The 278,006-nt window shown below is 50.2% G+C and overlaps 13 protein-coding genes, 1 long non-coding RNA gene and 2 other non-coding genes across 42 annotated transcripts; 12 read left to right on the top strand and 4 right to left on the bottom strand.

Moving 5' to 3' along the window:
• Nucleotides 1–10,120: 10,120 nt before the first annotated feature.
• Nucleotides 10,121–43,180, top strand: FBXO27 (F-box protein 27). Of its 11 annotated transcripts, XM_054540376.2 has the most exons (7): nt 10,165–10,215; nt 10,465–10,854; nt 11,592–11,703; nt 11,788–11,883; nt 15,338–15,473; nt 27,812–27,972; nt 34,811–38,512. In XM_054540376.2, the coding sequence occupies exons 2-7, from the start codon at nt 10,491–10,493 to the stop codon at nt 34,896–34,898; spliced, it is 957 nt and encodes a 318-aa protein (XP_054396351.2). In that variant the 5' UTR covers nt 10,165–10,215; nt 10,465–10,490; the 3' UTR covers nt 34,899–38,512. The 11 variants fall into 11 exon arrangements, with proteins under 11 accessions (XP_063575546.1, XP_054396351.2, XP_002829233.3 ...); XM_063719476.1 differs by lacking the exons at nt 27,812–27,972; nt 34,811–38,512 and adding an exon at nt 16,793–18,328 and having other exon boundaries at nt 10,121–10,215; XM_054540377.2 differs by lacking the exon at nt 10,165–10,215 and having other exon boundaries at nt 10,406–10,854; nt 11,595–11,703.
• Nucleotides 43,181–69,863: 26,683 nt separating this feature from the next.
• On the top strand, nt 69,864–104,293 carry FBXO17 (F-box protein 17). 3 transcript variants are annotated; one of them, XR_008516579.2, is made up of 7 exons: nt 70,029–70,229; nt 95,359–95,724; nt 97,019–97,130; nt 99,136–99,231; nt 100,433–100,568; nt 102,776–103,016; nt 104,159–104,293. XR_008516579.2 is itself a non-coding variant. In XM_009232573.4 (6 exons), exons 2-6 carry the CDS (start codon nt 95,376–95,378, stop codon nt 102,917–102,919), a joined length of 837 nt encoding a protein of 278 aa, XP_009230848.2. In that variant the 5' UTR covers nt 69,864–70,213; nt 95,359–95,375; the 3' UTR covers nt 102,920–104,126. The 3 variants fall into 3 exon arrangements, 2 of the variants coding, with proteins under 2 accessions (XP_009230848.2, XP_063576151.1); XM_009232573.4 differs by lacking the exon at nt 104,159–104,293 and having other exon boundaries at nt 69,864–70,213; nt 102,776–104,126; XM_063720081.1 differs by lacking the exon at nt 104,159–104,293 and having other exon boundaries at nt 102,776–104,126.
• LOC134760714 (uncharacterized) lies at nt 88,479–95,724 on the bottom strand. The gene is made up of 2 exons (XR_010138621.1): nt 95,335–95,724; nt 88,479–88,753 (listed from the first exon to the last, which is right to left on the bottom strand). It is a non-coding gene; the product is annotated as an uncharacterized LOC134760714 (long non-coding RNA).
• On the top strand, nt 104,159–127,961 carry SARS2 (seryl-tRNA synthetase 2, mitochondrial). 4 transcript variants are annotated; one of them, XM_054538323.2, is made up of 17 exons: nt 112,890–113,156; nt 117,318–117,413; nt 121,055–121,084; nt 121,243–121,319; nt 121,724–121,793; nt 121,874–121,928; nt 123,048–123,111; nt 123,330–123,435; nt 124,405–124,452; nt 124,688–124,796; nt 125,079–125,124; nt 125,210–125,297; nt 125,385–125,494; nt 126,913–127,006; nt 127,098–127,190; nt 127,322–127,387; nt 127,479–127,961. In XM_054538323.2, exons 1-17 carry the CDS (start codon nt 112,890–112,892, stop codon nt 127,620–127,622), a joined length of 1,563 nt encoding a protein of 520 aa, XP_054394298.1. In that variant the 3' UTR covers nt 127,623–127,961.
• MRPS12 (mitochondrial ribosomal protein S12) lies at nt 110,509–112,668 on the bottom strand. 2 transcript variants are annotated; one of them, XM_054538370.2, is made up of 3 exons: nt 112,454–112,655; nt 112,282–112,349; nt 110,509–111,306 (listed from the first exon to the last, which is right to left on the bottom strand). In XM_054538370.2, exons 2-3 carry the CDS (start codon nt 112,328–112,330, stop codon nt 110,939–110,941), a joined length of 417 nt encoding a protein of 138 aa, XP_054394345.1. In that variant the 5' UTR covers nt 112,331–112,349; nt 112,454–112,655; the 3' UTR covers nt 110,509–110,938.
• On the top strand, nt 127,514–134,285 carry CCER2 (coiled-coil glutamate rich protein 2). 3 transcript variants are annotated; one of them, XM_054540374.2, is made up of 7 exons: nt 127,514–127,613; nt 128,355–128,405; nt 131,080–131,169; nt 131,400–131,440; nt 131,599–131,686; nt 132,169–132,707; nt 133,940–134,285. In XM_054540374.2, exons 2-7 carry the CDS (start codon nt 128,357–128,359, stop codon nt 134,027–134,029), a joined length of 897 nt encoding a protein of 298 aa, XP_054396349.2. In that variant the 5' UTR covers nt 127,514–127,613; nt 128,355–128,356; the 3' UTR covers nt 134,030–134,285. The 3 variants fall into 3 exon arrangements, with proteins under 3 accessions (XP_054396349.2, XP_024093711.3, XP_054396350.2); XM_024237943.3 differs by lacking the exon at nt 128,355–128,405 and having other exon boundaries at nt 127,538–127,613; XM_054540375.2 differs by lacking the exons at nt 127,514–127,613; nt 128,355–128,405 and adding an exon at nt 128,532–130,672.
• An 85-nt stretch (nt 134,286–134,370) lies between these two features.
• Nucleotides 134,371–145,551, bottom strand: NFKBIB (NFKB inhibitor beta). 2 transcript variants are annotated; one of them, XM_054540371.2, is made up of 6 exons: nt 145,333–145,551; nt 138,917–139,022; nt 138,505–138,835; nt 135,972–136,060; nt 135,622–135,882; nt 134,371–134,534 (listed from the first exon to the last, which is right to left on the bottom strand). In XM_054540371.2, the coding sequence occupies exons 1-6, from the start codon at nt 145,425–145,427 to the stop codon at nt 134,433–134,435; spliced, it is 984 nt and encodes a 327-aa protein (XP_054396346.2). In that variant the 5' UTR covers nt 145,428–145,551; the 3' UTR covers nt 134,371–134,432. The 2 variants fall into 2 exon arrangements, with proteins under 2 accessions (XP_054396346.2, XP_009230845.4); XM_009232570.4 differs by lacking the exon at nt 145,333–145,551 and adding an exon at nt 144,861–145,039.
• Nucleotides 145,397–173,232, top strand: SIRT2 (sirtuin 2). Of its 5 annotated transcripts, none has more exons than XM_054538367.2 (16): nt 145,397–145,565; nt 146,646–146,692; nt 151,206–151,254; nt 151,552–151,665; nt 154,933–154,974; nt 155,116–155,222; nt 155,332–155,388; nt 155,921–155,989; nt 168,006–168,135; nt 170,288–170,347; nt 170,623–170,678; nt 170,931–170,959; nt 171,044–171,095; nt 172,084–172,154; nt 172,287–172,353; nt 172,477–173,232. In XM_054538367.2, exons 1-16 carry the CDS (start codon nt 145,550–145,552, stop codon nt 172,630–172,632), a joined length of 1,122 nt encoding a protein of 373 aa, XP_054394342.2. In that variant the 5' UTR covers nt 145,397–145,549; the 3' UTR covers nt 172,633–173,232.
• On the top strand, nt 163,195–163,302 carry LOC112130263 (U6 spliceosomal RNA). The gene has a single exon (XR_002912534.2). It is a non-coding gene; the product is annotated as a U6 spliceosomal RNA (small nuclear RNA).
• Nucleotides 173,233–174,812: 1,580 nt separating the features above from the next.
• RINL (Ras and Rab interactor like) lies at nt 174,813–184,009 on the top strand. 2 transcript variants are annotated; one of them, XM_054540370.2, is made up of 10 exons: nt 174,816–175,460; nt 177,830–177,932; nt 179,943–180,015; nt 180,102–180,166; nt 180,586–180,735; nt 180,820–181,242; nt 181,542–181,859; nt 182,121–182,252; nt 182,415–182,578; nt 182,659–184,009. In XM_054540370.2, the coding sequence occupies exons 1-10, from the start codon at nt 175,248–175,250 to the stop codon at nt 182,719–182,721; spliced, it is 1,704 nt and encodes a 567-aa protein (XP_054396345.1). In that variant the 5' UTR covers nt 174,816–175,247; the 3' UTR covers nt 182,722–184,009. The 2 variants fall into 2 exon arrangements, with proteins under 2 accessions (XP_054396344.1, XP_054396345.1); XM_054540369.2 differs by having other exon boundaries at nt 174,813–175,460; nt 182,415–184,009.
• A 15,983-nt stretch (nt 184,010–199,992) lies between these two features.
• Nucleotides 199,993–216,116, top strand: HNRNPL (heterogeneous nuclear ribonucleoprotein L). Of its 3 annotated transcripts, XM_054540367.2 has the most exons (13): nt 202,498–202,779; nt 205,047–205,165; nt 206,414–206,651; nt 206,769–206,856; nt 208,419–208,513; nt 208,602–208,674; nt 211,962–212,033; nt 212,145–212,425; nt 213,494–213,615; nt 213,910–214,111; nt 214,852–214,909; nt 215,024–215,119; nt 215,724–216,116. In XM_054540367.2, the coding sequence occupies exons 1-13, from the start codon at nt 202,513–202,515 to the stop codon at nt 215,780–215,782; spliced, it is 1,770 nt and encodes a 589-aa protein (XP_054396342.1). In that variant the 5' UTR covers nt 202,498–202,512; the 3' UTR covers nt 215,783–216,116. The 3 variants fall into 3 exon arrangements, with proteins under 3 accessions (XP_054396343.1, XP_054396342.1, XP_054396341.1); XM_054540368.2 differs by lacking the exon at nt 202,498–202,779 and adding an exon at nt 199,993–200,128 and having other exon boundaries at nt 211,962–212,425; XM_054540366.2 differs by having other exon boundaries at nt 211,962–212,425.
• A 3,576-nt stretch (nt 216,117–219,692) lies between these two features.
• On the top strand, nt 219,693–230,657 carry LOC100449591 (delta(3,5)-Delta(2,4)-dienoyl-CoA isomerase, mitochondrial). The gene is made up of 10 exons (XM_024236881.3): nt 219,693–221,048; nt 221,252–221,459; nt 221,602–221,690; nt 228,508–228,632; nt 228,719–228,767; nt 228,954–229,018; nt 229,558–229,628; nt 229,726–229,797; nt 230,073–230,223; nt 230,363–230,657. The coding sequence occupies exons 1-10, from the start codon at nt 220,997–220,999 to the stop codon at nt 230,465–230,467; spliced, it is 987 nt and encodes a 328-aa protein (XP_024092649.3). The 5' UTR covers nt 219,693–220,996; the 3' UTR covers nt 230,468–230,657.
• A 3,922-nt stretch (nt 230,658–234,579) lies between these two features.
• Nucleotides 234,580–244,254, top strand: ECH1 (enoyl-CoA hydratase 1). Its single transcript, NM_001131175.1, is given in 10 exon segments — nt 234,580–234,644; nt 234,848–235,055; nt 235,198–235,286; nt 242,104–242,228; nt 242,315–242,363; nt 242,550–242,614; nt 243,154–243,224; nt 243,322–243,393; nt 243,670–243,820; nt 243,960–244,254. Coding segments are annotated over 10 exon segments (987 nt in total). The 5' UTR covers nt 234,580–234,592; the 3' UTR covers nt 244,065–244,254.
• A 1,736-nt stretch (nt 244,255–245,990) lies between these two features.
• On the top strand, nt 245,991–257,346 carry LGALS4 (galectin 4). The gene is made up of 10 exons (XM_024238240.3): nt 245,991–246,894; nt 247,217–247,305; nt 250,767–250,971; nt 252,461–252,595; nt 255,155–255,181; nt 255,271–255,309; nt 255,500–255,529; nt 256,631–256,719; nt 256,878–257,043; nt 257,125–257,346. Exons 1-10 carry the CDS (start codon nt 246,850–246,852, stop codon nt 257,269–257,271), a joined length of 972 nt encoding a protein of 323 aa, XP_024094008.1. The 5' UTR covers nt 245,991–246,849; the 3' UTR covers nt 257,272–257,346.
• A 2,907-nt stretch (nt 257,347–260,253) lies between these two features.
• Nucleotides 260,254–260,361, top strand: LOC112130268 (U6 spliceosomal RNA). Its single transcript, XR_002912538.1, has one exon. It is a non-coding gene; the product is annotated as a U6 spliceosomal RNA (small nuclear RNA).
• A 10,014-nt stretch (nt 260,362–270,375) lies between these two features.
• LOC100449241 (galectin-7) lies at nt 270,376–274,054 on the bottom strand. The gene is made up of 4 exons (XM_063719788.1): nt 273,976–274,054; nt 273,383–273,503; nt 272,198–272,399; nt 270,376–271,511 (listed from the first exon to the last, which is right to left on the bottom strand). The coding sequence occupies exons 1-4, from the start codon at nt 274,052–274,054 to the stop codon at nt 271,398–271,400; spliced, it is 516 nt and encodes a 171-aa protein (XP_063575858.1). The 3' UTR covers nt 270,376–271,397.
• Between the last annotated feature and the right edge of the window lie 3,952 nt (nt 274,055–278,006).

The following is a 278,006-nucleotide window of genomic DNA, read 5'->3' as shown; positions in this document are numbered from 1 at the left end:
CGCGTTGGCCAGGCTGGTCTCGAACTCCCAACATAAGGTGATCTGCCCACCTCGGCCACCCAAAACGCTGGAATTACAGGCGTGAGCCACCTCGCCCATCCAGCTGTTGCTTTTAGTTGGAGAGTTGTAGCAATATATTGGAGGAAGTCGGGAGAATTCAGGAACTCATCCAGTCTATAGGTAGATAACAAGAACTTAAAAACAATGCACAGGGCTGCAATCTATTAATAGGTATATTATAGTTTTTCTTTAGAAACGTAACTTTTTCTCTCCACATTTATCATATAGGAATCTCAGATTTAAAAACCTCTTGAGGCTCTGAAGCCAAACCAAGGCAGACTTTAGATTTTACCAACAGGTTCTTAAGGTTCTTGGGCCTGCCAGAAAGGGGCCATTTTTACTCATTCATTGTAAGACTGGGAACTCTTGAAGCCAGGCATTTATGTATATTTTAAAATATAATACTTCAGGCCAGGCATGGTGGCTCACACCTGTAACCACAGCACTCTGGGAGGCCAAGGTGGGTGGATCATCTGAGGTCAGGAGCTCGAGACCAGCCTGGCCAACATGGTGAAACCCTGTCTCTACTAAAAATACAAAAAAAAAAAAAAATTAGCTGGGCATGGTGGTGCACACAGGTGATCCCAGCACTCAGGAGGCTAAGGCAGGACAATCACTTGAACCTGGGAGGCAGAGGTTGCAGTGAGCTGAGATCGTGCCACTGCACTCCAGCCTGGGCAACAGAGTGAAACTCGGTCTCAATAAATAAATTAATTAATTAATTAATTAAAATAAAATATGACACTTCAGTCAAAGCCTTGGTGATATAGCCAGTATTTTCTATTGTATCTTGCTTATAAAGAAAGGGCAGACTTTTTCTGAACTTATGTAAATAAAAATAAGAATACTCACGAATAGTTTCCAGATTTTGGAGGAATCAAGTGAGGAGAAAAAGCAAATGCTTTCACCTTTTGTTGTTGTTGTTGTTGTTGTTGTTTGAGGAGTCTGGCTCTATCACCTGTTACTCAGGCTGTAGTGCAATGGCAAAGTCTTGGCTCACTGCAACCTGCATCTCCTGGGTTCAAGCGATTCTCCTGCCTCAGCCTCCCAAGTAGCTGGGATTACAGGTGTGTGCCACCATGCCCGGCTAATTTTTGTATTTTTAATAGGGACAGGGTTTCACCGTGTTGGCCAGGTTGGTCTCGAACTCCTGACCTCAAGTGATCTGCCCGCCTCGGCCTCCCAAAGTGCTGGGATTACAGTCATGAGCCACCACACCTGGCCAAGATCTGATGGTTTTATAAGGGGCTTTTCCCCTTTTGCTCAGCTCTTCTCTCTCCTGCTGCCCTGTGAAGAAAGGCATGTTGATTCCCCTTCTGCCATGATTGTAAGTTTCTTGAGGCCTCCCCAGCCATGCTGAAGAACTGTGAGTCAATTAAACCTCTTTCCTTTATAAATTATCCAGTCTTGGGTATTTATTCATAGCAACTTGAGAACGGACTAATACAGTAACCTTAAATTTTAGTGAAAACCTGGGAAGCAGGAAATATTGCATTGCCTGTCACATATGAGTATTTTATAAATGAAAATCATTTAATAACTTTACAAACATGTTTTCCCATAATTTTAGTGTATTAATAGACTCCAAAATATTTAGTTTTTATAATTATAAGAAGCCAGCTGGAGCTGGGCGTGGTGGCTCATGCCTGTAATCCCAGCACTTTGGGAGGCTGAGGTGGGTGGGTCACTTGAGGTCAGGAGTTTGAGACCACTCTGGCCAACATGGTGAAACCCCATCTCTACTACAAATACAAAAATTAGCCCAGCACAGTGGTGGGTGCCTATAATCCCAGCTACTTGGGAGGCTGAGGCAGGAAAATCTCCTGAACCCAGGAGATAGAGGTTGTAGTGAGCTGAGATCATGCCACTGAACTCCAGCCTGGGAGATAGAGCGAGTCTCCATCACAAGAAAAAGAAGCTAGCTGGGCACAGTGACTCATGCCTATATCCTAGCAATTTAGGAGGCCAAGGCAGACAGAACACTTGAGCCCAGGAGTTCAAGACCAGCCTGGGCAACATAGCAAAACTTTGTCTCTACAAAAAATAAAAAACTTAGCTAGGCATGGTGGTGCACACCTATAGTTCCAGGTACTTGGGAGGCTCAGCTGGAGGATCACCTGAGCCCAGGGAGATTGAGGCTGCAGTGTCAACCTAATTAACAAACAGAGAGAGGTTCTATAAAAGAAGAGATGTTTGCACCAGGCACGTTGGCTCACACCTGTAATCCCAGCACTTTGGGAGGCTGAGGTGGGCGGATCACCTGAGGCCAGGAGTTCAAGACTAGCCTGATCAACATGGTGAAATCCCATCTCTACTAAAAATACAAAAAAATTAGTTGGGCGTGGTGGTGGGCGCCTATAATCCCAGCCACTCAGGAGGCCAAGGCAGGAGAATCACTTGAACTGGGGAGGCAAAGGTTGCAGTGAGCCGAGATTGTGCCACTGCACTCCAGCCTGGGCAACAGAGCCAGATTCCATCTCAAAAAAAAAAAGAGAGAGAAAAGATGTTTGTTTGGGAATACAGCACCGCAATGAGAATCTGCATGCCATAGTGAACTATGTGCGGATTCAGGAAGGTAAAGGAAGACAAAGGCTCTTACAAGGAAAAATGAGGAGGAGTACATAATTGTTTTGAAATAATTATCCTTGACTACAAAGATCAAGATCAAGGGTGATGCCAGTTCGAGGTCAGACAGGCAGCTCTTCCACGGAGGGCTTTGTAGAACCATTTTTTGTGTAAAGTTGTAAAGCCCTTTGGGCAAGTTTATGGTTTCTGTAGAGTCTTTTGTAATCATTTTTGTTATCAGGCGTATAAACATGAGAACTCTGTCTTTATGGCGTTCCCTGGCGCTATTTGTCAAGGTTTTCTTTTTCTTTTTCTTTTTTTTTTTTGAGATGGAGTCTTGCTCTGTCAACCAGGCTGGAGTGCAGTGTGACGCCATCTCGGCTTACTGTAACCTCCATCTCCTGGGTTCAAGCGATTCTCCTGTCTCAGCCTCCTGAGTAGCTGGGACTACAGGTGTGCACCATCATGCCTGGCTAATTTTTATATTTTTAGTAGAGATGGAGTTTCGCCATGTTGGCCAGGCTGGTCTCAAACTCCTGACCTCAAATGATCCGCCTCCCCTTCAGCCTCCCAAAGTGCTGGGAATAAGGCATGAGCCACTACGCCTGGCCTACCCAGGAAAGAATTCAAGGGCAATCCAGAGGTAGAAGAAACAGCTTTATTGAAGTGGCAGTGTCACAGCTCGGTGGCCACTACTGCAGAGCAGGGCTATTCATAGGCAGGCAGTAGCAGCCCAGGGCAGTTCCGCAGTCATATTTATACCCACTTTTAATTTTGCATGCAGATTAAGGGGCGGTTCATGCAGAAATTTCCAGGGAAGGAGGAGTAATCATTGGGTCATTGCTATGGAAAGGAGCAGTAACTCACGGTGTTGCCATGGCGATGGTAAATTGACATGGCACACTGGTGGGCCTGTCTCATAGAAAGCTGCTTCGGGCTGAGCGCGGTGGCTCACACCTGTAATCCCAGCACTTTGGGAGGCCCAGGTGAGTGGATCACCTGAGGTCTGGAGCTCGAGACCAGCCTGGCCAACATGGTGAAACCCCGTCTCTACTAAAAATACAAAATTAGCCAGGTGTGGTGGGGTGTGCCTGTAATCCCAGCTACTCGGGAGGCTGAGGCAGGAGAATCACTTGAACCTGGGAGGCAGAGGTTGGAGTGAGCTGAGCTTGTACCACTGCACTCCAGCCTGGCCGACAGAGCAAGACTCCGTCTCAAAAATAATAATAATAATAATAATAATAATAATAATAATAATAAAGAAAGCTGGCTGGGTGCCGTGGCTCACACCTGTAATCCCAGCTCTTTGGGAGGCCGAGGCAGGCAAATTGCGAGGTCAGGAGATGGAGACCATCCTGGCTAACACGGTGAAACCCAGTCTCTACTAAAAACACAAAAAATTAGCCGGGCGTGGTGGCACATGACTGTAGTCCCAGCTACTCGGGAGGCTGAGGAGGGAGAATCGCTTGAACCTAGGAGACTGAGGTTGCAGTGAGCCGAGATCGCGCCACTGCACTCCAGCCCGGCAACAGAGCGAGACTCCATCTCAAATAAATAAATAGATAAATAAATAAATAAAACTGCTTCCCACCCTCCCACCCTCCTGCTGTCCTCCACCGCCCTGTTCTACCAAGTCCTTAGTCTGATCTGGTGTCCAAACCCCGCCTCTGGAGTCGAGTCCCGCCTCCTACCTCACTCTAATCCTGTTAACAATGGCCTCCAGGGAGAGCTGTAGTCCAGAAAGCAGCATTGGTGGAAACTCTAACACCCTTGGAATTATTTGTGCAGCCCACTTCTCTGTTCCCGGAGGTCCATGACACTTCTACTTCTGCAAACTGGACCAGCAGGACTTTCCCCAGCTTCCCACCCACACCCTTAGCAGAGAGAGAAGACTGCAGCCCCCACTCACCTCTTGCTTTGCATCAGTGTTGCTCAACCTCATCAGAGCCAATGCCCCCGATGTATAGCAAATAATTTCTTTATTACCTTGAAATGAAACACTTAGATAATAAAACCTAGCTCCAAAATGCCCTAACTATAAGGTAAAGGGGAAATAAAAGGAGAGAAATGTAAGTTAGCAGAGCCTGGTGGCATGTGCCTGTAATCCCAGCTACTGGGGAGGCTGAGGCAGGAGAATCACTTGAACCCAGGAGGCAGAGGTGGCAGTGAGCCGAGATCGTGCCACTGCACTCCAGCCTGGGCAACAGAAAGAGACTCTATCTCAAAAAAAAAAAAAAAAAAATGTGTATCAACATGCAAGGGATGCTTGGCTTGATTCCTGTAAGATTCAACTACTCAATGCTTCATCCTGGGAGCATCAGCTTCGGCATCTTCTGGGAATTTGTTACAAATGTGGACCTGATGATTTGGAATCCCCAGGGGGTTTGGTATATCTCTAGAACATTTCTCCCTCTGTGTGGAGTCTCTGAAGCAACAGCTCCATAAAACCCACAGCTGGCCCTCCTAAATTAAGAGATTTCCTGGTTTGCTGAACTGAAGAACAACTCTGCTTTCTCCATTACAAGGAAGGTAATTTTGAAAGTGCCAATCCTTTTTCTTGTTCTGTTTCTGCTTTCCTCAGCCCTTTTCTGTCTATAAAGTATAGAGACAAGGCCAGTGTGATGGCTTATACCTGTAATCCCAGCACTTTGGGAGACCAAGGCAGGAGGATCACTTGAGGCCAAGAGTTTGAGATGAGACCGGACATTGTAGCAAGACCCCATCTCTGCAAAAAAAATTTTTAAATTACCCAGACATGGTGGGACTATAGCTGTGCCTATAATCCCATCTATTCGAGAGGCTGAGATGGGAGGATCACTTGAGGCTGGGAGGTCAAGGCTGCAGTGACCTGACTCATGCCTGCAATCCCAGCACTTTGAAAGGCTGAGGTGGGAGGATGGCTTGAGCCTGGGAGGTCAGGTCTGCAGTGAGCCAGGACCACACCACTGCACTCCAAACTGGGTGACAGAGTGAGATCTCATCTCAAAAGAACTTTATAAAATGTTTAACAAGTGAAGGGACAAGTGCAACTTTCCATCCACCGTCTCTGAAGGCTTGATAATTTGAGTCTCTGAAATAAACTTGACAGTAGACAAATTAACCAGAGAAAAGGCACATAAATCCATTATGTGCACACACAGAGAAACCCCACAAAGTATGAGATTCAAAGAAGGGCCAGATGGTTGAAGCTTAAATAGCATTTTGAGATACAGAAATAGATAGGGGCTAGGAGGCTTCTGGACCATGGTGGTGACAAGCTAAAGTAGGGTGAGGGGCGGAACTGCACTGAGAACAAAGGTCATCTTATTTGCAGATAAAGTCTCTCAGGTAGCAGCCCTCAAAGAGATCGGTGAATCCTGTCTGGGTGTGGTGTCTTTGGGGTGGACACCAAAAGTCTTGCCCTTGGGAGGAGAACCAGGGACTGGAAAAGGACACTGACTTTTCAGTATCTGCCCTTTTGACCTACTTGGAATTTTTTTTTTTTCTTTTTTTTTTTGAGATGGAGTCTTGCTCTGTCACCCAGGCTAGAGTGCAGTGGCTCAATCTCAACTTACTCCAACCTCCGCCTCCCAGGTTTGAGCGATTCTCCTGCCTCAGCCTCCTGAGTAGCTGGGACTATAGGTGCGTGCCACCACACCCAGCTAATTTTTTATTTTAAGTAGAGATGGGGTTTCACCACGTTGGACAGGCTGGTCTCAAACTCCTGACCTCAAGTGATCTTCCTGCCTCAGCCTCCAAAATTGCTGGGATTACAGGCGTGAGCCACAGTGCCTGGCCAACCTACTCAAACTTTTTAAATCTTTTAACTGTTAAAAAAAAATCAGGCCAGGTGCAGTGGTTCATGCCTGTAATCCCAGCACTTTGGGAGGCTGAGGCGGGAAGATCACCTGAAGTCAGGAGTTCGAGATCAAGCCATTGCACTCCAGCCTGGGTGACAAAGTGAAAAAAGTTTTTAAAAAAGTCAAATACCTGAGTCATCATATCTCATTATCAACAAGATTCCCACTGCTTACACATTACATTAAAACTAATATATTAGTTTTAGTGGGCACAGTGGCTCATGCCTATAATCCCAGCACTTTGGGAGGTGGAGGCGAGAGGACCACTTGAGCTCAGGAGTTCGAGACCAGCCTGGGCAACAGCAAGACCTTGTCTCTCCTTTAGGCCCAACTACCCTGGAGGCTAAGGCAGGAGGATGGCTTGACTCCAGGAGTTTGAGGCTAAAGTGAGCTATGAGAGAGTGAGACCTGGTCTCAAAAAATATATATAAACATTTTTTTTTAGACAAATTTTCACTCTTGTCGCCCAGGCTGGTGGAATGGCACGATCTCGGCTCACTGCAACCTGTGCCTCATGGGTTCAAGTGATTCTTCTGCCTCAGCCTCCTGAGTAGCTGGGACTACAGGCAAGCGCCACCATGCCCACCTAATTTTTTTTTTTTTTTTTTTTTTTTGTATTTTTAGTAGAGATGAGGTTTCACCATATTGGCCAGGCTGGTCTTGAACTCCTGGCCTCGTGATCTGCCACCTCAGCCTTCCACAGTGCTGGGATTACAGGCATGAGCCACTGCGCCCAGGTTTTTGTATTTTTAGTAGAGACAGAGTTTTACCATTTTGGTGAGGCTGGTCTCAAAACACTTGACCTCAGTTTATCCACCTGCCTCAGCCTCCCAAAGTGTTGGGATTACAGGCGTGAGCCACCGTGCCCAGTTGAAACAAAATTTTAAAAATGAAAATATACATATTGAGAAGAAATTAGACCAGCATAATAGTTCATCCATCTCTCCTAATTCGGGGTCTCCCTCTCCTATCCACCCAACCCAGCCTCGCTATGCCCCATTTCCCTTCTCTGCTCTAATTTTTCATAGCAAATAATCACTTTTTAACACACACACACTTCTTATGTTTACTGTTCATCATGGCAGATGCACATTACAGGCTAGTTTAAAGTGTATACACTAATACAACTGTTTCATTCTTTTTTTTTCTTGTTTTCTTTTCTTTTTTTTTTTTTTTTTTTTTTGAGACAGGGTCTCAATGTGTAGCCCAGGCTGAAGTGCAGTGGCATGATCACAGCTCACTGCAGCCTCAACCTCCCGGGCTCAAGCCATCCTCCCACCTCAGCCTCCCAAGTAGCTGAGACTACAGGGGCACACCACTATTTGCAGCTACTTTTTAAATTTTTTGTAGAGACGGGGTCTCACTGTGTTGCCAGCGCTGGTCTCAAACTCCTGGGCTCAAGAGATCCTCCTGCCTTGGCCTCCCAAAGTGCTGGGATTACAGGTGTGAGCCCCCATGCCAGGACCCATTTAATTCTTTTCTGCATTTGTGGAGAGGATTCTAAGAGGGTCAAAAGGAGGTTTTATTTATTTTATTTATTTAAGACAGCATCTCAGTCTGTCGCCTAGGCTGGAGTGCAGTGGTGAGGTCTCAGCTCACTGCAACCTCTGCCTCCCTTATTGAAGTGATTCTTGTGCCTCAGCTTCCCGAGTAGCTGGGATCACAGGCATGCGCCACCATGCCCAGCTAATTTTTGTATTTTCAGTAGAGACGGAGTTTTGCCATTTTGGCCAGGCTGGTCTCAAACTCCTGACCTCAAGTGATCTGCCTGCCTCAGCCTCCCAAAGTTCTGGGATTACAGGCGTGAGCCATCATGCCTGGCCTGGAGGTTTTATATTTAATTATTTCCCTGATACTATGTAATTTGCTCATTATGCCAACTGTTTATCATGTCTCTCCCTCTAGAAGGTAAGTTCTTTGTGGGGAAGAATCCATGTCTGGTTTTGTTTGTTGATGTCTTAAACTATGTATACGGCTCAAATTATGTCGAAGCCAAATAAAATATAGAGATATAGAGACAAATCTCTCAATTTAAAATGTTTTATCGTGGTGGCTCATGCCTGCGATCCCAGCACTTTGGGAGGCTGAGGCGGGCAGATCACCTGAGGTCGGTAGTTTGAGAACATCCTGGCCAACATGGTGAAACTCCGTCTCTACTAAAAATACAAAAATTAGCTGGGCGTGGTGGCACGCGCCTGTAATCCCAGCTACTCGGGAGGCTGAGGCAGGAGAATCGCTTGAACCCATGAGGCAGAGATTGCAGTGAGATGAGATTGCATCACTGCCCTCCAGCCTGGGCGACAGAGCGAGATTCTGTCTCAAAAAAATAATAAAATGTTTTATTTGGGAAGCAAGAATTGACATTCGAGGCATCCACACAGACCAGGTAGTCTTCAGTACTTTCAAAGAACAAAGAGGTTACAGGTTTTTATAAGAGACAGAAATGTTAGGTATTGTTTTGCAAGAAAGTTCATTGACACTAGCAACATTTTGTGGAGCTGGCAAGTTCTGATTGGTAAGTGACAGCAGAGGGAAAAACTAGTCTTAGAGTCACAGCAGGTTTTTTCAGTACCAGTTAGACTGCTTCCAGGTTACAACAGGCAGTTTTAACAGCCAGGCTTGCAGAGAATCACATTCTTGGAGCAATGTTATCTGCCCTAAGTGTTTTTTCCCCCTGGCCTCTCAACTTTGTTTTAGTTGGATACGACAAGAAGGATCCAATTCACATGATCAACTTTCACAATTGTTTTTTTCTGTTTGTTTTTTGAACAGAGTCTCACTCACTCTTTTGCACAGGCTGGAGTGCAGCGGTGCAATCTCTGCTCACTGCAACCTCCCCCTCCCGGATTCAAGCGATTCTCCTGCCTGAGCCTCCAAATTAGCTGGGATTACAGGCGCGTGCTACCACGCCCAGCTGATTTTTGTATTTTTAGTAGAGACGGGGTTTCACCATGTTGGCCAGGCTGGTGTCGAACTTCTGACCTCAAGCGATCCGCCTGCCTTGGCCTCCCAAAGTGCTGGGATTACAGGCATGAGTCACCACACCCAGCCACAATTGTATTTTTATTGGACAGAGCTGATCTAGAGGTTAAAACGAGGAATTCCGGAGCTAGGCTGGCTGGATTCAAATCCCTACTAGCTGGTGATCATAGACAAGTCACTTGGCCTCTGCTGGTCTCAGTTTTTTCACCTGTGAAGTAAAGGGCATAACAGCACCTACTTCATGGGGTTGCTACCCTGGCTGGCAGTAAAACCGTCCATAAAAGTTGGCTGGTGTTACTATTGGTTGCATTAATTTTTAGCAGCCGGAGCCTGTTTTCTCCTGTGAAATGAAGATAACCATAACCAAACTTAAAGGTGATGGAAATTTTTTAACACGTTAACGGATATGAGGCCTCCCACTTAGAAGCCTGACCAAAATAACAATGGTTGCTCAGAGCCAGACGTCTCATTGCTACTAATGAATTAGGGACATTTCAAGGGGCCGGCTGGAGGCCGGCTGGAGAGGACGGCTGTGAGCGGCAGACCCTAGCTCCTGGCTGCACCTGGCCCTTTCGCGGGAAGCAGGTTGGGTTTGGAGAAGGGGAGGGAGCAAGCCGGAGGGGCTGGCGAGTAAGAAGGAGGATGCAGGGGTGGGTGAAGCTAGCTAGTAAGAGGGGAGGGGCCGGCGAGTAAAAAGGACGCAGAGGGGCGTGGGGAGCTTGCGGCACACCTAGGGCATCCCGGCGAGGAGCGCCGCCAGGCCCCGGGGGTAGGACTTGGGGTGGGGTGTCGGTGGGGCCGCCGAGGGGGGCTGATTGCATGCAATTCGGGGCATACACACAGACCGCGGGGTCTTCGGGATATTGGGGCTATCAAGGACGGGCTGGGGGATGGGGACTTGGGGACAGGGCCCAGGGATGGTGAAGATAGGGGTGCGGCTGGCAGAATCACGGCAGGCAGAGGCTGCGCGCCGCGGAGGCTGCTGGTCCCTGACGCCTTGACCCTTCCTCTCCCGCAGCCACAGCTGGGCCTGGCGGGGGGACCATGGGCGCCTCGGTCTCCAGGGGCCGGGCCGCCCGGGTCCCCGCGCCGGAGCCGGAACCCGAAGAGGCGCTGGACCTGAGCCAACTACCCCCGGAGCTACTTCTGGTGGTGCTGAGCCACGTCCCCCCGCGCACGCTGCTCGGGCGCTGCCGCCAAGTGTGCCGGGGCTGGCGAGCCCTGGTGGACGGCCAGGCCCTGTGGCTGCTGATCCTGGCCCGCGACCACGGCGCCACCGGCCGCGCGCTGCTGCACCTCGCCCGCAGCTGCCAGTCTCCCGCCCGTAACGCCAGGCCTTGCCCCCTGGGCCGCTTCTGCGCGCGCAGACCCATCGGGCGCAACCTTATTCGCAACCCCTGCGGCCAAGGTGGGATCTCGGAAGAGGAAGTCCAGGATGCTGGGCCACAGTGGGAGCGGTGGAGGGGCCGGAGGGGCGGGGCCGCACTGGGACCGGTACAAGGGGCCGCAGGGGCAGGGCCGCAGTGGGACCGGTGGGAGGAGTGGGAGGGGCGGGGCAGCATTGCGAGCCGGTGGGAGGAGTCGGGGGGGCGGGGCAGCATTGGAAGCCGGTGGGAGGAGTCGGAGGGGCGGGGCAGCATTGGAAGCCGATGGGAGGTGTCGGAGGGGCGGGGCAGCATTGGAAGCCGGTGGGAGGAGTGGGAGGGGCGGGGCAGCATTGGAAGCCGGTGGGAGGAGTCGGAGGGGCGGGGCAGCATTGGAAGCCGATGGGCGGTGTCGGAGGGGCGGGGCAGCATTGGAAGCCGGTGGGAGGTGTCGGAGGGACGAGGCAGCATTGCACGCAGGGTGCAGGGCTGGCTGGGCAGGGCTTCACCGGTTGCCTGTGGGAGGGGTGGGAGTGGGGCAGTTCTGGGAGCCAGAGAGAGGGGCTGGAGGGGCAGGGCTTTGCTGCAAATCAGTGAGAAGGGCCAGAGGAGCGGGGCTTCGCCCTGAGCTGGTGGGAGGGGAAGGGGGCGGGGCCTCGGTGGGAAGGGTCAGGAGAGTGAGCTGCACAGTGAGCACGTGGGAGGGGCTAGGGGCGGAGTCTTACTAGGAACCAACAGGCGGGCGACTGGAACTTGGGCACAAGCCTTTTTTATTTCACAGAAGGCCTCCGAAAATGGATGGTGCAGCACGGTGGGGACGGCTGGGTGGTGGAGGAAAACAGGACAACCGTGCCTGGGGCCCCTTCTCAGACGTGCTTCGTGACTTCATTCAGGTGAATGCCCCTGCTATCCAAAGGTCCGGCCCCTCGTTGAGAAAGGCCTGCCTGTTCTCATTACCCTGTCTCCTGCATTCCCAGCTGGTGTTGCAAGAAGCAGGTCTTGGACCTAGAGGAGGAGGGTCTGTGGCCTGAACTGCTGGATAGTGGCAGGATTGAGATTTGTGTCTCTGACTGGTGAGTGTGATGATTAAAATAGCCCTTTGCTAAGCACTGACTGCATGTGACATGACCTTTTTATGGGTGACTTAATTTAGGCCTCCTAACCCCTCCTTACAGATAAAAAATCTGAAGTTCAGGCCGGCCATGGTGGCTCACACCTATAATCCCAGCACTTTGCGGGGTCGAGGCAGGCAGATCACTTGAGGTCAGGAGTTCGAGACCAGCCCAGCCACCATGGCAAAACCTCGTCTCTACTAAAAATACAAAAAAAGAATTAGCCGGGCCTGGTAGTGCGCACCTGTAGTCCCACATACTTGGGAGACTGAGGCAGGAGACTCGCTTGAACCCAGGAGGCGGAGGTTGTACCACTGCACTCCAGCCTGGACGACAGAGTGAGACTCAGTCCTGGAAAGAAAAAAAAAAAAGAAACAAGTTCAGGGAGGTGAAGTGACAAACACACTCATAGTTCTAGTACTTAGCAGAGTACACACTTTCTGCTCATGCCCAAAAGGATGTGGATTGGAAAATAGAAGATGAGATCCAGTACAGAGACCTTTGGCCCAGCTCAGTCTTGTCTGTGAATGAATGAGATGCTCCTTGCCTTAGGAGGAGAAAACAGCATGGTTGGCCAAGAGCTTAGATTCTGGAGCCAGACCTCCCAGATTCAAACCCTAGCTCTGCGGCTTTGTAGCCTTGGGCAAGTCACAGCATACCTCTGTTTCCCCTGTTTACAAGATAGGGCTCTTGCAAAGACAATTATTATATGGCAAGCACATAGCAAGTACTTTATGTGCGTACCTTTTTTGAACCTTGATCCTGTGGGAAGGTGTATTTCAAGCCCTCAGATCATTCAGAGCTTCGCAGGAAATTGAGAGATTGGGAAAGGGGAGATGGCAGGCTGGGCACGGTGGCTCATGCCTGTAATCCCAGCACTCTGGGAGGCCGAGGTGGGCAGATCTCTTGAGATCAGGAGTTCGAGACCAGCCTGGCCAACATGGCAAAACCCATCTCTACTAAAAATACAAAAAATTAGCTGGGCGTGGTGGTACGTGTCTGTAGTCCCAGCTACTCGGGAGGCTGAGGCAGGAGAATCGCTTGAACCCGGGAAGTGGAGGTTGCAGTGAGCTGAGATGGCACCACTGCACTCCAGCCTGGGCAACAGAGCGAGACTCCATCAAAAAAAAAAGAAAGGGGAGATGACTTGCCCTGATCTGGTCACACAGCCTGGGCTTGGCAGAACCTGGCATAAGGCCCAGAGTCAGACTCTAGAGCTTGTCCTCTGTAGTGATGGTCTTGAAACTGGGGTGCATGAAGACTTTCCAGGGGGTATATGACCCAGATGGTTTAATGGGAGTCAAATTCCAGGTCCACTACAGCCATGAGCCCCCTATTACACAATTAATCTGCTATAGGTTACATCTGTGTGGGAAGTATCATATGATTCTCCTTCCCCAATCTCTCTCAGTGTCCCCCTTCTCTAGTTTTATAGGAAAAAAGTCTCTCACTAAGGTGTGGTCCCCAGATGTAAGGACTACTGGGGAGCCAGGCAAAGTGGCCATTGGAAATTTGGGGCCTTAGCAAATTCACTTTTTTTTTTTTTTTTGAGACAGAGTCTCACTCAGTGGCCCAGGCTAGAGTGCAATGGTGCAATCTCAGCTCACTGCAACCTCTGCCTCCCAGGTTCAAGTGATTCTCCTGCCTCAGCTTCCCGAGTAGCTGGGATTACAGGTGTGCACCACCACACCTGGCTAATTTTTGTATTTTTAGTAGAGACGGGGTTTCACCATGTTGGCCAGGCCGGCCTCGAACTCCTGACCTCAGGTGATCTGCCCGCCTCTGCCTCCCAAAGTCCTGGGATTACAGGTGTGAGCCACCACGCCCAGCCATATTTTCTGTAGAGACAGAGTTTTGCCATATCACCCAGGCTGGTCTTGAACTCCTGGATTCAAGCAATCCTTCCACCTCTGCCTCCCAAAGTGCTGGGATTACAGGTGTGAGCCACGATGGCTGGCCAGATTTTATTTTTTATTATTACTTATCAAACTATGTAACATATTTGTGTTGTTTTGATCAGTGGGATACTATTTGATTGTGATAATCAGTGGCTCCCAAATTTTGCTGCACATCATAAAGGTAGCTTTTAAAACATAAAATGCCCAGGCACCATTCATACCAATTAAATCTGAGCATCTGAGGGTGAGAGCCAGGCACCAATATTTGTTTGTTTTTTGTTTTTGAGACAGGGTCTCCCTCTATCGCCCAGGCTGGAGTGCAATGGCGTGATCTCAGCTCACTGCAACCTCTGCCTCCTGGGTTCCAGTGATTCTCCTGCCTCGTAGCTGGGATTACAGGCACCTGCCACCACGCCTGGCTAATTTTTGTATTTTTAGTAGAGACAAGGTTTCACCATGTTGGCCAGGCTGGTCTCGAACTCCTAACCTCAAGTGATCCACCCACCTTGGCCTCCCAAAGTGTTGGGATTACAGGCATGAGCCACCTCGCCCGGACAGTCATCAATATTTGTGAGAAGTTTAGAGCTCGCTACAAAGTTCGGGGATGGAATCCCTAAGACCATCCTCACTTCTGACACAATATGTCACAACAACACAAATATGTTATGTAGTTTGATGAGTAATAATTAAAAACAAAATCTGGCTGGGCATGGTGGCTCACGCCTATAATCCCAACACTTTGGGAGGCGGAGGCAGGAGGATCGCCTGAGTCCAGGAGTTCAAGACCAGCCTGGGTCACATGGCAAAACCCCATCTCTACATCTTTACCAACTACAAGTTTGGAGGACTTCCAAAACCACCTTCACAATTCAATAATTCATTGGACGAACTCACAGAAAGCTACTACACACTTCTGGTTCACTACAGGGAAAAGATACAGATTAAAATCAGCCAAGAAAAGGAGGGCATAGAGCAGCATCCACGGAAAAGATCAAACACAGAGCTTCTGTTGTCCTCCCATGGCATCAGGACATGTTACCATGCTGGTGCTGATGTGTGACAAGATGCATGGAATTTTGTTGACCAAGGGAGTTCACTTGAGCCTCGGTGTCCAGAGTGTTTCTTGGGTTCATCATTAGGCCTGATGGATTGATCGATTGCCCACGTGGTTAATCTCAGCCTCCAGGTCAACTGATGTTCCCCGACTCCCAGCCCCCACCGAAAGTCACATTGTGGGTCTTTCCGGAGACTCCCCACTGAGACTATGTATATGAGTGTGGCTGGCCCCTGCCCTAAATCATATTGGTAGATTATCCAGTGCCACCTGGGTGCCCATCAAAGACACTCCTGTCTGACACAACATTCCAAGGGTCCAGAGATCACCTCCCAGGAGTCTCTTTAGAGGAACTGGATTTGCACACATGGGAAGGGCATTCGGACAAGGCAGGACAAGGTAGGCAGACACCCAAAGAGATGGGGTGGCAGGTCCAGCCTTCATGGCCTCCCTCCTCCCACAGGTGGGGAGCCCGACACGACAGCGGCTGTATGTACAGACTCCTTGTCCAACTTCTAGACACCAACCAGACTGTTCTAGATAAATTCTCTGCTGTGCCTGATCCCATCCCGCAGTGGAACAACAATGCCTGCCTTCACGTGAGTCTCCTATGGGGGTTTGGGGAAAGGATGTTGGGGGCCTATTGCTGCGAAATAAATCACCCCAAAACTTAGTGGCTTAAAATCAGTGACAGTCTGGCTGGGTGCAGTGGCTCACACCTGTAATCCCAGCACTTTGGGAGGCCAAGGCAGGCGGATCACAAGGTCAGGAGTTCAAGAGCAGCCTGGCCAACATGGTGAAACCCCATCTCTATTAAAAATACAAAAATTAGCTGGGCGTGGTGGCACATGCCTGTAATCCCAGCTACTCGGGAAGCTGAGGCAGGCAATCGTTTGAATCCGGGAGGCAGAAGTTGCAGTGAGCCAAGATCGTGCCATTGCACTCCAGCCTGGGTGACAGGGCGAGACTCTGTCTAAAAAAAAAAAAATCAATGACAGTCATTTGACTACCTCTCGTGATTTCTATAAGTCAGTAATTTCAGGAGGGCTCACCTGGGCGGTTCTGGCTCCTGTCTTTCAGCGTTCAGACAGTGACATTCTGATGATGCCTGGAGCTGCAGGCCAGGGTGGTGGGTGGTGTGTGTGTAGCAGTTGGTGGCTGGCCAAACAACTCTTTCTTCATTTACTCTCAGAACTTCTCCATGGGATCTCTCTGCTTGGGCTCCTTTGGGCTTCCTCACAGCGTGGCGGCTCCTAGGCAGTCAGAATGCTTATGTGCTTGCTCAGGGAGGAGGGTTCTAGAGAAACAGTAGAAGCTGCCTTGCTTTTTCTGACCTAGCCTTAAAAAGTCACTTGGCCAAAGTCACTGAGCATCATTTTCACCACATTCTTGGTGACAAGCAAACCCACCTTGATTCATGGGGAAGGGAGTTAGATTCTACTTCTTTTTTTTTTTGAGGCAGAGTCTTGCTCCATCATCCAGGCTGGAGTGTAGTGGCATGATCTCTGCTCACTGCAACCTCCGCCTGCCAGGTTCAAGTGATTCTCCTGCCTCAGCCTCCCGAGTTGCTGGGACTACAGGCATGTGCCACCACGCCCAGCTAATTTTTTTTGTATTTTTAGTAGAGACAGGGTTTCGCCATGTTGGCCAGACTGGTCTCGAACTCCTGGCCTCAAGCGATCCACCTGCCTTGGCCTCCCAAAGTGCTGGGATTACAGGCACGAGCCATACTGCACCCGACCAGATTCCACTTTTTAATGAGGGAGTGGAAGATTCTATAAGATTCTAGAAGAACATGTGGCCCAATGGGAGATTTTATAGCCATCCTTGGAAAATAACCATCTGCCAGAAGGCCCCAACCTCAGCTTTGGAGGGGAGGCTGTGGCACAATGGAGCTGAGCCCCTCCTCTGCCTACAGGTCACCCACGTGTTCTCCAACATCAAGATGGGTGTCCGCTTTGTGTCTTTCGAACACCGGGGCCAGGACACACAGTTCTGGGCTGGCCACTATGGAGCCCGTGTGACCAACTCCAGTGTGATCGTGCGAGTCCGTCTGTCCTAGTCCAGGACTACCCTTCTTGCAAGAGAGCCTGACTGTGCCTTCCAGGGCCTGGGACCATTGGCTGAGACCCCTCATTAACCAACCAAGCACTTGTACCTCCCTGGCATACTGGGAATTCCTGGGTCCAATCAAACGCCCTGACGGGCCCCATCTTCAGGTTCTAGAAACTACCAGAAGAAGCTTCTTCCATCTTATCTACTTACTGCAGCTGCTGCTTTGGGGGGGCCCTACTCTACTGAGGGGAACCCCACAAGTGAGCATCGGGGAACACCCATCCTGGAGGAGAATTCTCGCCCTCCCCTCTCTTCTCCTCCCAACCAAAACCCTCCGATCCAGCCCCAGGCCCTTCTGTACCATCCCCTCCCCTCCGCACCATTGACCTCTTGTCTCCTATTGTTTCTGCCACAGGGACTTCCTTGGTCCCTTCAGGGAAGCCCTCAACTCGTCTCTGAACTTAGAATCTCACCCTTAGGGCTCAGACAGTCCCAGCCCTAAGGGTGTGAACCTCACCTCCTGGAGCTTCTGAGCTACAGGGCTGGGACCAGGTCATGCAGCTGAAAGTCTACGTTAAAAAAAAAAAGTTTGGGTCGGGCACAGTGGCTCATGCCTATAATCCCAGCACTTTGGGAGGCCGAGGCAGGCGGATCACCTGAGGTCAGGAGTTCAAGACCCGCCTGACCAACATGGTGAAACCCCGTCTCTACTAAAAATCCAAAAAATTAGCCAGGCATGGTGGTGTGCACCTGTAATTCCAGCTACTCGGGAGGCTGAGGCAGGAGAATTGCTTGAGCCCGGGAGGCAGAGGCTGCAGTGAACCAAGATCATGCCACTGCACTCCAGCCTGGGCAACACAGCGAAACTCCGTCTCAAAAAAAAAAGTTTGGGTCAGGCAGGGTGGCTCACACCTGTAATCCCTGCACTTTGGGAGGCCAAGGTGGGAGGATCAGTTGAGCCCCAGAGTTCACGACCAGCCTGGGCAATGTAGTAAGACCCCCATTGCTACAAAAAATACAAAAGTTAGCTAGGTGCGGTAGTACACACCTGTAGTCCAAGCTACTTGGGAGGCTGAGGTGGGAGGATCATTTGTGCCCAGGTTGAGGCTATAGTGAGCCATGATCATACCACTGCACTCCAGCCTGGGTGACAGAGCGAGACCCTGTCTCAAAAAAAAAAAAAAAAGAATTTGGAGATGGTTCTGCCCACTCTGATTTCTCTGAAAAACGAGGTAATTCCCTGAGCCCAACCCTGATCCTCAAGGACCTGTAATTGTGTGGTATTTAAAATTAAAATAACATTATTTTTCATTTTGACTTTTTTTTCAAACAGTAAGAATAATATATCAGCAGCATGTATCTGCCAATCATATGTAATAAATTTCTTATTTTGCCAAAACTGCTTCAGATCTTTTTAATAGAAATGCAGTGTTACTGCCTTGGTTGAGAATCATAAGTAGTCCCAGTTGAGGAGGGAAAACTGTACACCAGCTGAGGCCGGGCGTGGTGGCTCACGCCTATAATCCCAGCACTTTGGGAGGCCGAGGTGGGCGGATCACTTGACGTCAGGAGTTCAAGACCAGCCTGGCCAACATGGTGAAACCCTGTCTCTACTAAAAATACAAAAAATTAGCCGGGCATGGTGGCGTGCGCCTGTAATCCCAGTTACTCGGGAGGCTGAAGCAGGAGAATCCTTTGAATCCAGGAGGTGGAGGTTGCAGTGAGCCAGGATTGCATCACTGCACTCCATCCTGGGCGAAAGAGCGAGACTCCGTCTCAAAAAAAAAAAAAAAAAAAAAAAGACAATAGGTCCAGCCTCTGGAGAGCTGACTCCCTGGATCCCCTGGCTGATTTTGGTGAGTGCTGGCTACAATGAGGAAAAAAAAGCATGGCCCAAGTGACACCTTTGGCTTTTTTCCCTCTCTTCTGCAGGCTGCAAGAGAAAGGGCCAAGACTTTCCCAAAATGAGTTTTTGGTGGGTCAAAGACAGTAAACAGTTTATAGGTGCTCTCTCCTCCAACTGGGAGTAAAAGAGGTTAAATCTATTGCTGGCCAGCTCAAAGCTTTCGATAAGCCAGATGGGAAAAAAAGAATAAGAAAAACATACACAGTTGGCCCTCCATGTGGCTGGCTTCTGCATCTGTGGATTCAACCAACTGTAGATTGGAAATATTCGGGAGGCTGGGCCTGGTGCCTCACGCCTGTAATCCCAGTACTCTGGGGGACCGTGGCAGGTGGATCACTTGAGGTCAGTTCGAGACCAGGCTAGCCAACATGGTCAAACCCCGTCTCTATTAAAAATACAAAAATTGCTGGGCGTGGTGGCTCACACCTGTAATCTCAGCACTTTGGGAGGCTGAGGCAGATGGATCACCGGAGGTCATGAGTTCGAGACCAGCCTGGCCAATATGGCAAAACCCCATCTCTACTAAAAATACAAAAAAAAATTAGTCAGGCGTGGTGGTGGCCACCTGTAATCCCAGCTACTTGGGAGGCTGAGGCAGGAGAATTGCTTGAACCTGGGAGGCAGAGGTTGCTGTAAGCCAAGATCACACCATTGCTATCCAGCCAGGGCAACAAGAGCAAAACTCTGTCTCAAAAAATAAATAAATAAAATAAAAATGCAAATTAGCCAGGCATGGCAGCAGGTGCCTGTAATCCCAGCTATCTGGGAGTCTGAGGCAGGAGAATCGCTTGAACCCAGGAGGCAGAGGTTGCAGTGATCCAAGATCTCTCCACTGAACTCCAGCCTGGGCGACAGAGACTTTGTCTCAAAAACAGACAAACAAACAAAAAAATTAGCCAGGCATGGCGGCACACGTCTGTAGTCCCAGCTAGTCAGGAGCCTGAGGTGGGAGGATCACTTGAACCTGGGAGGCGGAGGTTGCAGTGAGCCAAGATCACACCACTGCACTCCAGCCTGGATGACAGAGCAAAACTCTGTCTCCAACAAAAGACAATATTCGGGAAAGACTGGATGTGGTGGCTCACGCCTATAATCCCAACACTGCAGGAAGCCTAGGCAGGAGAATTGCTTGAGCCCAGGAGTTCAAGACCAACCTAGGCAACATAGAGAGACCCATCTCTACAAAAAAATTTAAAAATTTGCTGGGTGTGGTGGGGGGCGTGTGCCTGTAGTCTCAGCTACTTGACGGGCTGAGGTGAGAGGATCACTGGAGCCCCGGATATTGAGACCACAGGACTCCAGCCTAGGAGACAGAGCGAGACCTTCTCTCCAAAAAAAAAGAGTAGAAAATATTTGGGGAAAAAAAACTTCCACAAAGTTCCAAAAAGTAAAAACTTGAATTTGCCCCACGCCAAGTACCATGTTGACTCCATGAGAATGAAGTGATGTGCAAACATTATACAGTTGACCCATGAACAACGTGATGGTTGGGGTGCTGACCCTCCTTGCTGTTAAAAATCTGAGGATAGCTGGATGTGATGGCTCACACCTGTAATCCCAGCACTTTGGGAGGCTGAGGCAGGTGGATCACAAAGTCAGGAGTTCAAGACCAGCCTGGCCAACATGGTGAAACCCCATCTCTACTAAAAATACAAAAATTAGCTGGGCGTGGTGGCAGGTACCTGTAATCCCAGCTACTTGGGAGGCTGAGGTAGGAGAATCGCTTGAACCCAGGAGGCAGAGGTTGCAGTGAGCCGAGATCGTGCCACTGCACTCCAGCCTGGGCAACACGGCAAGACTCCATCTCAAAAAAAAAAAAAAATTCCGAGTATAACTTTTGATTCCCCCAAAACTTAACTACTAATAGCCTACTCTTGACCAGAAGCCTCACTGATAACATAAATGGTCAATTAACACATATTTTGTATGTTCTTATATAATATACTGTATTCTTACAATAAAGTAAGCTAAATAAAAGAAAATGTTGTCAAGCAAATTATAAGGAAGAGAAAGTACATTTACTATTCAGTAAGTGGAGGTGGTCATCATAAAAGTCTTCATCTTCGTTATCTTCACAATGAGTAGGCTGAAGAGGAGGAGGAAGAGGAGGGCTGGTCGTGCTGTCTTAGAGGTGGCAAAAGTGGATGAGGTGATGGAGGTGGAGGGGGAGGCAGGACAGGCAGGTACTTTACAGAAATACATCATAGTTTCTGTCTGACTTTTTGCTTTTTCATTTCTCTAAAAATGTTTCTATATGGCACCAAAACTTCTTCCACGGTTTGCTTTAGTGTCAGTTCCTGTATCACAGAGGGGTCCATGTTGTGAAAGAAGTCAAAAACATCTTCAGTTAACATCTTCTGGCCAGGCATGGTGGCTCACGTCTGTAATCCCAGCACTTTGGGAGGAGGGGGGGGTGGATCACCTGAGGTCAGGAGTTCGAGACCAGCCTGGCCAACATGGCAAAACCCCGTCTCTACTAAAACTACAAAAATTAGCTGGGCGTGGTGGTGGGCACCTGTAATCCCTGCTACTCAGGAGGCTAAGGCAGGAGAATCGCTTGAACCCGGGAGGCGGAGGTTGCAGTGAGCCGAGATTTTGCTACCGCACTCCAGCCTGGATGACAGAGCGAGACTCCATCTCAGGAAAAAAAAAAAATCTTCTGTTAATTCCTCCAGTGTGGTATCTATTAGCTCTTGAATTTCCCCAAGATCCATAGCTTGAAACCTTCACCTCCTACCTTTTTTTTTTCTTTTTTTTTTTTTTTTTTTTGCCATATCCACAATCTCTTTAATGATTTCCTTGATTGGCTCTGTTATAAATCCTGTGAGGTCATGTACAACATATAGACACAGTTTTCTCCTGCAGGAATTTATTATTTTGGCTCAATGGCATTTGTAGCCTTTCTCTAACAAGGATGGCCTCTTCAGTGGTGTCATCCTTCCAGACTTTTCTAATGTTCTCTACATCAGGCTTTTCTTCCATAGTGTTGACAGTCCTTTCCACAGTGTGTAATGAGCCTTAAAGGTCCTTATGACCCCCTGATCTAGAGGCAGAATTAGAGACGCTGTGTTTGGGGGCAATGAGACCACTTCGGCACTTTCATTGTTGCATTCATGGGGTTCTTGGTGGCCAGGGACATTGTCTAATATCAAACTAACTAACTGGCAAGGTACTTCCTAACTTCAAGGACAAAGCGTCGGTGGAACCAATCCAGAAGAGGGATTCTCGTTGTCTAGGCCTTCTTATTGTACAACTGAAAGACTGGCAGCCTTGTCTTTCAAGGCTTGGAGGTTAGCAGTTTTCTATGTAAGGGCAGCCTCATCATAAATCTGACACCATTTGCACGCAACAGTAGAGTCAGCCTATCCCTACCTGCCTTAAGTGCTCGCTTCTCTTCCTTACTAATAAATGTCCTTTGAGGCATTTTTTCCAGAATAGGGCACTTTAGTCTGCATTACAAACCTCTTCATGACCAGGCGAGGTGTGGCTCCTGCCTGTAATCCCAGCACTTTGGGAGGCCAAGTGGGGAGAATCGCTTGAGGTCAGGAGTTCGAGACCAGCCTGGCCAACATGGTGAAATCCCATCTCTACTAAAAATACAAAAAATTAGCTGGGTATGGTGGTGGGTACCTGTAATCCCAGCTACTCAGGAGGCTGAGGCAGTAGAATCTCTTGAACCCAGGAGGCGGAGGTTGCAGTGAGCTGAGATGGAGCCACTGCACACCAGCCTGGGCAACAGAGCAAGGCTGTGTCTCAAAAACAAACAAACAAACAAACAAAACAAACAAAAAACCCTCTTTAGACAGATAACTTTTCTCCTGATTTTCTCATTGGCACCTGGGAACCCATCTGCTGCCTTTTGGTCGGTAGAAGCCACCTCTCCTGTTACCTTGATATTTTTTTCAGCCAAACTCTTTAAAATTATCAAACCATCCTTTGCTGGCATTAAACTCTCCAGATTTATGTCCTTCACCTTCCTTTAGCTTTAAGTTGTCATATAATGGCTACACTTTTCTAGAATTATATTAGAGTCTATAGGTATGTCTTTCTTTCTTTTTTTTTTTTTTTTTTTTTTTGAGACAGGGTCTCACTCTGTTGCCCAGGCTGGAGTGCAATGGCACGATCTCGGCTCACTGCAAGCTCCGCCTCCTGGGTTCACGCCATTCTCCTGCCTCAGCCTCCCGAATAGCTGGGACTACAGGTGCCTGCCACCACTCCCAGCTAATTTTTTTGTATTTTTAGTAGAGACGGGGTTTCACCATGTTAGCCAGGATGGTCTCGATCTCCTGACCTCGTGACCTGCCCACTTTGGCCTCCCAAAGTGCTGGGATTACAGGCGTGAACCACGTGCCTGGCAGGTATGCCTTTCTTACAGCAATTCTGCACCCACAGAAAAACTGCATTTTCTCTCTTTTTTTTTTTTTTTTTTTTTTTTTGTGATAGAGTCTTGCTCTGTCGCCCAGGCTAGAGTGCAGTGGCATGATCTGGGCTCACTGCAACCTCCGCCTCCCGGGTTCAAGTGATTCTTGTGTCTCAGCCTCCCAAGTAGCTGGGATTACAGGCACCCACCACCATGCCCAGTTAATTTTTGTATTTTTGGTAGAGACAGGGTTTCGCCACATTGGCCAGGCTGGTCTCAAACTCCTGGCCTCAAGTGATCCACCCACCTCCGCCTCCCAAAGTGCTGGGATTCCAGGCGCGAGCCATCACACCTGGCTTTGCATTTTCTGTATAAGATAAAAAGGTATTTCACAAAAAGTGCAAGGATTTCCTGCCTGCTGGCATAACTGTGATCACTTCGGGAATTTCACTTTTTTTTTTTTTTTTTTTACAATGCTCCTCCATGCTGAATTCATCTTGAAATGTCAGGCAACTGCAGCTGCAGACCTCAATCTATGGTACATATCAAGCAAATCAACTCTCTCTTGTAATGTCATGACTTGTCTACTTCTTGGGAGCACTTTCAGTTTCACCAGTGGCTCTTTGTATGGGTCCCGTGGGGTTATTCAGGGTTTACGATATTACACTCAACAAGATGAAAAATGAACGAGAACCGGAAGATATCACTGTTTACTGTGCTATGCAATTTACTGGATAAACGAACTCCCTGGAGATGATTAGTATCACATGGTGTTTAAGCTGATACAACACTTCAGCTTACTGCAATAACAACAGGAGGTGGCTATGAAATTATTACAATAGTACAATATTACTTCAGTTAATTTCGTGCAATTATGATTTCACTCTGCATCTTTGCATTGATTTACATTTGTCTCAACTGCAAATGGTACCATGTAAAGTCTGTGTTTATGTGTGTAAGTTTTGGCCAACATGGTGAAACCCCATCTCTACTAAAAATACAAAAAAATTAGCTGGGCATAGTGGCGGGCGCCTATAAGCCCAGTTACTTGGGAGGCTGAGGCAGGAGGATCGCTTGAACCCAGGAGGTGGAGGTTGCAGTGAGTGAGATCGCACCATTGCACTCCAGCCTGAGCATCAAGAGTGAAACTCCATCACAAAAAAATAATAATTAATAAATAAAGTATATGGGAGGATGCGTGGAGGTTATATGCAAATATCACTGCATTTTATATAAGGACTTGAGTATCTGTAGATTTTGGGATCCGTGGGAGTTTCTGGAACCAATCCCATGGATACCAAAGGCTGACTGTAGATTCTACCCATTTCTTCAGCCTACAGGTTGCAGCAACCCTGCCTTCTATTCCAACTATTAAGTGTTGAATTTATTGATAGACATTTGAGTAGGTTTGCAATGAGAAAAAAAAAGGGAGAAATTTGAAAAGCTCCTTTGTATTTTGTGACTGTTTCATCTAGATATATGTTTTTTTGTTTTTTTGGTTTTTTTTTTTGAGACAGTCTCGCTGTTGCCCAAGCTGGAGTGCAGTGGCTCAATCTTGGGTCACTGTAACCTCCACCTCCCAGGTTCCAGTGATTCTCAGCCTCCCGAGTAAGTGGCATTACAGGCACGCGCCACCATGCCCAGCTAATTTTTTGTATTTTTGGTCGAGACAGGGTTTCACTATGTTGGCTGTGCTGGTCTCAAACTCCTGACCTCAGATGATCCACCCTCCTCGGCCTCCCAAAGTGCTGGGATTACAGGCGTGAGCTACCACACCTGGGCTAAACGTATGATTTTTTTAAATCAATGTAAAATGTTTATGCTTGCACTATACACTGTGAGGATCATCTGGATTAGAGAAAGCTGCAAAAATCATTGCGTGTGTATAAAACAAATCCCTTGCTTTTTGCCAACAATGGGAGGATTGGAATTTAAATTCTCTGAGTATTGGAAACAGAACAAGTACAGTCTCTGTAAATGATGATTTCTGCCATGATTTTGGCTTACTGGAGCCTTTGGAGAAAGTAAGAAGCAGTAAAAAGAGCGACGCAATCTCTGGATGGAAATAAACTTTTGGAGTTTCACTTTAAAACAAAAAATTATTTTTTGAGACAGGATCTCACACTCTCACCCAGGCTGGAGTGCAGTGGCACGATCATGGCTCACTGCAGCCTCGACCTCCTGGGCTCAAATGATCCTCCTGCTTCAGCCTCCTGAGTAGCTAGGACTACAGGCACATGCCACCACACCCAGCTACTTTTAGAGTTTTAAAAAACACTTTCTAGTTTGCTAATAAGCCCTTGTTAAAATCAAATGCTGAACCCTTAAAGGCAGCTGATGAGGCAGTCTGGTGTGCATATTTTTTTGTATGTCTGAAAAAGTTTCGTTTATTTAATATATATATATATTTTTTGAGACGGTCTCATTCTGTTGCCCAGGCTGGAGTACAACAGTGCAATCTCATCTCACTGCATCCTTGACCTCCTAGACTCAAGCAATCCTCCCGCTTCAGCCTCTTGAGTAGTTGGAATTACAGGTGTGTGTGCCACCACACCCAGCTAATTTTTGTTTTTTTGTTTTTTGGTTGTTTTTTTTCAAATTAGAGACAAGGTCTCACTATGTTGCCCAGGCTGGTCTCGAACTCCTGAGTTCAAGTTATGAACTCATTTCATTTCAGCCTCCCAAAGTGCTAGGATTACAGGCGTGAGCCACCGTGCCCAGCCTAGACTTTATTTTTAGAGCAGTTTTAGGTTCACAGCAAAATTGAGAAGAAAGTACAGAGTTCTCCTATATACCCTGTTTCCCCCAGCCCCTCACGCACACACACACACCCCCTTCCCGCTGTCAACATCCCCCACCAGAGTGGTACATGTTATAGTCAATGAACCTATGTTGACACATTCTTATCACCCAAAGTCCATAGTTTGCATTAGGGTCACACTTGGTGTTGTACATTCTCTAGGTTGGGACAAACGTGTAATGACATGTATCTACCATTGTGGTATCACACAGACTAGTTTCACTGCCCTAAAAGTCCTCTGTGCTCTGCCAATTCAATCCTCCCTCCCTCAACCCCAGATGACCACTGGTCTTTTTGTTTGTTTTGTTTTTGTTTTGAGACGGAGTCTCACACTGTCCACCCAGGCTGGAGTGCAGTGGCATGATCTTGGCTCACTGCAACCTCCGCCTCCCGGGTTCAAGAGATGCTCCCACCTCAGCCTCCCGAGTAGCTGGGATTACAGGTGCCTGCTACCACGTCTGGCTAATTTTTTTGTATTTTTAGTTGAGACGGAGTTTTACCATGTGGCCAGGCTGTTCTTGAACTCCTGACCTCAAACGATCTAACCGCCTCAGCCTCCCAAAGTGCTGGGATTATAGGCGTGAGCCACCTCGCCTGGCCGACCACTGATTTTTATATTGACTCCATAGTTTTGCCTTTTCCAGAATGTCATATTGATGGAATCATGCAGTATGTATCCTTATCTAATTGGTCTCTTACTTAGTGATATGTAGTTAAGGTTCCCCCAGGTCTTTTCATGGCTGATAGATCACTTTTAGAGACAGGGTCTCGCTCTGTTGCCCAGGCTGAAGTGCAGTAGCCTGATCAGACCATGGCTCACTGCAGCCTAAAACTCCTAGGCTCAAGCGAGCCTCCTACCTCAGCCTCCCAAGTAGCTGGGACTACAGGCGCATGCCACCACACCTGGCTAATACTTTTTTTTTAAAATGAGGTCTTGCTTTGTTGCTCAGGTTGGTCTCAAACTCCTGGGCTCAAGCGATCCGCCCGCCTTGGCCTCCCAAAGTGCTGGGATTACAGGCATGAGCCACCACACTCAGCCTGTTTTTATTTTTGAGACAGAGTCTTGCTCTGTCACCCCGGCTGGAGTGTAGTGGTGTGATCATGGCTCACTGCAACCTCTGCCTCCCAGGCTCAAGCCATCCTCCTGCCTCAGCTTCCTGAGTAGCTGAGACCGCAAGGGCACATCACCACATTCAACTAATGTTTTTTATTTTTTTGTAGAGATGGGGTTTTGCCACGTTGCCCAGGCTGGTCTCAAACCCCTGGACTCAAGCAGTCCACCCACTTTGGCCTCCCAATGTGCTGGGATTACAAGTGTGAGCCACTGCCCGCAACCTTTTTTTTTTTTTTTGAGACAGGGTCTTGCTCTGTTGCCCAAGCTGGAGTGCAATGGCGTGATCTCGGCTCACTGCAAACTCCATCTTCCAGGTTCAAGTGATTCTCTTGCCTCAGCCTCCCAAGTAGTTGGGATTACAGGCACACACCACCCTTATTAGGAGTTTTAAGAGTTCTTTGTACATTTTGAATAATAGTCCTTTATCAGATATGTCTTCTGCAAATCCCTTCTCCCAGTCTGTGGTTGTCTTCTCTTTTTCTTGAAGGTATGCATTTTTGTTTGTTTGTTTGTTTTTTGTTTTTTAGACAGGGTCTCACTCTGTTACCCAAGCTGGAGTACAATGATGCAGTCATGGTTCACTGCAGCCTCAACCTCCCGGGCTCAAGCAATCCTCCCACCTCGGCCTCCTAAGTAACTGGGACTACAGGTGCCCACCTCCACGCCCAGTTAATTTTAATTTTTTTTCTTTTTTTTTTGTAGAGACACAGTTTCACTATGTTGCCTGGGCTGGTCTTGAACTCCTGTGCTCAAGCAATCCTCCCGCCTCAGCCTCCCATAGTGCTGGGATTACAGGCACAAGCCACTGCGTCCAGCCCGTGCATGTTTTTGAGTGCATCAATTCCAGCTCTAAGATTGACAAGGTAAAAGGGCTTAGGAAAGCCTTGTTTGTCACTTGAACTTGAAACAGAACCTTCTAGCCTGCAGCGTCTTGGCTTTGCTGCTGCCAAAGAACAGCCACTGACTTGTGGCTTCCTGAATTCACAGATCCTAATGGCCTGAACCTGAGTGTAAGCCAAAACCTGATACTGCTGTCTGCTCTTTGCTGTTTCAGTCTCAGCATGTGCTGTGCTACATTAAAAACGGGCGCACACTCCAGGAACAGGACTTTGACTATGAGACCATTGCAGACTTAGGGCACCCTCTGTGGGACCTAAACTGAAAACATCATGGATGCTGGCTGAACCATCTGGATCATATAAAAATGCCCACAGGAAAGGGCTTCTTTTTTTTTTTGAGACGGAGTCTCACTCTCTCGCCCAGGCTGGAGTGCAGTGGCACGATCTCAGCTCACTGCAAGCTCCACCTCCCGGGTTCACGCCATTCTCCTACCTTACCCTCCTGTGTTGCTGGGACTACAGGCGCCTGCCACCACGCCCGGCTAATTTTTTGTATTTTTAGTAGAGACGGGGTTTTACCATATGAGCCAGGATGGTCTTGATCTCCTGACCCCATGATCCGCCTGCCTTGGCCTCCTAAAGTGCTGGGATTACAGACGTGAGCCACCACTCCGGGCCAAGGAAAGGGCTTCTTCTTTGAGGAAACCATCTACAATCAACTGGCTTTTTGGCTCTATATTTCTTTCTTTTTCTTTTCTTTTCCTTTTTTTTATGTTTTTTTTTAGACAGAGCCTCCTTCTGTCGCCCAGGCTAGAGTGCAATGGTGTGATCTCAGCTCACTGCAACCTTCACCTCCTGGGTTCAAGCAATTCTCCTGTCTCAGCCTCCCGAGTAGCTGGGATTACAGGCATATGCCACCACGCCTGGCTAATTTTTGTATTTTTAGTAGAGACAGGGCTTCACCATGTTGGCCAGGCTGGTCTCGAACTCCTGACCTCAGGTGATCCTCCCGCCTCGGCCTCCCAAAGTGCTGGGATTGCAGGCATGAGCCACCGCCCCTGGCCATCGAATGTATTTCTAACCTGTGATTCCTGCCAAAAGCTGTAAGTTCGAGGGCACGTCTCAGGGACTGTGACCCTTCTGGCTGCTTCTGACAGGTTGGACACTTGGGAGATGCTTCATTTCTGTTGCCTTGTGCTCAACTTTCTGGATTAGTTGCAGGTTGCAACTGTGGCCTGTAGCCTGTCTCTACTTCCTCACTTCTCTCCTGCTACACCACACACCTTAGGAAGGCAGTTTGATTACTGATGCAGCGGTCCCCAGAAAGGGATTGAGCTTTTGCAGGAAGTGCATTGGATGATGATCGGGAAAGATGTTGTAGAAAACCATTTTGAAAATTTAGGATTTCTGTGTTTTTTTGTTTGTTTGTTTGTTTGTTTTGAGACAGGGTCTCACTCTGTTGCCCAGGCTGGAGTGCAGTAGCGCCATCTTGACTCACTGCAACCTCTACCTCCCAGGTTCAAGCAATTGTCCTGCCTCAGCCTCCCAAGTACCTAGAACTACAGGCCCGTGCCTCCACATCTGGCTAATTTTTGTATTCTTTTAATAGAGTTGGGGTTTCACTATGTTGGCCAGGCTGGTCTCAAACTCCCAACATCAGGTGATCCGGCCTCCTTGGCCTCCCAAAGTGCTGGGATTACAGGCATGAGCCATCGTGCCCCGCTTCTGTTCTTGATATATAAGCTGGTAACAAAAAAAAAAAAGAAGAAGAAGAAGAAGAAGAAAATTTAGAATTTCATCCTGACCAATTCCTGGATGTGATGTGTCTTTCTAGTCAACTTGTATAAAAATGTTTCTTCTGTAAAATGCTTCCATCCCTTTTGTATCCAGCTCTTCTGGATGAAACATTTAGATGAGAATTTGAAAATGTGGCTGGGCACGGTGGCTCACGCCTGTAATCCCAACATTTTGGGAGGCCGAGGTGGGTGGATCTCCTGAGGTCGGGAGTTTGAGACCAGCCTGGTCAACATGGAGAAACCCCATCTCTATTAAAAATACAAAATGAGTCAGGCGTGGTGGCCCATGCCTGTAATCCCAGCTACTCGAGAGGCTGAGGCAGGAGAATTGCTTGAACCCGGGAGGCTGAGGTTGCGGTGAGCAAAGATCGCGCCATTGCACTCCAGCCTGGGCAACAAGAGCGAAACTGTCTCAAAAAAAAAAAAAAAGTTAATAAATTCAGATTCAGGACATTTCTGGGATACAAATCAATATTGAAAATCAGGGCTCGGCCAGGCACAGTGGCTCACGCCTGTAATCCCAGTACTTTGGGAGGCCAAGACGGGCAGATCATGAGGTCAGGAGATCGAGACCATCCTGGCTAACACGGTGAAACCGCGTCTCTACTAAAAAAAAAAAAATACAAAAAATTAGCCGGGCATGGTGGTGGCCACCTGTAGTCCCAGCTACTCGGGAAGCTGAGGCAGGAGAATGGCGTGAACCCAGGAGGTGGAGCTTGTAGTGAGCCAAGATCGCATCACTGTACTCCAGCCTGGGATGACAGAGCGCGACTCCGTCTCAAAAAAAAAAAAAAAAAGAAAAAAAGAAAGAAAATCAGAGCTCAGCATAGTGGCTAATTCACAACACTTTGGGAGGCGAGGTGGGAGGATTGCTTGAGGCCAAGAGTTCAAGACCAGCCAGGGCAACAAAGGGAGACCCCCTCCCCATCTCTGCGAAAAATAAGAAAAGAAAATTAGTTGTATTTCAATACACTAGCAATGCCAATCTGAAAATGAAATTAAGAAAACAATTCTACTTTTACACTGAAAACTACAACATTGCTGAAAGAAATTAAATAAGAGCTAAATAAATAGATACCCCATGTTCATCAACTGGAAGACTTTATATTTTTAAGATGACAGTACTCCCTCAATTGATCTACAGATTCAGTTGCAATGCCTATCAAAACAAATTTTTTGAGAGAGAGAGAGTTTCGCTCTGTTGCCCAGGGTGGAGTCCAGTGGCACAGTCTCAGCTCACTGCAACCTCCGCCTCCCAGGTTCAAGCAACTCTCGTGCCCCCACCTTCCAGGTAGCTGGGATTACAGGTGGGTGACACCATGCCCAGCTAATTTTTTGTATTTTTAGTAGAGACGGTGTTTCATCATGTTGCCCAGGGTGGTCTCAAACTCCTGACCTCGGGTGGTCCGCCCGCGTCAGCCTCCCAAAGTGCTGGAATTACTGGCGTGAGCCACTTTGCCCCGCCACCTATCAAAATTTTAAGAGCCATTTTTTTTGCAGAAATGGACAAGCTGATCGCAAAATTCACATGGAATCGCAAGAGGTTCCAAATAGCCAAAACAATCTTGAAAAAGAACAAAGTTGGAGGATTCACACTTTCCAGTTTCAAAACTTACTACAAAGCTACAGTAATCAGAACACTGTGGTCCTGGCATAAGTGATGTTGGACAAGTGCGCCCCAAAGTGAGACTTAGCCCATGAGGTTCTTGGCTTTGCCCAGGAAAGAATTCAAGGCCAAGACAATGGTAGAAGAAAACAGCTTTATTGAAGGGGCAGTGTTATAGCTCCAGCCCTGTTACAACTCTGATTACTCCTGCACAGCAGGGCTGTAGGCAGAGACTAGCAGCTCAGGGCAGTTTGGCAGTCATTTATATCTACTTTTAACACATGCAGATTAAGGGGTGATTTGTGCAAAAATTTCTAGGGAATGGGTAATAACTTTTGGGTCATCGAGTCAATGCCGTGGAAGAGAGGGGGGATAACTCCCTGGTGTTGCGATGGCAACGGTAAACTGACACGGCGCACTGATGGGCGTGTCTTATGGAAAGCTCATTCCACCCCAGCCCTGTTTCAGCTAGTCCTCAATTTGGTCCAGTGTCCGAGCCCTGCCTCTGGAGTTAAGTCCCACCTCCTACCTCATAAGGAGAGACGTAAATCAATGGAATAGAATCGAGAGTCCAGAAATAAACTCATACATCGATGATCAATTGATTTTCAACAACGGTGCCAAGACCATTCAGTGGGGGAAAGAATCATATTTTCAACAAATGTTGCTGGATAACCACATCCAAAGGAGTGCAACTGGGCCCCTATCTCACACCATATACAGAAATTAAATCAAAGTGCCTCAAACACTAAGAGCTAAAACTATAACATTCTTAGAAGAATACAGGGATACATCTTTATGACCTTGATTTGGTAATTGATTTTTAGATAACACTAAAAGCACAAGCAACAATAGAAAAAAAAAAAGTAACTTTGACCTCATCAAAATTTTAAATTTTTAGGCTGGGTGCAGTGGCTCACACCTCTAATCCCAGCACTTTGGGAGGCTGAGGCAGGAGGATCACTTGAGCCCAGGAGTTCATGACAAGCCTGGCCAACATGGTGAAACCCCGCCTCCACTAAAAATATAACAATTAGCCAGGAGTGGTGGTGGCTGCCTATAATCCCAGCTACTCGGGAGGCTGAGGCCTGAGAATCACTTGAACCCAGGGGGCGCAGGTTGCAGTGAGCCGAGATCACGCCGCTGCACACCAGCCTGGGGGACAGAGTGAGACTCTGTCTCAAAAACAAACAAACAACAACGGCAACAACCAAAAAACCCACAATTTTTGTGCATCAAAGGACACAACAAAATAAAGAAAAGACAACCCATAGACTGGGAAAGAATGTTTTGCAAATTATATATCTGATAAGGGTCTAGTATCCAAAATATATAAAGAACTCTTACAACTCAACAATAAAAGATAAGCAACTCAGTTTTCAAATGAGCAAAGGACTTGAATAGGTATTTTTCCAAAGAAGATATACCAGTGTTCGGTAAGTACATGAAAAGATGTTCAACAGCATTAATCCTTAGGGAAATGCAGGTCAAAGCCACAGTGAAATACCACTTCCTACCCAGTAGGATGAATATGAGCAAAAAGAAAAAAAGAAGAAAACAGCAAGTGTTGGTGATGATATGGAGAAATTACAACCCTCACACATTGCTGATGGGAATGTAAAATGGCACAGCTGCTTTAGAAAGCTGTTTGTCATTTCTTCAAAAAGCTAAACGTAGAATTCTACTGTATGACACAGCAATTCCACTCCTACATATATACCCAAGAGGATTTAAGACAAGTGTTCAAATAAAATCTTATACACAAATGTTCATAACTGCATTATTCATGAGAGACAAAGAGTGGAAACAACCAAATGTCCTTCAGCTGATGAATGGATAAACCAAAAGTGGTCCACCCATACAATGGGAAATTATTCCATCATAAAAAGGAATAGGCTGGGCGTGGAGGCTCACGCCTGTAGTCCCAACATTTTAGGAGGCCAAGGAGGGCAGATCACTTGAGGTCAGGAGTTTGAGACCAGCCTGGCTAATATGGTGAAACCCCATCTCTACTAAAAATACAAAAAATTAGCTGGGCATGGTGGCGGGCGCCTGTAATCCCAGCTACTCAGGAGGCTGAGGCAGAAGAATTGCTTGAACTTGGGAGGCGGAGGTTGTGGTGAGCCAGGATCACCCCACTGCACTCCAGCCTGGGTGATGGAGCGAGACTCTGTCTCAAAACAAACATACAAAAAAGGAATGAAATACTGATATATCTGCAATATGGATGAATCTTGAAAACATGCTAAATGAAAGAAGGCCACATATTGTATGAATCCATTTATATGAATTGCCCAGAATAGGAAAATCTGTCGAGACAGGAAATAGATTAGCGGTTGCCAGGGAGGATGAGGGAGGATGGAGAGTGACTGCTCACAGGTACACGGTTTGTTTAGGGTGATTCGGGAACTAGATGGTGGTGATGGTTGTACAACATTGTGAATGTACCAAAAACCACTGAGTTATATACATTTTTAAATGGCTAAAATAGTGATTTATATATTGTATGAATTTTACCTCCGTAAAAATGGAAAAAAAATCTAAAGTTATAATGACCGAATGAGACATACTGATTTTGTAACAAAAAGGCAAAAACAGAGCCGGTTACATTAGCACATGCTTGTAATCCCAGCTACTCAAAAGGCTGAGGCAGAAGGACTGCTTGAGCCCAGGAGTTCAAGTCCAGCCTGGGCAACATAGTGAGACCCCATTTATATTTAAATAAATAAAACCTCCTTTTTGTTTTTGAGACAGAGTCTCACTCTGTTGCCCAGGCTGGAGTGCAGTGGCACCATCTCGGCTCACTGCAACCTCTGGTTCCCAGGTTCAAGTGATTATCGTCCCTCAGCCTCCCAAGTAACTGGGACTATAGGCATGCACCACCATGCCTGGCTAATTTCTCGTATTTTTAGTAGAGATGGGGTTTCACCATGTTGGCCAGGCTGGTGTCGAACTCCTAAGCTCAGGCAACCGCTCACCTAAGCCTCCCAAATTGCTAGGATTACAGATGTGAGCCACCGTGCCCAGCCAATAAAACATTTTTAAATAGCCAAAACACAGGCAGGGTGCGGTGGCTCACACCTGTAATCCCAGCACTTTGGGAGGCTGAGGCAGGCAGATTTCTTGAGCCCAGGAGTTCGAGCCCAGCCTGGGCAGCCTGGGCAACATAGGGAAACCCCATCTCTACAAAAAATGCAAAAATTAGCCAGGCGTGGTGGCATGTGCCCGTAGTCCCAGCTACTTGGGAGGCTGAGGTGGGAGGATTGCTTGAGCCTGGGAGGCGGAGGTTGCGGTGAGCTGAGATCGTGCCATTGCACTCCAGCCTGGGTGACAGAGAGAGAACTTGTCTCTAAAAATTAACTAGTTAATTAATTAATGTTTGAAAAATAGCCCAAACACAAACTTGGCATCTGGGGAGGTGCAGAGTTGGGGGTGGGCAGTAATGACCTCTGTCTTTCAGAACTACTCCTGGAAACTTTCCCCTCCTCCCAAAGAAAAATAAGAAGAAACACCCGGTCTTGCCTTTCCAAGCTGCTGGACTGATTTGAATTCAAATTGACCGTGACCCTCCATTTGATACCTATCCTTCCACCTGCTCACCTGCCACCTGGGGTGGCCCAGCTCCTGGATCTTCCACCAGAACGCCCAGCTGGGGTTGCTGTCCACACTCCTCAGGCAGAGACACTGTTGTCATGGACATGCAAAACCCATCTGGAATTGACTGCCTTGGGCATTCCCTCTGACAGCAAGGACTGAGCAGATCTGTTTGGACTGGTCTGGCAACTTTAGGGCTGGAGGGCCCAGGCTGGAAGACCACAATGGGGCCCCTGAACCTCTAATGAATGCACCTCCTGCCTGGGGTTCCCTAAAAACTGTAAACTCTCCGTCTCCAGGGGGCACCACATGTGCCCTCTGGGATTGCACTTTTCTGGGTTTTGTTTTTTTTTTTTTTCGGAGACACCCAGGCTAGAGTCCAGTGGTACGATCTCAGCTCACTGCAGCTTCGAATTCCTGGCCTCAAGTGATCCTCCCGCCTCAGTCTCCCAAGGAGCTGTGACTATAGGCGCACACCACCAAGCCTTTTTTGCATTTTTTGTAGAGATGGAGTTTCTCTATGTTGCCCAGGCTGGTCTTGAACTCCTGGGCTCAAGTGATCTTCCCGCCTTACCCTCCCAAAGTACTGGGATTATAGGCATGAGCCACCGCACCTGGCCTGGGATTATATTTCATGTGTGTGTTGTCCCCTGATTATTAGGACTGTCTCAGCCCTGAACACTGTTCAGATCAGCTTCAACTTACTGGTCAGCTGTATTTGCTGTGCCTGAGTCAATGTGTTGAACCACAAAAACAATTCATACAGAAACAAGGAGGAAGCCACTTGGCTTTCGAAGCTAGATCTCTGTGGTTAGTGGGATGTGCTTTTTTTTTCTTTTTTCTTTTTCTTTTTTTTTTTGAGAAGGAGTTTCGCTCTTGTTGCCCAGGCTGGTGTTCAGTGGTGTGATCTCGGCTCACCGCAACCTCCGCTTCCCGGGTTCAAGCGATTCTCCTACCTCAGCCTCCCGAATAGCTGGGATTACAGGCATGCACCACCACGCCAGGCTAATTTTTTGTATTTTTAGTAGAGACAGGGTTTCTCCATGTTGGTCGGGCTGGTCTCGAACTCCCAACCTCAGGTGATCCACCCACCTTGGCCTCCCAAAGTGCTGGGGTTACAGGAGTAAGGCACCGTGCCTGGCCAATTTTTTTATTTTCAGTAGAGACGGGTTTTTCACCATGTTTGCCCGGCTGGTCTCGAACTCCTGACCTCAAGTGATCCACCCACCTCGGCTGCCCAAGTGCTAGGATTACAGGCATGAGCCACCACGCCTGGCCAGGCCAGTTTTACTTTGTACAATGTCTCTCCTTTTGCTTTTGTCTGATGTTTCTTTATAATTAGATTCAGATTATACATCTTTGGCAAGAATATCACAGAAGAGACTTCTCTGTGTGTCCCCACTGCATTTATCATGTGCTGCACGATTTCAATTCGTCCCAGTATTGATGACATTTCACCTTGATCACTTGATTTAAAGTGGCATCGGCCAACCTTCACTGTCAAGTTACTTTACTCTTTGTAATTAGTGTTTCATAAGTTCTTTAAAACAGTGTAAATATCCCATTCTTCATCAACCTTTGGATTCATTCATTTATCTACATATATCAGTATTGACTTGTGGTTTCCTATTTTATTCAGTGGGCTGCAATGTTACTCTCTGTATACATTGGCTTGGGCTCCTGTAACAAAATTCACAGACTTGGGGGCTTCAACAACAGAAATTTACTTCTCACAGTTCCAGAAGCTGGAAATCCAAGATCAAGGTGTTGGCATGGCCAGGCATGGTGGCTCACGCCTGTAATCCCAACATTTTGGGAGGCCGAAGTGGGCGATCACTTGAGGTCAGGAGTTTGAGACTAGCCTGGCCAACATGGTGAAACCCCGACTCTACTAAAAATACAAAAAAAAGAGATGGGCATGGTGGCTCATGCTGTAATCCCAGCTACTTGGGAGGCTGAGGCATGAGAATCACTTGAACCTGGGAGACAGAAGTTGCAGTGAGCCAAGATCACGCCACTGTATTCCAGCCTCAGCCTGGAGGACACGAGACTCTGTCAAAAAAAAAAAAAAAAAAAAGGTGTTGGCAGGTTGATGTCTTTTTTGGTTTTTGTTTCTTTTGAGTGTCATGCTCTATCACCCACGCTGGAGTGCACTGGTGTGACAATAGCTCACTGCAGCCTCAACCTCTCAGCTCCCTGGGCTCAAGCCATCCTCCTGCCTCAGCCTTCCAGAGTAGCCGGGACTACAAGGTGTGCACCACCACGCCCGGCTAATTTTTAAAATTTTTTTGTAGAGATGGGATCTCTCTTTGTTGCCCGGGCTGGTGTAGAATTCCTGGGTTCAAGTGATCCTGCTACTTCAGCCATGAGCCACGGTGCCCAGCCTGGCAGGCTTGGTTTCTCTCAATGCCTCTCCTCGGCTTGCAGATGGCCGCCTTCTGGCTGTGTCCCCTGTCTCATGGCTTTTCCTTCATGGGCACACATCCTTGTTCTCTCCTTCTTCTTATAAAGACATAGCATAATTGGCCGGGTGCTGTGGCTCACACCTGTAATCCCAGCATTTTGGGAGGCCAAGGTGGGCAGATCACCTGAGGTCAGGAGTTCAAGACCATCCTGGCCAACGTGGCAAAACCCTGTCTCTACTTAAAAATACAAAAATTATCCAGGCATGGTGGCGCATGCCTGTAGTCCCAGCTACTCGGGGAGTGAGGTGGGAGGATCATCTGAGCCCAAGAGGCGGAGGTTGCGGTGAGCCGAGATCAAACCACTGCACTCCAGCCTGGGTGATGGAGCGAGATTCCATCTCAAAAAACAAAACAAAACAAAAAACCCAAAGCATAATGGAGTAGGGCTCCACCCTCATGACCTCATGTGATCTTAATTACCTCTCTAAAGACGCTGTCTCTAAATACAGTCACTCTAGAGATTAGGATTCAACATATGAATCTGGGGACAGAGACACAATTCCGTTCACCACACTCTTCTTATTTATTTTGGTTCTAAAATTAGCCGGGAGTGGTGGCTCACGCCTCTAATCCCAGCACTTTGGGAGGCTGAGGAGGGCAGACCACCTGAGGTCAGGAGTTCTAGACCAGCCTGGCAAACATGGTGAAACCCTGTCTCTACAAAAATACAAAAATTAGCTGGGCGTGATGGCGGATGCCTGTAATCCCAGCTACTCGGGAGGCTGAGGTGGGAGAATTGCTTGAACCCAGGAGGCGGAGGTTGCAGTGAGCCAAGATCATGCTATAGTGCTCCAGCCTGGGTGACAGAGGGAGATTCCATCTCAAAAAAATAAATAAATAAATAAAATTGCCCCAGATTCGGCCATTGAGAGATCCTTCAGGCTGATTCCTATGTCATTTTAATATGTCCTCATCATTCCTCAAGCACTTCCTTACTTTTCCGGCACAACAATATGTGCCGGGTTCCTGTCATACTTCCATAGTGGAGGGATGTAGAAGCCAATATCTGGGTGCTTGGTGTGTTCATTACTACTGGGGTGTCACCACTCCCAGGACCTCTCAGTGGACAGAACTAGGGACTGTGTGTGTGTGTGTGTGTGTGTGTGTGTAATGTTGATAGATGAATACATGGATAGATGGAGATAAACACACATTCTATTTATATTTATATTTATTTATTTATTTTTAATTTTTCTTTTAACAGCCCTACTGCAGAAGATATTTATTTATCTAACTCTTTACATATATATATATATTTTTTTACAGACATGCGCCACCACACCCAGCTAATTTTTTGTATTTTTAGTAGAGACTGGATTTCAACATGTTGGTCAGGCTGGTCTCGAACTCCTGACCTCAGGTGATCCACCCTCCTCAGTCTCCCAAAGTGCTGGGATTAGAGGCTTCAGCCACAGCACCCAGTCAATACTTTTCATTTCACAAGTGTTACTCCTTGAAAAAGCTTTTGCACTTTTTTTTTTTTTTGGAAGCAAGGTCTTGCTCTGTCGCCCAGGCCCAGGAGTGCAGTGGCACAATCATAGCTTGCTGCAGCCTCAACCCCCCAGGCTCAAGCAATCCTCCTGCCTCAGCCTCCTGAGTAAGTACGACTACATGTGCACCACTATGCCCAGGTAATTTTTTATTTGTTGTAGAGACAGGGTCTCACTATGTTGCCCAGGCTGGTCTCAAACTCCTAGCCTCAAGTGATCCTCCCAAAGTGCTGGGATTATAAGTGTGAGGCAGCATCTCTGCCCTGCACTTCAAAATCCATCTCAGGATTGCTTCCTAGTGAAGCAGAACCGCACAGCTTCTACCAGGAGTGGTCTAAGAAGGCAGATGGTAACATGAGGCTTGGGAACAAATCTCTTGGCGCCTGGCTGACAATGAGGACACCGTCCCAGGGGGTAGGGGAAGCACAGTCCCTGGCACAGGTGACAGTCCAGTTGTTGAAACTGTCACCAGTGGAGGCTTGGGAGAATGTGCTGGCAGAGGAGATGCATGGGCAAATGAGTCAATTCAGCCTTTTGAGATGTACGGCAGGAACACTAAATACAAGGAAAACGGAACTGGATGATTATTACCACGTTGCCTGGACATCGTCAGGCATCAAATGAAAGACTGGGGGTGAGGCTGGGCACAGTGGCCCACGCCTGTAATCACAACACTTTGGGAGGCCGAGGCAGGTGGATCACTTGAGGTCAGGAGTTTGAGACCAGCCTGGCCAACATGGCGAAACCCCATCTCTACTAAAAATACAAAAATTGGCCAGGCACAGTGGCTCACGCCTGTAATCCCAGCACTTTGGGATGCTGAGGCAGGGTGATCACCTGAGGTCAGGAGTTCAAATCCAGCCTGGCCAACATGGAGAAACCCTGTCTCTACTAAATATACAAAAATTAGCCGGGTGTGGTGGCATGCACCTGTAATCCCAGCTACTCAGGAGGCCGATACAGAAGAATCGCTTGAACCTGGGAGGCGGACATTGTAGTGAGCTGAGATCGCACCACTGCACTCCAGCCTGGGTGACAGAGCAAGATTCCATCTCAAAAAAAATAAAAATTAATGGTTGAATGAGTTATCGTGGGAGTGGGTGAGTTCTCACCACAGTGGGTTTGGTATAAAAAGCCAGTTTGGCCTTCAGTGCACCCCTCTTAGCCATGATGCCTTTCGCCATATTATGACGCAGTACAAGACCCTCACCAGAGGCTGACCAGAAAAAAACCCTCGACCTTGGACTCCCCAGCCTCCAGAACTGTAAGAAATAAACCTCTTTTCTTTATAAATTACCCAGTCTCAGGTATTCAGTCATAGCAACATAAAATGGACTAAGACAGTTCTTTAAAGGTAATTTTTCTAATTAAGTTGGATACCTGTTACAGGATTTTGGTAGGTTCCTTTTATCAGATTGAAGGCTATTATCATGGCTCACTGTAGCTGCAAACTCCTGGACTCAAGCAATCCTCCTGCCTCAGCCCCCGATTAACTGGGACTACAGGAGTGTGCCCCCACACTTGGCTAATTTTTTAATTTTTGTAGAAACAAGGTCTTTCTTTGTTTCCCAGCCTGGTCTCAAACTCCTGGCTTCAACTGATCCTCCCACCTCAGCCTCAAAAAGGGCTGGAATTACAGGTGTAAGCCACCACGCATAGCCTAGAGTGTCAAATTCTATCAAATGCTTTTTATCTTTTCATCTGTTAATATGATGTATTACATGAATATATTTTCTTTCTAAATTTTTTCTTTTTTTTGAGACGGAGTATCTATCTGTCACCCAGGCTGGAGTACAGGGGCAAGATCTTGGCTCATTGCAACCTCCGCCTCCTGGGTTCAAGTGGTACTCCTGTATCAGCCTCTCAAGTAGCTGGGACTACAGGCGCCCGCCACCACACCCGGCTAACTTTTGTATTTTAGTAGAGAGGGGGTTTCACCATGTTGGCCAGGCTGGTTTTGAACTCCTGACCTTAAGTGATCCACCTGCCTCAGCTTCCTAAAGTGCTGGGATTACAGACGTGAGCCACTGCACCCGGCCTCTTTCTAAATTTTTGTTGTCAAATACATCGTAGGTACAAAGGCATGCTGGATGCTGTAATATGCCACCCACACCCCCTCTTTAGGACTGAGGCATTCTTTGTGCCAACAGCCTGGGGTGTTGGTAGCTGGGCTTACAGCTGCACCTCTCTCTGGGACTTTAGCTGAAGAAAGCCATCTGGCTCAAGGTTATCCCCAATCCCCAGGGGCAGCCCACATTCTATATCTGGTTCATAAGGAAGTACAAAGGCCTGGCCCCATGCCTCAACCAGGGATCCCTCAGACAGGCCACCCCAGCTCCACATTCTCTGCCAGCCTGGCTGAGGCTCTGGTGGCAAGCACATCACGCTTCCACATCTCCCTCTACCCACCTTGCCCTCCTCTCTCCCTTAGAAGCTTCCCCCCACAGAGCACTCCTCCAAAACCATCTGCCTGCAAATCTCCACCTCAGAATCTGTTTCCCAGGAAACCCTACATAAGTAAAAAAGCGTGTGTGCTTGTGTATTTATTTTTAAACAATAATAAAATACTTATCTGTCCACCAACTAAGTTCTGAAATGGAATATTACCAGTGCTTTAGAAGCCTGCTTTCCTTTCTTTTCCATCATACTCAGAGATCATCAATAATCTGATCTTTTTTTGAGACAGGGTCTTGCTCTGTCACCCAGGCTGGAGTGCAGTGGTGTGATCTCAGCTCACTGCAGCCTCCATCTCCTGGGCTCAAGGGATCCTCCCACCTCAGCCTCGCAACTAGCTGGGACTACAAGTGTGAGCCAGCACACCTGGCTAATTTTTGTTGTTGTTTTTGCTGTTGTTGTAGAGACGGGGTCTTACTGTGTTGCCGAGGCTGGTCTCAAACTGCTGGGCTCAAGTGCTCCTCCTGCCTTGGCCTCTCAAAGTGCTGGGATTACAGGCGTGAGCCACCATGCCCGGCCTCTGATTTTTATTTTTATTTTTATTTATTTTTAAAAATATATATATAATATATAATATATAAATATATAATATGTATAATATATGTTTTAAAATATATATTTTAAAAAATATATAATATATAATCTAATATATTATATATAATATATAAATATATAATAATATATAAAATATATAACATTATATATAATATATAAAACATATTATATATAATAATATATAAAATATATAATATATAATAATATATAAAAAATATATATTTTTTATACATATATATTTTTTTTTTTAGGTGGAGTCTCACCCCGTCACCCAGGCTGGAGCGCAGTGGTGCAACCTCCGCTCAAAGTTGGCTCACAGCAATCTCCACCTCCTGGGTTCAAATGATTCTCCTGCCTCAGCCTCTCGAGTAGCTGAGATTACAGGCATGTGCTACCATGCCCGGCTAATTTTTTGCATTTTTAGTAGAGATGGAGTCTCATCATGTTGGCCAGGCTGGTCTCAAACTCCTGACCTCAAGTGATCTGGCCACCTCAGCCTCCCTAAGTGCTGGAATTATAGGCCTGAGCCACCACGCCTGGCCTGATTTGTTTTTTTAGAGTGGGAGGCCTCACTCTGTTTTCCAGGCTGGAGTGCAGTGATGCAATCACGGCTCACTACAGCCTCAAACTCCTGGGCTCAAGTGATCCTCTCACCTCAACATCCCAAGTAGCTGGGACTACAAGCGTGGACCACCATGCCTAACTAACTTTTTATTTTTTGTTTGCAGAAACGGGGTCTCACTATGTTGCCCAGGCTGGTCTCAAACTTCTGGTCTCCCATCTCAGCCTCCCAAGTCACTAAGATTACAGGTGAAAGCCACTATGCTTGGCAATATCCTAATTTTTTGTAATAATCTCTTGCTGGCTTTTTTTTAGTGTTTGGTCATCTATCGTGTGTGTGTGTGTGTGTGTGTGTGTGTGTGTAGTTTTTTGTTGTTGTTGTTGTTGTTTCTTTTTGAGATGGAATCTCACTCTGTTGCCCAAGCTGGAGTGCAGTGGCGTGATCTTGGCTCACTGTAACCTCTGTCTCCCGGATTCAAGCGATTCTCCTGCCTCAGCCTTCCGAGTAGCTGGAACTACAGGTGTCCACCACCACGTCCTGCTAATTTTTGTATTTTTAGTAGAGATGGGGTTTCACCACACCTGGTCTCAAACCCCTGACCTCAAGTGATCCACCCACCTCGGCCACCTGAAGTGCTGGGGTGACAAGCATGAGCCACTGTGCCTGGCCAGTGTTTGATATAAATGATATAAATGAAAGCATACCACCTGGATTCTTCTGTGACCTGCATCTTTCATTCAACATTAATATGAGATTCATCCATTTTGATGAAGATAACTACTGTTCATTAATTTTGCCCATTATGGGAGTGGACTACAATCTATGCGTCATTGTGTCCTTAATGTGCTAGTGCCCCCAGTTTGGGGACTATTTCTCACCCATGCTGCTGTGAACATTATCTACCTTCCTCCAGGGGCCATGGGCAGCAATGTCTGTAGGGCAGAGTTTCTCATTCTTGGTACTGGTGATATTTGGGGCTGGATAATTCTGGCTGGAAGGAGCCACCCTGGGAATTGGAAAATGTGTAGCAGCATTTCTGGGCTCAACTTACTAGATGCCAATAGCACCCCTGCCCCTCAGTTGTGACAGCCAAAAAATGTGTCCAGATACTGCCAAATATCCCCAGGGGGAAAAATCATTCCCAATTGAAAACCACTGCTTTAGGCAAACCACTTATTTTTTATTGTTTTCTTTTGAGTCGGAGTCTTGCTCTGTCGCCCAGGCTGAAGTGCAGTGGCACAATCTCGGCTCACTGCAACCTCTGTCTCCTGGGTTCAAGTGATTCTCCTACCTCAGCCTCCCGAGTAGCTGGGATTACAGGCGCCAGCCACCACGCCTGGCTAATTTTTGTATTTTTAGCAGAGATAGGGTTTCACAATTTTGGTCAGGCTGGTCTCGATCTCCTGACCTCTAGTGATCCACCCTCCTCGGCCTCCCAAAGTGTTGGGATTACAGGCATGAGCCACTGCGCTGGCTACAAACTGCTTAATTTCTAAGACCTTTCTCCTCTACATAATAGTGCCAATAACAGTATCTACTTATTATTCTATATATATTATATACTCTACCTACCTATATAATATAACAGTATATACCTGCACAAGCTGCATATTAATATGTGCAGTGTGCTTAGAACAAGGTCTGGCCCAGGGGATGACTGTTAGATTATTGTGGTTTTTATTGGCTGGGCATGGTGGTTCACACCTGTAGTCCCAGCACTTTGGGAGGCTGAGGCGGGAGGATCACTAGAGTCCAGGAGTTTGAGACCATCCTGGACAACATAGTGAGACCCCTGTCTCTACAAAAAATTAAAAAACTAGTCGGGCCCAGTGGCATGCACCTGTAGTCCTAGCTACTCAGGTGGCTGAGATGGGAGGACCTTTTTTTTGGAGACAGAGTCTCGCTCTGTCACCCAGGCTGGAGTACAGTGGTGCAGTCTCAGCTCCCTGCAACCTCTGTCTCCTGGGTTCAAGCAATTCTCCTGCCCCAGCCTCTCGAGTAAGCTGGGATTACAGGCATGCACCACCATACCTGGCTAATTTTTGTGTTTTTAGTAGAGACGAGATTTCACCATGTTGCCCAGACTGATCGCAAACTCCTGAGCTCAGGCAATCTGCCTGCCTTGGCCTCCCAAAGTTCTAGAATCACAAGTGTGAGCCACTGCGCCTGGCCAGGGGAGGATCTCTTGAGCCCAGGAGTTCAAGGCTGCAGTGAATCATGATTGCACCACTGCACTCCAGCCTGGGTGACAGAGCAAGATCCTATCTCAAAAAAAAAAAAAAAAAAAGAGCTGTTATCTTGGAAACTGAGAGTGATCCTCACCAAAAACTGAATCTTCTGGCACCTTGATTTTGCACTTCCCAGCCTCCAGAACAGTGAGAAAATAAATTTCTGTTTTTTGTAAATTACCCAGTCATAGGTATTTTGTCATAGCAGCACAAACAGACGGAGACAGTGATGTTCTGCCTTTGTGAACATTCCTAGGGGGTCACAGAGCAACCAGAGGGCTCTTGATTGCCTTCATGGAGGTCTGGAGTGGGACCTCTTTATCAGCCAAACAGGTCATTTAAATGTTAAGTTTGTTTTATTTTGTTTTGAGATGGAGTCTTGCTCTGTTGCCCAGGCTAGAGTGCAGTGGCACGATCTCGGCTCACTACAACCTCCACCTCCCGGATTCAAGCAATTCTCCCACCTCAGCCTTCCAAGTAGTAAGGATTATAGGTGCGTGCCACCACGCCCAGCTAATTTTTGTATTTTTTTTAGTAAAGATGGAGTTTCCCCACTTTGGCCAGGCTGGTCTCGAACTCCCGACCTCAAGTGATCTGCCCGCCTCAGCCTCCCAAAGTGCTGGGATTGCAGTAAATGTTAAAATCTTCTACACTGCTTGTTGAGTGTTCACTGCCAAGTGCCCTCCTTCTTTTGCTCCTTCTTTGGAACCTCCTTGTCTCTCCATAATCAAAGGGGCACACAAGGGAGTATCTGAGACCCTAATCGGGTGCCCCAGACTATGTCAGCAATGATGGCCACTGCCATACCGTGCCATTATTAAACACTGTAGATGTCACCTTGTTCCTACTGTGGCAGATTCTGTTACTTGCAGAGGCCATCCCCCACTTCCTGGCTAACAGAACGCAGCTATTTTTTCTTTTTTTTTTTTTTTTTTTTTTGGTGCAGCCATATGCCCAGCCATGGATGATGAATTAGAATACACCAGACGTGGCCGGGCACAGTGGCTCACGCCTGTAATCCCAGCACTTTGGGAGGCTGAGGCAGGTGGATCGCCTGAGGTCAGGAGTTCGAGACCAGCCTGGCCAACATGGCAAAATCCTGTCTGTACTAAAAATACAAAAAATTAGCTGGGCATAGTAGTGGGTATCTGTAATCCCAGCTACTTGAGAGGCTGAGGCAAGAGAATTGCTTGAATCCAGGAGGCGGAGTTTGCAGTGAGCTGAGATCGTGCTATTGCACTCCAACCTAGGCAATAGAGTGAGACTCCATCTCAAAAAAAAAAAAAGAATACACTAGATGTGGCCAGCCTGTTCCCCTTTGCTGGATGTTTGCTTTCACAGCCTCCTTTGCAGCTAAAGGTAGCCCTTTGACCCAGTTCTGGTCAGGAAGGCATCAGGGGAAGTGTGCTGGGTGCCCTTCCCTTCCCATGTCTTCCTGCCTTTGTGTGTGCAGTTATGGTCCCAGCCGCTGAGGCTGCCAACCTCTAAGACAAACACCAACATGCTGAGGATGTTGGAAAGGAAGAGAAGCAGGCTGGCTCCTTGAAGACATAACTGAGCTGCTAGACCAACCCCAAGATCCCAACATAGCTTATCTCAAGAGTGCTTGTTAAATAAACAATAAGTACCCTTTTATTAGCAGGCCCCACTATTAACTGGACTTCCTGCTGCTTGTAACCGAAGTCCTTTTCCCTGATCCAGCCTCCTCATAGGATTGTGGGAGGTTCAATTAAATGATACATGAGCGGCCAGGTGCAGTGGTTCATGCCTGTAATCCTAGCACTTTGGGAGGCCAAGGCGGGCAGATTGACTGAGCTCAGGAGTTCGAGACCAGCCTGGGCAACATGGCAAAACCCTGCCTCTACTAAAAATACAAAAAATTAGCCAGGTGTGGTGACGGGCGCCTGTAGTCCCAGCTACTCAAGAGGCTGAGGCACAAGAATTGCTTGAACCTGAGAGGTGGAGGTTGCAGGGAGCTGAGATTGTGCCACTGCAATCCAGCCTGGGTGACAGAGTGAGACTTTGTCTCAAAAAAAAAGATACATGAGCAAGCTTAGCACTGTGCCTGCTATCATGTCATGGTAGAAACTAAGCAGCACCCCCACAGCCTTTCTTCCCTTCTTCCCTTTAGTTGTAGTGTTCCCTGAAATTTAGCTGTGTCAGCTGAAGAATGATGAGGTTCATACACTTGGAAAGGCGAGCTTTATTTCTCATAAGGGGTTGCAGCCTGCAGGTGGTGTATTCTGACAAGCTCAGAAGCGTAGCCTCTGGCCAGAAGCCAAAAACAGGCACTTCAAAGATGGGAAGATGAAGACAGGGGTTTATGCTGAATGGGGTGGCCAAATATACATATTCAACAGGTTACAGGAGGAGCTATGAATATTCACAAAGGGGAAACATGTGCATGCATAGTAGGCCAACATATGCACTTGCATCCCATGTTCATCTGGGGTGAATATTTAAATGTATTACAATTTAACATTTAAACATATTACAATTAGGCCCTATACATCAAAAGGTGAAGCAGAGGGCTGGGTGCAGTGGCTTACACCTGTAATCTCAGCACTTTGGGAGGCTAAGTCAGGCAGATCACTTGAGGTCAGGAGTTCAACACCAGCCTGGCCAATATGATGAAACCCTGTCTCTACTAAAAATACAAAAATTAGCCAGGCATGGTGGCAGGTGCCTGTAATCCCAGCTACTGGGGAGGCTGAAGAAGGAGAATCACTTGAACCTGAAAGGCAGAGATTGCAGTGAGCTGAGATCGCACCACTGCACTGCACCCCAGCCTGGGAGACAGAGTAAGACTCTCTCAAAAAAAAAAAAAAAAGGCAAAGCCGAGGACATGAGGGCCCTCAGTGTGCAAACTCTGTAGACTGGCCAGAACCACTCTGTGACTGATAGTATCTTATCACGAAGGAATGCTGGTCAGTTGTGTCAAAATCACAAAACAGGTAGCATCAGGCAATTGGTTGATATCAACAGTGGAATAAGCCTTTCAAAAAGGCTCGTTTGGCTGGGCATGGTGGCTCATGCCTATAATCCCAGCACTTTGGGAGGCAGAGGCGAACGGATCATTTGAGGTCAAGAGATCGAGACCATCCTGACCAACATGGTGAAACCCCGTCTCTACTAAAAATACAAAAATTAGCTGGGCATGGTGGCACCCACCTGTAGTCCCAGCTACTCAGGAGGCTGAGGCAGGAGAATCGCTTGAACCCAGGAGGCGGAGGTTTCAGTGAGCTGATATCATGCCACTGCACTCCAGCCTGGCAACAGAGCGAGACTCCGTCTCAAAAACAAACAAACAAATAAAAAACAAAACACAAAAGGCTGGTTTCTGTTCAACCCTCAGGGAAGAAGGACTAATGGAGGTTAGTGAGGGAGGGGGTGATATTATTTGGCTGTGTCCCCACCCAAATCTCATCTAGAATTGTAGCTCCTATAATTCCCATGTGTTATAGGAATGATTTGGGGGGGATAATTGAATCATGGAGGCAGATTCACCCATACTATTCTCATGGTAGTAAATAAGTCTCACAAGATCTGATTTTTTTTTTTCTTGAGATGGAGTCTTGCTTTGTCGCCCAGGCTGGAGTGCAATGGTGTGATCTCAGCTCACTGCAACCTCTGCCTCCCAGATTCAAGTGATTCTCCTGCCTCAGCCTCCCAAGTAGCTGGGACTACAGGCGTGCACCACCACACCCAGCTAATTTTTGTATTTTTAGTAGAGACAGGGTTTCTCCATGTTGGCCAGGCTGGTCTCAAACTCCCAACCTCAAGTGATCTGCCTCAGTCTCCCAAAATGGGCCTGCCTCAGTCTCCCAAATGCTGGGAATACAGGCATGAACTATCGTGCCCAGCCAAGATCTGATGATTTTATAAGGGGGGACCCCTTTCACTTGGTTCTCATTTCTCTCTTGCCTGCTGCCATGTCTCTACTAAAAATACAAAAATTAGCCAGGTATGATGGCGTGTGCCTGTAGTCCCAGCTACTCAGGAGGCTGAGTCAAGAGAATCACTTGAACTCGGGAGGCAGAGTTTGCAGTGAGCTGAGATCACGCCATTGCACTCCAGTCTGGGTGACAGGAGCAAAAATCCGTCTAAAAAAAAAGGATGGGGATTGTGGAGTGGTGAGGAGAAATGGCAGGGAGCTGTGAGAAGAAGGGGCTGACACTGTCCATCACCTATCCATTAGCCATCCCTACTTCCTGTCTAATACAGCCTTGAGTTTGTTGGCATATCCTTCCATTCCCAAGTCTGGAAGGAAATCCTGATGGTTTAGATATCAGGGTGATCCTGGTTCCTCTTGCCAGTGTGCATGTGACTCAGCTCTGATCCGTGACTCAAAAGGAGAAGCCCTTACGGTGGCTTCTGGGAAATGCTCTCAATGCAGAGACTGGGATCTGTGTTCATCAAGCCCAGTCTTGTTTTCCTTCTGGGCACACAGAGCCTGACTACACTTCCAAGCCTCCTCTGCAGTTCAGTAGAGAATGCGGGCAGGAGTGATATGAAGTTTCTGGGCCTGACCCACAAATATCTCCTCCATAACTCCCCATGCCCTCATCCCTCTCACCTGCTGGACTGATCCAGTGGAATATTATGAGGCCCGGGAGGATGGTGGGGCCACCAGATGGAAATAGCCTGGATCCCTAAATGACCGCATGGAGTAGAGCATCTGCCCAGGCAGCCTGGGCAATAACAGGAATGAGAAGTAAACTTTTACTGTGTGTCCCCATCTTGCCCACAATAAAGGCTCTTGCCCAGAGCTCCCTGTGTTCCCTCTGCCTCCTGACCTACCCTGGTGAGTCCCTGTGTGGCCCCCATGGTATGGCATGCCCCCTCCTCTTGCCATTTGTAAGTACAACAATTTTTCTAATAACCGTCATCTCAGGATCTCTTGGTTTTACTACACCCAAATAATAATAAAGCCTGTGTTAAAATATTGTCCCAGGACCACAGGCCCTTGTATACTGTTCAATGCACACATCTGGATGCCTTTCCCAAAAGTGGGTACCATGTGGAAGAGGAGTGATGCAGCGAGGCCTGCAGCCTCAGATCGGAGGCTCAGATTCCTCTCCTCCTCCCTCACCCCTCCTTTCTCATCTCTAGCCCAGACCCACCTAACTGAACAGCCAAGATATGGTGGTGATCATTTGGAGCCTTGTCCAGAATCCAGACACAGCTGCAGTCCTGCACATCGCCCGACCTGGCACTGTGAAGATCTGGCTGTGTCTCAAAAAAAAAAACCCACCAGATCTGGCCGGGAGCAGTGGCTCATGCCTATAATCCCAGCACTTTGGGAGGCCAAGGTGGGCAGATCACTTGAGGTCAGGAGTGCGAAACCAGCCTGGCCAACATGGTGAAACCCCGTCTCTACTAAAAATACAAAAAAAAAAAAAAAAAAAAAAAAAAAAAAGCAAGGTGTGGTGGTGCACGCCTGTAGTCCCAGCTACTTGGGAGGCTGAGGTAGGAGAATCGCTTGAACCCATGAGGTAGAGGTTGCAGTGAGCCGAGATGACACCATTGCACTCCAGCCTGGGCGACAAAGCAAGACTCTGTCAGAAAGGAAAGAGAGAGAGAGAGAGAGAGAGAAAAGGAGAAACCACCAGATCACCCACAAATGGACAGGAAGCAGAGAAGGGCTTTGGCCAGGCGGAGGTTGGTCTCTGCTCTGCCACTCTCTGCCTGGAAAACCCTGAAAAGGTATTTTTCCCCTCTAAGCCTGTTTCCCCATCTGTAAACTCGGTCCAAAGAGAGGTGATGATATTCAAGAGGCTTAAAAACAGCACAGTGTGGCCGGGCATGGTGGCTCATGCCTGTAATCCCAGTACTTTGGGAGGCTGAGACAGGCAGATCAGCTGAGGTCAGGAGTTCAAGACCTGCCCAGCCGACATGATGAAACCCTGTCTCTACTAAAAACATGAAAAGTAGCCGGGTGTGGTGGCGGGCACCTGTAATCCTAGCTACTCAGGGGACCATGGCAAGGAGAATCACTTGAACCTGGGAGACGGAGGTTGCAGTGAACCAAGATCGTGCCATTGCACTCCAGCCTGGGCAACAGAGCAAGATTCTGTTTCAAATAAATAAATTAATTCATTAAATAAAATAAACAACACAGCCCAACCAAGCAGAATGGGGTGGGGTGGGGGTCTTGAGCCATGAAAAATCTGGGCCGAGCTGTCCCCCATTGGTGGATGATGACAAGGACTAAGTGAAATTCCTGGGTCTGGGGTGAGCCACTGTGATGATTCTCACCCAGGTCACTGTCCAGAGGCTGCATTCTTGGCCCATTCTCTTGGAGGTCTGCCAGCTCCTCATGGCACCAGCTGGGAAGAGGAAGGAGGGAAGGAGATGAGGAGGAGAGGAAGTGGAAGAAGGGCAGGTTTCATTCGCAGGCTCTGAAGCCCAGGGCTGGTGAGGCAGGGGTTGGGCACTCACTCAGTAAGTCACAAAGCAGGTCTGGGAGCCTGCGAGGGTCTCTTCTCTCCAACATGTCATTGCCACAGTGCTGCAGATCCCAGGCATCCTCTGCAGGAGCAGGGAGTAAGGGAGGCACCAGCCCCGGGCCACACACCCTTACTGGCCGGGCTGTGCCTGTCCCCTGCTACTTGGACTCAGTAGCCTTGTCCTTGTCCTTGGGAAAAGTCTTTGAGCCCTTCCATGATTACATCATCATCCCTGGAGGAACACTGCAAAGTCTCAGCTCCCCTCCCTCCAGTCATCCCTGCCAGACCCCAGCTGCCCCGTGGTCACCCAGCCACATTCCCAGACTTCTCCAGGGCAGTAAAGAACTCAAGCTAAGTCTTGAAAAGGTAGAACCTAGAATGATAATTTTCAAATTTTAGATCATGACCAATGGATAAAAGTCACAATCAGCACAATTTTTAAAAAATGAAATTCAATAGAAAACATCAGAGTGCACTGCACACAGCAAGGGGTAAACATTGCTGCAGAAATTCTACTTTTAGGTGTATTGATTGTTGTGTAAAATCCATTTCTTTTTTTTTTTTTTTTTTTTTTTTTTGAGATGGAATCTTGCTCTCTCACCCAGGCTGGAGTGCAATGGCACAATCTCGGCTCACTGCAATCTCTGCCTCCCAGGTTCAAGCAATTCTCCTGCCTCATCCTCCCGAGTAGCTAGGATTACAGGCGCCCGCCACCACACCTGGCTAATTTTTGTATTTTTGTAGAGACAGGGGTCTCACCATGTTGGCCAGGCTGGTCTTGAACTCCTAACCTCAGGTGATCCACCCACCTCGGCCTCCCAAAGTGCTGGGATTACAGGTGTGAGCCACCGCACCCGGCCAGAATGCATTTCTTACTCAGGCTATGGTTACAAAATTTGGAGAAACATTGGCCTTGAAGTTCATAGCACACACCCAGAAAGATTTTGCAACCTTCTGAACCTATTCAGATTCTGCACGCCATCTTCAGGGAGCGGCACTCTCATTTCACCAGCTGCCAGACCCAAGAGCCTGGCCTTGTCCTGGACTCCTGTCTCTCCCTATTTCTCACACCAAATCCAGTCCAGCAGCAAATCCTTTTATCTTTCCTTCAAAGGACATTCAAAACACGCCTGACTTCTGCCATCACCCCTCAGACAGGACCACCCCACAGCTGGGTTATCACTCCTTCACCTTCAAGAGAGCAGAACCCTGAGAGAGCGCACTGCACATAACAGGTGTTAGGCTGGGCGTGGTGGCTCACACCTGTAATCCCAGCACTTTGGGAGGCTGAGGCAGGAGGATCACTTGAGCCCGGGAGTTCAAGACCAGCCTGGGCAACATAGTGAAACTCTGTCTCTATTAAAAAAATAAAAATAAAAAAATTAGCTGAGTGTGGTGGTGCGCACCTGTAATCCCAGTTACTTAGGAGGCTGAGGCAGTAGGAATGCTTGAGTCTAGGCATTGGAGGCTGCAGTGAGCTATGATGGCACCACTGCCCTCCAGTCTGGTCAACAGAGTGAGACCCTGTCTGAAAGAAAGAAAGAAAAGAAAGAAAGAAAGAAAGAAAAGAAAGGAAGGAAGGAAGGAAGGAAGGAAGGAAGGAAGGAAGGAAGGAAGGGCGGGCTGCATGCAGTAGGCGCTCATCTGTGGACTGACTGGTGGCAGGGCTGGGCTTGGAGATTGCTTGGCCAGCCTCCTCCCTCTGTCCCCCTCCAGCCTGCCCAGAGCCTGTTATTTGACCTCCCCCAACATGGGCTCCTTGCCTCCCCTCCTCCAAGACTCCAGACTCTGAGGTTTGTAAGCTGAGCCCGGCAGCCACACACGGTGCCGCCCCTGGGCTGGTAGATGACAGATGAGTTGCATCCCCCTTGCACTCTGTTGACACTATGAGAGCTGATCCCTCCCAGGAACAATCTACAGCCTCCCCAAGGGGCCCTCTGAGACCTGCCTGTTCATCTCTGGGTCACAACCCCAACATCAGCCTGGCCAGGAGGAAAGCTGGCCAAAGGGGTGACAGGCAATATCATCGGCACGCCAGGCATCATGTAACTACTCTCAGTGGCTGTGGCCAGGCCAGACAGTGAGATGGAATGCAGAAAGAATGCAGAATAGAGCTGGGCGACAGAGAGACCGGCTGATGCCAGTCCAGCCGCGAGCCACCTGAGTAGCTACAGACTTCCCTCTAATGTCACTGGTTAGGAAAGTGAGCTGATGGTACACCATGAACCCAGACTGAAGGCCAGAGGACCAAACCTTTGTAGCCCATGAAGCCCACTTGTTATGGTAACAATTTTAGAAGGGCTCAGCAGCGTTTTTGAAAAGATTGTTTTTTTTGTTTTGTTTTGTTTTGAGACAGGGTCTCGCTCTGTTGCCCAGGTTAGAATGCTATGGTGCGAACACAGCTCACTGCAGCCTTGACCTCCTGGGCTCAAGCGATCCTCCCACCTCAGCCTCCCACGTAGCCGGGACCATGGGTGTGTGCCACCATGCCCGTCTAATTTTTTAAATTTTTTGTAGAGATGGGGGTCTCCCTAGGTTGGTCAGGCTGGTCTCAAACTCCTGGGCTCCAGTGATCCGCCTGCCTCAGCCTCTCAAAGTGCTGGGCTTACAGGTGTGAGCCACCATGCCAGGCTAAGGGTTTTTTTTCCATAACTAGAAAGTCAGAACTCCCTTTCCAATAATAAATTATCTGGCCAAGAATTAATCTCACCTAGCTAACAAAATTGTTAGCTTTTCTCTTTCTTTTTTTTTTTTTTTTTTAAGAATAGAGACAGGAGGCCAGGTACGGTGGCTCACACCTGTAATCCCAGCATTTTGGGAGGCCAAGGTGGGTGGACCACTTGAGGTCAGGAGTTCTAGACCAGCCTGGGCAACATGGCAAAACCCTGTCTCTACAAAAAATAGAAAAATTGGCTGGATGTGGTGGCACGCGCCTGTAGTACCAGCTGTTCAGAAGGCGAAAGCGGGAAGATCACTTGAGCCCAGGAGGTTGAGGCTGCACTGAACTGTGATCGCACCACTGCACTTCAGCCTGGGCTGCAGAGTGAGACCCTGTCCCCACCACAAAAAACAATAATAAATAAGAGGCCGGGCGCGGTGGCTCACGCCTGTGATTCCAGCACTTTGGGAGGCCAAGGCAGATGGATCATTTGAGGTCAGGAGTTCAAGACCAGCCTGGCCCACATGGTGAAACCCCATCTCTACTAAAAATACACAAAAAAATTAGCCGGGCGTCATGGCAGGTGCCTATAATCCCAGCTACTCCAGAGGCTGAGGCAGGAGAATCACTTGAACCCGGGAGGCAGAGGTTGCAGTGAGTTGAGATCACGCCACTGCACTCCACACTCCAGCCTGGGCGACACAGCAAGACTCCGTCTCAAAAAAATAAATAAATAAATAAAATAATAATAATAATAATAAATAAGAACAGAGACAGGGTCTTGGTTTGTTGCCCAAGCTGATTTCAAACTTCTGGCTTCAAGTGAGTCTCCCACTTTGGCCTCCCAAAGTACTAGGATTACAGGCGTGAGCCACTGTGCCTGGCCAGTAAAATTGTTTTCTTATGTGTCTTTTCATGTTCAGCCAGGAAGGCTTAAAATTGAATACAGAGATGAAGGAAATCAAAGCCCCAGAATTAAAACTTTTATGTTATATTTAAGAATCATCAGGCCAGGCACGTTGGCTCACGCCTGTAATCCTAGCACTTTGGGAGACTGAAGCGAGTGGATTGCCTGAAGTCAGGAGTTCAAGACCAGCCTGGCCAACATGGAGAAACCCCATCTCTACTACAAATATAAAAACTAGCCAGGAGTGGCGGTGTGCACCTGTAATTCCAACTACTTGGGGGGCTGAGGCAGAAGAATCGTTTGAACCCAGGCGATGGAGGTTGTAGTGAGCCAAGATCGCACTACTGCACTCCAGCCTGGGTGACACAGCAAGACTCCATCTCAAAAAAAAAAAAGAATCATCTGGGCTATTTGGTGCTTTAAGTATTTACAATGTTTAAAAGAGTTTGGGCCAGGCACAGTGGCTCATGCCTGTAATCTCAGCACTTTGGGAGGCCAAGATTGGCTAATCATGAGGTCAGGAATTCGAGACCAACCTGACCAACATGGTGAAACCCTGTCTCTACAAAAAACACAAAAAATTGGCCGGGCGCGGTGGCTCATGCCTGTAATCCCAGCACTTTGGGAGGCCGAGGCGGGTGGATCACGAGGTCAGGAGATCGAGACCGTCCTGGCTAACACGGTGAAACCCCGTCTCTACTAAAAATACAAAAATTAGCCGGGCATGGTGGTGGGTGCCTGTAGTCCCAGCTACTCGGGAGGCTGAGGCAAGAGAATGGTGTGAACCCGGAAGGCGGAGCTTGCAGTGAGCTGAGATCATGCCACTGTACTCCAGCCTGGGCAACAGAGCGAGACTCCGTCTCAAAAAAAAAACAAAAACAAAAAACACACACACACACACAAATTAGCCGGGTGTGGTAATCCCAGCTATTCGGGAGGCCAAGGCAGGAGAATCGCTTGAACCCAGGAGGCAGAGGTTGCAGTGAGCCAAGACCGCACCACTGCACTCCAGCCTGGGCAACAGAGTGAGACTCTGTCTCAAAAAAAAAAAAAAAAAAAGGAAGGAAAGGAAGGGAAGGAAAGAAGGAAAGGAAGGAAGAAAAGGAAGGAAGGAAGGAAGAGAGGGAAAAGAAAAGAAAGATCATAATCATAATTGCAGCATTACACTCCAGCCTGGACAACAGAGCAAGACCCTATCTCAAAAAGAAAGAAATAAGAAAGTAGGAGAAAGAGAGAGAGAAAGAAGGAAAGAGAGAAAGAAGGAAAGAAAGAAAAGAAGGGAGGGAGGAAGGAAGGGAGGAAGGGGGGGAGGAAGGAAGGAAAGAAGGAAGGAAGGAAGGACGGAAGGAAATTTACATTCTCTCCTAGGAATGTGTGTTTCTAGTGGTAGGGCAACCCACCACTAATACACATGAAACTGGTCATGTAAACACGCTCTTCTCTTTCTTTCCCCTAGGGAAATATTGTCTATGAAGCAAGATTCTCACATTTCTTTTCAAATCCTCTTCCCACGGGCTAGCCCCTCTGGGAATGCACAGGTCCCTGGTGCCCCAGCTGGCCAGCTAGACCAAAGCCACTGGCTGCCTTTCTTTTTGAGCCTGGATCTTCAAAGGAGATCCACTTACAAACTGTCTTAGTCCCTTTGGACTGCTGTAGTGAAACACCATAAGCTGGGTATTTCTATAAACAACAGAAATGTATTTCTCACAGTTCTGGATGCTAGGAAGTCCAAGACCAAAACACCAGTAGATTTGGTGTCTGGTGAGGGCACATTCTCTGGTTCATAGATGGTGGGTTTTTTTGGTTTGTTTTTGTTTTTGTTTTTTTGACACAGGGTCTTGCTCTGTCCCCCAGGCTGGGGTGCAGTGGCACGATCTCAGCTCACTGCAGCCTTAACTTCCCGGGCACAAGCGATCCTCCCACTTCAGCCTCCTGAGTAGCTGGGACTACTGGCACCCACCATCACACCTGGCTAGTTTTTATATTTTTTGGACAGATGGGGTTTCACACTGTTACCCAGGCTGGTCTTGAACTTCTGGGCTCAAACGATGCTCCCTCTTCAGCTTCCCAAAGTGCTGGGATTACAGGCATGAGCCTCGGCACCCAGCCCATGGTGCCTTTGGACTCTGTCCTCACGTGGCAGAAGGCGAGAACTCTGGTCTCTTCAATCCCTTACAAGGGCACTAATCCCATTAACGAGGGGCCTACCCTCAAGACCTAATTACCTCCTGAAGATCCCACCTTTTAATACCATCACACTGTGGATTAGCTTTCAACACAGAAATTTGGGTAGACACAAACATTCAGGCCACAGCACAAATATTTGACATCTGGCAAACACTGACTTATAAAAAATCTATGCCCAGGCTCACACCTGGAATCCCAGCACTTTGGGAGGCCAAGACAGAAGGATCAGTTGAGGCCAGGAGTTTAAGACCAGCCTGGGCAACCTAGTGAGACCTTGTCTCTACAAAAAATAAGCAAAACATTATCCAGGCACGGTGGTACATGCCTGTAGTCTCAGCTGCTCCGGAGGCTGAGAGGAGAGAATCACTTGAGCCAAAGAGGTTGAGGCTGCAGTGAGCTATGATTATGCCACTGCACTCTAGTCTGGGCCACAGAGCAAGACTCTGTCTCAAAAAAAGAAAAAAAATTGCTATGCCCAGTGTTCCCCTGGAAACTATTATTTGCAAAGTCATGACCTGAGCCCATGGTTTTCAGAGATCCCCTGACACCAACAAGCAACTCCCCAGTCTCTACTCTCTGGATTCAGCAGGGTCGATGCCAGGGAGAATCAAATCCCAGAATCATGGCAGGCGGAGAGCACGGAGGGCCAACACCTTTCAGTGAGGTGCAATTAACAAAACTTAATATATACAAAGTCTTAGGAAACCTCTGCCCAGAGAAGGGGGCATCTGAGTGTAACTGTGGTTCTTGTGCTTGTGAATGGGGTATCCTGGGGTGGTGATTAAGGGCTCCGGGGTCAGACCAGACTTCACTGTGGTTTTCTTTTGTTTTTTTCATGTGTTTTTTTGTTTTGAGATGGAGTCTCACTCTGTCATCCAGGCTGGAGTGCAGCGGCACGATCTCGGCTCACTGCAACCTCTGCCTGCCCAGTTCAAGCGATTCTCCTGCCTCAGCCTCCCGAGTAGCTGAGATTACAGGCATGTGCCACCATGCCAGGCTAATTTTTGCATTTTTAGTAGAGATGGGTAATTTTTGTATTTTTAGTGATCCATCCACCTCAGCCTCCCAAAGTGCTGGGATTCAATGTGTGAGCCACAGTGTCCGGCCATCGTTTTTGTTTAAAACATTTTTTAACACCACAACTTCTTTCACATATTAATTTACTCATTCATTCAACAAATATATATATATATATATATAATTTCTTTTTTTGAGACAGAGTCTTGCTCTGTCACCCAGGCCAGAGTGCAATGGTGCGATCTTGGTTCACCGCAACCTCCACCTCCCAGGTTCAAGTCATTCCCCTGCCTCAGCCTCCCAAGTAGCTGGGACTACAGACATGTACCACCATGCCTGGATAATTTTTTGTATTTTTATATTTATTTTATTTATTTTTTTTTTCTGAGATGGAGTCTTGCTCTGTCGCCCATGCTGGAGTGCAGTGGCACTCTCTCTGCTCACTGCAACCGTTACCTCAATTCTCTTGTCTCAGTCCCCCAAGTAGCTGGGATTATAGGCACCCGCTACCACGCCCGGCTAATTTTTTGTATTTTTAATAGAAATGGAGTTTCATCATGTTGGCCAGGCTGGTCTCAAACTCCTGACCTCAGGTGATCCGCCCACCTAGGCCTCCCAAAGTCTTGAGATTACAGGCGTGAGCCACTGCATCCGGCCTAGGCTTCTCTGTTTCTTAGCACTATTGTCTCTACCTGTTTCTTCAGGGTAGCAAAGGTCCCTATTCCAGAGAGTTGCTGGAAGAATTAGATGTGATACTGTACCTAGATCTCTTAGCCCAGAACCTGGCACTTAAGATTTTATTTTATTTTTATTTTTTTCTTTTTTCTTTATTTATTTTGGCACTTAAGATTTTAGAACTAATAATTATAAAATGTGATTAGATAACAACTACTAGAATGATGACCACTATTATTATAAAAGAACTATGGTCCGAGCCAGACATGTTGGTTCACGCCTGTAATCACAGCACCTCGGGAGGCCGAGGTGGGAGGATCACTTGAGGTCAGGAGTTCAATACCAGCCTGGGCAACATAGCAAGACCACAGGCGTGGTTGCTGATGCCTGTATTCCCAGCACTTTGGGAGGCTGAGGATTACTTGAGGTCAGGAGACCAGCCTGGCCAACACCAGTGAAACCCCATCTCTACTAAAAATACAAAAAATTTAGCTGGATGTGGTGGTACACGGCTGTAGTCCCAGCTACTAGGGAGGCTGAGGCAGGAAAATTGCTTGAATCTGGGAGATGGTGGTTGCAGTGAGCCAAGATCATGCCATTGCACTCCAGCCTGAGCAACAGATCAAGACTCCGTCTCAAAAAAAAAAAGGCCAGGCATGGTAGCTCATGCCTGTAATCCCAGCACACTTTGGGAGGCCAAGGCAGGTGGATCACATGAGGTCAGGAGTTCGAGACCAGCCTGGCCAACATAGTAAAACCCCATCTCTACTAAAAATACAAAAATTAGCCAGGCGTGGCAGAGCACACCTATAATCCCAGCTACTTGGGAGGCTGAGGCAGGAGAATTGCTGGAACCCAGGAGGTGGAGATTGCAATGAGCCAAGATCGCACCACTGCACTCCACCCTGGGTAACAGAGTGAGACTGTGTCTCAAAAAAAAAGTAAATAAATAACTATGGTGTATGGTAGACTGAATAATCCCCCCCTCTGCCAAAATTATCCAGGTCCTAACCTCTGGAATTTGTGAATGTTTCCTTATATGGCAAAAATAACATTGCAGATATAATGACGTTAAGGTGAGTGGGGGGAGGTCTTTGTTTTTTTAGAGACGAGGTCTCCCTACGTGGCCCAGGCTGGTCTCAAATTCCTAAGCTAAAGTGATCCTCCCACCCCAGCCTCCCAAACTGCTGAAATTACAGGTGCGAGCCACCACACCTGGCCGAAGTTACAGGTTTTGAGACAAGAAGATTATCCTGGAGTATCTAGGTCGGAGGCAACCCAGACCCCCACATGGCCTCCTGTGACACCCTTGCAGACAGTAGTCTCTCCAGGTGGCATGTGGCTTGAGAATTTTTTTGGAGCTTACTCTATGAGTCTGTACCTTGTCTAGGTGTGGTGGCTCACGCCTGTAATCCCAGCACTTTGGGAAGCTGAGGCAAAAGGACTGCTTGAGCCCAGGAGACCAGCCCTGGGAACATGGTTATACCCTATCTTTACCAAAAAAAAAAAAAAAAAAAAAAAAGCTAGGTGTGGTGGTGCACACCTGTAGTCCCAGCTACTTGGGAGGTTGAGGTGGGAGGATCACTTGAACCCAGGAGGTCGAGGCTGTCATGAGCCATGATCATGCCACTGCACCCTAACCTGGGCAACAAAGCAAGACCTTGTCTCAAAACAAAACAAAAAAAGTGTGTGTGTGTGTGTGTGTGTGTGTGTCTGCCTTCAGTTCTGTGTGTGTGTGTACCTGTCTCTATCCCTACTAGGGGTTGTGTCTCTATGTCTCTATCTATATTTACATGGATATTTTTTGTGCCCTACATTTTCCAAGAGGATTCCTTGCAAGTTTCCTTTTTTGTTCAGAAAATATTCCTGGCCGGGCATGTTGGTTCACACCTGTAATCCCAGCACTTTGGGAGGCCAAGGCAGGTGGATCACGAGGTCAGGAGTTTGAAACCAGCCTGGCCAATATGGTGAAACTCCATCTCTACTAATAATAGAAAAATTAGCCAGGCGTGGTGGTGGGCGCCTGTAATCCCAGCTACTCGGGAGGCTGAGGCAGGAGAATTGCTTGAACTCGGGAGGCGGAAGTTGCAGTGAGCCTAGATGGCGCCACTGCACACAGCCTGGGAGACAGAGAAAGACTCCACCTGAAAAAAAAAAAAAGATTTTCCTCTATCTGGTATGCTTTTAATTTTTAACTTTCTGCCCTCCAACTATGCACATCTTCCCAGTGCAGATGTATCTCTAATTGATTAACTGGGTCCCTTGACAGCCATCACTAAGGCAAAGCTGGATAGCTTTGTTTTGGGCATTTCTTTTGTCTTCTAAAGGCTCATAATGTAGGAGTCTGCAGGGCCAGGCTCCCGGCTGAGTGCTTCGAGAGGATCATCCCAGGAGTTGCCACCGACGCAGGATTTTTCTCAGCCACATTGCTGGCCAGAGACCTCTGGCCGGCAATGCCACTGCCCAGGCCTTTTGCTGTTCCAGGTTTGTTGCAGGAGGCACCCCGCCCACTCGGCCCGCCGGGGCACAGCTGGATTGCACTCTGGCATGGATCCCACAGCCACCGTGACTTTGCGCTCATCCCCTGGTGGGAGGGGGTGTGTGAGCCAGCAAGTGTGGGGTCCCATTGGCCCCTGCAAGCACTGACACAGGGGCAGGCTCCATGTAGGGCTTGTGGCTGGACCAGGTGTGTTGCAAGTGGCTCCCACTGTGTACTCTGGCGTTCAGACAAGGAGAACACGGCAGCACTCAAACAGGGAAGCCCATGACCCTGAAGTCCCAGAGGTGGTGTTATAGCATGCTGACAGCTCTGTTAGTCCCTCCACAGCCTGACAAATGGAGGCATGTTAGCAGTTCTGTCATGTTGCCCCACTCTGGCCTGTAGCTCCAGGGCTGGCCTGGTCTTGCCACTGCTTTCTGTTGCATGGGGTGGCCACAAGGCACCAATCGAGGGGAGCTACGGTGCTACTGCCTTCTTTGTACCTACATTCGGCAGAGTCCCAAGTTCTTGTCCCACGTCCAAGAAGAATGAGATCACACTGAGACTCCAAGGGTGAGAAGGGTGGAGAAGAGTTTTATTATTAAGTGACGTAGAAGCTCTCAGCAGAGAGGGGACGTGAGGGTAGTCCCCCACCTGAAGTCAGGTGGTCTCTCCCTCAGTGTGGCTGGGTCTGGGGCTTTTATGGACTTAGAATGGGGAAGTGCATGCTGTTTGGTTTGTGAGTATGCAAAAGAGGCTAAAACAAAGGCACCATTCAAAGATGGGCATGACAGTGTAAAAAATCAATTACGGGCTGGGCGCGGTGGCTCATGCCTGTAATCTCAGCACTTTGGGAGGCCAAGGCAGGCAGATCACCTGAGGTCAGGAGTTTGAGACCAGCCTGGCCAACATGGTAAAACCCTGTCTCTATTAAAAATTCAAAAATTAGCCACGGGTGGTGGCAGGCACCTGTAATCCCAGCTACTTGGGAGGCTGAGGCAGGAGAATCACTTGAACCCAGGAGGCAGAGGTTGCAGTGAGCCAAGATCATGCCACTGCACTCCAGCCTGGGCAACAGAGCGAGACTCCATCTCAAAAAAAGAAAGAAAAGAAAAAAACTATTAGGGAAGGGTAGGTACACGTAAAATAGATGAAGGGTAGGGAGGAATCAGAGGAAAGTGCACCAAACGGGAAGACAAGTTCTCGTTCTGGTCCGTGGATTTATCTGAGACTTGCAGCTTGGCCTTCAGGCTTAAAACTGTCTTTGGCTTGAAGATGAGGTTTCACTGGGGAATCACCCCTATCTGCCAAGGGATTTGACTGTCTCCTGCCACTATCACCACCACAGATAACCACAAGCCAGGATATTAACATGATGGATGATGGGCCCAGGCAATGCACTGCACAAGGTAAGGGACTGTGAGAACACGTGCCCTATAGCGTGGGCCATCTCTCCAGAGGCTGGAAAGTTAGATTTGTATGTGACATCCGCCCATTTTTCACTGTTTGCAATCATTGTGCCTTTTTTTTTTTTTTTTTTTTTGAGTCGGAGTCTCACTTTGTCGCCTAGGCTGGGATATAGTGGAGCAATCTCAGCTGACTGCAGCCTCTACCTCCCGGGTTCAAGCGATCTTCACACCTCAACATCCCAAGTAGCTGGGATTACAGCCATGTGCCACCACCCCAGGCTAATTTTTGTATTTATATTTGTATTTTTTAATATTTTTTTATTTTTGAGACAAACTCTTGTTCTGTCACCCAGGCTGGAGTGCAGTGGCACGATCTCAGCTCACTGCAACCTCCGCCTCCTGGGTTCAAGTGATTCTCCTGCCTCAGCCTCCCAAGTAGCTGGGACCACAGGTGCCCGCCACCACCCCTGGCTAATTTTTGAATTTTTAATAGAGACAGGGTTTTACCATGTTGGCCAGGCTGGTCTCAAACTCCTGACCTTCTGATCTGCCCGCCTTGGCCTCCTAAAGTGCTGGGATTACAGGAGTAAGCCACTCCGCTGGCCCACTGCACCATTTTTAAAACACACCTGACCAGTAAGTGCAGAAAAATGGGCAAAGGTGATTAACAGACAAATTATGTAGAAAGAAATGCAAATAGCTCTTAAACACATGAAAAGATGACCAATGTCCTTATCTTAGGAGAAATGCGAAGGAAGATACCAGGGCAATACCTTTTTTTGTTTTCTTTTCACTTCTTAGATAGGCAAAGATGTAAACTTTGTTTGTTTGTTTGTTTTGAGATGGAGTCTTGCTGTGTTGCCCAGGCTAGAGTGCAGTGGCACAATCTCGGCTCAGTGCAACCTCCGCCTCCCAGGTTCAAGTGATCCTCCTGCCTCAGCCCTCCTAGTAGCTGGGATTGCAGACACGCGTCACCACACCCAGCTAATTTTTGTATTTTTAGTAGAGACGGGGTTTCGCCATGTTGGCCAGGCTGGTCTCAAACTCCTGACCTCAGGTGATCCGCCTGCCTTGGCCTCCCAAAGTGTTGGGATTACAGGCGTGAGCCACCGCACCCAGCCTGTTTATTTGTCTTGAGATAGAGTCTTGCTCTGTCACTCAGGCTGGAGTACAGTGGCACAATTACAGCTCACTGCAGCCTTAACCTCCCAGGCTCAGGTGGTCCTCCTGCCTCAGCCTTCCAAGTAGCTAGAACCACAGTCACCCACCATCATAACCAGGTAATTTTTAAATTTTTTGTAGAGATGGGGGTCTCACTATGTTGCACAGGCTGGTCTTGAACTCCTGGTCTCAAGTGATCCTGCTGCCTCCCAAAGCACTAGGATTACAGGCATGAGCCACCATGCCCGGCCAATGTAAACATTTGATAGCACATCAGATTGGCAAATGTCAGGGCCTCCTAGTTCAGTTCTTCATGGTTGATGGGAATGACAGTTGGGGTTTTATTGTGATGGAAGGCTTTAGATTTAACAGGGTAGAAACAGGCCTTGCTCAGCAGAAAGAGCTGCAAAGTAGGCACATCAGCCTGCACCATGTGAGGAGACACCAGGAACAAATGTGACTCCGAGGGAAAGCACGACCAAGACCATAAATAAAACCTCCCTTCCTGTTCAGATCCAAGCACGTGGACAGGCTCTGAGTGACAACCACATTCAGTGGGCTTCCCTGCTAGAGGTTCCCCAGGCCTCTCCACCCGTCCTGAATCATCAGCCTTCCTGAAACTGGCTCCGACCTACAGCCGAAACCTCAGCAGGTCCAAGGCGGTAACCAGGGCTCCTTACGTTGGGTGAGTCAAATCACACTCCCTGCAGGAAAGAAGCCTAAAAACTAGAGTACCAATAATAAAGAAACAAGGCCAGATGCGGTGGCTTATGCCTGTAATCCCAGCATTTTGGGAGGCCAAGGCAGGCGGATTGTTGAGCTCATAAGTTCAAGACCAGCCTGGGCAGCACAGTGAACTCTCATCTCTACAAAAAATACAAAGATTAGCCGGGCATGGTGGCGTGCCCCTGTAGTCCCAGCTACTTGAGGGGCTGAGGTGGGAGGATCACTTGAGCCCAGGAGATCAAGGCTGCAGTGAGCTGTGATCATGCCACTGCACTCCAGCCTGGGTAACAGAGCCAGACGCTGTCTCAAAAATAAACACATAAATGAAAAATAAACAATTCCACTTTTTGTAATAATAACAATAATAAAGAAACAAGCTCAAATCCATGGGTATCAGCACACTGGTGACATGTATCAGCACAAGTATGCATTAGCTTTGTAATCATTATAATAACACACAATTGCTTTGTCTATTTGTTAAGGTATTTACAACAATCGCAAACATCTGACATTAGATTTGTGAAGGCTTTAAGCGATGGCCTTTGGAAGGAATGTTGAAATGATTAGGGAAATCTGGTTTCGAGGAAGATTTAGAGGAACAACTGTTTAATGATTTTATCAAAGAACAAAGATTAGTTAGTATTCTTGTCCCTACATACGCAAGCCCCTGGATGTCAGAGAATTAAGCAGCATGAAGAAATAGCTACTTATGGCCAGGTGCGGTGGCTCACGCTTGTAATCCCAGTACTTTGGGAGGCCAAGACAGGCAGATTACCTGAGGTCAGGAGTTCGAGACCAGCCTGGCCAACATGGCCAAACTCCCTCTCTACTAAAAATACAAAAATTAGCCAGGCGTGGTGGCACGTTCCTGTAATCCCAGCTACTCGGGAGGCTGAGGCACAAGAATTGCTTGAGCCCGGGAGGTGGAGCTTGCAGTGAGCCAAGATCTAGCCACTGCACTCCAGCCTGGGCAACAGAGCGAGACTCTGTCTCAAAATAATAATAATTAATAATAAATAATAATAATAATAAAATGAATTAATTAAAATAAAATAAGGAAGCTCCCTATATAGTGATATGGAAAGAGCCTCAAAATTTATTAAATGGCCAGGCGTGATGGCACATACCTATAATCCCAGCACTTTGGGAGGTTGAAGCAGAAGGATCTCTTGGGCCCAGAAGTTCGAGACCAGCCTGGGCAACACGGCAAAACCCCATCTCTACAAAAAATACTGGGACCGAGTGCTGTGGTCCCAGTTACTCAGGTGGCTGAGGCAGGAAAATTGCTTGAACTGGGGAGGTCAAGGCTGCAGTGAGCCGAGATCACACCACTGCACTCCAGCCTGGGTGGCAGAGCGAGACCCTGTCTCAAAAAAAAAAAAAAGGCAAAAGGCAGAGAAGATGGGCCCAGATGAGAGTCTTCCTGTCTGTCTGTCTGAGCCTTCTGTGCCCGCTTCTCACCCTCCTCCCCAGAGAACAGGCCACCCAACATTTATGTGTAGGAAAAACAAGAACAGAAGGGTGGTTCCCTAAAGAGATCCAACTCTGACAGCCTGAGGTGGTAACTATGGTAGATGCTGGCATCTGAAATGGAAAAAAACAAAAAAGCAGCCAGTCCTACCCTGGCACTTGGGGCAGAGGGGAGAGGCAGCTGGAGGTGGGGCTCTTGGACCCTTCTCCGCCCACAAGTGAGACCAACCTGTCAGCAAGCACCCCCCGCCCCCTGCCTGAGACACAAAGCTCCATTCATGCTCTAACGCAGGCCCGAGCAGGCAGGAAAACTGTCTGATATTTAGAATAGGAAGCGCACCCCCATCACTTACAAATACCAGCCTTGTCCCTTGTTGGGAAAGTCAAGAGACAAGCAAGGCTGACCAAATAGGAAGAGAAAAATCAGCACCAACCAATGGAACCCAAAGTCAACAGCTAATTCAGGACCCAATCAAGGTGCAACTACTGTACTTGGTTGTGAAGATCTCTTTGGTCTCTTTTGTGATTATTCATACACTGACTTTTTGAAGAGTCCTGGCCAGTTATCTTGGGGATGTCCCCCATTCTCAATGCATGATGATTTCCCTTTTATTGTTTGTTTGTTTTTGTTTTTGAGACAGGGTCTTGCTCTGTTGCCCAGGCTGGAGTGCAGTGGCGCAATCATAGCTCAGCATAACCTCGACCTCCTGGGCTCAAGCAATTCTCCCATGTCAGCCTCACAAGTATTAATAGCTGGGACTATAGGTGTGTACCACCACACCTGGCTAGTTTTTTGTTTGTTTGTTTGTTTGTTAGAAATAGGGACTCGCTATGTGACCCAGGCTGGTCTCGAGCTCCTGGGCTCAAGTGATCCTCTCACTTGAGCCTCCCAAAGTGCTGGGATGACAAGCATGAGTCAGCAGGCCCTGCCTGTTACCTCATTATTAAATTTAGGTTCAAAATTTAGGTCAGGCCAGGCGAGGTGGCTCACATCTGTAATCCCAGCACTTTGGGAGGCTGAGGCAGGTGGACCACCCGAGGTCAGGAGTTTGAGACCAGCCAAACCAACATGGCTAAACCCCATCTCTACTAAAAATACAAAAAACTTAGCCAGGCATGGTGGTGTGCACCTGTAATCTCAGCTACTTAAGAGGCTGAGGCAGGAGAATCCCTTGAACCTGGGAAGCAGAGGTTGCAGTGAGCCAAGATCATGCCACTGCACTCCAGCCTAGGCTATAAAGCAAGACTTCATCTCAAAAAAAAAAATTAGGCCTAACACTTTTTAAAAATAAGAATTGCATATAGAACCTGGGCAGCTTGGTGAAACCCCATCTCTACAAAAAAAATACAAAAACTAGCCGGATGGGGTGGTATACACCTGTAGTTCCAGCTACTAGGGAGGCTGAGGTAGGAGGATCACTTGAGCCTGGGAGGTCAAGGCTGCAGTGAGCTGTGATTACACTACTGCACTCTAGCCTGGGTGTCAGAGAGATACTCTGTCTCAAAAAAGAAAAAAAATTTATGTAGGAAATTTTGTGTCACATCAAGAGACACTGGCATCACAATGTCCCATTATTGGGATACTGTTCCATCACGTGGTTAAGAAGGTGCTTTCCAGAGTTCCCCCACCTCACTGCATAGGTACATTTTTTCCCCTTTGTAATGAATAAGGCATCTGTTGGGTGATAATTTTGGACTACTCCCCAACAACCTCTTACCAATGCTTTAGCATCCTTTGATGATCCAAATTATTTAACTTGGGACCCCCTGTGTTTCTTTTAATTTATCTGTAATAAACATATATTATCTGTAGAAGTAAATTGTTTAGTGCCTGTAAAAGTATGTAGACTGCATCTGGCTCACAGCAGTCACTTAATAACGGTATTAATTTTAAAAATCATCCCAGCGCCAGGGCTAAAATCTCTTATCTGAAAACCTATAGTTTCTTCATAAATTAGGCCCCCAACTCTTCAAATAGTGAGACCTGCCTGCACTCACATTAGGCTATTTATACCCTCTCTTCCACTAAATGTGTATTTCTCTCCACACAAGCTTTTTTTTTTTTTTTTTTTTTTTTGAGACAGAGTCTCACTCTGTCGCCCAGGCTGGAGGGCAGTGACATGAGATCTCAGCTCACCACAACCTCTGGCTCCCGGGTTCAAGCGACTCTTCTGCCTTAGCCTCCCAAGTAGCTGGGACCACAGGCGCGCACCACATACCCGGCTAATTTTTATATCTTTAGTAGAGACAGTGTTTCACCATGCTGGCCAGGCTGGTGTCGAACTCCTGACCTCGAGTGATTCACCCGCCTCGGCCTCCCAAAGTGCTAGGATTACAGGCGTGAGCCACCGCGCCCGGCCTCCACACAGACTTTGAAGCAGAAATATCATGCACTTTGGAGTACTGCCCCTACCCCCGGGGGATATTGCAGAACACTGTATGGATATCTGAACTGTATTTTAAAATCCAGGCCTGGCTCACGCCTGTAATCCCAGCTGCTTGGGAGGCCGAGGCAGGACGATCCCTTGAGCCCAGGAATTCAAAGTTGCAGTGAGCTATGTTCGAGCCACTGCCCTCCAGCCTGGGTGACAGAGCGAGACCCTGTCTCAAAAAAACTAGATAAATAAAAAATAAATAAAATAAGACCGGGCATGGTGGCTCACGCCTGTAATCCCAGCAATTTGGGAGGCCGAGGCGGGTGGATCACCTGAGGTCAGGAGTTCGAGACCTGCCTGGCCAACATGGCGAAACCCCATCTCTTCTAAAAAATACAAAAATTAGCTGGACGTGGTGCTGGGCACCTGTAATCCCAGCTACTCGGGAGGCTGAGGCAGGAGAATTGCTTGAACCCGAGAGGCGAAGATTGCAGCGAGCCAAGATCACGCCACTCTACTCCAGCCTGGGCAACAGAGCGAGACTCCGTCTCAAAAAAATAAAATAAAATAAATAACCCCCCCAAAATCCGGAATGCAAAACAAACCTAGGCCTACGCCTTTCACATAAGGAACTGCGTGTGGATCTGTGCTAAAAACTCTACCAATAATACAGTAATTTTACAACCCACAGCAGAAAATGCTTTCAAAGGCGGTTGTTACAAATAATGTAATAGTAGTCAAATTAGCGTTGGCTCTGAGTCCAGCACTGGGCTCCGCGCTGCACACGCAGTCTCACGCCGTCCTCACGATGGCGCTGTGGGGCCTGGCTGAGGTTTCTAGAGGAAGGGGCCTTGGGGAATCCAGGCTCTCTGGCTGTGTGACCCCTCCAAGCTAGCGACTTGGACTACGTGCAACAGACCAGGTATCTCTGGACTTCAGTTTCTCAAGAGAGGCGTCCATGAGGAGGTCATGCATACAAAGCATTTAGCACAGTGGCAGATACGAGCCAGTGGGCCTGGAGAATGATTTACCAGTGTGGGAGAGGCCTGGCTTCCAGAAAACTAGCTCTGGGGTGTCTGAGATCAGTCACCTTGAGGTCCCTGGTGCAATCTAGGGCCATCAGAAGGGACTGCAAAGACCCAAGGGCAGACGTAAAGGAAGAAAATGGGTCGTGGCCCCAGCCTGACCGATACTGAACCTCCGGATTAATTCAGTTGTCTATAGCTGGGGGGATGGGGAGGACACGGGAGTCCTAAGGTGGGAGGGTACAGGTTTGTCATTGCCACAGAGAGTGCGTGTGGTGAAGGGATTTAATTTAAGATCAGGCCCGGGCTTCTGAGAATCTGGCCCTGGGAAGCAACGTAAATACAAGAAAATCCCTGTGGCCAGGGACTTTGATCCAAGTGTTTCGAATCAGGCCCTGGGTCGGGATCACAGATAAGCGGTTTACCAACCGTGGACCTGTGTAGGATCCCACAGATGTGAGGGGTGGAGACGGCCGCAAGCAGGAGGCCAGAACCAGAAGGAAACGGAATTTGGGTGGGGGTGGGGAGCTAGGACCAGTCCCCCCGCGGGGGCGTCTTGGAGATGTGGAACTCGCACACCCAGAGGAGGTGTCTCTCCCAGGGGCGGGCCCCGGATCCTAGGGGCGCGGGGCTGGCCCCGCTCCCCGCCGGCCTCGCGGCAGCTGGGCCTCTCCCTCGCCGCACGCAACCCTCGCAGCTTCCCCGCCCGCCCTCGCTCCCGCTGGGCCCCGCAGCCGGAGGAGGGGCGGCCTCCCGCCCCCGCCCCCGCCCCCGCCCCCGCCCGCTGGATTTCAGAGTCACCGCCCCCGGCGCCAGGCTGCAACCGCCACGCCCCGGGAGAGGACCGACTGCCCAAACCGCCGGTCCCGGGGCTCCCTGGGCCACGCCGATCACGAGGAGCCCCCCGACTGCCTCCCAGAGCAAAGTGGGAAAGGGAAGCTTAGCCCGCCGCTGCCGCCTCCGAGCAGCCCGCCAGGTGAGCGCCGGGACAGGTAGGGGACCCAGGTCGGGACCCAAGCGTCAGTCCCGTTCTCGACCACAGCTGCGGCGCCCCAGGAAGGATTCCCGCGCCAGGCCTGCCCGGAGGGGCGGGTCCCTGGGAGTCCCATAACCCGCAGCGTCCCTTCCTCGGGCCCTCCCTCGGCCTGAGGCTCCTTTAAACCCAAAGTTATACAAATGCACGTTAGAAAGCCCTAAATCTGGAAGGGCTTTGCTTTGAACGTGGGTGTTCGAACGCCCAGGCCTCTCCACCCCTGCGCTCGTCCGCGGAGTCCACCATCCAAAACCCCTGCCAAACGCTGCAAACCAACACGTGGGCGCCAACAGCCCGGGGAAGGCCAGGCCGCTTTTTACCGTTGCTGGATTTTCTGTCTTCTGGCCGTCAGTCCCTTCGCAGAATCTGTGAATCAGAAGCCTTGGAGGGCGGTTTCTTGATTTAGCAACTTGGGCACATTATGTGTTTCGCTACGGCCCCAACTCTCAATTTAAATTTTGTTCTGCCAAGTTACTTTTGCAATGTTCAGTGATATGTTCTAAAGCTCTGTGTACTGCCTCTTCAACTTTAGACAGCGTCTATTTACTCCATATTTTGAAAGAAAAACATTATGGGAGTCTAGTTGTAAAATAAATAATACTTCTTTAAAAATGTTCCAGTAATACACGACACTCAGACACGTAGGACAGGACAGAGCTTTGCATGGAAAACAACACGCCTTTAAACAACAACCTCTCCCTCACCACCGCCCCCAACCCCTGTCGGCCAAATACATTTTTTTGTAACTACATTACTTTTCAAAAATGGCAAGAAGTAACTCGTGATCGCTGGTGCCTCGTTTTTAACTTTTTCCACTTTTTATTCCTCTGGTATCTATTTCCAAATCTTTACAGCAGATTTTTGGATTCTTATTTCTTATTTCATCAACTTTTAGACAACGCGTCCATGGATCCCTTGCTAAAAATAGGAGACAACTTTGATCATCTCCGTGGTTTTCCTCCTCCCTATATAATCACCTCCCTGTATAGTCAGGACATTACTTTCGGCTTCTCTATTGGCTACTTTTCTAACATAAAATAATTTTTTTAACTTGTATTTATTGTTCCATTAAATATACCTAGTATCTGTTGACTCTCTTTTTGTAAGACTTGGCTAAGGAGCTTCTTTTTAAAAAATATATTTTTGGGCCGGGTGTGTGCGGTGGCTCAGGCTTGTAATCCCAGCACTCTGGGAGGCCAAGGGGGGGCGGATCACCTGAGGTCAGGAGTTCAAGACCAGCCTGGCCAACATGAAACCCCGTCTCTACTAAAAGTACAAAAATTGGCCGGGCGTGGTGGTAGGCGCCTGTAATCCCAGCTACTCAGGAGGCTGAGGAAGGAGAATCGCTTGAACCCTGGAGGTGGAGGTTGCAGTGAGCCAAGATTGCGCCATTGCACTCCAGCCTGGGTGACAAGAGCGAGACTCTGTCTCAAAAAAAAAAAAAGTATATATGTACATATATATATGTGTGTGAATATGTATGTGTGTATATATATACACATATATATTTGAGACCCCGTCTCAATCAAATCAAATCGAATAAAAACTGTGTTGCCCAGGCTGGAGTACAGTGTCGTAATCATGGCTAACTGCAGCCTCAACCTCCTGGGCTCAATAGATCCTCCCACCTCAGCCTCCTGAGTAACTAGGGCTACAGGCGCACGCCCCCCCCAAACCCCACTAACTTTTGTATTATTTGTGGATACGGGGTTTTGCCGTGTTACCCAGGCTGGTCTCGAACTCCTGGGCTCAAGCCATCTGCTCGTCTTGGCCATCAAAAGTCCTGGGATTACAGGTGTGAGCCACCGGCGCCCAGACAAAAAGATATATTTTTAAAGTAACATTTTTGTATTTATGTAAATATTAATTTCTTCAATTCTAATCAAATTCTACATATGGCCTAGAAATCAAATAGAAAAGTTTGCTTTAATTTTTTTGTATAATAAAAGTAATGTAATCTCTTTTAGAAAAATGGAAAACGAAGTGTTTTAGATTAAAAGAGATGAGTGAGACCTGCCACCCCCACTGGTGTTTGAGCCCCCACGGGGATCTTGTTAGAGGAAACAGCTACAGAAGACCTGCCAGAGACTGTAGGGTAAATTGTTCAAGGAGTGAGTATTGATGGCAGAATGAATTTTTGAGGTGGAATCTCTCTCTGTCGCCCAGGCTGGAGTGCAGTGGCACAATCTCGGCTCACTGCAACCTCCACCTCCTGGGTTCAAGCGATTCTCCTGCCTCAGCCTCCCTAGTAGCTGGGATTACAGGCATGTGCCACCACGCCCGGCTAATTTTTTTGTATTTTTAGTAGAGACGGGGTTTCACCGTGTTGGTCAGCCTGGTCTCGAACTTCTGACCTTGTGATCCACCCACGTTGGCCTCCCAAAGTGCTGGAATTACAAGCGTGAGCCACCACGCCTGGCCAGGTTGCCCTTAATCTTAGGAGATTCATTAGGAAGTACTGAAGAGTAGTTCATCAAGGCCGCCAGGCGCGGTGGCTTACGCCTGTAATGCCAGCACTTTGGGAGGCCGAGGAGTTCAAGACCAGCCTGGCCAACATGTTGAAACCCTGCCTCGACAAAAATAAAAATTTAGCAGGGCATGATGGCGGGTACCTGTAATCCCAGCTATTCGGGAGCCTGAGGCGGGAGAATCGCTTGAACCCAGGAGGTGGTGGTTGCAGTGAGCCGAGATCGCGCCATTGCACACCAGCCTGGGTGACAAGAGCAAAACTCTGTCCAAAAATAAAAGAGAGAGAGAGAGCGCAAATATGGCAAAATGGGGAGCATATAGCAATGTTCATTTGATTACTCTTTCAACTTGTCTATAGAATGAAATTTCATAGTAAAAATGGGGAGAAAATAAAGTAAGATTATTTTGAAACAAAGAAAGAGACAGAAGACATGTACACAGTAGCACAAACTATGGAGTCTAATATACCAGGATTCAAATCCCAGCAGGTTTTTTTTTACTTTGAGATGGGGTCTCACTCTGTTGCCCAGGCTGCAGTGCAGTGGCACAGTCACAGCTCACTGCAGCCTTGACCTCCTGGGTTCAAGCAATTCTCCTGCCTCAGCTTCCTGAGTAGCTGGGATTACAGGTGTGCGCCACCACACCCAGCTAATTTTTATATTTTTAGTAGAGATGGGGTTTCATCATGTTGGCCAGGCTGGTCTCGAACTCCTGACCTCAGGTGATCCACCTGCCTTGGCCTCCCAAAGTGCTGGGGATAACAGGTGTGAGTGAGCCACTGCACCCGGCCTAGTTTTTTTGTTTGTTTGTTTGTTTCTATCATTCTTTTCCCTTGGTCCCAGCTTATAAAACCCACCATTCTCTTACTACCCAGTGGGGATCTCAGTCTGTTTCGTAGAATGGAGGCTGCCCCATTCAGGAATCTTGAATAAAAGCCCATTAGATCTATAACTAAATTTGTTGTAATTTTGTCTTTTGACATGGCTCTGTTGCTTCTTTGTTGGGTGACCTTGGGCACGTTGCTGTCATCCTCCCCATGTGTCAGTTTCCCCATGTGCCTACTTCATGGGGTGGTTTGAGGCTTCCGTGAGATTTTGTAAAGCAATTCCCAGATGCCTAGAGCAAAGTAAGTGCTCAGTTAACAATAGCTGTTAGTATTCTGTGAGGGCATTTCCTTAACTATTATAGCCTGTTCACCTATGACTGATACTGTCAACATAACTGCTGCAGCTGGGCCCTTTCTTTTTCTTTTCTTCTTCTTTTTTTTTTAATTGAGACAGGGTTTCACTCTTACCCAGGCTGGAGTGCAGTGGCACAGTCTTGGCTCACTGCAGCCTCAACTTCCTGAGCTCAAGTGATCCTCCCACCTCAGCCTCCCGAGTAGCTAGGACCACAGGTGCACACCATCATGCCCAGCTAATTGTTAAATTTTGTTTGTAGAGACAGGGGTCTCACTATGTTACCCAGGCCGGTCTTAAACTCTTGGGCTCAAGCCATCCTCCTGCCTTGGCCTCTCAAAGTGCTGGGATTACAAGCGTGAGCCACAGCACCCAGTCACCACTTATTTTTCTAGGGATAGATTTGGAACTTGGTATTTTCTTTTTCCTTTTGCAAGTTCATCGAATGATCATGCCAGAGGTTCAGTTTTTGTCCTGCTGTGTTTCGCCTTGTTTTTTCCTAAGCACGTCTGTCCTTATCCCACATTCTTCTAGTCTCTGATGGCAGCATATGGAGGTGCCCACGTGGACTCCTCCAATCCCATAGCTGGGCATTTGCTGCTAATCATAGTAACTCCTCACAGTGGCAGCAAACATTTGTCGAGGGCCAGGCCCTGATCTCATGAAATTTCCCTACAACCGTGAGGGGCAGGGGTTATTAGAGGTCCATCATCTCTGATCCAAAACTCTTGAGGCCAGATGCATTTGGGAATCTAGACTTTGAATTTTTTTTTTTTTTTTTTTTGAGACAGACTCTCCTTTGTCACCCAGGCTGGAGTGCAGTGTTGTGATCTCGGCTGACTGCCACCTCCACCTCCTGGGTTCAAGCCATTCTCCTGCCTCAGCCTCCCAAGTAGCTGTGATTATAGGCATGCACCACCACACCCAGCTCATTTTTGTATTTTAGTAGAGATGGGTTTCACTATGTTGACCAGGCTGGTCTCGAACTCCTGACCTCAAGTGATCTGCCTGCCTTGACCTCCCAAAGTGCTGGGATTATAGGCGTGAGTCACCATGCCCAGCCTAGACTTTGAATATTAAGCAAGTTGTACGGCGCCCATTTGGTATGTTACATAAGTCCCCTAGTAGGGCTGAGGAGCATTTGTGTAATCAAACACTATAGGCCTTCAGTGAAATGCACGTTCATTCACAGGGGAGTAACTAAAGACTATACAAAACCTCATGACAGCTCGAGTCAGCTCCTACCACCAAATGGGTCTGGGAAAAACTTGGTTTTCTGAGCTTTTGAACATGTAGATTGTGGATGACAGATGTAGACCTGCATATTTCCCGTCTTGCAGAGGGGGTATCCTAACACACGAAGAGAGAAAGGGCCAGCCGTGGTGGCTCATGCCTATAATCCCAGCACTTTGGGAGGCTGAGGTGGGCAGATCATTTGAGGTCAGGAGTTCTAGACCAGCCTGGCCAACCCCATCTCTACTAAAAACACAAAAATTAGCCAGGCATGGTGGTGTGTGCCTGTGGTCCCAGGTCCAGAAGAGGCTGAGGCAGGAGGATCGATTTAGTCCAGGAATTGGAGGCTGCAGTGAGCTATGATCACGGCCATGCACTCCAGCCTGGGCAACACAGTGAGACCCTATCTCAAAAAAAATTTTTTTTTTTTTTGCTTTTGATAATCATTCATGTTCTGGGTACTTGTGGCTTATTCCTTATTTTGTATTTGTATTATTTATAATATTTGTATTTGTAATATTTGTATTATTGTGCTATATAGTAGTCCATCTTACCTTATTAATGACTTATTTGTATGTGCTACAGTGGACGGGCATCTGGGACTTTTCCAATCTGAAGCTGTTAGGAACACCACCACCATGAATATTCTTGTATGTGTTTTCTGGCTCTGGGGTGGAGTTGCTGGGTCACGGGGCTGGCACATTTTCATTTTTACTTCAGTAAAAAATGTCCAACGGGCCAGGCACAATGGCTCGTGCCTATAATCCCAGCACTTCGGGAGGCCAAGGCAGGCAGATCACTTGAGCTCAGGAGGTTGAGACCAGCCTGGCCAATGTGGTGAAACCCTGTCTCTACTAAAAATACAAAAATTAGCAGAGCATGGTGGCAGGTGCCTGTAATCCCAGCTACTTGGGAGTCTGAGGCACAAGAATCACTTGAACCCAGAAGGTGGAGGTTGCAGTGAGTCGAGATCATGCCACTGCACTCCAGCCTGGGCGATAGAGTGAGATTCAGTCTCAAAAAAAAAAAAAGCCCAACGGTTTCCAAAGTGATTCCAAATGGATTCCACCAGGAATGTATGGGAGTTCTCTGATAGTATTTTTAGTGAATTGCAGTAACATTGCACTGTTTTGTGTTTGCTCATTTTCTTTTTTCTTTTCTTTTCTTTCTTTTTTTTTTTTTTTTTTTTGGAGATGGGGTCTCACTCTGTCACCCGGACTGGAGTGCAATGGCGGAATCTCGGCTCACTGTAGCCTCAACTTCTGGGCTCAAGCGATCCTCCCACCTCAGCCTCTCAAATAACTGGGACTACACACACGCACCACCATGCCCTGCTAATTTTTTTGTAGAGACGGGGCTCTCACTATGTTGCCCAGGCTGGTCTTGAACTCGTGGTCTCAAGCGATCATCCCACCTCAGCCTCCCAAAGTGCTGGGATTACAGGCGTGAGCCATCACACCCGGCTGTACATTTGCTTTTACATTGTCAAGGTGGAAACATCTACAGTCTGTTCTGTTTCCATATTTAAGCCCTACATGCTTTAACTGCAAAGTTTGCCGTGTTTTTTTAATCAGCTTTTTTGAGGTGTAATTTACATACCAAAAAATTCAGCCCTGTTAAAGTGGACAACTTTGTGGTTTTTAGTGACTTTACAGAGTTGTGCAAGCATCACCACCGTAACAAAGCATGTTCATCATCCCCAAAATATCCCTTGTGCCTATTTGTAGTCACTCTGTTCCCAGCCTAGCCCAAGGCAACTACTAATCTACTTTCTGATCAAATAGATTTGTCTTTTCTGGTCATTTCATAGAAGCACATCATATAATATGTGGCCTTTTGCATCTGGCCTCTTTCATGTAGCATATTGCTTTGGAGTTTATTCATACTATAGCATGTTTATTCCTTTTTATTGCTTAACAATATTCTATTTTGTGGACATGGCACATTTTATGTATCCATTTATCAGCTAATAGACATTTGGAGTATTTCCAAATGTATAATGCTGCTATGAACATTAGCAGATGAGAGTTTGTATGGAGGTAGAAGGTGTGTTTTCATTTCTCTTGGGTAGATAATCTAGTCGTAGAATTGCTGGGTCTCACGTAAGTTTATGTTTAACTTTTTTTTAATTTTTTTTTTTTTTTTTTTGGAGACAGGGTCTTATTCTGTCTCCCAAGCTGGAGGGTGGTGGCATATTCGTAGCTCACTGCAGCCTGAAACTCCTGGACTCAGGCGATCCTCCTACCTCGGCCTCCCAAAGTGCTGACATTACAGGCATGAGCCACTGCACCCAGCCATGTTCAACTTTTTTTTTTTTTTGGAGATAGAGTCTTGCTCTGTTGTCCAGGCTAGAGTGCAGTGGTACAGTCTTGGCTCACTGCAACCTCCACCTCCCAGGTTCAAGTGATTCTCCTGCCTCAGCCTCCCAAGTATCTGGGATTACAGGCGCCCACCACCATACCCGGCTGATTTTTGTGTTTTTAGTAGAGACAGGGTTTCACCATGTTGGCCAGGCTGGTGTCGAACTCCTGACCTCAGGACTCCCAAAGTGCTGGGATTACAGGTATGAGCTACCGAGCCTGGCCTCAACTTTTAAAGAAACTGCCTAATGGTTTTCCAGGTTGGCTGTACATCTTACATCCCCACCAGCGATGTCTGAGGGTTCCAGTTTCTTTGTATCCTCAACTACACCTGTCAGTATCGTCAGTTTGAATAATAGCCAGGGTAGTGGGTATGAAGTGGTGTCTCATTGTGAATTTAATTGACATTTCCCAGCTGGGCATGGTGGCTCATGCCCACAATCCCAGCACTTTCAGAGGTCAGGGAAGGAGGATCCCTTGAACCCAGGAGTTCAAGACCAGCCTGGGCAATATAGGAAGATCCATCTCTATAGAAAATTCAACAATTAGCTGAATGTGATGGTGGGTGCATCTGTAGTCCCAGCTACTTGGGAGGTTGAGATGGGAGAATCACTTGAGCCCAGGAGGTTGAGGCTGCAGTGAGCCAAGATCATGCCACTGCACTCCAGCCTGAGCAACAGAGAAGACCATATCTCAAAAAAAAAAAAAAAAAAAAAAATTGTGTTTTCCTAATGACTAATGAAGTGGAGCATCATTTCATGTGCTCATTACTCATTTGTATATGTTCTTTGGTGAAATGTCTACTCAAATCTTTTGTCTTTCTTTCTTTTTTATTTTTTTTTGAGACGGAGTTTCGCTCTTGTTGCCCAGGCTGGAGTGCAATAGCGTGATCTCAGCTCACTGCAACCTCTGCCTCCCAGGTTCAAGCGATTCTCCTGCCTCAGCCTCTTGTGTAGCTAGGATTACAGGCTAATTTTTTGTATTTTTAGTAGAGACAGGGTTTCACCATGTTGGCCAGGCTGGTCTTGAACTCCTGACCTCAGGTGATCCACCTGCCTCAGCCTCCCAAAGTGCTGGGATTACAGGCGTGAGCCACTGTGCCCAGCCTTTTGTCCATTTTTAAACTGGTTTATCTCATTGAGTTGTATGAGTTCTTTATATATTCTATACACAAGTGCTTTATCAGATCTATAATGTGCAAGTACAAAAGTTTTAACTTATGATAATGCCTAATTTATCCATTTTTTCTTTTATGAATCATAGTTTTTGGTGTTGGATCTAAAAAATCTCTGCTTAACACAAGATCATGAGATTTTCTCCTGTTTTCTTCTCAAAGTTTTATAGTTTTAACTCTTAAATTTAGATGTATGATTAATTTCATGTTGATTCTGGTATGAGGTAATGGTCTAAATTCATCTTTTTGCATACAGATTTCCAGTTGTCCCAGCACCATTTGTTGAAAAGAGTCTTTTTCCTAAGAAAACCCATAAGTAAAGCCAATGTAAAGAGAATGCCGCTAGCCTCCAGGTCAAAAGGATTCCTTTTTTGTGAACTTTATCAAATAGCTGTAACACAGATACAGTTTTATGTTTTTCCTAGAATTTCTCATAGCTTTAATTTTTCCATTTTGAAAGAGGCGTTTTTCTGTTAGTAACTCATCCAATCCATTTCTTTGGATTTCTTTTTCTTCTTGTAGACATTCTTCCTTTTATAGTATCCTGTTCTTACTCTGTTTAGAACATCTTTGCAAATCTAAGTGTTCCCAGGACTAGCTACATAATTTGCATGGCCCATTGCAAAATGAAAATGCAAGGCCACTTGTTCAGAAATAATTAAGAATGTTGAGGCCAGGCTCAGTGGCTGAGGCCTGTAATCCCAGCACTTTGGGAGGCTGAGACGGGAGAATCATTTGAGGTCCGGAGTTTGAGACCAACCTGGGCAACATAGTGAGACCCCGTCTCCACACACACACACACACACACAATTTTTAATTTAAGAGAATGTTGGCCGGGCATGGTGGCTCATGCCTGTAATCCCAGCACTTTGGAAAGCCGAGGTGGGTGGATCACCTGAGGTCAGGAGTTCAAGACCAGCCTGACTAACATGGTGAAACCCCGTCTCAACCAAAAATACAAAAATTAGCCGGGCATGGTAGTGCACACCTGTAGTCCCAGCTATTTGGAAGGCTGAGACAGGAGAATCGCTTGAACCCAGAAGTGGAGGTTGCAGTGAGCCAAGATCACTCCACTGCACTCCTGCCTGGGTGACAGAGTAAGACTCCATCTCAAAAAATAAATAAATAAAAATAAATAAATAAAAAGAATGTTGAGGCTGGGAGTGACAGCTCATGCCTGTAATCCCAGCACTTTGAGAGGCTGAGGCAGGCAGATTGCCTGAGGTCAGGAGTTCAAGATCAGCCTGGCCAACATGGTGAAACCCTGTCTCTACTAAAAATACAAAAATGAGCTGGGAACGGTGGCTCATGCCTGCAATCCCAGCACTTTGGGAAGCTGAGGCGGGTGGATCACCTGAGGTCAGGAGTTCGAGACCAGCCTGGCCAACATGGCGAAACCTCGTCTCTACTAAAAATACAAAAATTAGCCTGGCTTGGTGGTTCGTGCCTGTAATCCCAGCTACTCGGGAGGCTGAGGCTGGAGAATCACTTGAACCCAGGAGGTGGAGGTTGCAGTGAGCTGAGATCATGCTATTGCACTCCAGCCTGGGCAATAAGAGCAAAACTCCATCTCAAAAATAAATAAAAATAAAAATAAAAAAATTAGCCGGATGTGGTGGTGGGCGCCTGTAGTCCCAGCTACTTGGGAGGCTGAGGCAGGAGAATCACTTGAACCCAGGAGGCGGAGGTTGCAGTGAGCTGAGATTGTGTCATGCACTCCAGCCTGGGTGACAGAGAAAGACTCCATCTCGAAAAAAAAAAGAAAAGAAAAAGAATGTTGAGATGGCCACAGTGGAGCATTGAAAAGAGGGTGGGCCACATGTGAATGCACAGGTTGCATGCCCTGAGTGTACCAGTTAGGGTTTTTTCTTTTCCTCCATGTTCTTTTGGTCCTGTGAATTGTCTCTGTTTCCTCTGGGGTCAGTTCACTTTCCTTCTGCTTGTTTACTTTAATGTTTCTCTTTCAGGCTGCTAGTTTTCTTAAACATCTGATGGTCCTTGCTATCTGTCAGTTTTTCAAACAAGAGGCTGGGTGACTGATTGTGGTTTTTTGTTTGCTTGTTTTTAAGTCAGTGGTATGAGATTTGGGGCTGTTATAAATACAGTCCTTTCCCAGTGGCCTCTTGGTCAAGTTGGATGGATGACTGTGAACTCTGTGTTCTGTGGACAGCACTTATTCATGTTAGCAGGGAGGAAAACAGTCTTTGTGCTGGGAGCTCACTCCCGGATGCCAGATGGGGAGGGCTTTACTCAGTAACACCAGCAGCATTCACACTTCCCAGGGGCTGTGTGCAATTTTTTTTTCTTTTATTTTTTTCTTTGAAATGGGGTCTCACTCTGTCACCCAGGCTGGAGCACAGTGGTGTGATCATAGTTCACTGCAGCCTCCACCTCCTGAGCTCAAGCACTCCTCCCACCTCAGCCTCCCGAGTAGCTGGGACTACAGGTGCTTGCAACCATGTCTGGTTAATTTTATATTTTGTAGAGATGGAGGTCTTGCTATGTTGCCCAGGCTGGTCTGGAACTCCTGGCCTCAAGCAATCCCCCTGCCTCATTCTCCCAAAATGTTGGGATTACAGGCATAAGCCACCGTGCCCAGCCAAAATAGTTAAAAATTAATAAGGGATGAGAGGCTAAGGCAGGAGAATCACTTGAACCTGGGAAGCAGAGGTTGCAGTGAGCCGAGATCACGCCACTGCACTCCAGCCTGGGTGACAGGGTGAGACTCCGTCTCAAACAAACAAACAAACAAACAAAAATTAATAAGGGAGAATCGGGTAGAGGAAAGTATCCGGAAGGTATGAAAAGGAAACCATTCTGTGTAAACTTTTTATAAGATTGACAATACCAATGCCAGGTGCTGGCAACTGCAATGCATATAGAATTTTTGGGAATGCAGATGGCACAATCATGCTGGAAAACTGCTGGGCATTTTCTTGTAACGTTAAATATACACCTGCCATGTGACTCAAAAATTCTACTCCTAAGTATCTACTCAAGAGCAATGAAAACGGCTGGACGCGATGGCTCACTCTTATAATCCCAGCACTTTGGGAGGCCGAGGCAGGCAGATCACTTGAGGTCAGGTGTTCGAGACCAGCTTGGCCAACATGGTGAAACCCGTCTCTACTAAAAATACAAAAATTAACCAGGCGTGGTGGTGCACACCTGTAATCCCAGCTACTTGGAAGGCTGAGGCAGGAGAACTGCTTGAACCCGGGAGGTAGATGTTGCAGTGAGCCGAGATTGCACCACTGCACTCCAGCCTTGGTGACAGAACAAGACTGTCTACAAAAAAAAAAAAAAAAAAGCAATGAAAACATATGTCCACACAAACACTTGTACATGAATATTCATAGCAGCTTTATTCATAATACCCCTAAGCTGGAAACAACCCAAATGTCCATCATACTGAGTGGATAAACAGGTTGTAGATTATGTGTTTAGTGGACTATTACCCAGCAATAAAAAGGAATAGACTACTGATTGATACACAACAAGTGGATGGGCCAAGCGCAGTGGCTCATGCCTGTAATCCCAGCAATTTGGGAGACCAAGCTGGGAAGATCGCTGAGCCCAGGAGTTCAAGGCTAGCCTGGGCAACATAGCAAGACCCTGTCTCAAAAAAAATTTAAAAATTAGCCAGGCATGGTGGGGTGCACCTGTGGTCCCAACTACTTGGGAGGCTGAGATGGGAGGATTGCTTGAGCCTGGGAGGTCATGGCAGCAGTGAGCTATGATGGCGCCACTGCCCTCCAGCCTGGGCAACAGAGTGAGACCCTGCCTCAAAAAAAAAAAAAAAAAAAGAGTATGAATGAATCACACAGACATTATGCTGAAGGAGAGGACAAATAACCCTAAGCCATGCCTACAACTCAAGAAATATTACAGGCATGAGCCACTGCGCCTGGCCCAGATGCCTTCTTCACAAGGAGACACATACTGTGTGTATCAGTCAGGATCCAACCAGGAGACAAATTCACACAGTAATTTAAACAGCGATTGTTTAGTATACAGAATTGTTAACTATAATAGGGGATTAGAGTAAGAGGAACTGGTTACTAAGAAATAAAGAGAATGCTAACGAATGTAGAAATAAACTGAGCACAATGGCTCACACCTGTAATCCCAGCACTTTGGGAGGCGAGGCAGGTGGATCACGAGGTCAAGAGATCGAGACCATCCTGGCCAACATGGTGAAACCCCGTCTCTACTACAAAAAATTAGCTGGGCGTGGTGGCGTGTGCCTGTAGTCCCAGCTACTCAAGGAGGCTGAGGCAGGAGAATAGCTTGAACCCAGGAGGCAGAGGTTGCGGTGAGCCGAGATCGTGCCACTGCACTCCAGCCTGGGTGACAGAGAGAGACTCCATCTCAAAAAAAAAAGAAAGAAAAAGAAAAAAGAAAGAAAGAAATAGCAGATACAAGGAGCAGCCACTCCTCCTAAGTCTAAGATAGCCCGAGAAAGATGAGAGCCCCAGGCTGAGACCCCGACCTTGCTGGAGTAGTCTTGGCCATGGCTCACCGAAGGACAAAGGCATCCCTATGGTGCGGCACAAGTAGAATGCGGCAGAAGTCCATCCAGCAAGATGGTGGGGAAAGCAGCTGACAGGGAAGTGTCTCAGCTGAGGTGGGTGCTGCTGACTGCCATATTTCAGGAGCCATGTGCCAGAGAAACTTCTTGACACTAAAGAAACCGCACGCATGTAGGAGTCAGAGGCTGGAAAAGCATGCTCGCTGCAGGAGTAGCGGCCCTGCAGGAGCCAAGTCTGGAAACTGGAAGCCAAACCCTTTCCTCCTACAACGTCTCTCCAGCGCCCTCTACTGAAAAAAATTTAGCATCATGTCAGTCAGCAAAGGAAGAAGATTTAAAGGGCCAAACTCCAATTATTATTATTATTATTTTTTTTTTTTTTGAGACGAAGTTTCGCTCTTGTTGTCCAGGCAGCAGTGCAGGCGTGAGCCACCGTTCCAGGCGCTTTTTTTTTTTAACAGCGTCCCTGGGTGGGCTAGAACCAAACTCCAGTTTCGCAGCTTAGAACAATGAGGTCGTAGGTTGATAGCCGACACACTATGATTCCATTTACGTGAAATTATAGAATAGAAAAATTGAATTTATAGTAACAGAAAGCAGCCGGGCGCGGTGGCTCACGCCTGTAATCCCAGCACTTTGGGAGGCCGAGGCAGGCGGATCACTTGAGTCCAGGAGTTCAAGACCAGCCTGGCCAACATGGTGAAACCCTGTCTCTACTAAAAATACAGAAATTAGCCGGGCGTGGTGGTGCGCACCTGTAATCCCAGCTACTCCGGAGGCTGAAGTAGAAAAATCTCTTGAACCCGGAAGGCGGAGGTTGCAGTGAGCCGAAATCGCGCCCCTGCACTCCAGCCTGGAGGACAGAGCAATACTCCTCAACAAAACAAAACAAAACAGAATAGTAGTTGACGTTGGGTGGGAGTGGGGAGGTTGGCTGGGAAGGGATAAACCTTTTGGGGCAATAGAAATGTTCCATATCGGCTGGGAGTGGTGACTCACACCTGTAATCCCAGCACTTTGGGAGGCCGAGTTGGGTGGATCACCTGAGGTCAGGAGTTTGAGACCAGCCTAGCTAACATGTGAAATCCCATCACTACTGAAAATATAAAAATTAGCTGGGTGTGGTGGCACACGCTTGTAAGCTCAGCTACTTGGGAAGCTGAGGCGGAAGGATTGGTTGAACTTGGGAGGAAGAGATTGCAGTGAGCTGAGATCACGCTACTGCACTCCAGCCTGGATGACAGAGTAAGACTCCATCTCAAAAAAAAAAAAAAAAAAAGATTTAAAATCAATTGAAATAAAATTGCACACTTTAAACAGATACAACTAATAAAACTTAACTAATAAAGTAAAAACAATACTTTATAAAATGAACACAGTTAATTGAGGCTGCTGCTGTGTTAGTAAAACCCGTTCAATACAATGAACCTTGAAGATGAAAGTATATTATTTGAGCCATGCGCAGTGGCTCACGCCTGTAATCCCAACACTTTGGGAGGCCAAGGCGGGAGGATCACTTGAGGTCAGGAGTTTGAGACCAGACTGGCCAACACGGTGAAACCCCGTCTCTACTAAAAATACAAAAAATCAGCCTGGCATGGTGGTGCGCACCTGTGATCCCAGTTACTCTGGAGGCTGAGGCAGGAGAATTGCTTGAACCTGGGAGGTGGAGGTTGCAGTAAGCGGAGATCATGCCATTGCACTCCAGCCTGGGCTCATGCCTGTAGTCCCAGCACTTTGGGAGGCCGAGGCGGGTGGCTCACCTGAGATCAGCAGTTCAAGACCAGCCTGGCCAACATGGTGAAACACTGTCTTCACTAAAAATACAAAAATTAGCCGGGTGTGGGTGGCACGCACCTGTAATCCCAGCTACTCGGGAGGCTGAGGCAGGAGAATCCCTTGAACCTGGGAGGCGGAGGTTACAGTGAGCCGAGATCGTGCCACTGCACTCCAGCCTGGGTGACAGAGTGAGACTCTGTCTAAAAAAAAAAAAAAAAAAAATATATATATATATATAATTTGGTTTATTTCCGAAAGTAGCTGGACAGACCAGGTGAAAATAGAGAGAAATGTCTAAGGAGCGCCAGCTGTTCGGGTCTCCTCACTTCAGCTTCTAGACTAGGATGGAAGAAGCCTCAGATGACCCAGCCCCATCCACCATCTGACGTCAAAGGCACAAGTTCCCTAAGTGAGGACCGCATAGCTGATCCCAGTCCCCAGAGCCATAAAAAAAAAAAAAAAAAAGAATAATGGCTTATTATAAATATACTCTGGCAAAATTATACTCTGGACAGACCAAAAACAAACTGGTATCATGATTCACAGAGGTATTTTTTGTGCAGAATTTTCCAGTCAGTATAAAAAGGTCTCTGGCCTCAAAAAAACTATACAATTTGAGAATCTGCTGAGGAGATACTTATAAGCTAACTCTTAATCATTTTCACAGATTCTTCTATTTTAAAATAGTCACATCTTTTGTTTGATGGCTTTGAGGAAAGTTTTTGGACATCTTTTTGTTCCTTTCCATGGACTGCCATATCTGTTTTTCTTGTTTTCATCATTTTTAGCAAACGTTGAGGGTTTTGGATATGTGTTCTGTTTTGTGGTGGTGGTGGTGTTTTTTGTTTGTTTGTTTTTGGAGACAGAGTCTCACTCTGTCACCCAGGCTGGAATGCAGTAGTGCAATCATAGCTCACTGTACCCTTGAACTCCTGGCCACAAGCAATCCTCTCACCTCAGCCTCCCGAGTATGTGGTACTACAAGTGTACACCACCAGGTCCAGCTAATTTTTTAATGTTTATGTTTTTAGAGATGGGGTTTCACTATGTTGCCCAGGCTGGTCTCGAACCCCCGGGTTCAAGCGATCCTCCCACCTCAGCCTCCCAAAGTGCTGGGATGACATGTATGAGCCATGGTACCCAGCCCATTTTTAGCAAACCTTTTATAGAAAGTGCACAAATTGCACAGCCTAATGAATCCCAGCACTTTGGGAGGCCAAGGTGGACGGATCACAAGGTCAGGAGTTCGAGACCAGCCTGGCCAACATGGTGAAATCCCGTCTCTACTAAAAAAAAAAAATACAAAAATTAGCTGGGCATGGTGGCGTGTGCCTGTAATCCCAGCTACTCTGGAGGCTGAGGCAGAACAATTGCTTGAACCCAGGAGGTGAAGATTGCAGTGGGCCGAGATCGGGCCATTGCACTCCAGCCTGGGCAACAGAAGAAGACTCCGTCTCAAAAAAAAAAAAAAAAAGAAAGAAAGACAGGCAGAGGCTGCATACTCTTTTATGATCCAGCCTCAGAAATCCCTTAGGAGGCCGGGCACAGTGGCTTATACCTATAATCCCAGCACTTTGGGAGGCCGAGGCGACAGGATCACTTGAGCCCAGGAAGAGACCAGCCTGGGCAACATAGGGAGACCCCTCATTTCCAGAAAAAAAATATAAAACAAACTAAGCTGGACATGGTGGCATGTGTCTGCAGTCCCATCTACTCAGGAGGCTGAGTTGGGAGGATCGCTTGAGCCCAGGAGTTCGAGGCTTCAGTGAGCCATAATCACGCCACTACACTCCAACCAGGCAACAGAGTGAGACTTTGTCTCTTAAAAAGAGAGAGAGAGAAAGAGAGAGAGAATGAAATCCCTTAGCAATGTCACTTCTGCAGTGCTTTGAAAGTTGAGGCAGTTGCAAAAGCCTGCACGTGCCCAGGGGAGGAATGTGGACCCCACAGCTTCACGAGCAGTGGTGAACTGAAAGAGCGTGTCAGATAGGAAATGTTCTCATAGCCACTTTTGAAAAATACAGTCTGCTGTAGTAGCATCCTGGGTCCCTTTGGGTAGCTGAGTACCAGTAGCATTCCCCGGTCACTCTGACAGCCAGTAACCTTCCTCCAAACACACACTCTCCCAAAAACCCTGGAAGCAGGCAGTACTAGGCCCTACTTGTCTTATTGTGACCCAGCCAGTAGTTGGCATTCAATCTTGCAGTGGGTACTTTTCAACCTTTCCCCAAATTGGCCAGAAGCCCCTCTCAGGCTTATTCTCCAAAATAAGCCTGTCTTTGACTGTTGAGCCACTTTTCGTGTTTCTTTCCTCTTTCCTTTTTTTTTTTTTGAGACAGTTTCACTCTTGTTGCCCAGGCTAGAGTGCAGTGCCACAATCTCAGCTTACCACATCCTCCACCTCCTGGGTTCAAGGGATTCTCCCACTAGTCTCCCAAGTAGCTGGGACTACAGGAGCATGCCACCACACCTGGCTAATTTTGTATTTTTAGTAGAGACAGGTTTCACCATGTTGGCTAGGCTGCTCTCAAACCCCTAACCTCAGGTGATCCACCCACCTTGGTCTCCCAAAGTGCTGAGATTACAGGCATGAGCCACCGTGTCTGGCCACAAACTTTTTTTTTTTTTTTTTGAGACAGGATCTCACTCTATTGCCTGGGCTGGAATACAGTGGCCCCTTCACGATTCACCACAGCCTCAACCTCCTAGGCTCAGGTGATCCTTCCCTCCTCAGCTCCCAAGTAGCTGGGACTACAGGTGCATGACACTATGCCTGACTAATTTTTTTGTATTTCTTTTGTAGAGATAGGGTTTCGTCAGGTTGCCTAGGCTGGTCTTGGACCAGGATTGCTTGGGCTCAAGCAATCCTCCCGCCTCCACCTCCCAAACTGCTGGGATTACAGGCGTAAGCCACCACACCGGGGCCCCATACAAGCATTTAATATGGTTTGTGTGGTATAGCTGAGGGGTCATACAGTACATTTCTTGAACATCTCTGCTCCTTGGTGAAGTCTGGCTGTCCTCGTTGGGCGAGGGGCCTACCCCCAGCCCCAGAGATCCTCCTTTTGCCAGTGGGAACACACTCCTAAGAAGAATAGGAACTGCCGGGCGCAGTGGCTCAAGTCTGTAATCCCAGCACTTTGGGAGGCCGAGGCGGGCGGACCACAAGGTCAGGCGTTCGAGACCAGCCTGGCCAACATGGTGAAACCCTGTCTCTACTAAAAATACAAAAATTAGCCTGGCATGGTGGCAGGTGCCTGTAATCCCAGCTACTCGGGAGGCTGAGGCAGAGAATCGCTTGAACCTGGGAGGCAGAGGTTGCAGTGAGCCGAGATCGTGCCACTGCACTCCAGCCTGGGCGACAGAGTGAGACTCCGTCTCAAAAAAACAAAAAAGAAGAAGAGTGGGAACTAAGAACTCCTCCTAAGAAGAACTCCAGGAAACTAAACTCTGGTGAACATCACACCCATGCCAGGCAGGCTGGTAGACTTGTTTATAAACCTCAGGGAATTTATTTACTTATTTTTGAGACAGAGTCGCTCTGTCACCCAGGCTGAAGTCCAGTGAGTGGTGTGATCTCTGCTCGCTGCAACCTCCACCTCCCGGGTTCAAGCGCCGGGCCTCAGTGAACTATTAATGCAACTCAGAACCACCTGGAGAAAAGCACAGCTTGGTCTTTGTAAAGTCTGTCTCCACAGCTTCATTCTTTCTGCAGTAGGAATAAAGATGATGTCAGGGGCTGGGCATGGTGGCTCACACCTGTGAAAATTAGTATTAATATTTTAAAAATTAATGTGAAACACTAAATTATGTTAGTTGCCATTATTATGACACATCATTTCTAAAAAGTGACAGCAACTATTTTATTTATTTATTTATTTTGAGGCAGAGTCTCGCTGTGTGCAGTGGCATGATCTTGGCTCACTGCAACCTCCACCTCCCAGGTTCAAGCGATTCTGCTGCCTCAACCTCCTGAGTAGCTGGGATTACAGGCTCCCGCCACCACGCCCGGCTAATTTTTGTATTTTTAGTAGAGACAGGTTTCACCATGTTGGCCAGGCTGGTCTTGAACTCCTGACCTCAAGTGATCCACCCACCTCCGCCTCCCAAAATGCTGGGATTACAGGCACGAGCCACTGCGCCTGGCTGACAGCAACTATTTTAGCTGTGACGTTTTCATTTAGTGGCATTTATTGGCCCTTATTAAGCCACTGTGCTGAGCATTTAAGCTGGATCAGCTCGTGAATTCTATCATCTTGTTTAATGGGCAAAACTCTCCTTTGAGGGTGCCCTTGGTTAAGAGGCTTTAATGATCTAATGCTTGTTATCCGCATGTGCCCAGTAAGTGCTCAATTCATGTCAGCTATTGTCATTTTTAAACAAATTAAGGTTTTACTTAAAAAAAAGAAATAAGCCTATGTCAGGCAAGTAGTCCATGAATGTAGCAAAAATTCCTGACATCATCTTTTTTTTTTTGAGACAGAGTCTCAGTCTGTCGCCCAGGCTGGAGTGCAGAGGCGCGATCTCGGCTCACTGCAACCTCCACCTCCCGGGTTCAAGTGATTCTCCTGCCTCAGCCCCCCGAGTAGCTGGGATTACAGGTGCCCACCACCACGCTCCACTACTTTTTGTATTTTTTGTAGGGATGGGGTTTCGCCATGTTGCCCAGGCTGGTCTTGAACTCCTGACCTCAGGTGATCCACTCACCTAAGCCTCCCAAAGTGCTGGGATTACAGGTGTGAGCTACCATGCCTGGACTAATATTAAATTGATATCACTCTTATTTAGGAGCCTACAGGGGCTTTTCCTAAGTGCTTTAAAACACTCATTTCATCCTTACAACAGCCCTATGATGGAGGCACCATTAACAACCCCATTTTCAGAAAGGGAAACTGAGGTATAAAGAGATTCAGTGACTTGCCATTGGTCATATAATTTATAGCAAGAAGTGGAGCTGGAGCTGAGCACAGTGGCTCACACCTATAATCCCAGCACTTTGGGACGCCAAGGCAGCAGGATCGTTTGAGCCCAAGAGTTTAAGACCAGCCTGGGCAACATGGTGAAACCCTGTCTCTACTAACGATACAAAAATTAGCAGGGCGTGGTGGCACGCACCTGTAGTCCCAGCTAATCGGGAGGCTGAGGCACGAGAATCACTTGATCCTGGGAGCCAGAGGTTACAGTGAGCTGAGATTGTGCCACTGCACTCCAGTCTGGGTGACAGAGGGGGACTCTGTCTCAAAAAAAAAAAAAAAAAAATGTTTTAGAAACAATGGAAGCAGAAAATACTGGGTAGACAGCTTTTTTGAGAAGTTTTACCACAAAGAGAAACAAAGACGCTGGATGTGGTGACTCATGTCTCTAATCCCAGCAGTTTAGGAGGCTGAGGTGGGAGGATCACTTGAGCCTGGGAGGTTGAGGCTGCAGTGAGCTGTGATCACACTACTGCACTCCCGCCTGAGTGAAGAAGCAAGACCCTGTCTCAAAAATAAAAATAAAAGGCCGGTCGCGGTGGCTCACGCCTGTAATCCCAGCACTTTGGGAGGCCAAGGCGGGCGAATCATGAGGTCAGGAGATGGAGACCCTCCTGGCTAACATGGTGAAACCCCATCTCTACTAAAAATACAAAAAAATTAGCCAGGCATGATGGCAGGCGCCTGTAGTCTCAGCTACCTGGGAGGCTGAGGCAGGAGAATGGCGTGAACCTGGGAGGCGGAGCTTGCAGTGAGCCGACATCACACCGCTGCACTCCAGGCTGGGCAACAGAGCAAGACTCCGTCTCAAAAAACATAAATAAATAAAAATAAAAAATAACACATTCTCAGGCCAGGCGCAGTGGCTCACGCCTGTAATCCCGGCACCCAGCACCTTGGGAGGTTGAGGTGGGCAGATCACCTGAGGTCAGGAGTTTGAGAACAGCCTGGCCAACATAGTGAAACCCTGTCTCTACCAAAAATATAAAAATTAGCCAGGTGTGGTGGCAGGCGCCTGTAATCCCAGCTACTCGGGAGGCTGAGGCAGGAGAATTGCTTAAGCCTGGGAGGTGGAGGTTGCAGTGAGCTGAGATCGCGCCATTGCACTCCAGCCTGGGCAACAAGAGTGAAACTCTGTCTCAAAAAAAAAACAAAATACATTCTCGGCCTGGCACAGTGGCTCACACCTGTAATCCTAGCACTTTGGGAGGCTGAGGCAGGTGGATTACCTGAGGTCGGGAGTTCGAGACCAGCCTGGCCAACATGGTGAAACTCTGTCTCTACTAAAAATATAAAAATTAGCCAGGCATGGTGGCAGAGGCTTGTAATCCCAGCTACTTGGGAGGCTGAGGCAGGAGAATCGCTTGAACCCAGGAGGCGGACGTTGCAGTGAGCTGAAGTCGCGCCACTGCACTCCATCCTGGGCGACAGAGCGAGACTCCATCTCAAAAAAGTAATTAAATAAAAAATAACACATTCTCTGCACACACCCTTGCCCCCTTTGGCTTCCTCCTGCATGAGACCCTGGTTAAATCCAGCCTTCCTCTCTGCTGTGCCTGCACCCACACAGCTCGAGTGAGCTAAAAAACAACACTGTCCAGGCTAACTTCAAGTCTGTGAACTTGACCCTCAGGCGGACCCCAATGCTGCCTGGCAGCCATATGACATTTCTCCGATCCCCTCCTTCCTCCTATCTTCTAGACAACTAATTCACACTTTTTCCCTTCTCCTCTAATCCTTTCCAACACCTCCTCCCCCACTTTCACTCTCCGTTGGCTTCTTATTTTGCAGAGAAAATGCAAGAGATGAGAAGTGAACTTCCACAGCCACCCCCGCCTCTACCACCTACCTGCACCCTTGCCCACACCCGTTTTCCTGCTGTGACTGTCCCATCACCTGCTCCCACCTTCCCGCCCACTTCCAGCCACCGTCTCTGGGTCTCACCTCTCTCTGCTGCTCACTCAGTTTCCCCCATGCACTGGATCTCCTGTTAGCCCACACAGCGTCCTGTCTCCCATCTCAAAACAAACCCTCTCTCTTTTTTTTTTTGTTTGTTTTTGTTTTGTTTTGAGACAGGGTCTCACTCTGCCGCCCAGGCTGGAGTGCAGTGGCGCGATCTCAGCTCATTGCAACCTCTGCCTCCTGGGTTCAAGCAATTCTCCTGCCTCTGCCTCCCGAGTAGCTGGGATTACAGGTGCGCCACCACACCCAGCTAATTTTTGTGTTTTTAGTAGAGATGGGGTTTCACTATGTTAGCCAGGCTGGTCTCAAACTACTGACCTCAAGTGATCTGCCCGCTCGGCCTCCCAAAGTGCTGGGATTACAGGTGTGAGCCACCGTGCCCAGCCCAAACCCTCTCTTGACTTCACCTCCCCTTCTAGCTACAGCCCCACTTTTTTTGCTATTCTTTTTATTTTATTTAGAGACAGGGTCTCGCTTTGTTGCCCAGGCTGGAGTACAGTGGCACAATCATAGCTCACTGCAGCCTCCAACTCCCGGGCTCAAGCGATCATCCCACCTTAACCTCTGGAGTAGCTGGGACTACAGGTGTGCACTACCACACCCGGCTAATTTTTTTATTTTATTTTTTGTACAGGTGGAGTCTCGCTGTGTTGCCCAGGCTGATCTCAAACTCCTGGCCTCAAGCAGTCCTCCCACCTTGCCTTCCCGAAGTGCTGGAATTACAGGCATGAGCCAGCGTGCCAGGTCAAGAATGTTTTTAATGATTAACCATGGAATTTAAGCTGGCTAAGGAAGAAATGAGGGCATGGGAGGTGAGGGGGAGTAAAACATGAAAGGGACAACGGATGGGAGATCACAGTGGGTTGGAAGGATCGTGCGAGTCGGGCACTGGAGGGAATGAGGTGGAAAGAGAAAGTGATGGGTGGAGAGTGAGTGTGTGAAATTGAGGTTCTGAAGAGGCTGCTGTTATTGAAACAAGGTCTGGGTTTGACCATGAGCGGGAGAGGTTGGGGAAGGATAAAGTCACTAGAGGGAGGTCAGGGAACAGAGAGGTTGGGGCTGCGGAAGAACTATCTATCTGGTTATAGAAATCACTGAGAATGATGCTAAGAGCAGCGGGAGCGGCCGTGAGCCCAGAGCTAAAATTAGGGAGAAGAGAGGAGTCATGATCTGGGTCAGCAGATGACGCATGAAGCAGGGTAGTGATGAGATTCGTCGCTGGGGGTTTTGGGGAGGGTGGAGGGAGAATGGTCAGAAAGCAGCTCCCAGGAGCACGGAGACCTCCCCACTTGGAAGGCCACAGGAGAGCTGGGTTCCAGTTAGAGCAAGGAGGTGGCAGGAATGTTCAGAGAAGTAACTGAGGCAAGAAGAGATTTTGCTGAAGATGGGTCATGGGTTCCAAAGGTCACAGTAGTTGGAACACATTGGGGTATGGGGTAGAAATGGTTTTTTCCACAGTGGGTTTCCTTGTGGGTCTGTAACCCAACCCAGGTTTGGCCGCTCGACACTCGAAAGCCAAACTCAGGCCAGGCGTGGTGGCTCACGCCTGAAATCCTAGCATTTTGGGAAGCTGAGACAGGTGGATCACTTGAGGTCAGAAGTTCAAGACCAACCGGCCAACATGGTGAAACCCCATCTCTACTACAGAAATTACTGGCTCGGTGTGGTGGCACACACCTATAATTCCAGCTACTTGGGAGGCTGAGACAGGAGAATCGCTTGAACCCGGGAGGCGGAGGTCGCAGTGAGCTGAGATTGTACCACTGCACTCCAGCCTGGGCAACAGAGTAAGACTCAGTTTCAGAAAAGAAAGCCAAACTCGGGCCGGGCACAGTGGCTCACGCCTATAATCCCAGCACTTTGGGAGGCCGAGGTGGGTGGATCACCTGAGGTCCAGAGTTCGAGACCAGCCTGGCCAACATGGTGAAACTCTGTCTCTCCTAAAGATACAAAAATTAGCCAGGTGTGGTGGTACATTCCTGTAGTCCCAGCTACTCAGGAGGCTGAGGCAGGAGAATCACTTGAACCTGGGAGACAGAGGTTGCAGTGAGCCGAGACAGGCCACTGCACTCCGGCCTGGGTGACAGAGTGAGAATGCCTCAAAAAAAAAAAAAAAAGAAAGCCAAACTCAAGAGAGATGACAGTTGGTGGGAGGAAAAGCAAGCAAGTTTATTTGGAGAGCCAGCAAACCGAGAACACAGTGGACTATCATCCTAAAGTACCATCTTAAATCAGTACATTTTTTTTTTTTAAGGGCAGAGGGAAGAGAAGGGCATTGTGATCAAGAGGTGACCAACAGGCCAGGCACAGTGACTCATACCGATTCCAGCACTTTGGGAGGCTGAGGCAGGAGGATCACTTGAACCCAGGAGTTCAAGACCAGCCAGGGCAATGTAGTGAGACCCCATCTCTACAAAACAATAAATAAAATAAAAAACTAGCTGGGCATAGTGGCATGCACCTATAGTCCCAGCTACATAGGAGGCTGAGGCAGGAGGATCACTCGAGCCCAGGAGGTAGAGGCTATAGTCCTGGTTTCTAGCTCCATAAAAAAGTAATAATAATAAAAATAAGGAGGTGACCACTGCAGACATCTGAGTGCCAGCTAGGGTCCGAGAAGGTTGGTGACTTCTTTGTCCTTGGTTGGGTCACAATGCCCCTATAAATCTTTGAAAAAACAGGCTGGGCATGGTGGCTCACACCTGTAATCCCAGCACTTTCAGAGGCCGAAGTGGGTGGATCACGAAGTCAGGAGTTCGAGACCAGCCTGGCCAAGATGGTGAAACCCCGTCTCTACTAAAAATACAAAAATTAGCCGGGCATGGTGGCGGGCGCCTGTAGTTCCAGCTACTCGGGAGGCTGAGGCAGGAGAATCGCTTGAACCCAGGAGGCGGAGGTTGCAATGAGCCAAGATCGCGCCACTGCACACTCTAGCCTGGGCAACAGAGCAAGACTGTCTCAAAAAAAAAAAAATCTTTGACAAAACATAGTTGTTTACATACTTCTTTAATCCCGGAGTTAGTTTAAAAAACTACATGATTGCTGTTTTTGCATATTATCTCAGCGGTCTAAAATTAACCTAGCCATGTGCAGGAATGGGTAAAGTCCCCTTAAGCAAAATGGGGTTAGTTATGTTAGTTCTTTTGCCATTTCACTGGCCATATACGTGAAGCGCTTAGCCTGACACAAGTAAACGCCAGACGGAAGCTGTGATCAGCGGTCCTGACGGGTCAGAGTCAGACCAGGGGTCTTTTACCCAAGTGGGGAAGATTGGGAGAGGCCTAGGATCAGAGAGGGAAATGGGTCCCTGGTTGCCCATGGACCTAATGGGGTCTCTGGAGCAGCAGGGGCCTTGCGCCCTGGGAGGCAAGGTAGGGAGGGGGTGGCCTGGCTGCGCTGACCCACCTGCCGACCCCTCTCGACCTGCAGGACTCTGGCTGCTGGAGATGGGCGCCCGGCTCTCGCGGCGACGGCTGCCGGCGGACCCGTCCCTGACCCTGGACGCGCTGCCCCCGGAGCTGCTGGTGCAGCTGCTGAGCCACGTGCCGCCACGCGCCTTGGTCACGCGATGCCGCCCAGTGTGCCGCGCCTGGCGCGACATAGTGGACGGGCCCACTGTGTGGTTGCTGCAGCTGGCCCGCGACCGCAGCGCCGAGGGCCGTGCACTCTATGCAGTGGCTCAACGCTGCCTGCCCAGCAACGAAGACAAGGAGGAGTTCCCGCTGTGCGCCCTGGCGCGCTACTGTCTGCGAGCGCCCTTCGGCCGCAATCTCATCTTCAACTCCTGCGGAGAGCGTGGGTGACGGGGGTGGGGCCCAGGAGGCTGCGGGGTGGGGGAGGAGCGAGGCAGGGGCGGGGCCAGGACAGAGTCTAAGAGATGTAGCCAATGGGCGAGACCAATAGAGGAGCCAGGGGGCGGGGCTGAGGGACAAAGTGCCTGGGCGGTAGGCCCGGTGGGCGGGGCTGGAGACGGTGGAGCCGGGAATCCGAACGAGTGGGCGGGGCGAGGCAGGAAGACCCTGGCTGGGCCAGGGGAGAAAGCAAGTAGTTTGGTATGCAGAGGGGATGCAGAACAGGACAGGGGCCAGGCGCGGTGGGAATGGCAACGCTTTGGGAGGCCAAGGCAGGAGGATCGCTTAAGCCCAAGGAGTTCGAGGCTGCAGTGAGCTATGACCGCGCCATTGCACTACAGCCTGGGTGACAGAGACCTTGTCTCAAAAAAAAAAGGGTGGGGTGCAGTAGCTCACGCCTGTAATCCCAGCATTTTGGGAGGCTATGGTGGGAGGATCGCTTGAGGCCAGGAGTTTGAGACCAGCCTGAACAACAAAGTGAGACTCTGTCTCTAAAAAATTTAAAAATTAGTCCAGGCGCAGTGGCTCACGACTGTAATTCCAGCACTTTGGGAGGCCCGGGGGGGTGGGGGGCAGATCACTTGAGGTCAGGAGTTCGAGACCAGCCTGACCAATATGGGGAAACCCCATCTCTACTAAAATACAAAATTAGCCAGGTGTGGTGGTGCACGCCTGTAATCCCAGCTACTTAGGAGGCTGAGGCAGGAAAATTGCTTGAACCTGGGAGGCAGAGGTTACAGTGGGCTGAGATCATGCCATTGCACTCCAGCCTGGGCAGCAAGAACAAAACTCCGTCTCAAAAAAAAATTAAAAAATTAAATTAGCCAGGTGTGGTGGCATGCACCTGTGGTCCTAGCTACTCTGGAGGCTGATGTGGGAGGATCGCTTGAGCCCAGGAGTTTGAGGCTGCAGTGAGCTATGATGGAGCCACTGCACTCCAGCCTGGGCGACAGAGTGAGACCCTGTCTCTCACACACACAATGAAGAGCAGGACTGAAGGAGAAAGAGCAAGTAAGGGTGGCTGAAGAGAAGCTGAGTGGATGGGCAAGGCTGAGAGTCATAGTTGTGGGGTAGGACCAGGAATACAGGATAATGGGAGGGGGAGTCGGTAGGAGAAGCCAGGGAGGATTGGAGCACAAGAGGGAGAGGCTGGTGGACAGCACAAGCTGGGTGGTTGCGGGGTCTCTTCTGGGCAGGCTGGCAGGTGAACCCTATGTTCAACTCTTGTTTTCCCACAGAGGGCTTCAGAGGCTGGGAGGTGGAGCATGGCGGGAACGGCTGGGCCATAGAAAAGAACCTAACACCGGTGCCTGGGGCTCCTTCGCAGACCTGCTTCGTGACCTCTTTCGAGTGAGTGGCCCAAGTGAGAGGCCCCGATCCCTGGGGCAAGGGCCCCAAAGAAAGGGACCCTACCCCCCACACTGTCCTCATCGTCACCTTCGCCCTTTCCTTCCCCCATTTATTTATTCATTGATTCATTCTATCAATCAACAAATACTTGTTGAGGGTACTGTTTCGTATGCCAGGGACACAAGGAAAGATCAGGAAGGTTAGCAGCCACAGGCAGCAATGCTCTGTGCATCATCGCCTGCAGTTTGTGAGACAACAGCAAGACAGCTTTGATCTAAAGACAGGGTTTTGGGCTGGGCACGGCGGCTCTCGCCTGTAATCCCAACACTTTGAGAGCCTGAGGCGGGCAGATCACTTTAGGTCAGGAGTGCGAGATCAGCCTGGCCAACAGGGGGAAACCCCGTCTCTACTAAAAAGACAAAAATTAGCTGGACGTGGAGGCTGAGGCAGGAGAATCGCTTGAACCCAGGAGGCAAATGTTGCAGTGAGCCGAGATTGCACCACTGCACCCCAGCCTGGGCGACAGAGTGAGACTCTGTCTCAAAAAAAAAAAAAAAAAAAAAAAGTGAACATGGCAGATTAACATCCAAGATGGAGTCACTTGCCTCCACAAGGAGTTACTCTATACTAGACACTTTACATATAATTCTGGCAACAACCCTGTGACATAGATCCTATTATTGCCCCCACTTTATAATAGGAAACTGAAGCCTGGGCATGGTGGCTCATAGCTGTAATTCCAGCACTTTGGGAGGCCAAAGTGAGAGGATCTCTTGAGCCCAGGAGTTCAAGGTTGCAGTGAGCCTAGGATCATGCCACTGCACTCCAGCCTGGTGACAGAATAAGACCTTGACTCAAAAGAAAAAAAAAATGAGAAAGAATCTGTTCTCCATGGAATGATGGTGCCACCTCTACAGTTTATGAAGTTTCTATGTATACCTACGTCTGTCCCTGGCACTCTGTTTTTTTGTTTTTGTTTTTGTTTTCTGAGATAGAGTCTCATTTTGTTGCCCAGTCTAGAGTGCAGTGGCGCAATCTTGGCTCACTGCAGCCTCTACCTCCTGGGTTCCAATGATTCTCTTGCCTCAGCCTCCCGAATAGCTGGGACTACAGAGGTGCGCCACCATGCCTGGCTAATTTTTGTATTTTTTATAGAGAAGAGGTTTCACCGTATTGACCAGGCTGGTCTCTAACTCCTGACCTCCAGTGATCCGCCTGCCTCAGGCTCTCAAAGTGCTGGGATTACAGGTCTAAGCCACCGCGCTCGGCCGTTCCTGGCACTTTGTTCTATTCCATTGCTCAACTTACCCATCCTTCCACCAATACTGCACAATTTATGTTATTATGGCACATTCTAGTTTGAGGAGAAGGACTGTTTACAAAGTTGTAGGCAGGAGCCCCTGAGCTAGTAACAGTTAGGAAAGGAACGTTACCACCCCTAGACTGCTAGAGGTGAGGGGAGGAAACAGTTACTGGAAAATGAAGAGAGAGTGCCATGGAGCTTTGCTTTTTCCTTGGGGGACAAGGCAGTCCCTTGAGAAGGACCTAAGAGGATAAATACCCTGATTTTAGTCACCTCTTTCACTTCCATCCCCTACTGGAGCATCCCATTGGCTGATCCAACAGGAAGCAATGGTTGACAGAGACGAAGCCATCCGGCTTTAGACCCGGGGCCCTCGCACTTTAGGAGGCCACAGAGCTCCCCGCTCACATGTCTAGTATGTGGCCTTCATCTGCAGTCATGTTCTGTCCCACAAAGATGAGGGTCAGGCTTTCATAGAGGTCAGCTGCCTGCAGCCCGCAGCAGGGTGGAGAATGGCAAAGGGAATCCAAGAGGCCAAGGAGAGATGTATAGCCCATCATACATCTTCAGGTCTGCTAGAGCAAACCCTGAGGGCTGCTTTAGAGAGGGTTATCAAGGGAGGCTTCTTGGAGAAGGTGGTTTCTGACTGTGACGTGAATGCCAGGACTGTTTGCCCTGTCCCCTGCCATCTCTCCTTCCTAGATGGTGCTCCAAGAGGCAGCTTGTGGACCTGGTGATGGAAGGGGTGTGGCAGGAGCTGCTGGACAGCGCCCAGATTGAGATCTGTGTGGCTGACTGGTGAGTAAGGAGTGGCACCCTGCCCCAGAGCAGCAGCAGGCTTGGCAGCAGCTCTGCAGCAGGGGCTCATTTCCTGCCCCATCAACCCCACGGGTAGCGGCTGTCACTGCACCCTTTGTGATGAGGCTGAGAGGGTAAGTGATGCAGAGCCGGGGAGCATAGAGCTTTGGAGAAGCCAGAGCCCCCACTCTGCACTCCTGCCCACCCTCATCCCAGCAGGCTGGGGTGGTCCACAGGGGGCCACTGACTGGCTTGATACCCCTCTGAAATGAGACACCTCCCCTGACCCCCTTGTGGATGCCCAGGGTCTCTGAAGGGGTGGGAGCATGGTGCCCTGTGAGTTGAGGCTCAGGGAGCATAGTTGGGACAGGACTGGCTTCAGAGCCTGCAGGCTTAGGAGGAATGCCTTCTTCCCAAAACACCCATGTTCTGCCCCAAAGCATTCCAGCTCCTCCTTCAGGCTGTGGAAAATCTGGTCTCTTCCCTGGGGCTCTGGCTCCTCCCTGAAGTCATCAGGCACGTGCCCTGCATTGTGGTTCTTCCCCAGAGCATCCCTTCCCATCCCCCAACTACCCACCCAAAAGCCTCCAGAATCAACCCCAGGACCACCCAGGCTTCTCCCCCAGGACCACCTAGGCTCCTCCCAAGGCTCTGGCTCCACCCCAGGACTACTCGGGCTCCTCCCCCAGGACCACCCAGGCTCCTCCCCTGCTCTGGCTCCACCTAGGACCACCCAGGCTCCTCCCCCAGTCTCTGGCTCCACCCCAGGACCACCCAGGCTCCTCCCCCAGGTTCTGGCTACACCCTAGGATCACTCAGACTCCTCCCCCAGGTTCTGGCTACACTCCAGGATCACCCAGACTCCTCCCCCAGGACCACCCAGGCCCCTCCCCCATGCTCTGGCTCCACCCCAGGGTTACCCATCCTTCTCCTCCAGATTCTGGTTCCACCCCAGGACCACCCAGGCTCTTCCCCCAGGTTCTGGCTCCACCCCAGGGCCACCCAGGCTCCTCCCCTGCTCTGGTTCCACCCCAGAACCCCCAAGGCTCCTCCCCTAGAGGTTCCCAGGCCAGGACGTCTCCAAATGTGGTCCAGATGTGCAGGACCCTCATCAAGATGCAGCCAGCCCTCAGCCTCCCGCCCCGAAACCCAGAGAGCTGGCTGGGTGATGGGGGCATAGAGGCTGACTGCTGCCTGGCAGGTGGGGTGCTCGGGAGAACTGCGGCTGCGTCTACCAGCTCCGGGTCCGCCTTCTGGACGTGTATGAAAAGGAAGTGGTCAAGTTCTCAGCCTCACCTGACCCGGTCCTTCAGTGGACTGAGAGGGGCTGCCGACAGGTGGGTCCAGACTACCTTCCAGCTCCCCTCTGACCCGCTAAAGGCACACACACCCAGCCTGTCGTCTGCTCAGTTTCCCTTCTATCACCGCTGGATATCTATAATCATAACAGCTAAGAAGTATTGAGCCCTTCTTACATCCCAAGCTCTGTGTCAATAGGGTTACATATTGATTCATTTCATTAGCACAACTCCTTAATGTTCAACAAACACTGATTGAGCACCTACTGTGTGCTGGGCACCGCTGTATGTGCTGGAAATGCAGCGGTGAAGCAAAATCCTGTCTCCATTCTAGAGTTGAGGAAACAGAGGCACAAGGAGGTTATGTGACTGGCCCAGTGCAGAGCTGGACTCAAGCCCAGTCTGGCCCCAAGACTGTGCTGTCTTGATCCTCACACCTCAGTTATCAAAGTAAATGTTTCGGCTGGGCACGGTGGCACATAGCTGTAATCCCACCACTTTAGGAGGCCAAGATGGGAGGACAGCTTGAGGGCAGGAGTTTGAGGCCAGCCTGGGCAATATAGTGAGACCCCCATCTCTACAAAGAAATTAAAAATTAGATGGGTATGGTGACTTGCACCTGCAGTCTCAGCTACTCAGGAGGCTGAGGTGGGAGGATGGTTGGAGCCCAGTTGGTCCCACTGCACTCCAGCCAGGGCAACAGACTGAGACCCTAACTAAAAATAATAATAATAATAATGAGTCAGATCACAAGTCTCCCTGCTTGTAATGCTCCTGTGGCTACATCTCACAGTAAAAGCCAAAGTTATGCAGCCACGGAAAAGAAATGAAGCACCAATTAACACTGCAACATGGATAAACTTTGAAAACATGATGCTGAAAGAGGCCAGACATGAAATGACAAATACTGTATGATTCCACATATATGAAATGTACACTAAGAAGATTGGTGACTGCCAGGGGCTGGGGGAGGGAGGACTTGGAAATGACAGCTCATGGATGCAGAGTTTTTTCCTGGGGTGATGGGAATTAGGTAGCGGTGATGGCTGCATAACATCGTGAATCAACTAAAAACCACTGAATTGTACACTTTAAAAAATGAATTTTGGGCCGGGTGTGGTGGCTTATGCCTGTAATCCCAGCACTTTGGGAGGTCAAGGCGGACAGATCACTTGAGGCCAGGAGTTCAAGACCAGCCTGCCAACACGGTAAAACCCCGTCTCTACTAAAAATACACAAATTAGCCAGGCACAGTGATGGGCGTCTGGAATCCCAGCTTCTGGGGAGACTGAGGCAGGAGAATTTATTGAACCGGGGGAGGTGGAGGTTACAGTGAGCTGAGATCATGCCACTGCACTCCAGCCTGGGTGATGGAGCGAGTCTTGGCCTCGTAATAAATAAATAAAATAAAATGGTAAATTTTGGCTGGGCGCAGTGGCTCACGCCTGTAATCCCAACACTTTGGAAGACCAAGGCGGGTGGATCACCTGAGGTCAGGAGTTCAAGACCAGCCTGACCAACATGGAGAAACCCCCATCTCTACTAAAAATAAAAAATTAGCCGGGCGTGGTGGTGCGTGCCTGTAATCCCAGCTACTCGGGAGGCTGAGACAGGAGAATCGCTTGAACCTGCGAGGTGGAGGTTGCATTGAGCCGAGATCATGCCACTGTACTCCAGCCTGGGCGACAGAGTGAGACTCCATCTCAAAAATAAATAAATAAATAAAAAGTTTGTTTTATGAAAATTTTATCTTGACTTTTTTAAATTGGAAAAAAAAAAAAAGCCAAAGTCCTCCTGTGGCCCACAAGGCCATGATCTGCCCGTGACCTCCCTGACCCCTCTCTTACTTCTCCCCTCCCTCAGCTCCAGGCACTCTCCCACTCAGGGCCTTTGCGCAGGCCCTTCCCGCTGCCTGGGACACCCTCCCTCCAGAGCCCCTCCTGGCTCCCTCTCCTCCTTTTCAGGTGTCACCTCTGTGGGGCCTTTGCTAACTCACTCTACTCACATTCCTGCCACCTTCCTGGCAGAATGCCCCGGCCCCTCACCCCCCCATCTCCAGTGACCGGGCCCCCTGCTAGAATGACGCTTCCACCGGGGCGGGGTCCTTTTCCGGCTTTATTCACTGCTCCGTCCCCAGCACCTCGTGCAGGACTGGCACCTCCTCAGTCCTTCGGGCCTATCTGTTGAAGTGGAGGAAGAGAAGGGGCCCGCAGGCCCTCACCCTCTCACTCCCCTTCCCCCTGCAGGTCTCCCACGTCTTCACCAACTTTGGCAAGGGCATCCGCTACGTATCTTTTGAGCAGTATGGGAGAGACGTGAGTTCCTGGGTGGGGCACTACGGCGCCCTTGTGACCCACTCCAGTGTGAGGGTCAGGATCCGTCTGTCCTAGCGACTGGACTACCGCCTGACGTTGTCAGTCAAGACCAGCCTTGCAGCCGGGTGCAGTGGCTCACACCTGTGGAATCCCAGCACTTCAGGAGGCCAAGGTGGGAGGATCACTGGAGCTCGGGAGTTCAAGACCAGCCTGGGCAACAAAGTGAGACCGTCTCCACAAATAATTTTTAAAAAATTAGCCAGGCATGGTGGTGCCGCCTGTAGTCTCAGCTACTCAGGAGGCTTGGGTGGGAGGACTGCCTGAGACCAGGAGGTTGAGGCTGCAGTGAGCCGTGATTTCACCACTGCACTCCAGCCTGGGTGAGAAAGCAAGACCTTATATCAAAGAAAAAAAAAAAAAAGACCAGCCTTGCAGCCAGAAGCCAGAGGATACCCAGAGGACAGTAGGGCTCCCATGTGGCTGGTTCTCAGCACACCTTCCATGAACCTGCTTGCTGCTGCTTCAGCGTGGTGGCCATCGTGCTGTGTGACAAACCAGGCTGTTCACAGCTTCCTCAGCCCCCCAGAAGGGGAGTGTCAGGAAGAGACATTTAGTTCATTTTCCTGCAAATTTTCTTCTCCTGCAAAGATCTCGGTAGACTCAGTCACAAAACAAAGGCTAAACCAGGATTTATAAGAGTGGGCTTCTAAATCCGTCTCTGCCAATGCAGGGAGCAGAGACTTGCCGGCATGTTTTGGGGGTAATGATCGTGGGCAGGGAGCAGAGGTCCACTGAGGCAGTCTGTCCTTGAGACTAACAAAGTCATCTGCTGTTTGGGGGAATCTCTGGTGTTGGGAACAGGCCCCCAAATCTGGCCATAAACTGGCCCCAAAACTGGCCATAAACAAAATCTCTGCAGCACTGTGACATGTTCGTGATGGCCGTGACCCCCACCCTGAAGGTTGTGGGTTTACCGGAACGAGGGCAAGGAACACCTGGCCCACCCAGGGCGGAAAACCGCTTAAAGGGGTTCCTGAACCACAAACAATAGCATCAGTGATCTGTGCCTTAAGGACATGGTCCTGCTGCAGATAACTAGCCAGACCCCCCTTTATTTCAGCCCATCTCTTTATTTCCTGTAAGAAATGTTTTTAGTTAATCTATAATCTATAGAAATAATGCTTATCACTGGCTTGCTGTCAATAAATATATGGGTAAATCTCTGTTTGAGGCTGTCAGCTCTGAAGGCTGTGAGACCCCTGATTTCCCACTCCACACCCTATATTTCTGTGTGTGTGTCTTTAATTCCTCTAGCACCGCTGGGTTAGGGTCTCCACGACCGAGCTGGTCTCGGCAAGTGGCGCCCACACGTGGGGGCTCGAATCCGGGTCGAAGAGTCATTGGAGCGACAGTTGGAGAACGTGGAACTAAGCTAGAGGACACCCGAGTACGCTTAAGCAATCCAAATGGTGAGTAAGAAAGGGAGCTCGGAAGCATCAGGATAACAATGGGACAGGTGTGGGTTCTGGTTCATTCCACCTTGGAACCTTTTCACACTGATGATGAGGAGAAAGGAGAGTATAATGAAGTAACGGAAGAGGTAACAGAGCAGGTTTGTTTGCCAGCTAAAGCTAAAGTGGCAAAGGAGGAAGAGGTTCATCCCTACCCTTCTGCATCCCCTCCTTAGTGTGAAGAAAACGAGTGGCCTGACCCTCCAGATCTTTCTTTTCCGGAGGACACTGGGCGGAAAGTAGTTGCCCCAGTGACTGTTCGAGCAGTGCCTTGAGCAACCGCTCTCAGTTCCATTCAGGTAGGAATTCAGCAAGCTAGAAGAGAGGGTGATTTAGAGGCTTGGCAGTTCCCTGTTAGAATACATCCCCCAGATCAACAGGGAAATATTACAGCTACATTTGAGCCTTTTCCTTTTAAATTACTCAAAGAATTTAAACAAGCTATTAATCAATATGGACCAGGTTCTCCTTTTGTAACGGGACTGTTAAAGAATGTTGCTGTTTCCAGTCGGATGATTCCTTCTGACTGGGACGCTCTTGAGCTTGTCTAACTCCTGCTCAGTTCTTACAATTTAAAACTTGGTGGGCAGATACAGCTTCCATTCAGGCCCCTCGCAACACCTGGGCCCAACCTCAAACTGATATAACTGCAGACCAACTCTTGGGGGTTGGCGGCTGGGCTGGTTTAGATGCACAAGTGGTTATGCAGGATGATGCCACGGAGCAGCTTAGAGGAGTGTGCATCAGAGCTTGGGAAAAAATCACTTCAGGTGGAGAACAGTACCCTTCCTTTGGTGATGTAAAACAGGGACCAAAAGAACCGTACGCAGATTTTATGTAACGCTCGGTTACAGGAGTATCTTAAAAAGGTGATTGCAGATTCGGCTGCTCAGGATATAGTGTTGCAGTTATTAGCTTTTGACAATGCTAATCTCAATTGCCAGGCTGCTCTGCGACCTATTAGAGGGAAAGCACATTTAGTTGATTATATCAAGGCTGTGACGGTATCAGAGGTAATCTGCATAAAGCTACTTTGTTGGCACAGGCAATGGCAGGACTGAAAGTGGATAAAGGAAATACTCCATTTCCTGGAGCTTGTTTTAACTGTGGGAAGCATGGGCACACTAAAAAAGAATGCAGAAAAAATCAGCAAGTCAGGCCGGCAGATAGGGGATAAAAGAAAACTGCTGAGCCTAAAATATGTCCAAAATGTAAAAAAAGAAAAACATTGGGCTAATGAATGTCACTCTAAGTTTGATAAAGATGGGAACCCGATTTCGGGAAATGCCATGAGGGGCCCATCCCGGGCCCCATTCGAAACCAGGGGCATTTCCGGCTCAGGCCACTCCTTCACCCCTGTACAATGTCTGTCCCCTGCCACAGCCAGTAGTGCCACAGTAGATTTATGCTGCACAAAAGCTGTGAGCCTTCTGCCTGGGGAACCCCTGCAAAAAGTTCCAACAGGGGTCTGTGGACCCTTGCCAGCGGGGACAATAGGATTACTTCTAGGGAGGTCTAGTTTAAATTTAAAGGGGGTACAAGTACAAACAGGAGTCATTGCTTCAGATTACAATGGGGAAATTCAGATTGTTGTATCTACTTCTGTTCCCTGGAAAGCAGAGCCAGGAGAGCACGTAGCACAGCTCCTCAATGTGCCATATGTGGAAATGGGGAAAAGTGAAATTAAACAAACAGGAGGATTTGGAAGCAGAAATAAACAAGGCAAAGCAGCTTACTGGGTGAATCAAATTACTGATAAACATCCTACCTGTGAAATAACTATTCAGGGAAAGAAATTTAAAGGTTTGGTACATACAGGAGCGGACATTTCAGTCATTTCTCTATAGCACTGGCCATCCACGTGGCCAATTCAACCTGCTCAATTTAACATAGCTGGAGTTGGTAAAGCCCCTGAAGTATATCAAAGTAGTTATATTTTGCATTGTGAAGGGCCTGATGGACAACCTGGGACTATTCAACCAAAACTTCCGTACCTATAAATTTATGGGGAAGATACTTATTACAACAATGCGGAGCACAAGTTCTAATTCCAGAACAATTATATAGCCCTCAAAGTCAACATATGATGCATGAAATGGGGTATGTCCCTAGTATGGGACTAGGAAAAAATTTACAAGGTTTGAAGGAACCGCTTCAAGTGGAAATACAAAGTTCCCACCAAGGTTTAGGAAATCATTTTTGATGGCGGCCATTGTTAAGCCTCCAGAACCTATACCTTTAAAATGGTTAACAGATAAGTCAATTTGGATAGAACAATGGCCGATAAGTAAAGAGAAACTGAAGGCTTTAGAGGAATTAGTTACTGAACAATTAGAAAACGGACACATAGCTCCAACATTTTCCCCTTGGAATTCTCCAGTTTTCGTAATTAAGAAAAGAATCAGGTAAACGGAGAATGTTAACTGACTTAAGAGCCATTAATTCAGTTATACAACCCATGGGTACATTACAGCCAGGATTGCCTTCTCCTGCTATGATTCCAAAAAATTGGCCTTTAATAGTCATAGATTTAAAAGACTGTTTCTTTACTATCCCTTTAGCTGAGCAAGACTGTGAACGGTTTGCATTTACAATTCCTGCAGTAAACAACCTGCAGCCTGCTAAGCATTTTCACTGGAAAGTATTGCCACAAGGCATGTTAAACAGTCCCACAATTTGCCAGACTTATGTAGGGCAAGCAATTGAACCTACTCGTTAAAAATTTTCACAGTGTTACATTATTCATTATATGGACAGTATACTTTGTGCTGCCCCCACTCGAGAAATATTACTCCAATGTTATGATCACTTACAAAATTCGATTTCTCGTGCTGGTTTAATTATAGCTCCTGACAAAATTCAGACTACTACTCCTTACTCCTACTCGGGGACCTTAGTAAATGACACTACCATTGTGCCACAGAAAGCAACCATACATAGGAATCAAGTGAAAACATTAAATGACTTTCAAAAATTACTAGGGGACATTAATTGGATACGACCTGCTCTAGGCATTCCTACCTATGCCATGAGTTATCTATTTTCTATCCTTAGAGGAGATCCTGGTCTCACAAGCCCTCGGTAATTAACAAGAGAAGCTGAGGCAGAGCTGCAGCTAATCGAAAAGCAAGTCCATAAAGCTCAAATAAATAGATTAGATCCAGAGAAGACTCTAGATTTGCTAATTTTTCCAACTCAGCATTAACCTACTGGTGTTATTGTTCAAGAGCGAGATCTTGTAGAGTGGCTTTTTCTTCCACATACTAATTCACGGACTCTAACTCCTTATTCGGATCAAATTGCTACTATGATAGGAAATAGGAGAACTTGGATTGTTAAATTACATGGATATGATCCTGGAAAAACTATTGTCCCTCTCACAAAGGCACAAATACAGCAAGCTTTTATAAACAGTCTTACTTGGCAAACCCATTTAGCTGACTTTGTGGGTATTCTCGATAACCATTTTCCTAAACAAAACTGTTTCAATTTTTGAAATTAACTAATTGGATTCTCCCTAAAATAACTGAATTTAAACCAATTGAAGGTGCTGAAAATGTTTTTACAGATGGGTCTAGTAATGGTAAATCTTCTTATTCTGGCTCGAAAAGTAAAGTTTTTCAGATGCCCTATACTTCAGCTCAAAAAGTGGAGCTTGTTGCTGTAATTGAGGTATTGACTGCTTTTCATATGCCTATTAACGTGATTTCTGATTCTTCATACGTGATTCAGTCCATACAATTAACTGAAAATGCTCAGTTACGATTTCCTACAGATGAACAACTGATGACTTTATTTACCCAACTGCAAACAGCAGTCAGGAGTAGAATGCACCCTTTTTACATCACTCACATTAGGGCTCATACAGCTCTTCCAGGCGTCACCTTTTGCAGTGTTTTGCGGTGATGGGCATTCCAGCTTCTATTAAAACAGATAATGCCCTAGGCTACACTAGCCAAGCTGTAGCTACATTTTTCTCTATATGGAATATCAAACACATTACTAGTATCCCATATAATTCTCAAGGACAAGCCATAGTGGAAAGAATGAATCTCTCCCTGAAACAGCAGTTGCAAAAGCAAAAAAAGGGGGGAAAACAAGGACTGCGGGACACCCCATATGCAACTGAATCTAGCATTGTTAAATTTTTTGAGCCTGCCTAAAGGCCAGATCCTATCAGCAGCTGAACAGCATCTACAGAAACCAGCTGCAAAGACAGAAGCAGAACAACTAGTTTGGTGGAGAGATCCAATAACAAAAAGTTGGGAAATAGGTAAAATAATAACTTGGGGGTAGAGGTTATGCTTGTGTTTCTCCAGGACTGACTCAACAGCCCATTTGGACACCATCAAGACACCTAAAACCTTATCATGAGCCAAATGCTGAGGAAGAGATTCTGGGAGGAAACTGAGGACCCCCCCAGTTGCAGCTATGTCGAGACTGACGCTGAGGAAGACCCCAACTGTCACGAGCAACACCTGTCAAACACAGCCACCCACCTGGAGACAGATCAAGAAGCTGTCACAGATGGCAGAAGAAAACCTGAGGAAAGTGGGACAACCAGTCACAATGAGTAATTTAATGGTAGCTATGATAGCGATGATCACCACTGCCATGAGTATTCCTTCAATAAGGGCTGACACAGAGAACAATTATACTTATTGGGCATATTTATCAATCTTGGCTGGCAATAATGCCTGGATGTAATCATTCTATGACAGTTATACAAGCTTTCTGATCTCATAATAAATCTGCTCCTATAATTGAGGCATACTGCCCTCAAAAACATATTTGTAAACAGGATTGGACCCAGTTAGAAAAAATGAACGTACTTGTTTAGGAAGATTGCTTTGCAGAACAGGCAGAGGTGCTGCACAATGATTCCTAAGGAATCATTATTGATTGGTCCCCTAAGGGATGTTTAGCTTGAACTGCACCTCTCAGTCTGCGTGCCACGGCCACACTGTGATCAGCTGGTCTGAACAAAATGGTCAGATGGTAGAAATGGTAAGAAGTACAGCAAGAATTCCTATTATCTGGACCCATGGCAGTATAGTGGCACCTCAACCTCAAATGATATGGCCTGCTCTAGGAGCTAAATGTAAGGATTTGTGGAAACTGTTAATAGCTCTTAATAAAATCAAAATTTGGGAAAGAATAAAAAAGCATCTACAAGGCCACTCTACAAACTTGTCTTTGGATATTGCAAAATTGAAAGAACAAATATTTAAAGTATCCCAGGCACACCTGACCTTAATGCCAGGAACTGGAGTGCTTGAAGGAGCTGCAGACAGATTAGCAGCTAGTAACTCATTCAAATGGATAGAAACACTTGGAGGCTCTGTGATTTCAATGATGATTGTGCTTTTAATCTGTGTTGTTTGTCTTTGTATAGTCTGCAGATGCAGATCCTGACTCTAAAAAAATGGAAAAATTAGCCAGGTGTGGTGGCACACACCTGTGATCCCGACTACTCAGGAGGCTGAGGCGGGAGGATCTATTGAGCCCAGGAAGTCAAGGCTAAAGTAAGCTTAGATCATACCACCGCACTCCAGCCTGGACAACACAGTGAGACTCTGTCTCTCTCTCTCTCTACACATAGAAACACACACACACACACACACACACACACGTATAAAAGAACAGCTCCCATGTGTGGAGCAGCACACCCCATTGAATCCTTTCCACACCCCTTCCACATCAACATTACAATTACTGCCATTTTCCAGATGTCCATGCTTGAGGGCAGAGTTTATGTGCCCAGAACCCATGGCCTCCAGGAAGGTGACCTGGGCCTCCGTGCCACCTACCTGACTCCTAAGCTTAAAATACAGTAGCCCTCTGCCTGGCGTGGTGGCTCATGCCTATAATCCCAGCACTTTGGGGGGGCCAAGGTGGGCAGATCACCTGAGCTCAGGAGTTTGAGACCAGCCTGGCCAACATGGTGAAACCCTGTCTCTACTAAAAATACAAAAATTAGCCAGGCCTGGTGGCATGCGCCTATAATCCCAGCTACCCGGGAGGCTGAGGCAGGAGAATCACATGAACCCGGGGGGGCAGAGGTTGCAGTGAGCTGAGATCGCGCCACTGCACTCCAGCCTGGGCAACAGAGCGAGACTTTGTCTAAAAAAAAAAAAAAAGAGTAGCCCTCCATGCGTGTTATGCACATAGAGCATCGAATTTAATCTTCACCAAACCAAACAAAGGAGATACCACCAATGGAGCTATTTTCTGGAGGAGGAAACTGAAGCTCAGAGATGTCCATTGCCACAGCCACACGGAGGGCAAATACTCCACAAGGGGATTCACATCACAAGCGCCAGGGTCTGTTTATTAAAACCCCTTCCCAGCAGAGGGCAATACAGTGTCTTGTCCCAGCAGAAAAGGTCCTTCAGGCCACCCCTCTAAACACAGGAGCCAAGGGTGTTGACAGAGGGACACCCTTTGCACCTCCAGGACTCCTATGGCTTAACAGTGGTCCTGATGGAAGAGGCGGAGCCAGGACTTGAATCCATGAGTGGCTGCCTCTAGAGGCGCAAAGGCCAGCATCGGAGGACCCTGCGGCCCACTGTGCCCCCAACCGTCACTTCTTCTGCACGTGGCCACAGTCGTACTTGCCACGCACAACGGTGAGCTTGACACCTGGCAGGTCCTGGGTGCGGCCGCCCTCCACAAGGACAATCTGGTGTTCCTGCAGGGTGTGGCCCTCCCCGGGGATGAAGCAGACGGCCTCCTGGCCAGTGCTGAGCCGCACTCGACAGCACTTGCGATTGGCCGAGTTGGGCTTCTTCGGCTTGCGGGTGAACGTGCACAGGACCACACCCTTCAGCTGCGGCCGGCCTTCCGTGGGGCCCAGCTTCTGAGGCGGCCGCTTGGGGGGCCCCAGGCGGTGCATCTGGTTCAGGGTAGCCATGGAGCAGGTGGCCCAGAGCCGGGGAACCAGAGCTGGGCCTGGAGAGGGCCGAAAGAGGTTATTATCCCACAGAACAGATCCTAGTGTAGTAGCTACTCAATTTTGGTGTTTTAGGCATTGTTTAAAGCACTTTACAAGGATGCATTTGTTCACGTCTAGTGTTATTTACAGACAAAAGTAACTCTTTATTCTTCAAGGAAGCATTACCTTTTTTTTTTTTTTTTTGAGACAAAGTCTCACTCTGTCGCCCAGGCTGGAGTGCAGTAGCTCAATCTCGGCTCACTGCAACCTCTGCCTCCTGGGTTCAAGCAATTCTCCTGTCTCAGCCTCCTGAGCAGCTGGGACTACAGGCACCCACCACCACGCTCAGCTAATCTTTGTATTTTTAAGTAGAGATGGGGTTTCACCATGTTGGTCAGGCTGGTCTCGAACTCCTGACCTCAGCCTCTCAAAGTGCTGGGATTACAGGCGTGAGCCACCACGCCTGGCCAGGAAGCATTATTTTTAACGCTGTTTAAAATAATAATAGGCTCAGTGGCTCACGCATGTAATCCTAGCACTTTTGGAGGCTGTGTAGGGTCACTTGAGCTCAGGAGTTAAGGCCAGACTGGGCGACACAGGGAGACCTCCCTCTCTACAAAGAATCAAAAAGTTAGCTGGTTGTGGTTCTGCAGGCCTGTGGTCCCAGCTACTTGGGAGGCTAAGGCGGGAGGATCACTTGAGCCCAGGAGGTCGAGACTGCAGTGAGCTGTGATCACACCGCTGCACTCCAGCCTGGGCGACAGAGAGAGATCTTAAATAAATAATAAAACTGACCCAAACGCCGCTTGACACGCAGTAGCCCTCCATGCAGCTGCTTCCCACCTCTTGCTCTAGCAGCCCTAGCTCTGCCAAAACCCCACCGCGTTTTTCCACCCCCGTTTCCCTCGGTGCTCCGACGGAGGCACACAAGTCCAAGAGCGAGTAACCCTTCTCCTCTAGCCTCGTCCCTGAAGCCCAAGTCCCCCACTTACCACAAGTTAGGGACGTGTTGAGGCCACGGAGAAGGCCAGACCAGGACATCCTGCCGCCTGGGCCGTCCCTGTGGTAGGGGATAAAAGACTCAGAAAGGAGGAAAAAGTGGCCGATCCGCAAATGCCCCCCGATCCGCTCTCAGGACTTTCTGGCTTAAATCAAAGGAAATACCTCTACAGGTCTAACCACAGGCCCTCATGCTGCTAACAGAAAGTCCCTCCGTAAATTTAGCCTCGCTCTGAGTGGGTTCCCGAGGGCCCAACCACTCTCGCCCGCACACATAAAGAAGTGGGAAACTGAAGAGATGGCCTGGTAGATTTGGGGGACCCCAGAATTCCACCGACCTCACAGGCCTTAACGGGGAGGTCGCGGACACGCTGAATCCTGCCTCTAGCCTCTTCCGGGCGCTATCCGTGCAGGGATTGGCTGGTTCTGCCTTCGCGTCACTGAAGAGGCGGGACACAGACGACGATTGGGCGACGACCGACTCTATTGCGGTCAACCTTCCTCAGGATCTGATTGGCTCGTCACGATCAGGTTCGCTGCTTTGCAATTGGTCTAAACGTGGAGTGGGCGGGACGAAGTGCCGCCTTGTTCCCGGTCCAAGATGGCTGCGTCCTTGGCGCGGCGCTTGTGGCCTTTGCTGACTCGTCGGGGGCTCCGGCCCCGGGGAGGCTGCATCTCCAACGATAGTCCAAGGAGAAGTTTCGCTACAGAGAAACGAAACCGGAACCTCCTGTACGAGCATGCGCGCGAGGGCTACAGTGCACTCCCTCAGCTGGACATAGAGCGGTTCTCCGCATGCCCAGAAGAGGCCGCACACGCCCTGGAGCTCCGCAAGGGGGAGCTGCGCTCGGCGGACCTGCCCGCGATCGTGAGTGCGCCTGCGCCGGCCTGGGGAGCCGGCGTTTGCTTTACGGAAGAATTGGGTTTGCAAGATGCCCTCCGGCAGGGGGCGAACCTATAGTAGGAATTTTAGTTCTTTCCCAAGTTAGCCAACGTCTAGTGCATGGCACCCACTTATGTGCCAGTTGTTCAGTGAGTGCTGAGGCCCTACGATGTGCCAAGAATGCCTACTGTGTCCTAGACACCCATTATGCGCTTGTTTCATATTGCTCGCTGGGTACCTACTGTCCTCTAGGAACTTGCCATGTGACATTGCCCTCTGTGCTGCAACCTCATGCCAGCCTTTCCCTAAGACCACAAAGGAAAATGGGGAGCCAAGTGTGAATCGGACGGGGTCAGAGCTGGGGTGTGGTGGAGCTCTTGCCTTTGGAGAGAGAGGTAGGGAGAGTTCTGCACCTCCGCCACACATAGCAGGCAGTTAAATAGAGTTAATGAATGAATGAATGAATGAATCCATTAATGAATGGTTCTATTAAACTGATACTTAAGGTGCAACTGCTATATTCCGGTGTTCTAGATGTTGCAAATATGCGGTGAATAATAATAAAATTGCTAGCACTTATAAAAGGGAATTAGGACCGGGTTCACGATATCTCTGTGTTGAGGTGCTAACGATAGTGGGGTCCCCACGTCTTCCCATTCCTCTCTTGGACTCCGCTCCCAGCCTGTTTGAAGTGCTTTATTCACTTTAACTTCGTTTAATTTTCACAACAACTCTATGAAGTAGGTGTCATTATTTCTCCCATGTTATCAGAGGGGAAACTAAGGCTTCCAGAAGCTAATTCACTTGCGCTAGGTCATGCAACTGGGAAGTGGCAGAGTGGGAATTTTAACCTGTGCTTTCTGGCCTAGAATCCACTTTTTTTTTTGAGATAGGGTGTTGTTCTGTCGCCCAGGATGGAGTACAGTGGTACAATTATAGCTCACTGGAACCTTGAATTCCTGGGCTCAAATAATCCTCCCACTCAGCCTCTCGTGTAGCTGGGACTACAGGCAGACACCACCAGGCCCGGCTAAACTTTTGTATTTTTTGTTGAGACAGGGACATACTATGTTGCCCAGGCTGGTCCTGAACTCCTGCGCCCAAGTGATCCTCCCACCCTGGCCTCCCAAAATGCTGAGATTACAGGCATGAGCCACCACACCCAGACTCCACAATCTTAAGTAGCCTGCTGTGCCCTCTCATAATCTGAGTTCACAGTCTAGTAAAAGACATTTTTTTTTTTGAGATGGGGTTTTGCTCGTCTCCCAGGCTGGAGTGCACTGCGACTTCTGCCTCCCAGGTTGAAGTGAGTCTCCCATCTCAGCCTCCCGAGTAGCTGGGATTACAGGCACGTGCCACCACACCTGCCTAATTTTTGTATTTTTAGTAGAGATGAGGTTTCACCATGTTGGCCAGGCTGGTCTGGAACTCTTGACCTCAAGTGATCCACCCGCCTTGGCCTCCCAAAGTGCTAGGAGTACAGATGTGAGCCACCACACCCCACTAAAAGACATTTAACATATACAACTATACGTATATACTAATTACAATCTCTGGTAAATTTGACTACCTAGAGTAATCGAATTCATAGAGACAGATATACTCATTATAATCTGTTGTAAATGCTGTGAAGGCAAAGTGGAGGACAGCCTGGGAGGAATTCTCAGAGGAGGTGGCATTAAACAAAGATCTGTGGATTGAGAAATCACCAGGGAAGAGGGAAGAAGAGTATCCCAAGTAGGGGACCAGAATATACAAAAGCCTGGAGGTAGGATGGAAAATTCCATTTGATGGCCATGTAGATAATTTAGAGCGTCACATCCTTTAGCAGGCTTTTTCAAACTTTGTGGCCAAGAGTAAGAAATACATTTCACATCCTGACCCGGTACACACACCCAAAATTGAAACCAGTTTCATTAACAATTATTGCTCTTACCATGTGTGATGCATTCTTGTTGTTTAATTATATTCTCTTTCGTTTGTAAAGTGCTAGTTGTTGGTTTTTTTGCGGGGCCGGGGTATTTTTTTTGTTGTCTGTTCGTTTGTTTGTTTTTTAAGACTGAGTCTTCCTCTGTCGCCCAGGCCTGAGTGCAGTTGCGCAATCTCCGGTCACTGCAACCTCCGCCTCCTTGGTTCAAGCGATTCTCGTGCCTCAGCCTCCCAAGTAGCTAGGGTTATAGTCATGCACCACCACACCCGACTAATTTTTGTATTTTTAGCAGAGACGGGTTTCGCCGTGTTGGCCAGGCTGGTCTCGAACTCCTAACTTCAAATGATCCACTCGCCACAGCCTCCCAAAGTGCTGGGATTATAGGCGTGAGCCACTGCGCCTGGCTATTCTCTTCATTTTCAAAGTGGTAGTTTAGATGTGCATTTGAGTAGCTATTTGTTTGTTTGTTTGTTCGAGATGGAGTCTTGCTCTGTCGCCCAGGCTAGAGTGCAGTGGTGCAGTCTTGGCTTACTGCAATCTCCGCCTCCCAGGTTCAAGCAATTCTCCTGCCTTGGCCTCCCGAGTAGCTGGGATTACAGGCGCCCGCCTCCACCCCCAACTAATTTTTGTATTTTTAGTAGAGACGGGGTTTCACCATCTTGGCCAGGCTGGTCTTGAACTCCTGACTTTGTGATCCACCTGCCTCAGCCTCCCAAAGTGCTGGGATTACAGGTGTGAGCCACCACACCCGGCCTCAAGTAGCTATTATTAAAAACAAAACAGAAAAGGCCAAGTATTGGCAAGAATTGTGTTGTGGAAACGTCGGAATCGTTGTGCATTGCTGTTGGGAATGTGTATAAAGTGGTACAGCTGCCATGGAAAACCGTATGGCAGTTCCTCAAAAAAATAATAATTTTTTTTTTTTTTTTGAGACAAGGTCTCACTCTGTCACCCACGCTGGAGTGCAGTGGCATGATCTTGGCTCACGGCAGCCTCTCAGGCTCCGTGAGACTTCCCAGGCTCAAGCACAAGCAGTCCTCCCACCTCAGCCTCCCAAGTAGCTGGAATTACAAGCGTGCGCCACCATGCCCAGCTAATTTTTGTAGAGACAGGGTTTTTCCATGTTGCCCAGGCTGGTCTCGAACTCCTGGGCTCAAATGATCCACCTGCCTCAGCCTCCCATATTATGTATATTTTAACAATTTTTTTTGTTTTTGAGACAAGGTGTCAATCTGTCACCCAGCTAATTTTTTTAAAGTTTTTTTGTAGAGACCAGGTGCTGTGGCTCACACCTGCAATCCCAGCACTTTGGGAGGCCAAGGCAGGCAGATTGCTTGAGGCCGGGAATTCCAGACCAGCCTGGCCAACATGGTGAAACCCTGCCTCTATTAAAAAATACAAAACTTAGCCAGGTGCAGTGGCGCGTACCTGTGGTCCCAGCTACTCAGGAGGCTAAGGCAGGAGAATCATGTGAACCTGGGAGGCAGAGGTTGTAGTGAGCCAAGATCGTGCCACTACACTCCAGCCTGGGTGACAGAGTGAGACTCTGTCTCAGAAACAAACAAACAAACAAACAAAAATTCTTAGAGGCAGGTCTCCCTATGTTGCCCAGGCTGGTCTGGAACTCCTGGGCTCACTCAAGCAGTCCTCCCACCTAGGCCTCCCAAAGTGCTGCACCCAGCCATGATTTTTTAAAGTGCTAGTTTAGAGATTTTGTTTGTTTGTTTGAGACAGAGTTTCACTCTTGTTGCCCAGGCTGGAGTGTGCAGTGGCACGATCTCAGTTCAGTGCAACCTCCGCTACCTGGTTTCAAGCGATTCTTGTGCCTCAGCCTCCTGAGTAGCTGGGATTACAGGTGCCTGCCATCACGCCCGGGTGATTTTTGTATTTTTAGTAGAGATGGGGTTTCACCATGTTGACCAGGCTGGTCTTGAACTCCTGATCTCAAGTGATCCACCCACCTTGGCCTCCCAAAATGCTGGGATTATAGTTATGAGCCACTATGCTCGGCCAGTGTGTCTGAATTCTGGACATCTGTGTGGCCAGCTGAACCTCAGGGCATTCCAGTACTGAAGGGGAGGAGGGGAGGATGGCCACTGAGGGCTAGGTAGGGATCTCTGCCTCACTCCCCTGCAGGTCCAGGTGGCCAGTGGGCTCCAGAGAGAAGGGTAGGGGCGATGGCTGCTTCACCTCCTTTTCTCTTATATCCACCCCAGATCTCGACATGGCAGGAGCTGAGGCAGCTGCGGGAGCAGATCCGGAGCCTGGAGGAAGAGAAGGCAGCTGTGACTGAGGGAGTGCGGGCCCTGCTGGTGAGCATGGGGCCCTGAGTAGGTGGGGAGTGGCCACGAGGGTGTCTCTAGACACAGGTAACAGGAAACTGAATTTAAAGAGCTTGAACAGGCTGGCACGGTGGCTCACGCCTGTAATCCCAGCTACTCGGGAGGCCTAGGTTGGTGGATCAACTGAGGTCAGGAATTTGAGACCAGCCTGGGCAACATGGTGAAACCCCATCTCTACTAAAAATACAAAAGTTAGGCGGCATGGCGGCGGGCACCTGTAATCCCAGGTACTTGGGAGGCTGAGGCAGGAGAATCGCTTGAACCTAGGAGGCGGAAGTTGCAGTGAGCTGAGATGGCGCCACTGCACTCCAGCCTGGGCGACAGAGCGAGACTCCATAAATAAATAAATAAGCAAGCGTGAACAACGTGGACATGCATTACCTCATGTAGCGAGCTGTGCAGGACCCTGGCATCCCTAGGGCTGATTAATTAGTGGTTCTTCCAGCATCCCCAGCCCAGGTCCTTTCCTTCTCTCTGCACTGGCAACTTCACTGCACTGATCTTTCCTCAGTTTCCCCACCAGGGTTTCCAGATGGCTGCTGTAGTCCAGCATCTCCTCACATGACTCTGCCACGGGAAGGAGACAGAGACTTCTCTGGCTTGAGTTCCTTTTTCAGGAGCAAGTACACCTTTCCTGAAGCATCCAGCAGAGTCCCCTCGTGTCCCCTGGGCCCAGACCCCCACCCCACTCCAGTTGTCAGCCGAAGGAATGGAGTTCCAGCAGCCGGCATAGGCTGATCAGAGGCCATCCTCCACCTGGGCCCACTTCCCCTGAACTACAGGCTACCAGGGAAGGGTGAACTGAGTTAGAGTTCTGTGGGGAAGGAGGAAGAAGGGATCTTTATTTTGTTTTTATTTTTTTGGGACCGAGTCTCACTCTGTCACCCAGGCTGGAGTGCAGTGGCATGATCTCGGCTCACTGCACCCTAGGCCTCCTGGGTTCAAGTGATTCTTCTGCCTCAGCCTCCCCGGTAGCTGGGATTACAGACATGTGCCACCACGCCCGGCTAATTTTGTATTTTTAGTAGAGACGGGGTTTCACCATGTTAGCCAAGCTAGTCTCAAACTCATGACCTCAGGTGATCCACCCGCCTTGGCCTCCCAAAGTGCTGGGCTTACAGGTGTGAGCCACTGCACCTGGCCTGGAAGGAGGTATCTTGGGTTAGACAAGGGTTAGACAACCAACAGTGTCTGCCACAGACGGCATAAAAACAACAGCAGACCTTTATGTAGAAATCGCTACACACCATACCAGGTGCTTTCCATACTCTTAATCCTCGCAGCCATTTGTCACACAGGAACAATACAAACCCAATTTTACAGCTGGGAAAAAGTGAGACCCTAAGAGGTTAAAACGGGCCTAAATGGCCGGGTGTAGGGGTACGCACCTGTAGTCCCAGCTACTCTGGGGCTGAGGCAGGAAGATCGCTTGAGTCCGAGAGTTTGAGGCTGCAGTTAGCTATGATCGCACCATCACACTGCAGCCTGGGCGACAGAGCGAGACCCTGTCTCCGAGAAAAAACAACCAGAAAAAGTACGTAAGTCTCACAGCCAGGAAGTGGGAGAGGCAAGGTTCGCACCCAGGCAGTTGGTTTTTACCACTCTGGAGGCCTCTGCCACCAAGAATCACATCTCCCAGCACCTACTGAGTGGCCAGCCTCGAGCTGTCTACATCATGGACAACCAATGAAAGCAACACAATGGATCATTTAATGTTCTTTGAGTGCTAACTCATCTTCTTAGGGAAGCTGCACGATAGCCCTGCCCAGGGAGGTCCTGTTACCATCCCACTTCACAGATGGGGATACTGCGGCTCAGAGGGGGCAGAGATTTGCCCAAGGGCTCACAGCACGTAGGTGCCCAACATTCAGACCCAGGCTGTTCGATTCCCTCAGCTGCTTAGGATCATGGAAGGTTCAGAATGTCAAGGGGCCTTGGTTGCAGGCCCTCAAATGCACACTGATAGACTTTACCTCTCTGAGCCTCCATTTTCGAATCTACAGACAGGGTATATTAGTCCATTTTCTTCTTTTTTTTTTGAGACAGAGTCTCACTGTGTCACCCAGACCGGAGTACAGTGGCACGATCTCGGCTCACTGCAACCTCCACCTCCCAGGTTCAAGGGATTCTCGTGCCTCAGCCTCCCAAGTCACTGGGATTACAGGCATGTGCCACCGCACCCAGCTAATTTTTTTTTTGAGATGGAGTCTTGCTCTTCCGCCTAGGCCGGACTGCAGTGGCGCTGTCTCGGCTCACTGCAAGCTCCGCCTTGCGGGTTGACGCCATTCCCCTGCCTCAGCCTCCTGAGTAGCTGGGACTACAGGCGCCCGCCACCGCGCCCAGCTAATTTTTTTTTTGTATTTTTAGTAGAGACCATGTTAGCCAGGATGGTCTCGATCTCCTGACCTCGTGATCCGCCCGCCTCGGCCTCCCAAAGTGCTGGGATTACAGGCGTAAGCCACTGTGCCCGGCCTAATTTTTGTATTTTTAGTACAAGGTTTTAGAGACAAGGTTTCTCCATGTTGGCCAGGCCGGTCTCCAACTCCTGGCCTCAGGTGATCTGCCCACCTCAGCTTCCCAAAGTGCTGGGATTACAGGCGTGAGCCACCACGCCTGACCCCATTTTCACACTGCTATAAAGAATACCTGAGACTGGGCTGGGCGCGGTGGCTCACACCTGTAATCCCAGCATCCCAACACTTTGGGAGACCAAGGCGGATCACCAAGTCAGGAGATCGAGACCATCCTGGCTAACACGGTGAAACCTTGTCTCTACGAAACGTACAAAAAAAAAATTAGCCGATCGTGGTGGCAGGCACCTTTAGTCCCAGCTACTCAGGAGGCTGAGGCAGGAGAATGGCATGAACCCAGGAGGTGGAGCTTGCAGTGAGCCGAGATAGCGCCACTGCACTCCAGCCTGGGCGACAGAGCAAGACTCCATCTCAAAAAAAAAAAAAAAAAAAAAGAATACCTGAGACTGGGTAATTTATAAAGAAAAGAGGTTTAATTGACTCACAGTTCCACATGGCTGGGAGGCCTCAGGAAACTTACAATCATGGCAGAGGGGGAAGCAAGGCACTTTCCCTTCCACATGGTTGGAGACAGCCAGAGGGGGTAAATGCCAAACACTTTTAAACCAGTGTTTAAAAGCGATCTCGTGAGAACTCACTATCAGGAGAACAGCATGGGGGAAACCGCCCCCAGGACCCGATCACCTCCCACCAGGTCCCTTCCTCAACAGGTGGAATTACAATTTGAGATATTATTTGGGTGGAGACACAGCCAAACCATATCACAGGGTTTACATGAATGCCTACCTCCTAAAGTGGATTATAAAGAAATCATGGCATGGGAGAGCCCTGTACATAGAGCCTGGCGTGGAGGCAGCACTTCCTACACGGAGCTGCGGCTGTGATTACTGTTAATTATCTTGCCTCCTTATGCGTTAGCAATAGAGAAACGGAAACACAAGAGTTGCAGAGGGACCCAGCTAGGCACTGACAGAGCAGGAGACTAAGATCCTCTGGCCTTGTTTGACCTTTCACCATTTTTTCTCTTCCCCACCCTCGACTTTATCAACCTAATCACCCACCCTGTCTCTTTTCTACCAGGCAAACCAGGACAGTGGTGAAGTGCAGCAGGTACTGTGGAGAGTGGATGTCCTATCCAGGGTTGGGGGCGGGCAGGGAGGATACCCTGCCAGTCACGATTCTACTATTGTAACAGAAAACAACTCAAACAGGTTTAAGAGAAAAAAAAAATAGGGTCTATTGATGCATGAAACTAAAACTGGCTTCAGGTGCGGCTGGATCCAGGTGCTGGCTCCATATTTGGTCCTACGTCCCTCCCATTCCCAGGCCAGCTTTCTCTCCTTGTGTAAGTGGGAGGCAAAGTCAAGCATACTTCCCTGATAGCTCCAGTTAAAGTCCTGGGGCTGATTCGCATGAGTTCAGCTGACATCAGGTGCCTGTCTCTGAGCCAGTCATTGTGGCCAAGGCAATAGAACATTCTAGTTGGCCAGGCCTGATTCTTTTCCCCACAAACCTGCCATGTGGTGGTAAGGGAAGTTCTGAAAGACATGCAAGATCCTGGGCCTGGAGAAGAGGCATGAATGTCCGCCACAGGGGCTCTGCCGGTCAGGATCAAGGTCTCACTGGTTGAGGGAGTCCTGACCCTCTCCCGCGCTGACCCCACCTGTGCTGCCCCCAGGATCCCAAGTACCAGGGTCTGCGGGCACGTGGCCGGGAGATCCGGAAGGAGCTTGTTCACCTGTACCCCAGGGAGGCCCAGCTTGAGGAGCAGTTCTACCTGCAGGCGCTGAAGCTGCCCAACCAGACCCACCCAGACGTGGTGAGCACCATGCTCGGTGGCAGGGAGGCCAGGGGCCCGCCTAGTGCCACCTTCCCATGACTCTTGCTGTGTCCCTGCAGCCTGTCGGGGATGAGAGCCAGGCTCGAGTGCTCCACGTGGTCGGAGACAAGCCAGGTGGGCCACACCCCAGGCCTGGGAGCTGACAAGCCCTGCATTGTGGGGGTTCTGGGGTCTCGGGGTGGGGGCCCCTGGGGTCTGGGAACATGTCTGGAGCCTGGAGAACTCCTGGCGGTACAGGAGGTGGCTCCAGCTTCCTGCCTTGGCCTGGCTCGAGCTGTCTCTGCGAGGCAGTCCTTGGGTTTTCATTCTCTCCCCCTTCACCATTGGGCAGTCTCACCCTGTGTTGTGTGATTGTATCGTATGTGTGTGAGTGTGTGTCGTGTATGTATGTGTTGTGTGACGTGTGTGTGTCATGTGTGTCTGTATCTGTGTGTCTGTGTTTGTGTGTGTCTGTATCTGTGTCTGTGTGTATGTCTGTATCTGTGTGTGTGTATCTCTGTGTGTGTATATCTGTGTTTGTGTGTGTGTGTCTGTGTGTGTCTATGTATCTGTGTGTATCTGTGTGTGTGTGTCTTTCTCTGTGTCTGTGTGTATGTGTCTGTCTCTGTGTGTCTGTGTGTGTCTGCATCTGTGTGTGTATCTGCATATCTCTATGTCTGTATCTGTGTGTCTGTGTATCTGTGTGTATTTGTGTGTATCTGTGTGTGCGTGTCTGTCTTTGTGTGTCTGTGTATCTGTATGTGTCTGTATCTGTGTGTGTGTCTGCGTACCTCTGTGTGTATCTCTGTTTGTGTATGTATGTGTGTGAGTGTGAGTGTGTCTCTGTCTCTGTCTCTCTCTCTGACCCCCCTGCTTTGGTCCCTGTCTCCAGGGCTTTTTCTCCCCAACTCTGTGCCTCCTTCTCTCTGATTCTCCTCCTCCCTTCCTCGTGGTGTTTCCTTCTCCTCTGGCCTCTCTCCTCTGTTTCTAACTCTGCCTTCCCCACCCCGCACCCTCTTATTGCCCTCTCTGCCTCCTCTCATTTCCTCTCCCTGTCTCTGCTTTTCTCTCCCTCCCTCCCTGTCTCTCTCTTCTTCCCTTTCCCTCTCTTTCCGTGTCTTCTCCCTTCTCTCCTCCTGCCCCTCGTTTACTTTCTCTCACCGTCCCTCCTCTCTGCTGTCTCTGGAAGCTTCTATCTGGGCCCCATCCCTCTCTCCCCGCTGCCTTACACCGGTACTTTTCACCCACATCCAGTTTTCTCCTTCCGACCTCGGGGCCACCTGGAAATTGGCGAGAAACTCGACATCATCCGTCAGAAGTGAGCCCCTCCCCTGGCTCCCCGCGCCCCTCTCCCAGCTGCCTGCACCCCGACAGCTGGCTCCTGCCTCATTGGCCTCAGCGTGAGATGTGGAAATACCATGAATCTTTGATGCCCCAGCCCCACCCAGCAGCCGGGCCTCTTCCCCTGGGTGTTTGCGTCCCCACATTGCCTGCCAGCCTGGCCCATGTGCACCCGCCTGTCTGTCTGTCTCCCAGGCGCCTGTCCCACGTGTCTGGCCACCGCTCCTATTACCTGCGTGGGGCTGGAGCCCTCCTGCAGCACGGCCTGGTCAACTTCACATTCAACAAGCTTCTCCACCGGGTATGGGCCAAGATAGGAGGGCTGCCTGGAGGGAGTGGCATCGAAGCTGAGCTCAGAAGGCCCAACGGGGATGGGGGTGACCTCTGCTCTGCCCTAGTCACTGCTCTCAGAGCTTCATGTGTATCATTGACACATTTAGTCCTTACGACAACTTTATGAAGTGGGTGCTGTCATCATCCCCACTTTAGAGAGAGGGCTTGAGGCCCAGAGAGGGGAGGTACCTATAGCCCAACGTCCCACAGCCAGTCTGGAGCTGGGCGTACAGCCTGTGCTTGTAATCACTGCACCTCACTGCCTGCTTGCGGTCTAGAGGGAGCATTTGAGAATCACAGCATCCATTGAAACATGGCAAGGACTGCTTGCACGGAGCACTGGTCACCGTGAGGGACTCAGACATTTCCAGAGGGTACTAGGGAGCCATGGGAGGCTTTTAAGCAGGGGAGGGTATGGCCAAATCTGGACTTTTTTGTTTCTTGAGACGGAGTCTCACTCTGTCACCCAGGCTGGAGTACAGTGGCGCAATCTTGGCTCACTGCAACCTCCACCTCCCAGGTTCAAGTAATTCTCCTGCCTCAGCCTGCTGAGCAGCTGGGATTACAGGCACATGCCACCATGCTGGCTAATTTTTTTTTTTTTCTTTTTGATGGAGTTTCGCTCTGTTGCCCAGAATGGAGTGCAGTAGCACAATCTCCATGCCGGCTAATTTTTGTCTTTTTAGTGGAGAGGGGGTTTTGCCATGTTGGCCAGGCTGGTCTCAGACTCCTGGCCTCAAGTGATCCGCCCACCTTAGCCTCCCAAAGTGTTGGGATTACAGGTGTGAGCCACTGCACCAGCCCCTGCCTCAGTTTCATCTGAGGAGGAAGGGGCTTTGGAAGCCGCTGGCTCACTCTGCAGCACCCCTTCTTCGGGGCTGAGCTTGGGGTCTGGTAGGGGTCCCAGCTCTGCTCACTCATCCTCTCCCCTGAACAGGGCTTCACCCCCATGACGGTGCCAGACCTTCTCCGTGGAGCAGTGTTTGTGAGTAAGGCCTCTCCGCTTCCCTCGCCCACCTGGGTGTCAGGCCCTGCCGTGGGTGCCCGAGGCAGGGAAACCTGAGGAGACCGCCCTGGGGCTGGGTTGAGGGGGCCAGGCTATACCAGGGAGGCCAGGGCAGCTCCAGATGTATTCAGGGGAGGAGCTGGGGTTGTGACTGTAAAACGAGAGGCCAGGGTTACCTGTCCCCTGACCCCTGTGGCCTGGCCTCCTCCCCCAGGAAGGCTGTGGGATGACACCAAATGCCAACCCATCCCAAATTTACAACATCGACCCTGCTCGCTTCAAAGATCTCAACCTGGCTGGAACAGCGGAGGTGGGGCTTGCAGGTGAGGACCTGTGTGGGTGGTGGGGAGGAGCAGGAAGGATGTGGAAGGACAACTGGGAGCATCCAGGGAGCGCTGGGGGTGACCACCTGCCCAGAGCAGCTCAGCAGCCCCAGGGCCAACATGTACGGCTGTGTAGGTTGTTTACTGCATAGCAGGACAGTGACAATCCAGCCCTGGGCCTTGACCTGGGGTTGCATCCACCAGAGGGAGTGCCTCTTATTCTCCCAAAGGCTTCCTCTGGTCACTGGCAGCCCTGTCTCACCCTGTGCTCTCTCCTCCCAGGCTACTTCATGGACCACGCCGTGGCCTTCAGGGACCTGCCAGTCAGGTGACACCTGGTTTCCTTAGACCTTTACCCTACCTGTGACAATCACTCTTCCCTCTTTGACCCGACTTTCCCTGCTCTCTGCCAGGATGGTTTGCTCCAGCACCTGCTACCGGGCGGAGACGAACACGGGACAGGAACCCTGGGGGCTGTACCGAGTACACCACTTCACCAAGGCTGGTGTCGCTGGGACTAACCGGGGCTGGGGTGGGGCGTCACCCCAAGAGTTCAGAGCCTCCTGACTCCTGTGCCCTCTGTCCCAGGTGGAGATGTTTGGGGTGACAGGCCCTGGGCTGGAGCAGAGCTCACAGCTGCTGGAGGAGTTCCTGTCCCTTCAGATGGAGATCTTGACAGAGCTGGGCTTGCACTTCCGGTGCGGAGAGGGGCCAGGGGCCCAGGGATGGCAGGGGTGGGGTAGGGGAGGGACGAGGGGCTGGCTAGCTGCTCTTCGCTCTGGAACCACCTCTCCAGCCCCCTCGTTGCCCCCATTTTCCTGTACAAGGATTACAGGAGCATATACAGGATCCCAGTCTGTCTGCCGTGTGCCGGTGGCCCCTCACAGGACTGTAACAGAAGCATGAACAGCCCACGGTGTGCCAGAGTGGAGATCTGGGCCCCTTTCCTCCTGCTGCTCCTCCTTTCTCTGGGCCACTGCCTCATCTGTGCAGCCCAAGATGCTTTTTCACCTCCCAGTGGGGAGTGAGGGTGGGAAAAGGGGGAGCCAGAGGTTGCGAGCCCCACTTCCTCTCACCCTGTCAGTCACACGCAGCTTTCAAGAGAGGCTGAGAAATGTGGACTTCTTTTCTGGGTGACCCATTGTAAAAAACTGGGAGCGTAGGCCGGGTGTGGTGGGTCACGCCTGTAATTCCAGCACTTTGGGAGGCCATGGCAGGAGGATTGCTTGAGGCCAGGAGTTCAAGACCAGCCTGGGCAACACAGCGAGCACTCGTTTTTACATTTTTTAAAATTAGCCGGGTATGGTGGCTCACACCTGTGGTCCCAGCTACTCGGGAGACTGAGGCAGGAGAATTGCTTGAACCCAGGAGGTAGAGGCTACAATGAGCTGTGATCATGCCACTGCACTCTAGCTTGGGGCAACAGAGTGAGACCTTGTCTCTAAAAAAATAAATAAATAAAGGCCAGGCACGGTGGCTCACACCTATAATCCCAGCACTTTGGGAGGCCGAGGCAGGCGGATCACCTGAGGTCAGGAGTTCAAGACCAGCCTGGCCAACATGGTGAAACCCCATCTATACTAAAAATGTAAAAATTAGCTGGGCATGGTGGCACACACCTGTAATCCCATCTACTCAGGAGGCTGAGACAGGAGAATCACTTGAACCTGGGAGGCGGAGGTTGCAGTGAGCCAAGATCACACCACTGCTCTCCAGCCTGGGCAACAGAGCCAGACTCCGTCTTAAAAAAAAAGAAAAAAAAAAAAACAAGGGTGCCTAGAAGGTGCATATGTACGAATGGCCACCGTGAACAGCCGGTGGACCCTGCCACGTGCCTTTTTCCCCTCCCATCAACCTCTTTTGTGCCTCCCCCTCCATGTGCCACGTTCTCCATCACCACCCCTGGCCTCACAACTCTCTTCTTTGGCACTATCATCTCCTTTTTTTTGTTTGTTTTTTTTGAGTAGATGAGGTCTCCCTATGTTGCCCAGGCTGGTCTCAAACTCCTGGGCTTTCTCCTGCTTTTTGGCTGCCTTCTTTTCCATCGTTTCCATTTCTTCCTCCTGCTGCTCCTCTCACCCGCTGGCCTTCCCCACACCTTTGTCCTTGACTGCAGGGTCCTAGATATGCCCACCCAGGAACTGGGCCTCCCCACCTACCGCAAGTTTGACATTGAGGCCTGGATGCCAGGCCGAGGCCACTTTGGAGAGGTGAGCCCTGTGCCGCTGGGGACGGGGTGGGCAGGAGGACGGGCCTGCTCCCCATCCCTGATCTGCTCAGCCTGCGGCTCCTCCACGCCAGGTCACCAGTGCTTCCAACTGCACAGACTTCCAGAGCCGCCGCCTCCACATCATGTTCCAGACCGAGACTGGGGAGCTGCAGTTTGCCCACACGGTGAGGCCCGCACAGCCTCCTGCTCACGTGCCCTCGCCCGCAGCCTCTGCCACCCTAGACCCACCCACCTTGGCTCCTCCCCAGGCTCAGCTTGGGGTGGGCGCCTGGTTCCGAGCATGGCTGTCTCACAGGTGAACGCCACCGCCTGTGCTGTCCCCCGCCTCCTCATCGCACTCCTGGAGAGTAACCAGCAAAAGGTGAGGGGCCGAGGGGCCCACCCAGAGAGGCAGCTCAGCGCCGGGGAGGGCTGGGGCATCTGCAATGTCCTGAGGTCTGCTCTGTCCCCAGGATGGCTCAGTGCTCGTGCCCCCTGCCCTCCAGCCCTACCTCGGCACTGATCGGATCACAGCGACTACCCACGTGCCTCTCCAGTACATCGGCCCCAACCAGCCCCGGAAGCCTGGGCTGCCTGGCCAGCCTGCTGTAAGCTGAGAACCCACCCACAGCAGCCCTCGGGGGTGTCACTGCTTCCTGGAGCTCAGGAGACCCCGGACACTGGGACCTGTGTTCCTGAGCCCATCCTAACATCTGTGTTCTTCCTGTCAGCTTCACGCCCGGGCCCCTGGACCCCGGGGTCCACCTCTTCTCTGTCCTTGCTGCCTCAGAGTCAGTCACTGACCCTGTTATCATTGAGGGTCCCAGTGGGAAGCAGGACGTCTGGGCATTACGGTTCTAGGGACAGGAGAAGCAGAGGAAGAGGCTTCCATCCCTCCTTCCTTCTTTCCTCCTACAGTGCTGAGCAAAAAGTCCCCAATAAATGGTCAGGACGAAGGCCTCTGTGGATCTGTGAACAAGGGAGATGCCCGGCTCTCTAGGAGCTGCTGGGCAGCCGCTTGGAGGCACTGTCCTCAAAGGGTCTGTGGCTGCAAAGACCATGGCTGGAAGTGCCTAGCCACACCCCAGTGCACATGGAGGCTGGCCTAGGGGCCACCAGGGTTGCTGAGAGGATGCTGAATTCTCTCCCCTTCCTCTGGGACAAGCCAGAACAGAGTCACCCTCTGAGGGTTCCTTCGAGCTGACCCCAGCCCCAGCCTCACCCCTCAGTCCCCAGCTCCCCATGCAGCTGTCCCTTCTGCAGCTCCAGGTAGGGGCCCAGTGGGCATCCCAAACTCAGGGAAGCCACCTGGTCCTCTGATCACTTTGCCTGCACCTGCTCCTCCTCAGGCATGCCCATCCCAGGACGTTTTCCCAGCTGCCCAGGCCACAACCCTTCAGGTTAGCCTCGACTTTTATCTCATATCCACATCCACTTCATTAGCAACCCTGGCAACACCGCCTTCAGAATATTTCCAGAATCTGGCCAGGCACAGTGGCTCACGCCTGTAATCCCAGCACTTTGGGAGGCTGAGGCAGGCAGATCACCTGAGGTCAGTTCAAGACCAGCCTGGGCAACATGGTGAAACCCCATCTCTACTAAAAATACAAAAATTAGCTGGGCGTGGTAGTGCATGCCTGTAATCCCAGCTACTCGGGAGGCTGAGGCAGGAGAATCGCTTGATCCTGGGAGGCGGAGGTTGTGGTGAGTGGAGATCGCGCCACTGCACTCCAGCATGGGCTACAGTTCGAGACTCCTTTTAAAAAAAAAAGAGCTGGGCATGTTGGCGGGCGCCTGTAATCCCAGCTACTCGGGAGGCTGAGGCAGAATTCTTGAACCCGGGAGGCAGAGGTTGCAGTGAGCTGAGATCACACCACTACGCTCCAGCCTGGGCGACAGAGTGAGACTCCGTCTCAAAAAAGATTTCCAGATTCTGCCTACTGTTCTCTCCTCCCTGACCCCACCTTGGCCCTGCTCCCCGATCCCTCCCCTTTGGTTAACCCTGGAAGCCTCTTCACTGGCTCCCTGCTCTCCATCCTTGCCACACAGCCAGAGGGACCTGTGAGCGCCTCAGCTGGGTGTCCCACCCCTACTCAGAGGTCTCCTGTGGCTTCATCTCAGAGTAAAAGGGTAAAGTGGTCATCGAGGCCCCTAAGACCCCACCTGAACCGCTCCACCTTCCTCGTCGGCCCATCTTTCTGTCTTGCTCGGTCCACCCGACCCGCCTTGATGTTGAAACTCTCCAAACTCCTTCCTGACTCGTGCATTTGCATCAGTGAGTCTCCCTCTCTGGCTATCTCTCCCCTAGATGGTGTGTGCTGGCCTCCATCTTACCACTCAGGCCTTAGCTCAAATGTCACCTCTTCCAAGAAGTCTTCCGTGACCACAGTAAAACCCCCCCCAGCACTCAGTATCTACATCTGAGATACTTTTTTTTTTTTTTTTTTTTTGAGATGGAGTCTCACCGTCCCAGGCTGAAGTGCAGTGGTGTGATCTTGGCTGACTGCAACCTCTTGAGAGATTCTTTTGCCTCAGCCTCCCGCATAGCTGGGATTACAGGCAAGTGCCACCATGCCCGGCTAATTTTTTGTATTTTTAGTAGAGGCAGAGTTTCACCATGTTGGCCAGGTTGGTCTTGAACTCCTGACCTCAGGTAATGTGCCCGCCTTGGCCTCCCAAAGTGGTGGGATTACAGGCATGAGCCACCACGCCCGGCCTGAGATACTATATTTTTGATGCATTTCTGCCTTCCTTAATATATATTGATGTGTGTCAAATACTAGCTCCAGGAGGACAGAGGTATCCACCCATTGGCTCACTGCTGTAGCCTCAGGTCTAAAAGAGGACCTGGCATGTAGTAGATGCTCAACAAAAATTACTGGACTGAAGATGCTTGGACGTGTGCAGTTCCCAGTACCACGCACTTCCCTAAACACCGTACACACAACTATTTAATCCTCACTGTCCAACTGTAGAGTAGGTTGTCACCAACCCTATTTACAGTGAGGAAACAGGTCTTAGAGAAGTTAAGCGGTTGTCCTGGGCTGCACAGCTGGCATGTGGTGGAGCTGGGGCTTAGGCCAGAAGCCAACTGCAGCCTCTGAGGAAGCAGGTTTATGAGACCCACTCTCAGCCAATCATAGTGGCTCACCCACGCCTGTAATCCCAGCACTTTGGGAGGCCCAGGTGGGCGGATCATTTGAGGTCAGGAGTTTGAGATCAGTCTAGGCAACATAGCAAGAACCCCTCTTTACAAAAAATGAAAAAAATTACTGTGGCATGATAATGCAAGCCTGCAGTCCCAACTGATCTGGAGGCTGAGGCAGGAGGATCCCTTGAGTGTGAGAGTTTGAGGTTGCAGTGAGTGTTGATTGCGCCACTGCACTCCAGCCTGGGCAACTAACAAGACCCTGTCTCTTAAAGAAAAAGACCTACTCTCTGGATGAGAAAACGGGCCCAGGAAGGGAAGGAGTTGCCTGAGGTCCATCTGTGAGTGGCTGCCTCTGGGTTCCCACCGAGGTCCACCTGCCAGCATGGAGGGCAAGCGTACCAGACCCTGCTGCTCTGGGAAGAGATCCCCCTCAGGCCTGTAATCCCAGCACTTTGGGAGGCCCAGACGAGAGGATCACTTGAGCCCAGGAGTCTTGAGACCAGCCTGGCCAACAAAGTGAGACCCTGCCTCTACAAAAAATAAACATTATTAGCCAGATATGGTGGTGCACGCCTGTGGTCCCAGCTACTCAGGAGGCTGAGGCGGGAGGATCAATTGTGTTCAGGAGCCTGCAGTGAGCTGTGATGGCGCCACTGCACTCCAGCCTGGGCGACAGAGCCAGACCCTGTCTCAAAAAAACAAAAAAAGGGAGGCCCCCACCCTCTGCGCTGCGGTCCTGGCCTGAAGCCTCGAGGGGAGTGTGTGCAGGGCGGAGGCCTCATAAATAATTGAGGGTCTCAGGCAGGCGGCCGCCACGCAGATGTCGCCCCGCCGCGGGCAGGGAGGGGGCGGCGGTGACATCATTTCCTCCCCTGCGGGGTCCCCACGTGGGTTATAAGGCGCTGCAACCCTGGCCCGCACAGCGCCTTGGACCCGCTGGACGCCCACCATGCTGCCCCGAGGGCCAGCCTCTGAGCTGCTGCTGCTGCTGCGGCTGCTCCTGCTGGGGGCAGGTGAGTGCGGGACCCACCAGGGGCCCGGGAGCAGGGACTCCAGTGGGAGTGGGCGGGCAGTGCACCCAGTGGAGGCTTCAGGGGCCGAGCCTCCAGCTGGGGACAGTACACCTGCCAGATGGGATGGGGAGGGGATGTGTGAGGACCTCAGGGACACCCATGGAGCTGGGGTCGGTACCGGGGACAGCAGCCAGGGCGGCGAAGCCTGGTGCCATCTCCTTTCTCCACAGCCACCGCTGCTCCCCTGACACCGAGACCCTCCAAGGAGGAGGTGAGGAGTGTGGAGCCCTTGCCCTGCCTCACCTAGCTGGGGCCCTGCCCTCCCTGCACAGCCTGCCCCATGATCCTCATTGCCCTCAAACCAGCTGCTCTCCTCCCCATCTCCCCTGCCTTCAACCTCCCCTCTGACCCGGCACCCCTGCCCCCTAGCTGACCCGCTGTCTGGCAGAGGTGGTCACAGAGGTGCTGACGGTGGGCCAGGTCCAGAGAGGACCCTGCACTGCTCTTCTCCACAAGGGTAAGGAGGCCCCGGGCCCCACTTGCCCTCCAGAGCCCCATGGGACCCTATCCCACCCCACCCAGGGTCCTGCCCAGGTGCCCACATGCTCTCCTGCCCAGGCTACCTGGAGGAAGAGGTCCTCATTCCCAAAGCCCTTTTGCCTGGACCAGCAGGGCACTGCCCAGCATTCACACCTGACAGAGCCTGGCCACTAGCAACACCCTTGTGGCTCCCTGCAGAGGGACCGGATGGGGCAGGGATCATCCCCTCCCGGGTGGGATGAAATCAGACCCTCCCCTTGCAGTCTGGGCAGCCCCTCTGTGAGACCTTCGGCAGGGCCCAGAACTCTTCAAGGCCTCAGTTTCCCAATTCAAACTCCTGACCTCAGGTGATCGGCCGCCGCAGCCTCCCAAAGTGCTGAGATTACAGGCGTGAGCCTCCATGCCCGGCTTCAGTTTCCCAATTGGATGCTTAGACAGTGTCCTTTCCCTTTCTGCCAGAGTTGTGCGGGATAGAGCCCCACGGCTGTGCGTCCACCGAGGAGAAAGGCCTGCTGCTTGGGGATTTCAAGAAGCAGGAGGCTGGGAAGACGAGGTCCAGCCAGGAGGTGAGGGATGAGGAAGAGGAGGAGGTAGCAGAGAGGACCCACAAGTCTGAGGTCCAGGAACAAGCCATCCGCACGCAAGGGCACCACCAGCTCCACCAGGAGGAGGACGAGAAGGAAGAGAAGGAGGACGAGGAGGAGAAGGAGGAGAGGAAGAGGGGGCCCGTGGAGACCTTTGAGGACCTGTGGCAGCGGCATCTAGAGAATGGAGGGGACCTCCAGAAGCGGGTGGCAGAGAAGGCCAGTGACAAAGAGACGACCCAGTTCCAGGCAGAGGAGGAGGGGGTGCGGGTGCTGGGTGGGGACCACAGCCTGTGGCAGGGGGCCGAGAGAGGCGGAGGAGAGAGGCACGAGGACTCACCCCACCCCCACCACCACCACCACCAGCCAGAGGCTGAGCCCAGGCAGGAGAAGGAGGAGGCTTCGGAGAGGGAGGTGAGTAGGGGGATGAAGGAGGAACACCAAAACAGTTTGGAGGCGGGGTTGATGATGGTCAGTGGAGTTACAAACTCAATAGTCACCGGTGTTGGCCCTGCACCACCAGATCCACCACTAGTGGATCACAGTGGCCAAGACTGACACCACGACTAGGTAACAACTTCCGTGCAAGGCCTCTACCTCATACTTCCATACTACTGTATGGACTACAGCAACCAAGAGGGCGCCATTGCACAGAAGCAAGCCACCATCACTAGCAAGTTGGCCACTGTGAAAAGTGGCTGCTGTGCCTACTTCACTAGGTGACAGACAGACACCATTGCTGGGTCATGGAAAACAAGGTGTCACCATGATTGGTGGCACCAAAAGTGCCATAACAGGCTGGGCATGGTGGCTCACACCTGTAATCCTAGGGAGGGTCAATCCTTTCAGAGGCCAAGGCGGGAGAATCCCTTGAGGCCAGGAGTTTGAGACCAGCCTGGGCAACATAGTGAAACCGTGACTCTACAAATAATTTAAAAAATTAGCCAGGCATGGTGGCGCACGCCTGTGGTACCAGCGCTCAGGAGGCTGAGGTGGTGGGATTGCTTGAACCCGGGAGGTTGAGGCTGCATTGAGCCATGATTGTGCCACAGCAGTCCCGCCTGGGCAACAGAGCAAAACCATCTTAAAAAAAAAAAAAAGGCTGGGCGCGGTGATTCACGCCTGCAATCCCAGCACTTTGGGAGGCTGAGGCGGGAGGATCACCTGAGGTCAGGAGTTCGAGACCAGCCTGGCCAACATGGTGAAACCCTGTCTCTACTAAAAATACAAAAAATCAGCCAGGCATGGTGTTGCCTGCCTGTAATCCCAGCTACTCGGGAGGCTGAGGCAAGAGAATCACTTGAACGCGGGAGGTGGAGGTTACAGTGAGCCGAGATCGTGCCACTGTACTCCAGCCTGGGTGACAGCGAGATTCCATCTTAAAAATAAAAATAAAGCACCATCACAAGGTGCTCATCCCAGGCACCTTTGCCAGTCCCAAGCCACTGCTGTTGGCTGTGGTCACGTTAGCCAGCACCACTCTTCCGGGGTTATGGCAGTCAGCATGGTCACCATCGCGGTCCACGACGATCAGAACGACCGCTGCTGGATGCCACTATGAGAACCGACATGGCCCACAATCACAGTGACCGAGGTGGCCTGCCTTTGAAGGTGGGTGCCGACCATCCCGTTTCTGACCCCACCAGGAAAAGGAGGTGGAGCAGCTGGAGCACTTGAGAGACGAACTGAAGAAGGTGACAGAGACGCTGGGGGAGCAGCTCAGGAGGGAGGGCTGACCCCTGCCTCAGGCCCTCCTTCCTCCCGACACACCCTGTGGCTTAGGACTGTTGACCCCGAAGCCTCCACCTCACCTAGCACCCCACGCCACCCCTACCCAAACAGGGGAGGAGACGGACGTGCCTTGGAACCACACCCAAGGAGGCAAGTCTGAGCTGGGCCGGGGGGTGGGCTCAGCCCTGACACAGGAAGCACCCCCACACCTATGCACTCCCACTCCAACCCTTCTGAGTGAATAAAGCACAAAGAAACGCACCCTGCCTCCGTGAACAGCACTTGATGTGACAGGGACGGGCCCCAGAAGGACCCGGAGGACTGGGCAGACAAGATCAATCTGGTCTCTGGTTGTCAGAACTAGGGTTTTATTTATTAAACTGGAAATTATATTAACAATGAAACGAATCAGATGGGGCCGGGGTCGTCAGGAAGAGGTTTTGAGGCTGGGGTGGGAGGCAGCCGGGTTTGGCTGCGGCCGCTGTGAACCACAATGTCGTCGTATTCATCCTGGGGGCAAAGGGGACCAGGCAGAGGGGCTCAGGCGGCTGTCTGTTTGCCCACCACCCATGTCCTTTTAGAGCACCCTAAGAATTAGGTCTCGCCTCAAAGCCCAAATTCCCCTGCTCCTGGCTCAACCTCCCAGTTTCCTAGCTCTCAGAACTCCATTTTCTTTTCTTTTTTTTTTTTTTTTTTTTCTTTTTTTTTTTCTTTTTAAGATGGAGTCTCACTCTGTCACCCAGGCTGGAGTGTAGTGGCGTGATCTAGATTCACTGCAACCTCCACCTCCCAGGTTCAAGCAATTCTCCTACCTCAGCCTCCCAAGTAGCTGGAATTATAGGAATGTGCCATCACGCCCAGCTAATTTTTGTATTTTTAGTAGAGACAGGGTCTTGCCATGTTGGCCAGGCTGGTCTCGAACTCCTGACCTCGTGATCTGCCCGCCTTGGCCTCCCAAAGTGCTGGGATTACAGGCGTAAGCCACCGCACCTGGCCAGAACTCCGTTTTCAAGGTCACTTCTACAGACCAATTTCTAGCCAGCCGCCACTCCAGAGTTTCGGCAACTGAGCTGGCCCTCCTCCACCCCTTCCCTCTGCCTTTACCCAAATTCCTCCACACCCATCATTCAGCACCGCGCCTTGCCCAAGAACGGATCTGTATTGCTGGGTTCTCTTGACTATATCTCTCCCCACCGCTGGCTCGGGTCCTGCCCCACCACTGCCGGTGTTCAAATCACTGCCACCCAAGGTTTTCTTTTCGCAGTGTGAGTTCTCCAATTCTTGCTGCCTAAAATCACCCCCGGCGCTGCCACCCACCCCCGCCTGTGTTCACCAATCACTGCGACCAAGGTCTTTTCTCCACCCCTGCCTGAGTTCTACCTTTGCCACTGCCTTAGTTTTTCAGCCACTTCTGCCCAAGCTCTTCCCACCACCCCTGTCTAGGTCTCTCCTGACTAGTGCCCCGTGTCACTGGCGCTGCTGCCTGAGTTCTCTAACAGCAGTCCAAGGTCGGTGCCTAATTATCTTCTTGGGCTTCTTGCCTGCCGGTCTATCCTGACCCCCCAGCTGTGCTGCCCTGTCTCTCCTCCTGACTCACGCCCTCGTCTCCGCTGTCGCTGTCGCTACTGCTGCTGCAGGGGCCGGATTTCTCGTCCTCGCCCTCAGGCTCAGGGGCTCCGTGTGCACGGAGGAGGCGGGCGAGGATGGGGTTGGGCCGGAGCATGGCACTGCCGAGTGGGGTGCGGCCACCGTACATGCGGGCAGCAGGGTTCGCGCCTGCCCTCAGGAGAAGCTCCAGCACATCGGCCGCCTGGGCCTCCACTGCCAAATGAAGGGGGCTCCGGCCGCACGTGGGCTCCTGTGGGGGTGCAACAGAAAGGTCAGAGGGCCTGAAGAGGGGACAAGCCCCCTCCCGCTGACGGCACCTTCCCCGAGGTTGGGGCTCACCAGTTTGTCGAGGTCAGCTCCAGCATCTCGGAGCAGCCGGACCATCTCCACATCTTTGTGGATAACGGCCACGTGGAGTGGGGTGTGGCCTGGGGACAGAATGATTGGCATCAGATGATGAGGGGAGGGGTCCCCCCCGTGCTTTGATCCTGGGGGAGGGTCATGTGGCATGAGGGTGATCAGGTTTGGGGGCTGGTTCCTGAATTCTTGGGTATGGCAAAGAGGTACCTGGGTGCCAAATGCCTGTCTCAGATGGCCTGAGCTTGCTGGCAAGTGCTAGTGCCTGAGTTGTTTGAAGCCTGGGGCCCGTAGGTAAAGAGCCTGGGGTCTGTGGATGGGGAGCCTGGATTTTGGGGCCAGGAGGACACCCAAGTCTCTGCTCTTATCACTCAAAGGACCTGAGCTAGCATGCTGGTTCACACCTGTAATCCCAGCACTTTGGGAGGCCAAAGCAAGAGGATCACTTGAGCCCAGGAGTTCAAGAAGCAGCCTGGGCAACATGGCAAGACCTCGTCTCTACTAAAAATAAAAACTAAAGGCCAGGTACAGTGGCTCACGCCTGTAATCCCAGCACTTTGGGAGGCTGAGGCAGGCAGATCATTTGAGGTCAGGAGTTGCAGACCAGCCTGGCCAACATGGTGAAACCCTGTCTGTAATAAAAATACAAAAATTAGCTGGGCCTGGTGGCACATGCCTGTAATCCCAGCTACTGAGGACGCTGAGGCAGGAGAATCGCTTGAACCCGGGAGGCAGAGGTTGCAGTGAGCCGAGATTGTGCACCATTTGCACTCCAGCCTGGGTGACAAGAACAAAACTCCGTCTCAAAAAAAAAAGAATAGGCCGAGTGTGGTGGCTCACGCCTGTAATCCCAGCACTTTGGGAGGCCTAGGAGGGCAGATCACAAGGTCAGGAGATCGAAGCCATCCTAACACAGTGAAACACTGTCTCTACTAAAAATACAAAAAAATAGCTGGGCGTGGTGGCACGTGCCTGTAGTACCAGCTACTCAGGAGGCTGAAGCAGAAGAATCGCTTGAAACCAGGAGGCGGAGGTTACAGTGAGCTGAGATCACGCCACTGCACTCCAGCCTGGGCAACAGAGCGCGACTCCATCTCAAAAAAAAAAAAAGAATAAACAATAAATAAAAAATTAGCCAAGTGTGGTGGTGCATGCCCGTAGTCCCACCTACTCGGGAGTCTGAGACCAGAGGATCATTTAAGTGCAGATCAAGGCTGCAGCGCACTGTGATGGTGCCACTGCACTCCAGCCTGGGTGACAGGGTGAGATCGTCTTTAAAAAAAACTTGAATTGGCCGGGCACGGTGGCTCACACCTGTAATCCCAGCACTTTGGGAGGCCGAGGCGGGCGGATCACGAGGTCAGGAGATCGAGACCATCCTGGCTAACATGGTGAAACCCCGTCTCTACTAAAAATAGAAAAAATTAGCTGGGCATGGTGGCGGGTGCCTGTAGTCCCAGCTACTCGGGAGGCTGAGGCAGGAGAATGGCGTGAACCCGGGAGGCGGAGCTTGCAGTGAGCTGAGATGGCGCCACTGCCCTACAGCCTGGGCAACAGAGTGACACTCCATGTCAAAAAAAAAAAAAAAAAACCTTAAATTAAGGTTCCTGCCCAGGCACGGTGGCTCACACCTATAATCCCAGCACTTTGGGAGGCCATGGCGGGCAGATCACCTGAGGCCAGGAGTTCAAGACCAGCCTGGTCAACATGGTAAAACCCCTTCTCTACTAAAAATACAAAAATAAGCTGGGCATGGTGGCATGTGCCTGTAATCCCTGTAATCCCAGCTACTCAGGAGGCTGAGGCAGGAGAATCACCTGAACCTGGGAGGTGGAGGTTGCAGTGAGCCAAGATCATGCCACTGAACTCCAACCTGGGCAACAGAGTGAGACTGTCTCAAAAAAAAAAAAAAAAGGTACCAAGTAGCTGAAAAGCCTGTGACCTGAGGGCGAGATGCAGGCCCTGAACACTGGGTCCTGAATGACGTCAGTCCATCTGAGGAGGGGTCTGGTCTCAGGTGGCTGGGCTTATAGGCGGGGGAGCAGAAACTTGGATGTCAGGGCTGTGGGCAGATGAGCCCTTCTTCCCATGAGGCTGAGGAGGGCTGTCTCTGAACCCTGCTGCCCATCGCTGGGAACCTGGGGTGCCAGAGTTTCACAGAGGGCCTGAGCTCTGCATTCCCTGGTCCTGGGTGGGGTAGGGGTCCCAGCTGCAATACACTCTAAAGCTGGGGAGCCCGAGGGCCTGACAACTGGATCCTGGCAGCTCTGGGTCTGTGGGTGACAGGTCTGCATCCCAAGTGACCTGGGGCCTCCAGGTGGGGGTCCTGGGTCATACATATCCAATTCTCAATCATCTGGGCCCTGAGTGGAGGTCCCTGGTCCAGATGTCTGGGCTCCTGAAGCCTAGGCATGATTTCCCAAGGAGCTCAGTCTCAAATGAGGGAAGCTGAGCCCAGGGCCAGGTGCTCTCGCCTAGCCCAGGAGCTGAGTCCTTCCCTGGTGACGACCCTCACCCTCGTAGTTTTCAGCCTCCAGCTGCAGCTTCCAGTCCTCCTCACTCTCTTCTTCCTTCTCCAAGTCGGAATCGGGGTACAAGGCGACAGGGGTGTGGTCGGTGTCGGGAGTACGGTCAGGGGCCTGAGCGAGGTAGGTTTCGGGGGCTTCCCTGGGGCACCGGGGGCGGGGCTGAAGCAGGGCACGGGCACAGGCGTGTGCCCCCACACGACAGGCCAGGTGCAGCGCCGTGTGGCCCCTACGCTCCGCCACGCACAGCCCGGCGCCTGCTGCATACAGCTTCTCCACCGTGGATGCCTCCCCCAGGATGGCTGCCAGGTGCAGGGCTGTCTGCAGAAGCAGAGGACAGGCGGTAGGGAGTCACACTGGGAACCCTGGACCCCAAGCCCTACACCATCCCTCGTGGCTCACCTGGCCTAGGTCGTTTTGCAGGTCCATGTACTCAGTGCCGGCCGAGAAGCCTAGAAGAAAATCCAGGAAGGGTTCATGCTGATGAATCACAGCCAAGTGCAGTGCCCTGGGGACAAAGACCGGGGTCAGAGGGCAAAGTTCAAGTCATCTTGCATTCCTTCATTCAACAAACATGGGGCGCCTACTGTATGCTAGGCCTTGTGACCACAGTTCTGGAACCCCCGTCAGCTATCTGGGAGGTCAGAGGTCAGAGTTTCATCAGCAAATTCGTGGAATCAATGTTTATTCACTGGGACTTCCACTTCTGCCCAAAATGAAGTAACATGGACCAGAATTCACTCCCACGTGAAACAAACAAACAAGAGTCAGACGAAATACGGTATATGAAGCAACAGTGTTGAAGACACTGGACATCGTGCAATGAATCACAGTGACCCCTGAAAGACAGGAAACACGAGATGGGCCCCACACTCGACTGCCACAGCTTATTGTCTTGAGAGAGTTTCAAAGCCACGGTGCAGAGAGGGGAATCCAAGCAGAGCCCATCAGCTTGTCTGAGGTCAGGAGATGGATATGGAGGAAGAGTCTGTGGAGGACAGGGTGGCTAGAGTCACAGCAAAACAAAGAGAGTTGCCAAAGGAGAGATTGCTGGGGAACTGCAGGAGGTTCTCTTGTGTATTCCGGAGAATACGGATCAGCCATACCTGTGAGTCTGTGGGGATGGGAAAACCATCCAAAAGGATTTCAGAAAAGTGCTCATTACTCACACAGGGCCAGGAATAGTGAGGGCTCCCACCAGCCAGGCTGGAAACACATCATTACAGGCTATTGGGTAGGATACTCAGGAAGGTCTTGCCTCAATAGTGGGGAATAATTAACTGTAGATGGGGCACTGCTCAACACCCACCTAACAAATCATAAAAGCAAAACTGGAAAGACTCAAACTACTTCCGAGTAATTTAACTCCATCCCAGAATAATATTCAAGAATATTTATTTATTTATTTATTTTTATTTTTATTTTTTGAGAGAGAGTCTTGCCCTGTCGCCCAGGCTGGAGCGCAGTGACACGATCGTGGCTCACTGCAACCTCCACCTCCTGGGTTCAAGCGATTCTCCTGCCTCAGCCTCCCGAGTAGCTGGAACCACAGGCACGTGCCACCACATCTGGCTAATTTTTGTAGTTTTTAGTACAGACAGGGTTTCACCATGTTGGCCAGGCTGATCTTGAACTCCTGACCTCATGATCCACCCGCCTTGGCCTCCCAAAGTGCTGGGATTACAGGTGTGAGCCACTGCGCCTGGCCTCAAGAATATTTATAGGAATACAGAACTCTCCAGACTAACAAGGTAAAATTCACAATGTCTGGCACCTAACCAAAGATTATCAGGCATGTAAAGAAGCAGGAAAACATGATCCATAATAGGAACCATCAATCAATTGAAACTGACCCAGAAATGACACAGATGTTAGAATTTGCAAACAAGAATATTAAAACAGTTCATTATGCTGGGCACGGTGGCCCACACCTGTAATCCCGGCACTTTGGGAGGCCAAGGCGGGCAGATCACTTGAGGTCAGGAGTTTGAGACCAACCTGGCCAACATGATGAGACCCCGTCTCTACAAAAAATACAAAAAAAATGTAGCCAGGCATGGTGGCATGTGCCTGTAATCCCACCTACACAGGAGGCTAAGGCAGGACAATCATTTGAACCTGAGAGATGGAGGTTGCAGTGAGCTGAGATCGTGCCACTGCACTCTAGCCTGGGCGACACAGTGAGACTCCGTCTCAAATAATAATAATAAAATAAAATAAATTTCTTTTACTCTATGTGAAATGGCATAATATCACCTTAAGGTAGCCCGTGACAACTTAAAGTTGTAAACTATCAACCCTACTGCAGGAGTCAGCCAACTTTTTCTGTAAGGAGCCAGATAACTATTTTAGTCTTTGTAGGTCATATGGTTTCTCTTTTTGTTTTTGTTTTTCTTTTTTTGTTTGTTTTGTTTTTTTGAGATGGAGTCTCGTTCTGCTGCCCAGGCTGGAGTGCAGTGGCGTGATCTCAGCTCACTGCAACCTCCGCCTCCCGGGTTCAAGCGATTCTCCTGCCTCTAAAGTAGCTGGGATTACAGGCGCTCGCCACCACGGCCGGCTAATTTTTTGTATTTTTAGTAGAGACAGAGTTTCACCACGTTAGCCAGGATGGTATCGATCTCCTGACCTCGTGATCCGTCCGCCTTGGCTCCCAAAGTGCTGGGATTACAGGCATGAGCCACTGAGCCCAGCAGTCATATGGTTTCTTTTGACTACTCGACTCTGCTGTGTCAGTGCAAAAGCAGCCACTGACAATATGTAAATGAATGAGCTTGCTTGCATTCCAAAAGAACTTTATTTATGGAGCTTGAAATATGAATTTCATACACTTTCGCTTGCCATATAATATTATTATTCTTTTGATTGTTAGAAACTGTTTAAAAATGTAAAGACCATTCTTAGCTCACAACCATACAAAAGCAGATGGCTGGCTAAATTTTGCCTGGAGGCCATAGTTTGCCAACCCCCACCTTAAAGCAACCACTAACATAACAAAAAGAGGAATATCTAATAAGCAAACAAAAGAAATAAAATGAGGCTGGGCGCGGTGGCTCACGCCTGTAATCCCAGCACTTTGGGAGGCTGAGGCGGGCGGATCACGAGGTCAGGAGATCGAGACCACGGTGAAACCCCGTCTCTACTAAAAATACAAAAAAAATTAGCCAGGCGCAGTGGCAGGTGCCTGTAGTCCCAGCTACTCGGGAGGCTGAGGCAGGAGAACGGCGTGAACCCGGGAGGCGGAGCTTGCAGTGACGAGATTGCACCACTGCACTCCAGCCTGGGTGACAGAGCAAGACTCCATCTCAAAAAAAAAAAAAGAAATAAAATGAAAAACACTATACAGAAGGAGCAGGATTGAAAAAAAAAAAGTAACAAAAACTATACTCAATAAAAGGCAAAAAGGAGGGAGGAAAAAGAAAACATAGGTAAGTAGAATATATATAATAGACATGGGATAAATTTACACAATCATATCAATATCAAATTAAATGTAAATGGTCTAAACACTAATTAAAAGGCAGAGACTGGCTGGGCACAGTGGTTCATCCTTGTAATCCAGCACTTTGGGAGGCCAAGGTGGGAAGATTGCTTGAGCTCAAGAGTTTGAGACCACGGCTGCACACAGTGGCTCACACCTGTAATCCCAGCACTCTGAGAGGCCACAGCAGGTGGATCACCTGAGGTCAGGAGTTTGAGACCAGCCTGGCCAACATGGTGAAACTGCTGTTGCTACTAAAAATACAAAAATTAGCCAGGTGTGGGGGCACGCGCCTGTAATCCCAAATTTGGGAGGCTGAGGCAGTAGAACTGCTTAAACCCAGGAGGAATCAGAGGTTTCAGCGAGCAGAGATAGTGCCACTACACTCCAGCCTGGGTGACAGAACGAGACTCTGTCTCAAAAAAAAAAAGAGTTTGAGAACATAGGGGGACCCTGTCTCTACAAAAAAATTTAAAAGTTTGCCAGACATGGTGGCATGTGCCTGTGGTCCCAGCTACTCAGGAGGCTGAGGTGCAAGGATCACTTGAGCCAGGAGGTTGTGGCTACAGTAAGCCATGATCATGCCACTGCACTCCAGCCTGGGTGACAGAGCAAGACCCTGCCTCAAAAAAAAAAAAAAAAAAAAGGGTAGAGATTGTTAGATTGAATAAAAAAGCAAAGGCCAGGGGTGGTGGCTCATGCCCATAATCCTAGCACTTTAGGAGGCTGAAGCAGGTGGATTGCTTGAGCCCAGGCATTCAAGATGAGCCTGGGCAATATAGCAAGATCCCGCCTCTATTACAAAGAAAGCAAAACCCAATTATACACTGTCTACAAGAAATACCCTTTAGATATAAATAAATTACCCAGACATGGTGGGACAAACCTGTAGTCCTTGCTACTTGGGAGGATGGGGTAGGGGGATGGCTTGGTAGGAGCTCAAGACTGCAGTGAGCTGTGATTGAGACACTGTATCCAGCCTGGGTGACAGAGTAAGACCCTGTCAATAGGTAGGCAGGCAGGCAGGCAGGTAGATAGAGATAGATAGATAGATAGATAGATAGATAGATAGATAGACAGACAGACAGACAGACAGATAGATAGATATGATAGATAGATAGACAGACAGACAGAAAGAAATACAAATATTTTTAAGCCAGGCGTGGTGGCTCACACCTGTAATCCCAGAACTTTGGGAGGCTGAGGTGGGTGGATCACTTGAAGTCAGGAGTTTGAGACCAGCCTGGCCAACATGGTGAAATCCCATCTCTGCTAAAAATACAAAAATTAGCCGGATGTGGTCGTGCACGCCTGTAATCCCAGCTACGTGGAAGGCTGAAACATGAGAATTGCTTGAACCCGGGAGGCAGAGGTTTCAGCAAGCTGAGAGCATTCCACTGTACTCCAGCTTCGGCGACAGAGCAAGACTCCAGTCTCAAAAAAAAAAAAAAGAAAGAAAAAAAAGAAAAAAAAATACTGAATTAGGCTGGGTGTGGTGGCTCATGCCTGTAATCTCAGCACTTTGGGAGGCCAAGGTGGGCAGATTATTTGAGGTCAGGAGTTTGAGACCAGCCTGGCCAACATGGTGAAACCCTGTCTCTACCAAAAAATTACAAAAATTATCTGGGCGTGGTGACACCCCCCTGTAATCCCAGCTACTCGGGAGGCTGAGGCAGGAGAATTGCTTGAACCCAGGAGACAGAGGTTGCAGTGAGCCGACACAGTGCCACTGCACTCCAGCCTGGGCGACAGAGTGAGACTCCGTTGCAAAAAAAAAAGAACAGAGACCAGTTAAATAGAAAGTAAAAAAAAATTAATGAAACCAAAATCAATTAATGAAATTTAATGAAAATTAAGGAGACTATAAAGCTGGTTGAGATCAATATTTATTCAGTGCCTCCTGGGTCAGGCACTGCTTGCATCACTGGGCATACAGCAGTAAACACAACAGACAAAAAACCCAGTACAGTCCCTCATCTGGGCCTTTGCAACTGCAGTTCCTTCTCCTTGAAATGCTCTTATCTTGTTTATCTATTGCCTCATTTTCCTGCTTTATTTTTCTCCAAAGTACTTACTACCTCTGACTTTATTTCCTTCTCTTACTTTCTATGTTTCTTTCTTTCTGCGTGTCTTTCTTTGTTTCTTCCTGTCTTTCCGTTTCTTTCCTTCCTTGCGGTCTTATCAATCTGTTTATTTAGCTCCACTAAAATGTGTGCTCCACAAGGGCTTAAGTTTTTGTCTGTTTTCTTCACTGCCTTTATCACTAGCACCTAAACGGAGCCTGGAACGTGGTAATGTGTAAAGAATATTTGTTTAACAGATGAATCCTTGGTCTCATGGAGCTTACATTCTTTTTTTTAATTTTCCTTTTTTTTACTTTAATTAGGAATTCAACATAGAAGAGCTTACATTCTCTCTCTTTGAATTTAAGATTTGAAGAACACTGCTCAGAAGACAGGATCTTAGAGTCAGGGACCAAGTATTAATTTCGGAAATCAAACTCTAGGGCTCAAATCGGGAACTAAGAATCAAAGATCATATTTGGAGGTTAGAAGTCAGGAGAAGCCACAGTTCTAACAGAAGTCTCAGGACTGGAGTCAGGTTTGGGTATCAGTGGATACAATGTGGATTCCAGGAGCTGAGAATCATAGTTCAAGAAAAGAGGGTAAGAAATGATTGGGTTAGGATCACAGCTAGATAGAAGATTGGTTTTGTTAAAAGTTAGGACTCGGGGGTTAGAGGTCAGGAAGTTCAGCGTCGGAAGTCAGATTTAGGAGTATGAGGTTAGGAAGCCTCAAGGATCAGAGATTAATGGGGAATCTGACGCCGGGTCCTAGGGCTCCGTTTGGCAGCCTAAGGTTCACTCACGTGTCCCCATCCTCAGTGACGTAGCCGAAGACGAGGGGAGCCCACGACAGCCCCGGGCCCAACTCCGCGCCCAACCCAGGTCCTCCGGGGGCCGCTGCGTCCGGACCCAGGGAGCCCAGGCCGCTGTCGCACCATTCATCTGCGTCGGCAGCTTTTCCCAAGCACGCGACCCCAGCCATGGCCCCCGCCACCTCAGGGGCCCCCCGCAGTCGCGCGCCTGTAGCTGGGCTTTGCCGGGAGTTCTGGCGCTTCCGCCCTGCGGGAAATTCCCCACCACGCCCCCTGATTCATCCAATGATAATATGCTGAATCGCTCACACCCCGCCCTCGTACTGCATTCTGACCAATCAGAGTATTCAGGAGGACTACGACTCTCTAGCCGTTCCCACATTTTCCGGGCGCCCTTTACCAACATGGCTGCTGACGCCACGCCTTCTGGGACTCGTAGTCCCGTCCTCGCGCGCTTTCTTACCTAACTGGGGCGCTCTGGGTGTTGTACGAAAGCGCGTCTGCGGCCGCAGTGTCTGCTGGGAGTTGTAGTTCTGTGCCTATCACGGCCACTCCCATTTCTGGTGCCGTCACGGGACAGAGCAGTCGGTGACAGGACAGAGCAGTCGGTGACGGGACACAGTGGTTGGTGACGGGACAGAGCGATCGGTGACAGCCTCAAGGGCTTCAGCACCGCGCCCATGGCAGAGCCAGACCGTGAGTCGGGGATCCGGGTAGGAGGGTCGGGCCGCGCCGGGGCCTGGCTGAATGCTGCAGGCCCCGGGGCCCAAGGGCGGCTGCAGTGGGGCGGGAAGTAGGGAGCGCTTCGGGGAGTGGGATTCTGAGGGCTGTTGCTAAGCGATCTGTATCGCTAGGCTGGTGGGTTTCTGGGTCGCAGTGTGTTCAGGGTTCGTTTACCACATCCACTTGCCAAGTTGCCAATGATCGCGTGTTTCTCGCACCTTGGTTGCTAAGGACCCTCGCTGCAAAGAACATAAGTTGCCCCGGTCCCGGTTGCTAAGGGTACCTGATTGTTAGAGGCAACCAGAGGATGCTGAAGGACCCCTGCTGTCCCCTCCTATGGCTTCCCCTTGTTCCGCGCCTCTCCTAAACCTACCGCCTCCACTGCACCACTGCACCTCCCTCCTAAATCTGCCTCCCAGCCAAAGCGTCTCTTCCCTTCTCTCTTCCTTTCTAAACTTCCCTCTGCCTTGTAAATCTAACCCTCCCCGCACACACACTCACACACTGTCGTGTCCTTCCTAACTCCTCCTGAGTGTTCCTTCGTGCCCTGAATCCCCTAGGGAGGAGGAGGAGGATCGCTTGAGCCCAGGAATTTGAGGCTGCAGTGAGCTATGATCGCACTATTGCACTCCAACCTGGGTGACATGAGCGAGACCCTTTCTCTAAAAAGTAAAAAAGAAAGAAAGTAAGTCAGGGCCAGAAACAATGGCTCATGCTTGTAATGCCAGTACTTTGGGAGGCCAAGGTGGTTGGATTGCTTGAGCCCAGGAGTTCAAGACCAGCCTGGGCAAAAGCCCCTACTTTCTCCCTCTCCTCCTAAATCTTCCTCTCCAGCCTCTCTGCCCCTCACTAATCACCTCTCCCGGCATCACTCTGCATGCGGATAAGATCTTTTCTCCGTCCCCTCCCTCCCTCTGTGCCATTTTTACCACCATCCCATCCCAGTGTAACTAGGTTGGTGGGTGTTCTCGCCCCCTCACTGACCATTTGAACCCCTTTATTCCCCCCTTAATCGTTCTCCCCACTGTAACCGCCTCTGCTCCCCTCCCCCAGCCTCTCACCCTCTGGAGACCCAGGCAGGGAAGGTGCAGGAGGCTCAGGTGAGATGGGGGAAAGGGTGGAGGGGAGGAGAGAGACGGACTTGTTCCACATCCCACACTGGGGGGAGGTGGCAAAGGGAAGACAGTCACCCCGGGGCCCTCGGCTCATTGCCCCAGTCCCTCACACCACCCAGTGCAGCTTTCTGGGGAAAGGCGGATTCTGAGGATTGTCAGAGAAGAGTTTCCAGCCTCAAGTCCAGGCCTGTCCTCCCAAACTTTCCTTCTTCCTTGCCACGGCCTGCCATCCCTTCTGAACCACATTTGTCCTGGGACTGGAAGAGACAGGTGTCCCATTTGGTCTTGGAACGCACAGATCTCGTGGACAAGTGATGGGAAAAAATGATCTGACAGTGTGATGATGAAAGTAACTCAGGGGCCAGATGCAGTGGCTTATGCCTGTAATTCCAATAACTCAGGAGACTGAGGCGTGAGGATCGCTTGAGCCCAGGAGTTTGAGGCTGCAGTGAGCTATGATTGCATCACTGCACTCCAGCCGGGGTGAAAGAGCAAGACCCTTTCTCTAAAAAGTAAAAAAGAAAGAAAGTAACTCAGGGCCAGACACAGTGGCTCATGCTTGTAATCCCAGTACTTTGGGAGGCTGAGGTAGGAGGATCACTTGAGCCCAGGAGTTCCAGACCAGTCTCGGCAACACAGGGAGGCCCCCATCTCTACAAAAAATTTAAAAATTAGCCATGTGTAGTGGTGCATGCCTGCATGGCCAGCTACTCAGGAGGCTGAGTTGGGGGAGGATTGCTTAAGCCCAGGAGGTTAAGGCCGTAGTGTGCCATGACTGTGCCACTGCACCCCAACCGGGGCGACAGAGCAAGACACGGTCTCAAAAAAAAAAAAAAAAAAAAAAAGGAAGAAAAGTAAAGAAACTCAGGGCACTGTGGGAGCACAGAGAAAACTTTCTCGGTCAAAGAAGATTCTAGCCAGGCCATTCCCTGGAGGAATCCACAGGCTGGTCTAGCTGTCAGACCAAGATACAGACACAGCATAAGTGAAGAGTGACTTAGAATTTTCTTAGACAAGGTGAGAAATGGTGATCCACACAACAGGTATCGCTTGTGCAAAGACCTGGGGGGCATGAAGAAGTGTGATGTGTTCCGTAATTGGGTGGCTGGTGGTGGTCAGCTTGTTATAGTCGTGGTTAGCATTTACTGACGGCTTACTAAAGCTGGGCCCACTGCTTAGTGCCAAACGTGCCTCATCTCATTTCATCTTCCTGGCATCCCTGTGAAGAGAAACAGGGATGCAGAATTTGAGGCAGAGTTGTTAAGTCACTTATCCCCTGTCCCTCGGCTACAGGAGCAGGGAAGGGTTTGAGTCCCCCAGCACTGGGCATACCACCTATCAGAGGCTGCCAGGAGAGGTGGACAGGCAGTCTCATAGGAGCTTGAAGGCCCCCGTCAGCACCTCCAGCTCTCCCTTAGGCCAAGCTGCAGACACATGCTGGGCACAGGCCTTCCACACAGCCTCACTGTGTACAGCCTGAAAGAGTGCCAGCCTACCCACACCCCCGAGATTGCCTTTCAGATGTGGGGTGGTGCAGAAGCGGGCATCAGAATACCTCACAAATGCACAGTGGAGCCTTGCTAAGGATATAAGAGCCTCCTGTTAGGCTGTGGCAACTCACTCGCCTGGCCCCCAAAGCACGACCACTGTCAGAGAAAAAGGTTGAATGTTAAAAAGGATCCTCAGTCCCAAAGAGAGAGATGTAAGGATGTAAAATGCAGCATTGTCTATCACAGGGCAAAACTGGAAACAGTCCAAATGGCTGTCAGTGGATGGGTTAAATGAACTATGGTTCATCCATACAATCCAATACTATGTAGCTGCTCTGAAAAATGAGGTGAGGCCGGGCACGGTGGCTCACACCTGTAATCCCAGCACTTTGGGAGGCAGGAGGATCACTTGAGCCCAGGAGTTTTGAGACCAGCCTGCGCAACATAGCAAGATGCCGTCTCTTTTTAAAAAATTTATTTTTTAAATTAGGTGGGTCTGTAGTATATTGTTCTGCCGAAAACTCAAGATGTTGTATTGTACTATGACCTATTTCTGTAAAAATAATTAGTTTTATGCAGAGAAAACTGGAGTCATTTCCATTAAGCTTAGCTAACAGTGGTTATCTTTATAAGGGTGGGCTTGGGCAATTACAAGGCGAGTGCCCCAAGTTATATGTTGTTGAAGTATACGCGAGTATAGTCAAGGTTTTTGCAGAGGTTGTCCAATCTCTCTTTCTCCCTGTCTCTCTCTCTCTCTCATTCTCACTCTCTCTCTCTCTCTCTTTCTGTCTCTGGAGACGGAGCCTCGCTCTGTCACCCAGGCTGGAGTGCAGTGGGGTGATCTCGCTGACTGCAACCTCCACCTCCCAGGTTCAAGCGATTCTCCTGCCTCAGCCTCCTGAATAGCTGGGACTACAGACACGTGCCACCATGCCTGCCTAATTTTTTGTATTTTTATTAGAGACGGGGTTTCATCGTGTTAGCCAGGATGGTCTCGATCTCCTGACCTCGTGATCCACCCACCTCAGCCTCCCAAAGTGTTGGGATTACAGGCGTGAGCCACCGTGCTCAGCCTTTCTCCTCTCTTTTTAAATAGAGACAGAGTCTCACTGTGTTGCCCAGGCTGGTCTTGAACTCCTGGCCTCAAGCAATCTTCCTGCTTCAGCCTCCCAAAGTGTTGGGATTACTGGCATGAGCCACCGTGCCCAGCCGGAGTTGCACAGTGTTAAAAAGCAATTTTTTAAATTGTCATATGTTTGGAAGGGAGGGTCTTATTCAAAAAGGCTTGGACGCAGAGCAGTGAGTGTCCGGGGAAGGGAGTTGTCTGAGGTGGTGGCTTGGTCAGAACTGCATTTTGGTGAAATCCATTGCAGAGCCCAGCCGTGGTCCAGCCTGAAGCAGGCATTCATTCCGAGGTGGAGGAGCTCCTGGGGCTCCTGCCAGGAGCCAGACCCTGTTCTCAGTGCTGGGCACCCAGACAAAGTCCCTGCCCTTGTGGACATCCTGGCAATTCCACAGATGTCTGGGAAGACTGGACAAGCCAGAGAGAAGGGCGTTTGAAGTGGAGAGGGGCGAGCTGACCCAGACAGCCTCACATGCAGGGCAGCAGGGCGGATGGGAGGTGGAGACTGAGGCTGGGAAGCTGGGGGAGGAGGCTGGGGCAGGACCCCCGGAGGAGAGGACAGGCTGGACCAGGTGGAGCCCTGGGGAGGGAAAGGGGCTTGGTTGACAGACCCTTAGGAGGCTAAGCGTACATGCTCTGGAGCTGAAGGGCTGTGGCAGGAGGGCGAGGAGGGAGGTGGGGGCAGGAAACATCTGGCTGACGGGGGGGACAGTACGATCGCGTTGAGATGAGGCCTGGGAGGAGGATGGGCTTGGAGGAGATGGCAGGGTCCGTTTGGGACATAGTAGGAGTGAGAGGCTGGGGGGCACCTAGGGCAAGGTGTCCAGGAAGCCAGGGCAAGGTGTCCAGGAAGCCAGGGAACCCCGGATCTGGGGGCAGAGAGATGGTATTATGAGTGACGAGGCAGAGGCCATTGGCATGGATGAGACAGGTAACCCCAGGAAAGTGGAAAGAGAAAGCAGAGAGGCCCTGGACAGAGTCCCAGAGACCTGCCAGTCTGGAGCTGGGCTGAGGGGAGGCTTCGAGGAAGGAGACAGAGGTCGCTGGAGAGGTGGGCAGAGTGTCTGAGGCCTCAAGCAGGGGGCACATAGGTCCTTGCTGTGAGCACCGAGGCTTTGCATTGGAATCATTCCCAGAGTGACTTGGGACATTATTCAGAGGCCCCCAGGGCTGCTGGGAAGGGACAGCAGGCCCACACTCCAGGGGACCCCGGAACGAAGGGAAGAACCCAGGCTGTGATAATAACAGCAACAGCCAGCGCTTACTGAGCACTTCCCCTGCCCCTGGTGCTGCGCCCAGCACCCGAGCTCCCTTTCCAAGGTGAGGGACACCCAGACTTAGAAAATCAAAGTCACAGCCAGGCACAGTGGCTCGTGCCTGTAATTCCAGCACTTTGGGAGGCCGAGGCAGGAGACTTGCTTGAGCCCAGGAGTTCAAGTCCACCCTGGGCAATGCAGGGAGACCTCGTCTCTACAAAAAAACAAAAAGATTAGCCTGGCGTGGTGGCTCACGCCTGTAGTCCCAGCTACTTGGGAGGCTGAGGTGGGAGGATCCCTTGAGCTTGGGAGGTTGAGGCTACAGCGAGCTGTGACTGCGCCAGTGCACTCCAGCCTGGGCAACAGAGCGAGACACTGTCTCAAAAAAGAAAAGAAAAGCGAAGCCACTCACATGAGGTCATGCTCCTGGGGACTGGCATGGCCAGGACTCCAACCCCGGCAGCCTGTCCCAGAGCCCTCGAGCTAGCCCCAGTGCAGTCTCTCCACCACCCGGCACTTCCTCAGGCCACCTTCCCGCCAGAGCCTTTGCCCAAAACCTGGTATCACCCCCTCTCCTCCCTCCCTAATCCCACCTCTCGGGCCTGGCCACTCCACCCCACCCCTTCCAGGACTCAGATTCAGACTCTGAGGGAGGAGCCGCTGGTGGAGAAGTAGACAGTGAGTATCTTCCTTGAGGGACAGGGAGCAGGGTTCTGGGGGGGGGGGGGGGCAGATTTCAGGGTAGGGATGTGGGTGATACCTCCTCAACTCCGTCAGGAGTGACATTCAAAGTATGTAGCAATGGGTTGGGTACCAGTGCCACAGCAGGCTCCTGGAGGCCCCTGGCTGGGCCAGGCCTCGTGCCTTTAGATGTGGGGAGGCCGGGGACCCCAGGGCTGGGGCCAGGGTGCTGGAGACAGCCATGCCCCCTGGCTGAATGCCCGTCCTGCCGCTGTCTCTCTTCTTTCCGGTCAGTGGACTTCCTGCGGAACTTATTCTCCCAGACGCTCAGCCTGGGCAGCCAGAAGGAGCGTCTGCTGGACGAGCTGACCTTGGAAGGGGTGGCCCGGTACATGCAGAGCGAACGCTGTGAGTCCCCTGTCAGGATTGGGCCACTTTGCCCGGCTCCTGGCCCCAAGTGACCTCCCATCCCCAGCCACTTGAACCATTTATTGAAACCTTTTCTTTACAAGTAGCAAGAAACCCAACTGGAACTGGCTTAAGCTAAAAAGCAGTGTGTTGGCTCTAATCCACCTTGAAGCACGGCTGGGTCCAGGTGCTTCCACTTTGTTAAATATCATCACTCTCTCTGATGCTGCTTTTCTTGTGTTGGGGTAACGGTAACTCCTGGCAGCTGCAAATGCAGGTTCCACTAGCCTAGGAGCTGCCACCGAGAGAGCACCTTTTCCCAGTAGTTCAAACCCAGCAGCAGAGATTGGCTCCCATTGGTCCAGGTTGAGTCACATGCCTGCCCCCATGCCTCTGATTGGCCAGACCTGGGTCGCTTCTCCATTGCTGAGTGAATTACTGCACTCTGATTTATCAGGCCTGTTTCATAAAATGAGGATAATGATTATAGTATCTAACTCATAAGGTTATTGGGGGGGGCTAAATAAATTAATATAGGACCAGGTGCAGTGGCTCACGTATGTAATCTCAGCACTTTGGGAGGCCATCGTGGGAGGGTCACTCAATGCCAGGCATTCAAGACCAGCCTGGGTAACATAGTGAGACCCCCCCGACCATCTCTACAAGAAAAAAAAAAAAAATAGATGTGGGAGCGTTGCCTGTAGTCTCAGCTACTCAGGAGGCTGAGAAGGGAGGATTGTTTGAGCCCAGGAATTGGAGGCTGCAGTGAGCTATGATGGCACCACTGCACTGCAGCCTGGGCAACACAGTGAGACTCTGACTCTAAAAAAAAAAAAGTAATAAAATTTAAAAAATAAATAAAAATGCAAATGCTTAGAGCAGGGCCTGGAACATAGCGAGAGCTTTGGCAGGGTGCGCCGTGGTTATTACTACAGGAGGCTTATTTCAGACGTGGTGGATAGGTGTCCACTTACTGAGTCACCACGAAACATATATTTCTTTTTCTTTCTTTTTTTTGAGATGGAGTCTTGCTGTGTTGCCCAGGCTGGAGTGCAGTGGCACAATCTCAGCTCACTGCAACCTCCACGTCCCGGGTTCCAGCAATTCTCCTGCCTCAGCCTCCCGAGTGGCTGGGATTACAGACGCACACCACCACGACTGGCTAATTTTTTGTATTTTAGTAGAGACGGGGTTTCACCATGTTGCCCAGGCTGGTCTTGAACACCTGAGCTCAGGCAATCCACCCTCCTCGGCCTCCCAAAGTGCTAGGATTAGAGGCGTGAACCACCCCTCTCGGCCTGAAATTTATATTTCTTGCCATGAGTTGAGGTCACCAAAGTCTGAGAAACCAGGCCCTTGGCAGTCCTCAACTAGAACAATCGACCCTTTGTGGTTCCTGAGCAGCCTTTTGTTGAGGACATCTTCTCCCATGTCCCTGTCCTCCAGCTGCCACTGTCTCCCTCCTCGGGCAGCCAGGCCTGCTGCCCTGAGCCTCCCTCTCCTGCGGCAGGCGAGCAGCTGTCTGCAGCCATCTTTTAGCCTGGGCAGGCCCCAAAGACAACACAGGCAGTGGCTACAAAGCATTTGTTCCTTGTGTCCTCCTGCACCTGGATTCTGGGGTAACTGGCTCATGAGGGTGCCCAGGAGGAGAGAGTAATGAATAATAACGATTAATTGAGGCCAGGAGTGGTGGTTCAGGCCTATAATCCCACCATTTTGGGAGGCTGAAAGCAGGAGGATCGCTTGAGGCCAGGAGGTCAAGACTAGCCTGGGCAATAAGCGAGACCCCCTCTCTGCAAAAATTTAAAGGTGAGGCTCCAACCCTCACCTCACTGCTCTAAACATTTATTATTATTTTTTTTTTGAGACAGAGTCTCACTCTGTTACCCAGGCTGGAGTGCAGTGGCACTGTCTTGGCTCACTGCAGCCTCTGCCTCCCGGGTTCAAGCGATTCTCCTGCCTCAGCCTCCCGAGTAGCTGGGACTACAGGCACCTGCCACCACGCCCGGCTAATTTTTGTACTTTTAGTAGAGACGGGGTTTCACCATGTTAGCCAGGCTGGTCTTGAACTCCAGACCTCAGGTGATCTGCCCCCCTCGGCCTCCCAAAGTGCTGGGATTACAGGAGTGAGCCACCGGGCCCGGCCCTAAAAATGTCTTTTTAACCACTTAATTGAGCCTTCACTATTTGCCAGGCACCAGGCTCAGCACTTTACAAGTGTCCTATTATTTGATCTTCACATTATACCTGTAAGATCATTATGGAAGTGATCTGGACAGAGGAGGAAAAGGAGGCACAAAAAGGTCACAACTCAGTGTAGGGTCAAACAGCTGCCAAGTGGCAGAGCCAGGATTTGACCCCAGGTCCCCTGAATCCAGACCACATGTAGCCACCACTGGATTCAACCAGGCCTGGCCTGATGGCATCTCAGAGCTGAAGCTCAGGGCTGAAGCTGTGGCAGGCTTTGTGCTCTGTTCACCTTTGCTGTCCTCCCTTGGACAGGGTATCCCAAAGGCTTCTGATCCACAGCATGTCACACTTGTGCCTGTCTATCAGCTGATGGGCAGATGCCAGGGTACTATGGCCTGGTGGCTACTCACCAGCCACCAGCTATTTCTGCTCAGCCCAGAGTTCTTATCCTCAAGTGGCCTTTTCTCAAGTCCAAGTTGGTGTAATTTCCAACAGTGGATTCTCTTTTTTTTTTTTTTTTTTTTCCTTTTTTTGAGATGGAGTCTTGCTCTGTCACCCAGGCTAGAGTGCAATGGCATGATCTCGGCTCACTGCAACCTCCGCCTCCTGGGTTCAAGTGATTCTCCTGCCTCAACCTCCCAAGTAGCTGGGATTACAGGCACGTGCCACCACGCCTGGCTAATTTTGTATTTTCAGTAGAGATGAGGTTTCGCCATGTTGGCCAGGCTGGTCTCAAACTCTTGACCTCAGATGACCCGCCTGCCTCAGCCTCCCAAAGTTCTGGGATTACAGGCATGAGCCACCATGCCCAGCCCAACATTGGATTCTTTATCCACTGGCTGGCTCTTCCACATTTGATTGTGTGACTTCTTCCCCTATCTGAGCCCCAGTTTTCTCATTTATAAAATGGGGATGTTAACACCATCCCTGTCTAGATGATTGGAAGGCCCGTCATGCATCTGAGATGCTTGCCCCAGGGCCTGGCATGGAGTAAATGGTGTCAGGGGCTGTGATGGGTGGTGCTATTGTAGGACTGAGCAAACGGTGTCATATGGTGCATAAGTTCCTCTCCTCCAGGTCGCAGAGTCATCTGTTTGGTGGGAGCTGGAATCTCCACATGTAAGTAACCCTACTCCCTCAGCAGCTACCCCCAGGAACTGGGGAGACCCTCCCAAGGGCCAGGGAGGAGCCCTATCTGAACCCTGTCCTGGGAGGGTTAGTATGGTATAGACCAACTGCTCCCTGACCCCCCTTTCCTAGCTGCAGGCATCCCCGACTTTCGCTCTCCATCCACCGGCCTCTATGACAACCTAGAGAAGTACCATCTTCCCTACCCAGAGGCCATCTTCGAGATCAGCTATTTCAAGGTTTGCGCTCCCCCAGGAAGGGGCATCTGTGAGGGGTGGGGATGGGGTCACCTGGCTCCAACCCTCATCCTACCTGGGGCATCTGGCCCTCTGGCTGTCTCTCCTACAGAAACATCCGGAACCCTTCTTTGCCCTCGCCAAGGAACTCTATCCTGGGCAGTTCAAGGTGAGATCTTTTTTTTCAGGGGGCAAAACAGGAAGGGTTGGGGGAGGGCACGCATGAGAAGCCCCCCAGGGCCCTGCAGACAAATAGTATGTAGCCATTAAGTACATGGGTGCTGGGCCCAGACTGCCTCGGTTCAAGTCCTGGTTCCTCATGTCTTCATCTTACGACCTTGAGCCTCCGATTTGCCTCCTGTGAAGTGAAGCTGATGGTACTGTCTGAAGAGGGCTGCTGCGAGGCTTAGCTGCACTAATGATGCCGTTGAGAGCCTGGGACCTTGCAGCCAGGCTGCGTGGGTGCGAATCTCAGCTTTGCAGCTTACCCACCATGTGACTTTGGCAACACAATCCCCCTCACTGTCCTTCAGTTTCCTCATCTGTGATCTGGGGATAGGGGTGGTCTCTCCCTGACACAGCTGCTGTGATGGTTCCCTGGGGGTAAAACAGTCGCAGTGCCTAGAACAGTTCCTGGCACGTGGCAGTGGCCTGTGGCTGTTCCCTACGGTCATCAGCAGTGCTGTCGTTCTTCCCTGCAGCCGACCATCTGTCACTACTTCATGCGCCTGCTGAAGGACAAGGGGCTACTCCTGCGCTGCTACACGCAGGTAGGCGGATGCGAGCATCCTGGGAAGAGGATGGGTAGGTGGAACGGGCATGGTGTCCTCAGCGGAGGAGCAGAGCTGTGTGCCCAAGAGCTCAGGCGGGGACTCCAGCAATGCAGGGCCAGGGCTTGGCCTACTGCCTCCTTGCTGCATGACCTGCCGTGAGTCACGTCTTCTCTGCCTCAGTTTCCCCTTCCATCAAGCAGGGGCCAGAACAGGTTTGCCCTCTCAGGTCTGCAGTGCGGTGGCAGTGACCTCCTCTCAGGGCCATCCCATGTGTGATGTGGAAGGAGCCTATGGCTGAAGGGACTCTGTGTGCACTATAGGCACCCCAGATTTCACATTGGTTATGAGAGAGTTTCCAAAGTGACTTCATCTAACAAAATCCATACACTATGACACGTGTCCAACAAGTAGATGTTGTGCCTTAAGGAAGGGGCACCTTTTTATACTTTTTTGTGCTTTGCCCAATTATAAACATGTCTCGTACACGTCAGGTGCTTAGCCAAGGGCCTCTCCCTGGGGCATTCAAGCAAGGATGGCTCACATTGTTGGCTTCTGGTTTGGAGACTCTCACACCCCTAACAGTAAAAAAATCTTGATGGGCTGGGCACAGTGGCTCACACCTGTAATCCCAGCACTTTGGGAGGCCAAAGCGAGAGATCGCTTGAGCCCAGGCGTTCGGGACCAGCCTGGGCAACATAGGGAGACCTTGTCTCTACAAGAAATACAAAAATTAGCTGGGCAGGGTGGCGTGTGCCTGCAGCCCCAGCTACTCAGGAGGCTAAGGTAGGGGGATTGCTTGAGTTCAGGAAGTCAAGACTGCAGTGAGCTGTGATGGTGCCACTGTACGCTAGCCTGGGAGATCTGGTTTCAAAGAAACAGAAAACAAATCAAAACAACAACAAAATGTTGCTGCCTCTACCTGTTTTATGAATATGTATAGAAATGACATGATGCACTACAACAGTATTCATTCAAGCTCTAGATCACACCTCAGAACCCCGAATTATAAAACAGGTGGCTGGACATGGTAGCTCACGCCTGTAATCCCAGCACTTTGGGACGCCGAGGTGGGCAGATCACGAGGTCAGGAGTTCAAGACCAGCCTGTCCAACATCATGAAATCTCGTCTCCACTAAAAATACAAAAATTAGCCAGGTGTGGTGGTGCCTGTAACCCCAGCTACTCGGGAGGCTGAGGCAGGAGAATCGCTTGAACCTGGGAGGCGGAGGTTGTAGTGAGTCAGGATTGTGCCACTGCACTCCAGCCTGGGTGACAGAGCAAGACTCTATCGCAATTAAAAAAAACAAAAAAACAAAACAGAGTGGTAGCCTTGAAAATAAATAAGTGTTCTAGTGTTTTCTCCCTGTACCTGGCAGTTTGGCACCTGCAGCCCCGAAAGCTACCGCCAGGGGGAGGAACAACTGGCTTTAGGTTCAGATTTCTCAGGTGGGTGAGGTATTCCCACCTGGGGCTGGTAGGAGGCAGAGGGCAGCGGAGCCCTCCTTCTTCCAAGAGGAGGAGTCCTATGATCCCCGCACTTTGGGAGTCCAAAGTGGGAGATCACTTGAGCCCATAAGTTCAAGACCAGCCTGGGCAACATAGGGAGACTCCGGGCTCAGAATAAACCTTCTGCCCAGAGTCACCATTATTCCAAGACGTGGTTCAGATATGATAACAGCTTGCTTGAAGCCAAGTGCTTTCTGTGGTTGATGTCATGACACTCACCCCAAGACCCTGCTGGCCCTTGTTTGTCAGCTTCTGTCAAAGTAAATGTTCACTGAGTTGATTCCCTACTGCAGGGAGGGAGATGATGGACAAGATGGAGACACCATATACTGAGCATATAAGATGGTCATGGGTCCCTGGAACACAGTTAAGCCAGAAGGGGAGTCAGAAACGGTGTATGTGTTCGGGAATGGGGGTGCTGTTGTAAACCCCATCTCTATGAAAAATACAAAAATTAGCCAGGCGTGGTGGCACATGCCTGTAGTCCTAGTTAATCGGGAGGCTGAGGCATGAGAGTTGCTTGAACCTGGGAGGTGGAGGTTGCAGTGAGCCGAGATTGCCCCACTGCACTCCATCCTGGGTGACAGAGAGAGACTCCATCTCAAAAAAGGAAAAAAAATGACACATCGCATACAAACTATTATATAAAGGCCAGGCGCGGTGGCTCACGTCTGTAATCCCAGCACTTTGGGAGGCCGAAGTCAACGTCAGGAGTTCAAGACCAGTCTGGACAACATGGCGAAACCCTGTCTCTACTAAAAATACAAAAATTAGCTGGGTGTGGTGGCAGGTGCCTGTAATCCCAGCTACTCAGGAGGCTGAGGTACAAAGTTTGCTTGAACCTGGGAGGCAGAGGCTGCAGTGAGCTGAGATCGCACCACTGTACTCCAGTACTCCATCCTGGGTGACAGAGCAAGACTCCATCTCAAACAAAACAAAACAAAACAAAAACCAATATATAAAAGTGGAAAAAAATGTTCCCCTCTCATATTTCATGAAACCATTTTTTTTTTTTTTAAGACAAAGTTTCGCTCTTGTAGCCCAGGCTGGAATGCAATGGCACAATCTCGGCTCACTGCAACCTCCACTTCCCGGGTTCAAGCAATTCTCCTGCCTCAGCCTCCCAAGTAGCTGGGATTACAGGCGCCTGCCACCATGCCCGGCTAATTTTTTGTATTTTTAGTAGAGATGGGCTTTCACCATGTTGGCCAGGATGGTCTCAATCTCTTGACCTCGTGATCCGCCCGCTTCAGCCTCCCAAAGTGCTAGGATTACAGGCATGAGCCACCGCACCCACCCTCATGAAACCATTTTATTCAAACATGTCACCCTGTTCTTCAACCTCAGCCACTTTTGTCACTGATCCAGTTTTCGGGAACACGCTATCTTTGCTCCTTTTTGAATTGTGAGAATGCAGCACTTCTGAAGCTATATATGACGCTGTTTTCTCTCAAGACACAAGTATCCATTCAAACATTTAAACAGATGTCTTGGTCAGGGGAGGCCTTTCTGAGAAGGTGACATTTAAGCAAAGACCTGTAGGAAGAGAGGGAGAGTGCCTCGGGGTTATCTGGGGGAAGAGTGTGTTCCGGGAAAGGGATGGTCAGTGCACAGGTGCTGAGATGAGCCTGTATTCCGCTAGTTATGAGCCTGTATTTGGCTAGTTAATAGAGTCCCAGCCGGGCATGATGGCTCACGCCTGTAATCCCAGCACTTTGGGAGGCCAAGGTGGGCAGATCACCTGAGGTCAGGAGTTCGAGATCAGCCTGACCAACATGGCGAAACCCCATCTCTACTAAAAATACAAAATTAGGTGGGCATGGTGGTGCATGCCTGTAATCTCAGCTACTCAAGAAGCTGAAGCAGGAGAATCGCTTGAACCCGGGAGGCGGAGGTTGCAGTGAGCCGAGATTGCACCATTGCAGTCCGGCCTGGGCAACAAGAGCGAAACTCCATCTCAAAAAAAAAAAAAAAAAAAAGAGAGTCCCAAGAAGCGGGATGTGAATGAGCGATGAAGAGATTGCAGGAGAGAGTGGAGGAGGCAAGGTCAGGGAGGTGACAAAGATGGATCCTACAGGGCCTTGCGGGCCACAGGGAGTGACTTGGCCTTTACCCTGAGTGAGATAGAGCCATGGGCGGGTTCTGAGCACCGGAGGAATGTGACCTGACTCAGGCGTTCCCAGGTTCCTCTGGTAGTGTCGGGGACAGACTATTGGGCAGTGAGGAGGGAGATACAGAGACCAGACAGGAGGCGGCCATGATGGTCCAAGCAGAAGAGGGTGGAGGCTGGACCAGGGCAGGGGCCACCACCCAACTATTTTTTTTTTTTTTTTTTTTTGAGACAGAGTCTCGCTCTGTCACCCAGGCTGGAGTGCAGTGGTGCCATCTTGGCTCACTGCAGCCTCCACCTCCAGGGCTCAAGTGATCCTGCCATCTCAGCCTCCAAAGTAGCTGGGATTACAGGCTCCTGCCACCACACCCAGCTAATTTTTGTATTTTTAGTAGAGACGGGGTTTCACCATGTTGGCCAGGCTGGTCTTGAACTCCTGGCTTCAAGTGATCCACCCACCTTGGCCACCCAAAGTGCTGGGATTACAGTAGTGAGTCACCGCGCCCGGCCTATGACTATTTTGAAGATGGAGAACAGGTCTTGCTGATAGAGGGTCTGTGGCTGTGAGAGAAAGAGCCCAGGACCACCTGACGGCTTGTAGTCCGAGCACAGGCTTATTTCTGAGATGGCGGGAAGGGGGCGGGGAACGGTGCCAGGATCAGATGAGGAGTTGGTTGGAGGCTTGTGGAGATTGAGACATCCAACAGACCGGGGAGACAGCTGGACATGGGAGTCTGGACAGACGAACAAAAAGGTTGTGACTTGGTGCAGAGTCACCATCCGCTTGGTGAGTGGAAAGATCCCAGCTGGAGAAGCAGCATCTAGATGATGATTAAACTCACCAGACAGGATGAGAAACTGAGGCCTGGGATGAAGTACCCTGTCAGGATGCTCACGATGGTCACTGCCCAAGTCTGTCAGAAGCAAAACCCCGTGCCCACAAACCCGCTCTAATGGTTCATCAACAGTGAGTCACCGTCACACGAAAGCCAGCATAAGCATGTTCCAGGATCAACGTGAAATACGCAGGCATCTCTCTGCTACTTGCGATATTTAATGTATAGATTTACATTTACATATTGAAAATTACAAAGTGGCTCACGGCTGTAATCCCAGTGCTTTGGGAGGCCGAGGCATGCAGACCACTTGAGCTCAGGAGTTTGAGACCAGCCTGGGCAACATGGTGCAATTCCGTCTCTACCAAAAATACAAACATTAGCTGGGAGAGGATGGCATACACCCTTAGTTCCAGCTACTTGGGAGGCTGAGCTGGGAGGATCTTTTGAGCCCAGGAGGTCGAGGCTGCAGTGAGCTGTGATCACGCCACTGCATTCCAGCCTGGATGACATAGATCCTGTCTTTAAAAAAAACTGGGCTGGGTACAGTGGCTCACACCTATAATCTCAGCACTTTGGGAGGCCGAGGTGGGCAGATCACTTGAGGTCAGGAGTTCCAGACCAGCTTGGCCAATGTGGCAGAACCCCATGTCTACTAAAAATACAAAAATTAGCCAGGCATGGTGGCTTGCGCCTGCAGTCCCAGCTACTCGGAAGGCTGAGGCAGGAGAATCGCTTGAACCCAAGAGGTGGAGGTTGCAGTGAGCCGGGATTGCGCCACTGCACTCTAGCCTGGGCAACAGAGAGAGACCCTGACTCAAAAGAAAAAAAAAAGGTGTATTACATGTAGTATATTATATAAAGGTGGAAAAAAATGTTCCACTCTCATGTCTCATGAAACCAACGTTTATTCAAACATGTCACCATGTTCTTCAATCTCAGCCACTTTTTGTCATTGATCCAGTTTTCGGGAACACACTATCTTTGCTCCTTTTTGAATTGTGAGGATGCAGCACTTTTGAAGCTATGTATGATGCTATTTTTCTCTCAAGACCCAAGTATTCATGCAGATATGTGTCTTGGTCAGGGGAGGCCTTTCTAAGAAGGTGACATTTAAGCAAAGACCTGTAGGAAGAAAGGGAGAGTGCCTTGGGGTTATTTGGGGTAAGAATGTGTTCCGGGAAAGGGATGGCCAGTGTACAGGTGCTGAGGCAAGCCTGTATTCCACTAGTTACGAGCCGTATTTGGTCAGTTCGGAGAATCCTGAGAAGCAGAATGTGAATGAGTGATGAGGATGGCTCCTACAGGGCCTTGCGGGCCGCAGGGAGGGACTTGGCCTTTACCCTGAGTGAGATGGGGCCATGGGCAGGTTCTGAGCACGAGAGGGACGTGACCTGACTCAGGCGTTCCCAGACTCCTCTGGCGGTCTTGGGGACAGACTGTGGGGGCAGTGAGGAGGGAGCTACAGAGACCAGACAGGAGGCCGCCGCGATGGTCCAAGCAGGAGAGGGTGGAGGCTGGACAAGGGCAGGAGTCATCACAGCGGGGAGAAGTGGGCAGGTTATGATCTGTTTTGAAGATGGAGCAACAGGACTTCCTGATAGAGGGGCTGTGGCTGTGAGAGAAAGAGCCCAGGACCACCTGAGAGCTCGCAGCCTGGTGCCGGCTGCTTTGTTCTGAGATGACGGGAGGGGGCAGGGAATGGTGCTGGGGATACATGAGGGATTGGCTTGTGGAAGCTGAAAGGCCTGATTGACCAGCCAGCCAGCCGGACTCGGGAGTCTGGACAGAGGATGAAACTGGGGCACAAAAAGGTTGTGCATTCGTGCAGGGTCACCATCTGCTTGGTGAGCAGAAAGATCCAGCTCTGTTCTTGTGTTAGTTTGTTGCTAATTTGTTAGATGATGATTAAACTCACCAGACAGGATGACAAACTGAGGCCTGGGATGAAGTACTCTGTCAGGATGCTCACCGTGGTCACTGCCCAAGTCCATCAGAAGCAAAAACCCATGCCCTTAACCGTGATGGTGCATCAATGGAGAGCCATTGCCACACCAAAACCAACATAAGTATGTTCCAGGGTCAACGTGAAATACCCAGGCATCTCTCCACTACTTGCAATATTTAATGTATAGATTTAACTACACATACATATTGAAAATGGCATATTGCTGGCTGGGCAAGGTGGCTCACGTCTGTAATCCCAGCACTTTGGGAAGCTGGGGCACACAGATCTTTTGAGCTCAGGAGTTTGAGACCATCCTGGGCAACATGATGAAATCCTATCTTTACCAAAAATACAAAAGTTAGCTGGGCATGGTGGTATATGCCTGTAGTTCCAGCTACTTGGGAGGCTGAGGTAGGAGGATTGCTTGAGTCTGGGAGTTCAAGGCTGCAGTGAACTGTTATCACACCACTGCATTCCAGCCTGCGTGACAGAGAGTGATACTGTTTAAAAAAAAAAAATGGGCCAGGTGTGAGGTGGGAAGATTGCTTGAGCCCAGGAGTTCAAGACCAGCCTGGGCAACATGGCGAGACCCTGTCTCTACAAAAAATAAAAAAGTAAGCCAGATATGGTAGCAAACATCTGTAGTTCCAGCTGCTAGGGAGGCTGAGGCAGGAGGTTGGCTTGTGCCCAGGAGTTCAACGCTGCCATGAACCATAATCAGGCCACTGCACTCTAGCCTGGACAACAGAGCAAAACTCTATTTCTAAAAAAATACAAAATATTAAAATAAAATAAAGAAATAGTGCTTGCTTCGGCAGCACATATACTAAAAACTGGAATGATACAGAGAAGATTAGCATGGCCCCTGCGCAAGGATAACACGCAAATTCGTGAAGCGTTCCATATTTTTTGGCCAGGTGCGGTAGCTCACGCCTGTAATCCCAACACTTTGGGAGGCCGAGGCAGGCAAATCACAAGGTCAGGAGTTTTTGAGACCAGCCTGGCCAACGTGGTGAAACCCCGTCTCTACCAAAAATACAAAAAATTAGCCGGGCGTAGTGGCGGGCGTCTGTAATCCCAGCTACTCGGGAGGCTGGGGCAGGAGAATCGCTTGAACCCGGGAGGCAGAGGTTGCAGAAAGCCAAGATCATGCCAGTGCCCTCTAGCCAGGGCAACAGAGTGAGACCCTGTCTCAAAAGAAAAAAAAAAAAGGTTTATTGTATGCAATATGTTATATAAAGGTAGAAAAAAATGTTGCACTCTCGTGTCTCATGAAAGCGCTTTATTCAAACATGTCACCCTGTTCTTCAATCTCAGCCGCTTTTTGCTACTGACCCAGTTTTGGGGAACACAGTCTTTGCTCCTTTTTGAATTGTGAGGATGCAGCACTTTTTGAAGCTATGTATGATGCTATTTTCTTTTAAGATACAAGTATCCATTCAAACATTTGGATAGTTGTCTTGTTCACTCGAGTTGCTGTAATGTCCCCAGCAAAAAGGCTTATAGTTCTTTTAAATTATATACGTGATATTTAGGCCGGGCACAGTGGCTCACGCCTGTGGTCCCAGCACTTTAAGGCCAAGGCAGGTGGATCACTTGAGGTCAGGAATTCGAGACCAACCTGGCCAACATGGTGAAACTCTTGTCTCTACAAAAAAATACAAATATTAGCTGGGCATGGTGGTATGCGCCTGTGGTCCCAGCTACTTGGGAGGCAGAGACATGAGAATTGCTTGAACCCAGGAGGCAGAGGTTGCTGTGAACCGAGCTCATGCCATTGCACTCCAGCCTGGGTGACAGAGTGAGACCCTGTCTCACAAAATAAATAAATAAATAAATTATATTCATGATATTTATACTATACAAGAGGTTCTGTATTTGGCTTTTTTTTTTTTTTTTTTAACTTAACCTCTTATCTGGAAGACCTTTCCATCTCCACACCCACATTGCAGCTTCATGCTTTTTTTTTTTTTTTTTTTTTGAGACAGAGTCTTGCTCTGTCGCCTAGGCTGGCGTGCAATGCCACAATCTCCGCTCAGTGCAACCTCTGCCTCCCAGGTTCAAGCGATTCTCCTGCCTCAGCCTCTCAAGTAGTTACAGGTGCCCGACACCACACCTGGCTAATTTTAGTATTTTTAGTAGAGACAGGGTTTCACCACATTGGCCAGGCTGGTCTCGAACTCCTGACCTCAGGTGATCCGTGCACCTCAGCCTCCCAAAGTACTGGGATTACAGGCGTAAGCCACCGCGCCTGGCCCACTTCATGCTTTTTAAAAGCTTAGTCTGATTCTATTGTAGGCACTTCACTTTTGTTTTCAGGTTTAAATGTAAATGTCACAGCTGGGTAGGGTACCCCAGCCCACCTCACCACCACTTTACTCTTCTCAGCTTAAGGATAGTTCAGTGAGGCCGGGTGCAGTGGCTCACGCCTATAATCCCAGCACTTTGGAAGGCTGAGGTGGGCGGATCACGAAGTCAGGAGTTCAAGACCAGCCTGGCCAACATGTTGAAACCCTGTCTCTACTAAAAATACAAAAATTAGCCGGGTGTGGTGGTGCGTGCCTATAATCCCAGCTACTCAAGAGTCTGAGGCAGGAGAATCACTTGAACCTGGGAGGCAGAGGTTCCAGTGAGCCAAGATTGTGCCATTGCACTCCAGCCTGGGCAACAGAGCGAGACTCCATCTCAAAAAAAAAAAAAAAAAAATAGCCAGGCATGGTAGTGCACAACTGTAGTCCCAGCTACTTGGGAGCCTGAGAGAGGAGGATTGCTTAAGCCCAGGATTTCAAGGCTACAGTGAGCTATGATCAAGCTACTGTAGTCCAGCCTGGACCAGTAGAGCAAAATCCTGTCAAAAGAAAAAAGAAAAAAAAAAACATGTTGTCAAAGAATAACACAGAACGCAGAGGTATTTCGGTGGTTCTTTTCCACGCTGTTCAGTTATTTGCTTACTGTTCAGTTATCTGCAAATTGCTCACTCACATGTGAGGGAGTCAGTGGGTAGACTGAGTCAAGTACCAAAGGCAAAACCAAGATTTAGAATAGCGGGCAAGGGAGGAAAGTTACAGGGCGTGTGGGAACAGTGACAGTGACTCTTGTCTGTAGGCTTTGGAGATAAGGTGGTTGCTGGTAGGGAGCCCAGAAGGCAGTTAGAACATTCATTCTGCCCTTGAAGGGAAACAAACCCTTCCTGTTGTTCGTGGAGTCTCTGTTAAACGCTGTCAGTTTGGCCCTGGGCCACACGTGACGAGCCATCTCTCAGCGTAACCTCTGCCGGTGTCCTCTGTCAGCACCTGCTTTAGCAGCATTCCTCACAGGCAAACAACAGCTGCTCCAAAGCGGGTGGGTGTTTTAAGAAAAATGAGGGCACACAAATATCTGTGCAGAAAAGAACATTCCCACCTGTTTAATATGGAAAGTATCACTGTCTTAAAAGAAAACAGGGGCCGGGCGCGGTGGCTCACACCTGTAATCCCAGCACTTTGGGAGGCTGAGGTGGGTGGATCACGAGGTCAGGAGATCGAGACCATCCTGGCCAACATGGTGAAACCCCATCTCTACTAAAAATACAAAAATTAGCTAGGCATAGTGGCGCGCGCCTGTGTTCCCAGCTACCTGGAAGGCTGAGGCAGGAGAATCATTTGAACCCGGGAGGTGGAGCTTGCAGTGAGCCAAGATCGCGCCACTGCACTCCAGCCTGGCAACAGAGCAAGACTCCGTCTCAAAAAAAAAAAAAAAAAAAAAATAGCCAGGCATGGTGGCGGGTGCCTGTAATCTCAGCTACTTCAGAGGTGGAGGCAGGGAGAATTGCTTGAACCCAGGAGGCAGCGGTTGCAGTGAGCCGAGATCGCGCCATTGTACTCCAGCCTGGGCAACAAGAGTGAAACTCCATCTGGAAAAAAAAAAAAAAGAAAAGAAAACAGTGGCCAGGCATGGTGTCTCACGCCTGTAATCCCAACGCTTTGGGAGGCTGAAGTGGGAGGATCACTTGAGCCCAGGAGTTCAAGACCAGCCCGGGCAAATAGGGAGACTACCCCACCCCCCATCTCTACAAAAATAATTAAAAAGATAAAAAATTAGCCGGGCATGGTGGCATTTGCCTGTAGTCCCAGCTACTCAGTGGGCTGAGGTGGGAGGATGGCTTGAGCCCAGGAGGTGAAGGCTACAGTGAGCTGTGATCAGACCACTACACTCCAGCCTGAGTGACAGAGCAAGACCCTGCCTCCAAAAAAAGAAAAGAATACAGGTGAATATGCCATCTATGAAACAGGCCATAGTAAGAAAGGACCCTGGCTACTAAAGGGGAAGATAGTGATTAAAGCCAAGGAAGGGCCAGGCATGATGACTCACACTGTAATCCCAGCACATTGGGAGGCTAAGGCAGGAGGCTCGCTTGAGCCCAGGAGCTCTAGACCAGCCTGGGCAACACAGTGAGACCCCATCTCTACAGAAAATTTTAAAAATCAGCCAGATATGGAGGCTGAGGTGGGAGGATTGCTTGAGCCAGGAGTTGGAGGCTGCAGTGAGCTATGATTGTACCACTGCACTATAGCCTGGGCGACAGAGTGAGACCTTGTCTCAAATACATAAAAAAACATGGCTAGGCGCCGTGGCTCATGTCTATAATCCCAGCACTTTGGGAGGCCAAGGCAAGCAAATCACGAGGTCCGGAGTTCGAGACCAGCCTAGCCAACATGGTGAAACCCCATCTCTACTAAAAATACAAAAATTAGCCGGTCGTGGTGGCACGTGCCTGTAATCCCAGCTACTTGGGAGGCTGAGGCAGGAAAATCTCTTGAACCTGGGAGTCGGAGGTTGCAGTGAGCCGAGATTGTGCCACTGCACTCCAGCCTGGGTGACAGAGCAAGACTCCATCTCAAAAAAAAAAAAAAAAAAAAACACCTAGTAAGCCCTCCTGATTCACTTATGTTAATGCTTGCCCGGAGCTGCCACATGCAGCTGTGTAGGCTGCGCACTGCACAAGGATGCCACATCTGAGGGGGCTCCATTAATAACAGAGACATTGTAAATGTATGTTAATGTCAGTAATTAATGACAGGTGGAAATAAAGCATCTGGCTCTAATAAAACAACTTTTTTTTTTTCAGAAAGTTTTTCTGAAACTTTTTTTTTTCAGGCCATGGAAGCAAATGGCCTGAATTTGCAGAATAAAAGCCACACAGGCTGTGGAGTGGCTGTGGGCCTGGCCTCATAGATATTTAGGTTTGGGCCCTTTTTTTTTTTTTTTTTTTTTTGCATTTTTTTATTTTTTGTAGAGACAGGGTCTTGCTATGTTGCTCAGGCAGGTCTTCAAGTCCTGGCCTCAAGTGATCCTCCCACCTCAGCCTCCCAAAGTGCTGGGATTATAGGTGTGAGCCGCCACGCCCAGCCTGGCCCCTGCCTTTAAGCAGCCTTGACTGTCACCCTTTAAGTGGCACCATTGGGATGAACAGAAGAGTCTTCAGATAAACCCTGCCACTTGCTTCTCCTCCCTCCCTTCTCCGCCTGTCCCAACCACCTCACTGCTTCTCGTGGCCTCAACTCCCTACTGTGTCTTCTGGCCTACAAGGGGCGGCTCACTCCTCACCCCTCTTCCCTCCATCTCTCCCTCTAGAACATAGATACCCTGGAGCGAATAGCAGGGCTGGAACAGGAGGACTTGGTGGAGGCCCATGGCACCTTCTACACATCGCACTGCATCAGCGTCAGCTGCCGGCACGAATACCCGCTAAGCTGGATGAAAGGTGAGGTTGGAGGGCATCCTGAGGGCAGGCCTCCTCTCAGCACCAGGACCAGTGTCTCCATGCAGTGGGCACCCATTCTGTCCTGCTCAAGTCTTTGGTGTTTTTTTTGTTTTGTATGTTTGTTTGTTTGTTTTTGAGACAGAGTCTCACTCTGTCGCCCACGCAAGGAGTTCAGTGGGGTGATCATGGCTCACTGCAGCCCACCTGCCTGACTGATTTCCTGTCTTTGGCTGTTTTTAATAGACAATAGTAGGCCAGGAACGGTGGCTCACACCTGTAATCCCAGCACTTTGGGAGGCCAAGGCAGGCGGATCACCTGAGGTCAGGAGTTCAAGACCAGCTTGGCTAACATGGTGAAACCCCGTTTCTACTAGAAATACAAAAAAAAAAATTAGCCTGGTGTGGTGGCATGCGCCTGTAATCCCAGCTACTCGGGAGGCTGAGGCAGGAGAATCGCTTGAACCTGGGAGGCAGAGGTTGCAGTGAGCCGAGTTCGCACCATTGCACTCCAGCTTGGGCAACAAGAGCAAAACTCTGTCTCAAAAAAAAAACAAAAAAAAAAAACAAGAAGTCACTTATTCCACTCATGGAAAGCCATTTCTGACATTCTTTATGCTGATTTAACAAAGCCTCTGGTGTCCCTGTGAGATAAGGACAGCTGCAGCATTTGCAGAAGGGCCTCTGGAGTGTGGCCGTTCTGATAAAATGCCAGCTGAGTGCCCCTGGGCTGAGGATTCCTGAATAGGCCAACTGCAAGCAGCTGGGGGCAGTGTACAATTCACATTACCCCCCATTATGTGTCATTGACGGCAGCATCACAGGCAGCATCCACGGTGTCATGCTGTCCATGCAGAAATATTGTAAAGAAAATTACCGACTACTGACATTGAAACAATGCTCTTTAAATGTGTGCTGAATGAATGAATGGACAGTTGAGCAAATGACTTAGAATTCAGTGGGTTGCAAGTGACAGAAATGCTTTCTTTTTGGTTTTTCTTTTTTTTTTTTTTGAGATGGAGTCTTGCTCTGTCACTCAGGCTGGAGTGTAGTGGCGCAATCTCGGCTCACTGCAACCTCCGCCTCCAGGGTTCAAGCAATTCTCCCTGCCTCGGCCTCCCGACTAGCTGGGATTACAGGCACGTGCTACAACCCCTGGATAATTTTTATATTTTTAGTAGAGACGGGGTTTCACCATGTTGGCCAGGCTGGTCTCAAACTCCTGACCTCAGATGATCCACCCGCCTCAGCCTCCCAAAGTGCTGGGATTACAGGTGTGAGCCACCACACCTGGCCAGAAATGCTTTCAAGCTTCCTAAATGAATAAGCGATAAGGCCAGGCACAGTGGCTCATGCCTGTAAACCCAACACTTTCGGAGGTCGAGGTGGGTGGATCACTTGAGCCCAGGAGTTTGAGAACAGCCTGGGCAACATAAGGAGATCCATCTCTACAAAAAATAAAATGTAGCCAGGTGTGATGGTGCATGCCTGTGAGCCCAGCTACTCAGGAGGCTAAGGCAGGAGGATCACTTGAGCCTGGGAGGTCGGTGGTGCAGTAAGCCATGATCACACCACTGCACTCAACTATGATTGCATCACCACACTCCAGCCTGGGGAACAGAGCGAGACCCTGTCTCAAAAAAACAAACAAACCAATAAGGCCGAGTGCAGTGGCTCGCACCTGTAATCGCAGCACTTTGAGAGGCCAAGGTGGGCAGATTTGCTTGAGCCCAGGAGTTTGAGACCAGCCTGGGCAACATGGCAAAACCCTGTCTCTACAAAAAATACAAAATTTAGCCAGGCGTGCTGGCATGCACCTGTAATCCCAGCTACTCAGGAGGCTGAGGCAGGAGGATCACTTGAAGCTGGGAGGTTGAGGCTACAGTAAGCCATGATCGTGCCACTGCACTCCAGCCTGGGCAACAGAGTGAGACCTTATCTCAAAAAAACAAAACAAGACAAACAAAACAAAATGCAACAACAAGAAGAGAGGTCTTTTCTGAGCAGAGTGGACACCTCAGGAGACACCCATCACACTCCAAGTGACGGAGGTGTGTTCATGTTAACAGTGGAAGAGGGGTGGGGGTGCTGCACCTCCAGACTCCGGCCCAGATCCTCTTACCGCCTTCTCTTTCTTCCCCTTCCCCACACCCAGAGAAGATCTTCTCTGAGGTGACGCCCAAGTGTGAGGACTGTCAGAGCCTTGTGAAGCCTGGTGAGCCTCGGGCCAGGGACCTGCCCAGGTGGATTTGGGTGGGGGTCCCCTCCTCCCCCGACCCCTTCCCAAAGGCCACACCCCCACACATCTGGCCACCTCTGTCTCTCTGAACAGTGCCCCAGATCCACCCTGGGGAGAATGGGGTGTGTGCGCCTGGCCGGTCCCCACTGCTCCCAACTCCCACCACAGCCTCCGGGTCTGCCATTGCTCCCACCTGTCCTCTCTGCCTCCCCATGTCACTGTCTCTGTCCGTCCATCTGTCTCCACCTCAGATATCGTCTTTTTTGGCGAGAGCCTCCCAGCGCGTTTCTTCTCCTGTATGCAGTCAGTAAGTGGCCCCCTGCCCTCCCTGCTTCCCCAACTGCCGCCTCCACCTGTGCTGGGCCCCATGGGGGCAGCCTGGGCCCTGCCTCAGGAAAAGGTCACCTCCCCAGCTGTGGAGGGCGGCAGGGAGGTTTGCTGCTGGGGGGCTGGGGAGGGAGTGGTGGTGCAGCCTGGGCAGAGGCTCCCAAGCTCACACCCCTCCCCGCAGGACTTCCTGAAGGTGGACCTCCTCCTGATCATGGGCACCTCCTTGCAGGTGCAGCCCTTTGCCTCCCTCATCAGCAAGTAGGTTGGGGGCTGTGGCTGGGAGGATAGCTGGGCACCCAGGGCCAGGACAGACCCTGACCCCTTAGCTCCCCCTCCCCACAGGGCACCCCTCTCCACCCCTCGCCTGCTCATCAACAAGGAGAAAGCTGGCCAGGTAAGAGCCCTTCTTCACACCCCCCTCCTCACAGGCTCCCCCTTCCCTCTCACCCTTTTCCTCAGAGGGAACCCCCACTGCAGAACCCCAGCACTTTGCATTCCTCAGCTCAGAACCTGGGGCTCTAGAATCCAGAGGGGTCAGGTTCCAGGCCTCTGGGACATTCACTGCCCTTTTGAGCAAGTGATAGAATTCCAACTCAAACCAGCTGAAGCCAGATAGGAAGGCCAGGCTTCCAGGGACTGAGGAGGTGGGAGGGGGTGTGGGGGTCAGGAGAGACAGTGCGGGGGACGGGGGGTGGGTCCACACTCCGGGTCTCTCAGGTCTCTTTTTCCCGGGCAGCCTCACTCTAGGGCAGGTGCTCCCTCCTGGGTGTTCCCCTCAGGGGAAGTAGGCAGGGTCACCAGGCAAGCAGCGCACACTGTGGGCAGACACTGTCCCAAGCCTTAGCCTGCGTGAACTCACTGATGCCACAACCCCATCACGGTTTCGTGATGACCCCTATTCTACAGATAAGGAAACTAAGACACAGAGAGGACAAGTCACTTGACCAAAGTCACAGAGCTGGCTGGGCGCAATCGCTCACACCTATAATTCCAGCAATTTGAGAGGCCAAGGCGGGTGGATCACCTGAGGTCAGGAGTTCGAGACCAACCTGGCCAACATGGTGAAACCCTGTCTCTACTAATAATACAAAATTAGCCAGGCATGGTGGCGGGCACCTGTAATCCAAGCTACTCGGGAGGCTGAGGTGGGAGAATCGCTTGAACCCAGGAGGTGGAGGCTGCAGTGAGCCGAGATCGCATCATTGCACTCCAGCCTGGGCAACAAGAGCGAAACTTTGTCTCAAAAAAAACCAAAAAACAAAAAAAAAACCAAAGTCACAGAGCTAGGATACAAACCCAGGCCACCTGGCTCCAGGGTCTGTGCTCTTAGCTCTCCCTTCCCTGCCCCTGCCCCTGCCCCTGCCCCACCCCCTCCCTGACAGTCGGACCCTTTCCTGGGGATGATTATGGGCCTCGGAGGAGGCATGGACTTTGACTCCAAGAAGGCCTACAGGTGAGGCCCCGCCTGGGGTTGGGGGCAGCCTGGAAGGGACAGGGTGAGGTGGGAGGGAGGGCACGAGGGCAGATGAGAGGAGCAGGCAGGGGCGAGCCCGCCTGGGAACTCTGATCTCCTGCTGCGCCGCAGGGACGTGGCCTGGCTGGGTGACTGCGACCAGGGCTGCCTGGCCCTTGCTGAGCTCCTCGGATGGAAGGTGAGGAGCTGGGCAACCCGAGCCTGTCCTGAGCCCCGTCCCTGGAACCTCTCCCCACCCTGTGGGTCCTCTGACCCCATGATGCACAGTGACCTTTGACTTCTGTGACCTTTGCTCCTGCAGAAGGAGCTGGAGGACCTTGTCCGGAGGGAGCACGCCAGCATAGATGCCCAGTCGGGGGCGGGGGCCCCCAACCCCAGCACTTCAGCTTCCCCCAAGAAGTCCCCGCCACCTGCCAAGGACGAGGCCAGGACAACAGAGAGGGAGAAACCCCAGTGACAGCTGTATCTCCCAGGCGGGATGCCGAGCTCCTCAGGGACAGCTGAGCCTCAACCAGGCCTGGCCCCCTCTTAACCAGCAGTTCTTGTCTGGGGAGCTCAGAACATCCCCCAGTCTCTTACCACTCCCTCCCCAAAACTGGGGTTCCAGCAACCCTGCCCCCCCAACCCCAGCAAATCTCTAACACCTCCTAGAGGCCAAGGCTTAAACAGGCATCTCTACCAGCCCCACTATTTCTAACCACTCCTGGGTTAAGGAGTAACCTCCCTCATCTCTAACTGCCCCCACGGGGCCAGGGCTACCCCAGAACTTTTAACTCTTCCAGGACAGGGAGCTTCGGGCCCCTACTGTCTCCTGCCCCCAGGGGCCTGTGGCTAAGTAAACCATACCTAACCTACCCCAGTGTGGGTGTGGGCCTCTGAAAATAACCCACACCCAGCATAGGGGGAGTCTGAGCTGGGAGGGCTCCTGAGTCTCTGCCTTCAGCTCCCAAAATGGGTGGTGGGCCCCCTTCACGTGGGACCCGCTTTCGCTTCCTGTGCTGGATGGGCAGAAGACATTGCTTATTGGAGACAAATTAAAAACAAAAACAACTAACAATCCTGTCTGGCCTCCTGTTTCTGTGGGCACCCAGGGAAATCTCTGAAGGGAGGGGGTTAGACCTTGGGCCATTAAGGAACCAGAAAGTCTCCGGGATCCAGAGTGAGGGGTAACAAGAGGGTCCTCACGGGGGCCCCTCGTGGCTCTGACCCCTGGACTTCCAGCCTGCCAGTGTCCCTTCCTCTAAGCCCCGTCACTGAAGGCCGAGGCCCCAGAAAGAGGGAGGAAAGTTGACTTCAGATACCCCAGCCCCGCCTCTTCCCCCTGCCTGCTCAGCTTCCTCTCTCTACTTCCTGCTACTGCAGGCCTCTCCTCCGAGAACAGGTAGGGCCCCCGGGGACCAAGCATCTGGCATCTTCAGCCCCCGCTGCCTCCCTTTGGTATGAGGCAGCTGCCCTGACCCACCCCTGCCATGCACTGCCCACAGCCTCCTCCCCTGCCACGGTACCCAAGCAGGCATCTGCTTCCCTCTCCCCTATCCTCCCTTCCCTTCCTTCCTGCTCTTGCCTGGGCAGGGCACCTGCGCCTCCCTCCCCACCTCCCTCCTTCCTAATAACACCCTGGGCTTCTGGTCAATGGCCTAATGTATTTGTTTAGCTGCCTATTATCCATGTGCTACACCTGCCCCAAACAAGAATGGAAGGCCCTGAGGGGAGGAGCCTGTCCTGTTCATCACCCTCTCTCCAGGGCAGAGGCACCTAATTCCAGCCTGTATTCAGTAAATACTGGATGGATGGAAGGAAGGAAGGGAGGGAGGGAGGGAGGGATGGAGGGAGGATAGATCCTCCCCAGACCCAGGTCTCCTGCCCCTGGGACTGCTGCTGGGATAAGTGCCACCCTAAGTGATAACCTGCATAGGACTCTGTACCTGGTTAGGAGCTGGGGCCTGATGGGTGGATGGAGAGAGAGAGGAACAGATGTGAGATAAAGCAAGATGAGTAAAATGTTCATGGCAGAATCTTGGTAGTGGGCATATGGATATTTCCTGTACAATTCTTTCAGCTTTTCTCTATGTCTGAAATTTTTCATAATAAAATGCTGGGGGAAGAGATTCAGTGGCCCTTCCATGGTGTGGGAAGGGAGGAAGAGGGGATGTTATTACCTTTGCAGATATATGGACTGCCTACTGTGGGCCAAGAACTTTTCCAGGCACTGACTGGGTTTTGCCAAGGGCTGGCCCAGATTCACACAGGTGCCATGGCTGTTAAAAATCTTAAAATATTTCCTACCACTTTAGTAAAGAGCTATTGTTTTGAGTCCTCTCCCCACACCGCAAGACACACTGGCCTCTCTCCTGGGATCCCCAGACTCCCCACCATCCAGTACTAAAGATTTAACCCCTGCCGGCAGGGTGTGGTGGCTCATGCCTGTAATCTCAGCACTTTGGGAGGCTGAGGCGGGGGGATCACTTGAGGTCAGGAGTTTGAGACCAGCCTGGGTAACATGGCAAAACCTTGTCTCTACTAAAAAATACAAAAATTACCCAGGCGTGGTGGTGCACGCCTGTAATCCCAACTACTCGGGAGGCTGAGGCACAAGAATCGCTTGAACCCAGGAGGGGGAGGTTGCAGTGAGCTGAGATCGTGCCACTGCACTCCAGTCTGGGCAATACAGTGAGACTTCGTCTCAAAAATAAAATAAAGAATTAACCCCTCCACGGCAAGCGGCCTCTGGGGACCATTCTGATTGGTTAGGGTCTCTGCCATATTGATTGTAAATATCTTGAACACGACCCGAGGGCTAGAGCAGCCTTGAGTCTTACCTTTCTCCCTGCTAGAGGCCAGGTCATGACTCACTGGCTTCCTGCAACCTGAGGATGGCCCAGCCAGAGGACAAGGCACCTGAAGTCCCCACAGACGGGGTGAGGTGAGGCTACTAGGGCTGAGGCTATGCCCTCCTTCCCCTACATCCAGAAACCCTTTCCATCCAATACTTCCCTCACTACAGAATCCTGAATCACATCTCTGAGCCTCTGCCCTGGGCCTGCCCCTTCCTGTACCTTTGACCTCACCTCAATGTCCCACTGCCCACCTCTGACCCCTGACTCCCTGGACACTGTCCATCCCAGGCTGGTCCCACCACAGGTGAACAAAGCAGACAGGACCCCTCTAGGGGTCCTCAGCACCCTAGAGCCACTTATTCGCCTGCAGAGGACATGGGGGGTGTGGAATGTGCCAGAGCTGGATACCCAGGATGCGGAGGCCCTTGTGGGGCTGTGGCCACTAGGGGTGAGTACTCACAGCTGGGGGCCCATTCTGACCCCCCATGACACCCTAGATTAGGACTCTGCTGTCTACTAGCGACAAACATGACACAAATTGGGCAAACCAAAAAGGCTATTTATTGCCGGGTGCAATGGCTCATGCCTGCAGTCTTAGCTATCAGGAGGCTGAGGTGGGAGGATCATTTGAGCTCAGGAGGTCAAGGCTGCAGTGAGCTGAGATCACGCCACTGCACTTGAGCCTGGGTGATGGAGCAAGACCCTGTCTAAAAAAAAAAAAAAAAAAAAAAAGTAATTTCCAGAAGGTCTGGATCCTGAACTTCAGAACACCTGTAAATTCCTCTTCATCCAATTTCTTGGCTTTGCTTTCAACTGCGGGGAGTTTTGGATATTTGGGACTGAATATAACAAACACCTGTCCTACAGCGGCTTAAACAAATAGGCATTTATCTTCCTAACATAACCAAAAAGGCGGCTGCTGGCTTTAGATCAGCAGCGTAGTGACATCGAGGCCAGCATAGCTATAATTCTTTTGGACTTCCCTCACAGCTGCCCGGGGGCTGCCCCAGGCGCAAGCACCCGTGTGCATTCCAGGCAGGAAGAACGGAGGCACCACTTGCATCTGTTTATTTTACAGGAAAAATAAAGGTTTTCTTTTCTTTTCTTTTCTTTTTTAATTTTGAGAGTTTCACTCTTGTTGCCCAGGCTGGAGTGCAATGGCATGATCTCGGCACACTGCAACTTCCGCCTCCCAGGTTCAAGTGATTCTCCTGCCTCAGCCTCCTGAGTAGCTGAGATTACAGGCATCTGCCACAAATCCCGGCTAATTTTTTGTATTTTTAGTAGAGATGGGGTTTCACCATGTTGGCCAGGCTGGTCTCGAACTCCTGATGTCAGGTGATCCACCCACCTCAGCCTCCCAAAGTGCTGGGATTACAGGTGTGAGCCACTGTCCCTGGCCAAAATAAAAGTTTTCACAACTGATTCAGAAAATATAGATGGCTGGCCGGGTGTGGTGACTCACGCCTGTAATCCCAGCACTTTGGGAGGCTGAGGTAGGAGGATCGCTTAAACCTAGGAGTTCAAGACCAGCCTGGGCAACAGAGCAAGGCCCAGTCTCTATTAAAAAAAAAAAGAAAGAAAGAAAGAAAGAAAGAAAAAAAAAAGGATGGCGCCCAGGTAGCAATATTTTTAATTTTTTAATTTTTTATTTTTATTATTATTTTTTGAGATGGAGTCTCCCTCTGTCACCCAAGCTGGAGTGCAGTGGCACGATATTGGCTCACTGCAACCTCTGCCTCCTGGGTTCAAGCAATTCTCCTGTCTCAGCCTCGCGAGTAGCTGGAATTACAGGCACCTGCCATTACAGCTGGCTAATTTTTGTATTTTTAGTAGAGACTGGGATTCACCACATTGGCCAGGGTGGTCTCAAACTCCTGCCCTCAGGTGATCCACCCGCCTTGGCCTCCCAAAGTGCTGGGATTACAGGCGTGAGCCACCGTGCCCGGCTGTAGCAATATTTTTAACAGCTCTCTTGGGACATATACAACCAGAGCTAAGACCCACCACCTATATCAATCATGATCCATATATCAATCATACTCATGGCTGGGTATATTAATGCCATGAACAAGGAATTCTGCAAGGAATGTGGAATAGATTTGGAGAGGACAGCAAACGGGGGCTACCACAGCTTCCTCCTCAGGAGGGTATCATCCTTCCCAGCTCAGAGCTGTATCCCACCAGTTTAGCAACACCAGTGTAACAAATGAAGTCTTTCCAAAAGAGCTCCAGCACGCAGTGGCTCACGCCTATTATCCTAGCACTATGAGAGGCCGAGAAGAGCAGATCACTTGAGGTCAGGAGTTCAAGACTAGCCTGGCCAATGTGGTGAAACTCTGTCTCTGCTAAAAATACAAAAACTTAGCCGGGCGTAGTGGCAGTCGCCCGTAATCCCAGCTACTCAGGAGGCTGAGGCAGGAGAATCGCTTGAACCCGGGAGGCGGAGGTTGCAGTGGGCAGAGATTGTGCCACTGCACTCCAGCCTGGTCGACAGGGCGAGACTCCGTCTCAAAAAAAGAAAAAAAAAATCCTGTGGAAGATGTCCATCCACTGAGCTTGAGTCACATGCCTGTCCCTGGACCAAACAGTGGACCGAGAGCACCCTCATCCTATTGGCTAGATCAGGTCATGGGCCCACCCCCAGGGCTTGGGGGAAGTCAGCCCAACACACAAGGACTGAAAGTAGGGAGAGGGTTTCCCTAAAGGAAATTTGGGGTGTGGAACCCAAAATAAGGGAAATGGATGCTAGTCAGGCAAAAGTAACAGACATCTGCGCACACCTTTGTCACGCTGGCCTTTGTCTCTATCCCCCAGAGTTTCTTGGTCACGGGACGTGACCCCAGCCAGGTCCTGGTGTTGAGGACAGGACCTTTACCAGGAGAAGTCAACACCTACCAGATCCAGAAGATTCCCAGAGGTAAGGCACCTCCCCTGAGGTTCCAGCCCACAGTCAATTGATCACTAAGAACTGTCAGCTGGACCGACGCAGTGGCTCACGCCTGTAATCCCAGCACTTTGGTAGGTTGAAGCTGGTGGATCGCTTGAGGCCAGGATTTCGAGACCAGCCTGGCCAACATGGCAAAACCCTGTCTCTACAAAATATACAAAAATTAGCCAGGCTTGGTGAAGCGCGACTGTAATCCCAGCTACTTGGCAGGCCGAGGCACAAGAATAGCTTGAACCCAGGAGGCGAAGGTTGTAGTGAGCCAAGATCACACCACTGCCCTCCAGCCTTGGCAACAGAGGGAAACCCTGCCAACAAAACAAAACAAAACAAAACAAAAATACCTGTCAGCTTTGTTTCCAAAATATCTGATGAATATTTCCAATCCTGTCTCCCTTTCCTTCTGGCAATCCATTCTGAGCCCAAGATATTTTTCAGTATCAATCAGATGTTATACACCCCTGCCCCAAATCCTGCAAAGAACATGCAACATCCTTAGATACAAAATGCAAACTCCTTGTCATGATCTATAAGGTGCTGTGTGATGTAGTTCCTGCCTGTCTATCTATTGCCCCTCATTCACTCTGCCCCAGACACACTGTTCCCCTCTGTGTGTCTTTAGCATGCTAAGTGCATTCCAGCTTCAGGACCTCTGCTTGGGTTCGTCCTGTATGAATGCTTTTCCTGGAGGGGCTGGTTTAGTCTCCATCCTCCAGGCCTCTGCAGAAATGTAACCTTTCTTGACCATCATAGTTAAAAGATGGCACCTTGGTCACTTTCTTTTTCTTTTTTCTTTTAGACAGAGTCTCACTCTGTCACTCAGGCTGGAGTGCAGTGGCCCAATCTCGACTCACTGCCACCTCTACCTCCCAGGTTCAAGCAATTCTCATGCCTCAGCCTCCCAAGTAGCTGGGATTACAGGTGCACACCACTACACACAACTAATTTTTTTGCTTCTTTTTATTTTTATTTATTTATTTTTTTATCACACTTTAAGTTCTGGGATACATGTCCAGAACGTGCAGGTTTGTTACATAGGTATACAGGTGCCACGGTGGTTTGCTGCACCCATCAACCCATCATCTACATTAGGTATTTCTTCTAATGCTAGCCCTCCCCTAGGCCCCCACCTCCCAATTTTTTGCATTTTTAATAGAGATGGGTTTTGCCATGTTGGCCAGGCTGGCTTGAACTCCTGACCTCAAGTGATCCGCCCACCGCAGCCTCCCAAAGTGATGGGATTACAGGCGTAAGTCACCATGCCTAGCCTCTTGGTCACTTTCAATCACTCCATTTCCTTCATAGCACTCAATACAATATCCACTTTGTTTACTCATTTTTTAAATTTTTATTTATCTATTTATTTATTGAGATAGTCTCACTTTTGTCGCCCAGGCTGGAGTGCAATGGCTCAATCTCAGCTCACTTCAACCTCCACTTCCCCAGTTTAAGCGATTCTCCTGCCTCAGGCTCCCAAGTATCTGGGATTACAGGCGCCCACCACCATGCCCAGCTAATTTTTGTATTTTTAGTAGAGACGGGGTTTCGCCATGTTGGCCAGGCTAGTCTCGAACTCCTGACCTCAGGTGATCTGCCCACCTCGACTTCCCAAAATGCTGGAATTAGAGGCGTGAGCCACCATACCCTGACTGTTTACTCATTTATATTCTGCCTTTTCCCCCTCCGCCCGCCACTAAAAGGTAAGCTACAGGAAGGCAGTGAACTTGTCTGCCTTTTGATACCTGTATCTCCAGTGCCTGGAAATGACTAAGGGCTCAGTAAATGTTTGTCTAATGAATGAATCCTTGTTGGTGGCATAAGTGGTACACAGGAGTAAAGATGGAGACTCCAAGGAGTGGGAACTTCCCTGTTCTGAAGGTCCCTGGGGGGATTCTGAAGGAATGGGGGAGCAAGAGCGTCCCAGGGGACAGAAGACTGCCACCACTCAAGTTTACTTTCTCCTTCTTCCTCCCCCCACCACAGGTGTGTCCCTGGAATCCTCCAACCTCTGCATGCCAGACCTGCCCCATCTCCTGGCTTTTCTATCAGCCAGCAGGTACAGGTCACCCAACTGAGGCACTAAGGGGAACCCTTCCCTAAGACACCCCACTGACACTGCGGCTCCTACCTCTTTATTCTCAGGGATGTTCTGCCCAGAACCCTGCTCTTGCCCCCTCCCACTCTAGGGCCCAGAGATGAACACACAGGTGAGGCATGGTTCTCTAAAGAGGGCACAGCCAACCTGCCAATTTCCTTGCTCCAAGGGAATGAATGGGGCTTTGGGGCCCAGACTACTGGGTTTGAGGGGAATATAGAACTGGAGACTAGAGAGAGCTGAGGGCCTGGACTTTGTAGTCCCAGAGGGAGGAGGGGATGGGGGCCTGTATTCCTAGGTCCTAACAGAGGAGGGGATTGGAGGAGGAAGGAACTGGGGGTCCCGGACGCCTGGGCCTAAGTGAGAAGGGGACTGGGGGCCTGGACTCCTGGGTCTGACTGAGGAGGGGCCAGGAGCTAAGCCTCAGCACCTCCAGCAATGAAGCTGGGAAGTAAATCTCCTGGCGCCTTGAGGGGACCAGGGTTGGTCCCTTGGATACCTAGGACACCTTCTCACTTCTGCTGGCCCCAGATCCTGTGCAGATCGGCAGGGTCCAACAGGACACCCCAGGGAAGGTGCTTTTCATTGTGAACCAGCTCTACCTGGAGACACACAGAGGCTGGGGGAGGGAGCAGACCCCTCAAGAAACAGAGCCAGAGGCTGCGCAGAGACGTGATCCAGGTTAGCTGGGCGGGGCCCTGGGCCTCTGAGGGGAGGGAGCTGCTGCCCCTGTTCTAGGGGACCGAACGCCCTCCTCACTTCCAGCCCCCAGGAACCCTGCGCCTCACGGGGTCTCCTGGGTGAAAGGCCCGCTCAGCCCGGAAGTGGACCATCCTGGGCCGTCTCTCGCCAGCCTCCTGGAAGAGGAGGAGGAAGACCTTGAAGGGAAGGAGGAAGGAAGGGAGGACGACCCTGAAGAGGAAGGCCCTGAGGACGTGCTCACCATTCACGTCCAGTCTCTGGTCAGGGCCCGAAGCAGCTACGTGGCCAGGCAGTACCGAAGCCTTCGGGTGCGCATCGCCTCAGATTCTGGGGGTCCCCACGGGTCTGGGGACCCGGCCACGGAGCTGCTTCAGGATGTGCGGCACCTCCTTACTGACCTCCAGGATCACCTGGCAAAGGACTCCTACATCAGGGCTGTCTTTGGAAGCAGGAGTCCTGGGGTCCCCAAGAAGGACGAGGATCCAGGTAATGGGAGGACGGGAAGGGAGCCCCCACGGGTTCAAGTGTGCAACTTCGTCCTCTCCATCGGCGGGCACACGTTTCCTTCTGCACCCACACGCCCTTCCTACACATCCCACGCGTTCTATCGCCCACGTGTGCGCGCAAGTTCACACCCAGGCTCACTCTTCCACACATGTTCACAACCATGTCTACACTTACGGGTGACCAGAGCTAGGCAGGGGTGGCTGTGGGCCAGGGTGGGTTGTTGGAGCGCGTGGGACAACTTGGCGGTCCTGTGCTCACCCGTCCCTCACACCCCGCAGGCCCCGCGCTGGAGACGGCGGTGTGCCAGGCGGTGCTGGCGCCCCTGAAGCCGGCCCTATGGACACGACTCCGCACACTCCGAGCACCGGAGCTGCGGCGGCTGCGGCGGCGACAAACAGCCCTGCGGGCGGGGGCGGGGCCTCCGGGGGCTCAGGGGCCGGGACCGGAGGGGCAGAGCCCCGCCCCCGCCTTGCGTAGCCGCATCCACGAGCGCCTTGCGCACCTCCACGCTGCCTGCGCCCCGCGCCGCAAGGTGGCGCTCCTCTTGGAGGTGTGCAGAGATGTCTATGCGGGCCTGGCTCGGGGCGAGAACCAAGGTAAGGGAGGGGTCAACGTCTAGCGTGGTGGGGAGAGCCTTGAGTGTTGGGGGAGCCAGGCGGGAGGCGAGTATGCAGGCGCACGTCGAGGGAGAGGGTAGCACTGGTGGGAGGAGTCTATGCGGTCCTGGGGATTCTGGTAGGAGGCGCTGTCATGCCTGACAAGGTGGAGGAGCAGCCAGCCCTCGTGGTCCTGGGGATCGGATGGAAGGTGTCTATGCGCCCCCATCCATCTCAGGACCTTTCCTCGGGTTTTCCCAGATCCCCTGGGGGCCGACGCCTTCCTGCCGGCGCTGACCGAGGAACTCATCTGGAGCCCGGACATTGGGGAGACGCAGCTGGACGTGGAGTTTCTTATGGAGCTCTTAGATCCAGATGAGCTGCGGGGAGAGGGTGAGCCCCCAACTCTAGAATGCTGGAACCCAGCGATCCAGTACCTCCGGGATCCCAAACAGCCTCCCCCCACAGCAGGAGGGACGGCAGGCAAACTGCAGGCGGATTGGGGGCGACCAGGGAAGCCGAGAGGGCGGAGCTGACCTCCCTTTCTGTCGCCAGCTGGGTACTACCTGACCACGTGGTTTGGGGCACTGCACCACATTGCCCACTACCAGCCCGAAACAGACCGCGCTCCCCGGGGGCTCAGCTCCGAGGCCCGCGCCTCCCTGCACCAGTGGCACCGCAGGCGGACACTGCACAGAAAGGATCATCCCAGAGCCCAGGTGACTGCCCATCTGGGTGCAAGTAGAAGGGAGGGTGAGACCTGGTGCCCTTCTGACCCAGCTCCCACCTCTCCCCACAGGCCAACCTGCCCTTTAAGGAGCCATGGGCAGAAGAGACTGTGCCAGGGACCAGTGACAACTAGGGGTTTCACACCCCTCCGCACACCCCTCCGTTCACGCCTGTAATCCCAACATTTTGGGAGGCCAAGGTGGGGGGACTGCTTGAGCCCAGGAGTTTCAGTCCAGCCTGGGCAAAACAGTGGGACCCCCATCTCTACCAAAAAAAATAAAAATTAGCCGGGCGTGGTGGCGTACTCCTGTGGTACCAGCTACTCAGGAGGCTTTACAGTTTTAGAGAGGGGTATCAGAGAAAGCCTCACTGAGGTGACATCTGCAGAAAGGCCTGAAGGAGGGGAGAGGAGGGGAGGAGCAGAGTGGATATTAGGAAGAGCATTCCGGGAAGCAGGATGAGCCAATGCAAAGGCCCAGAGGTAGACTGTTCCCTTTTCCTGGGACCCCCTCCCTCCTCCTTGCTGCTCCTAAACCACATGGATCAGGAGTCTGGACTGACCCAGGTACGTCTGGCATCTTGCTTGAGGAACAGGGGGTTTTGTTTTGTTTTGAAAGAAGATCTCTGTCTGTTCCCCAGGCTGGAGTGTAGTGGCATGATCTCGGCTCACTGCAGCCTCAACCTCCTGGCTCAAGCAATCCCCCTGCCTACCAAGTAGCTGAGACTACAGGCACCTACCACCATGCCTGTCTAATTTTTAAAATTTTTTATAAAGATGAGGTCTGTCTTTGTTGCCCAGGCTGGTCTCAAACTCCTAACCTCAAGCAGTCCTCCCACCTCAGCCTCCCAAAGTGCTGAGATTATAGGCGTGAGCCACCATGCCCAGTTGTGATCGTTTTTTCCCAAAGAATGTATCACTTGCTAACAAACCATATATTTATTTATTTCATTGTTCATAGTAACTACAATTTAAAAAACTAAAAAGAAACAAGTGAGGCCAGGTGCGGTCGCTTACGCCTGTAATCCCAGCATTTTGGGAGGCCGAGGCGGGCAGATCACCTGAGGTCGGGAGTTCAAGACCAGCCTGACAAACACGGAGAAACCTGTCTCTACTAAAAATAGAAACTTAGCCGGGCGTGGTGGTGCATGCCTGTAATCCCAGCTACTCCGGAGGCTAAGGCAGGAGAATGGCTTGAACCCGGGAGGCGGAGATTGCAGTGAGCCGAGATCACGCCATTGCGCTCCAGCCTGGGCAACAAGAGTGAAACTCCATCTCAAAAAAAAAAAAAAAAAAAAAAAAAAAGTAAAAAGAAACAAGTGAAGTTAACATTAATAATAATATATTTGATTTAACACAATGTATCCCAAATATTATCACTTCAACATGTATCCATATTAAAAAGTTACTGAGATATTTAAAACTTCGTATGTTTGTGTGTGTGCATGCTAAAGCTTTGAAATTTACTGTGCATTTTACACTTAATCACATCACAGTTTGGACTAGTCACATTTCAAGTATGCACTAGCTACATGAGGTTTCTAGCTACCATTTTGGACAGCACAGCCTTCGAATGTCAGCTCGAGAAGGTTGGGGATCTCTGTTTTGTTTATACCTGCATCTTCCTGAGTGCCTAGACCAGTGCCTGGTACACAGTTCAGTAAATACTTGCTGGATGGGCCAGGGGTGGTGGCTCACGCCTGTAATCCCAGCACTTTGGGAGGCTGAGGCAGGTGGATCATGAGGTTAGGAGATCGAGACCATCTTGGCTAACATGGTGAAACCCCATCTCTACTAAAAATACAAAAAAATTAGCTGGGCGTGGTGGCAGGCACCTGTAGTCCTAGCTACTCCGGAGGCTGAGGCAGGAGAATGGCATGAACCTAGGAGGTAGAGCTTGCAGTGAGCAGAGATCGCGCCACTGCACTCCAGCCTGGGCGACAGAGCAAGACTCCATCTCAAAAAAAAAAAAACCAACAAAACAACAACAACAAACCTGCTGGATGAATCAATGAACAAAGTTTCTATAGTAGGCTGGAAAACAGATCCCCAAAAGATACCTGTTGATACCTGTTTTTTTGTTTTTTGTTTTTTTGTTTTTGAGACCAAGTTTTGCTCTGTCACCCGCCACCATGCCCAGCTAATTTTTTGAATTTTTAGTAGAGACAGGGTTTCATCTCGTTGGCCAGGCTAATTTCGAACTCCTGACCTCAGGTGATCCACCCGCCTCGGCCTCCCATAGTGCAAGGATTACAGGTGTGAGCCACCGTGCCTGGCCTTGTCAATGAATTTTATAGGCTTAGGTTATATGTATGTATGTCTTTTTAACATTGTTTCAGTCATGTTATCTGATATATGCTCCAAAGTCTGATATCTCCAATTGTTTCCCCAAAATAGCTGTTGTGTTTTTTCCCAATCTAAAATCTAATCCAAGAAATAAATAAATAAAAAATAAAATCCAATCTAATCCAGGCTGTGTGCCTGTGTGCGGTGGCTCTCGCCTATCATCTCAGCACTTTGAGCGGCTATAGTGGGAGCATCTCTTGAACCCAGGAGTTCAAGACCAGCCTGGATAAAATGGCAAGACCTTGTTTCTACAAAAATAAAAAAAAATAGCCAGGCATGGTGGTGAGCACCTGTGGTCCCAACTACTCAAGAGGCGGAGACAGAAGGATCCCTTGAGCCTAAGAGGTGGAGGTTGAGGCTGCAATGAGCTGTGTTCATGCCACTGCACTCCAGCCTGGGTGACAGAGCAAGACCCTGTCTCAAAAAAATAGAATAAAATACAATAAAAAGATACAAAATTCAAGCTGAGCACAGTGGCACATGCCTGGCCTGACGTTTGAGATATCTAGAGATATATCTATACATATATACGTATATCTATATATATGTATATATATATCTATATCTATACATATAGATCTATCTACATATATCTATATCTGTATCTATACATATAGATACAGGTATAGATATATCTATACATACAGATCTATCTACATATATCTATATCTGTACGTACAGATCTACCTATATATCTGTACGTACAGATCTACCTATATATCTATATCTGTACGTACAGATCTACCTATATATCTATATCTGTACGTACAGATCTACCTATATATCTATATCTGTACGTACAGATCTACCTATATATCTATATCTGTACGTACAGATCTACCTATATATCTATATCTGTACGTACAGATCTACCTATATATCTATATCTGTACGTACAGATCTACCTATATATCTATATCTGTACGTACAGATCTACCTATATATCTATATCTGTACGTACAGATCTACCTATATATCTATATCTGTACGTACAGATCTACCTATATATCTATATCTGTACGTACAGATCTACCTATATATCTATATCTGTACGTACAGATCTATCTATATATCTATATCTGTACGTATAGATCTATCTATCTATATCTGTACATACAGATAGATCTATCTATCTATATCTGTACGTACAGATAGATCTATCTATCTATATCTGTACGTACAGATAGATCTATCTATCTATATCTGTACGTACAGATAGATCTATCTATCTATATCTGTACATACAGATATATCTATATATCTATATCTTTATCTATATATAGATATATCTATATATAGATAGATTTATATATTATTTACAAAAATAAAAAATAATTTATATAAAAATTAAAATATTTAATTTATAATCATTATAACTATATTGATTTATAAAATAATGATATAAATATTATAAAATAATATAACATAATTTTTATATATAACATATATAACATAATATATATTTATATACATATATACATATGTTATATACATTATATATAAAACATAATATATATAACATAATATATATATAACATAATAATTTTTATATATATAACAAGCTGAGCACAGTGGCACATGCCTGGCCTGACGTTTGAGATATCTATAGATATATCTATATGTATATACGTATATCTATAGATATATCTATACGTATAGACATATCTATACGTATATATATCATATATACATATATATCATATATATCGATATATCTAGATATATCTATATCTATACGTATAGATATATCTAGATATATCTATATCTGTATCTATACGTATAGATATATCTAGATATCTATATCTGTATCTATACGTATAGATATATCTAGATATCTATATCTGTATCTATACATATAGATATATCTATATGTAGATAGATTTATATATTATTTACAAAAATAAAAAATAATTTATATAAAAATTAAAATATTTAATTTATAATCATAACTATGTTGATTTATAAAATAATATAAATATTATAAAACAATAATATAACATAATAATTTATATATATATAACTTTTTTTCAATTTGTAAATAAACTGGACAGCCTCCAAACCACAATAGGTTCAGAGAGGCTCCTGACGTTGGCTTTTTTTCCCCTTACTTCGCATGTGTAGCAGCTGGACTGACCCTGGCTGTTTGAAGAGCCCTGGCCAGTTGTCCTGTGGACAGTCCCAGTTTCTGGCCTTGTCTGCTGCTTCCTCATGATTAAAATCTGGTCTTGCAGCTGTGGGGAAGAATACTCCACAGGGACGCTGTGTCCTTCTCGGTACCTGAATCCCATCAGGGGCCCTGACTGGTAATGCTAACTTTGACCACTGAGCTAAGGAGATAGGCTAGTCGGCTAGGGCTGCCATCAAAAAGACCACAGATGGCCGGGTGCAGTGGCTCACGCTTGTAATCCCAACACTTTGGGAGGCTGAGGCGGGCGGGTCACGAGGTCAGGAGTTCGAGACCAGCCTGGCCAACATGGTGAAACCCCGTCTCTACTAAAAAAAAAAAAAAAAATTAGCTGGGCATGGTGACGTGCCTGTAATCCCAGCTACTTGGGAGGCTGAGGCATGGTGACGCACGCCCGTTATCCCAGCTACTCAGGAGGCTGGGGTAGGAGAATCGCTTGAACCTGGGAGGTGGAGGTTGCAGTGAGCTGAGATTGTGCCACTGCACTCCAGTCTGGGTGACAGAGCAAGACTCTGTCTCAAAAAAGAAAAAAAGAAAAGATAACAGACTGCGTGGCTTAAACAACAGAAATTTATTTCCTCACAGTGAAACTGTGTTTGCAAAATTATGACTGAGACAGTGAAAGAGATCTAACGTAACTGCTTCTAATCTCCAAGCTGTCCTTGTTCATTCCTAGATGTAGGCTGAACTAACTTTGAGAGAAACAGTTTATAGTTTAATCAAAGTTGAAAACAGCCCTTTCTCAAAGCAGACCTCCCTCTTTTTTTTTTTTTTGTGAGACAGAGTCTGGCTCTGTCGCCCAAGCTGGAGTGCAGTGGCGCAATCTCGGCTCACTGCAACCTCCGCCTCCCGGGTTCAAGCAATTCTCCTGCCTCAGCCTCCTGAGTAGCTGGGACTACAGGTATGTGCCACCACACCTGGCTAATTTTTGTATTTTTAGTAGAGACAAGGTTTCACCATGTTGGCCAGGATGATCTCGATCTCTTGACCTTGTGATCAGCCCGCCTCGGCCTCCCAAAGTGCTGGGATTACAGACGTGAGCCACTGCGCCCAACAGCAGACCTCCTTCTTGTCTGAGAACTAGATTGCCTTTGTAGGACTAACATTAGTCATAAGATTAGAAATTATGGTTTAGGAGTCATGCAGCTGGAGGCTACAAGATTCTGACCCTCCCTAAACTGCTCCTAAGATCAGTGCTTGGAATATTTTGCAGACCGTGCACTTGATGGATCAGTGGGCACCACCAGATCAATAAACTGGCTCTTCTCATCTTGTGGCCCCCTATACAGGAACTGACTCAGCTCAAGAAGACAGCTTCGACTCCCTATGATTTCATTCCTGAGCAATCAGCACTCCTGGCTCACTAGCTTCCCCCCACCCACCGAGTTGTTGTTAAAAGCTCTGATCCTAGAATGCTCAGGGAGACTAATTTGAGTAATAATACAACTCCGGTCTCCCGCACAGCGGGCTCTGGCTCCTCTGCGTGAATTACTTTTTTTTTTTTTTTTAGTGCACTGGCGTGACCTCAGCTCATTGCATCACTGCAAGCTCCGCCTCCCGGGTTCACGCCATTCTCCTGCCTCAGCATCCCAAGTAGCTGGGACTACAGGCGCGTGCCGCCACGCCAGGCTAATTTTTTGTGTTTTTAGTAGAGACGGGGTTTCACCATGTTAGCCAGAATGGTCTCGATCTCCTGACCTCACGATCCGCCCGCCTTGGCCTCCCAAAGTGCTGGGATTACATGCGTCAGCCACCGCGTCCAGCGAATTACTCTTTCTCTATTGCAATTCCCCTGTTTTGATGTATGGGCTCTGTCTAGGCAGCAGGAAACGTGAACCCCTTGGGCGGTTACAATAGTTCCAGTTCGAGGTGTCAGCACTATAGACTTCCTTCTGAGGACTCTCTCCTTGGCTTGCAGATGGCCATCTTCTCCCCTTGTTTTTTGTTTTATTTTTTGTTGTTTGTCGGTTTGTTTTTGAGACAGGGTCTCACTCTGTCGCCCAGGCTGGAGTGCAGTGGTGTGATCTAGGCTCACTGCAATCTCCACCTCCCACGATCCTCCCACCTCAGCTTAGTAGTACTAGGACTACAGGTGCACACCACCAACATGCCCGGCTAATTTTCAGTATGTTTTGTAGAAATGGGGTTTCGTCATGTTGCCCAGGCTGGTTTTGAACTCCTGACCTCAAGTGATCCACCCGCCTCGGCCTCCCAAAGTGCTGGGATTATAGGCGTGAGCCTTTGAATTCTTGCATCATCTGTGGGTGTCACCTTGAGACCTGGTGACCAACCTGTTCCCCAACAACCTTTCACCCAATGCTTTTAGCACTTCTTTGTTGTTGCTGAATCATTGGATTTATTTGTACTATTAGAGTCTATGTGTGCCAACTGACACTGGTTTTCCACTTCCTGGAGTGAAATGACATCTCCTGTTTAAATAAATGTGTTGAATTAAAAACAGAAAAGTGGGTTGATTTAAAGAAAATTATTAAGCAGTGCAGTGGGCAGGTGATGCATGAATGTGTGGCAAAAAAAAAAAAAAATGGGACGTGAAACTCAAATGGCAGCTGTTTGGGGTATCGCTGGTTGAGGTCTTAGGGTCAAACTCAAGCTCCTGTTTGCTGTGGAGCTCTGGGCTTCATGCCAGAAGTCTCTCCTTGGGCTCTCACTCACATCATGGAAAAATAATTTTTAATAAAGGAAATGGGCCGGGCATAGAAGCTCATGTCTGTAATCCCAGCACTTTGGGAGGTCAAGGTGGAGTGATTGCTTGAGCCCAGGAGGTCAAAGCTGCAGAGCTGTGATCACACCACTACACTCCAGCCTGGGCAACAGAGCAAGACCCCACCTCAAGAAAGAAGAAAAAAAGAAAAAGGGAGGAAGTGAACAAAGAAGTGGTCATACCAAGCACACAGGGTATCTTTGTTTTTGAAAAAAAAGTTCTAGTCCACGAAAAAAGATTCAAAGAGAAAAGTCAGAAAGCCCTTTTAAATATATATATATATATATAACTTGGGGCCGGGCGTGGTGGCTCATGCCTGTAATCCCAGCACTTTGGGAGGCCGAGGCAGGCGGATCACGAGGTCAGGAGTTCGAAACCAGCCTGGCCAACATGGTGAAACCCCATCTCCACTAAAAATACAAAAATTAGCTGGGCGTGGTGGTGCACACTTGTAATCCCAGCTACTGGGGAGGCTGAGGCAGGAGAATGGCTTCATTGAACCCAGGAGGCAGAGGCTGCAGTTAGCCGAGATCGTGTCACTGCGCTCCAGCCTGGGTGACAAGCAAGACTCAGTCTCAAAAAAAAAAAAACTTGGATATTAGCTTTTGATTAAGCTGACTTCTAACTATAGAGCTCTTTAAAATAAATACTTTTAAATTTCTTATTACCAGATTTTATTTATTTGTTTTATTTTTGAGATGGAGTCTCTGTCTGTTGCCCAGGCTGGAGTGCAGTGGTGCAATCTCAGCTCATTGCAACCTCCACCTCCTAGGTTCAAACAATTCTTTTGTCTCAGCCTCCCAAGTAGCTGGGACTACAGGCAGACACCACCATGTCCGGCTAATTTTTGTATTTTTAGTAGAGACAGAGTTTCACCATATTGGTCAGGCTGGTCTCGAACTCCAGACCTCAGGTGATCCACCCTCCTTGGCCTCCCAAAGTGCTGGGATTACAGGCATGAGCCACAGTGCCCAGCCGTATTATCAGCTTTTAGCTGGGACAAACAGCTGGTATTCCTGGCTTTTGAACTTCTTCACCACAGGTACTCTCCCAAGTGAAACCTATAAGCCTTAACCAAGGTTATGACTTAACCAAGGATGCAGGGCATCTACAGCCGTCCTCCCAAGATCTAGAACCACTCCAAGGACAGCTCAAAGAAAGGAAAGTTTTGCTAGCTGCAAATGGAGTACAGCTCACATTTCTCTCTGGCCATATTCTCTAGGGTCTCAGCTCCACAGAGTTGACTTTACACACAAAGGCCCAAAAGTCCTGAATGCCCTCACAGATGGAAGATAGGAAATAAAAAGTTGTCCGTGGAAGCAAAAAGAATCAATAGCGAGACCAGGCGCGGTGGCTCACGCCTGTAATCCCAGCACTTTGGGAGGCCGAGGCGGGTGGCTCACTTGAGGTCAGAAGTTCGAGACTAGCGTGGCCAACATGGTGAAACCCATCTCTACTAAAAATACAAAAATTAGCTGGGCATGGTGGCAGGCGCCTGTAATCCCAGCTACTCGGGAGGTTGAGTCAGGAGGATCACTTGAACCTGGGAGAAGGAGGTTGCAGTGAGCCAAGATAGCACCACTGCACTCCGGCCTGGGCACGACAGAGCAAGACTCTGTCTCAAACAAAAGAAAAAAAAGAATTTCAGGAACTGGCCTTAGGAAGTAACCAAGGGTGTGCGTGTCCCAACTCCGGAAGGAAAGCTGAACAATTGATTTACAGCCTTGTTGCACCTGCCAGAACACCATGTGGCCCATTACTCAAGATAACCATCGCAGCCAGACAAGTGTCCTCATGAGTGCCCTACTCCTCACATGTTTTGCCCAGCTCAGCCTGTATATCCTCCCACTAATGTCAATTCCAGAGCTTTGCCTAATAAAAAAGCCCTACTGGCTCTTTTCCAAGAGTCAGCCAGCAAATTCGCTCCCTTTCTCTTGTGCTGTCTCCCTCATACCCAGGCATAAACTCCAATGAAGTCTTGTCTGGGAAAACTCTTTTGGCCTCAAGTCAATTTCAGTTGCATTCAGATCCCAAGAACCTGTGGTCTGTAACACTGGGCGGGGGACAGTGAAAAACAGAAGGTTTACAAGGAGGCTCAAGAAAACTTCTGCAGGCGTGGTGGTTCACACCCATCCCAGCACTTTGGGAGGCCAAGGCAGGTGGATCACTTGAGGTCAGGAATTCAAGACCAGCCTGGGCAACATGTTGAAACCCTGTCTCCACTAAAAATATAAAAATTAGCAGCTGGGCGTGGTGGTTCATGCCTGCAATCCCAGCACTTTGGGAGGCCAAGGCAGGCGGATCACCTGAGGTCGGGAGTTCAAGACCAGCCTGATCAACATGGAGAAACCCCATCTCTACTAAAAATACAAAAAAATTTAGCCAAGTGTGGCGGCACATGCCTGTAATCCCAGCTACTCAGGAGGCTGAGACAGGAGAATCGCTTGAACCTGGGAGATGGAGGTTGCGGTGAGCCAAGATCACACCATTGCTGAGCTGGGCAAAACATTGCACTCCAGCCTGGGCAACAAGAGCAAAACTCCAACTCAAAAAAAAAAATTAGCTGGGCGTGGTAGTGCATGTCTGTAATCCCAGCTACTAGGGAGGCCGAGGCAGGAGAATCGTTTGAACCCAGGAGGTGGAGGCTGCAGTGAGCTGAGATCATGCCACTGCACTCCAGCCTGGGCGACAGAGCAAAATTCCATCTCAAAAACGAAAAGAAAACTTCTGTGGGTGTGGTAACTCACTTCTGTAATCCCAGCACTTTGGGAGGCTGAGGCAGGAGGACTGCCCGAGGCCTGGAGTTTGAGATCGGCCTAGGCAACATAGCAAGACCCCATCTCTACCAAAAAAACAAAAAAAACAAAAAAAACCCAACTATATATATATATAAAATATATATATACTATATAATATATAGTATATATAACATATATAATATAGTATATATTATATAGTATATATATACACTATATATATTATATAGTATATATATACACTATATATTATATAGTATATATATTATATATATTTATAGTGTATATATATATATATACACATATAATGGCCATGGGGTGGCAGGAACCTGTAGTCCCAGCTACTTGGGAGTAAGCCACAGTGAGCTATAATCACACCACTGGACTTCAGCCTGGATAGCAGAGCAAGACTATCTCAAAAAAAAAACAAAAAACAAAAAACAAAAACACTTCCTGGGGATGATGAATACTGTTTTTACCTTGTGGTCACTATCTTGATTTGTGGTGATGGTTTCCCAGGTGTATATGTAAGTTAAAACTCATCAATTGTACACTTTAAAGGTCTGGTTTCTTGCATATCAGTTAGACCTGATTGAAGCTGGGGGCAGGGAAAGGTAGGGAAAGGGTCAGGACTGCGTAATGCAAATGAGAAACTTTCCTCTAAGGGGTGGCTTTCCCCACTGGTCCCTGAGGGTGTCTGAGTTTTCAATCTGAAGCGCAGTAGACCTTGAAGCTATTTCTGCTTGGAGCCGGAGGAGGCTTAACAACAAAAAAGAAGAAAGCAGGTCGGGCACAGTGGCTCATGCCTGTAATCTCAGCACTTTGGGAGGCCGAGGTGGGCGGATCGTAAGGTCAGGAGATAAGAGACCAGCCTGGCCAACAAGGCAAAACCCAGTCTCTACTAAAATTACAAAAATTAGCCGGGCATGGTGGCGGGCGCCTGTAGTCCCAGCTACTTGGGAGGCTGAGGCAGGAGAATCGCTTGAACCTTGGAGGCAGAGGTTGCAGTGAGCTGAGATTGCACCATTGCACTCCAGCCTGGGTGACAAGAGCTAAACTCCGTCCCCCAAAAATAAAAATTTAATTTAATTTAAAAAACATGGGTGAACCTTGAAAACATGCTAAGAGAATCAGACACAAAAGGCTACATACTATATTTTTCCATATATATGATGTGGGCGAAAGATTACCTAGGTGCCGAGGCAAGAGACTGAAGGCACAAACTGTTTCAGTATAATAAAAAAAAATAGTTAGAATAAGAATAGTCATAATACAAATTAGATATAGAGATGATCATGGACAATTATCAATCATTATTATAAACATTATTAATCATTAGCTTTTAATATTACTCTTTGTTGCATTACTAATATAACCTAGGAATAACCGGCGGGTAAAGGGTCAGGTGCTGAAGGGACATTGTGAGAAGTGACCTAGAAGGCAAGAGGTGAGACCTCTGTCACGCCCACATAAGGGCTGCTTGAGGGCTCCTTGGTCAAGCGGTAATGCCAGTGTCTGGAAAGATGCCCATTACTTAACAGACCGCGAAAGGGAGTCTCCTTTCCTTGGAGGAGTCAGGGAACACTCTGCTCCACCAGCTTTTTGTGGAAGGCTGGATATTATCCAGGCCTGCCTGCAGTCATTCGGAGGCCTAAACCCCTCCCTGTGGTGCTGTGCTTCAATGCTCACACTCCTTGTCCACTTTCATGTTCCTCCCGTACTCCTGGATCCTCTTTGAAGTTCGTAGTAGATAGCAGTAGAAGAAATAGTGAAAGTCTTAAAGTCTTTGATCTTTCTTATAAGTGCATAGAAGAAAACGCTGACGTATGCTGCTTTCTCTCTCTGCTTCGGCTACCTAAAAGGGAAGGGCCCCCCTCCCCCCCGTCCTACGATCACGTGACTTGCTTCACCTTATCAATCACTTAGAGGATTCACCCTCCTTACCCTGCCCCCCTTGTCTTGTATGCAATAAATACCAGCGCGTCCAGCCGTTCGGGGCCACTACCAGTCTCCACGTCTTGATGGTAGTGGTCTCCCGGGCCCAGCTGTTTTCTCTTTATCTCTTTGTCTTGTGTCTTTATTTATTACAATCTCTCATCTCCACACACGGGGAGAACACCTGCTAAGCCCCGTAGGGCTGGACGCTACAATATGAAATGTCCAGACTAGACAAATCCACAGAGACACAAAGTAAATTGGTGGCTGCCAGGGGCTGAGGGGAGTGACTGCTAAAGGGTATGGAGGCTGGGCGCGGTGGCTCATGCCTGTAATCCTAGCACTTTGGGAGTCTGAGGTGGGCAGATTGCCTTAGCTCAGGAATTCGAGACCAGCCTGGGCAACGTGGCAAAACCCCGTCTCTACTAAAAATTCAAAACATTAGCAGGGTATGATGGTGGGCGCCTGTAATCCCAGCTAGTCCAGAGGCTGAGGCAGGAGAATCGCTTGAACCAGGAGGCGGAGGTTGCAGTGAGGCGAGATCACGCCATTACACTCCAGCCTGGGTGACACAGCAAGACCCTGTCTCGAAAAACAAAAAAGGGGTATGGAGTTCCTTTTGAGGGTAATATTCCAGAATCAGACAGTGATGATGGTTGTATGACTACGTGAGCAACTAAAAAACACTCAACACTCAATCATACACACACACAAACATACACACACACACACACAAAAATCCTCCTCCTCCCAGGTTCAAGTGACTCTGGTGCCTCAGCCTCCAGAGTGGCTGGGACTACAGGCGTGCGCCACCACGTCTGGCTAATTTTTGTATTTTTAGTAGAGATGTGATTTTGCCATGTTGACCAGGCTGGTCTCAAACTCCTGACCTCAAGTGATTCACCCACCTCGGCCTCCCACATAGCTGGGATTACAGGTGTGAGCCACCAGCCCAGCCAATCATACATACACTTTAAAAGAGTTAATATTTGGCTGGGTGCAATGGCTCATGCCTGTAATCCCAGCACTTTGGGAGGCTGAGGCGGGCGGATCACCTGAGGTCAGGAGTTTGAGGTCAGCCTGGCCAACATGGAGAAACCCCATCACTACTAAAAATACAAAAATTAGCCGGGCATTGTGGTGGGTGCCTATAATCCCAGCTACTTGGGAGGCTGAGGCAGGAGAATCGTTTGAACCCAGGAGGCAGAGGTTGCAGTGAGCTGAGATCGCGTCACTGCACTCCAGCCTGGGCAACAAAGTGAGGTGGTGTCTCAAATAAATAAATAAATAAATAAAGAGTTAATATTATGGTATGTGAAATATAGCTTAATAAAGATGTTATATTTTTTAATCCAAAAAAAATCTGACCTGATCACTCTTTTGTTTTTTGTTTTTTGTGGAGTTTTTTGGAAAGAAGTTATCACTCTGTTGCCCAGGCTAAAGTGCAGTGGTGCAATCATAGCTCACTGCAGCCTCAAACTCCTGGGCTCAAGTGATCCTCCTGCCTGAGTCTCCTGAGGACCTGGGACTAGGGGCATTACACAATGCCCAGCTAATTTTTTTCCTTTTTTTTTTTTTGTGTGAGATGGAGTTTCACTCTTGTTGCCCAGGCTGGAGTGCAATGGCACAGTCTTGACTCACTGCAACCTCTGCCTCCTAGGTTCAAGTGATTCTTCTGCCTCAGCCTCCCAAGTAGCTGGGATTATAGGCACCCACCATCATGCCCAGCTAATTTTTGTATTTTTAGTAGAGATGGGGTTTCACCATGTTGGCCAGGATGGTCTCGAACTCCTGACCTCAGGCGATCCACTCGCCTTGGCCTCACAAAGTGCTGGGATTACAGGTATGAGCCACTCACTGTACCTGGCCTTTTACTTTTTTTTTGCAGAGATGGTGTCTCACTATGTTAGCCATGCTCATCTAAAACTCCTGGCCTCGAGGGATCCTCCTGCCTTAACGTTCCCAGAGTGCTGGGATTACAGGCTTGAGCCACCATGCTCAGCTTGTCATTCTGGTTTTTAACCCTCTCGTGGTTCTTTTCTCACTTAGTAATAAGACCAAAGTCCTCATCCTCAGCCTGTCTCAGCGGGCCCCACATAACATGCCCCCATCACCCCTCTGACCTTGTCCCCCTCAGACTCACCCTGTCACTCCCTCTGCCCAGCCACAAAGGTCTTCAGTTCTCATGTCAGGGCTTTTTTGTGTGTGTGTGACGGAATTTCACTCTTGTTGCCCAGGCTAGAGTGCAGTGGCATGTGATCTCGGCTCACTGTAACCTCAGCCTTCCAGTCTCAAGTGATTTTCCTGCCTCAGCCTCCTGAGTAGCTGGGATTACAGGCAACCACCACGATGCCCAGCTGATTTTTGTATTTTTAGTAGAAACGGGGTTTCACCATGTTGGCCAGGCTGGTCTTGAACTCCTGACCTCGTGATCTGCCCGCCTCGGCCTCCCAAAGTGCTGGGATTACAGGCGTAAGCCACCATGCCCAGCCGACTTCAGGGCTTTTGCATTTGCTGTTTCTTCTCCCTGGGATGTTTTTTCTCTAGCTGTTCCAATTCCCATGTGAACACATATGGTATACGCTCACACACACACACACGATTCATTCAATAAGGTAAACATAAAGTAAATGAAAATTAAAACCAGTTTTTACCTCAGATTGACAAATGTAAAACAAAATGTGCAGTATTTTGAGATAGTGGGGAAAATTCCTTTTTTACACAGAAATGCTGAGAACTCAAATTGTTACAGTGCTAATGGAGGGTAATTTGGTGAAATCTTTCAAAATGCAAAATGTACCAACTTGCAAGTATTTTAGCAATCCACAACAACAAAATAAGTTAAAAATGCCATCTGTCTGAGAGAAATTAGAATGGAAGTTCCAAAACACCTTTCTGTAAAATGCAGCCAAATTAAAATGGAGAGGGAAATTCAGAGCCTCGGTGCTTATATTGGAAAAAGAGAAAGACGTATCAAAATTTAAGAAGTTTTGGAAAAGAACAGCAGAAGAAACCTAGGCTTGGTGTCATGGCTCACACCTATAATCCTAACACTTTGGGAGGCTGAGGTGGGAGGATTGCTTGAGCCCAGGAGTTCAAGATCACCCTGGGCAACATAGTGAGACCCCTGCCTCTACAAAAAAAAAAAAAAAAAAAAAAAAATTAGAGTGGCTAGGCACTGTGGCTCATGCCTGTAATGCCAGCACTTTAGGAGGCCGAGGTGGGCAGATGACTTGAGGCCAGGAGTTGAGACCAGCCTGGACAACATGGTGAAACCCCATCTCTACTAAAAATACAAAAATTAGCCTGGCATGGTGGCGTGTGCCTGTAATTCCAGCTACTCAGGAGGTTGAAGCAGGAGAATCACTTGAACCTGGGTGGCAGAGGTTGCAGTGAGTGGAGATCACACCCCTGCACTCCAGCCTGGGCAACAAAGTGAGACTCCATCTCAAAAAAAAAAAAAAAAAAATTAGGGCATGATGGCATGTGCTTGTGGTCTCAGCTACTCAGGAGGCTGAAGTGGGAGGATCACTTGAGCCCAGGAGGTCGAGGCTGCAGTGAGCTGTGTATGCATCACTGCACTCCAGCTTGGGGGACAAACTGAAACTCTTGTCTCAAAAGAAAAAAAAAGAATGAGACCTTCTCATATACTGCTGGTGGGAATATATGGTACAGATACATTGAAAAAGAATTTGTTACTACCCAATATATCAAAATATGTTACATGACCCAGCAATCCCACTCCTACGTACATGCCCTTAAAACGCACACTTGGACACAAGAAGATATCACTAGGAATGGTCACAGCAGCATTACTATTTTTTCTTTCTTTTATTTATTTATTTATTTTTTTTTTTTGAGATGGAGTCTCGCTCTGCCGCCCAGGCTGGAGTACAGTGGCGCGATCTCGGCTCACTGCAAGCTCCGCCTCCTGGGTTCACGTCATTCTCTTGCCTCAGCCTCCCCAGTAGCTGGGACTACAGGCGCCCGCCACCACGCCCAGCTAATTTTTTTTTTTTTGTATTTTTAGTAGAGACGGGGTTTCACCGTGTTAGCCAGGATGGTTTCGATCTCCTGACCTCGTGATCCAGCCGCCTCGGCCTCCCAAAGTGCTAGTGTTACAGGCGTGAGCCACCGTGCCTGGCCTATTTTATTTATGTTAGTTTTTTGAGACAGAGTCTCACTCTGTTGCCCAGGTTGGAGTGCAGTGGCACAATCTCGGCTCACTGCAAACTCCACCTCCTGGGTTCAAGCAATTCTCCTGCCTCAGCCTTCTGAGTAGCTGGGATTACAGGCGCCTGCCACCACGCCAGCCTAATTTTTGTATTTTAAGTAGAGACCGGGTTTCGCCATGTTAGCCAGGCTGGTCTCGAACCTCTGACCTCAAGCGATTCTCCTGCCTCGGCCTCCCAAAGTGCTACGATTACAGGTGTGAGCTACGGCACCCAGCCATATTTTTTTGGGGTGTTGTTTGTTTTTGAGACAGGGTCTCGCTTTGTCAGCCTCCACCTCTTGGGCTCAAGTGATCCTTCTGTCTCAGCCTCCCCAGTAGCTGGGACTACAGTTGCATGCCACCATGCCCAGCTAATTTTTTGTATTTTATGTAGAGAGAAGGTTTCACCATGTTGCCCAGGCTGGTCACGAGCTCCTGGACTTAAACCATCTGCCCACCGCGGCCTCCCAAACTGCTGGGATTACAGGGGAAGCCACCGTGCCCGGCTGGCATGGGTTTACAAGGATCTGCAAGGGTCACATTAAGCTTTGTGTGTATTAAGAACGGGAGAGACCTGCTCTTTCAGAGGCTGCCCAGCTGTGGTAATTTTTCGCGGTTCTTCCACTCTCTGGGACAGTTTTACTTCAACTGTGAAATGGGGGTAGGCCTCTAAGGTCTCCTGTTTCCATTCTTTGCATTCCTCATGACCACCCAGACGAAGCTGCTACTGCCATCCCCCTAACGGATGAGGAAGGCTAAGTTACTTTCCTAAGGCCACAGAGCCAGTAAATGCAGCTTCCACGTTGGAACCGCGGTAGGGTGGCTCCAGTCCCCTGCTCTGAACCCCCCATCTCTACAGCCTACCCCATCACCCTAATAGGCCCTGCAGTGCAGTGATGATCCGTCTGCTCCGGCGTCAGACCAGCCCCGCCATGCCACTTGCAAGCTGTGGCATCCTGGGTTAGTCACTTGCCTCCCTTCAGCCCATTTCCTTATGTGAGCAAGGTACACCCCAAACACTTGCCTCAGCCAACACAACACTTGCCTGACCAGGAGGAGAGATGCGCGAGTCTCAAACAACTGCGTGACTTTCCGTCTGCGGGGGGCGGGGATGGATTTTTGGGGAAAAGGGACGCGAGCCCGAACACCGCGGCTCCAAGGTCTTCCCGCTCCTTTCTCGCCTGGTTTCCTCCATTCCCCCGCGAGGCGACCCTCGGTCTCCTGCTGTGTCCCCGCTCCCGCGCCCCCTGCCCCCAGTTTTTCTTCCCCCCACGGGGCTGAAAAAAGGTCGTGGTCCCTTTAAGGCCCGCCCCTCCCTCTCCCAAAACTTCCCAGTGTCTGCTCTTTTCGATCCGGGACGGCCGGTCAGGCTCGCCGCCGAGCTGGTAGGGGCTGGGGGCGAGGGGTGCGGGAGGGTGACCGGGGCACTGGCGGGCGGCGCCGCGCGCGGCCGGGGGTCGGGGTCCGAGCAGCGGGGTGGGGGCGGGGCGGTGGCCGGGAGCGCGGGGTGTGCGGGTCACCAGGCCGGGCCGGCGGCCTGGAACGTGCAGCGCCGGGGAGACCGTTCCGCCGCGCTCCGGCCGTGCGCGCCGGCGCGAGGGGCGTCCGGGCCGGGCGCGGGGGCGGGGAGGGGAGGGGCCCCCTCTCTCCCCCTCCCCCCACCGCATTCCTCTGACGTTGGGACCGAGCGACCCCGCCCTTCGTCGTGACCGGCCCCGCCTCCTCCCGTCACGCGGGTCACGTGCTTCAGACGCGGCCCCGCCCCCGTCTCTGTTTCGTCGGCGTGGTCGGATCTTCCCGGTCAGCTTCCGGGGGAGCTGATCGAGGTCCCCAGCAGGGTCCCTTCCCCCAACTTTATTTCCCCTCACCGGCAGAGCCACGAGGCCCGTCCCCCTCTTGTATTGCCATAGACCCCATTTTTTCTGATAGGGTCTCGCTCCGTCGCCCAGGCTGGAGTGCAGGGGCGCGATCACGGCTCACTGCAACCTCGAACTCCGGGGCTCAAGCGAGCCTTCCGCCTCGGCCTCCCCAAGTGCTGGGATTACAGGTGTGAGCCACCACACACGGCCTCCATTTGAAACTTAGTTTCCACCCGGACCTCAACTCGAAAGCCCCCATCAGCCGGGCAGAAAGGTCCTGGAGCACTTTTGGGGCGTCCGCCGCGTTTCTCACGACGCTAGCTTCGCTTTTATTTTTCCCCCCTTTGGCGACATCGTCACTTGCCAATAGCTTCGCTAAGGTGTTCCCCCGCACACCTTGCGCGGGCAGCCCCATAACGTTAAATTCCGTAGGACGGGATCCCGGGTTAATCCCCGTTTGACCCCGCCGCCTGCGCGTGATAACTGGGGCGCGCTCCTCTCCACCCCCTAGGCTCGGCCAGTTGGCTTCGCTGGAGTCTGGAGATACCCTCCGACATTCTCTTGGGGCAATGCCGGGTGGTCTTACCCCGCCCTTGAGGAAGAAAGGCCCGACGCAAGCACAGATCACAAGAACGCCTCCCCTGTGCAAGGGGCTTGCACTGTGCAAGGGGCTTGCACTGTGCCAGGTGCTGTACTGGGCGCTTGGTAGGTGGCCACCCTCTCCAGGGTCGGGGCCAGGACCTCCTGTGGTGCTCAGAGGGGTCGAACTGTCAGATGAAAATCACTGGCCCGAGTTATGGCTTTGAGGGGAATCCTAGGGGTCTGGGATGGCAGGGACCTGTGAATTTGGATCGCACGGACAAGATGACTTGGCCCTTAGCTCCTGCAGGAGAGGTAGTGGACTATTCCAGGTGGAAGGGACTGCACGGGCACAGATGGAGAGTGTGCGGAAGAGCCTTCTCCCAAGGGAAACTGAAAGGGGTTGCGGCTGAATTTAGAACTGGACAGGGTCCGAAGACAGTCGGCAGCAGCGAGTGGTTTTCTACTGAAGAAAAGGCTCAGATTTGGGATTTTAAGAATTCCTCCTAGAGGTACAGATGAACACAGTATAGTGATGGCGACAGAGATACCCTGGGAGTTCCTGTCAATCTTGGTCGAGCCTTCCGGCGCACACACAGCGGTCGCTCCATAAATACTCCGGGTATTCCAGGCTGTCACTCTCTTGAGGGGGGCCCCGCCTCTGGGCGGTGCCTGAAAGCGTATTTGCGCATGCGTTCTCGCCTTTGCTCGTTTCGTATACTGCACCAAAGAGCGCCTACCCTGGAGTGGGGCTCCCCATTTCATCCAATCAGAGCGTATCAATAGTCCTACCATCTGGTGAGAGGGTGCGCTCCGCTCTCCATTGACCAATCAGTGGAGACGCAGAAGAATGGGCATCTGTACTAACCACTGAAGAGAGACCAAAAAAGGGCGGGGCTTCCTTCTCTCCTTGCGAAGTGGCTTGGGGAGGTAGTCATTGTGACTCGTGCTGACGGATTAGCGAGGAGACCAATGAAAGTGGGAGGGAGGCGGGGATTCTTGGGAGGTTTAGAGCGCCGCTCCTATCAGGCGCTTTTAGGGAGGCCAGCGGCGCCAGAAATCCGACCTATCAAATTGGATTTTATTTTAAGGCGGCGGGGTCGACGGAATGACTGGCAGAAAGCGACCACCTATAAGGAGTGTCTCAAACAAACAAGGGCGGGCCCTCCCGCAGAACGGCGTGGGAAATGTCCAATAAGCGCGCAAGCCGTGTGGAAGCCTACCCTCCCCCCGCGGCGGGACCAGTGGCTCCCCCTATCGGGTGGGGGCGGCGGGTGACGGGCGTGTCCCTCCCCCAATGAGAGGCGGGGGGAGGCGGGTTCTGCGCCGCCATGTCGCGGAGGCTGCTGCCCCGGGCGGAGAAGCGGCGTCGGCGGCTGGAGCAGAGGCAGCAGCCGGACGAGCAGCGGAGGCGGTCGGGAGCGATGGTGAAGATGGCGGCGGCGGGCGGCGGAGGCGGCGGTGGCCGCTACTACGGCGGCGGCAGTGAGGGCGGCCGGGCCCCTAAGCGGCTCAAGACAGACAACGCCGGCGACCAGCACGGAGGCGGCGGCGGTGGCGGTGGAGGAGCCGGGGCGGCGGGCGGCGGCGGCGGCGGGGTGAGGCCAGGGCCCTAGTCGCCGGGAAGGCCGGAAAGTGGGGGACAATTTCCCAGCTTGAGGGCATTTTATTTTTTGAGGGGGGCTTTTGCGCACGCGCCCAGGCCATCGCGCCGTTGACGGTGTGGGGGAGGGGCGGCCGTTGGGCAAACGGCGGGGTTTGCGCGAGGACAGGCGCCTGCGCGTGCGCGGGGTCCGGAGCGGGGTGTGGGGGAGCGCAGAGGAAGTAGCTCGTGCGGCGAACGGCCCAGTGCGCAGGCGCGGCGGGCTGGCGTGTGGGGGCCGGGCACGCGGCCCGGCCGGTTTTTTTCCCCTTTATCATTTTCTTCGCTGGCCCCATGCGCAGGCGCAGTGTTCCCGCCCGGCCTCGTGGGCGGTTGGGGGAGCGCCTCGTGAGCGGGAACGGGTGGGCGGCGGCCTTGTCCTCTGGAGTGGGGAATTCCGTCCGATGGCAGTTTAATCTCTAAGGCCCAGTCTTGTCTCTATACAGAAATGGATGTGTTTGAGCCTAAATGCTAGAACAGAGTATCTCCCTCATTTTTGTAGGCATTGAAAATGGGAAGAGGACTTGTGAAATGCACTTTTAGCCTTTTAGGAGTTGAGCGAAGCTTTGAAACCATCACAAGTTTGCTTACAGTTTCCGGGGTTTCACTGGGTACCGAGGATTTGATAAACCAAACTTCCTTGGCCATGCTGGAAGCATTTTGACCCCCCTGTAATCATTCCCTCCGAAAACACCAGTCGTTGCTTTTGGAGTGGGGGCCAGTCCCCACTCTTTCCAAAATCTTGAAGTCTTACAGGGCCGTCTATTTGCAGGGTTTTCCAGGGTTTAGGGGTTACGAGTTGCTAGCGTTTTAATCTTGGCCTTGTCCCACACATTTTAAAGACATCTTAATTGAAAATTCTTAACGCTCCTCCGTGAGGTTGGGGGAGATACTGGGATTCCCGATTTAGAAAGGAGGAAATGGGCCAGGAGAGAGATGAAGTGAATTACTGTAGGTGGCACAGCTAGTGAGGGGCAGGGCTGCAGTTAGAACTCCCATTTGTGGGAGCTGCTAACCTGGCGGGAGTGCCTCCCCCTGTGGTTCGAGTGGATCGTTCCTGAAATAGAATCCGATTCTACCCCCTTCCACGCACTTCTGCCCAGTGATTCTCAGGGGGCCGGCCCCAGAGCCCAGGAGAGGTGGAAGAGTTCATCTTTCTCCTGATGACCAGAGGCTTTTGTCGGTGGGTGTAAGATACTTCTCTTAGGAAGGAGCAGTCGGTTCTTAAAGGTATGGGTTGGAGTTTCTGGTCTTTCTAAAAGACCTTCCATCCGGGAGTGGGGGCTCATGCCTGTAATCCCAGCACTTTGGGAGGCTGAGGCAGGCAGATACCTGAGGTCAGGAGTTCGAGAACAGCCTGGCCAACATGGCAAAACTCCATCTCTACTAAAAATACAAAAAAATTAGCCAGGTATGGTGACGAGGGCCTGTAATTCCAGCTACTCGGGAAGCTGAGGCAGGAGAATCTTTTGAATCTGGGAGGCGGAGGTTGCAGTGGACTAAGATCACGCCATAGCACTCCAGCCTGGGTGACAGAGTGAGACTCCATCTCAAAAAATAAATAAAAGACCTTTCTTGTCTGGTTTTTCTTAGTCTGACCTAGGCAGTAATTTCCAAAGCAGATTTTGGTGGGAGGGTGATTCAAGACTAGAAAGGGTCAAGACTGGCCTGGCTGCCCCAGTTTCTGGGGCATGTGTTGTTTTTTGCCCTGACTGAACCTGGGTGTGAGTGGTGGGGAACGTGTGCTTAGCTAGGTGATGGTGGCTCAGCCAGTTAAGGGGCAAGGAATTTGGGGCACATGCAAAGGGGATGTCCTCATTCAAACTGTAGCAGATAGCTGTTAGAGCCCTTGCTGCCAGTGTGTCTCCTTTTCCAGCTACTCTTTTCCCATGTTTCCTTGGTCGAGTGGACCAGTGGGAAAAGGGGGGGTCCCTGGAAGAACGTAAGATTTGGGACTTGTGTGGTCCTCCCTCCATTCTGCCTTCCTCAGAAGCTACAGCAAGAGCCAGTGGGCAAGTGACCACCCACTCAGGACCACTGTTCTGCTGACCCAGAATCCTTCTGGGCTGATTGGCTTCAGTTGCTGCCCCTAGTCTTTCCTGTGCATCCTTCATGGATGACATCCAACTGTTTTATCTGACTGGGTCTGCAACAGCGCAGAGGCCAGTGGGGCGTCATCTTGTACAGCAAGAAAAGAATTCTTGTTTTTGCTTCCTTTCTCAGGAGAACTACGATGACCCGCACAAAACCCCTGCCTCCCCAGTTGTCCACATCAGGGGCCTGATTGACGGTGTGGTGGAAGCTGACCTTGTGGAGGCCTTGCAGGAGTTTGGACCCATCAGGTACTGGGCTCAGAGGCCAAGTGTTGGGCTTCCAAAATTGACTCCTTGGTGTCCTTGTGTGTCCACGATTTCTGGTTGGAAACAGTGATTTCGTTGCCGTCCTGGTCTAGATTCTGTGGCCCCTCTGCTTTTGGGTTGGCCGTTGTACTTTGTGTCAGATTACAGCAAGTTCCATGACCCGTTTCCTTCCTTCGTTTTTCCTCTGCCTTGTAGTTTCTGGTCAGTGTTCTCTTTTTCAGACAGAGCAAGGTCTCGCTCTGTGGCCCAGGCTGGAGTGTAGTGGTGCAGTCTCACCCAGGCTCAGGCAGTTCTTCTGTCTCAGCCTGCTGAGTAGCTGGGACTATAGGCATGCGCCACCATGCCTGGCTAATTTATATATGTATATGTGTGTGTGTATATATATATATATATATATATATATTTTTTTTTTTTTTTTGAGACAGAGTCTCGCTCTGTCGCCCAGGCTGGAGTGCAGTGGCAATCTCAGCTCACTGCAAGCTCTGTCTCCTGGGTTCATGCCATTCTCCTGCCTCAGCCTCCTGAGTAGCTGAGACCACAGGCGCCGGCCACCCCACCCGGCTAATTTTTTGTATTTTTAGTAGAGACGGGGTTTTGCTGTGTTAGCCAGGATGGTCTCAATTTCTTGACCTCGTGATCTACCTGCCTCGGCCTCCCAAAGTGCTAGGATTACAGGAGTGAGCCACCGCACCCGGCCTAATTTTTATATTTTTTTGTAGAGGTGAGGTTTTGCCATGTTGGCCAGGCTGGTCTCAAACTCCTGGGCCCAAGCAATCTGCCCACCTAGCCCTCCCAAGTTTTAGGGTTACAGGCATGAGCTACTGCTCCTGGCCAGTGTTCTTTCATTCAGCAAGTAGTTACTGAATATTTGGTGCATGCTATATACTGCAAATACAGTAGTGAGCTGTATCTGGATTCTTTCTCTTAGAAAGTTGCCCTCCTAGAGTGATTTGCACTGTGATAGTGTAAGCTCAAGAAGCTGTCTGTGGGCGGCATCTGACAGTCTGGTGAGGAGAGGTCAGGAAGGCTTCCCAGAGGATGTGATGGCTGAGCTAGACCTCTTTGGCCTTTGGTACTACCTGTGGCACGGGGTGTTCAGGTCGGGGAACCATGATAGGGTTGCAGAGGAGTCCAGAGGCCCTGGAGGAGTCAGTTCTCAAAAAATCAAATGATACCCTCCTCCTGTCTCCATTTTCCTGAGAGGATTGAAACTTGTGTTCTCTCTGCCAGCTATGTGGTGGTAATGCCTAAAAAGAGACAAGCACTGGTGGAGTTTGAAGATGTGTTGGGGGCTTGCAACGCAGTGAACTACGCAGCCGACAACCAAATATACATTGCTGGTCACCCAGCTTTTGTCAACTACTCTACCAGCCAGAAGATCTCCCGCCCTGGGGACTCGGATGACTCCCGGAGCGTGAACAGTGTGCTTCTCTTTACCATCCTGAACCCCATTTATTCGATCACCACGGTGCGTGCCAGCAGGCATTTCTTGTGAGGTCTCCCTTCCTTTTCTCCCCCTATTCCCTCCCGCAAGCCAGACTGACCTGCCAGTGCCCCTTCATCTTGCCTGTGTTTGCTTTTGCAGGATGTTCTTTACACTATCTGTAATCCTTGTGGCCCTGTCCAGAGAATTGTCATTTTCAGGAAGAATGGAGTTCAGGCGATGGTGGAATATCCTTTGCTGGAAAACAGGTGTTCCTTAGGGTAGGGACTCTTGCAGGGCTTGACAGTGGCCATTCTTTGAGCCAGCATGTGTCTGCTGACCACGGGAGTGGCTGCCATGTGCCAGATGCCTTCACAGAGCCCAGTGACTGAGTGGGGAGGCAGTTAAAGGACCAGGCATATCGTGTGGACGTGCAGATCTTAGGGGAGAGAGCAGTGTGTTAGGAGATACAAAGGAATTTATTTTTCTTTTTGTTATTTATTTATTTATTGAGATGGAGTTTAGCCCTTGTTGCCTGGGCTGGAGTGCAGTGGTGCGATCTCAACTCACTGCAACCTTTGCCTCCTGGGTTCAAGCAGTTCTCCTGCCTCAGCCTCCCTAGTAGGATTATAGGTGCCTGCCACCACGCCTAGCTAATTTTTTGTATTTTTTAGTAGAGATGTGGTTTTACCTTGTTGGCCAGGCTGGTTTCGAACTCCTGACCTCAGGCAATCCACCTGCCTCAGCCTCCCAGATTACAGGCGTGAGCCACCGTGCCTGGCTAGGAATTTATTTTTAAAGATGTTTATTCTAAGCCAAATATGAGTGACAAAGGTTTGGGGAACATAGTCTCAAGAGGTCCTGAGAAAATGTGCCCCTGGGAAAAGGAATTGATTTAAAAGGGGATGTGGGGCCGGGCACAGTAGCTCGTGCCTGCAATCCCAGCATTTTCGGAGGCCGAGGCAGGTGGATCACCTGAGGTCAGGAGTTCGAGACCAGCCTGGCCAACGTGGTGAAACCCTGTCTCTAGTAATACAAAAATTAGCCAGGCATGGTGGTGAACACCTGTAACTCCAGCTACTCTGGAGGCTGAGGCAGGAGAATCGCTTGAGCCTGGGAGGCAGAGATTGCAGTGAGCCAAGACTATGCCACTGCACTGCATCCTGGGCAACACAGCGAGACTCCATATCCAAAAAAAAAAAAAAGACGGGGCATGTGTGAAGGTTTCTGAGGAGGTGATGTCCTATTTCTGTGAGCAAATAGGAGCTTATACTCAAGGTGGAGGAAACAGCCTCTGCAAAGGTTGTTAAGTCAGAAAGAGCTTCTGTTGGATGGAGAAATTGAAAGACCTGAGGATTGCAGAGTAGCTGGCAAGCAGACGGGTTTGGAATAGACATTGGAAGAAGCTTTTAGGGCATCCTAGACAGCGATGTGATGCTTGGGGTAGGGGCAGGAAAAAGCCACTGATGGACTTTCAGGGCAGAGCTATAATCAAGTTGATGTTTCAGATTTAGTCGAAGGGCGTGAGAGGGCTGATACGGAGAAAGTGGTGTGGCAGAAGAGGTTGCTGGTGGCCATGGGTCAGGGTGCAGATTATGAGAGAACTCTGGCCAATAACTGCTCATCCAGGGCAGCGTTGAGTCTGTTTTGGTCTCTCAACCTGAGGCTAGTGGCTGGGCAGTGAGCTAATCCCAAAGCCTCCGCCTGTACCACAGTCTTGGGGTACTACCTTGTCATTATCCCTCTCTGGGGTAACTTGAAGCCCTTCTCAAAGATCTCCTGTGATGGGACTTTCCTTAACTTGACTCACATTTGACTCTGTTCAAAGTGCCCAGCGGGCCAAGGCCTCTCTCAATGGGGCTGATATCTATTCTGGCTGTTGCACTCTGAAGATCGAATACGCAAAGGTACATCTGGGAGGTGACTGACTGCCCCTTGTCAGCTTCCAGGTGAGCTGGGGCATGGCTGACCTCAAGTCTTGTCTTGTCCTTGCAGCCTACACGCTTGAATGTGTTCAAGAATGATCAGGATACTTGGGACTACACAAACCCCAATCTCAGTGGACAAGGTAATCTTGACGGCCACTTTGTTCTAAACATACCCGCCTTGCCTTCACTCGACTAGCGCACTTCATAGACGTGGGCTCAGGGTTATGTAATGCCATTGGGCCCCCCATGGACATGGGAGGGCCTTGGGGTCAGCTCTTGGACACCTTAGTGGGATGGAGGAGTGAGAGGCCTCCATGGGTCTTCACTGCTGCTTGGGGCCCTCCGATGCTGCTCAGGATACAGAGGCAAAGCAGAAGCCTGGACGGGCGGGGAGCAGGGCCTCAATGAGGATGAGGCGTGGGGGCGGCCTTAGAAACCAGCAGTGGCTCCTTTGAGAGTCTGGTTAGGGTCACTCACTCCATTCTTGCTGGGCCAGGAATTGTCCTCTTGTTCTGCGCTGTTGAGAGGGTCTGATTTGGGGGAGTGACAGTGTGGGGGGCGATGAGGTCTCCCGGGCTCTTGCAGTGAGCCTTTGAGCAAGCTGACCCTGTGGAGGTGAGACACTCTGGATTGGACCAGGGCGGACATGCCTCACATCATTTGTAGAGGGGACGCAACATCTCTGCAGGTGGCCCAAATGGACAACTCCCTTCCTAGTGTCTGTCAAGAATGGTTTGCCTTTGGTAGCAGGGAGAGGTGGAGGATTGCCTATGAGAAACAGCGGCAGCCCCCCAGCAAGACCATCCATCTCTGTGTCTGTCTTGGTCTGATACGTCGGACCAGGCCATGGGCTGAGGGAGGAGGCTCGATGCTGACATCGCACAGGCCCTGAGAGGCCAGAGCCCCCCATTCCTAGGCAGGCCTGTCTTGCTTGCCCTTGCATCTGGGAAGCAGTGGGCAGGGTGGGCTAGACTCTTCCCCAGGATCCTCACAGTGGGCCCTGTGGGCCTGGCTGCTCCCTCCAAAGGTCAGAGGCAAATTGGTGACCAAGTGAATGTACCAGAGCGGGCAATGGCATTACATGACTGCTAACAGAAACATGGCAACAACCATTTCTTCTCCAAGGAACATAAATAGAAGATGTGCAGACCGGCAGGGGCTAGTGGCAGGGGGCTGGCTGTGCATTGGTTTTGATGCCTCTCAGCTTTGGCAGCCCCAAGGCTGGGGCCCAAAAAAAAACGAGGGCTGATGAGGTGACCTGGAGTGAGGGCGGTGCTTCGCCACCCCTCAGGAACCATACTTCAGCGGCTCTGCCTCTGCACATTGCTCACCAACACACAGGGTAGAAAACCACTAGCTCTTCCTGGAGAGAACAGAACATGCAGCCTCCACCACGTCCCCAGAAACAGCCGCAGACTTGAGCTCACTACATCAAGAACACCACACCGCGCTCCAAGGAACAGCTACAAGCACAGAGACAGAGGCATACAGAGACAAAGAGAGAAAGAGACGCAACATGGCAGCAGACACTGCTTTTTTTATTAAACATTAAAAAAAAGGTCAAAATCCAAGCAAACTTGAACCCGAGAATGTACACAGAAGTAGGAAACACAGAGAACAGAGCTGTCCCAGCCAGCCAGCGAGCGGTGCTCTTTTCGGAGAACGTTTCATAGACGGAAGTAGATTCCATGGGCCTCCAAGACAATAGGATCCTCTCTCCATTCCTCGCCATATGGGTTTTGTTTTTTAAGTCATTTGGTTTGGGGAGGGCCTTCTTTTTTTCTGTTTTGATATTTTTATTTTTTCTGCAGTCACCGGCTGCCAACATAATCTGCACCAACTGGAGATCAGAAACCAAAAAAAAAAAAAAAAAAATTTTAACCACAACAAAAAAAATCAAAAAAAACAAAACAGACCTAAAACCAGACAGCCAAACAGCTCAGAGGCACACAGTTACCTGCTGCTGGGTAACCAGGCGCGCTCCCAAGGCCAAAAGCGCGAGCGTAGTGGGGCCACTGGCACACCTCATACCAGGAGACACGCACACGGAGCGCTACACAGCCAGAAGCACCGCACCACCGCACTGCAGCACATATGTGAGGAGGTGACAACACGGAGGGACACTACCCACTTCATACACCTTTATTTCCACTTTTCTGATATCTTCTGAGGACAGAACATCTGTGAGCCATTTTTGATTTAATCAAAATATTGACTTTTAAAACAATTCTTTAAAAAAATTGTAGCGGATGTGTACCGTGACTTGTATTTATGACTGTAAAACCATGTGATGCAGGGTCGCAGTGTATGTTTGATGGGACGCCATCTTTCAGAACTGTGCTAACTCACTGTTGAAGCGTCCAATGGTAAGAGAAAATACAGATTTGTTTTTTGTGACAAATGGACATTGTACTCTGTACTTCTGCTGTAAGTAGTCCTTTTCCATCTTTGTAATGACTGGTAACAAAACCCAGGCCGGGTGGCAGGAAAGGGCAGTGGTTTTGAGCCCTGGGTTTTGGAGTCAGCCAGACGTGGGTTCAAATATGGCTCAGCCACTGACTTGCTTTGTGACTTTGGGCCAAAGTGTCTTTTAACTGCTCAGTTAAAAGTTAACGACTCAGTCTTCTTATCTGTAAAATGGGGTGAAATATCAGAACCTACCTCATAGGGTTGTTGTGAGGAATTTGAGAAGCTGTGATGTCTGTAAAGCGCTTAGCCCAGTGCCTGCCACTTAAGCGCTAAGTTAACGGCAGTGATTATGAACTGCTGGGGTTAGGGTGGATCTGCGCCATTGCTGGGTGTGGGAATGTCGATGCCTTGTACATGATTGCTTCTTTGAACTGATTCTGCTGTTGCCCTGCTTGTTAGCTCCTACAGTCAGTCCCTCTTGGGCTGGCGGGACTGGGAGGGAGGGGGGACTGGGATTAAGAAAGAAGGGATCTAACAGAGACAGTCTGGGGCTCCTAGAACCTTGGGGGCTTTGGGGGTCAAGCTTGCTTGCTTCCCTCGTGGGTTATTTTCCTGTTCTTAATCTACTCTCCCTTCATTGGGAGTCAGTTTAGAAAGCTGCTTTTGGCCCCCCGTAATATATCAGCTTCTGTAGCAGCTGCACATTCCCCAGAGGGCCTGGGAGCTGGGCTTTCTCCCAGGGCCAGGGCAGGTGAGAGCACAGAGAACCTGGCCTTGTCCTTCACAAAACAAGACCAGCCCTTTGGTGTGAGCAGGGGAAGGAGAGTGGGCAGCAGCTTTGAGGCTTGGGCTTCATGCCCGTCGTAGGTCAGATCACAAAAGGAGGCCCCACAGCCCTTGAGGAAGGGAGGGCTTGCAGTTTGCAGGAGCTGGGGGCTCAGATCAGCCTGTGCAGTCAGGAGGGAGGGAGAGACCCCAATTTCTGAGTGAGACTCCTAACTGTTTTCTCTGTCCACAGGTGACCCTGGCAGCAACCCCAACAAACGCCAGAGGCAGCCCCCTCTCCTGGGAGATCACCCCGCAGAATATGGTGAGGGCAGGGGGTTCCCCTCCGTGGACTCCCGTGGCTCATGTGCCCCTGCCCGCCGCCCGCCGTGCAAATTCTCACCCGTCCTCCCTCTCTTTCCTTCCCACCCCCCAGGAGGGCCCCACGGTGGGTACCACAGCCATTATCATGATGAGGGCTACGGGCCCCCCCCACCTCACTACGAAGGGAGAAGGATGGGTCCACCAGTGGGGGGTCACCGTCGGGGCCCAAGTCGCTACGGCCCCCAGTATGGGCACCCCCCACCCCCTCCCCCACCACCCGAGTATGGCCCTCACGCCGACAGCCCTGTGCTCATGGTCTATGGCTTGGATCAATCTAAGATGAACTGTGACCGAGTCTTCAATGTCTTCTGCTTGTATGGCAATGTGGAGAAGGTGAGCTGCCGCCGGACCCACTGGGTTCCTTGCTGAGCCTCGTATCTTGCCAGTCAGCACGGGGAAGAACCAGGGGGGAGCCTGGTGTGGCGCTGGGCAGGCAGGCACCAAGTGAGTGACTCAGTGAGCTCAGGCAGCCTGCTTGCAGACGGGCTTTGTTTGGTCCTCACTGTGTGTGGGTGTTTTGTTTTTGAATTACCAATGTTTAAAAAAAAGACCTTATCACATAAAAGTACATGAACATATTTATAAAACATAAAAATGAATCCATTATAGTGAAACACCATCGTTGAAGGATTTCCTCCTGAAAACTTGAGACCTGGCAACACTGGGCCTTCTGCCTTCCCATGGGACAGTTGACTGGGGCTGGTGGTGGCTGAGTGTCTACCTGAAACCAGGTGGCGTTTTGCTTAACATTAAACCCGTCTGGGTCTTGGGGGCCTTTGTGCAGCTCCTGACTTGGCCCATTACTTAGAGTAGTTCGCAACACAGGTGAAGTGTTGTTAGTTACCAGGCATTGTTAAAGATGCTTTACATGTAGTGACCTGTGTAATTTCTCACATTAATCCTTAATGAGATGGACGGGGGAAGTGGAGGACAGGGGGCTTAAATAACCCGCCCGGGTTCACATAGTCTTTATGTGAAGCAGGACTCAGAGCCAGACCGCCTGGCTCCAGAGCTAGCACTGCTCTGTTGTAACCCAGCTGAAGGAGTATTTTACCTTGTGACCGTAGACACAACCATCCATAGATCACACATGTCTGTGTGTAACAGACAAAATGGTGAAAATGGCTGATTTGATTTCTGATTCCTGCACAGTTTTCTGTCATGCTTCACTAAATGACTTACTGGTGGGTTATGTCCCACAGTTAAAAACATGGTCCAGGCCCTGCTTCTCAGTATGGGTTGAGCAATTGGTGTGGGCCAGGCATGTTTTTCTAGTGGTCCCGATTCACTGTGAGGACATGGGAGGCCAGAGCAGGGGTTATTATCACGAACTTGGGAGGGGCAGGAGAGGGGGACCCTGGCAGCTGGACAGAGGTGCTGACTGCAGCTACTCTCCCCAAGGTGAAATTCATGAAAAGCAAGCCGGGGGCCGCCATGGTGGAGATGGCTGATGGCTACGCTGTGGACCGGGCCATTACTCACCTCAACAACAACTTCATGTTTGGGCAGAAGCTGAATGTCTGGTAGGTGCTCAGGCTAGGGAGGGCGGCAGAGGTACAGGGGGGAGAGAAGAGGGGAACGGGGCCCAGCAGAGGAGCACAGTGAGGCCGAGGTGTTGACTCACACAGAAATGGGATGTGGCAGGTGTGTTCCCAGACGTGTCTCTGACGCCACAGGAGAAAGTGGGTCAGCCTTGCCTCAGCTGTAGAGCGATGCCCCAAGGCACACAGGGCAAGCTGAGCCTCTGGAGGCCATAGGGGAAAGCTTGGGGGACAACTTTGGGTATGACAAAGACTCCCCTTTCTTCCCTGCTGCAGTGTCTCCAAGCAGCCAGCCATCATGCCCGGTCAGTCATACGGGTTGGAAGACGGGTCTTGCAGTTACAAAGACTTCAGTGAATCCCGGAACAATCGCTTCTCCACCCCAGAGCAGGCAGCCAAGAACCGCATCCAGCACCCCAGCAACGTGCTGCACTTCTTCAACGCCCCGCTGGAGGTGACCGAGGAGAACTTCTTTGAGGTGTGTGCTGTGGAGCTGTGAGCAGGCAGTCGGGTCCTTGCCACGGCCGTCTGAGTAGGCCATTCATTTCGGTCTTTTCTGCAAATAGCTGTTGAACTCCTTTCCTGCCTGGCCCTGGGTTGAGTGCTAGGGACACAGCAGAGGCCAGGACAGATAGGGGTCCGTGCTCTCAAACTGGACAGGGTGAGAATGGCACCAAGTTTCTGGCAGCACTGTTTGCCGCATTCCTTCCTTTTACGTTTTTGGCAAGCAGGGCAACTGCTCGTTTGCTGGGAAAGCTGCTTCACAGGCCCAGCGATGAGGGCCCAATTTCACAAGAACCGCATTGGCGTAGGCTTCGGGTGCCATCACCCTGATATCATCAGAAGGTGGGGCCCTTTAAAGCTCAGTCGGGGGAACTGAGGCAGTGGAAGGGAGGAGGAACTCAAGTGGATCTGGCTGTGGTCTGAAATGTTGACCTTGCATTCAGCAAACAGCGTTCAGCAAACAGCCAGGGTGCAGATATCCAGATAGCTGTTGAAGTTGGGAACGAAAAAGCAGCTTCCCAGTCTCAGGCAACTTTTAAGAGCATTGTTGCTGGCATTTTTATGACACAGGGATGCCTTAGGGTGTGTGATAAAATCTACAGACCTTTTCTCCTGAAAACTTCAAGTACTGAGTCATGCAGGGCCTGGTCTGCTTGAATCCTGTGTGGCGGCCCTTTTGTTTCAGAGTTCATTTACTACCTGTTTCTTTTGCAGATCTGCGATGAGCTGGGAGTGAAGCGGCCATCTTCTGTGAAAGTATTCTCAGGCAAAAGTGAGTCGAGTGTGCCCACCTCCTTCCCCTAGTTGCTTGGTGGTTGGTGGGCAGCTGCCTAGTTCCTATTGGGTCAGTCTAAATCCTTTGCTTTTCCCCTTGCTTTGCAATCAGGTGAGCGCAGCTCCTCTGGACTGCTGGAGTGGGAATCCAAGAGCGATGCCCTGGAGACTCTGGGCTTCCTGAACCATTACCAGATGAAAAACCCAAGTGAGTATCTGTGTGTCCTGCAGGCATCAACCTGGTGACCTAATGGGTTGGCTGGCTTCAGGCCAGGGATGTCCTTCCTGCCCTTGAGATAGGACCCCGGGGATCTTCGCACTGTTGGTGACACAGGCAGGTGGGACCTGCTCACCAGGAGAGCAGCCTCTCCTCATGGGAGAGCCAGCCTGACTACCTGCTGCCACTCACTCTGCCAGCTTGGGAGTTGCTCAGGCTTGTCCTCCAGGGAGGTGGCATTCATTCTCTCTTTGCATCAGAGACTGGCTTAGGTAGGAAAGCCACTCTGTTACCTAGGAAAGAGGCAACACTATCCAGCAGGTAAAACTTGCCCACCCAGTTGCTGGGAGAGGCCCATAGCCTTGGGCTGGCGAAGGAGATAGGAATGGGATTCTCTATGGGAATGAAGGAAGAGAAGGAGAAACTCCGTACATAATTGGTAATTGGCTCATCTTGAAGCCTCACATTGGGCAGTCACTCCTTAGAGCCCTGCAGTTGACCTGCAGAAAATGGGAGATAGGTGCAAACTTGAGGGGACCTGGGTTTGGGGAGCCTCCAAAGACGGGAACCAACCAAACTTCTCTCTCCTTTACAGATGGTCCATACCCTTACACTCTGAAGTTGTGTTTCTCCACCGCTCAGCACGCCTCCTAATTAGGTGCCTAGGAAGAGTCCCATCTGAGCAGGAAGACATTTCTCTTTCCTTTATGCCATTTTTTGTTTTTTGTTTTTGTTATTTGCAAAAGATCTTGTATTCCTTTTTTTTTTTTTTTTTTTTTTTTTTAAATGCTAGGTTCGTAGAGGCTTAACCTTAATGGAAACGCTGGAGGTCTGCAGGGGGAGGGAGAGGGGAACTGATATCTCCCAAGATTAACCTTCACTTTAAAAAAATTATTGTACATGTGATTTTTTTTTTTTTCCTGTTCATACATTTGTGCTGCCCATGTACTCTTGGCACATTTCAATAAAATTGTTTGGAAAATAAACACAGCACTTGCTGGGATTCCAGCATGTCTGCTTTCCTCCCTCTCTATCCTGAAGACACAGGCAGGCCTGAGCACAGTCACAGGCCCTCTGGAGGCATACAGAGACCCAAGAGGAGCAGGGTGGGCTGCAGACTGAGAATGGTGCTAGCAATTCAGTCTTTGAGGAGAATCCAGCAGGCTTAGTGGCATTCTTACTGGGCCCTGCCCAAGCAAGCTCTATTGGGCGCAGTGGGTCATTACACCTATAATTCCTTTGGGGAGGCCAAGGTGGGGCAGATACTTTGAGCTCAGGAGTTGAAGACCAGCCTGGGCAGCATGGTGAAACGTCACCACAAAAAAAGTTGAGGTGGGTTTGGCGGAACACGTGTAGTCCCAGCTACTCGGGAGGCTGAGGCAGGTGGGTCAGTTGAGCCTAGGAGGTTAACACTGCAGTGACTAGACCGATGGGACTTAAACCCACAAACATTTAGTTAACAGCTAAACACCCTAATCAATTGGCTTCAGTCCACTTCTCCCGCCGCAGGAAAAAATCACATCACTGCACTCCAACCTGGGTGACAGAGTGAGACCCTATCTCAAAAAAAAAAAAAAAAAGGTTTCCAGCCTTGCCATCATGGTGAAACCCCGTCTCTACTAAAAATACAAAAATTAGCCTGGCATGGTGGCGCATGCCAGTAGTCCCAGCTACCTAGCAGGCTGAGGTGGATCACCCCAACCCAGTAGGGTGAGGCTGCAGTGAGCTGTGATGGGGTCATTGCACCCCAGCCTGGGCAACAGGGTGTGAAAAAAACCCAAAACCTTTGTGTTGTGTATGATTTCAGAGTGACTTGTCTTTACCCTTGGAGTATCATTGTGTGGATGTGTCATGATTTAACCTGGTCTCAAAGGGTAATTTCCAGGTCTATTTTTGCCGTTGCAAGCAGCGCTGTAACACGTATCTTTACACAAATATCTTTGCCAACTTCTCTGATACTGATCAGGAGGTAAATTCCTGCCAATGGAATTGCTGGGTTAAAGGATATATATAGCTGGATGTAGTGGCCCATGCCTGTAATCCCAGCACTTTGGGAAGCCAAGGCAGGCAGATCACTTAAGGCCAGGAGTTTGAGACCTGGGCAACATGGCAAAACCCTGTCTACAAAAAATAAAAAAGTGGGCTGGGCACGGTGGCTCACTCCTGTAATCCCAGCACTTTGGGAGGCCGAGGTGGGCGGATCACTTAAGGTCAGGAGTTCGAGACCAGCCTGGCCAACATGGTGAAACCCTGTCTCTACTAAAAAAAATAAAAATTAGCTGGGCATGGTGGCACGTTCCTGTAGTCCCGGCTATTCAGGAGGCTGAGGCAGGAGAATCGCTCGAACCCAGGAGGCAGAGGTTGCAGTGAGCCGAGATTGTGCCATTGCACTCCAGCCTGGGTGATGAGAATGAAACTCCGTCTTGAGAAAAAAATATATAAAAATGATGTGGGCATGGTGGCACACACTGTGCCTATAGTCCCAGCTACTCATGGGGGCTGAGGCAGGAGGATCGCTTGAGCTGTGAGCTGTGAGCTGTGATGGCACCACTATACTCCATCCTGGGCGAAAGGGCGAGACCATGTCTCAAAACATAAAGGATCTATATAATTGCAACATGCGGTAGATAGCTTCCCACTTGTAGATGCAAATCTGTGAAGATGCCTTGCAGTGGGGGGTACCACCCGGAAGGATCCTGGTTTAAGGATTTTGACTCCTACTGGAAGGAAGAGGTGACCTGCAGAGGAGCAGGTCACAAACCTTGAAGTTTATGCATGTGTGCTTGAGAATAGCTCCACTCTGGGAATTTACTGTGAATAAAATTTTCTTTTTTGACATGGAGTCTTGCTCTGTCACCCAGGCTGGAGTGCAATGGCACAATCTCTGCTCACTGCAACCTCTGCCTCCAAGGTTCAAGTGATTCTCCTGTCTCAGCCTCCCAAGTAGCTGGGATTTTTTTTTTTTTTTTTTTTTTTCCCAGAAGGAGTCTTGCTCTGTCATCCAGGCTGGAGTGCAGTGGCACAATCTTGGCTCACTGCAACCTCTGCCTCCCGGTTCAAGCAATTCTCCTGCCGCAGCCTCCCAAGTAGCTGGGATTACAGGCACGTGCCACCATGCCTGGCTGATTTTTGTATTTTTAGTAGAGATGGGGTTTCACCATATTGGCTAGGCTGGTCTCGAACTCCTGAGATCCACTGGCCTCAGCCTCCCAAAGTACTACAATACAGGCATGAGCCACTGCGCCCGGCCTTACATTGTTAACATTTAATGACGTCACAAAAACATCATTTAGCAGATGAACAAGTTTTGCTTCACTATGGGAAGTTTCAAACAATCTCTAGACAAGGGAAAAACTACAGTCATCTTGCAGCCATAAATAAAATCAACTAGGGTTTATTGTTTTTAAGCCAGTCAAGGTGATAAAAAGAGAATTTTACCAGTTTGTCTCCTAGCATCCAATTTCATTTCCTGTTACCAGTTTGAGTCTCCTTCCAGAGATGTTATATACATACGCCATATTCTGTGCAGGTCCAGCTACACTTTTTTTTTTTTTTGAGACGGAGTCTCATTCTGTCACCCAGGCTGAAGTGCTGGAGTGCAGTGGCATGATGTCGGCTCACTGCAACCTCTGCCTCCTGGGTTGAAGCAATTCTCCTGCCTCAGCCTCCCAAGTAGCTGGGATTACAGGTGCCTGCCACCACGCCTCGCTAATTTTTTTTTTTTTTTTTTTTTTTTTTAGACAGAGTCTTGCTCTGTCACCCAGGCTGGAGTGCAGTGGCGCGATCTTGACTCACTGCAAGCTCCGCCTCCTGGGTTCACACCTTTCTGCTGCCTCAGCCTCCCGAATAGCTGGGACTACAGGTGCCCGCCACCATGCCCGGCTAATTTTTTGTATTTTTAGTAGAGATGGGGTTTCACCCTGTTAGCCAGGATGGTCTTGATCTCACCTCGTGATCCGCCCACCTTGGCCTCCCAAAGTGCTGGGATTAGAGGCATGAGCCAACATGCCCGGCTAATTTTTATATTTTTAATAGAGATGGGGTTTCACCATGTTGGCCAGGCTGGTCTCAAACTCCTGACCTGAGGTGATCTGCCTGCCTGGGCTTCCTAAAGTGCTGGGATTACAGACGTGAGCCACCGCACCCAGCCCAGCTATACTTTCTTACACCAAAGGAACAAAGGATCATACTAAATGTTCTATTACATCTTCACATTTTTTTCTCACACGTTTTTATCTTTGCATAGAGGTTTCAGAGTTTTCTATGGTATAAACAGTCTACTGTTGATGGGTAGTTAATGGTTCTGTCTTCCAAAAGAGCCTGCTTTTCTAGTCTGTGAAACCACACAGGAGACAGGTTCATTAAGGAAATATACTTCCTTCAATCCCACTGGCCCAGAGACATCTGTTCACCGCCTTGCTCCATGTGTCCCCAAAGAACATACTTAGGCAGTATTACAGTACTTTTTTTCTTTTTTTTTTTGAGACGGAGTTTTGCTCTGTCCTCAGGCTGCAGTGCAGTGGCGCCATCTCCGCTCCCTGCGAGCTCCGCCTCCCGGGTTCACGCCATTCTCCAGCCTCAGCCTCCAGAGTAGCTGGGACTACAGGCGCCCGCCACCATGCCCCGCTAATTTTTTGTATTTTTTTTAGTAGGGACGGGGTTTCACTGTGTTAGCTAGGATGGTCTCGATCTCCTGACCTCGTGATCTGCCCGCCACGGCCTCCCAAAGTGCTGGGATTACAGGCGTGAGCCACCGCGCCCGGCGAGCAGTTTTACAGTACTTTTTATGCCTTTGGGTAACTGGCTTTTCCCAAGGGAATTTCATTATTCTTTTTTTCTTTTTTTTTTTAAGAACACGAACTTTCTTTTCTTTTCTTTTCTTTTTTTTGAGATCTTGCTCTGTCGCCCAGGCTGGGGTGCAGTGGCGCCATCTCTGCTCGTTGCAACCTCCGCCTCCTGGGCTCAAGCCATTCTCTTCCAGCTAGGATTACAGGTGCCGGACACCGCACCCGGCTAATTTTTGTATTTTTAGTAGAGATGGGGTTTCGCCATGTTGACCAGGCTGGTCTTGAACTCCTGACCTCAGGTGATCCGCCTGCCTCGGCCTCTCAAAGTGCTTGTATTACAGGCGTGAGCCACCGTGCCGGGCTAAGAACATGAACTCTGGAGCCAGGTAATCCTGCTTTAGCCCTTCTGAAGCCCAGCGACCTTGAACCTAGTGTCTTCCCGGGCCTGGGCCAGTTTCCTCTGCATATAGGGGAAATAGTACGACCCCCTGGTGGGAGTTCATACTATACAGTCAGCGCTTAATGTTGGCCCATCTGTACTCATTCCTTTACCTGAGTAAACTCACAGTACTGCAAGTTTTCTTTTTAGTTAACATGATATATACATGGATGATTAGAAGCTCCGCTGCCATTATGTCCTTGGACATTTCAGCTGTCGCCAATTATTCCACCATTATGACACAGCTGTGTGATGAACTTTAGCGGGAGCTGTTTGCTTTTCTGTTTTTCTGTTTTCGCTTTTTTTTTTTTAAGACGGAGTCTCACGCCCTCGCCAGGCTGGAAAGCAACCGCGCAATCTCGGCTCACTGCAAGCTCCGCCTCCCAGGTTCACGCTATTGCAGGAGCTATTTTCTTTGGCCAGGTTCCCACTGGGACAAAGGGTCCATTTCTGAGCCTGGCTCTTACTATGTAAGGCAACCGGAACTCGGCTGCCCTTAGTAAAGATGGCGGAGAGAACGGCGTCATTGCCTGTCAGGTTGCGGCATCGGTGCCCTCGCTCAACATGGCGGCCTTTTGTGCCCGCCCCATCCGCTAACGGGCAGGTTACTCCGTCCCAACACAGTAGACGAAGGCGGCGGCGATGGCGGCGGGGATAGTGGCTTCTCGCAGACTCCGCGACCTACTGACCCGGCGTGAGTCACCTCTTGACTTATGGGGGTGCGTCGCGCTCTCGTGCTGTTATAGCAGATGTAGGACCGGGGGCCTATCCGGGGTCACGAAGGGCCCGAGTCCCCTAAATTCAGGGGTTCGTGTGCTCCCTTTTGAAGGACTCCCTAATTCGATAGGCCTGTGTCTTGCAGTCTGGGGTCATCAAAGGCTCTTCCTCTCTCCCCAGGACTCACAGCCTCCAACTACCCGGGACTCAGTATTAGCCTTCGCCTCACTGGCTCCCCTGCACAAGAGGAGGCTTCCGGAGTAGCCCTCGGTGAAGCCCCAGACCACAGCTATGAGTCCCTTCGTGTGACGTCTGCGCAGAAACATGTTCTCCATGTTCAGCTCAACCGGCCCAACAAGAGGAATGCCATGAACAAGGTCTTCTGGAGGTCTGACCTGCAGATCCTGGAGGCCTGCCTGCGGGGGGAGGCGGGGCTGCGGGACTGGGTGAAAGTGGAACGTTGTGAGGAGATGGCCATGAGGGCACGGTATTCCCGCCCCATTTGTAGCCCTTCACTCGTTGCTTCACAGAGAGATGGTAGAGTGCTTCAACAAGATTTCGAGAGACGCTGACTGTCGGGCGGTGGTGATCTCTGGTGCAGGAAAAATGTTCACTGCAGGTACCAGACGCTCTTCACACACCCTGCCAGCCTTCCTAGCTCCTGGCAATAGACAGTGGAGCAGTGCTTCTGAATTAGGGTTTTAAGCAGCTTCTAACTTACACTTTTTTTGTTTGTTTGTTGTTTTTTGAGACGGGGTCTTGCTCTGTTGCCAGGCTGGAGTGCAGTGGCACAATCTCAGCTCACTGCAACCTCCGCCTCCCGGGTTCAAGCAATTGTCCTACCTGGGACTACAGGCGCGGGCCACCACGCCCAGCTAATTTTTGTATTTTTAGTAGAGACAGGGTTTCACCATGTTGGCCAGGATGGTCTCCAGGCCCCTAAGTTACACTTTTATCTGTTTTTTTTTTTTTTTTTTTTGGAGACAAGATATTTCTCTGTCACCCAGGCTGGAGTGCAGTTGCCTAATCATAAATCACTGTAACCTCAAATACCTGAGCTCAAGCAATCCTCCCACCTCGGACTCCCAAACTGGGGGGATTACAGGCAGGTGCCACCATGGCCAGCCCTATCATTTTTTTTTTAAAAGGCCTACGTTAAAACATTCAAATACGAAAATTAGTCCAACAGAACACGACGGGATCATAGGCTCTGAAGTCTGGGTTTCCATCCTGGATCTGTGGCCGTGAACAACATGCTTAACCTCTCAGCCTATAGCTGTGTCAGCATATAATATAATAATATGCTTTCGTGCAACTATTCAACTCACTAATTGATTTCCAATTACTGGTCAGTTGGATCTTTGGATTGACCCACTGACCTGTTCTACAGATTGGAGAATTTCCACTAATCACAATTACTGACTCTTTCGTTATCTCTATCCTCCTGTAAAGCCCATCCAGTGATATTTTTTGTTTTGTTTTGTTTTGTTTTGTTTTGTTTGAGACGGAGTTTTGCTTTTGTTGCAATGGCGCAATCTCAGCTGACTGCAACCTCTGCTTCCTGGGTTCAAGTGATTCTCCTGCCTCAGCCACCCGAGTAGCTGGGATAACAGGCGCCCGCCACCATGCCCGGCTAATTTTTTGTGTTTCTAGTAGAGATGGTTTTACCGTGTTGGCCAGGCTGGTCTTAAACTCCTGACCTCAGGTCATCCACCCGCCTAGGCCTCCCAAAGTGCTAGGATGACAGGCGTGAGCCACCGTGCCCAGCTACCACTCACTGATTTTAAATTTCAGATATTGTAGTTTTCAATTCTCCAGTTTCCATTTGGTTCATATTTTATTTTATGTATTTATTTATTTATTTTGAGACAGAGTCTCTCTTTGTCACCCAGGCTAGAGTGCAGTGATGCAATTTCAGCTCATTGCAACATCTGCCTCCTGGGTTCCAGCAATTCTCCTGCCTAAGCCTCCTGCGTAGCTGAGATTACAGGTGCCCGCCACCAGGCGTGCTTAATTTTTTTTTTTTTTTTTTTTGAGAAGGTGTCTCACTCTGTTGACAAGGCTGGAGTGCAGTGGCACAATCTCGGCTCACTGCAACCTCCGCCTCCTAGTTTCAAGCCATTGTCCTGCCTCAGCCTCCCGAGTAGCTGGGATTACAGGCACCTGACACCATGCCCGGCTAATTTTTATATTTGTAGTAGAGACGGGGTCTCACCATTTTGGCCAGGTGGGTCTTGAACTCCTGGCCACCAGTGATCTGCCCACCTCGTCCTCCCAAAGTGCTGGGATTACAGGCTTAAGGTACTGTGCCTGGTCAGTTATATATTTTTTGTCATGCATGTTTTTCTTCCTGCCATTGAGCATAGTTATAATGACTGATTTAAAATCCTTGTCTTCTGGCCGGGTGTGGTGGCTCACGCCTGTAATCCCAGCATTTTGGGAGGTCAAGGTGGGCAGATCTTGAGGTCAGGAGATCGAGACCATCCTGGATAACACGGTGAAACCCCATCTCAACTAAAAATAAAAAATAAAAAAATTAGCCGAGTAGCTGTAGTAGTGACTACCCAGCTACTCGGGAGGCTGAGGCAGGAGAATGGCATGAACCTGGGAGGCGGAGGTTGCAGTAAGCCGAGATGGCGCCACTGCACTCCAGCCTGGGCAACACAGCGAGACTCCGTCTAAAAAAGAAAAAATTCTTGTCTTCAAATCTCAACATCTGGGTCATCTTGGGGTCAGACTCCTTACGATCTTTTCTCTTGAAAATGGCAGGCCGGGCTCGGTGGCTCACGCCTGTAATCCCAGCACTTTGGGAAGCTGAGGCGGGTGAATCACTTGAGGTCAGGAGTTCAAGATTAGCCTGGCCAACATGGTGAAACCCCGTCTGTACTAAAAATACAAAAATTACCCTGGCGTGGTGGTGCGCACCTGTAATCCCAGCTACTGGAGAGGCTGAGGCAGGAGAATCGCTTGAACCCAGGAGGTGGAGGTTGCAGTGAGCCTAGATGATGCCATTGCACTCCAGCCTTGGTGACAAGAGCGAGACTCTGTCTCAAAAAAAAAAGAAAATGGCTTTACTTTCCTGTTTCTTTGTATTTTGAGTTAGTTTGGATTGTTTCCTGGATATTGGGATATAGGAATAAGATGTGGATACTCTGGATTCTATCATATAATTCCAAAGAGTGTTGAGTTTCCTGTTTTGGTAGCTTAGTTGGAATTAGTTTTTTTGGTTTTTCTGTTTTTATTTGCTACGTTGCCCAGTCTGGTCTTCAACTCTTGAACTCAAGTGATCCTCCTGCCTCGGCCTCCCAGTGTGCTGGGACTACAAATGTGAGCCACTGTGCCTGGCTTCTTGCTGATTTACAGACCATACATGCACCCCCAGCAAAAGATTTAAAAACTAATTCTTCAGCCAGGGTAACAAACTGAGACCTCGTCTCAAACCAAAATTAGCTGGGTGTGATGCATGACCACACTCCCAGCTACTCTGGAGGCTCAGGTGGGAGGATGGCTTGAACCAAGGAGGTCAAAACTGCAGTGAGCTGTGATCATGCCACCGCATTCCAGCCTGGGTGACAGAGCAAGAGCCCATCTCAAAACAAAAAGAACAACAACAACAAAAACATAAATCTCCCAGCAAGAGATTAGGGCAGAGTTGATACACAGAATTCGGGACTCCGTGCTCTGGCTCTCCCCTCTTTGGAATATGCCCCCTCACTTCCCGGCAGCTATGGTCACCTTGGACTCTATCCTGTGACTCTTCAAGCACAATTTCAGTCTGCTATCAGGCTGAAAGCTTTCAAAACCATTTTCAAAAACACCAAGAGAGTGTTCTGCCACTCTCCTAAGTGGTCACTCCCTCCAGAATCTGCCCAGTGCCTTCAGATAATGGTTTGTTTCTTGTCCAGCCAGAGTATGTAGTTGTCCGTGGGAGGGTTGGCCCTTTAGGACTAAACCAGAAGCAAAATATTTCATACACTGATTCCTGCACAGGGCCCAGAGCCTAGTGCTTGGAACCCAGTCGTGACTAAGACAGTCCCAGACCCTGTCGTCATGGCGTTCCCAACTCAGTGGGGAAGACAGACAGTAAACTATTTCTTTCTGTTTTGTCCATTAACATCTTCCCAGGTCCCTTTCTTTCTTTCTCTCCCCTTCCCCTCCTTTCTCCCTCCCCTCCCTCCCCTCCCTCTCCTCCCTCTCCTCCCTCTCATCCTCCCTTCCTCCCTTCCTTCCTTCGTTGCTTCCCTCCCACCCTCCCTCCCTCTCTCTCTCTCTGTCTCTTTCTTTCTTTCATTCTTTCTTTTTTGAAACAGGATCTCCCTGTCACCCAGGCTGGAATGCAGTGGAGCAATCGCAGATCACTGCAGCCTCGCCCTCCTGGGCTCAAGCCATCCTCCCACTTCAGCCCCTCAAGTAGCTGGGACCAGAGGTGTGCACCACCATGCACAGCTAGTTTTTTCATTTTTTGTAGAGGCAGGGCTTGCTGTGTTGCCCAGTCTGGTCTCGAACCCGTGATCTAAAGCGATCCTCCCGCCTCAGCCTCCCAAAGTGCTGGGATCACAGGCATGAGCACCGCACCCAGCCTCCTGCTTTCTTTCTTCATCTCCCTCTCTTCCTCCTCTTGTTCATTTGTTCATTCATTTGACAAGCATTCAGTGACACAGTACAGTGCCAGAGCCCCCTCCTGGGTGCTGGAGATGTGGAAACGGGAGGCAGCCCCCATTCCTGACCCCTTGCTCTCATAGAGCTCATGTCTGAGAACAGAAAGATGGGGCTCTTTTGTGGCTGTGCCGGGCCCAGGTCCTCATCTTTCAGCTCCCAGCTGAATGTGGCCATCTCATCTTATTTTCAGCAGCAAGACCCCAAAGGCCAGAAAGAAGAAACTGCGGGTCATGCCGTGACCCAGTGATAGAGTAGAACTACTAATTAGAGAAAGAAAAAGTTGGCCACAATTATGTAGCACTCATGGTGTGTCATGCACCTTTCTAAGCACTTTAAACATATTAATGAATTCTAATCACAGTCCACAAGACAGGTTCTGCTATAAGCCCCATTTAAAGATGAAACAGATCCAGAGACAGCAGGAAACTTACCCAATTCTCACAGCTTGTAAGTGGCAGAGCTGGGATTTTGGAACTCATGCTGCCTGGCTATAGAGTCCTTGCTCTTAGCTGCTAAATGTCTGTCATCTCAGTAGCTGGCATGCTGGTTAAAAGTAAGGGGGACTTTGGCCTCAGGCAGTCCTCTGGATCCTATCTCCACTTGTCTTTTCACCTCTCTGTCCTTCCATTTTCTTTTCTTTCTCTTTTTTAATTTTGAGCGAGGGTCTCGCTCTGTCGCCCAGGCTGGAGTGCAGTGGCACGATCATAGCTGACCGCAGCCTCCAACTCCTGGGCTCAAACGATCCGCCCACCTCAGCCTCCGAAAGTGCTGGGGTTACAGGCGACCACGCCCAGCCTCATGTGGAGCTAATTTTTTCATTGTTTGTAGAGAAGAGGTCTTGCAATGTTGCCCAGGCTGTTCTCAAAATCCTAGCCTCGAGCGATCCTCCTGCCTCTGCCTTCCAAAGTGCTGGGATTGCAGGCGTGAGCCACTACGCCCAGCCCCAAAATATACTTTTTTATTCATTTGTTTACCTCCCCCTGAGGACGGGGACTGTTGTCTGTATTGATCACTTATTGAGCAGCTTGTGTGCGCCAGGCCGTGTGCTAGGCACAGGGGATGCAGCAGTGGACAGAAAGACAAGAACTCCTGCGTTCTCAGAGCTCACATTCTAGAAAGGGAGTCAGACCCTCAAGCAGATAAGGACATAATCATAGGATAGCAGCCATGCAGCCCGGAGGTAAGGCGGGGTCAGGATGCGGGGGATGGGGCCACTGTCGAGCCAGGTTGGCCAGGGAGGGTCTCTCTAGGAGGTGACCTTTGAGCTATAGTTGAAGGAAGTGAAGGAGTCAGTCTGTGGCTGTTGCAGAGGGAGGGATGGTTGTCAGCCCAAAGGTCCTTGGCTCCCTCCCTCTCCTCCTCTGGGTCTTTACTCAAGGTCACCTTCTCAGTGAGAAGGTTCTGTACCACTGCAGCAGCCCTGTCCACGCGTGCGTGTGCACACCCACCCACCCACACACACACACACAGTTGGAGGCCAGTGTGCCCGAAGTAACAGGTTGGGAACAGTGTTCATGCAGGATAGTGATGACAAGGACGTTCCATTTTGTTCTAAGAGCGACAGGAGGGAAAAAGAGGGTCTGGGCCAGGCACGGTGGCTCACGCCTGTAATCCCAGCACTTTGGGAGGCCGAGGCAGGTGGATCACAAGGTCAGGAGTTTGAGACTAGCCTGGCCAACATGGCAAAACCCCGTCTCTACTAAAAATAGAAAAATTAGCCGGGCGTGGTGGCGGGCGCCTGTAATCCCAGCTACTCAGGAGGCTGAGGTAGGAGAATCGCTTGAACCAGGAGGCGGAGGTTGCATTGAGCCGAGATCATGCCGCTGCATTCCAACCTGGGTAACAAGAGCAAGACTCTGTCTCAAACAAAAAAAATAAAAATAAAAAAAAAGAGGGTCTGACCCAAGAAGGTGTCCACTGGGTCTCCCTGGCTGCGTGTAGGGAACAGACTGGGGACACAGGTGGAAACAGGGAGAGCAGGGTAGGCTCATGGAGAACAACTGATGGAGGAGAGGTCAGATTTGGGATCATCTTGAAGTTGGAGCCACGGAAATTGCTGCATCGTGAGATGTTTCTCATCTCAGGAAACATCACCACCATTAACTGCATTGCTCACGCTGCAGACCTTGAGTCCCGGGCTGTCTGGCATCTTGGGGAAAAGCATGGCCTCTGGAGCCAGCTGCATGGTTCCAGATTTTAAAATCCCACTTCTGATGCAGCATGGTGGCTCACACCTGTAATCCCAGTGCTTTGGGATGCCGAGGCGGGAGGATCGCTTGAGCCCAGGAGTTCAAGAGCAGCCTGGGCACAGTCCCAGCCACTCAGAAGGCTGAGGTGGAAGGACTGCTTGAACCTGGGAGTTCGAGGCTGCAGTGAGCCATGATTGTGCCACTGGTATAACAGAGTGAGACCCTGTCTCTAAAAACATTAATGAGCTAATTGAAATAGTTCATTACTCACTACTCACCAGCCAGTGTGACCCCCTTGGGCAAGTGCTTAACCTCTCTGTGCCTTAGTTTACCCATTGGTAACACAAATAGTAATAGGATCTAGCTGGTAGGGTTGTTGTGAGGATTCAGTGAGTAATGACTCCACAAATACCAGCTTTTATTTCCTTCCCACCCAACATGCAATCCCTCACCAAGTCGTGTGTGAGTTGTTTTTTCCGCCTTGGTGGTTTGGGGGTTCCAACCTGCTGTGCCTGGGTTCTGATCCCTGGTTGAGTCAATGGGTGGGGCCTGGGGGCCTGGATGAGCTCCCTCATGCCTTCTCACCAGGTATTGACCTGATGGACATGGCTTCGGATCTCCTGCAGCCCAAAGGAGATGATGTGGCCCGGATCAGCTGGTACCTCCGTGACATCATCACTCGATACCAGGAGACCTTCAATGTCATCGAGAAGGTGACTCTAGGGGGCTGGAGGGCATCCTTCTCCATACCCGCCTCCCCTGGGCCAGCCTTGACCCCACTCTTCCTGTTCCCTCTCAGTGCCCCAAGCCCGTGATTGCTGCCGTCCACGGGGGCTGCATTGGCGGAGGTGAGTCTGCGGCTGTATTCCTGCTCGGGTGCTCCCCAGGTCAGGCTGCTGCCCTGATGCTGCGGCCACTGGCATCCAGCCTCAGCTCTGTCATGGGCCAGACTGTGTCCCAAGAGGCAGCCCCACGTCCCGGGAAGCGGGGTTGGTTCTGGTGGTCATTCAGTGTCCTTGGCCTCTACCTCCTAGGTGTGGACCTCGTCACCGCCTGTGACATCCGGTACTGTGCCCAGGATGCTTTCTTCCAGGTGAAGGTGAGTCATCCTCCCGAGCTCCTGCTTAGAGCTGGGCAGTGGGGTGGGGTTGGGGGGCCTGGAGTGAGGCTCGAGGGCTTCATGGAAGAGCTGGAGTTGAACCTGACAAAGTAGACTTGCCCATAGAGGAAGTCAAGAGGTGAAGTTGTGAGTGGGTAAAGTATGGGGTGGGGTTGAGGCTGGCAGGTGCCAGAGGCAGAGATTGCTCCTGGGGCCATGCTGGTGAGGGTGGGAGGCAGGATGGAGCCGGGGGATGCAGTAAAGGGGTCTCAGGTAGGGTGAGGAGGGTGCCTCTCTCATGATGGAGCTGCCCTGAAGGAATGGGAGGGCACATGAGTGGGAAGGTGGGCTCTATTCTAGGTTGAAGGAACTTGCCTGAGTCAAGAAGCTGCCTGGGCAATGGAATGGGACTTTGGAGGAAGTCACTGGGGTGAAGGTGGGGTGGGACTCTCCAGTAAACATGAAATTTCATGGACGTTGACGTTGCGAGGGGCACAGTATTGGGCAGAAACCAAACAGTGACTCGATTCCTTCCCCAGGAGGTGGACGTGGGTTTGGCTGCCGATGTAGGAACACTGCAGCGCCTGCCCAAGGTCATCGGGAACCAGAGGTGGGTGCAGGGGGTGTGGGGGCGTGGGCGGGGGACCCCAGAGCATCTCCCAGCCCCGGGGTGGCAGCCGCCTCCTGATGCACATTTCCCCTTGCAGCCTGGTCAACGAGCTGGCCTTCACCGCCCGCAAGATGATGGCTGACGAGGCCCTGGGCAGTGGGCTGGTCAGGTAGGGCCATGGCCCTGGTAGCTCAGTGCTGGGGGCAGCCAGCTTGGAGGGTTGGAGGCCTCTCCGGGTCCCCTTGTCTCCTTGCTCTAGAATTCCAAGGGGCATCCTTTCTTGGTGAGGTCATTTCTTTATTGTGGGGTCAGCCCCCTGCTCTGATTGGGCTGTTTCTCTGGGGTCTTGGGCCTTCCTCTGTGAGTGGCCACTTCTTCATCTGCGGGAGGTTGGAGGAGAGAGCCCTTCCCAGCCCACCCGGTCCCTGATCTCTTTCGCTGCAGCCGGGTGTTCCCAGACAAGGAGGTCATGCTCGATGCTGCCTTAGCGCTGGCGGCCGAGATTTCCAGCAAGAGCCCCGTGGCGGTGCAGAGCACCAAGGTCAACCTGCTCTATTCCCGCGACCATTCGGTGGCCGAGAGCCTCAACTACGTGGTAAGGCGCACGCTCCGACCAATCACAGCCCTCCTCTAACCCCAGGCGACCAACCAAGGTGCAGGGTGCTCGCATGCTTTATCCTGATTGGCCCCTGCTAATCTCTCTCCTCGTTCTTTCCCAACACCCTGGGTACCAGGCGTCCTGGAACATGAGCATGCTGCAGACCCAGGACCTCATGAAGTCGGTCCAGGCCGCGACTGAAAACAAGGAACTGAAAAGCGTCACCTTCTCCAAGCTCTGAGAGCCCTCGCGTCCCAGACCCAGCCAGGGGCCTGGCCTTGTCCCGCCTCATCCGCAGAAAGGGAGGATGGGCGATGACGGTTGTCTCTATGCCTTCTCACCCAGTCTCCCAGTTTATAACTTTATGACAATGCGTTTCTCAAGCCCAAGGCCTTATCTTCACCCCACAAACAATAAAGCAAAGTAAAGAACCTGGTGCCCTTCTTGGAAAGAGGAGAGGTGGGAGGGGCTGGGATGCACCTGGGGGCTCCAGAGACCGCAGTCCTGAAGGCTGGGGCCAGAGGTTGGATGCATGGGAATGGGTGGCATGGAGGTGATGGCCATTCAGACTGGCAGCGGGCAGGTGAGGGGCACAAGGAAGCCAGGGACGGAGGGAGTGAGCAAAAGTCGCTGGGCTCCCTCTGGATTGCAAGGCTTCCCCGTCTCCCTGCCTGCCCTGGGGTTGAGGGTGGAGTTCGCGCCCTGCCTGGCACTTCTCACTGCACAGCACATGTGATCTGGTGCTGGCGTCTAGCTGGGATTCCCTTGTTACCAAATCTTGAGCCTCATTTCTTTAAAACTTTGGTGTGCTGGGCACGGTGGCTCACACCTGTAATCCCAGCACTTTGAGAGGCTGAGGCAGGAGGATCGCCTGAGCTCAAGAGTTCGCTACCAGCCTAGTCAACATGGTGAAATCCCGTCTCTACTAAAAATACAAAAATTAGCCGGGTGTGGTGGCAGGTGCCTCTAGTCCCAGCTACTCGGGAGGCTGAGGCAGGAAAATCCTTGAACCCGGGAGACGAGGTTGCAGTGAGCTGAGATCGCACCATTGCACTCCAGCCTGGGCGACAGAGCGAGACTCTGTCTCAAAAAATCAAAAAATAAAACAAAAAAGAACTTTGGGGTTTCTGGCTGGGTGCAGTGGCTCATGCCTATAATTCCAGCACTTTGGGAGGTTGAGGCAGGCGGATCACTTGAGGTCAGGAGTTTGAGACCAGCCTGGCCAACATGGCAAAACCTGGTCTCTACTAAAAATACAAAAATTAGCCGGGCGTGGGGCACGCCTGTAATCCCAGCTATTCAGAAGGCTGAGGCAGGAGAATCCCTTGAACCTGGGAGGTGGAGGTTGCAGTGAGCTGAGATGGTGCCACTGCACTGCAGCCTGGGTGATAGAGCAAGACTCTGTCTCAAAAATGAACAAACAAACAAAACTTTCGGATTTTTTTATCCATATATCATCCCAATCTTCCGGGTTTATGTTTGGAATAACTGCAAGAGACCAAGCATTAAGTTAATGACTTCTATATGCCATGTCCTGTTCTGAGCATTTATTGTCTTAATGATCAAGGACTCTATGAAGTTGATACTATTATGATTATTATTATGACTATTATTGTTGTTATTTTTAGAGACAGGGTCTTAGTCTGTCACCCAGGCTGGAGTGCAGTGGCATGATCATAGCTCGCTGTAACCTTGAACTCCTGGGTTCAAGCGATCCTCCTGCCTCAGCCTCCGAGTAGCTAGGAATACAAATGTGTGCTACCATGCCCAGCTAATTTTTATTTTATTTTTGTAGAATTGGCGGTCTCACTATGTTGCCCAGGCTGGTCTTGAACTCCTGGACTCAAGCAGTTCTCCTGCTTCAGCTTCCCAAATTGCTGGGATTGTAGGCATGAGCCACCACACCCAGCCCAAGGTTGATACTAATGTTTTTTTGTTTGTTTGTTTGAGTAGCGGTTGGACCCACAGCTAGATCTTTTTATTTGGCAGATTTAATAACATACAGGCATTACTGGATCACAAATTCATTTTTAAAGTATTTTGATAGCTATTCAATACTTGTTTCCTCTGTTATGAATTCTTTTTTTTTTTTGAAACAGAGTCTCCCTCTGTCATCCAGGCTGGAGTACAATGGCACAGTCTCTGCTCACTGCAACCTCTGCCTCCCAGTCTCAAGGGATTCTCCTGTCTCAGCCTCCCAAGTAGCTCAGATTTTTTTTTTTTCCAGAAGGAGTCTTGCTCTGTCGTCCAGGCTGGAGTGCAGTGGCGTGATCTTGGCTCACTGCAACCTCTGCCTCCCTGTTCAAGCAATTCTCCTGCCTCAGCCTCCCAAGTAGCTGGAATTACAGGCGCATGCCACCATGCCTGGCTGATTTTTGTATTTTTAGTAGAGATGGGGTTTCACCATATTGGCCAGGCTGATCTCGAACTCCTGAGATCCACCGGTCTCGGCTTCCCAAAGTGGTAGGATACAGGCTTGAGCCACTGCGCCCGGCCTTACATTGTTAACATTTAATGACGTCACAAAAGCATCATTTAGCAGATGAACAAGTTTTGCTTCACTATGGGAAGTTTCAAACAATCTCTAGACAAGGGAAAAACTACAGTCATCTTGCAGCCATAAATAAAATCAACTAGGGTTTATTGTTTTCAAGCCAGTCAAGGTGATAAAAAGAGAATTTTACCAGTTTGTCTCCTAGCATCCAATTTCATTTCCTGTTACCAGTTTGAGTCTCCTTCCAAAGATGTTATATACATACGCCATATTCTGTGCAGGTCCAGCTACACTTTTTTTTTTTTCTTTTTTTTTTTGAGACGGAGTCTCATTCTGTCACCCAGGCTGAAGTGCTGGAGTGCAGTGGCATGATGTCGGCTCACTGCAACCTCTGCCTCCTGGGTTGAAGCAATTCTCCTGCCTCAGCTTCCCAAGTAGCTGGGATTTCAGGCGCCTGCCACCACGCCCCGCTAATTTTTTTCTCTTTTTTGAGACGGAGTCTTGCTCTGTGGCCCAGGCTGGAGTGCAGTGGCGCGATCTCTGATCAGTGCAAGCTCCGCCTCCTGGGTTCACGCCATTCTCCTGCCTCAGCCTCCGGAGTAGCTGGAGTAGCTGGGACTACAGGCGCCTGCCACCACGCCCGACTAATTTTTTGTATTTTTAGTAGAGATGGGGTTTCACCGTGTTAGCCAGGATGGTCTCGATCACCTGACCTCATGATCTGCCCGCCTCTGCCTCCAAAGTGCTGGGATTACAGGCGTGAGCCACCGCGCCCGGCCAGCAGTTTTAAAGTACTTTTTATGCCTTTGGGTAGCTGGCTTTTCGCAAGGGAGTTTCTTTCTTTTTTTTTTTTTTTTTTAAGAACACGTTTTTTTGTGTGTGTGTGAGACAGAATCTTGCTCTGTCGCCCAGGCTAGAGTGCAGTGGCGCAATCTCTCCTCATTGCAACCTCCGCCTCCCGGGCTCAAGCCATTTTCCCGCCTCAGCCTCCCGCTGGGATTACAGGTGCCCGACACCGCACCCAGCTAACTTTTGTATTTTTAGTAGAGACGGGGTTGCGCCATGTTGACCAGGCTGGTCTTGAACTCCTGACCTCAGGTGATCCGCCTGCCTCGGCCTCTTAAAGTGCTTGTATTACAGGCGTGAGCTACCGCGCCGGGCTAAGAACATGAACTCTGGAGCCAGGTAATCCTGCTTTAGCCCTTCTGAAGCCCAGCGACCTTGAACCTAGTGTCTTCCCGGGCCTGGGCCAGTTTCCTCTGCATATAGGGGAAATAGTACGACCTCCTGGTGGGAGTTCATATTATACAGTCAGCGCTTAATGTTGGCCCATCTGTACTCATTCCTTTACGTGGGTAAACTCACAGTACTGCCAGTTTCATTTTTAGTTAACGTGATATATACATGCATGATTACAAACTCTGCTGCCATTATGTCCTTGGACATTTCAGCTGTCGCCAATTATTCCACCATTATCACACAGCTGTGTGATGAACTTTAGCGGGAGCTATTTTCTTCGTTTTTTCTTTTTTTTTTTTTTTAAGACGGAGCTCGCTCGGTCGCCCAGGCTGGAGAGCAATGGCGCGATCTCGGCTCACTGCAAGCTCCGCCTCCCAGGTTCACGCTATTGCAGGAGCTATTTTCTTTGGCCAGGTTCCCACTGGGACAAAGGGTCCATTTCTGAGCCTGGCTGTCACTATGTAAGGCAACCGGAACTCGGCTGCCCTTAGTAAAGATGGCGGAGAGAACGGCGTCATTGCCTGTCAAGTTGCGGCATCGGTGCCCTCGCTCAACATGGCGGCCTTTTGTGCCCGCCCCCTCCGCTAACGGGCAGGTTACTCCGTCCCAACACAGTAGACGAAGGCTGCGGCGATGGCGGCGGGGATAGTGGCTTCTCGCAGACTCCGCGACCTACTGACCCGGCGTGAGTCACCTCTTGACTTATGGGGGTGCGTCGCGCTCTCGTGCTGTTATAGCAGATGTAGGACCGGGGGCCTATCCGGGGTCACGAAGGGCCCGAGTCCCCTAAATTCAGGGGTTCGTGTGCTCCCTTTTGAAGGACTCCCTAATTCGATAGGCCTGTGTCTTGCAGTCTGGGGTCATCAAAGGCTCTTCCTCTCTCCCCAGGACTCACAGCCTCCAACTACCCGGGACTCAGTATTAGCCTTCGCCTCACTGGCTCCCCTGCACAAGAGGAGGCTTCCGGAGTAGCCCTCGGTGAAGCCCCAGACCACAGCTATGAGTCCCTTCGTGTGACGTCTGCGCAGAAACATGTTCTCCATGTTCAGCTCAACCGGCCCAACAAGAGGAATGCCATGAACAAGGTCTTCTGGAGGTCTGACCTGCAGATCCTGGAGGCCTGCCTGCGGGGGGAGGCGGGGCTGCGGGACTGGGTGAAAGTGGAACGTTGTGAGGAGATGGCCATGAGGGCACGGTATTCCCGCCCCATTTGTAGCCCTTCACTCGTTGCTTCACAGAGAGATGGTAGAGTGCTTCAACAAGATTTCGAGAGACGCTGACTGTCGGGCGGTGGTGATCTCTGGTGCAGGAAAAATGTTCACTGCAGGTACCAGACGCTCTTCACACACCCTGCCAGCCTTCCTAGCTCCTGGCAATAGACAGTGGAGCAGTGCTTCTGAATTAGGGCTTTAAGCAGCTTCTAACTTACACCCTTTTTTTTTTTTTTTTTTTTTTTTTGAGACGGGGTCTTGCTCTGTTGCCAGACTGGAGTGCAGTAGCGCAATCTCAGCTCACTGCAACCTTCGCCTCCCGGGTTCAAGCAATTCTCCTGTCTGGGACTACAGGCGTGGGCCACCACGCCCAGCTAATTTTTGTTATTTTTAGTAGAGACAGGGTTTCACCATGTTGGCCAGGATGGTCTCCAGGCCCCTAAGTTACACTTTTATCTGTTTTTTTTTTTTTTTTTGGAGACAAGATATTTCTCTGTCACCCAGGCTGGAGTGCAGTTGCCTAATCATAAATCACTGTAACCTCAAATACCTGAGCTCAAGCAATCCTCCCACCTCGGACTCCCAAACTGGGGGGATTACAGGCAGGTGCCACCATGGCCAGCCCTATCATTTTTTTTTTAAAGGCCTACGTTAAAACATTCAAATACGAAAATTAGTCCAACAGAACACGACGGGATCATAGGCTCTGAAGTCTGGGTTTCCATCCTGGATCTGTGGCCGTGAACAACATGCTTAACCTCTCAGCCTATAGCTGTGTCAGCATATAATATAATAATATGCTTTCGTGCAACTATTCAACTCACTAATTGATTTCCAATTACTGGTCAGTTGGATCTTTGGATTGACCCACTGACCTGTTCTACAGATTGGAGAATTTCCACTAATCACAATTACTGACTCTTTCGTTATCTCTATCCTCCTGTAAAGCCCATCCAGTGATATTTTTTGTTTTGTTTTGTTTTGTTTTGTTTGAGACGGAGTTTTGCTTTTGTTGCAATGGCGCAATCTCAGCTGACTGCAACCTCTGCTTCCTGGGTTCAAGTGATTCTCCTGCCTCAGCCACCCGAGTAGCTGGGATTACAGGCGCCCGCCACCATGCCCGGCTAATTTTTTGTGTTTCTAGTAGAGATGGTTTTACCGTGTTGGCCAGGCTGGTCTTAAACTCCTGACCTCAGGTCATCCACCCGCCTAGGCCTCCCAAAGTGCTAGGATGACAGGCATGAGCCACGGTGCCCAGCTACCACTCACTGATTTTAAATTTCAGATATTGTAGTTTTCAATTCTCTAGTTTCCATTTGGTTCATATTTTATTTTATGTATTTATTTATTTATTTTGAGACAGAATCTTTCTTTGTCACCCAGGCTAGAGTGCAGTGATGCAATTTCAGCTCATTGCAACATCTGCCTCCTGGGTTCCAGCAATTCTCCTGCCTAAGCCTCCTGCGTAGCTGAGATTACAGGTGCCCGCCACCAGGTGTGCTTAATTTTTTTTTTTTTTTTTTGAGAAGGTGTCTCACTCTGTTGACAAGGCTGGAGTGCAGTGGCACAATCTCGGCTCACTGCAGCCTCCGCCTCCTAGTTTCAAGCCATTGTCCTGCCTCAGCCTCCCGAGTAGCTGGGATTACAGGCACCTGACACCATGCCCGGCTAATTTTTATATTTGTAGTAGAGACGGGGGTCTCACCATTTTGGCCAGGCGGGTCTTGAACTCCTGGCCACCAGTGATCTGCCCACCTCGTCCTCCCAAAGTGCTGGGATTACAGGCTTAAGGTACTGTGCCTGGTCAGTTATATATTTTTTGTCATGCATGTTTTTCTTCCTGCCATTGAGCATAGTTATAATGACTGATTTAAAATCCTTGTCTTCTGGCCGGGTGTGGTGGCTCACGCCTGTAATCCCAGCATTTTGGGAGGTCGAGGTGGGCAGATCTTGAGGTCAGGAGATCGAGACCATCCTGGATAACACGGTGAAACCCCATCTCAACTAAAGATAAAAAATAAAAAAATTAGCCGAGTAGCTGTAGTAGTGACTACCCAGCTACTCGGGAGGCTGAGGCAGGAGAATGGCATGAGCCTGGGAGGCGGAGGTTGCAGTAAGCCGAGATGGCGCCACTGCACTCCAGCCTGGGCAACACAGCGAGACTCCGTCTAAAAAAGAAAAAATTCTTGTCTTCAAATCTCAACATCTGGGTCATCTTGGGGTCAGACTCCTTACGATCTTTTCTCTTGAAAATGGCAGGCCGGGCTCGGTGGCTCAGGCCTGTAATCCCAGCACTTTGGGAAGCTGAGGCGGGTGAATCACTTGAGGTCAGGAGTTCAAGATTAGCCTGGCCAGCATGGTGAAACCCCGTCTGTACTAAAAATACAAAAATTACCCTGGCGTGGTGGTGCGCGCCTGTAATCCCAGCTACTGGAGAGGCTGAGGCAGGAGAATCGCTTGAACCCAGGAGGTGGAGGTTGCAGTGAGCCTAGATGATGCCATTGCACTCCAGCCTTGGTGACAAGAGCGAGACTTTGTCTCAAAAAAAAAAGAAAATGGCTTTACTTTCCTGTTTCTTTGTATTTTGAGTTAGTTTGGATTGTTTCCTGGATATTGGGATATAGGAATAAGATGTGGATACTCTGGATTCTATCATATAATTCCAAAGAGTGTTGAGTTTCCTGTTTTGGTAGCTTAGTTGGAATTAGTTTTTTTGGTTTTTCTGTTTTTATTTGCTACGTTGCCCAGTCTGGTCTTCAACTCTTGAACTCAAGTGATCCTCCTGCCTCGGCCTCCCAAATGTGCTGGGACTACAAATGTGAGCCACTGTGCCTGGCTTCTTGCTGATTTACAGACCATACGTGCACCCCCAGCAAAAGATTTAAAAACTAATTCTTCAGCCAGGGTAACAAACTGAGACCTCGTCTCAAACCAAAATTAGCTGGGTGTGATGCATGACCACACTCCCAGCTACTCTGGAGGCTCAGGTGGGAGGATGGCTTGAACCAAGGAGGTCAAAACTGCAGTGAGCTGTGATCATGCCACCGCATTCCAGCCTGGGTGACAGAGCAAGAGCCCATCTCAAAACAAAAAGAACAACAACAACAAAAACATAAATCTCCCAGCAAGAGATTAGGGCAGAGTTGATACACAGAATTCGGGACTCCGTGCTCTGGCTCTCCCCTCTTTGGAATATGCCCCCTCACTTCCCGGCAGCTATGGTCACCTTGGACTCTATCCTGTGACTCTTCAAGCACAATTTCAGTCTGCTATCAGGCTGAAAGCTTTCAAAACCATTTTCAAAAACACCAAGAGAGTGTTCTGCCACTCTCCTAAGTGGTCACTCCCTCCAGAATCTGCCCAGTGCCTTCAGATAATGGTTTGTTTCTTGTCCAGCCAGAGTATGTAGTTGTCCGTGGGAGGGTTGGCCCTTTAGGACTAAACCAGAAGCAAAATATTTCATACACTGATTTCTGCACAGGGCCCAGAGCCTAGTGCTTGGAACCCAGTCGTGACTAAGACAGTCCCAGACCCTGTCGTCATGGCGTTCCCAACTCAGTGGGGAAGACAGACAGTAAACTATTTCTTTCTGTTTTGTCCATTAACATCTTCCCAGGTCCCTTTCTTTCTTTCCCTCCCCTTCCCCTCCTTTCTCCCTCCCCTCCCTCTCCTCCCTCTCCTCCCTCTCCTCCCTCTCATCCTCCCTTCCTCCCTTCCTTCCTTCGTTGCTTCCCTCCCACCCTCCCTCCCTCTCTCTCTCTCTGTCTCTTTCTTTCTTTCATTCTTTCTTTTTTGAAACAGGATCTCCCTGTCACCCAGGCTGGAATGCAGTGGAGCAATCGCAGATCACTGCAGCCTCGCCCTCCTGGGCTCAAGCCATCCTCCCACTTCAGCCCCTCAAGTAGCTGGGACCAGAGGTGTGCACCACCATGCACAGCTAGTTTTTTCATTTTTTGTAGAGGCAGGGCTTGCTGTGTTGCCCAGTCTGGTCTCGAACCCGTGATCTAAAGCGATCCTCCCGCCTCAGCCTCCCAAAGTGCTGGGATCACAGGCATGAGCCACCGCACCCAGCCTCCTGCTTTCTTTCTTCATCTCCCTCTCTTCCTCCTCTTGTTCATTTGTTCATTCATTTGACAAGCATTCAGTGACACAGTACAGTGCCAGAGCCCCCTCCTGGGTGCTGGAGATGTGGAAACGGGAGGCAGCCCCCATTCCTGACCCCTTGCTCTCATAGAGCTCATGTCTGAGAACAGAAAGATGGGGCTCTTTTGTGGCTGTGCCGGGCCCAGGTCCTCATCTTTCAGCTCCCAGCTGAATGTGGCCATCTCATCTTATTTTCAGCAGCAAGACCCCAAAGGCCAGAAAGAAGAAACTGCGGGTCATGCCGTGACCCAGTGATAGAGTAGAACTACTAATTAGAGAAAGAAAAAGTTGGCCACAATTATGTAGCACTCATGGTGTGTCATGCACCTTTCTAAGCACTTTAAACATATTAATGAATTCTAATCACAGTCCACAAGACAGGTTCTGCTATAAGCCCCATTTAAAGATGAAACAGATCCAGAGACAGCAGGAAACTTACCCAATTCTCACAGCTTGTAAGTGGCAGAGCTGGGATTTTGGAACTCATGCTGCCTGGCTATAGAGTCCTTGCTCTTAGCTGCTAAATGTCTGTCATCTCAGTAGCTGGCATGCTGGTTAAAAGTAAGGGGGACTTTGGCCTCAGGCAGTCCTCTGGATCCTATCTCCACTTGTCTTTTCACCTCTCTGTCCTTCCATTTTCTTTTCTTTCTCTTTTTTAATTTTGAGTGAGGGTCTCGCTCCGTCGCCCAGGCTGGAGTGCAGTGGCACGATCATAGCTGACCGCAGCCTCCAACTCCTGGGCTCAAACGATCCGCCCACCTCAGCCTCCGAAAGTGCTGGGGTTACAGGCGACCACGCCCAGCCTCATGTGGAGCTAATTTTTTCATTGTTTGTAGAGAAGAGGTCTTGCAATGTTGCCCAGGCTGTTCTCAAAATCCTAGCCTCGAGGGATCCTCCTGCCTCTGCCTTCCAAAGTGCTGGGATTGCAGGCGTGAGCCACTACGCCCAGCCCCAAAATATACTTTTTTATTCATTTGTTTACCTCCCCCTGAGGACGGGGACTGTTGTCTGTATTGATCACTTATTGAGCAGCTTGTGTGCGCCAAGCCCTGTGCTAGGCACAGGGGATGCAGCAGTGGACAGAAAGACAAGAACTCCTGCGTTCTCAGAGCTCACATTCTAGAAAGGGAGTCAGACCCTCAAGCAGATAAGGACATAATCATAGGATAGCAGCCATGCAGCCCGGAGGTAAGGCGGGGTCAGGATGCGGGGGATGGGGCCACTGTCGAGCCAGGTTGGCCAGGGAGGGTCTCTCTAGGAGGTGACCTTTGAGCTATAGTTGAAGGAAGTGAAGGAGTCAGTCTGTGGCTGTTGCAGAGGGAGGGATGGTTGTCAGCCCAAAGGTCCTTGGCTCCCTCCCTCTCCTCCTCTGGGTCTTTACTCAAGGTCACCTTCTCAGTGAGAAGGTTCTGTACCACTGCAGCAGCCCTGTCCAAGTGTGCGTGTGCACACCCACACACACACACACACAGAGTTGGAGGCCAGTGTGCCCAAAGTAACAGGTTGGGAACAGTGTTCATGCAGGGTAGTGATGACAAGGACGTTCCATTTTGTTCTAAGAGCGACAGGAGGGAAAAAAGGGTCTGGGCCAGGCACGGTGGCTCACGCCTGTATCCCAGCACTTTGGGAGGCCGAGGCAGGTGGATCACAAGGTCAAGAGTTTGAGACTAGCCTGGCCAACATGGCAAAACCCCGTCTCTACTAAAAGTAGAAAAATTAGCCGGGCGTTGTGGCGGGCGCCTGTAATCCCAGCTACTTGGGAGGCTGAGGTGGGAGAATCGCTTGAACCGGGAGGTAGAGGTTGCATTGAGCCGAGATCCTGCCACTGCACTCCAGCCTGGGCGACAAGAGCAAGACTCTGTCTCAAATAAAAAAAAATAAAAATAAAAAAAAAGAGGGTCTGACCCAAGAAGGTGTCCACTGGCTCCCCCTGGCTGCGTGTAGGGAACAGACTGGGGACACAGGTGGAAACAGGGAGAGCAGGGTGGGCTCATGGAGAACAACTGATGGAGGAGAGGTCAGATTTGGGATCATCTTGAAGTTGGAGCCACGGAAATTGCTGCATCGTGAGATGTTTCTCATCTCAGGAAGCATCACCACCATTAACTGCATTGCTCACGCTGCAGACCTTGAGTCCCGGGCTGTCTGGCATCTTGGGGAAAAGCATGGCCTCTGGAGCCAGCTGCATGGTTCCAGATTTTAAAATCCCACTTCTGATGCAGCATGGTGGCTCACACCTGTAATCCCAGTGCTTTGGGATGCCGAGGCGGGAGGATCGCTTGAGCCCAGGAGTTCAAGAGCAGCCTGGGCACAGTCCCAGCCACTCAGAAGGCTGAGGTGGAAGGATTGCTTGAACCTGAGAGTTCAAGGCTGCAGTGAGCCATGATTGTGCCACTGCACTCTAGCTGGTATAACAGAGTGAGACCCTGTCTCTAAAAACATTAATGAGTTAATTGAAATAGTTCACTACTCACTACTCACCAGCCAGTGTGATTCCTTGGGCAAGTGCTTAACCTCTCTGTGCCTTAGTTTACCCATTGGTAACACAAATAGTAATAGGATCTAGCTGGTAGGGTTGTTGTGAGGATTCAGTGAGTAATGACTCCACAAATACCAGCTTTTATTTCCTTCCCACCCAACATGCAATCCTTCACCAAGTCTTGTGTGAGTTGTTTTTTCCGCCTTGGTGGTTTGGGGGTTTGAACCCGCAGCGCCTGGGTTCTCACACCTGCTTGGGACAATGGGTGGGGCCTGGGGGCCTGGGTGAGCTCCGTCACGCCTTTTCACCAGGTGTTGACCTGATGGACATGGCTTCGGACATCCTGCAGCCCAAAGGAGATGATGTGGCCCGGATCAGCTGGTACCTCCGTGACATCATCACTCGATACCAGGAGACCTTCAATGTCATCGAGAAGGTGACTCTAGGGGGCTGGAGGGCATCCTTCTCCATACCCGCCTCCCCTGGGCCAGCCTTGACCCCACTCTTCCTGTTCCCTCTCAGTGCCCCAAGCCCGTGATTGCTGCCGTCCACGGGGGCTGCATTGGCGGAGGTGAGTCTGCGGCTGTATTCCTGCTCGGGTGCTCCCCAGGTCAGGCTGCTGCCCTGATGCTGCGGCCACTGGCATGCAGCCTCAGCTCTGTCATGGGCCAGACTGTGTCCCAAGAGGCAGCCCCACGTCCCGGGAAGCGGGGTTGGTTCTGGTGGTCATTCAGTGTCCTTGGCCTCTACCTCCTAGGTGTGGACCTCGTCACCGCCTGTGACATCCGGTACTGTGCCCAGGATGCTTTCTTCCAGGTGAAGGTGAGTCATCCTCCCGAGCTCCTGCTTAGAGCTGGGCAGTGGGGTGGGGTTGGGGGGCCTGGAGTGAGGCTCGAGGGCTTCATGGAAGAGCTGGAGTTGAACCTGACAAAGTAGACTTGCCCATAGAGGAAGTCAAGAGGTGAAGTTGTGAGTGGGTAAAGTATGGGGTGGGGTTGAGGCTGGCAGGTGCCAGAGGCAGAGATTGCTCCTGGGGCCATGCTGGTGAGGGTGGGAGGCAGGATGGAGCCGGGGGATGCAGTAAAGGGGTCTCAGGTAGGGTGAGGAGGGTGCCTCTCTCATGATGGAGCTGCCCTGAAGGAATGGGAGGGCACATGAGTGGGAAGGTGGGCTCTATTCTAGGTTGAAGGAACTTGCCTGAGTCAAGAAGCTGCCTGGGCAATGGAATGGGACTTTGGAGGAAGTCACTGGGGTGAAGGTGGGGTGGGACTCTCCAGTAAACATGAAATTTCATGGCCATTGACGTTGCGAGGGGCACAGTATTGGGCAGAAACCAAACAGTGACTCGATTCCTCCCCCAGGAGGTGGACGTGGGTTTGGCTGCCGATGTAGGAACACTGCAGCGCCTGCCCAAGGTCATCGGGAACCAGAGGTGGGTGCAGGGGGTGTGGGGGTGTGGGCGGGGGACCCCAGAGCATCTCCCAGCCCCGGGGTGGCAGCCGCCTCCTGATGCACGCTTCCCCTTGCAGCCTGGTCAACGAGCTGGCCTTCACCGCCCGCAAGATGATGGCTGATGAGGCCCTGGGCAGCGGGCTGGTCAGGTAGGGCCGTGGCCGTGGTAGGTCAGTGCTGGGGGCAGCCAGGCCTGGAGTGTTGGAGGCCTCTGCCGGTCCCCTTGTCTCCTTTCTCTAGAATTCCAAGGGGCATCCTTTCTTGGTGAGGTCATTTCTTTATTGTGGGGTCAGCCCCCTGCTCTGATTGGGCTGTTTCTCTGGGGTCTTGGGCCTTCCTCTGTGAGTGGCCACTTCTTCATCTGCGGGAGGTTGGAGGAGAGAGCCCTTCCCAGCCCACCCGGTCCCTGATCTCTTTCGCTGCAGCCGGGTGTTCCCAGACAAGGAGGTCATGCTCGATGCTGCCTTAGCGCTGGCGGCCGAGATTTCCAGCAAGAGCCCCGTGGCGGTGCAGAGCACCAAGGTCAACCTGCTCTATTCCCGCGACCATTCGGTGGCCGAGAGCCTCAACTACGTGGTAAGGCGCACGCTCCGACCAATCACAGCCCTCCTCTAACCCCAGGCGACCAACCAAGGTGCAGGGTGCTCGCATGCTTTATCCTGATTGGCCCCTGCTAATCTCTCTCCTCGTTCTTTCCCAACACCCTGGGTACCAGGCGTCCTGGAACATGAGCATGCTGCAGACCCAGGACCTCATGAAGTCGGTCCAGGCCGCGACTGAAAACAAGGAACTGAAAAGCGTCACCTTCTCCAAGCTCTGAGAGCCCTCGCGTCCCAGACCCAGCCAGGGGCCTGGCCTTGTCCCGCCTCATCCGCAGAAAGGGAGGATGGGCGATGACGGTCGTCTCTATGCCTTCTCACCCAGTCTCCCAGTTTATAACTTTATGACAATGCGTTTCTCAAGCCCAAGGCCTTATCTTCACCCCACAAACAATAAAGCAAAGTAAAGAACCTGGTGCCCTTCTTGGAAAGAGGAGAGGTGGGAGGGGCTGGGATGCACCTGGGGGCTCCAGAGACCGCAGTCCTGAAGGCTGGGGCCAGAGGTTGGATGCATGGGAATGGGTGGCATGGAGGTGATGGCCATTCAGACTGGCAGCGGGCAGGTGAGGGGCACAAGGAAGCCAGGGACGGAGGGAGTGAGCAAAAGTCGCTGGGCTCCCTCTGGATTGCAAGGCTTCCCCGTCTCCCTGCCTGCCCTGGGGTTGAGGGTGGAGTTCGCGCCCTGCCTGGCACCTTCATTGCACAGTACATGTGATCTGGTGCTGGCGTCTAGCTGGGATTCCCTTGTTACCAAATCTTGAGCCTCATTTCTTTAAAACTTTGGTGTGCTGGGCACAGTGGCTCACACCTGTAATCCCAGCACTTTGGGAGGCTAAGGCAGGGGGATCGCCTGAGCTCAGAAGTTCGCGACCAGTCTAGTCAATGTGGTGAAACCCCATCTCTACTAAAAATACAAAAATTAGCCGGGTGTGGTGGCAGGTGCCTCTAGTCCCAGCTACTCGGGAGGCTGAGGCAGGAGAATCCTTGAACCCGGGAGACGAGGTTGCAGTGAGCTGAGATCGCACCATTGCACTCCAGCCTGGGCGACAGAGCGAGACTCTGTCTCAAAAAATCAAAAAATAAAACAAAAAAGAACTTTGGGGTTTCTGGCTGGGTGCAGTGGCTCATGCCTATAATTCCAGCACTTTGGGAGGTTGAGGCAGGCGGATCACTTGAGGTCAGGAGTTTGAGACCAGCCTGGCCAACATGGCAAAACCTGGTCTCTACTAAAAATACAAAAATTAGCCGGGCGTCGGGCACGCCTGTAATCCCAGCTATTCAGAAGGCTGAGGCAGGAGAATCCCTTGAACCTGGGAGGTGGAGGTTGCAGTGAGCTGAGATGGTGCCACTGCACTGCAGCCTGGGTGATAGAGCAAGACTCTGTCTCAAAAATGAACAAACAAAACCAACAAAAACGTTGGGTTTTTTTATCCATATATCATCCCAATCTTCCGGATTTATCTTTGGAATAACTGCAAGAGACCAAGCATTAAGTTAATGACTTCTACATGCCATGTCCTGTTCTGAGCATTTATTATCTTAATGATCAAGGACCCTATGAAGTTGATACTATTATGATTATTATTATGACTATTATTGTTGTTATTTTTAGAGACAGGGTCTTTGTCACCCAGGCTGGAGTGCAGTGGCATGATCATAGCTCGCTGTAACCTTGAACTCCTGGGTTCAAGCGATCCTCCTGCCTCAGCCTCCGAGTAGCTACGAATACAAATGTGTGCTACCATGCCCAGCTAATTTTTATTTTACTTTTGTAGAGATGGGGTCTCACTATGTTGCCCAGGCTGGTCTTGAACTCCTGGACTCAAGCAGTCCTCCTGCTTCAGCTTCCCAAATTGCTGGGATTGTAGGTATGAGCCACCACACCCAGCCCAAGGTTGATACTACTCTTTTTTTTTTTTCTGAGTAGCTGTTGGACCCACAGCTAGATCTTATTTGGCAGATTAATAACATACAGGCATTACTGGATCACAAATTCATTTTTAAAATATTTTGATAGCTATTCAATAGTTGTTTCCTCTCTTATGAATTTTTTTTTTTTTTTTTTTTGAAACAGAGTCTCCCTCTGTCATCCAGGCTGGAGTGCAGTGGCGTGACCTCGGCTCTCTGCACTCTCCACCACTCAGGTTCAAGTGATTCTCCTGCCTCAGCCTCCAAGTAGCTGGGATTATAGGCACCTGCCACCATGCCTGGCTAATTTTTGTATTTTTAGTAGAGACTGGGATTTTGCCAGACTGGTCTCGAACTCCTGCCCTCAGATGATCCACCCACCTCGGCCAACCAAAGTGCTGGGATTACAGGCATGAGCCACTGCACCCAGCCGATACTACTATATCCCCATTTTACAGATGAGCACATGGGCAAATTGAGGGTAAGGCACTGACCCATGATCAGACAGCTGAGAAGTGGCAAAGGCAGGATTTGAACCCAGAACCTCTGGCTCCACACACAAGTAATCTAAACCACTCTCTCTACAATACAATGTACGTGGTAAAGACGCGTGGTGGGCACACAATCAATGTAGGTCCCTTTACAGTTGCTGGGAGAGGCAGGAATTTGCAGTTCTTCCGTGTTCTCCTCCTCCGCTGCCCACCTGTCCTGGGTCACTCCTGCAGCCCTGCCCTGCCCTGCCTGGTCTCACCCTCCCTCTGCCAACAGAAGTCTGGGCAGGGTTTTATGGGCTCTGATAAGGCCCTGGCAGGGCCGAAGTTCATGAGCACTTCCTCTTTGCAGGAGGGCCTAGGGGAGGGGATCCGGGTGATTTGGGTCCTGGCCGGTCACCAGGGAAGCTGGCAAGGGAAGGGAGACTAGGGTGCGCTCTAGGAGAAGCCGACAGCCTGAGAGTCCCAGAAGAGGAGCCCTGTGGACCCTCCCCTTCCAGCCACTCCCTTACCCTGGGTATAAGAGCCACCACCGCCTGCCATCCGCCACCATCTTCCACTCCTGCAGCTCTTCTCACAGGACCAGCCACTAGCGCAGCCTCGAGAGATGGCCTATGTCCCCGCACCGGGCTACCAGCCCACCTACAACCCGGTGAGATGCCGGCTCAGGCCCCGCCCCGCCCGCAGCTCCGTCCATAAGCCCTCACACCAATTTTCCCCACTCTGATCCTGGGGGGCCCCATCTGACTCTGTGGTCTGATTTACCCAAAGCTGACACCGACCCTCGATTTACTCTTACCCTGACCTCAGGCTGTCTGTGTCCACGTCTAACTGTTGGCCCTCGTCATCTTCAACCTGGTCCTCCCCCATGGTTTCCTCTCCCCTGCTTAAGGGACTGGGGGACTTTTCTGGGAGGGGTAAAGGCTGCAACAGACAGATGGCTTGTGAGGCCCCTCACCAGGCCTCTTCTCCAGACGCTGCCTTACTACCAGCCCATCCCGGGCGGGCTCAACGTGGGAATGTCTGTTTACATCCAAGGAGTTGCCAGCGAGCACATGAAGCGGTAAGACCCTCCCCAAGCCAGGCCAGGCTGGCAGGGGACTTCCAACAGGGTGCTCTGGCCCGGCTGTTGGGGGCTTTCTGCCCTTACCCCACCCTGGTGGAGAGGGGACCCTTTTTCTGCCGCACCCAATAGCCAGAGACGAATCTGGGGCAGATCAGGGGTGGGGACGTGCGGGCCAGAAGGTTCAGGGAGGGCTCACCTTGAGAGGCAGCCCCTGAGTTGGACATTAGACTGAAGCTGATGGGTGCAATGGCAGGAATTCAGATCACAGGCTCAGAGCCGGGTCCCCGAGTTAAAATCCCAGCTCTGCTACTCCCCAGCTCTGTGTTGGTGAAAGGTTGAAAGTGACTATACCTCTCTGTGCTTCATTTTATTTTCTTTTCTGTTTTTTTTTTTGTTTGTTTTGTTCTGTTTTGTTTTGTGTTTTTTGAGATGGAGTTTTGCTCTTGTCGCCCAGGCTGGAGTACAATGGCATGATCTTGGCTCACTGCAGCCTCTGTCTCCCAGGTTCAAGCAATTCTCCTGCCTCAGCCTCTTGAGTAGCTGGGATTACAGGCATGTGCCAGCACACTGGCTAATTTTTGTATTTTTAGTAGAGATGGGGTTTCACCATGTTGGTCAGGCTGGTCTCAAACTCCTGACCTCAAGTGATCCGCCCATCTTGGCCTCCCAAAGTGCTGGGATTACAGGCGTGAGCCATTGCACCTGGCCCAGTCTTAGCTTTTTAAAAAGGGCCTTAACACGTTGATAATAATTGGCCTCATAGGACTTTTTTTCCTTAGAGATAGGGTCTTGCTCTGTTGCCCAAGCTGGAGTGCAGTGGCACAATATTATAGCTCACTTCGGCCTCCAACTCCTGGGCTCAAGTGATCCTCCTACCTCATCTTTCTAAGCAGTTGGGACTACAGGCATGTGCCACCATGCCCAACTAATTTAATTTTTAATTTTTATTTATTATTATTATGTTTTGTAGAGACAAAGTCTTGTTATGTTGCCCAGGCTGGTCTTGAACTCCTGGGCTCAAGCGATCCTCTAGCCTCAGCCTCCTAAAGTGCTGGGAGGATCAGGCACTGGTGTGAGCCACTCTGCCCAGCCTGTTGTTTATTTACTTATTGTTTACTTCTTCATTGAGTGCCCACTGTGTGTCCTGGCACTAGGGATGGAGGAGTGAACAGGACAGAGACCCCTGCCCTCGTGGAGCTGACGTCCTAGTAGGGGAAACATAAAAAATAAGTCCAGGCCGGGCGCGGTGGCTCAGGCCTGTAATCCCAGCACTTTGGGAGGCCTAGGCAGGCGGATCACCTGAGATCGGGAGTCCGAGCCAGCCTGACGAAAATGGAGAAACTCTGTCTCTACTAAAAATACAAAATTACCAGGGCGTGGTGGTGCATGCCTGTAATCCCAGCTACTCAGGAGGCTGAGGCCGGAGAATCACTTGAACCTGGGAGGTGGAGGTTTCGGTGAGCCGAGATCGTGCCACTGCACTCCAGCCTGGGCAACAAGAGTGAGACTCTGTCTCAAAAAAAAAAAAAAAAAAAGTCAAATATGTAAGATGTCAGATGATATTAAGTGCTATGAAGAAAATGAGGAGGGAAGGGAGATGGGGAGTGTATGTGCGGACAGAGGTTCCCTTTAAATTGTCCCCTTAAATAAGGTGGCCTGGCTGGGCATGGTGGCTCACACCTGTAATCCTAGCACTTTGGGTGGCTAAGCCAGGTAGATCACCTGAGGTCAGGAGTTCGAGACTAGCCTGGCCAGAATGGCAAAATCTCATCTGGCCGGGCGCGGTGGCTCACGCCTGTAATCCCAGCACTTTGGAGGCAGAGGCGGGCAGATCACGAGGTCAGGAGATCGAGACCATCCTGGCTAACACAGTGAAACCCTGTCTCTACTAAAAATATAAAAAAATTAGCCGGGCATGGTGGCAGGCGCCTCTAGTCCCAGCTACTCGGGAGGCTGAGACAGGAGAATGGCGTGAACCCGGGAGGCGGAGCTTGCAGTGAGCCAAGATTGCGCCACTGCACTCCAGCCTGGGCGACAGAGCGAGACTCCGTCTCAAAAAAAAAAAAAAAGGCAAAATCTCATCTCTGCTGAAAATACAAAATTAGCCAGGCATGGTGACAGGTACCTGTAATCCCAGCTACTTGGGAGCCTGATGTGGGAGAATCACTTGAATCCTGAAGGCAGAGGTTGCAGTGAGCTGAGATCGCATCACTGCACTCCAGCCTACGTGACAAAGGGAGACTGTCTCAAAAAAATTAAAAAGGTGGCCAGAGAAGGCCTGCCTGGGAAGGGAACATATCAGCAAAGAACAGAAGGAACGGAGAGAGGGATCCCCAGGGACAGCTGAGGGAAGGGCCTTCCAGGCAGAGGGAACAGCCAATGCAAAGGCCCTGAGACAGGCCTGTCCTGGGGAGTAATTTCAAGGATGCTGGTGTGCCCAGGGGTGCGGAATGTGATGCATCATGGGTGTACACAGGGGCCCTCTGGCTGCATGAGGGAAACGATCTTCAGGGCCAGGAGGGGAGCAGGGAAACCCAAAGTGCATAGGACAGGGCCTGGCCCGTGGCAGACTTATAGCAGTCATAACTGGAAGTTGGGAAGAGGCTGGAGGAGGTGGTCTAAGAAGGCAAGGTGGGCTGGGTACAGCAATTCACACCTGTAATCCCAGCACTCTGGGAGGCTGAGGTGGTAGGATTGCTTGAGCCCGGGAGTTTGAGACCAGCCTGGGCAACATAGTGAGACCCCATCGCTACCAAAAAAAAAAAAAAAAAGCCAGGCATAGTGGCATGCGCCTGTAGTCCCAGCTACTAGGGAGGTTGAGGCAGGAGAATCAGTTGACCCAGGAGGTTGAGGCTGCAGTGAGCCACCATCGTGGCCACTGCACTCCAGCCTGGGGGACAGGGTGAGAACGCAAGAGCCTGTCTCAAGAAAAAAAAGGTCAGGCACGGTGGCTCACACTTGTAATCCCAGCACTTTGGGAAGCCGAGGCAGGTGGATCACCTGAGGTCAGGAGTTTGAGATCAGCCTGGCCAACATGGTGAAACCCTGTCTCTACTAAAAATACAAAAATTAGCCAGACGTGGTGGTGCGTGCCTTTAATCCCAGCTACTCGGAAGGCTGAGGCAGGAGAATCACTGGAATCCAGGAGGCGGAGGTTGCAGTGAGCTGAGATCGCGACACTCCAACTCCAGCCTGGGCGACAGAGCAAGACTCCATCTCAAAAAAAAAAAAAAGAAGGAAAGGCTGTGAGCGAAGGTGTGGTGGTGGGAATCTGCCCCGCTTAGAACTCAGGTCCTCTCCACGCCGTGGCCCACAGTGCCAAGGTTGCCCCTCAGAGCTCGTGCTGAGGTCCAGGCCAGGGAGCCCCAGGACAGGGCAGCGGGGAGAGGGCTTCCTGGAGGAGGCCCCCAGGCACCGGGAGGTGGCACCAGGGGAATGAGCCCTTTGTGTCCTGCCAGGTTCTTCGTGAACTTTGTGGTTGGGCAGGATCCGGGCTCAGACATCGCCTTCCACTTCAATCCACGGTTTGACGGCTGGGACAAGGTGGTCTTCAACACGTTGCAGGGTGGGAAGTGGGGCAGCGAGGAGAGGAAGAGGAACATGCCCTTCAAAAAGGGCGCCGCCTTCGAGCTGGTCTTCATAGTCCTGGCTGAGCACTACAAGGTCTGCATGCTTTCTCTCTTGTTTCCTGAGCTGGAGTGCAGTGGCACCATCTCGGCTCCTTCTTTGCTTCCCTCCTTCCTTCCTTTTCTTTCTTTCTCTTTTTTTTTTTTTTTTTTTGAGATGGAGTCTCACTCTGTTGCCCAGGCTGGAGTGCAGTGGCACGATCTCGGCTTACTGCAACCTCTGCCTCCTGGGTTCAAGAGATTCTCCTGCCTCAGCCTCCTGAGTAGCTGGGATTACAGGTGCATGCCACCACGCTCAGCTACTTTTTGTATTTTGAGTAGAGATGGGGTTTCACCATGTTGCCCAGGCTGGCCTTGAACTCCCGACCTCAGGTGGTCTGCCCTCCTCGGCCTCCCAAAGTGCTGGAATTACAGATGTGAGCCACCACGCCCAGCCCCTTCCTTCTTTTTCCTCTTTTTCCTTCCTCTTTCTCCGTTCTCTCCTCTTTCCTTCCCTCCTTCTTTCCCCCCTTCCCTCCTCTCTTCCTTCTTTCTCCTTCCCTCCTTCATTTATTTCCTTTTCCATCCCCACTTTTTATGTCAACTTCTTTCTTTTCTTTTCCTTCTTTCCTGCCTATTTTTAAAAATCCTCTTTTAGCGCTTTTCCTTAGTCCCATTACCCTACTGTTGAGAGCCTTGTAATACATTTCGTGTGTATTTCCTCCTACCACTTTGTGTTTTTTGCAAAACATGTACTTTTTTTTTTCCTCTTGAGACTGGGTCTCACTCTGTTGCCCAGGCTGGAGTGCAGTGATGCAAACATCTAACTATGGCCTCAACTTTCCCGGGCTCAGGTGATCCTCTCACATCAGCCTCCGGAATAGCTGGGATTCTAGGTGCACACCACCACTCCTGGCTAATTTTTGTATATTTTTGTAAAGACGGGGTCTTGCTATGTTGCTCAAGCTGGTCTTGAACTCTTGATCTCAAATGATCCCCCCACCTTGGCCTCCTAAAGTGCTGGGATTACAGGCATGAGCCACTGCGCCCGGCCAGTGAGCTGACTTTTGACCTTAGCTTGACCTCTGAGCTGTGGACTCCAAGGTTCCTGATGCTGAGGCTGTCCCAGCTCATCCCCAAGACTATCGACTCCCAATGAAAAAGATCCCTGTTCCTTGCTTTTTTTTTTTTTTTTTGAGACAGAGTCTTGCTCTGTCGCCCAGGCTGGAGTACAGCAGTGTGATCTCCGCTCACTGCAACCTCTACCTCCCAGGTTCAGGCAATTCTCCTGCCTCAGCCTCCCTAGTATCTGGGATTACAGGCGCCCGCCACCATGCCTGGCTAATTTTTGTATTTTTAGTAGAGATGGGGTTTCACTATGTTGGCCAAGCTGGTCTCGAACTCCTGATCTCAAATGATCCACCCACCTCAGCCTCCCAAAGTGCTGGGATTAGAGGTGTGAGCCACAGCGCCCTGCCCTTGCTTCCTGTTTCTACCTTCCCAGGATCATGGGTGCTGACTCCTGACCTCCAATCTTTGCCCTCCAGGTGGTGGTAAATGGAAATCCCTTCTATGAGTACGGGCACCGGCTTCCCCTTCAGATGGTCACCCACCTGCAAGTGGATGGGGATCTGCAACTTCAATCAATCAACTTCATCGGAGGCCAGCACCCCCGGCCCCAGGTGTGAGGGGTCCCATCCCTTCTTGCATCCTTCCTTTCTAAATTCAGTTCCTCATTCATTTTTTTTTTCTTTTTTTTTTCTGAGACGGAGTCTCGCTCTGTCGCCCAGGCTGGAGTGCAGTGGCACAATCTCAGCTCACTGCAAGCTTCGCCTCCCGGGTTCATACCATTCTCCTGCCTCAGCCTCCCAAGTAGCTGGGACTACAGGCGCCCGCCACCATGCCCGGCTAATTTTTTTGTATTTTTAGTAGAAACAGGGTTTCACTGTGTTAGCCAGGATGGTCTCGATCTCCTGACCTCATGATCCACCCGCCTCGACTTCCCAAAGTGCTGGGATTACAGGTGTGAGCCACTGCAGCTGGCCTATTTTTTCTTGTTGAGATGGAGTCTTGCTCTGTCGCCCAGGCTGGAGTACAGTGGCGTGATTCTGGCCCACTGCAACCTCCGCCTCCCAGTTTTAAGCGATTCTCCTGCCTCAGCCTCCCAAGTAGCTGGGATTACAGACACCCACCATCACATCTGGCTAATTTTTGTATTTTTAGTAGAGACGGGGTTTCACCATGTTGGCCAGGCTGGTCTTGAGCTCCTGGCCCCAAGTGATCCGCTGGCTACAGTCTCCCAGAGTGCTGGGATTACAGGTGTAAGCCATGGTGCCCAGCCGCGTTCCACATTCATTTATTTCCCAAGCGTCTCCCTCTGCTGAGTGATGCCAAGAGCCCAGTGATGATCAAGGGAGCCCATTGGGAAGACAGACCTATCACTGCAAGGGATCAGGGCCAGAATGGGGAGGCCCAGGCTGAAGGGTTGCAGTTGGGTTTGGGCCCCGGCAGAGGGATCAGGGCCAGGATAGGGGGTGGGTGGAGGCAGGCAGAGGGGTCAGGCCCTGGGCTAGGCAGTGCTGGAGACAGGAATGACTGAGATATCTCTGGGCCTTGACCTCACTGGGCTCACAGACATGGCATCAGAGAGTGACAGCCCAGAAATGGTCAGGGCTGTGATAGGCAGGGCACAGGCAGAGGGGTCGGGGCTGGGATATGGAGTATGCAGAAGGTTTGGGAGCCTAAAGGAAGGGCTTGACTAGTCATGGGTCGGGAAGGCAGTGCTTCCTGGAGTAGGAGGAAGTGTGTAAGGTGAGTCAGGAAGTGAGGATAAGGAAAGGCAAAGAACACATGATAGTGAACGAATTCCCTAGAGGTTGCTTAACACAATCATTAAAAATAAATAACATACAATTAAATTGAGTTTATCAATTTTATTTAATTTTATTATTATTATTTTTTTTTTTTTTTGAGGCAGGGTCTGGCTCTGTCACCCAGGCTGGAGTGTGGCGGTGCAATCACAGCTTACTGTATTCTTGACTTCCTGGGTTCAAGTGATCCTCCTACCTCAGCCTCCTGAGTAGCTGGGACTACAGGCACGCACCACCAGCCCCAGCTAATTTTTAAATTTTTTGTAAAGACAGAGGGGAGGAATTTTCCTATGTTGTCCAGGCTGGTCTTGAACTCCTGACCTCAGGTGATCCACCCACCTCAGCCTCCCAAAGTCCTGAGATTACAGGCGTGAGCTACAGCACCCGGCTTATAAAGCTATGTTTTTTTTGTTTGTTTGTTTGTTTGTTTTAGATGGAGTCTCGCTCTGTGGCCCAGGTTGGAGTGCAGTGGCGTGATCCCAGCTCACTGCACCCTCCACCTCCCAGGTTTAAGCAATTCCTCAGCCTCCCAAGTAGCTGTGATTACAGGCACCTGCCAGCACGCCCAGCTATATAAAGCTACTTTTAAAAGGCCTTTGGAGTAGCTGGCTGAGAGTAGAAGTCAAGGCAGAAAGGAGTTAATTACAAGGAGGAGAAAAGAGAAGGTAACAGAGAAGAGAGAGAGTAAAAGTTAAAGGTGTTAGACTTGGGAGGCTGAGGCAAGCGGATCAACCTGAGGTCGGGAGTTTGAGACCAGCCTGACCAACTTGGAGAAACCCCGTCTCTACTAAAAATACAAAATTAGCCGGGCGTGGTGGCGCACGCCTGTAATCCCAGCTACTCGGCTGGCTGAGGCAGGAGAATCGCTTGAACCCGGGAGGCAGAGGTTGAGGTGAGCAGAGATCGTGCCACTGCACTCCAGCCTGGGCAACAAGAGCGAAATTCCATCTCAAATAAATAAATAAAATAAAATAAAATAAATAAAGGTGTTTGGCAGAAGGAAGCCCCTGCGCTGAGGTGTGGCCAAGACAGACAGAGAGACAGAGACACAGAGACAGAGGCAGAAACCGAGATCAAGTTCCGTGAGTGAGGGCCCCGGGACAGCGGGAAGACAGCACGAGGAAGGGCACAGAGAACGAAATGGACCAAGCATTGTCCTAAAGCTTTGGGGTGACTCACTGGGCATCAGCGATCCCTGAACATGGGGTGCCCCTCTCCGTGAATCTGTGATTGGGGTGCCACCCTTTGATGCCAGAGTTCCCTGGCACAGTGGTGGTGGTGGTGGGCCACCCCAGGGCAGGCACCCTCGACATCTTTCAGTCCCAAATCTGGGGACCCTCTCATAACTGCTTTCTCTTTCTGTGCCCACAGGGACCCCCAATGATGCCACCTTACCCTGTAAGTACTTGCTGATGGGTGAGGGTCTTCCCCCCTAGTGGGGGTCCCTCAGCCCCTCTCACCCTTCCTGCCTTCCGTCCATCGTTCAGGGTCCCGGACATTGCCATCAACAGCTGAACAGCCTGCCCGTGAGTGGGAGGGCTGGGAGGCCCCCGGGTGGGGAGCGGGAATGGTGACAATTGGGGTAGGGGGAGCTAAGAGGGGTTGCAGCCCCAGGTGTACTAACCCAGCACCTAGAGAAACGCCGGAGTCTAACGGGTGTGTCATAGATATCTGTCGACTCTTGGAGAATAATATCGCTTCTTCCTCACTTCACAGACCATGGAAGGACCCCCAACCTTCAACCCGGTATGGCTTGGGGGAAACAGAGATGGATGGTGGGGAGGGGGCACGGATCCCCGGGGAACCTCAGACAGCCAGAAACAGAGTGGGCTGAGGGTGTTTGGGGTGGGAGGTAGGGGGAGGGTAGATAGAGTTCGTGGTCAGGTTTAGGGAGCAGAAGGAGTTGGGGATGTTTTCCAGGAGGAGTGGGGCCTCTCAGAAAATTTGTTCTTGGGCTGGACGTGGTGGCTCACGCCTGTAATCCCAGCACTTTGGGATGCCAAGGTGGACAGATCACAAAGTCAGGAGATCGAGACTATCCTGGCCAGCATAGTGAAACTCTGTCTCTGCTAAAAATACAAAAATTAGCCGGGCATGGTGGCGCGCGCCTGTAATCCCAGCTACTCAGGAAGCTGAGGCAGGAGAATTGCTTGAACCAGGGAGTCAGAGGTTGCAGTGAGCCGGGATTGCGCCACAGCGCTCCAGCCTGGTGACAGAGCGAGACTCCGTCTCAAAAAAAAAAAAAAAAAGAAAGAAAGAAAGAAAAAGAAAATTTGTTCTTGGCCGGACACGGTGGCTCATGCCTATAATCCCAGCCCTTTGGGAGGCCAAGGCAGGTGGATCACTTGAGGTCAGGAGTTCCAGATCAGCCTGGTCAACATGACGAATCCCTGTCTCTACTAAAATGACAAAAGTTAGCCAGGTGTGGTGGCGCACACCTGTAATCCCAGCTACTAGGGAGGCTGAGGCAGGAGAATCACTTGAACCTAGGAGGCAGAGGTTGCAGTGAGCTGAGATTGTGCCACTGCACTCCAGCCTGGGTGACAGAGGGAGACTCTGCCTAAAAAAAAACAAAATTTGTTCCTTTGTTCCTACAAGGCTGGGCATGGTGGCTCATGCCTGTAATCCCAGCACTTTGGGAGGCTGAGATGGGAGGATTGCTTGAGCCCAGCAGTTCGAGGCTGCAGTGAGGCTTGATCATGCCACTGGACTCCAGCCTGGGTGACAGAGTAAGACCCCATCTCTTACAAGAAAAAAAGAAAGGAAAGAAAAGAAAAATAAAATTTCTTCCCACATCTGGCTCCGCTAAGCTGAGAGAGAATGGGACCCCCCGTTTTCTTCCCACAGCCTGTGCCCTATTTCGGGAGGCTGCAAGGAGGGCTCACAGCTCGAAGAACCATCATCATCAAGGGCTATGTGCCCCCCACAGGCAAGAGGTATAACGTAGACTAGGTGGGAACCCCCAGCTCCCTCCTCCCTTGGACCCAACAGTCTAGACCCTCTGTCCCCTCCTCCTTTAGGGATTCAGAGGTCCAGCCCACAGGCCCATTCCCATTGGACTCCATCTGACTCCCCCCTCCCTCTCTGTCCCCAGCTTTGCCATCAACTTCAAGGTGGGCTCCTCAGGGGACATAGCTCTGCACATTAATCCCCGCATGAGCAACGGTACCGTGGTCCGGAACAGCCTTCTGAATGGCTCGTGGGGATCCGAGGAGAAGAAGATCACCCACAACCCATTTGGTCCCGGACAGTTCTTTGATGTGAGTCTGAGCTCTCTTTTCCCACTTCCTTCCAGGGCCTCAGTCCTGGCCCTGGCCTCATGCCTGCCCCTCTCCCTGCAGCTGTCCATTCGCTGTGGCTTGGATCGCTTCAAGGTTTTCGCCAATGGCCAGCACCTCTTTGACTTCACCCATCGCCTCTCGGCCTTCCAGAGGGTGGACACGGTGGAAATCCAGGGTGATGTCACCTTGTCCTATGTCCAGATCTAATCTATTCCTGGGGCCATAACTCATGGGAAAACAGAATGATCCCCTAGGACTCCTTTCTAAGCCCCTAATAAAATGTCTGAGGGTGTCTCATGAGTGTGTGTCTCCATCTGCTCCCCCGCTACTCTTCCCTTCCTTGGTTCAGTCATGCACTTCATCTATCCTTCATCCATCCAGTCATCTGACCATCCATCCTCCCGTCATCATAAATCTGGTTATGCCCCAAGCACTGATTTAGGGCTCATTCACTTCTCACAGCAACCCCAAGAGGTAGAAACAATTATTATCATCCCTCTGTAACAGATGAGGAAACAAAGGAAAATAAAACAAATTGCTCAAATTACACAGTGAGTGCATAAATGGCAGGAGGATTCAAATCCAGCTGGTCTGGCTCCCAAGGATCTGCACACTTAACCGCTATACAGCCTTTCGTTCCATCCATCCATGCATCCATCTCTCCACTCATGTATCCCAACACCCATCAATCTCTCCATGTATCCAACCAAAAGTCCATCCAACCATCCATCAATCAAACATCCAACCATCTAGACCTCATCAATCCATCCATTGAGCTGATTGTTCAACCATCCTTTCATCCAACCCTTTATCCATCTACCCATCCATTTACCTCTGCACCCATCATCTCATCGTCAATCTCTCCAAACATCCAATCAACCATATGTTCACCCATTCATCCAAACATGCAATTATTCATCTACTCACCCGTCTATCTAGCTCTATCCAGCTGTTTATCCATCCATTCTTTCATTCAACCTTTTATCCATCACCCATGCATCTGACCATCCATCATCTTCTCCATCCATCCAAACATCTAACCATATACCAGTCTATCTGTCTAGTCATTCAGCCATCCTTACAAAGTCTAACTTTCGTCCATCCATTCATTTATTCATCCCTCCATTTGTCCATGTAATTCTCTGCTTTCCATCACACTCATCCATTTGTCCTCCATATGCCCATTCATCCCTCCATTCATCAATTCATCACTTTTCCATCTCTTTCTATCCAATTATCCATTCATCTCTTCATTATCTATTTTTTTCCAACCCCTTTCCAACTCAAGCTGGAAAGTTATCCATTCATTTATATTTTCTTGTCTCCATCTGTCCACCCAACCATGCTTTCATCAAATCACTCTTTTGCTGATTTCATCATTCATTGATTTCTTGTTTTTATTTTTATTTATTTATTTTTTTGAGACAGAGTTTTGCTCTTGTCACCCAGGCTGGAGTGCAATGGTGCTGTCTCAGGTCACTGCAAGCTCCATCTCCCCAGTTCAAGCAAGTCTCCTACCTCAGCCTCCTGAGTAGCTGGAATTACAGGCACTCGCCACCACGCCCGGCTAATTTTTGTATTTTTAGTAGAGACAGGGTTTTGCCATGTTGGCCAGGCTGGTCTTGAACTCCTGACCTCAGGTGGTGCGCCTGCCTCCGCCTCCCAAAGTGCTGGGATTACCGGCGTGGGCCACCGTGCCTGGCCCATTCATTGATTTCTTTCTTTTTTTTTCTTTCTTTCTTTCTTTTTCTTTTTTTGAGACGGAGTCTTGCTCTGTCGCCAGGCTGGAGTGCAGTGGTACGATCTCAGCCCACTGCAACCTCCGCCTCATGAGTTCAAGTGATTCTCCTGCCTCAGCCTCCTGAGTAGCTGGGGCTACAGAAATGTGCCACCATGCCCAGCTAAGTTTTGTATTTTTAGTAGAAACAGAGTTTCACCATGTTGGCCAGGATGGTCTCCATCTCTTGACCCGTGATCCGCCCACCTTGGCCTCCCAAAGTGCTGGGATTACAGGCGTGAGCCACTGCCCCCGGCTGATTTCTTTACATTTTCATTCATCCGTCTATTCTTTATTCACTCTTGTGTTTACTTATTCACCAGTCACTGACTCATCCACTTTCAAATTAGCTGGGTTGGCTTTCTGATGTAATGAGTTAGCAAGCTTCAGGACAAACCATGAAGTGACAAATTAAACCCTCTATATTATTAATTGGATAAAAATGCTGTAAAACCGGTTATTAGCATGACTCAAACTAAGTTTAAATGTTTGCATGTCTAAAGCAACTTTCTGGAGTGATGGATATATTCCACACCCTAGGTCACACAGCTCTGTGCATTTGTTAGAACTCATTGGCTGTATATTTTATTTTATTAAATTCTTTTTATTTTTGTTTTTATTGAGACAGGATCTCACTCTATTGCCCAGGCTGGAGTGCAGTGGTGTGATCACAGCTCATTGCAGGCTCAACCTCTGGGACTCAAGTGATCCTCCCACCCCAGCCTCCCAGGTAGCTGGGACCACAGGTATGCACCACCATGCCCAGCTAATTAAAAACATTTATATTTGTAAAGACAGGGGTCTCCTTATGTTGCTCAGGCTGATCTTGAATCCCTGGGCTCAAGCAATGCTCCTGCCCTAGCCGCCCAAAGTGTCGGGATTACTGGTGTGAGCCACTGTGCCCAGCCAACTGTACATTTTAGATTTGTGCATTTCACCGATATAAACAAAGAATCTTTCTGCAAAGCTTACCACAAGGAAAGAATCATAAACAAATATTGTACTCTGGCTAATGATGTACTTCTGAAATGTTTAGGGGTGACAAATACTGATGTTTACAATTTACTTAGAATGGATAAGTAAATAAAATGATGGCTGGGTGCGATGGCATGAGCCTGTAATCCCAGCACTTTGGGAGATGAGGTGGGAAGATTGCTTGAGCCCAGGAGTTCAAGACCAGCCTGAGCAAGATGGTGAGACCCTGTCTCTACAAAAAATAAAAAAGTAAGCCGGATGTGGTAGCAAACATCTGTAGTTCCAGCTTCTAGGGAGGCTGAGGCAGGAGGTTGGCTTGTGCCCAGGAGTTCAACGCTGCCATGAACCATAATCAGGCCACTGCACTCTAGCCTGGACAACAGAGCAAAACTCTGTTTCTAAAAAAATACAAAATATTAAAATAAAGTAAAGAAATAGTGCTCGCTTCGGCAGCACATATACTAAAAACTGGAATGATGCAGAGAAGCTTAGCATGGCCCCTGCGCAAGGATAACACGCAAATTCGTGAAGCTTTCCATATTTTTTGGCCAGGTGTGGTGGCTCACGCATGTAATCCCAACACTTTGGGAGGCCGAGGCAGGCGAATCATAAGGTCAGGAGTTTTTGAGACCAGCCTGGCCAACGTGGTGAAACTCCGTCTCTACCAAAAATACAAAAAATTAGCCGGGCGTAGTGGCGGGTGCCTGTAATCCCAGCTACTCGGGAGGCTGGGGCAGGAGAATCGCTTGAACCCGGGAGGCAGAGGTTGCAGTGAGCCGAGATCGTGCCACTGCACTCCAGCCTGGCAACAGAGTGAGACTCTGTCTCAAAAAAAAAAAAAAGAAGAAGAAAAGAAAAAAAGAAGATGGTGATGGATGGATAGAAGGGTGGATAGATGGATCTATGTGTGATAAAGCAAGTTGAGTAAACTTATATAGAATCTGGTTAGGGTATATGAGGTTTTCATAGAATAATTCTTTTAACTTTTCTGCATGTCTGAAAAAACTCATAATAAAATATTGGGGGAAAACTTTGCATACAAACTTTGCAAACATTGTATCATACAATGATATGAACTGTAAATTTTTTAGGAGTTATAATGGTAATGAGGTTTTGTTTAAAAAGAGAGCCTGCCAGGCGTGGTGGCAGATGCCTGTAATCCTAGCTACTTGGGAGACTAAGGTGGGAAGACTGTTTGAACCCGAGAGTTTGAGACCAGCCTGGGCAGCATAGTGAGACCCTATCTTGAAAATAAAAATTAAAAAATAAATATCGTTTAGAATTATACACATATTTATGGATAAAATTATATAACACCTTTTATTTTATTTTATTTTATTTTTATTTTTTTGAGACGGAGTCTAGCTCTGTCACCCAGGCTGGAGTGCTGTGGCGCAATCTCAGCTCACTGCAAGCTCCACCTCCCAGGTTCACGCCATTCTCCTGCCTCAGCCTCCCGAGTAGCTGGGACTACAGGTGCCCACCATCACGCCCGGCTAATTTTTTTGTATTTTTAGTAGAGACGAGGTTTCATCGTGTTAACCAGGATGGTCTCGATCTCCTCACCTCGTGATCCACCCACCTCGGCCTCCCAAAGTGCTGGGGATTACAGGCGTGAGCCACTGTGCCCGGCATATATAACACCTTTTAAAAATCCAATTTAAAATGGGCAGAAAGTTTCAATAAACATTTCTGCAAAGAAGATATATAAACGGCAACCCATGTCATTAGGGAAATGCAAATCAAAACCACATGACATGTCTCTTCACCAAGTGGTGAAGCCAACCTATTAGGATGGCTATAATAAAAAAGACAGATAGGTCAGGTGTGGTGGCTCATGCCTGTAATCCTAGCACTTTGGGAGGCCGAGGTGGGAGGATCACTTGAGGCTAAGAGTTCAGGACCAGCCTGGGCAACATAACAAGAACCTGTCTCTACAAAAAATTTTTAAAAATTAGCCAAGTGTGGGGACGCACACCTAGAGTTCCAACTAATTGGGAGGCCTGAGGTAGGAGAATTGCTTGAGGCCAGGAGGTGGAGGCTGCAGTGAGCCATGATTTCACCACTGCACTCCTGCCTACGCAACAGAACAAGACCCTGTCTCAAAAAAAAAAAAAAAAAAAAGACAATAACAAGTGTTGGAGAGAACATGGAGAAACAGGAACACATATGCTGCTGATGGTAATGTAAAATGTTACAGCTACTTTGGACAATGGTTTGGCAGTTCTTTGAAACGGAACTTAAAAGAGTCATGTGACCCAGGAATTCTTTTTTTTTTTTTTTTTTTGAGACGGAGTTTCACTCTTGTTGCCCAGACTGGAGTGCAATGGTGCGATCTCGACTCACCGAAACCTCCACCTCCCGGGTTCAAGCGATTCGCCTGCCTCAGCCTCCCAAGTAGCTGGGATTACAGGCATGCACCACCACGCCTGGTTAATTTTGTATTTTTAGTAGAGATGGGGTTTTTCCATGTTGGTCAGGCTGGTCTCGAACTCCCGACCTCAGGTGATCCGCCTGCCTTGGCCTCCCAAAGTGGTGGAATTACAGGCATGAGCCACTGCACCTGGCCTGATCCAGAAATTCTCCTAGGTGCATACCCAAGAGAAATGAAAACATGTTCACACAATAGGTTCATAGCAGCGTTATTCATAATAGCCAAGATGTAGAAACAACCCAGATATCCACTATTCACCATGATGAATGGGTAAACGCGTATGTTCAATCCACCCATTGGAACAGCATTCAGCCATGAAAAGGAGTGAGGTGCTGATGCATGCTGCGACGTGGACAAACCCTGAAAACATGATGCTCCGTGGAAGATACACAGGGCCACATATTGTATGATTCCACGTGTGGAAAACAAGCAGATTCACAAATCCATAGAGATGGAAAGTAGGTTAGTGATTGCCAGATGCTGGGGGAGGGGCAAGTTGGGGAGTGACTGCTTATGGGTATGGGGTTTATTTTAGTTGTTCTTTTTTGTTTTGTTTTGTTTCTGAACCAGGGTTTCACTCTGTTGCTCAAGCTGGAGTGCAGTGGAGCGATCACAGTTCACTGTAGCCTCGACCTCTCCAGCTGAAGCCATCCTCCTAGCTCAGCCTCCCGAGTAACTGGGACCACAGGTGTGTACCATCATGCCCGGCTAAAATTATTTTTTGTAGAGATGAGGTCTCCCTATATTGCCCAGGTTGGGTTTTTGTGGTTTTTTTTTTTTTTTTGAAACGGAGCTTTGCTCTGTCACCCAGGCTGGAGTGCAGTGGTGCTATCTGCTCACTGCAGCCTCCGCCTACCAGGTTCAAGCAATTCTCCTGCCTCAGGCTCCCGAGTAGCTGGGATTACAGGCGCGTGCCACCACGCCTGGCTAATTTTTTGTATTTTGAGTAGAGATGGGGTTTTGCCTTGTTGGCCAGGCTAGTCTCAAGCTCCCGAGCTCAAGTGATCCGCCCACCTCAGCCTCCCAAAGTGCTGAGATTGTAAGCGTGAGCCACTGCGCCCGGCCTCAGGCTGGTCTTGAACTCCTGGGCTCAATCAATCCTTCCACCTCAGGCTCCCAAAGTGCTGGGATTACATCTGTGAGCCAAGGTCTTTTGAGATGATAAAAATGTTCTAAAATTAGATTGTGTTGGATGCACAACCGTGTGAATATACTAAAAAACACTGACTTGTATACGTTGAATGGGTGACTTATATAGCATATGAGTTTTATGTCAATATAGCTGTTATAGAAAGATCCAGGAGGATGGGGAGGAGAGAAGGGAAGCTGAATCATAAATTCTAAATTTCTTTGAAGACAAACTTAATAAAGAAGGATTAAGATTGGGCACCATGGCTCACACCTGTAATCCCAGCACTCTGGGAAGCCTAGCTGGGAGGATCGCTTGAGCTCAGGAGTTTGAGACCAGCCTGGGCAATATAGTGAGACCCTGTTTCTATATGTATTTAAAAATCATTTTCTTTTTTAAAATAATTTAATTTTAAAAATTTGGCCAGGCATGGTGGCTCACACCTGTAATCCCAGCACTTTGGGAGGCTGAGGCAGGCGGATCATTTGAGGTCAGCAGTTTAAGACCAGCCTGGCCAACACAGCGAAACCCTGTTTCTACTAAAAATACAAAAAAATTCGCTGGATGTGGTGCCGTGTGCCTGTAGTCCCACCTACTCAGGAGGCTGAGGCAGGAGAATCGCTTGAACCAGGGAGACAGAGGTTGCAGTGAGCTGAGATCACACCATTGCACTCCAGCCTGGGCAACAGAGCCAGACTCCATCTCAAAAAAAAAAAAAAAAAAAATAGAGACAGGGTCTCACTATGTTGCCCAGGCTGGTTTTGGATGCCTGGGCTCAACCAATCCTCCTGCCTCAGCCTCCCAAAATGCTGGGATTGCAGGTGTGAGCCACCATGCCTGGCCTAAAATAAAAATTTAAAAAATTCAAAAGAAAGACTGGCCTGGCGCGGTGGTTTACATCCATAATTCCAGCACCTTTGGGAGCCAAGATGGGTGGATTGCTTGAGCCCAGGAGTTCGAGATCAGCCTGGCCCAAATGGCAAAACCCCATCTCTATTGAAATTACAAAAATTAGCCAGGTGAAGTGGCGTGAGCCTGTAGTCCCAGTTACTTGGGAGGCTGAGGCAGGAGGATCGTTTGAGCCCAGTAGGTGGAGGTTGCAGTGAGCCAAGATTAAGCCACAGAGGGAGACTGTCTCAAAATAAATAAAATAAATAAATACATAAATTTAGGAAATCTCTAAGTATGTGTAAATTAAAAAACAGACTTCCAGCCGGGTGTGGTTCCTCACGCCTGTAATCCCAGCACTTTGGGAGGCCAAGGCGGGCGGATCACGAGGTCAGGAGATCGAGACCATCCTGGCTAACACGGTGAAACCCCGTCTCTACTAAAAAATACAAAAAATTAGCTTGGCGTGGTATAGTCCCAGCTACTCGGGAGGCTGAGGCAGGAGAATAGCCTGAACCCGGGAGGCAGAGCTTGCAGCGCGCCGAGATCTCGCCACTGCATTCCAGCCTGGGCGACAGAGCAAGACTCCATCTCAAAAAAAAAAAAAAAGAAAAGATGTGGTCTCACTTTGATGCCCAGGCTGCTGCTCTGGAACGCCTGTCTTCATAGGCTCCTCCCGCCTCGGCCTCCCAAAGCGCTGGAATTATAAGCATGAGCCACTGTGCCCAGCTCATTTGGGGGTACTGTTTTCTGAGATCCAGCAGTTGCAACTCAGACAAAAAGAAATGCAAAAACACACGAATAAACCTCAAAAACATTACACTAAGCACAGTAGTCAGACGTTTATTTAAAAAAAAAAAAGAGTACTGTATTTTTATGCCAAGTTTTATAGCAGGAAAAACTAATTTATGAAGCTAAAGAGCAGATCAGTGGCCGCCACCCAGGTGACAAGGGTGTGGTTGGGAGAGGTGTGGAAATACCCTGTACCTTGATCGTTGGGTGACCACACAACCGGATGTATTCATGGAACTGTAACCTAAAAAGGAGGAATTTTATTGTGCGTAAATTACACCTCAATGAAGTTGATATTAAAAAACAAAACAGGCCAGGCGCAGTGGCTCACGCTTGTAATCCCAGTACTTTGGGAGGCCGAGGCGGGCGGATCACGAGGTCAGCAGATCGAGACCACGGTGAAACCCCGTCTCTACTAAAAATACAAAAAAAAAAAAAAATGAGCCGGGCGTGTTGGCGGGCACCTGTAGTCCCAGCTACTCGGAGAGGCTGAGGCAGGAGAATGGCGTGAACCCGGGAGGTGGAGCTTGCAGTGAGCCAAGATCGCGCCACTGCACTCCAGCCTGGGTGACAGAGCGAGACTCCGTCTCAAAATAAATAAATAAATAAAAATAAAAAATAAAAAACAAAACAGGCCGGGTGCGGTGGCTTACGCCTGTAATCCTAGCACTTTGAGAGGCCGAGATGGGTGAATCACCTGAGGTCAGGCGCATTCTGGCTAATACAGTGAAACCCCATCTCTACTAAAAATACAAAAAATTAGTCGGGCGTGGTGGCACGCCCTTGTAATCCCAGCTACTCAGGAGGCTGAGGCAGGAGAATGGTTTGAATCTAGAAGATGGAGGTTGCAGTGAGCTTAGATTGTGCCACTGCACTCCAGCCTGGGTGACAGAGTGAGACCTTGTCTCAAAAAAAAAAAAAAAAAAAAAAAAAAAAACAAGGCCGGATGTGGTGGCTGACACTTGTAATCCCAGCACTTTGGTAGGCTGAGGCAGGCAGATCACTGGAGCTCAGGAATTCGAAACCAGCCTGGGCCACATGAGGAGAACCCCGTTTCCACCAAAAAAAAAAAAAAATTAGTCAGGTGTGGTGAAACATGCTGGTAAGGCGGGAGGATCCCTTGAGCCCAGGAGGTGGAGGCTGCAGTGAGCCAGGGGCCACTGCACTCCAGCTGGGGCAACACAGTGAGACATTGTCTCAAAAAACAAACATAAATCAAAACATGGTTTCTCAAAGGCTTAGACCCCAAGGTGAGGAATCACTTTCACTTAGTTCTGGTTCATGCTCCACCATCTACTTGATGTGTGACCTTGAACAAGTCACTCAACCTTGGGCATCAGATTCCTCATTGGCAAATTATGCCTAATAAAAGGATCTCCTTCAGAGTGTTGTTTGGGGGATTCAGGGAATGATCACAGAGTGGCTAACATGTAGAAGGGACTTGGGGGATGTTAGTTATAGATCTATGTCTCAGAATCTCAACTTTCTCCAAAAGTCTGCATAAACTATTACAGAAAGAAGACAAGAAAGAAACACACTAGCTGGGTGCAGTGGCTCACGCCTGTAATCCCAGCACTTTGGGAGGCTGAAGCGGGCAGATCACGAGGTCAGGAGATCCAGACTATCCTCGCTAACATGGTGAAACCCCGTCTCTACTAAAAATACAAAAAATTAGCCAGGTGTGGTGGCGGGCGCCTGTAGTCCCAGCTACTCGGGAGGCTGAGGCAGGAGAATGGCGTGAACCTGGGAGGCGGAGCTTGCAGTGAGCTGAGATTGTGCCACTGCCCTCCAGCCTGGGCAACATAGCAAGACTCGGTCTCCAAAACAAAAAAAAAAAAGAAAGAAAGAAACACACTAATATATTTATTTATTTATTTGTTTTTTTGAGCTGAAGTCTTGCTCTGTCACCCAGGGTGGGGTGCAGTGGTGCGATCTCAGCTCACTGCAACCTTTGCCTCCAGGTTTAAGTGATTCTCCTGCCTCAGCTGCCCAAGTAGCTGGGATTACAAGCTTGTGCCACCACAGCAGGTATATATTTTATAATCAGAATGGAGATGACAAAAAAGAAAAAATGGCCAGGCGTGGTGGCTCACACTTATAATCCCAAAACTTTGGGAGGCTAAGGCAGGCAGATCATTTGAGGTCAGGAGTTCAAGACCAGCCTGGCCAACATGGTGAAACCCCATCTCCACGAAAAATACAAAAATTAGCTGGGCATGGTGGCACATGCCTGTAATCCCAGTTACTCGGGAGGCTGAGGCACGAGAATCGCTTGAACCTGGGAGGTGGAGGTTGCAGTGAGTCAAGATCGTGCCACTGCACTCCAACCTGGGCAACAGAGCAAGACTCCGTCTCAAGAAAATAAAAAAGGTATTGGATAACATAGGTCCAAGAACATTCTGTGCAGCACTGTTTGGATGTATTGAATGATGTGAAACCATCAGACATCAAGGAGGGTTCAAGTGACATTCCTTGTTAGTTACTCCACACAATGGGGCACTCAGGCGCCAGGAGAATGAATGAAGCAGAACACAAATGTGGATAACACCCAAAAAGGTCCAGTGGGCGGAGGGTGCTACCCTTTGAAGGAAAAAAAGTAAAACCACATGTGCATGTGTTTAAATGTGCATAGATTTTTGAAAAAATGTGCAAGAAATGAAGACAGATGACAGCATTTTCATAAACATAACAAAAAGAAAGCCTTTTTTTTTTTAAATTGAGACAGAGTCTCTGTCACCCAGGCTGGAGTGCGGTGGCCTGATCTTGGCTCGCCACAACCTCCCACCACAACCCGGGTTCATGCGATTCTTGTGCCTCAGCCTCCCAAGTGGCTGAGACTATAGGCGCGTGCCACCACGCCCGGCGAATTTTTTTGTATTTTTAGTAGAGACAGAGTTTTGCCACGTTGGCCAGGCTGGTCTTAAACTTCTGACCTCAGGTGATCCGCCTGCCTCTCGGCCTCCCAAAAGGAAGCCTTTAGAAAATACATATGTGGCCTGGGCGCAGTGGCTCACACCTGTAATCCCAGCACTTTGGGAGGCTGAGGCGGGTGGATCCCTTGAGGTCAGGAGTTTGAGACCAGCCTGGCCAACTTGGTGAAACCCGTCTCTACTAAAAATACAAAAATTAGCCGGGCATGGTCGTGGGCACCTGAAATCCCAGCTACTCAGAGGGCTGAGGCAGGAGAATTGCTTGAACCCGGGAGGCAGAGGTTGCAGCGAGCTGATATTGTGCCACTGCACTCCAGCCTGGGAGACAGAGCAACACTCCCTCTCAAAAAAAAAAAAAAAAAAGAAAAGAAAATGCATATGTGGCCGGGTGTGGTCACTAAAGCCTGTAATCCCAACACTTTGGGAGGCCGAGGTGGGCGGATCACTTGAGGTCAGGTGTTGGAGACCAGCCTGACCAACATGGTGAAACCCCATCTCTACTAAAATACAAAAATTAGCTGGGCATGGTGGTGCACTCCTGTAATCCCAGCTACTTGGAAGGCTGAGGCAGCAGAACTGCTTGAACCCGGGAGGTGGAGGTTACAGGGAGCTGAGATCGTGCCACTGCACTCCAGCCTGAGCGACACAGCGAGACTCTGTCTCAAAAATAATATAAAAAAATAAAAATAGGACCAGGTGTGGTGGCTCGTGCCTGTAATCCCAGCACTTTGGGTGACTGAGGCAGGCGGATAACCTGAGATCAGGAGTTCGAGATCAGCCTGGCCAACATGGTGAAACCCTGTCTCTACAAAAACACAAAAATTTGCCGGGCGTGGTGGTGCACTCCTGTAATCCCAGCTACTCAGGAGGCTGAGGCAGGAGCATTGCTTGAACCTGGGAGGCAGAGGTTGCAGTGAGTCGAGATCATGCCACTGCACTCCAGCCTGGGCAACAGAGTGAGACTCCATCTCAAAATAAATAAATAAAAATACATATGTTTACTTTGAAATAACAAATATACAGAAAGTTGTAACTACAGTACAAATCTCAATTTTTGATGAACCAGGCCAGGTGCAGTGGCTCAAGCCTGAAATCCCAGGACTTTGGGCAGGAGGAGCCCCTGTGTCCAGGAGTTCAAGACCAGCCTGGGCAACATAGCAAGACCCTGGCTCTACAAACCCCCCCCCCCAAAAAAAATTAGCCTGGCACCATGGCATGTGCCTGTAGTCTCAAATACTTGGGGGGCTGAGGTGGGAGGATGGCTTCAGCCGGGGAGGTTGAGGCTGCAGTAAGCCCTTATCCACAACTCCACTCAGCCTGGGCAACAGAGCAAGACCCTGCCTCAACAAAAAAAAAATTTTATTTAAAAATTTTTGATGAACTGTTACCGATGGAGGGTGTCCAGGGGCTTGGTCTCTTGAATGAAGAATTGGGCAAAACGCACAAAGCAAGGAAATAATGAAGCAACAAAGGCAGAGATTTATTGAAAATAAAAATACACCCCACAGTGCGGGTGCGGCAGAAGCATAGGGGCTCAAGGGCTGGGTTACATAATTTTTTGGCGTTTAAATACCCTCTAGAGGTTTCCATTGGTTACTTGCTGTATGCACTATGTAAATGGAGAGGATGTTTCCTGTCATAGCTGAAGTGTGAATCAGCCTTATGTTCCCTACTTCCAGACCCTATTTTCCTGCCTCAGAACCAGTTGCGAATAAGTCGCAAACATGCTGCACCACCAAATACCTAACTATATTTTCCACAAACAGGGACAGGTTCCCACGTGTACACTGTCAGTCCACGGTGAAATTCAGGACATTAACACGGCTGGATCGCTACCGTCTAATCTGAAGACCCAGCCACATTCACCACCTGTGCCAATAATGTGTGTTCATTTCACTGTATATTTTGAAATGTGTACCAGATGCATATATTATCTTTATGAAAAAACTGATATTTTAAAACCACTCGACACAGCCAAATGAAATAAGAGCGAACTCATTCAAGCAGGAGTCCCGGAGGACTAGGAGAATCCGGCCTTTCCCAGGCCTCCTCACCTGAGCGGTGCTCTCTCCTGACCACCGCCCACCCACTCCAGGGCCGGACACGGGAAGGGACCGCCCAGCCCGAAGGTCGCAGGGGCCTAAAACCCCGGGTCCTGAACGCGCCTGGGCCCTGCAGCGAACCTGGCGTCCCCACCTGACTCCAGAATCAGATTCAGGCCAGGCCAGGAACCACCCCAGCTTCCTGCATCCGCCTTGGTCCAGGCAGCAATGCCTAAGGCGGACGCCAGGGGGTGGGAGGCTCAAGGACGGGGATCGAGACCCAAGCCCTGGCGCGCCCACCAAGCTGTGGCTCCGGACGAAGGTTCCGGAACAGCCGGCCCTGAACACCCACGTGCAGCTTCCGATCGCAGCCCTGGCCTGGCTCCTCGGTCCCCAGTTGAGAGACCCGCGACCGCTGCAGGGTGCCTCGCCGAGGGTGCGGGCTCGGGGCGCACAATGCTCCCAGCCTCTCCCACCCCAACCCCGCCGTTAAGGGGAGCCCCAGCGACGCCCTGAACCCTGAAAGTCACACTGGGGCCAGGGCTGCACTGGGCGTCGGCTTCCTCTCCCGTCACAGTGACCAGGGCTAGGGCCGGGGTCCGGGCAGTCGGGGAGAGCGAAGGGCGCGTGGGAATGGGGCTCGCTGCGCCACGGAAACTCCGCGCCGCCCTTCGAGTCCTCCCACCTGTTCCGCAGAGCCGGGCCGCTGCCATCGCGTCTGCCCCGAGGGTGCGCAGGTGGGTACCTGTCCCGATTCCGGACACGTCGACTCCCGACAGCGGGAGCCCGGAGACGCCCGTCGGGCTTCCCAGCCCCACCCAAGACGTCTCTGGGGGCGGGAGGCCAGGAGAGAAGAGGATGGGAGAGATGAGCTGCAGGGGGATACGGGACCCAGGGACCCGGGGATATTATGACACGCTTTCCACGCGTAGGATTGGGGCGCACGAGTGACCAAAAAGGTGGGACTCATTCGCCCCCTTTGCAGATGGACCCATGTTGGCACCCCGTAGATCTGCAGTGGGGGCACCAGGACCTGCGGTGAGCGCCTCCGCGCCCCAAACGCCAGCAGGTCCGCCCGACCGCATTCCCGCCTGGCTTGCTTTGCACAAATGCTGCGCCAGGACACGCCCCAGACCCACTCCTTCCCAGATCGCGACCCTCATGCCTTCGCAGACAGAAAGTGTCCTAAGCACAGGCAGGCTCAGAGCCCGCCTCCGCCTCGGATTCGCTGTGTGGCCCGGAGCCAGTATCTTGGCCTCTCTGGGTCTCAGTTTGCTCATCTCAGTGAATGGGACACAGACACAGTCGCGCTGCGGGCTAACGCTTTATTTGCCATCCAAGGCCCCGGGCCCGCCTGGGCTTCTGCTCAGAAGATCCTCACGGAGTCCAGCTGCACGTCCCCGCCCACCTCCACCAGGCGCACGCGCGCCAGCGGCAGGCGGTGGCGGAAGTGGTGGTACTGGGCGTCCCCAACCACGGCCTGCAGGGGAGGGTCGGTGGTGAGGATTCCGGAGGCCCCTGCTGGGTGGCCCTGGGGAAATCACTCATCCCCTCTGGGTCTCAGTTTCCTCACTGGGAAAATGGGGCTATTGTTCATTCTAACTCTTGCGTGAGGATCAAACGAGTTTACTGTGTGGCACAGTAAAAAACGGCTTTTTTAGTGCTGGTAATGGATATTCTCATTTCCGCGACCATTACCCGCTGTTAAAGCGCAGAGGAGGGAGGTGAATTCGCGTAAGGTCTGGGTGGTGGAGGATCTGCCGCCACCCCCGCCCGCTAATCCTTGCTAGGACGAGTTCCTGGGCGCTGTCTCCAACCCATCCCTCCCCATGCCTCAAACCCCGGACCTCAGGAAGGAATGAACTGGGAGTAGGGTCTGGGATAGCGAGTCTGGGCCACGCCTTCCAGCTAGGACGCCCACCCCTTGGACACTTGGCTGTTGCTCTCCTCGTCCAGACCCTGCTGTCTCTCTGCCCCTCAGACCCAAATTGGAGTTGTTTAGGCGACAGAGGGTCGAAGGACCCCCTTCTCCGCCTTGGCCACGCCTTCCCTACTCCCCTCACCCCGCCCCGAACCTCCCTGCCTTCCACCAATAGCCTGGCTTTGCCCAACCCTCTGCTCCAGGGACCTAGGTCTTGGCGTCCACGCCCCTGTCCAGAGACGCACCTTGAAGCCGTCGTCTGACGCGATGATGAGCACCTCGAAGGGCTGCCCCCGCTGGAAAGGAACGCCCGGCCCGCGCTCCTCGCGGCCCCAGGAGCCTTGCTCCTTGCTATTGAAGACCACCTCCGACGTGTCCAACCTGGGGTTGAAATGCAGGGCGGCATCGGAGCACTGTTCCTCCCCGCACAGCAGGTTTACATGGAACCTGGAAGAGGGAGATGGTGGCTATCAGGGCTCAGAAACCACCCAGACCAAGAAATGTTGAGGGTGAGGAATACGGATGTCTACAATTTACTTTGAATGAATAAATAAATGAAATGTTGGCTGGGTGCAGTGGCCCACCCTGTAATCTTAGCACTCTGGGAGGTGGAGAAGGGAGGATTGCTTGGACCCAGAAGTTAAAGACCAGCCTGGGCAACATAGCAAGACCCCATCTTACAAAAAAACGAAAGAACAAACGAAAAATAAACCACCCAGACCAAAGTGAAGGGCTTATGGGCTGGGACTCCCCATTCCCAGAGGACCCCCAAATTAACAGGGACCTGAAGACAGGCACACACTGCAGAAGGAGAGGTGGCCCACTAATGACCAGAGAGCTTAGATTCCCAAGGCAGCCAAAATATCATGAGGCCCTTGGCAGAAACCTACCCAGACCAAAGTCACTATGCTTAGGGCAGGGTGCCCTCATTTCCAAAGAGCCTGGGACCTGCCCAGGAGGTCTGGGAGATGGCCAGGGTGCTCCTGATGCCCAGGGAACCCTCAGGTTCTACAGGACAAAGAATAATACCAGGAACCCCAGTATTTCCAGGGTACCCCAGAATCCAGAAGGCCTGAAGTTCCTTAGCCAGGAGGTCAAAGGATGGTTTGGCAAGGACTCCCAGGGTCCAGGGTATCTCCAGGACTTGGAGTATTTCCAGAGTTCCCTGGGACTCAGACATGGCAGTCATAGGACTATATCTAGGAACCCTGAGATTACCCAGGAACCTCAAAGTCTTAGGGAAACTTAGGGACCCCAGCCACAAAGGCTTGGGGCAAATATGAATACATCAGATTTGAGGTCAGAAATGGCCTCAGACTCCTAGCCTGGTGGATACAGATGGCCTCGGGCCCCTACTTCTGGACTGCAAAAATTGGGGGTCAGCTGATCCTGAGACCTGTACCCTTTACCCCTAGGGCCTGGGGCCTCACCTGCTGGCATTGGGAGGAAGCAAGCCGCGAATTCTCAGCACCGTGCCAGGGCGGATGCCCTCGGGCAGCAAGGACTTGTGGGGGACGTTCTGCAAGAGTGGGGTGCAGGGGCCACTGTGAGCTGGTGAGACCGAAGGAGGGAGGCAGAAGGTGGGTCACCCCTCAGAGGAGCCGACCAGGGCTGAGATTGGCAGAAATCAGTGGAAGAGAAAAGGGTGGCGGAGAGGCAGGAAAGAGACCAGAAACAGACAGGGACACAGATGGGGAGAGCAACAAAGAAAACAGACAAATCCTCAAAGAGGGCCCCGGAGGAAGCCACAAAGAGGTAGAGGGGACAGTCGGGATGGGGGGTCACCCGGAGGCCACAGCCCAGGCCCGTCCATGGCACACCCACTGCCCACTTGCTCCCTTGAAAGAAAAGCCCCCAGCCCTCTCCCTGCTTGGCCCCGCCCCGGGCCCCTGGAGCACTCATGGACATGGCTGGGACCGGGTCAGGCAGCCGTGGTGGTGGGGCCTGCTGGGGACCTTAAATAAAAGCAGGGCGGGGCTGGCCCTGATGACTCACCCCACCCCTCCCCACCCACCACCCACACCTGGCACGGACCCTGGCCCTGGGGCAAGCCCGGCGAAGTGGGAGTGGCGCCTCTTCTTGGGGGCCCTGATCCCCCCCATCACCCAGGGCCCAGGTGCACTGCCCCTCTCCTAGGAGCTGATAATAAGAGGGAACATTTAATAGTAATAAACTCACAGCAGAGAAGGCTCCTTGTGCCACCGCCCCTCCACCCCTGTCTTCCCACTGCCTGGCACACAGACAGCCTCCATCTCATTTCATGTATTTATTTGTTAGTAATTTCTCTTATTTTATACACAGACATATTAGGTCCTGGGAGGCCAATCTGGGTGGGAACTCCAGACCCTTCTCTCCAGCTGAGAACCTCCTGCCTGGACTGATCCGCGCTGAAATTGAAGCTTCTGCCTCTGTAATGGAACAGCGGTCACAACAGGAGCAATAGTAACAGACAGGGTGGCTTCACGGGTTCACAGGGTGCCTGCCTGATCCCCTCAGTGCTGCACCCCTGGGTCCTGGAGTGTGCCCAGTTCATGGAGGTCCTCAGTCAGGAGGGGTGAAAGGAGGGGATCCACTAGGACTATGCCTGTCATTTCCCAGGCCCCTGGGCTGCCCAGGAGACGCAGGAAATCACTGATTGGGACCCCATCATTCCAACAGGGAGGAGTATGGGTCACCCCCATTGTACAGAGGAGGAGGCTGAGGCTGGGATGGGAAGCGATTTGCCAAAGGCAGGAGCGTGCAGGACCCGCTGCCCCGACCTCCGGCTCTCCTCACCTCTGTTCGCACCTCTCCCGTGGGTTCTGTCTCTGGGGCTGTCTCATTCTGTCCGTCTCTGCCCCTAACTCTGTCTACCACATATTCCTGTCCCACTTCTCTCCTTCAAGTCTCTCTTCTTCCTCCTTCCAGGACTGCTACCATCATGCCACCAGGTTTGCAGGTCAGGATGAGGCGGGTTTTGGGGTGGTGGGTGGCCTAGCACTCCATCACCACCTAGATCAAAAGCAGAGCAAGGTGGGGACCCTCCCGCCAGGCCCGAAACAGCCCCCTTGGGCCTAAGACTCTGGAAGAGAACTCAGGGTTGGGGAATTGGCTTGGGGGAGGGGCAGGTAGGGCTGAAAGATGCTTCTGAAAGGCAGGGATGGTGTGGGAGCTGAGCAGAAACCACTCCTAGCAGCCCAGCAGCCCTCCTGGACCTTTTCCACTCCCCACTCCAGCTCCTGCCCCACCCAGCAGGCTGCTGAGAGGCCTGGGCAGAGGCAGGCTGGCAGTGGAAAGTTTGGGTGGAGACAGCAGACCCGGAACCATCCTCCACTCTCTGCGTCCCAGGCCCCCAGCCTCTCGCCCCCTCCCCACACACTCCAAGGCATCAAGCTCAGGGACCAGTTCTCAGGAACATGATCTCAGAGAGAGAGGCTGGCAGCTGCATTTCAGTAGGGGCTGCAAGCACCCCCATTCTGCAAAGGACAAAACTGAGGCTTAGACAGGGGCCACCTCTTAGCCAAGGAAGAGGCCAGGCCCTCAGCTCCAGAGGGGTCTTTGTGCCAAGGACATGTCATGGGCACGGACAGAGAGGATAGCAGGGTGTCCGGTGATCACACCACCAGCCCAGCTCAGTTAGTTCTCGAGAATGTTCCCTTGAATGGTGGACTCCATCGTTCTAACATTATTGACCATTCTAAAGAAGACCCTCTCGCCTGGGCAACACAACAAGATCTCATCACTACAAAAAATAAAAATAAAATAAAACAGCCCAGTGGGTTGGCACACATCTGCCTGTAATTCCAGCTACTTGGGAGGCTGAGGCAGGAGAATCACGTGAGCCCAGGAGGTCAGAGGCTGCAGGGAGCTATGATCATACCACAGTTCTCCAGCCTGGGCAACAGAGTGAGACCTTAGTCCACAAAACGAAAAGACACGCCTTACATTACTTGATGCATCATTCTGTACCTTGCTGTTGTTTCCTAAGAACATCTTTTTATTTATTTCTATTTCTTCAGTGTGGCTGGATATGACTTCACACCCAACCAACGTGCAAGTCCCAACTTGCCTTAATGATTGGCCAAATGATCGCGGTCAATCTGTTATCAGTCTAAAAGGCTGGCTCCTTTCCTGTAACTGAGATATGCATCCTCGATGGGCTCTTATTCATTAGTGTTGGTTATCTTTCTCATCAGTTGTGAAACACTATTTTCTTTTCTTTTCTTTTTTTTTTTTTTGAGACAGAGTCTCGCTCTGTCACCCAGGCTGGAGTGCAGTGGTGCGATCTCAGCTTGCTGCAACCTCCACCTCCCGGGTTGAAGCGATTCTCCTGCCTCAGCCTCCTGAGTAGCTGGGATTACAAGCACCCACCACCATGCCTGGCTAATTTTTTTGTTTGTTTGTTTTTTGGGTTTTTTTTTTTTTGAGACAGAGTCTTGCTCTGCCGCCCAGGCTGGAGTACAGTGGCGCCATTTCGGCTCGCTGCAAGCTCCGCCTCCCGGGTTCATGCCATTCTCCTGCCTCAGCCTCCCGAGTAGCTGGGACTACAGGTTCCCGCTACCAAACCCAGCTAATTTTTTGTATTTTTTGGTAGAGACGGGGTTTCACTGTATTAGCCAGGATGGTCTCGGTCTCCTGACCTCATGATCCGCCCACCTCGGCCTCCCAAAGTGCTGGGATTACAGGCATGAGCCACCGCACCCGGCCTAATTTTTGTATTTTTAGTAGAGACAGGGTTTCACCATGTTGGTCAGGCTGGTCTCAAACTCCTGACCTCGTGATCTGCCCTCCTCGGCCTCCCAAAGTGTTGGGATTACGGGTGTGAGCCACTGCGCCTGGCCTGAAATAATATTTTCGTGAGGCTTTTTTCTTTTTTTCTTTTTTTTGAGACAGAGTCTCGCTCTGTTACCCAGGCGGGAGTGCAGTGGTTCGATCTTGGCTTGCTGCAACTTCTGCCTCCCAGGTTCAAGTGATTCTCCTGCCTCAGCCTCCCAAGTAGCTGGGATTTCAGGTGCCTGCCACCATGCCCGGCTACTTTTTGTATTTTTAGTAGAGACGGGGTTTCACCATGTTGGCCAGACTGGCCTTGAACTCCTGACCTCAGGTGATCCACCTGCCTCAGCCTACCAAAGTGCTGGGATTGCAGGTGTGAACCACCGCACCTGGCCACCTTTTTTCAATTTTAAATAGTTAATGTAGGCCGGGTGTGGTGGTGCACACCTGTAGTCCCAGCTACTCGAGAGGCCGAGGCAGGAGAATCACTTGTACCCAGGAGGCGGAAATTGCAGTGAGCCAAGATAGCGCCATTGCACTTTAGCCTGGGCAACAAGAACAAGACTCTGTCTCAAAAAGTATATATAATAATAATAATAAATGTACATATTTCTCAATAGTCTTTCTATCAAGGTGTCCTTCCCATGAAATAAAAGATGCAGATATTAAAGGTATAGTTCACTGATTTTGAGAACTGTGGAGACCTATCTAACCACCTCCTCAATTAAGTTTCCTGGTGTCCAGGAAATAGTGGCCTCTCTTCTTCTTCCAGGAAGCCACTGGCCAGTGTCACTCCTGACCATTTTTTTGTTTTGTTTTGTTTTGTTTCTGAGATGGGGGTCTCACTCTGTCACCCAGGCTGCAGTGCAGTAGTGCAGTCTCTGCTCACTGCAGCCTCAACCTTCCAAGCTTAAACCTCCTGGGCTCAAGCAATCCTAGCACCTCAGCCTCCTGAGTAGCTGGGGCTACAGGCACACGCCACCATGCCTGGCTAATTGTTTGTGTATTTTTTGTAGAGAGAGGGTTTTACGATGTTGCCTAGGCTGGTGTTGAACTCCTGGAGTCAAGCGATCTGCCTGCCTTAGCCTCCCAAAGTGCTGGGATTACAGGCTTGAGCCACTGGGTCTGACCACTGCTGAGCATTGACTAGCAACCAAAGTTCATTTGTCTCAAAATAAAGAAGACGGAGTAGACTGATTTTTCTGACTTTATGCCTCTTTTAGGAAATAATTTAGATGAAAAGTAGCTAATTGCACACTAGATGGTTGTAGAGATTTAAAATTCAGGCTCCATGAATGTCAT

This window comes from Pongo abelii, chromosome 20, assembly GCF_028885655.2.
Source record: "Pongo abelii isolate AG06213 chromosome 20, NHGRI_mPonAbe1-v2.0_pri, whole genome shotgun sequence".
In the NCBI taxonomy this organism is placed as follows: domain Eukaryota; kingdom Metazoa; phylum Chordata; class Mammalia; order Primates; family Hominidae; genus Pongo; species Pongo abelii.
Note: the sequence above shows the minus strand (reverse complement) of the source record. Positions and strands in the feature narration are given on the sequence as shown.

What these genes read in the sequence shown, in the direction of transcription:
- NFKBIB (XM_009232570.4), bottom strand. Translation starts at nt 145,039, where the DNA reads ATGGCTGGGGTCGCGTGCTTGGGAAAAGCTGCCGACGCAGATGAATGG. An exon ending in TGCAAAACGACCTAGGCCAG is followed by an intron (nt 138,836 to 138,916) that starts GTGAGCCACGAG and finishes CTGCTTCTGCAG; the next exon opens with ACAGCCCTGCACCTGGCAGC. An exon ending in GGAGGCTGAAAACTACGAGG is followed by an intron (nt 136,061 to 138,504) that starts GTGAGGGTCGTC and finishes TTCTGTCCCCAG; the next exon opens with GCCACACCCCACTCCACGTG.
- MRPS12 (XM_054538370.2), bottom strand. Translation starts at nt 112,330, where the DNA reads ATGTCCTGGTCTGGCCTTCTCCGTGGCCTCAACACGTCCCTAACTTGT. An exon ending in CAACACGTCCCTAACTTGTG is followed by an intron (nt 111,307 to 112,281) that starts GTAAGTGGGGGA and finishes GGCCCTCTCCAG; the next exon opens with GCCCAGCTCTGGTTCCCCGG.
- LOC100449241 (XM_063719788.1), bottom strand. Translation starts at nt 274,054, where the DNA reads ATGGGGGGGATCAGGGCCCCCAAGAAGAGGCGCCACTCCCACTTCGCC. An exon ending in AGGGCCAGGGTCCGTGCCAG is followed by an intron (nt 273,504 to 273,975) that starts GTGTGGGTGGTG and finishes CGGTCTCACCAG; the next exon opens with CTCACAGTGGCCCCTGCACC. An exon ending in CGTCAGACGACGGCTTCAAG is followed by an intron (nt 271,512 to 272,197) that starts GTGCGTCTCTGG and finishes CCTCCCCTGCAG; the next exon opens with GCCGTGGTTGGGGACGCCCA.
- LOC100449591 (XM_024236881.3), top strand. Translation starts at nt 220,997, where the DNA reads ATGGCGGCGGGGATAGTGGCTTCTCGCAGACTCCGCGACCTACTGACC. An exon ending in CGGGGGCTGCATTGGCGGAG is followed by an intron (nt 228,768 to 228,953) that starts GTGAGTCTGCGG and finishes TCTACCTCCTAG; the next exon opens with GTGTGGACCTCGTCACCGCC. An exon ending in AAGGTCATCGGGAACCAGAG is followed by an intron (nt 229,629 to 229,725) that starts GTGGGTGCAGGG and finishes TTCCCCTTGCAG; the next exon opens with CCTGGTCAACGAGCTGGCCT.
- FBXO17 (XM_009232573.4), top strand. Translation starts at nt 95,376, where the DNA reads ATGGGCGCCCGGCTCTCGCGGCGACGGCTGCCGGCGGACCCGTCCCTG. An exon ending in GAGATCTGTGTGGCTGACTG is followed by an intron (nt 99,232 to 100,432) that starts GTGAGTAAGGAG and finishes GCTGCCTGGCAG; the next exon opens with GTGGGGTGCTCGGGAGAACT. An exon ending in CTGAGAGGGGCTGCCGACAG is followed by an intron (nt 100,569 to 102,775) that starts GTGGGTCCAGAC and finishes TTCCCCCTGCAG; the next exon opens with GTCTCCCACGTCTTCACCAA.
- RINL (XM_054540369.2), top strand. Translation starts at nt 175,248, where the DNA reads ATGTCCCACTGCCCACCTCTGACCCCTGACTCCCTGGACACTGTCCAT. An exon ending in GCTTTTCTATCAGCCAGCAG is followed by an intron (nt 180,016 to 180,101) that starts GTACAGGTCACC and finishes CTTTATTCTCAG; the next exon opens with GGATGTTCTGCCCAGAACCC. An exon ending in AGATGAGCTGCGGGGAGAGG is followed by an intron (nt 182,253 to 182,414) that starts GTGAGCCCCCAA and finishes TTCTGTCGCCAG; the next exon opens with CTGGGTACTACCTGACCACG.
- SARS2 (XM_054538323.2), top strand. Translation starts at nt 112,890, where the DNA reads ATGGCTGCGTCCTTGGCGCGGCGCTTGTGGCCTTTGCTGACTCGTCGG. An exon ending in GAGTACACCACTTCACCAAG is followed by an intron (nt 125,298 to 125,384) that starts GCTGGTGTCGCT and finishes CCTCTGTCCCAG; the next exon opens with GTGGAGATGTTTGGGGTGAC. An exon ending in AGCTGCAGTTTGCCCACACG is followed by an intron (nt 127,191 to 127,321) that starts GTGAGGCCCGCA and finishes GCTGTCTCACAG; the next exon opens with GTGAACGCCACCGCCTGTGC.
- HNRNPL (XM_054540366.2), top strand. Translation starts at nt 202,513, where the DNA reads ATGTCGCGGAGGCTGCTGCCCCGGGCGGAGAAGCGGCGTCGGCGGCTG. An exon ending in CCCCAATCTCAGTGGACAAG is followed by an intron (nt 208,675 to 211,961) that starts GTAATCTTGACG and finishes CTCTGTCCACAG; the next exon opens with GTGACCCTGGCAGCAACCCC. An exon ending in TGTATGGCAATGTGGAGAAG is followed by an intron (nt 212,426 to 213,493) that starts GTGAGCTGCCGC and finishes ACTCTCCCCAAG; the next exon opens with GTGAAATTCATGAAAAGCAA.
- CCER2 (XM_054540374.2), top strand. Translation starts at nt 128,357, where the DNA reads ATGCCCATCCCAGGACGTTTTCCCAGCTGCCCAGGCCACAACCCTTCA. An exon ending in CCCAGGCCACAACCCTTCAG is followed by an intron (nt 128,406 to 131,079) that starts GTTAGCCTCGAC and finishes TGGCCCGCACAG; the next exon opens with CGCCTTGGACCCGCTGGACG. An exon ending in CACTGCTCTTCTCCACAAGG is followed by an intron (nt 131,687 to 132,168) that starts GTAAGGAGGCCC and finishes CCTTTCTGCCAG; the next exon opens with AGTTGTGCGGGATAGAGCCC.
- LGALS4 (XM_024238240.3), top strand. Translation starts at nt 246,850, where the DNA reads ATGGCCTATGTCCCCGCACCGGGCTACCAGCCCACCTACAACCCG. An exon ending in GCCAGCACCCCCGGCCCCAG is followed by an intron (nt 252,596 to 255,154) that starts GTGTGAGGGGTC and finishes CTGTGCCCACAG; the next exon opens with GGACCCCCAATGATGCCACC. An exon ending in GACCCCCAACCTTCAACCCG is followed by an intron (nt 255,530 to 256,630) that starts GTATGGCTTGGG and finishes TTCTTCCCACAG; the next exon opens with CCTGTGCCCTATTTCGGGAG.
- SIRT2 (XM_024236293.3), top strand. An exon ending in CGCTGGTGGAGAAGTAGACA is followed by an intron (nt 151,255 to 151,551) that starts GTGAGTATCTTC and finishes CTTTCCGGTCAG; the next exon opens with TGGACTTCCTGCGGAACTTA. An exon ending in CTGAGCTCCTCGGATGGAAG is followed by an intron (nt 172,354 to 172,476) that starts GTGAGGAGCTGG and finishes TTGCTCCTGCAG; the next exon opens with AAGGAGCTGGAGGACCTTGT.
- FBXO27 (XM_054540376.2), top strand. Translation starts at nt 10,491, where the DNA reads ATGGGCGCCTCGGTCTCCAGGGGCCGGGCCGCCCGGGTCCCCGCGCCG. An exon ending in ACAACAATGCCTGCCTTCAC is followed by an intron (nt 15,474 to 27,811) that starts GTGAGTCTCCTA and finishes TTTTTTTTGTAG; the next exon opens with AGACACAGTTTCACTATGTT. An exon ending in CCAGCTCTAAGATTGACAAG is followed by an intron (nt 27,973 to 34,810) that starts GTAAAAGGGCTT and finishes TCTGTCTTTCAG; the next exon opens with AACTACTCCTGGAAACTTTC.